The sequence below is a fragment of the Pituophis catenifer genome, unplaced genomic scaffold (assembly GCF_029215685.1).
Source record: "Pituophis catenifer annectens isolate HBS135680 unplaced genomic scaffold, rPitCat1.0.hap2 SCAF_10, whole genome shotgun sequence".
Taxonomy (NCBI): domain Eukaryota; kingdom Metazoa; phylum Chordata; class Lepidosauria; order Squamata; family Colubridae; genus Pituophis; species Pituophis catenifer.
Genome location: NW_027256890.1, coordinates 26,287,414 through 26,523,959, shown reverse-complemented (window position 1 = coordinate 26,523,959; position 236,546 = coordinate 26,287,414). Strand labels below are relative to the sequence as shown.

The following is a 236,546-nucleotide window of genomic DNA, read 5'->3' as shown; positions in this document are numbered from 1 at the left end:
GCCCTTGTTTGTGCACAGTGACACAAATACACATTTGTGCAGGCATACTGGTTTGTAAGCCACGATTTAGGGCTCACAGGAACATAGCTTTACTATTTATTTTAAACGGACAAGGATAAAAACACTTCACGGCTTAATTCAAAGTGCCATTCAGTATCTGGATTTAGATACCCTGTGTGCCCCACTATGGTTCACTTGGTTTTAGTTCGGTATTTTGGAAGCCGAGGTTCCTGGCTGACTGTAGTATAATTTATAAAAGGAGGTGTGGTGAACAACTCAGAATTGTCGGCAATGTCATCGCCCTAATGCCAGTCTCTTTAATCTTCTGTAAATTCAATCATCTCCAGGAACCTCCATCTGACATAGCTTATCCTTCTTAGGACTCAAGGCAGCTAAAAAGGCAGAGCCTTCCATGACAGTGGAAAAGCACAAGCGATGAATCATTATTTTCTGCGGCCATTTCTTTGCAGCTAATTACCACCACCTCTGGGCAGCCATCGTCACAAAATATAAAACTGGATAAAATCATAAATGATAAAAACTGAAGACAGAAAACTTAAAAGGAGTAAAATGGTCATAGTGAGAAAACTCATCGGCAGCAAATCCAATCTAATCAATCTCATAAACATCTAGGAAGGGAATTGAGATTTCTAAAGGAGGCCATTCCACCAGATGGAGGCCACCTCAGAAAACTCTATATGCCCTTCTTAATCTCCTAAATAGAGGGGACTAAAACAGTGGTGAAGTTCAAATTTTTTTACTACTGGTTCTGTGGGGGTGGCTTGGTGGTCATAGTATGGCTTGGTGGGTGTGGCAGGGGAAGGATACTACAAAATCTCCATTCCCATCCCACTCCAGGGGAAGGATACTGCAAAATCCCCATTCCCTCCCCACTCCTGGGGGAAGGATACTGCAAAATCTCCATTCCCACCCCACTCTGGGACCAGCCAGAGGTGGTATTTGCCGTTCTCCGAACTGCTCAAAATTTCTGCTACCGGTTATCCAGAACCTGTCAGAACCTGCTGAATTTCACCCCTGGACTAAAAGCATCTCCAACAATGACCAGTGCAGAAACCAGTATTTGCAAACAGTGGCCTGGAAATATTTAAGGAGCCAAATCCATGAGAGGCTCTAAAGTAGGGGTCTCCAACCTTGGCCACTTTAAGACTTATGGACTTCAACTCCAGAATTCTGGGAGTTGAAGTCCACAAGTCTTAAACATGCCAAGGTTGGAAACCCCTGCTCTAAAGGTCAAAACAGCATTTTGAATTGAAGCCAGAAACCTACCGACAGTCAACGGAGCACCCACAACATGGGTATCTGAAACAGCATCCAAGTAGTCAAGTTTCTGTGTAATCTTCAGCGGCACATGGTAGCGATCTGATCAGGTGGTCATAAGGTCCAGCTCCAAATAAAGCTGCAACTGCTACACCGGCCAGAGTTGGGCAGAGGACTCCAGCCATGGCCTCCACCGTGCATCCACCAGGATTTCCAGTTTGAGGATTTGCTGACGACACCCCCATCCAAAGTTAAGATTGGAGCACACAAGTGGTCCCTAAACAAAGCATATATCTGGTTAATATTTATTTACTTTCACCCTATTTCATCCCACCAAGATGTCAAGACACCATATCTGGCTTCTACAGCATATCTGGACCCATCCAGATGGAAATATTGATATGGATGTCCCAAAGGAAGGCAACTGGACTTTTTTGCCTCCTGAAAAAGCACCTTTGGGACAACCATGACCTGGATGACTGAGAATCTCCAGAGATTGATATTGATGGTAACGGTCTTCAAAGCAACTACTATCCTGGTTAACGTAGGGGTGAGGGCACTGAATCTTGTAGCACCCCCAAAATGAGCTCCTACCAGGGCAATCTCTTTACGTCTTCCCCAACCTATGGGTACCACCCAGTTAGGGAAGAACAGTGAGAGCAATCAACCCATGGAACAGAAGTTGCCTTCGGAAGTTGTGGGAGCTTCATCACTGGAAGCTTTCAAGAAGAGACTGGGCTGCCACCTGTCCAAAATGGTGTATGGTCTCCTGCTTGGGCAGTGGGTGGACTAGATGACCTCCAAGGGACCTCCAAGGTCCCTTCCAATTTATCCCATTCCGGACAAATGGCTGTCCAGTCTTTTTTTTTTTTTTTACATCACTTCCAGGCCTTTGCCCGGTTTTTTTTTTTTTTAAATGCCTTATACTTCTGAATTCAGTCATGTTGGGTTGTTTATACACAATCAAGAGAAAAATGGAAACTCGGGCCTAGCCGTCCTTTCTGTCACCCGGGGCATAACGCGAGAAGATATACCAGCCCTGCGTTGAAATACGTAACAAACATTATTTCCTCACATATTGTGAATAAAGTAAAAACGGAGGGAAAAAAATTTCCCCTCAGACAAGGCCGGAAGCAGAGCCGAGTTGTGGGGGGGGGAGGGGAGGCGAGTGGCGTAGCAGAGTTGCGCATGCGCACTGCGGCCCTGCGGCATCCGGAATCTTCTCGGCTGCGAGAACTGGTTTGAGCTGGTTAGAACCGGCCGCTCCTACTCACCCCCTCCCTTCGCCTGGCGGAGAGGCTTTCTGCTGCGACACAAACGGCCTCTCGTCCCACGCCGCGTCCTTCGCTCAGGGTATCCCTCCGCGCGCCGCGTGAGCCCCGCCCCCTTTTTCCCTCTCTCAATGTTTAAGATGGCGTCGGCGCCGACAGCCAACAAAATGGCCGCCCAGCTGCGTCGTCTCGACTGCTGCTGGGGGGCTGGGGGGGTTGCGGGGGGGGTTGCCCCCCCCTTCCCGGGTTGGATTTCCATGCTGCTATTGCATGAAGTTAATTAAATGTAATCAGGAGTTCAAAACAGGCTTTTGAAGGACAAAGCAACTAAAAGAATTAAGAAAATGCCGTTTCAAACCCATAGGATTTAATGTGTATTGGGGGGTGGGGGGTGGAGGAAGAGTGGGAGTGGGCAAGCAAGCTATATTTTCACAATTATACAACATGGCTTTTGCCTTATTAAGAATGCTTTGCAAACTCACAGGGGGTCAAATCCTGGTAAACAATTAAGGCCTTTGGTTGATAATTCCCTGATCTGGTCTACCTTGCAGGTCTGGTCTGGTCTACCTTGCAGGGCTGATCCCTGACTGGTCTACCTTGCAGGGCTGATCTGGTCTACCTTGCAGGGCTGGTCTGCATGGAGGCTGCACTACATAGAACAAGGCGATATAAGCCCTTTTTTAAAAATCAAAACAAAACCTAATATTAAAACCTAATAGTGGCATTTGGGGAAAAAAGCAGTACCTGCCCTTTGTAAACTAAACATTTGGGGCATTTTCTGTAACTTGGGGATCGTTATATTCTAGTTTACAAACCAAATATGCAATTTGGAGTTTAGTCTCACAGTATAAGTGCAGGTCATCCTCGAATTACGGCCACGATTGAACCCAAAATTGATGTTGAAAAATGCATTAAGTGAGCTTTGCCTCATTTTTACGACCTTTCTGGCCACAGTCGTTAAAAGTGAATCACTGCAGTTGTTAAGTTAGCAACACCTTTGTTAGGTGAATCTGGCTTCCCCGTTGACTTTGCCTGTTAGAAGGTTGCAAAAAGGGGGGAATCACGTGACTCCGGGACACTGCGACCGTCGTAAATGTGAGTTTACAACTCGCCTTTACGACTCAGGTTAAGCCAAGCATCCAATCGTTAAGTCACGTGACCTTGGGGATGCTGCAATGGTCATAAGTGTGAAAAACGGTCACAAGTCACTTCCCCCCCCAGTGCCGTTGTAACTTTGAACTGTCACTAAATGAAGTCGTAACAACATCCTGTATGGCTACCTATTGGGGCAGAATACAGGAACAATCTTGCATAATTTTTCCTAAATTGTTTTTTTTTTCCTTAAAAGGCTTAGCTTTTTAAGGGGGGGGGGCATAGAACGCAAGGAACAATATGAAATTTTAACTGTTGTGAGATTCATGTATTAGTTTGGGAAGAAATGCTAATTATACAAACTAATCAACAAGTCCTTGCCCAGTAGAGGGCCTTTGTATGCAGGGGACTATTTTTTCTGAGGTAGGTGGTGGAAGGAGCTGCAGATTCCAGGGTGTGAGTTGTCCACCTATAAATAGTGGCTCGAGCTGTTCCGTTGTCAGAGCTGCAGGGAGGCTAGGAGAGAGAGGGAGGGTGGTTTTGGCTGAAGAGATAACTAGACTTTAAAAAGGAGACTAAAACAGCCTAAAATTCTTTAAAAGGGGATAGCTAAGGATTTTTTTTAAAGCAAATGAGGCTTTTTATTCAATTGAAATCTTAGTTAGCAGCTACTTAATACTTAAAAAGTATAGGCAACTGAGGCAAATTCTAAATTAAACCAGAAAATATAAGAAGATTGGATTGAAGATATCTTTAAAATATGAGGGGCAAATTACAGAAAAAGGGCTTACTTAAAAAAAAAAAAAAGCCCTCGGACAAGCAAACTGAAAGGATAAGAAAAATACGGCTCAAGGCTTTGATGAAAGATCAAGAAAATGGAAGATAGAAAAACAAGATATAATGGAAGACGGTAGAAAATTAACAACCGCTTGAAGTTTCAGCTTTAGAAATTAAAATTAGCTGTAGAGGGTAGCTTGAATACAAAGTCTGCTTCAAGCAGAGTGACAAAAAGGAAGAAAAAAAATTTAAAGGGTTTCTTTAAAAGAAGTGGCAACAAGATACTCTTTTTTTAAAAAAAGCTTGAAAGCCTTGTTGCTGAAGTAGGAAAACCAAGACGGAAGACTTCAATCAGAGGCAAGACTTAGAAGAGAGAAGGGTGAAAAAGGCATTTTAGAAGATTGAAGAGAGAAGGAAAGACGGGTGGGGGAAAAAAAGAAGCAAAGATCTCGGCTAAAGAAGTAGAAAAATTAGCGAAGAGGAAGGCAAAAAAAAAAAGGACTTAAAACCATTCTAAAACAATGCCCAGTGCTAGTTTTAAGTTTTTAACTAAGGCTGTGGCGATGGTGAACCAAAAGTGGTTCTAAGGGGGCCATTTTGGTTTTAATTTTCCCGAGGACTTTTGTTTGGAAGCTCACTTGAGATATATATTGGTCAGGATGCTGTTAAAGGCAATTGGACGCCAAAAAAGACTTTAAAAAATCAGTTTTCGCAACTGGCGTGAAAGAAAGAAGCTAGGAAGTCGGTAGACACCCCCCCCCTCAAGGAAGGAAGCCAACCCACTGGTGAAGCAGGGAAAGAAAAGCAGGAAAAGCAAGTAGAAGAGGTTATGGGAAGATCCCTTTATAGATGCTTCTAGAACAACCCAAGAATCCTGTGTTAGGGGGAAAACCCGTGAAGACGACCCGTAAAAAAGTCCCGTGTGAATCGTGTATAGTTGGTAACCGCCTCGATCTTCTGGCAGCGTCTTTTTATTTAGGGCTGCGCTCTTCGTAAATTGGGTTTGTTGTAAATTGGGGTTTATTCTCAAGAGGCTGCAGGGGAGGGGGGGATGTTGGTCTCTCTCTTTACAGGTGTACTTAGTCGGCTGTTTGCTGGGAAGCTATTGGGCAGTCTTCGCAAGCCAACTCAAGTCAGCAGTTCCTGTGCTTTAAAAGTAGCCATTGTTTGTTTGCTCCCTCTTCTCCCCCCCCCCAAGAAAATAGCTAGAATCCTTGAGGCTGTGTGTAAACCACCCTCCCCAGAATGGGTGAGTTGAAATCCCTGGTGGGGAAACGACAGCATTTTTGCAAGGGCGAGAATTGTATTTTGATTTATAGCCATCTGCCGGGTGGAGAGTTATTGTGGGTGACGGGGTGGGCGTTGCAATGTTGTGTTGAGATTTTGTCCCTTCAGGTGTTATGTAGAGCCACAGGAATCCACAAAAAGTCCAGATGTGTTTCCATAAGGAAAAAGATGCCAAGGAAGGAAGTGACTTGAGAGGATGACTTGAATAACTCCAGTGTAAACAAGCAAAGGAAGGAACATAATGAAACCAGGCGTGGCCGATGAAAACTTAACTCCTAGGAGGAAGTGGCTTCTTGGCATCTGTAGTGGGGGAGGAGCCGCGCAGGACCATAAGTCCCAACCTTGGGTTGTAACCACTCTTTTTTTTTCCCCTGCAAGAGGGTTAAGTATACAGATGTTTATAGATAGCAAACTATTTGATCTGGGAGTTGTGGTTTTTTTTGGGAAGGCGGGGAGGATAAATGCCACCTTCTTTCTAGCTTCTCTGCAGGTACTATAGCATCCTCTGGTGGCTTGACTTAGAAGTTGCTGTTCTTACGGCCAAGACCACCCTCCCTCTGAGGCTGGACCTCACTTTCCTGGGAAGAAAGGACAGTGCCTAGAATTGGAAGTGGTTGTGGAATTGTGATCCATTTACGCAGCCTTTGCAGAAGAGCTGGGAAGTTTTGAAAGCTAAGTTCTTAAGGAAAAAACAAAACCCCACTAGTGTTTGATATGAAGTGGAGGGGAGCTTTTTAATTAACCAGCATTAGGGTTGGGGAGGGGAGAAAATAATTTTCTGTGTTTTTTTTAAGATTAGTTCTCCAGGATATCCATAACTTTTAGGTCTGGAAAAATAGCCTAGTCTGGCAAGTAATTTTCTGCAGTAGAAATTGAGACAATTGGAAGAAATGGGCCTTTAATGGCAAATGCTTATACGCAAGTAATTTCCAGCTAAAAAGCTGTGTATGATGACTGATCTGTAAAAATAGATCCAACTCCCACATTTCCTATTAAGGGGAGGAGAAGGAAAGCCCCTGAGAAAGTGGATTTTTCTGAAAGGAAAGGCTTTGGTAATGTAAAATTCTGGGGCTGCAATGCCCAGGTAGGAAACTGACAAGTGAAAGAGGAAATCATAATCTTTAGATATAGTAGTTTCTGGTTCTCTTTTGGCATCTTTTCCAGGTACTTAATCTCTCTCTTAAGAGACTTCAGGGAGAAAAGACAAGGAACTGAATGATCCTGTGTGTATAATCGTTCCGGGGTAGTTTGTATAATTTTTGCAAGTAAGATTCTGCTTTTGATTGTTTCCCTTTTTTTGTAATTCAAATCATTGGTTCTAAGAATGAGTTGCAATAATTTTGTAAGAGTCTGAAAAAAATTGAATGATTAGTGATTGCAGACTTTTGAGTACCTAATTAATATAACAGTAATCATAACCTCCATTGACTGCTCATAGCTCATGATGTATCTTGTCTTGTATTGTGGGTGGGGGTGCGGGGGAGGGAGGCCTGGGGAACAACTCTTGTCTAGACCTTTTTCAGATCCGTCCTCTCAACATTAACCTGCTGAAAAAGCCTTGGCATCATAAAAAGCAGAGGGAGCAAAAATCGTTGCGAACGATAAAGGCAGAAATATCCTAGATGGCCTCTTGCTTGATGGAAAAGGTCCCAGATGTTGTAACAGGTGAAAAAGCCAGAATCTCTGCCAACAGGGGAAAAAAAGATCCACAAAGCTATAAGCAGTGAAGCAGGCAAATTTGAAGTGTATGAAATCAAAAATGTGAAATTTCCTAACCTTAATGGAAATGAGGAGGAGCACACGTTAAAAAACCAGTGCATGAAGGCCAGTGTCTACAAATGCAAATATTAACCAATTAAGAGAATCTTCAGGGAAAAAAAATGGCAAAGGTGCTTTCTCTACCCAGCTGGCTTCAAAATGTTTGATGTGTGAATTGATTTCCTAAATCTTAAGATGGAATTGAAGAGAGAATAATGAGGAAAAAAAAATAAAAAAGCATGGTAGAATTGGATCAATCGTCTTTGGGACTGGAGAGCAATTTGGCCATTTGTGTTGGTTGTTGGCCTCACCAAAAGGTTTGCTTCATTCCGCCTGGGAGCTGAACTGGTAACAGATAAGTTTGACCCTTTCTAAAAGCGCATTGCATATTAGGGAAAATGTGAGTTAAATGTTCATTTTCAGGGCTTTACGAATGAAATCTTGGAATTTCATAATGCATTCTAGTCCCTTTCAGGTTTTAAGATGCTTGCTGGGTTGCCTTTGGCCCCCAGATACCTCCTACTTGAGCTACTGCTCAGTTTATAAAGGCTCTTTTATCATATATTCCCCGGCCTCGACTGCCTTGCCTTCTCGTGCTATAGAAGCCACTTCAAGTGGCACTTAACTGCCGGTTCTTGCCCAGGACAGCACAGGAGTGCATTTTGTGTAGCCCCCTTGAGTACCTGTATAAAGTCATTTTTGTACAGTAATAAAAATGCTCAGAATTTGCCAAAGGGCTAGGAAGTTGTAATCTTTTTAAACTGTTCAAATAAAACATGCTTGTTTCTGGGTTCATTTTTAATAGTTACTTTGTGAATAAGTTGTGTGGCATTTGGTGTGGGGTGGGTGGGGTATTCTTCTTGCTCTTTCAGAATCTCTCTCCGTGAAACATCATCTGATCTCTATTGGACAAGAACAGAAAAATAGAGCTGAAGACTCTCTAAATCAGGCAGGAGGTTTTCTTTGTACAATGTTTTCCTCTCTTCCCTCCATCATTGAGAAAAATTGTAAAATCCAGGCGCTTGGCAATACTGTATAGTGATGCTCTAACTAAGAATGCTCTTCTCTCGGACGATTTCTAAAATGCTTAAAAACTAGACAAGTTGGGGAAAAATACTTAGAGGTTTTGGGGTAAGTAATGCTATTCCTTTAATGTATGCTAGCTTAGGAAGCTCCGGTCTACCCAAAAGTTTTACATCGTTTGCTCAGCTAAACTGGGTAACCCCTAAATTCATGAGGATCAAGTGTGTGCATTAACCGTATGAATAACACACCTCAGCTTCTAAATTTAGAAATCTGCATGCCACTTAAATCTGCTTGCATTCCTCTCTCGTAGCACTAGTGACATCTGCTCCAATTCCATCCATGGAAGGGATTGGGGGGCTGAGGGGGGGCAACCATTTGTTGGTGTTATGTTTCAGAGGCTTCGTGTACTGCATAGATGATAGCTATTTGCGAAGTTCTCCAGGGTGATTTACCCATCAGTTGCTCCCACCCTGTATGCAGTGCTTCCTGTGAAGGCCTTGGCAGTGAGTTACTCATGTAATAACGGCACAATTTTTTGGCTCAGCTTGGCGTGTTTGTGGGGGAGGGAGGGAGGGGCTCACTGTTTCTTCCAGTTCTTTTTCAGACTCCACCAAGAGAAAAAAAAACCCTATCTGAAGCACGTCTGTTCAGTTGGCAAGTAATGTGATGCAGTGTGCTTGATCTGCTTGTGTAGCGCATATGAAACCAGCTTTTCTTGGGCAGAGTAAATAATGCTAGTTGAAAGAGAAGTCCAGTTGATGAATGACAGAAAAAAAAATATGCCTGTGGTTTGAAAGGAGATCTCTGACCATCCAAATACGATCCTGCAGTGTAGCCAGTTCTTGTATGGCTGAGAGACGAGAGTGCAGTTGACGGTACTGCTTTTAGGTAACCTGTGCGACTTTTCTTCTTTGTTCCTCTCAAGCTTATTGTGGGGGAGGGCTTGGGGTGGGTACTGAAGCCTTTAGTTTTTTTCCAGATGCAGCTTAGGCTCTAAGTGACACGAGAAAAATCACAGCTCCAGGAAGCTTAACTGGCAAGTCAACTTCACAGTTCTACCCAATTCCTGACCCAAAGTCGGAATGCTTTGTGTGTGTGGGGGTGTTTTTCTTCCTGTTGTATTTTCTTAACAGTTTGATTCAAGAGCATACAACACTCAAAAAAACCAGCTCCTCATGAGGCGGCACAGAAGCCACTCCTCCAGTAAGAATAGCCTTCCTAAAAACCCATTTTTTCTCTCTCTTCATGTGATGGGATTAATGGGAGGAGCTGTGGGGGGGACCCATGGGTCTAGATTGCTTTCCACAGATCAGTAAGAAGGAACCTCCTCCAGACAAGACTTTCACACTGCAGTGGACAGAAATAAACAGGTGAACATATTTTTCTTTTCCATGTTACAAAGATAGGAAAAACTGGTCTCCCTTCTGCCTCTTAAACTTGACCCAGCTTCATGCTGCTGATTTGAGGGCATTTTAGATTGGTTCTGTAAGAATTCCATCCTTTGGGTGTTGAAATATGAGTCGAGACCTGGTGTACTTAAGTCTCGGGTATCCTCATCAACAGGTGCTCCTTAAAATGGACCCTGTAACTATTACAGCAGAGGCAGATGTTTTAAACGTAATGAGACCGCCTTGTTTGGAATAATCACCAAACTTGTGCAAAAAAAACAAAAAAAGACGTCTTGGGACCAGCCTTCTTGCAGTAAATGCAAGATTGATTGCCCAAATGCCTAACATTCCTTTAAACCATAGTCGTAATTGCCGGTCATAGTCTACAATAGAAAAGCCCGTTGGCCAGTGTCTCGTAGGGTGAAGGAGGGTAGGGGGTTGTACTGCAACCAGGTTTTTTTTGCTAAGAATTTTCCAGGAACAAGCTGTTCAACATGTAGCTCAAAACCACAAACAAAAAAACCAAATCAAAAAACCAGTTGACTTCATGCTAAAACATGGATCCTGCCCAGGGCTGCTGTTCACAAGGTAATCTGTTAAAAAAAATATATGAAAACATCAGAGCAAATGTTGCCTGTAACTTCTAAAGTTGGAAGCCAACAGCCCAGTTCAAGGAAGGTAAAATTTTTGGTTCTTTTTAGTTTTCCTACGATGTTCATTGTGCCAGGCACAAATCAAGTAAAATCTCTAAAGTGTGTTAGCAACAAACAAGTAACAACGAAATGCTGTACATTTGACACGATCGATGTTTCCTGTCTTTGAGGGACATAATGCGGGTGGGGAGCCTCTTGGGCCGACCTAGTTACTAGGCAGTGTAGGTGGCTGTTTGAGGGGGGGGGAGGGTGTTTGCAATTGTGCTAAGACTCTTTCAGGTCGTGGTACCGTACGTGGTCAGAAGTGGAGGCAGAAAAAAAAACCAGGTTTTTCTTTTCCTGAGAGAACAAATTGTGTTTTCTCAGGTTTTGCTTTTCACCTTGCTGCATTGCCCAAGCCAAAAAAAAAGCAAAAGGCATTGGTGGTTGGCACTTCTGGAATCCAGGACGGGGTTCAAGTCCCTGCGATGCCTTTGCTTTCATCCAGATGCAGTTGGGTGCGTGTGGTTTTTTTGGTCCTTTTTTGTACGCTTGGCGGAGGGAATCTGAAGTAGAAGACTCGCCTCAGTTCTGCTCATCAGGGCTTCCATTTTCATGAAGAAAAAAGTGAGAAGCCTTACACAAGAGTTTCCAGTTGCAACTTAGCACCAGCAAAAGAAACACCTGTTTGAATGGGATTGGCCGATTGTCTGGGAGGAGATTTTGGCAAAGTTTGCCACAAGAGTGACGGCGTGGCCCGAGATGGGGAAAAAAGGGTGGATTGGCTGCAGAACTTTTGAAGCACCACCTGAATTGCGTCCCCTTAACACGGCCTCATGCTTGGTCCAATAATGCCCGTCCGTTTGCTACGATATTGAATGCTTCTTTATGTATTAATAATCTATTTTATTAATCAGTTGGAAAGGGAAGAAATCAAAACTGGATTGTAAAAGTTTCTTTGCCTTAACTCTGTTCTTTTGTTTTAGAAATGCCACCTATTTTTTACAAGGTAGATACAAGGAAATACAGGTAGCCCTCAATTTAAGACCACAATTTATGTTGCTAAGAGAAATTTGTTTTAAGGGACTTTGGCCTCATTTTACGACTTGCCATATCTGTTAAGTGAATCACTGCAGTTGTTAAATTAGTAACACGGTTGTTAAGTGAATCTGGCTTCCCCATTGACTTTGTCAGGTCGTAAAAGGGGATCACATGACCCCGGGACATTGCAACCGTCATAAATACAAGTCAGTTGCCAAGTGTCTGAATTTTGCTCACGTGACAAATGGGGATGCTGAAAGGGTCGTAAATGAGAACAGCGTGCATAAGAACAGCGTGCATAAGTCTGCTTTTTTCCGGTCCCCGTTGTAACTTCGAACAGTCAATAAGTGAATTGTTGTAAGTTGAGGACTACCTGTATTCTTTTTCTCAGCTTGATCATCCAAAGATATAGTATAAAATAACAAAACTGCAGAAAAATTGGTCAACGGGTAGACAATTCATTTCCCAGAGAGAGTTGTGGGTGCTCCATCATTGGAGGTTTTCAAGAAAAGATTAGACAGCTATTTCTCAGAATGATATACGGTCTTTTGCCTTGGGCAAAGGGTTAGACTAGAAGACCTCTAAGGTCCCTTCCAGCCCATGCAATAGGGTTGATAACTAAGGAAACCTGGATTGCAACGGTGTTAGGTTTTAACACCATTATTTCCTCACATTTGGGAGGAATTGGGATCCTTCCACATGTAATTTCAGGAGGCTTGCAGTAATACTTGTGTTCAGAAATGAATCAATATTGCCCATTAAAATTAATTTTGCTTTTTTGTGGGTCTTGGTAGGGAGAAAAAAAAAACTTTTTCAGTTGCTCAGAATGGCCGAAGATACCTTACTTACCGAGATCTCAACTGAAATTTTCCACCTCAAAAAGTGGAAGGATCCCAATATAAAGATGCCATCAAATTCACGGTGTATTGGAATTTTTCCTCAGGATGTGAGAGAAGTTGGCAAAAAAATACTTGGATTTATTTGAGTTATGATCCTGAACCAAAAGACCATACGCACCCTCAAATATATCTATATATATTTTCTACAAAAGACATACAGGTAGTGAATTCCCCTTTTTGCAACCTTCTGACAAGCAAAGTCAATGGAGAAATCAGATGAGAAAAAGTCGTAAAATGGGGCAAAACTCAACACATTTCACACGTTGAGGACTACCTATATCGGTTTTGGTTACTATATTGAATTTTTGTAAAAATTATGAAAATAAACTTGTGTTTTCAGTTAAGACGGAGTTGTGTTTTTGTAATCCTTTGGTCAGTGAAAGTCGGTGGCGCTGTTCACATGCTTTTATTAAATTTGGGGTGTTAACTCTGGATTGAATAAATTCAACCTCTTGTTGGTGCAAGATTGAATAATTTGGGTGTGCCCCAAGAGATGGGCTCCTTTAATAAGGTTCGGTATGTTGCCTGAACACAACCAGTGAGTGAAAGGAATGTTCTTTTCGAAGTGAAAAGGGCTGGTATTCAGGTTTCCTAAATTATTAATTGATAATTTCAAGATTTTCAAGAAAAGTACGTATCCCCCCCGAGATACGTACAATAACAGACCTCCGGATTTTTCGTCGGGCCCTGAAAACCCATTTATTTCAGCTAGCTGGGCTGGCTTGAGTTAAATTTTAAACTGATTTTAAATTGGAATTTTTTAATTACGGCCAGAATATTTAATTATTTTAAACAGTTTTTAGATTTTGTATGTCTTGTTTTTACTTTGGCTGTTCACCGCCCTGAGTCCTATATTGGAGAAGGGCGGTATAGAAATTTAAACAAATAAATAAATAAATAAATTTGTCCGTGGGCAAACAAGAGGGACTCAAAACTCTGGTATTAACACAAGTTTTTTTTTGATCCGATGCTCATTTATGATTAATGAAGCAAAGTACATGTAGTCCTTGACTTACAACTGTTCATTAAGTGACCAAAGCTACAACGGCACTGAAAAAAGTGACTTGCGACCATTATTCACACTTAGGATCCCCAAGCCCATATGTTTTCCATTTGGATGCCTGACAACTAGTTCCTATTAATGATGATTACACTATCCTGGGGTCATATAACCATATTTTTTGGCCTTCTGACAAGCAAAGTCGAGAGTCACTTAACTCTGTCACTGATTTAACAGTGATTCACTTAAATGTGGCAAGAAAAGTTTTTTAAGTTTCAAAGAAATTTGTGGACGATCCCTTAAACCAGGGGTCAGCAACCTGCGGCTCTGGAGCTGCATGTGGCTCTTTGACCCCTCTGCTGCGGCTCCCCGTCACTCACAATATGCGTCAAAACTGCCAATGTGCAACAATTGCCAGCACATGATTTATTGAGGTTTTCAACCCCTGGTAGGCCAACCATGAATAAATCCAAGAAAAAAAAAAGTTTCAGAAAAAACCAGAACATTTTAATTCAATTACATATGCTAGTTTTGTGGCCGCTCAAGAAATAGGCATGGGAAGGTTTTTGTGGCTCCCGGTGTTTTCTTTTCTGTGGGAAACTGGGTCCAAATGGCTCTTTTGAGTGTTTAAGGTTGCAGACCCTTGTCATAAACATATGAGCCAGCTCTGTGTGGCAACAGCCGAAAAAGCTAATTTAATTTAATTTAATTTCCAATTTATATACCGCCCTTCTCCCTGAGGACTCAGGGCGGAGTACAGCCAAGATAAGAACATAGAATACAAATATTAAAAACAATCCTTGGTTGTATAAACAGGCATAGAATCATATTAGTATGATATTAATATTAGTACTGCTTTATAAAGCCTTATTAAGGCCACACCTGGAATGCTGCGTCCAGTTTTGGTCACCACGTTGCAAAGGAGATGTTGAGTCTTTGGAAAAAGTGCAAAGAAGAGCAACTAAGATGATTAAAAGGCCTGGAGACTAAAACATGAAGAACGGTTGCAGGATTTGGGACTAGGGTGGACATGGTAGCAATATTCCAGTATTTGAGGGGCTGCCACAAAGAGGAGGGGATCAATTTATCTCCCAAAGCAACAGAAGGCAGGACATGAAACGATGGATGGAAACTCATCAATGAGAGAAGCAACCTGGAATTAAGGAGAAACTTCCTAACTGAGGACAATTAACCAGTGGAACAGCTTGCCACCAGAAGTGGGTGCTCCATCATTATTGGAGGTTTTAAAGAAGAGACTGGACAGCCACGTATCTGAAATCATATAGGGTCTCCTGCTTGAGCAGGGGGTTGGACTAGAAGATCTCCAAGGTCCCTTCCAACTTAATGGAAATAGGACGTCCCCCAAATCCTATGGTAGGTGGAAACGATTGTCAGGTTTTAGAAACTGAAGATGCTTAAATGGGAAAAAACAAAAGAGTTCTACTGGAGCAGTATTGATTTAATTCAGATTTACATCAAAACAAAGCTAACATTCTTGGGAAAATATTAAGAAACTGGCTAACCAGGTTATTCTATATAAAATTGTATTTTGAAAGCCTCTAGAAAAAAGAGAGAGATTTAAGCAATATAAATTTTGAGAAGCTTGTACTAAACGTTATCAAAATATCCTCTTCCTCAGCAGTTTATAAATATGAATTGAGGGCATCCCAAGTACAGAACATGGGATAGAGAGAACAGAGACAGAAAAGGGATTAAGAATCTGCTTTTTTGGAAAGTAGCGATTACATTTAACTGCCCACAAAATGCAATTTATCCGCTTGTGTTAACGGTGGCCATACATCGTCCTTCTATAATGCAATATGGCTCGAGACACAACGGGGAAAAGGTTTCCTTGAAGGGACAATAATGTCTTACTAAACCCCCGATAAGACGGCTACGTAAATTTTGATTCTGAAATCTAACCGGAAGGCAATTCCCCTGAATAGATGTGTTGGAAGAAAATGATGAAATGTTTAAAATCAACAAAAAAAAATCTCTGGATCAAATTCAACCGAACAGTTCAATTGTTTTTTGAAACCGGCGTTTTAAATTCCACGATAGGAACCGTAGGTCTGAACTGATCAGTTTCAAAGGCATTTTACGCCTTTGCGTAAAATGGAACGATTTAAACGGGGGGTCTCGTATAAAACTCTCCTTTTTAAAAAAAAACAAAAAAAAACAAAACTAAAAATAGAAAAAGAACCCTGAATTACAACTATTCCATAATGCCCTAATTTTTAATTTTTGGGGGGGAAGATCCAAGAATTGTCCACTGGATCTGAGTTAACTTTTGCAAGGTATAGACAAATCTGGAATTTTTCTCTCTTCTTTGTTTTAAAATCCCATTTTGGTTGCTTCGGCCTCTATTTTAACCCCTCTAAGGATGAAGACAGACGGGTACAAAATTTAAAAAGGGGTTATTTCACGAGGCCAAATATTTACCCCGACGGTCGTCCATCCTTAAACATCAAAACGTCAAGAAATGGGAATTTTCAGACTTTGGATTTCCAATGATTCCAAATGGAACTTTTCTCCAGCCCCTAATTACAGGCTAATATATATCAGCAGCTTTACTTGTTTTAAATTGAAATGTGTGCACCTCTCTCAATGCATTTTAATCAATGCAACCCTTCTCCAACCTGGTGCCTTTTCAAAAATGCTGGCCTGCAAACCCAGAAGTTCCAGCCCAACGTACTATGGGGTAGCACCAGGGTGAGAAAGGATGAGTAAATAACTATTTTTTCCACCACCTCCCCAAACCCTGCAATAAAAATGTTGGTTCCATGGGTTTTTTTTTTTCCGTCTTGGGGTATTTTCGATTTTCCTTTCAAACGGTCCTTTGCGGTAAACGCTGCTTGTACATCCCTGCGATGGCTTTGGCTGCGCTGTAGATCATCTGTTGGCGCGACATACCCGTGAACGCCGCGTGCCAGTCGGTGGAGTTGACGTGCGGCAAGTTCCTGGCAATCACCTCGCCCACCGTCACCAACAAGCCCGACCATCGGAGGTTGTAGTCCGCGGGGGTCAAACTCTGCGCCTGCAAAACGAAGGAAAGGCGGGTGAGCGGAGAGAAGCACGGTGAGGTCCGGGGCCTTGGTTTCTCCCTGCGTTTTCCTCGGCGACGGTAATTTGCGTGAGCCGGGAATGAAGAGACGACCTGTTGGTTAGAGGGGAATGATTTTAGGAGTACAGGAAGTCCTTAAACATTCGACCATGATGGAGACCAAACATTCCGTTGTTAAGCGAGACATTTGTTAGGTGAGTTTTGCCCCATTTTACAACTTTCTTGCCACACTTATTAAGTGAATCCCTGCGGTCAGTAAGTTAATAACCTGGTTGTTAAGTGAATCTGGCTTCCGCCCCCCGCTCCCAAAATTGACTTTGCTTGTCGGAAGGTTGCAAAAAGGGATCACATCAGTGGTAAAATCCAATTTTTTTTACTACCGGTTCTGTGGGCGTGGCTTGGTTGGTGTGGCAGGGGAAGGACACTGCAAAATCCCCATTCCCACCCTACTCCAGGGGAAGGATACTGCAAAGTCCCCATTCCCACCCTACTCCAGGGGAAGGATACTGCAAAATCCCCATTCCCACCCCACCCCATTGCCCCCACAATCCGGGTCCTCATTTTACCTACCTCGGAAGGATGGAAGGCTGAGTCAACCTTGAGCCTGGTGAGATTTGAACTCGCAGTAATTGCAGGCAGCTGGCAGCTAAGTGCTACTTTAACAGCACTTTAGTCCGCTGCGCCACCAAGGCTCTTCATCACCGGGGATTTTTAAGAAGAGATTGGAGATTCGTCCAGAATGGTATAGGATTCTCCTCCTTCAGCAGAGGGTTTCAACCCTGTCATTCTGACACAATGGTTGTTCTTTGTCGAACAAGCCACAACTGGCTGGGTCTCAACGAAATATTAAAACATAGGTGGCGGATGTACACCAGAGATTAAACCAGATTTGACAATCCGGCCAGACCTGCCTATGGACCTGCCCACTTTTACAGCCTGCTTTGACATTTTATTCACGAAAGGAAGAACATAAACCAAAAGAGCAAAATCACATATTACAGATTAACAGAGTTGGAAGGGACCTTGGAAGGTCATCTAGTCCAACCCTCTGCCCAAGCAGGAAACCCTACACCATTTCTGAGAGATGGAAGTCCAGTCTCTTCTTGAAAGCCTCCAGGGATGAAGCTCCCACAACCTCCGAAGGCAACTTCTCTTCCATCAGTTGATTCCTCTCACTGTCAGAAAATGTCTCCTTATTTCTATCATAGGAGTCAGGTTTTTTTCTCCTTGATTTTATTCCGACGGATGTATTTTTTCCACCCCCAATACTGAAAAAAAGACTGAATGAAACCTCTTTAGAAAAACAGCCGCTTTTCTAAATTTCCTGCCTCAAAAAAAAAATCAGCTTTCCTTGTTGGAACCTTGGGGGCAAAGTTGAATTTGCCAAAAAAGAAAAAAAACAACAACAAACAACAACCAGTTTTGAAATTGTTATCCCTGCTTGGGGGAATGATCTGACTTTGGGTGGGGGGACACATAAAGACTCACCTGTTGTATGTATTCCACAGGTATCGGCGTGGCTTGAGTAAAGCTTTCCAGGTGAATCCCATGGACTGGATCCTCCAGGATCAGGCAGCCAATATCAAACCATCTGTAAAGATTTTTTGGGGGAAGATTTTAAGATTTTGTTCCATCATACTGATGTCTAAAAGGTAAAAGATAAAGATTTCCCTCGCACACATATGCTAGTCGTTCCTGACCCTAGGGGGCAGTGCTCATCTCCGTTTCGAAGCCGAAGAGCCAGCGCTGTCTGAAGACGTCTCCGTGGTCATGTGGCCAGCATGACTCAACGCCAAAGGCGCACGGAAAATGCTGTTCCCTTCCCACCAAAGGTGGTCCCTATTTTTCTACTTGCATTTTTTACGTGCTTTCGAACTACTAGGTTGGCAGAAGCTGGGACAAGTCACGGGAGCTCACCCCGTTACGCGGATTACACTAGGGATTCGAACCGCTGAACTGCCGACCTTTCGATCGACAAGCTCAGCGTCTTAGCCATTGAGCCACCGCATCCCTGATTACCTGGAGACTAATTAGGCAAATGCTTCCCAATGTCCCCCAGTTCGGGATTCTGCCTCTTAATACAAGTAGTCCTTGATTAACAATAATCCATTTAGTGACTATGAAGTTGCCACAGCACTGGAAAAACGTGACCATTTTTCACACTTAACGACCGTTGCAACATCCCCAAGGTCACGTGAAAAAAATTCGGACGCTTGGCTGAACTGACTCGTATTTATGACGGTTGCAGTATCCCGAGGTCACATTTTTGCGACCTTCTGACAAGCAAAGGCGGTGGGGAAGCTGGATTCACTTAACAACCGGGTGACTCGCTTAACAACTGCAGGGGTTCACTTTAACGACTGGCGTAAGCAAGGTCGTAAAATGGGGCAAAACTCTCTCTTAGCTCAGCCTCCTCACAAGACCACTGTTAAGTTTTTGCGCAGAATGGGAAAAAATGCACATGATTTAGTGGGGTTTTTTTTAATTAGAAAAGAAAAGCCTTGATAATAGAAAAGGGTGAACTTTCTTTTGCTCTCAGAAAAAGAGAAAATTTTATAATCGCACATAGGTTTGCTTGAAAGAAATTGGAAGCTTCTCTGGTCTTATTTCTGTGCTTTGGGGTTTTTTTTTCTTTCTTATCTTACTTTTCTGCTGTTTCTTTTTATTCGTTTGCGTTAGTTTTTAATCTTGATTGTAAAATTTTGCATTGTAAAATTGCAAAACTCAACCAATGTCTCACTTAGCAACAGGAATTTTGGGCTGTATTGTGATTGTAAGTCCAGGACTACCTGTATAAGGGGGGGGAGGGGCAGGAAGAGGAGGAAGAGGGGGAGATGGCAATTCTTAATCTAACTCCACATAATTCCCAGCTGCGTTTGAAGTCCTGTATCTTACTTGTCAGGGAGCAATTCTGCAATAAAGCTCTCCACGGACACGCCTGGTTGCTTCTGGTGGATGACCCCGGTCCTGCGTAAACTGTCCAGCCTCTCTTGGGCCCCCTAAAAGTCAAGGAATGTACCAAAAGCAGGAATCAACACAGAGCTGGCCACTTACTTCAGACCAACGACGTCCACAAAACCAAAACAAGGCCCAGAATAGAATAGAACAGAACAGAATAGAAAGAATAAGATAGGATAGGAATATATATATATAAAGTTTATTGTCATTGTACGTATGCACAGTATACCCATACAACGAAATTCACATAATACCCAGAGACCAAGCCCAACACATACGACAATCCCCAGATACCCCACCCACCCACCCACAATTCCCCACCCCTAAACCACCCAAACATCCACACAAGAGACCAAGTAATGCTGTCCAACAGCTCAGCAATGGTGGCCCTTTACTTCATGGTTGAGTTGAATAGAATAGAATGCAGAACAGAACAGAAAAAAATGCAGAATAGAATGCAGAATGGAATAGAATAGAAAGAATGCAGAACAGAATAAAACAGAATAGAGTAGAATAGAATAGAATAGAAAATAAATAGGAATAGAATAGAAAGATTGCAGAACAGAATAAAACAGATTAGAGTAGAATAGAATAGAATAGAAAATAAATAGGAATAGAATAGAAAGATTGCAGAATAGAATAGAAAATAAATGGGAATAGAATAGAATAGAAAGAATGCAGAACAGAATAAAACAGAATAGAATAGAATAGAATAGAAAATAAATAGGAATAGAATAGAAAGATTGCAGAACAGAATAAAACAGATTAGAGTAGAATAGAATAGAAAATAAATAGGAATAGAATAGAAAGATTGCAGAATAGAATAGAAAATAAATGGGAATAGAATAGAATAGAAAGAATGCAGAACAGAATAAAACAGAATAGAATAGTAAATAAATAGGAATAGAATAGAATAGAATAGAAAGAATGCAGAATAGAATAGAATGCAGAATAGAATAGAAAATAAATAGGAATAGAATAGAAAGAATGCAGAATAAAATAGAATAGTAAATAAATATTATTATTATTATTTATTATTTTTTATTGAATTTGTATACCACCCTACTCCCGAAGGACTCAGGGCGGTGAACAGCCAAATAAAATACATATAATACAAATGTTAAAAAACCTTTAAAATACAATTAAATAATTGGCCCAGAAAACGAAATTTAAAACAGCCCAAATTCATAAGACAAATTTAAAACTTAAAAAATTAAAAAATATTTTAAAAACAATTTAAAAGGGAGGTTAGGCCAGGCTGGCCTGTTGGAATAAAAATGTTTTGATGGCACGGCGGAAAGCACGCAGATCTTTCTAGGAATAGAATAGAATAGAATAGAAAGAATGCGGAATAGAATAGAAAGAATGCGGAATAGAATAGAAAGAATGCGGAATAGAATAGAATGCAGAATAAAATAGAATAGAATAGAAAATAAGTAGGAATAGAATAGAAAGATTGCAGAATAAAATAGAATAGTAAATAAATAGGAATAGAATAGAATAGAAAGAATGCAGAATAGAATAGAAAGAATGCAGAATAGAATAGAATAGAAAATAAATAGGAATAGAATAGAAAGAATGCAGAATAAAATAGAATAGTAAATAAATAGGAATAGAATAGAATAGAAAGAATGCAGAATAGAATAGAATAGAATAGAATAGAATAGAATAGAATAGAAAATAAATAGGAATAAAATAGAAAGATTGCAGAATAAAATAGAATAGTAAATAAATAGGAATAGAATAGAATAGAATAGAAAGAATGCAGAATAGAATAGAAAATAAATAGGAATAGAATAGAAAGATTGCAGAATAAAATAGAATAGTAAATAAATAGGAATAGAATAGAATAGAAAGAATGCAGAATAGAATAGAAAGAATGCAGAATAGAATAGAATAGAAAATAAATAGGAATAGAATAGAAAGAATGCAGAATAAAATAGAATAGTAAATAAATAGGAATAGAATAGAATAGAAAGAATGCAGAATAGAATAGAATAGAATAGAATAGAAAATAAATAGGAATAAAATAGAAAGATTGCAGAATAAAATAGAATAGTAAATAAATAGGAATAGAATAGAATAGAAAGAATGCAGAATAAAATAGAATAGTAAATAAATAGGAATAGAATAGAATAGAATAGAAAGAATGCAGAATAGAATAGTAAATAAATAGGAATAGAATAGAAGCTGGAAGGGACCTTAGAGGACGTCTAGTCCATCCCCTTGCTCAAGCAGGAGAGCCTACTGTATACCATCTCAGACAAGTGAATGTCCAGTCCCTTCTTAAATAATTGGAAGACACCAAATCAAATTGAGGCCCTGCGGGTGCTGCCCCAAGAGCAAAACCGCCCTGCTGACCACTGGATTTATTTCTGCTCAGCGTATTTTCTAAAAAAATTAAGCTTTTTTTTTTTTTTCCCTATATGCCGCCCTTCTCCAGAGACTCAGAGCGGCTTACAACGCATTAAGCAATGGCCTTCATCCTTTTGTATATTTTATACAAAGTCAGCTTTTATAGGTGGGGCATCCAAGGATCAGCCTGAACGGACTTCTTTGAATTCTATTATCTCTAAACTGTCTCTATTTTACCTCTCCTTTATTCCAAAGCCCAGGATGGACAGACAATTTTCATCTGATTTGGTTCCTTTTCAAATGCGGAACCTTCCTTAATCCAGCGGGCCGCAAAATCTTGTGGGGGGCGGCAATGGAAAACGATTGCCAATTACAATCTAATTCATGTGTTATCCATTCTAATGTTTTTATTGAATTTGGTAGGCTGTAATTGTGTTGCACTGTGTTGCAGTTTTTGGCGGTATTAAATGTTTCTGGCCTTTGATGGAAACATGGGAAGAGATATGGGTTAGAAATGTAAGATTTACACAAGCCCAAAACTTAAGAGAGAACTTTTATAAAATGTTTTATAGGTGGCATTTAGATCCAAAAAAACTATCCTGTATGTATCCAAACTTACAAGCTAAGTGTTGGCGATGCGAATGTGAAGATGCTACGTATTTTCATATATGGTGGACATGTAAAAAAAAATTAAGGCTTTTTGGATAAAAATAGGGTGGATTATTCAAAATATTTTAAAGAAAAAGATTAAATTTACACCACAGTTTTTTTTGTTGGGAATAGTTATGGACTGTAATGTAATAGAAACTAAGTTGGTTTTGAATTTAATAACAGCTGCCAGGTTACTGGTGGCACAGTATTGGAAGAAGGAAGATCCACCTACCATTGAGGAATGGACATTAAAAGTTGTGCATCTGGCTGAGATGGCAAAAATTTCATCATATCTTAAAGATCATTCAAATGAAAGATACATATCAGAATAGAGAAGATGGATTGACTATATGCAAAAAAAGTATCCGAACAAGAAGATTCATATAGCTTATGAATGAAATATTTTTAAGTAGTTTATGTTTATAGTTCTTGAGTTATAAGGAGTTAAAGACCTAGAAAGAATTTGAAGTCAACAATTTGTTAGCATATTTTAGTTTTATGTTTGTGAGTGCTATACCCTGTGCTTGTTCTGGGAAGTCTAGGGAGGGGGGTGGGGGGAAGGGGGAGGGGGATGGGTGGGAGGGCAAGGGGGGAGGGAGGGGGGAAGGGTAGGGGGGAGAAAATGTTTGTATTCTTTATAAAACTTTTCAATAAAAAAGAAAATGTTTCTGGCTTTTGGCTGTATTATGATGATATAAATTGGTGTAAGTCAACTTGATGTTCAGATTGAATTTGGCATTTTCATCCAGCTATTGTCTGGATTGATGGGGTAGTATATTTTAGTTTTTTTTTTTTTAAACTTTCTTGATTTTTATGTATATTCGTTGTTTTTAACAGTCGCTTGGTCGACTGTCGTTGTGAGCCGCCCTGAGTCCTTGGAGATAGGGCAGCATACAAATTTTATAAAATAAATAAAAATAAATAAATATTGAGCCCAATGATGTGGGTACAGTGGTGAAATGTAAAATTTGTTACTACCGGTTCTGTGGGCGTGGCTTGGTAGTGGTGGGGGTAATGTGACTGGGTGGGCGTGGTCAACTTTTTTTTTTTTTTAAAACACTTTTAAAAGCATTTTTTCTACCACCTCTTCGGCCGAAGAGGTTGGTAAAAAAATGCTTTTAAAAGCCTCTGACGATCAGGCAACTCAGCTGGGATCGTCAGAGGCTTTTAAAGGCATTTTTTTTTCTAGGGACCACCTTTGGTGGGAAGGTAAGAGCATTCTGTGTGCCTTTGGCATTGAGTCATGCCGTCTTTGGACGGCGCTGGCTTTCTGGCTTGGAAATGGAGATGAGCACCGCCCCCTAGAGTCGGGAACAACTAGCGAGGGGAACCTTTACCTTCATTTTATGATGACTATGATCCTGATTTATCACTTATATCTTTTATGTACACTGAGAGCTTATGCCCCAAAGTCAAATTCCTTGTGTGTCCAATCACACTTGGCCAATAAAGAATATTCTAATCCTATACCTATTCCTATTTATTCCTATTCCTATTCCTATTCCTATTCCTATTCCTATTCCATTCCATTCCATTCCATTCCATTCCATTCTATTCTACTCTACCCTACCCTACCCTACCTTACCCTACTCTACTCTATTCTACTCTACTCTACTCCTGCAAATCTTTGGAAATTCCACACTTTCCCAAATCACTCACTTTCAATCCAGCTGCGTAGCCAACAGGCTGGGGGGCTATGTTGGAGTGGCCGTCCTCCCCCGTTACGGTAGCCATACCAAACACATCCTGGAAAGCTTGTCTCACTGCAGCGACCTTGATCTCTTTCAGGGAGGTGACCACGATGTCCAACTCTCCTCCAGATTCTAGGAAGCAGAAACGCCCAAAATTATCTTCGTGCCGAAGACGAGGCCGAAACAAGCTGGCCACACCGTAACTTAAAGACGATCGCTTTCATCGCAAAACACCCTTGAAAAACTTGCCAAAAAAGGTCTGTCGAGTCAAAGTTATGGTTTTCCCAGGAGTAATGGATGGCTGTGAGTGTTGGACCAGAAGGAAGGCCGAGTGCCAAGAATGGATGCTTCTGAAGACCTTAGACCAGTGATGGCTAACCTTTTTGCCGTCGCATGCCAAAAGCAGATGGAGTGTGGCCACACCCATAATTCAATGCACACCACCCCCTGCGCTCCCCCACTTTTAGCATGCGATGGCACGGTGGACCTTTTAGGCCCATTTTTCGCCCTCCCCAGGCTCCAGAAACTTTCTAGGAGCCTGGGGAGGGCGAAAACGGCCTTCCCCACCCCGTGGAGGTCTTCCGGAGGCCGGAAACAGCCCATTTCCTGACTTCCGGAAGGCCCAAAAATCAGCTGGCCCATTTCCCAACTTCTGGTAGGACCGGAAGGTCCATTTTTCGCCCTCCCCAGGCTCCAGAGGCTTTCTAGGAGCCTGGGGAGGGCGAAAACAGTCTTCCCCACCCCCTGGAGGTCCTCCGGAGGCCGGAAACAGCCCATTTCCCGACTTCTGGAAGGCCCGAAAATCAGCTGGCCAGCACGCATATGCGCGCTGGAGCTGAGCTAGGGCAATGCTCGCATGCCCATAGATATGGCTCTGCCTGCCACCTGTGGCACGCGTGCCATAGGTTCATCATCATGGCCTTAGACCAAGGGTCTCCAACCTTGACTACTTTAAGATTTGTGGACTTCAACTCCCAGAATTCGTCACCCAGTCATGCTGGCTGGGGAATTCTGGGAGTTGAAGTCCACAAGTCTTGGAAGTTACCAAGTTTGCTGGCTGGAGAATTCTGGGAGTTGAAGTCCAGAAGTCTTAAAATTTGCCAAGTTTCCTGGCTGGGGAATTCTGGGAGTTGAAGTCCACAAGTCTTAAAATTTGCCAAGCTTCCTGGCTGGGGAATTCTGGGAGTTGAAGTCCACAAGTCTTGAAGTTACTCAGTTTGCTGGCTGGGGAATTCTGGGAGTTGAAGTCCAGAAGTCTTAAAATTTGCCAAGTTTCCTGGCTGGGGAATTCTGGGAGTTGAAGTCCACAAGTCTTAAAATTTGCCAAGCTTCCTGGCTGGGGAATTCTGGGAGTTGAAGTCCACAAGTCTTGAAGTTACTCAGTTTGCTGGCTGGGGAATTCTGGGAGTTGAAGTCCAGAAGTCTTAAAATTTGCCAAGTTTGCTGGCTGCAACCAGCAACCTTTAGTAAAAGAACTTATCACGTCACCTAAATCAGGGATCCCATGGACCAGCACCGGCCCTGGCCCGCAGCATGCCAGAAACTGGGCTGCACAACAAGCGAAACCCCATCTGTGGGATGCAGGAAGCATGTGAAACCATGCCCCCTCCGGTCCATGGAAAAACTTCTCTCAACGGAACCGCTCCTTGTTGCCCAAAAGGTTGGAGCCCACTGACTTAAATGTAATCGAGAGTCTTCCTTTCCTAAGGGACTTGACTGGGGCAGGACTGACAGTTAAGAGCGGGCCAAGTCCTGGTTCAGGATGACACAATACGTGGCAGCTTCTCCTTACTGATATACGGGGCCATGCCAGGATCCAGCGTTGTGATCATGGTCTCCACCGAGTGTTTGGTCTTATCCAGCACCGACTTGACCACAGGATTGCCAGCTACACCCTGTGCGGGGAACAAATGTGGAAGTCACCAAACTTGGCTTGCCTGCCAGGCTAACACGAGCCCCCAAATTTGGTTTCATCTCTCCTTTGCTAGCTCGGTTATTTTGGGGAAGAAACGGGATATTGAGCATTTCCTGAATCAGTAACGGCAGGATAGATTGGTTAGGCCAGGGATGGGCAATTGTGGCTCTTTTACAACCTGTGGACTTCAACTCCCAGAATTCCTGAGACAGCCAAGCTTGGCTGTCTCAGGAATTCTGGGAGTTGAAGTCCACAGGTTGTGAAAGAGCCACAATTTCTCACCCCTGGGTTAGGCCATGGTTTTTCAATCCTGCCAACTTAAGCAGTATGCAATTCCAAAAATTCCAACCCCCAGGACAGGTAGTCCTCGACCTACGACCACCATGGAGCCCAACATTTCTGTGGTTAAGTGAGACATTGGTTAAGTGAGATTTGCCCCGTTTTACGACCTTCCTTGCCACAGTTGTTAAGTGAATCCCTGCAGTGGATAAGTGAGTAAACCGTCTGTTAAGTGAATCTGGCTTTGACTTTGACTTTGTTTGTCAGAAGGTCGCAAATACATTTTTGTTTGGCTCAGAAACACACTCAGTGAAGAGCCGTCTGGCTGGGGAAGATGCACACAGATGCTCTTCCAGAACTCTCGATCTCAGCCTGCGAACGCGGCGTTCGGCAACGGCCAGGAGTGTGGACTCCAAATCCCAGAATGCCACAGCCAGCCTGACCCCTGAGGAGGATTCTGTGGATTTGAAGTCCACGCCTGGAAGTTGGGAAACACCTGTGCTATAAGTTTCCAAGGACAGCATCCAGCTTGCTCTGACCTAGACTTCCTTAGAAAGCGTGGAGCAAAGTCTTAATCCCGGTAAAACCTCTTTTATTAACACGACGGTGAATTCCGTTCATTCACAGTCAACGAGGCTTTGGCAAGCAGTCTTTCAGAGGAATATTTATCAACACAAACCTTATCTCATTTGGAACGCTGCCAGAGCACCAATTTCCAAACGCAGAGCAAGGCCAAACTTGGCACCGAGTCTATTAAGAGTCGCGAACAGGATTTTCCAATCTTGAAACGAGATGAACTAATTGCTTCCTGCAAAAACCCACATCCCGTTCGCTCCTCTTTTATGTCCTAGGGGAGGGGCCAATCATCTCCAAGGTGTGGCTTTACTCCTGAGTCAACCCTGCTTTCTTACTTGTTCTTGTCTTCTGGCAGCTCTGTGCATGCGCACACTGGGAACAGGCTCCAGCTGTTCCTCTTCCTCGCTGCTAACTCCCTCTCTGCCTCCGACGCAGAGCCCTCGTCTGAGCTTTCCCCAACCCCCAGGACTGGCCCATGTTCCTCCCCAACCTCCTCACTGTCCGACTCTGCTGCCAGCGGGCCACAACATAGCTCAAATAGCTTTCTAACCCCAAACAACTAGAGATGAAGTGAGCTAGTTCGGCCTAAGAGAAACATCTATTACGTCAGAGGTCCACAATCACCCAGGCTGCGCGAGCAGTGGGCTGGCACGTGTGCAAGATCGATTTGCACGAGTGGCGGGCTGGTGCGCCTGCCCACGCATGCGCCAGCTCGCTGCCCCTCATGCTTCCCGATTCCCGTCTCTTCCCTCCAGCCGGGCCGCCATGCTGCAACAGCTGGGGATCGTTGCATTACGTGGCCGCTAGAAAAGTACAGCTTACTTTTATAAAGCCCCACAGTCCTCCCGCAGATGCTTCGTTGTGCACCCCAATGCTCTGGGGGTCTCCATGATCCTCCGGAAAAGTGATGGAAGAGCCGCTTGGTAAGGTGGAGGCAGCCATAGGGACCGGCTGCGACAAAGGGCTTGCCAAGGCACCTGAAAAACAGAATACAGGCACGTAAGGGCTGTGTCAGCGTTTCAACACTGGCATAGAGAGCAGAGGAGAGAGAGATAAGCTCTGAACTTTTGCCTGCTAAATCCCTTTGAAGTTGGGTTGTCGTGGAAATGAGGAGGGGGGACATTCCTGGGAAATGACGAGACAAGAAGTCTGAAGAATGATTGGAAGATAGCCAATGAGAAGCAGAGATTTGGGGATCGGAAAGGGAGGGATTGGGGGGCAAAAGGTCAGTCTTGTCCGCATCGAGTCATGATCCGGTGGCTGTGCTCAATTAAAGAAAAGATTTCCTTAAAGATTGGCAGTTTGGAAATTCATTTATTTTGAGATAGCATCGAAGTCTGACAGGCTGTAGACACGACATCCAATGTCTGTAGAGATTCCAGGTTGCACCAAAGGTGCTTTTTCAGGAGGCAACTGGACTTTTTGCTTTTTTTTTTTAATTTGATTTATATGCCGCCCTTCTCCGGAGATTCAGGGCGGCTTACAATGTGTTAAGCAATAGCCTTCATCCTTTTGTATATTTATACAAAGTCAGCTTATTGCCCCCACAACTGGGTCCTCATTTCACCTACCTTAGAAAGGATGGAAGGCTGAGTCAACCTTGAGCCTTGGAGAGATTCGAACCAGCAGAAATTGCAGGCAGCTGTGTTAATAACAGGGTGCACTAAACCCCTGTACTATCAAGGCTCTTTGTTTGTTTGTTGTTGTTTGTTTGAAGATGTTTCCCTTCTCATCCTTTTGGGACGAGGGAATAAAGCGCCTTTGGGACAACTGGGACCTGGATGACGGAGAAATCTCTACAGACTTTTAGCTTATACAATTTGGGATGGACACCCTTTGAACGATGTGAGAGTAGGAATGGATTTCCAGAGGAAAAAACTGCAGACTACAGGAACCATTTGCACCACTCAGGTGATCCTGAGGACACAGAGAAACCTCCAAGTGGCCTCATGGACCCTCTAAAAGGAAGCAAATGACCAGCTGTCTGCAAGGAGTATCAATCCTTCCAATTCTCCACCATCTGGTCAGAGCTGAAGAAGCTTCTGGGATGAGAAGCAAAACGTCTTCAAAAGAAAAACCAAGGAAGTCCAATCGCCTCCTGAAAAAAGCACCTTTGGGACTTGGCACCCAACGGTTTGAGCCAGGCATCCGTGTTTAGAACTGAGAAGGTTCGAGGGAGGCTTCTCTGCGTACCTGTGACGGGCAGAGCTGTGTAGGAGGGCATCAGAGGGGTCTGGGGTGCTCGTCCCGCGTGGCCTTTAGTGATGTCGTAACTGGAAGTCATGGAAAAGCCCGAGATCGGAGGCCCAGTGGGAGGCACGGAAAACCCCGGGGGCCCGGGAGCACAGCTCGGCGGAGGCGAAACCGCGGGAAACTGAGTCGCGGGGTTACCAAAAGCGGAGGTCATCGGAGTGGCGACGGAGGGCAGGCTGGCGGTCCCAGGAGGGGGGCTTGTGCAAATGGCTGCAGGAGGCAAAAAGGAAGCGGGGGGTGCAGAAGGAAGGGAGGAGACCAGGGGGGGTACGGCGGGGGAGAAGACGGAAGAAGGAAAAGAGGATGTAGGGGGGTCTTTTGGGACAGGGAGAGGGGCTGCCGTCAGGGGAGGGGGGAAAAAACAAAACAAAGAAAGGGTATTAAAATCGGCTCCTTCTTTGAAGAAGTATCGAAATGTGAAATAGAGACAGTCCTCGGGTTATGACGGCAGTTTATGTCGCTCAGTGAAACCTTTAAGTGAGTTTCGCCGGCGTTTACAACTTTGCTTGCCACAGTTGTTACGTAAATGACTGCATTTTTGTTAAGCTAGTAAGTAAGTTAGTAAATTAGACAGAAAGGTAGCCCCGGAGTTACGACCACAATGGAGCCCAAAATTTATGTTGCTAAGTGAAACATTTCTAAAGCGAGATAGGCGAATCGCTGCCGTTGTTAAGTGAGTCACACGGTTGTTAAGCGAATCTGGCTTCCCCCTTGACTTGGCTTGTCAGAAGTTCGCCAAAGGGAATCATGCGACCCTCGGAAATGGGAACTGTCATAAATACGAGTCAGTTTGCCAAACGTCTTGAGTTTTGATCACGCAACCATGGGGGAGGCTGCAACGGCCATGTGGAAAACGGTCCCGGGTCACTTTTTTCGCTGCCGTCGTAACTTTGAATGGTCGCTAAGTGGACTGTCGTAAGTTGAGGAAATGTGAAGCTCTCACTTTCCATGGAAGTTGGGTTCGACTTTGGTGCGTGTTTTTTAAACAGGCGTGGCTTGCCTTCCCTTCTTCCAGAACATACACACAGACACCCCTCCCACATACAGACATATACAGGGAGTCCTCGACTTACAACAGCTCATTTAGTGACCTAAGTTACCGCGGCACTGAAAAAAGGGACTTAGGTCCGTTTTTCACACTTACGACTGCTGCATCGTTCCCCATGGTCACATGATAAAAAAAAAATTCAGATGCTTGGCAACTGACTCGTATTTATGACAGTTCCCGGGCTCAAGTGATCCCCTTTTGCAAATTTCTGACAAGCAAAGTCGATGGGGAAGCCAGATTCGCTTAACAACCGTGTTTTACTCACTTAACAACGGCAGCGGTTCGCTTCACCACTAGCGGCAAGAGAGGTTTGCGCAATGGGTCAAAGCTCACTTTAGAAATATTTTGACTTAGCAACATAAATTTGGGGCTCCCTTGTGGTCGTAACTCCAGGTCAACTACCCGTCTGTCGAATTCCCGCAGCAAGACTTCCGTGTGTTAATGGAGACTTATAAGATTCCTGCAACAAAGGAATGGGCGGTCATTTTTAAGGGGACTGACCAAGATGGTGAAATTATTAAAAAAAAATTTTTTTAAATACGAACATACAACGTAAATACATGTAAAAACAGGTACATATACATTAATACAATACACACACACAAAAAGGAAGTCTATTGACTACTAAGAAGCTATCGCATCGGTGGTTATTTTCTAATTTACCTGTTATTTCTTTATTTAGAAGTTTGCATTTCTGCTTGTCTGCGCTTTAACGTAATTATGCATTTCTAAGCATAGCTTTCTGCAAATCGTACTAACCATTCATAAATACCATCCTACTATTTTCCTCATGTGCCAATTTCTGTACTCTTATTTAAGTTTTCCTAACATCTTATTTTACTGGCCCTATCCTTCTCTCCAGCCATGAGTACCATCTTTGCCAAACTATATAGTAATCGGTATCTTCCTTCTCTTGGAGTTCTTTAGTGAGTCTATCCATTTCTGCACATTCGGTTATTTTTGCAATTATTTTTGCTTCTGTTGGTAGTAGTTCGGATTTCCAATTTTGGGCGTACAATATGCATGCCGCTGTCAAGATGTGGATGATAAGGTATTTTATCTCTTTAGTATATTGTGGTGTAGTGAAATTAAATTACCTTGCTGAAAGAAGGTGGGGGGTGTCACCCACAATTGTTCAACCACCCCCACCCCACATGCCTAGTTTGCAAATTCTGCTTTGGGAAATCAGGAAGCTTCTGGGTGCAAACATAAAGCATGAAAGAGCCTTGGTGGCGCAGCAGATTAAAGTGCTGTTAAGTAGCACCAGGTGCCTGCAATTATTGCAAGTTCGAATCTCACCAGGCTCAAGGTTGACTCAGCCTTCCATCCTTTCGAGGTAGGTAAAATGAGGACCCGGATTGTGGGGGCAATAAACTGACTTTGTATAAAAAAGAACACCGCTTAGGGGGGCCCGAAAGCCCTACTAAGCAGGTATATACAAAAGTATGAAGGCTATTGCTTAACGCATTGTAAGCCGCCCTGAGTCTCCGGAGAAAGGGCAGCATATAAATCAAACCAATAAACAATAATAAACAATAAACAGATTAACAAGAGTTGGAAGGGACCTTGGAGGTCATCTAGTCCAACCTCCCTGCCCAAGCAGAAGACCTTACACCAAGGGTCTGCAACCTTAAACACTCAAAAGAACCATTTGGACCGTTTCCCACAGAAAAGAAAACACCGGGAGTCACAAAAACCCTTCCCGTGCCTGACTATTTCTTGAGCGGCCACAAAACTAGCATATGTAGTTGAATTAAAACGTTCTGTTTTCTTCTGAAACTTTTCTTGGATTTATCCATGGTTGGCCTACCGGGGGTTGAAAAGATCAATAAATCGGGTGTCACACATTGGAAATTGTGACGCATATTTTGAGTGACAGGGAGCCGCAGCAGAGGGGTGAAAGAGCCACATGCGGCTCCAGAGCCACAGTTGCTGATCCCTGCCCTATACCATTTCTGACAAGTGGTTGTCCAGTCTCTTCTTGAAAGCTTCCAGTGATGAAGCTCCCACAACTTCTGAAGGCAACTTCTGTTCCATGGGTTGATTGCTCTCACTGTCAGAAAATTTCTCATTTGAATCTCTCCTTGGTCAGTTTCCATCCATTCTTCCTTGTCTGACTTTCAAAGATGCTTTGGAGAATAGCTTGACCCCCTTCCTCCTCTCTGGAGCAGCCCCTCAAATACTGGAAGAGGCTCTCCTGTCTCCCCTGGTCCTTCTCTTCACTAGACCAGCCAGGCCCAGTTCCTGCAACCGTTCATTGTTATGTTTTAGCCTCCAGTCCTTTGATCATTTTAGATAGATTCAGATAGATTGATCAGTTTCCATCCATTATTCCTTGTCTGGCCTTTGAGTGCTTTAGAGAATAGCTTGACCCCCTCCTCTCTGGGGCAGCCCCTCAAATATTGGAAGATGCTCTCCTGTCTCCCCTGGTCCTTCTCTTCACTAGACCAGCCATGCCCAGTTCCTGCAACTGTTCATTGTTATGTTTTAGCCTCCAGTCCCCTCATCCTCCTGGTTGCTCTTCTCTGCACTCTTTCTATATTTTTATATTTTTCAAACGTGAAAAAGATGGGACACGATCGGAAGAAGGGGTACCTTGTGAGACTGGGGGTGCAGGAGAAGAAGCAGCCCAGGTTGTGGTGGGTGGGGGGGTCGTGGGGGGCGTTGTCTCTATCCCGCTCTCTTCCATCATGTTTTTTTCAGCAACACAATCCTGTGGGAAAAAGAATATTCTAGTCAGGATAAAGGGGGAATCCCAGAATCCAACAAGGGACAACCAAATACATTGATCAACAAGATATCGAAGCGATACAGGTAGTTCTCGATTTACAACAATTCACTTAGTGACTGTCCGAAGTTACAAGCTCACTGAAAATGGTGACTTAAGTTAGGACGGCTTTTCACAGTTATGACTGTCACAGCATTCCCCAGGATCATGTGATCAAAATTCAGATGTCTAGCCATCGATTCATATTTATGACGGTCGCAGTGCTCCGGGGAATCAACTTTTGCAAACTTCTGACAAAAGGGTCAGAAGCCAGATTCACTTAACAACCCTGGGACTATCTGAACAACTGGCAGTGATTCATTTAACAACCGTGGCAAGGAAGGTCGTAAAACGGGGCAAATCTCACTTAACAACTGTCTCGCTGAGCAACAGAAATTTTGGTCGTACGTCGGGGACTATCTGTAGAACTTTCTTCTGATGTTATTCTTTGCAGGACTGTCTGCTTCTAATCCTGGAGACTCTTGCAGGTAGTCCTTGAGTTATGAACATAATGGAGCCCGCCCATGACGGTGAAAAGTCACAAGAGAAGTAAAATGGGCTGGTCACACAACTGGCCCAATTTTATAGGGGATTTTACAGGGTTCATTAAATGAATACTATGGTCATTAAATGGGTCGAGGTGCCTCAGTGGCTAAGATGCTGAGCTTGTCGATTAAAAGGTCGGCAGTTCAGCAGTTCGAATCCCTAGTGCAGCCGCCTAACGGGGTGAGCTCCCGTTCCTTGTCCCAGCTTCTGCCAACCTAGCAGTTCGAAAGCAGGTAAAAAATGCAAGTGGAAAAACAGGGACCACCTTTGGTGGGAAGGGAACAGCGTTCCGTGCGCCTTTGGGGTTGAATCATGCCGGCCACATGACCACGGAGACGTCTTCGGTCAGCGCTGGCTCTTCGGCTTTGAAACGGAGATGAGCAGCGCCCCCTAGAGTCAGGAACGACTAGCACGAATGTGCGAGGGGAACCTTTACCTTTACAGTCATTAAGTAAACCCACTGCTCCCCTTGGCATGATTGTGCCAAAAATTGGAGGCGTCGAGATTGGCAGTCATTGGAAGTGACCACATGACACTGCAAATGGCTGAAAATGTGGATGTGTTGCCGAGTGCCCAAAACGCAGTCACGTGACTGTGAGGGGAGGGGATAGATGAATGAACAGGATAACAGAGTTGGAAGGGAGCTTGGAGGTCATCTAGTCCAACCCCCTGCTCAAGCAGGAGACACTAATCCATTTCTGCATTCCGGATCTGATCGTAAGTCTCCTTTTTTCAGGTAGGTTGTAACTTCACAAAGTGACTACCTGTAAGTCATGGACTACCTGGATTTTAAGTGGAAGGATCGCTCACCTGCCCTCCTGCTGGTTTCCCTGTTCACAGAATGACACCTTCCATTGTGCTTCAAACTTTGTCCTGGAGGAGAGGAATGGAGAAAGAAAGAGTGGGATAGCAATTATCTTCTTTTAACAACCTCATAATCCCTTGCAGGGTGGAATCCAGGCAACTGAATGAATGGAGCCGAGTATTTACTGGCCGGATGCCCTTCCTGTTGCCAATGCGGAGTTTTTTTTTCAACAGATATATTCTCAACATGCCCAGGGAGAGAAATATCAGCCTGTACCTGGGATCGAACTCATAGCCTCCCAATTGTGAGGCGAGAGCTCCACCTCTAGGCCACCGCACTGCTGAGAGAGGGATATGCAATGCAAACAAGAAAAAAAAAAAAAAAAAAAGGAATAACAGGAGGGAGGCTGGATTTACACAACCTGAAGAACTCAAAAATAATGTTCTGGGTTTGCACAAGAAATGTTCAAATTAAAATAAAATATGTTGGGTTGGGTACAGGGGTGAAATGCTACCGGTTTGTACCGGTTCGCGCAAACCGGTAGTAATAAAAGCTACCGGTTCAGACAAACTGGTAGTTAAAAAAAAGCTAGCAAACCGGTATTTCCGATGGTCAGCTGTGCCACACGATTTATATTCGCTAGAGTATAAATTATATATATAAATATTCAAATCTAAATCTTGTGGCACAGCTGTTCTCCCGCTCACTGTTCTACTTACCTTCTTAAGCCTCCTTTTTCCGCACGAAGCGCATGTTTGGTAACAAACCGGTGGCAACTCATGGAGGATTTCACCACTGGTTGGGTGCCCAAGGAAAGCCACCCCCAAAACTAAGATCAGCCGAGTGAGAAGGACCTGTGAATGCAGTTACAGGTCCTTCTCAGAAGATGAAGAGGAGGAGGAGGAGAAGGAGAAGGAGGAAAGGAAGAGGTGGTGGAGGAGAAGGAGGAAGACAAGAAGAAGAAGAAGAGGAGGAGGAGGAGGAGGAGAGGAAGAGGAGGAGGAGATGAAGAAGAAGAAGAAGAGGAGGAGAAGGAGGAGAGGAAGAAGAAGAATAGGAGGAGGAGAAGGAGGAGGAGGAGAGGAAGAGGAGGAGGAGAAGAAGAAGAAGAGGAGAGGAAGAGACAAAGAAGAAGAAAAGGAGAAGGAGAAGGAAGAGGAGAGGAAGAGGAGGAGGAGACGAAGAAGAAGAGGAGGAGGAGAAGGAAAAGGAGGAGGAGAAGAAGAAGAAGAGGAGAAGGAGGAGACGAAGAAGAAGAAGAAGAGTAGGAGGAGGAGAGGAAGAGGAAGAGAAGAAGAAGAATAGGAGGAGGAGAAGGAGGAAAGAGGAAGAGGCGAAGAAGAAGAATAGGAGGAGAAGGAGGAGAGGAAGAGGAGGAGGAGAAGAAGAAGAGGAGAAGGAGAAGGAAGAGGAAAAGAAGAATAGGAGGAGGAGAAGGAGGAGGAGGAGAGGAAGAGGAGGAGGAGGAGAAGAAGAAGAGGAGGAGGAGGAAGAGACAAAGAAGAAGAATAGGAGAAGGAGAAGGAAGAGGAGAGGAAAAGGAGAAGGAGGAGAAGAACAGGAGGAGGAGGAGACGAAGAAGAATAGGAGAAGGAGGAGGAGAAGAAAAAGAAGAAGAAAAAATAACGGAGGAGGAGGAGACGAAGAAGAAGAATAGGAGGAGAAGGAGGAGGAGGAGGAGAAGAAGAGGAGGAGGAGGAGAAGAAGAAAAAATAACAACGAAGAGAAGCCACAGAAAAGATGCAGGCCGCATCTGCATCGAGAACTACGACTCCCGACATGCCACGGGGCGGGAGGGGGCGGCTGATCCGGCTGGTATAGCCCCCGCTTGCGCACGCGCGGGCCGGCATTGCCACGTCTCGGCAATACGCTCCGTTGCGCCGCCGCCGCCGCGGGGCGTGTGCGTGCCTCCCCCTCCCCCACCGAGCCACTTGCCTTCCTCCCCCCCCATCCCACATACACACACACACAGCGGGGCTGAAGGGCCGGGCGCGCGCTCGTGTGCCGCGCGCGAGCACAGCGAGGGCGATAATCCCTTCGTGAGGGGAGAGTGGAGGGGGGGCTTTGAGCCTCCCTCCCGCCCCCCAATGTTAAAAGCACGACCCTCACCCATTAATAATAATAATCATCATAATATCATAATGTTTCCTCCCTCAGAGAAGACCCCTCCCATCCCCCCCACCCCACCAGTGAAGTGAAAGCCCCCCGCGCCGCCTCACCTCAGCCTCCCGCTCGGCGCCCGGTGCAAAATGGAGGGGCGGTTCTCGGCCCCGGGGCCGCCTCCGCCGGCTGCCACGTTCCCTCGCCCCGCCACGAGGAGGAGGAGCCGCCGCCGCCGCCGCGGCCCCAAGGAGGGAGGGAGGGAGGCCGGAGGCACCTCCCTGCCCCGCCTCGGTGCCTTCCCACGTTCAGAGAGAGACGCGCGTCAGGGGATTGAAAAAGGGGGGAAAGACGCCATAGGAGGGGTAGTCCTCGATTTACGACCGCCATGAAAAGCGCCCCCCCCCCCCCAAAAATGTTGCTAAGTACATTAGTGGCCAAAATTGTGGAAACCTTTTGGGAAAAGTGTATTTTCTAAAACTTTAGCTAATAACACCACTTTTTTTTTTTTTGGAGCAGTACCATAAAAGTATATATGGATGGAAAGATAATTTAATCAAGAATGTCAGGCAATAACTTTTAGGAAGGATTTGCTATTAGAATAGCAGTTGCGGTATAAAGAAGAAAAGGGAAACGGATAGAAAAAAACGAGATATACAAAAATGATCCCCATGTCAGTTAATACTTCGTTGGGTAACCTTTAGCATGAATGCAATAACTTTTAGGAAGGATTTGCTATCAGAATAGCAGGTTACAGTATACATAATACATATAGTATAAAGAAGAGAAGTTAAACCCATAGAAAAATAATAAATTTATTGTCATTGTACGTGTATACACAGTATACTCATACTACGAAATTCACACATAACAATCCCCAAACACGCTCCCACCCACCCCAATTCCCCTCAAAAAAGGAGATATACAAAAATTATCACCATAGAAAAAACGAGGTATACAAAAATTATCACCATGTCAGTTAATACTTAGTTGGGTAACTTTTAGCCTGAATGACGGCCTTACAATGTCTTCCCATGGAGGGAACCAAGTCTTTTAGTTCTGCAGCTGTTCTCATGTGATACCAAGATCGAATGATGGCTTCTATTAACTGGGTTTTATTGCTGGGTTGCTTTTGACTAACCAGTTTCTTTAGTCAGCTCCATAGAGTTTCAATTGGGTGAAGGTCTGGGCTATTCCCAGGCCATTCCAGCAGTGGAATAGGATTATCTTGAAACTCCAAAAAAAATAAATAAAAAAAAAATGGTGTTATTAGCCATCAAACCTCAAAAATACTTTTCTCAAAAGGTTTCCACAATTTTGGCCACTACTCTAAAACTCTAAGGGAGTTTTGTTCCGTTTGACGACTTTTCTTGCCCCGGTTGTTAAGGGAATAGCTGCAGTTGATAAATTAAGAATGCGGGCATTAAGCGAATCTGGCTTCCCCCTTTTTGATTTGGCTTGTTAGAAAGTCGCAAAAGGGGATTATGTGACACACACACACACACACACACACACATGGAGACTGCAATGGTCATAAACGTGAGTCCGTTCTCAAGCAGTCTGAAGATTTGATCACGTGACCGAGGGGATGCTGTAAATGGTGGTGTCAACAATGGTCATAAAGTGTGAAAAATGGTCCTAAGTCACATTTTTTTCAGTGCCATTGTAAATTTTGACTGAAAATCAGGCTTATCAGATGTTACATCTTTTCTATCCTGCTCTACGGAGTGGAGAGTTGGGTCTCCGATAGAAAACCACTTGAAGAAACTAGAAGCATTTGAAATGTGGATTTACAGGCGGCTGTTACGTATAAACTGGGTTGACAAAATCAGAAATGAGGAGGGGATAAGCCACCTGGGAAAGCCAAGGGAAATCATCAAAACCATAAAAAAGTGAAAGTTAGAATATTACGGACATGTGATGAGACCCCTGGAAAAATACAGCATCCTTCACTTCATCCTCCAAGGAAAGATTGAAGGCAAACGAGGTCCAGGCAGAAGATGAACATCATGGCTTCAAAACCTAAGGGACTGACTGGTTTGGACAAAACTCGGCAGCACTTTTTTGTGTGGCTGTTGACAAAAATAGGATTGCCAACATGATCGCCAACGTCCGATGATGGATATGGCACAAGAAGAATTATTGTAACTTTGAATGGTCACTAAATGAACTGTTTTAAATTCAACTACTCACAAGCAAAACTGAAGGAATAGCCCAAATTGTGAGAGGGAAGACTGCCTTCCCAGGACCGGCTGCACCCAAGTTGGCCCAGCCACCATGGCCACTGATATGCGATGGGCCAATTCCCACGGCACTGGAACGCTAAGCCCAAGCAGGGTCTGTTCAGAGAAGCTGGTTACAATCCCAGGCAGGGAAGTAGAGGTACACCTCGATTTGCAACATTGCAGGCAGTGATTCACTTAACAGATATGGTAAGAAGTTGTAAAACGGGGCAAAACAACAAATGCCTCACTTAAGAACATACATTTCAGGCTCAATTTGTGGTCGTAAGCCGACGACTAACCTGTATGTTGAAGTTAAATGATTACATGTCATTGTAATTATTCCAAAGGGGCCCGTCTCAGCTGCCCGTGGGGTAGGGTTTATTTATTGTTTTCCCCTAAAGGGGGCAGAATTAATCTAAAAAATCAGGGTTTCTGAAGAGGGACATGTTCTCCAGGGCTTCTGCTTCTTTGAAAAGGTTTTGTGGGTTGCTGAGATTGACACCCTCATCAGAACCAGCAATTGGGTTGAACAGAAATGGGTTACCCGCATATGGTAGAATTTTGAAATGGACTCAATGAACAAGGAGTCGTAAGCGTAAATCATATTTAGGGCTTTATAATAATAAAGGGTTAACGCAGTTAAAAAAACATCGTCTTTTATTCTGAATGCTGCTTCAGAGATCCTTTACAGTGTTTACAGAATTATGTTTACAAACACAGAAAAGAGGGCGGAGTCCAAAAGACAGAAATGAAATGAAAACCTCAAGTCATTTGCTACAACGGTCCAAAGGTTGGGGGGGGGGGGGGGGCGGAAAAAAAACAAAAAACAATTAGGCAAATACAAAATTAAAAACAGGTGGCAATTAGGGCAAATCAATGAGAACCTCTCTTCGCTTTGCCAAGACTACACGCTAAAGCAGCCTTCCCCAACTGTGCTTCCCTCCTGAATTCAGCTCGTGTGGAAGTTGCTCTCGGAAGCACCCACAGCGGTGGGAGTTGCGAAACGGAAGCCCCTTCAACGGCGTCTTCGGTCAGGACTTCGGCTTCTTCTACGGCCACTCCTAGAAACAGAAACGGACCAAGAGGATGTTAAATGGAGCTTGATATTTGCGAAAGTTTATTTTGGGGCTTCAAAAAAACAAACAACAAATAAACCCACCTTCGTTTTCCTTTCGGAGGCCCTCTGACAAAGCACCAATCCACGCTGATGGGCTGCCCCATTAGATCCTGCCCGTTCAGGCCCTCCATGGCCGCTTGGGCTTCTTTGTAGGTCTCGTACTCCACCAGTGTGTAACCCTGCGAGACGTTTGGGAAAAGAGATGCGAGTGCTCAGAAACACCCTATTCATTGACGCGTACTTAGATGTCACTCAATACTAGCACATATGCTGGTGACCTTCTACCGCTGCACCAAAAAGAGTATTTGAACTTACTGCACCTGTGTCTGGTTTGCCAACTGCACAGTGGCAGACAGGACAGTGCTCCAGAGGGTCAACGTCATTGCCCAGAGGATCACTGATTGCCCTCTCCCCTCCTTGGAAGAGCTTTATAGCTCTTGCTGCCTTAAGAAAGTTTTTATTTTATTTTTTTACTTCAAATTTATATACCGCCCTTCTCCCTAGGGACTCAGGGTGGTGTACAGCCAAATAAAAACACATAATAAATACATTAAGAACAGATTAAAAGAAAATATCTCAATTTGGCCCAAAATTTAAAAAGACAAACAAATTTAAAATCATTTAAAAGATTTGTTAGGCCAGCCCGGCTTGTTGGAAAAGGAAAGTTTTAAGGGCACGGCGGAAGGCACGGAGGTCTTGGATTCTCCTTATCTCTGGGGGCAGCTGATTCCAGAGGGTGGGAGCCCCCACAGAGAAGGCCCTCCCCCTGGGGGTCACCAGTCTGCATTGCTTGGCTGATGGCACCCCGAGGAGGCCCTCTCTGTCGGAGCGCACGGGTCGATGGGAGGTCGTTGGTGGCAGAAGGTGGTCTCGAAGATAACTAGGTCCTATGCCATGGAGCGCTTTAAAGGTGGTAACCAACACCTTGAAGCGCACCCGATAGACCACTGGGAGCCAGTGTAGCTCGCGCAGGAGCGGTGTTATGTGGGAGCGCCATGCAGCTCCCATAATTACCCGCGCGGCCGCATTCTGGACCAGTTGAAGCCTCCGGGTGCTCCTCAAGGGGAGCCCCATGTAGAGGGCATTGCAGTAGTCCAGGTGAGAGGTGACGAGGGCATGAGTGACTGTGCGCACGGAATCCCGAATGTTCAAAACATTCTTAAAGATCCATCTCATCCTGGGCACCCTTTTTTTTTTTAACTATTACCATCTGGCAGACGGTACAGGGCAATAAAAACAAGGACAAAAAGGCTGAAAAACAGCTGCTATCCCAGGGCAATAACCATATTGAATTCTACGATATAGTGCAATATCGGGTTTTCAATTTCAATTCTATAGAATGTAAAGGATGTATGTTTGTGTTTTTATTTTTTGTAGTTATAATGTACACTGAAGACGGCATTGTACCATGTGCAATGACAATAAAGTAAACTAAACTAAACTAAACGAAGACTATCTTTGACTTCCTTAGCCATGGTTTAGAGAATAAGTCACAGACTATGCCATAAACAAGCAAACCAAATGTTGGCCTAGTACAGGCAGTCCTTGAATTACAACAGCTCGTTTAGTGACCCTTCAAAGTTACGACGACACTGGAAAAAAGTGACTTATGACCATTTTTCACAGTTATGACCTTTCCAGCATCCCCATGGTCACCTGATCAAAATTCAGATGCTCGGCAACCGACTCACATTTATGACAGTTGCAGTATCCCAAGAGTCCTGTGTTCTCCTTTTGCGACCTTCTGGCAAGCGAAGTCAACGGGGAAGTCGGATTCACTTAACAATCGGGTTACTAACTAATCAGCTGCAGTGATTCACTTAACAACGGTGGCAAGAAAGGTTGTAAGATGGGACAAAACTCACTTAACGAATGTCTCACTTAACTAGAGAAACGTTGGGCTCAATTGTGGCCGTAACTTGAGGACTACCTGTAGTTTGTAAACTTAACCCATGTTAAAAAACCAGGCAATCTGGAATAATTGCCACTCCAAGGGCCTTCATCTCGATTCTTAGCTTTGGGAAGGGGTATTTGGGAGCCACACACTCTCACTCATTGTAGGAAAGTACCGCATCCAGTTTTGGTCACCATACTATAAAAACAGATGTTGAGACTCGAGAAAGAGCGCAGAGAAGAGCAACCAGGATGATGAGGGGACTGGAGACTAAAACATAACAATGAACAGTTGTAGGAACTGGGCCTGGCTAGTCTAGTGAGGGGAAGGACCAGGGGAGACAGGAGAGCATCTTCCAATATGTGGGGGGCTGCCCCAGAGAGGAGGAAGGGGGCCAAGCTATTCTCCAAAGCACCTGAAGGCCAGACAAGGAACAATGGATGGAAACTGACCAAGGAGAGATTCAACCTGGAAATAAGGAGGAATCTTCTGACAGTGAGAGCAGTCAACCCATGGAGCAGAAGTTGCCTTCAGAGGTTCTGGGAGCTTCATCCCTGGAGGCTTTCCAGAAGAGACCAGACTGCCATCTGTCAGAAATGGTGTAGGGCCTCCTGCTTGGCCGAGGGGCTGGACTAGATGACCTCTAAGGTCCCTTCCAACTCTGTTAATCTAACTGCTTTTTCCATCCCAGCTGAGTCTAAATGACCATTAGGTAACTGTTCTTCAACTTTCCTTGGGAAGAAAAAGGCCCCACAAGCAGTCCATGTATATACATACCTTCAGATATGTCTAAATCTGGGCTGCTTGTGGGGATTTTTTTCTTCCCAGAGAAAGCTGTAGAGCAAGGGTGTCAAACTCAAGGTCCGGGGGCCGGATGCGGCCCACGGGGTGCTTAGATCTGGTCCGCGGGGCCGCCCTGGAAATAGCAAAGGACTGGCCTGTGGTGCCTCTGCCAGTGAAAATGGAGCTTGGGGGGGCCATACACGGACTCCGTTTTTGCTAACAGGGAAGCTGTAGGAGGCTGTCACAGCTGAAAACAGCCCGTGTGGGCTGCAGGAGGTCGAGCTGGCCACGCCCACCCCTGACCCCCCCCCCAAGGTCAAACACCAACCCTGATGCGGCCCTCAATGAAATTGAGTTTGACACCCCTGGTGTAGAGCAATCAGCTTATGAATGGTCATTTAAACTCAGCTCGGATAAAAAAAAAAAAAAACCACATTAAGATTGTTGGCGGAGCAGGGACAAAAACAGCCAGGGAACTGATTGAAGCCTAGGAAACAGGCACCTTGACAGTCAACAGGAGTGCTGATTTACCACCAGCCTATCCATTACTTACAAGGTGAGCGGCGGAAGGAAACAACAGCCAATGACTTAAAAGCCAGCCATCAACACCCAGCAATCAATAGCTAGAAAGCCACACGCAGAACAGCACACGCTCCGCTAGAGAGCTCCACAGCAAGAATCCAAAAACTCAGAAGACAAAATCTCCGGTCTCCCGTTGACCGACCCAGATTGGATCCTGCATACCTTCAGGTAGCCTGTCCGCCGGTCCAGATTCAAGTGGAGGTTCTTGATCTCCCCGAACTCGGCGAACTTGTCGTGAATGTCCTCCTCTGTAGCCTCCTCATGCACACCCGTGACAAAGAGGATCCAACCTTCCACCGCTGCGGCAACACAAGGAGTCGAAAGTGAGGCCCGTTTGAAATATATATATATATATATATATATATATATATGTGTGTGTGTGTGTGTGTGTGTATGTATATATATATATACACACCGTATTTTTCGGAGTATAAGACGCACTTTTTTTCCCTCCTAAAAGAGGCTGAGAATTTGGGTGCATCTTATACTTCGAATGGAGCCCCGCCCACCCCCACCCTTCGGCCTCCACGCATCCTCTTCCTGGCTGCAGAGATTGCCATCGACAATGGCTTGTGTTTTTGGGGTCTGTGCGTTGCGTTTTCAGACTCCGAACGCTTGACGCGCAGTGCCCAAAATGGCTACCCGGGACAGCTGCTGCCTCCTCTTACCCCTTCCACACTTTGCCTACTTTAGTTGCTGGAACTCCCTCCGAGGATCAGCTGTGCTTTTGAAGCTGTTTTTCAACCCCAACACGAGCGAAGCTATCTTCTGTGCTTTGCCTGCTTTTCTAATTGCTGCTCCCTCCGACAATCAGCTTGCTTTTGAAGCTGTTTTTCAGCCCCAATGCGAGCGAAGCTATCTTCCGTGCTTTGCCTGCTTTTCTAATTGCTGCTCCCTCCGACGATCAGCTTGCTTTTGAAGCTGTTTTTCAGCCCCAATGTGAGAGAAGCTATCTTCCGTGCTTTGCCTGCTTTTCTAATGCTGCTCCCTCTGACCATCAGCTGTACTTTAGAAGCACAGCCCCAACCTCAAAACCAGCGAGCGAACTAATGTGCTGAAGCTGACCTAGTGACTTAGTACTAATGTGCTAAGGACTAGCCAGATGAATACCTGGTAGGCAGAATCCCCCCCCCGCTCTATTTTCCTCCCCAAAAACTAAGGTGAGTCATATACTCTGAAAAATACGGTAAATGAAAACTTTGACATGCCGAAAGGAAAGAAAAAAGCAAGGATATCGTCTCACTCACATCTTTGAGGTCCTGGTTCGTCACCATCTTGCTCCACACTGTCGTAGTCCTCACGAACTCGGGCTCTGGAACCCTCCTCTGTTCAAATACACCCGCAAGCAAAAATAAAAAAAGAGAAAACAATGTTTTTAGATTAAAGAAGAGAAACAAAACTTTTGACACACACACACACACACACACACACACACACACACACACACACAGTGTGTAATTAAATACAAGTAGCAACTGTACGCATTCCTGGAGGTATTGTAAGCTGGTTCACAGAATAGCAAATGAGAAACCTGTGTGGCACATCGCCCCTCTTAGACAATGAAGATGAGATAGCCACAGCACTTATATGCCGCTTCAAAGTGCTTGTTCTGACCTAGCCTTCCCAAGAGCACAAAGCAGACTCCTTGTCCTGACAAAAATCCCTTTTTATTACTGTGAATTCCTTTCATTCACATCCAGCAAAGTCTTTCAAGGGAGAATTTACAGTCACAGACCTTATCTAGCTTGGACAGCTGCCAGGCCGATATCTTCAAAACTTGGCAAGGAGTCTCGGAGAGTCACGAACCAATTAGGCAAATTAATTGTCTCCTGCAAACTCCACTCCCCTTTCGCTGTTTTTGGGGCTATTTTCCGGCGCCCGTGAAGACCAGCTGGTGATGGCGCACATACCCACAGAGAGGGCTCTGTGTGCCACCTCTGCTACACATGCCATAGGTTCACCATCACGACTCTACGTGATTCAAGATGGCAAACACGCCTAATACTCCAACCTCCCATTCTTCTCAAAACAGCCACCCTGTGGGGGTAAGTTAAGCTAACTGACCCAGTCACCCAATCAGTTTTTATGCCTAAGGTGGGACTGGAACCCACCATTCTCCAGGTTTCTAGCCCTCATGAACAACTGCAGTCAAACTGAAAGAACAACTTACCTGACCCAAAACCTCTGCCTTTTCTTTTCTTTGCCTTTTCCTTCAATTTGTGGATGCTTTCTGGAAAGAAATCACATATAGTTAGATCAATCAATCAACAACAACAAAGAATGGAAAGAGCTTAGCCTTTTTGACTGCAGTCACTCTGCAAGCCCAATTCACAATACACGTAAGTATCCGACTTACAACCATTCATTTAGTGACTGTTCAAAGTTACAACGGCACTGAAAAATGGGACTTATGACCGTTTTTCACAATTATGACCACTGCAGCATCCCCGTGGTTTACATTCAGATGCTTGACAACCGGTACATATTTATGACAGTCGCAGTCTCCCCTTTTGTGACCTTCTGACAAAGTCCACGGGGAAGCCAGATCCACTTAACAACCAGGTTACTAATTTAACAACGGCAGTGATTCGCTTAGCAACTGGGGCAAGAAAAGTTGTAAAATGGGGCAAAACTCTCTCTAAAAATTCGTCGCTTAGCAACATCAATTTTGGGGCTCAATTGTGGTGGTAAGTCGAGGACCACCTGAAATAGGAAACGGATTATAAGTAAACACTAGGGAAAAAAAAATCTTGATGGTAAGAACAGAACCAACGAGCTCAGAAAAGGGTCGTTTGCCTTACAATCTCCGGACCGGCTAGATGACCTGAAAGAAAGGGTCTTCGGTGGAACGTAACAAAATTCAGACTAAGCCCCTTAACTGTTAGATGCAAAAAAGAATAAACACAAAGACAAGGACCCAGAATCCACACAAGGGGAGGGGAAATAAGCCCATCAACAGAAAACCGGGGAGAACAGTTTTTTTTAACTATAACATGATTTTAACATCAATATGTAAAACATTAATAATTTTAAACTTTGGTTTTAAAAAGGGGCGTGCATAAGCGCACCAACGTGCCTACAGTCATATCCATTTCCATATCCAGGTCTCACAAAAATAAAAATTTCTAAATTAAGCAACAGTGAAGCCAGTTCTTTTTTTTAAAAAAAAAATGAACGAATATATGAAAAGACAGTTGAGGCGAAGTATTGGTCAACAATATCCTGAGGAGAGTGACAGATCTCTGCAATGTCGTAATTTTGGGATGTGAAAAGAGCCTTAAACCGGTTGGATTGGAATTATCTATTTTGGAGTTCTTTTTATTGATAAATGTATTATATTTATGTCAAGTTATAAGGCAAGAGAATTACGCTGGGGCATGCAGAAGATCTAGTTGTTACCCATTATGATGATGGGAATGAATAATCCTGCAGATAACCACAATTACAGATACTGTATGGAATATAATTATAATGTCACTCGGGTGGTTGTTTTTCTTTTTTATATATATAGGAGGAGATTTATTATTGATGGGGGCAGAAGACAACTGAGGATTTGGAACAATCTGTTGCAACTAGGATGCTATGTTACCCTAATATGGATGATGTACTCAACAATCTAGTGGAATTTATACAGGCGGTTTCAGCAATTTACCAAGAGCAAAAGGCACAGATTATTATTAATGGAAGTTTGACAACAGAGTTTAAAATTGAAAAAGGTACAAGACAGGGATGTCCGCTATCCCCATTGCTATTTATTCTAACACTAGAAGTCTTGTTAAATACAATACGGGACTCTAATATTTTGAAAGGTATAAGGATAAGGCAAGAGGATTATAGAATAAAGGCATTTGCAGATGATCTGGTCGTTACCCTAATACAGCCAATGGAATCAATAATCCAGATGAAGGACATTATACAAGACTATGGTAAAGTTTCAGGTTTTAGACTGAATCAGAAAAAAACTAAGATGATAGTCAAAAATATGACACAAGATCGTAAACACGAGCTTGAAAGGAGGGCAGGTTTTGAGATTGTACCGAAGGTAAAATATCTAGTTCAGGTTGCAGAATCAAACATGAAATTGTTTCAAAATAATTATGAGGTGTTGTGGCGAGAGGTGCAGAAAGATATGGAGACCTGGAAAAAACTGCAGCTGTCTCTACTTGGAAGAATAGCAGCAGTTAAGATGAACATTTTGCCAAGATTTCTTTTTCTGTTTCAAATGATTCTGGTGCTTAAAAGTGATAAACAACTGAAAGTCTGGCAAACTGGAGTGAATAAGTTTGTCTGGAACGAGAAAAAACCGAGAGTGAAATTGAAAATTATGCAGGATGTTCCAGAAAGGGGAGGTCTTAAACTTCCAAACCTACAGTTATATTATGAAGCAGCAGCTTTGACCTTAGCAAGTGATTGGTTTGGAAGGAAAAAGACTGGAATACTGAATATTGAAAGTTTTGATCTTGAATTTGGATGGCATGCTTACTTATTTTATGACAACAAAGTGGATAAAGTATTTAAAAGCCTCTCAGAGACTCTTTGATGAGAGTTTGGAAGAAGCACCGATTCAAATGGGATTATAAAATACCGCTATGGCTGGATCTTGGTCATATTATGTGGAATACAAATATAATGTCACTCGGGGGGTTTTTATACAAAGAGGTTCTTTTTACAGATGCGGGCAGATGGCAGTTGAAGACATTACAGACACTGTTGGATGAAGGGATTAATTTAACTTGGTTACAATATAATCAGTTACAATTGAGATGGAAAGAGGACCAAAAAACTGGTATTATGTTGCATGAGGAAGAATTGGTTAGACACATAAAAGAGAAAGGTCCAATGCATATTAAAAGGCTTTATAATATTTTGTTAGAAAGGGATTCAGAAATTGAATTAGTTAAAGATTGTATGATTAAGTGGGCACAAAATTTTGAAGAACCAGTGATGCTGGAAACATGGGAAAAAATTTGGGTTCAGAACGTTAAATTTACAGTGTCGCAGAATTTGAGGGAAAATTTCTATAAAATGTTTTATAGATGGCATTTAGACCCCAAAAAATTGTCGTGTATGTACCCTAATGTTCAGCCAAAATGTTGGAGATGTGATTGTTTAGATGCTACATATTATCATGTTTGGTGGACTTGTAGGAAAGTTAAGGCTTTTTGGATAAAAATTTGGTGGGTCATGCAGAATGTTTTGAAGAAAAAAATTCAATTTTCTCCACAACTGTTTTTATTGGGTATAGTTAAGGGTTTTACATTGGGTGAAACAAAATTGATATTGTATATGATAACAGCAGCAAGATTGTTGATAGGTAAATACTGGAAGAATGAAGCTTTGCCCACTATCGAGGAATGGACTTTGAAGATGGCCAGTTTTGCAGAGATGGCGAAGATTTCAGCATACTTAAAAGATTGTTCACAAGAGACTTATGAATGGGAATGGAAAAAGTGGATAGATTATGTTCAGAACAAATATCAAACTAGGAAGTATCAAATAGCTTTCATTTGAAAATGATATGTCAAGACAGTAATATTTTAATGTAATGAAGATGAAAAATTATACGGGGGAGGGTGGGGTTCAAGTTTTATAAAAAGGGGGTTTTTTTTTACTTGACATGAGTATATTGTGTGGAAGTCCGGGGGGAGGGGAGGGCTAGGGAGGGTTAGGGAGGTTGGGAAGTTTGGGGTGGGTTGAGGGGGGGGGGAAAGGGGTGAAAATGTAATTGTAAAACTTTTGCAATTAAAAAAAAACAATCTAGTGGAAAGATACTAAAGAAGATATTATATGGATTACAAACTTAAAGTTATTGATTTTTTCTATATAATGGAATACTTTTTTTTAGTAGGGTGGGTAGTAGATTAAAGATATTAAGAGCTGTTGTGTATGGCAACTTTGTAGGAAAGTGGGTGGAGATAGGTTAGTTTATAGATTGTTTAGTTTAAGAAAAGGGATGCTTAAGTGATATACTTATGGGATTGGAGCAAATGGACGGAGCTGAATAAATGCTAAATTAGGATTTATGGGGAAGGCTGCTTTGAAATGTTATATTAATATATACAAAAGATTAAGTGTTAAAGCAGGATTTATTACATAGTTTTAAAATGGAAGATTGTTATGAAATGTTGTATTAATATACAGATATAAGTATGGGGAGGAGAAATAGGGCAGATTATTGATAAATCGGGAGTTATAATAATATTATGTTAAATTAGAAGTTATTACGCAATGCTATAGTAAAATGATTTTTTGAAATGTATGGTAAAAGGGGGAAGTAATATTAATAATATTATTAGTAAATAAGGGTCAGTATTTAGAGGAGGGAGTAAGGGGATGGTAAAATATTATATAATCTGTTATGAATTAGGTTTTTGTTGTGAGGAAGTCATGGGGGGGATGGGTGGTGAGGGGGGGTTAGGGAGGAGGGGGGGAGAAAAATGTGGGGAAAAAAATTCTGTATTTGAAAACTTTTTCAATAAAAAATAATAATAATAATAACCATGCTTATACCTATATCTGTTATCTAATACATGCTTGACAAAATAAATAAATAAATAAATACATTTCCTTTACTTATTTCCTATTTATACTTCATATTTCTCTACCTTCCTCCGAGGAGCTTTGGGTGATGTACAATATAATCAGAACAGAGGAGAATAAGAGGGTTGTGGAAGGGACCTTGGAGGTCTTCTAGTCCAACCCCCTACTCAGGCAGGAAACCCAAGACCATTTCAGATAAATGGAGGAGAGGCCCAAAGACAATTTGACTAAGTTTAGTCTTGAGAAAAAGATAACTGAGGGATGTATGATGACGTTTTTCCAAATATATGAAAGACGAAGCCATGCCTCAACCTCAAGGTCTGTTCTCGCTCTTTTCCAGAAGCGAGAAATTATTGGATTTTAATTAAAACGTGGTTAGAAGAAATGATACAACAATATATGGATTTAAAACCTGAACTGTTCCTATTGGGTATCTTACCAGAGGAATTTAGTAAAAAAAATACATATTTGATTATACATGCTATAACTGCAGCGAGGATAGTATTTGCGCAAAGATGGAAAGCAGAGAAAATCCCTACAGAGGGAGAAGCAATTAAGAAAATATTGGGACTGTGCAGAAATGAATAGATTGACTTTGACAATTAAAGAAAGAGGGGAATCGGAATATTTTAAGGTATGGGGACAATTTTATCATTGGTTAGAGAATATGTATGTATGTATGTATGTATGTATGTATGTATGTATATGTATTTCTCTTTAGCCAGGTTCTTCCTACGTAAACCAAGATTTTTATGCAGCCCTAGTTCAGTGAAATCACAATCCACTCGTTTCTAGGCTTTTTTTCCTTTTCTGGCAGCCAGCAAACACTCTGCTGCCCATTGGGAGACTAATGCTGCTTGCTGGCTGCCTGAAGAAAAAAAGCCTAGAAACTAATGGATTGTGATTTCACTGAACTAGGGCTGCATAAAAATCTTGGTTTACATAGGAAGAACCTGGCTAAAGAGAAATACACATAAAGCCTACGAAAAGAAAACAAAGATAGATAGATAGATAGATAGATAGATAGATAGATAGATAGATAGATAGATAGACAGGGTAATGTTGTAATGAAATGAGTGAAGAAGAAAGAAGATAGATAAATGCATTAATAGAAAAGCAAGAAATAATAAATGAAATGATAATATTAAGATATGAAATAGTGGAGGAGCAGGAAGAAGACACAAAAGATGTACTCAGATGATAGCTGATTATGTATTGTATGTTTGTTCGTCTATAAAATAAAAAAAACTGTTTTATATATATATATATATGAAATGAAATGTTTTCTCTCTCTCATCCAGTGTGCAGGACACTGGTTGAGCTTTTGGGAAGCTCCACAAAACAACAGAGGAACAAGAGTTGGAAGGGACCTTGGAGGTCATCTAGTCCAACCCCCTGCTCTCAAGCAGGAGATCCTATACCCTTTTTTAAGACGAATGGCTCTTCTTGAAAGCTTCCAGTGATGGAGCAACCCACAACTTCTGGTGGCAAGCAGTTCCACTGGTTAATTGTTGGGAAATTTCAGTAAAACAGCCAGTAAAAAATGTGTTCCATGGACGTCTCAAGCCATGAAAGGAATAAAACGCAAGCGCGCATGCGCAGATTAGCTGCTCCGCCTCCCAACAGGCCCAGCCGGTCTTCACCGGCCTACCTCGCAGGGCTGTTGCGACCGCGGACGGGGGTGGGAGCGGGGGGCTAAACGGGGAACGGCGTGAGATTCCTACCGTCGCCGTCCTCGTCCATGGCGAAGTCCTCGCCCCCCGCCTCGTGAAGGTCCAGCACGTCAGCCATTCTGTCCCACTAAGCGAAACTCGTCCGAGGCGGCCGTCGAAATTTACTGGCCTACAAATTCGCAAGGGAGGACGGGATAGCTTCCGGCCGTGGCAGGAAGTTGCAACCTCCTCCTCCTCCTGGGAAGAAAAGAGAGCGAGAGAGAGAGAGAGAGAGCGGTCCCGGCAGCCATTTTTAGAGAAGACGGCAACTGAGTCTGCGCGGCACTTTCGGAGGCGTGGCTCTTGGGGAAAAGCGCCGATCTGGGCGCACTCACATTGAGAAGGATTCTAATCGGAATGATAAGAGACAAGTGGCAGACTGCCCCTTGCGGCGGCGCCGGTCATTGCAGCGTCAAAATTCCACCCTTGAATTTGATTCGCTTGAATTTTGGTCCCTCCTATTACAGATTTAACAGGGTTGGAAGGGACCTTGGAGGTCATCTAGTCCAACCCCCCAACACGCCCAACCCAGGAGATCCTACACCATTTCTGACAGATGGCAGTCCAGTCTCTTCTTGAAAGCCTCCAGGGATGAAGCTCCCACAACTTCTGAATAATAACAGAATAATATTGGAAGGGACCTTGGAGGTCATCTAGTCCACCCCCCCAACCAGAGCTTTGCAAAAGTTAACAGATCCCAGCTAAAGCAAGCCTGCTTCTATAGACTCTCCTCGACCTATGACAGTTCATTTAGTGTCGGCGACATGACAGTTTTCCCACTTACACTTGCAGTATTTCCCCCTATAGTCCTGTGATCAAAATTCAGAGGTGTGGCAACAGGCATGTACAGGTGGTCCTCCACTTACGACGGTTTATTCGGTGACCATTCCAAAGTTACAACGGCACTGGAAAAAAAGTGGCATGGCCATTTTTTTCATACTTACGACCGTTGTAGTATCCCCATAGTCCCATGATCAAAATTCAAGAGGCTTGACTCATATTTATGACGGTCGCAGTGTCCCGTGATTCCCTTTTGCGACCTTCCGACAAGCAAAATCAATGAGGAAGCCAGATTTGTTTAGTAACTGTGTTACTAACTTATCTGCAGTGATTCGCTTACCATGTTACTAGCTTAACACCTGCAGTGATTCACTGAACGATGGTGGCACAAAAGGTCGTAAAATGGGGCAAAACTCAACTTAACTGAGCCTTGGTGGCACAGTGGTTAAGAGTGCAGTACTGCAGGCTACTTCTGCTGCCTGCAATTTGGCAGTTCAAATCTCACCAGGCTCAAGGTTGACTCAGCCTTCCAGCCTTCCAAGGTGGGTAAAATGAGGACCCCGATTGTTGGGGGCAAGAGGCCGACTCTGTAAACGGCTTAGAGAGGGCTGTGAAGCTCTGTGAAGCGGTATATAAGTCTAAGTGCTATTGCTACTGTCCTTCCTTCCTTCCATCCATCCACTCTTCCTGTTTCCTTCCTTCCTTTTAATTTCCTTCCTTCCTTCCCTCCTTATCCAGTGGTTAGAATGCAGTATTGCAGGCTAAACTCTGCCCACTGCCAGGAGTTCGATCCTGACCAGCTCAAGGTCAACTCAACCTTCCATCCTTCCGAGGTGGGTAAAATGAGGACTCAAAATTGTTGGGGGACAAGAAGCTGACTCCGTAAACTGCTTAGAGAGGGCTGTAAAGGCACTGTAAAGCAGTAATTAAGTCTAAGTGCTATTGCTATTAACAAATGTTTCACTTAAGAGTAACGAAGATCTTGGGTTCAGTTGTGGTCGTAAATCGAGGACTACCTGTACACTGAGCAGCAGCAATAGAGGAAGAAGTTGCAGGCACCTCTGGAGGGATGGAGGCCTCCCTTGAGTAAGACGCCGTGCTTCTGTATTTTTCCCCAAGACACAGATAGAAAATATAAAAATGATGGCTGACGGCTTGACTTCTAAGCAATGGAATGAACAAGAGGAAGAACTTTTCCCAAATCCTGTTTTATTACACAAAAACTATGCATTACAAACGAAATCCTGAACGCACAAATCGTGAAAGAGGCAAGCAGCGTAGGGGAATATCGTAGGTAATACTGGCATGGATAATCTGGAGATTATCAATACTGTAGTTACAGAAAACAAGAGAAGGAAAGCTGCGTGGTCAGGAAAGAAATCGGCAGGAGGGGCAAGTACAGGATTCGCATCTGGGTCGTGTAAAAACCGAGACATATTCAGTCTCTGGACAGGTTCAGGCAAGAGAAATAACCCCAAATATGGTAACCTACCAGTCGGCCAGACTGAACAATAGAGGGAGACATTCATGTAAATTCTTCAAAGAATTTAGTTATCAGCTAACTTTATAAATGTTTAAACATTAATATTGTGTAAACAATAGCTATGTATAAAATATATAAATATATATATATATATATATATATAAAAGAGGATATTGTTTTATTATTTCATGTATACAAATGGCAAGATATTGAAAAAAAAAACACGCTGCATTTTCTTGAGCCCGCTGATCACCGGCTAATATTTCCACCAATCAATCAAATCTTTTACTATAATCATAGACTGGCACAAAATAACAGAGTTGGAAGGGACCTTGGAGGACATCTAGTCCAACCCCATGCTCAAGAACGAGATCCTATACTATTTTAAAGACAAATGTCTGTCCAGAACACCTCCATTTTGCAAATTGCTCCCTTTACCTTAAGAGGCCTTGAAGTTTTTCATCAAGAGATCTCTTATGCCAAGTTTTTGTACCGGATCAGGGCTTGAAGCTTGTTTATACATGACATTAAAAAAAAAAAAAAACAACCCAGCAAAAAACCAAACTAACCTAGCATGGAGGAGACCCAACATTCCCCTAATGCAGGGGTCTCCAACCTTGGCAACTCTTAAAAGACCTGTGGACTTCAACTCCCAGAGTTCCTCAGCCAGCTTTGCTGAAGAATTCTGGGAGTTGAAGTCCACAAGTCTTAAAAGTTGCCAAGGTTGAAGACCCCTGCCCTAATTAAAGTCATGGTCAATATGACTTTGTATTATATGACTTTATGACTTTATAAGAGCCTGGTGGCGCAGCAGACTAAGAGCCTGTTATTAACACCAGCTGCCTGCAATTACTGCAAGTTCGAATCTCCCCAGGCTCAAGGTTGACTCAGCCTTCCATCCTTTCTAAGGTAGGTGAAATGAGGACCCGGATTGTGGGGGCAATAAGCTGACTTTGTATAAATATACAAAAGGATGAAGGCTATTGCTAAGCACATTGTAAGCTGCCCTGAGTCTCCGGAGAAGGGCGGCATATAAATCAAAAAAAAAAAAAAAAATATATAGGTAGTGCTTGATTTACAACGGTAGTGTAGGGACTGTTCCAAAGTTAATGGCGCTGAAAAAAGGGGCGACCAGTCCAGTTAAAATAGAATACTGGTGGTTGGACAATAATGGAAACAGGGCGTTTTAAGTGCTCTACTTACAACTGGTAAGAAAAGATGGTGTATATCAAACTACTTTAACTGTAGGTACACATCCGCGTAGCATATATCGATGCATTATACCTTAATAACAAACACTGGCTTTCTTTGACGGCAGTGTTACTTTTCTACTAAATACTGATGACTGTACAAATACCTGGATAGAATCAAGATTCGAGCAAAGGTCTATTTCTCCAGAAAGAAAAAAAAAAGTTACATTATAAGTATGTTCTACAAAAAGTTCCTTCAGCAGAGTGAAAAGACCTCCACAGAGGTCCACGTATAAAATCTATACAGAATTTTCAACAATCTTTTTTTTTTTAAGTGTGCAATTGGTCCTCTGTTCTTGGAAACAAGGCATTGGCAGCAGAGGTGGGATTCAAAAAATTTTAGCAACCGGTTCTCTGCCTGGTTACTGGGTGGGCGTGGCCATGGTGGGTGTGGCTTACTCGGCCTCCTGCACCATGGCGGAGGGGGGGGGCTTTTTGCCCTCCCCAGGCTCCAGAGGCTTTTCTTGAGCCTCCGAGATGGTGGAAACGGCCTCTCCCGGGCTCCAGAGGCCAGAAACAGCCGTTTCCAGACTTCCGGGAAGCCTGTTTTTCGCCCTCCCAGAGCCTCTGCGTGGGCCCTGCACTTACCTGGCATCCAAAATGGGCCGTGTGGAGAGGGGTGGGGTGGGGTGGGTGAATGGGGCCAGCCAGTCCTTGCAACTACTGGTTTGCCAAACCAGATGTAAATTTAGCATCCAGTTCTCCAGGAACCGGCTGAATCCCATCCGATTGGCAGCTTTTCAATGACACAGTTCAGGTGATCGGGACCGAAGCCGAGTTCTGAACAAACTCGATGGTTTTTTCCCCCCAAAAGGTTAATTCAGGTTTCCTACTCTAATGGGAGGATACCTTTCACTTAGAACTAAAAAAATTAAGGCAATTAAGATTATTTTCAAATCCTGCACTAAAGGTCTCCCAAACACAAACATCACATTGCACAATAAAAATTAGGAAAAATCGGGTTGAACATGGGGCTTCTTCATATTTGTAACATTCCTTCTTCAGCAAACTATTGTGGGGAGAGAGAGAGTAGTTAGACGAGGGGGAGAGAAAAGAGCTACGTGAGTCCTAGCAGTTGGAAGAATGCATGTTCCCCAGCTGGCCAGCCGCCAACATCAGGATGTCTTTCTTCTCCTTGTGAAATCTCAGCTCCTTCCCAGCTAGTCGAGCTTCGTCCAGTTCACGCTCGGTCGAGGCCAGCTCCCTGGAAAGGGCCCCGGGGATGTTCTGCTCCCGGTTGACCCAATCCGTTGCCATCTGGTTCCGTATATCATCATCCAGAGCACGATGGGAGTAGTGTGCCAGCACCTCCTGGGAAGGAGGGAAGAAAGAAGATATAAATGAATGGGGGAAAAGGAGGTCTTCCAGATCCCAGAACCAGCGAAGGAGATGCTCTCTCCAGTCAGGGAGACTGCTTCGTGCCGTGAACCTGTGGCCCTCCGGGTGGTACTGAGTTCAAGCAGCTTCGGGAAGCTATTAGCAAAGAGGCACCTCGCCGGCTACAGGCCCAAATTCTGCAGATCCTTTGAACGAACCTACCTGTCGTGAACACTGCCTCTCTCGCATGGCTTTAAGGCTTCCGTTCCAGTGCAGCAGCTGGAAAACGGTCATCAGTTCCTGACAAAGGAAAACAGGCCAAAATTTGATCATGGTTATCAGCAGACGAAAGGTATGACTAGATGTGCCCAAAGCCATTCCCTCTGCCCTCATCTTTCTGAATATCGCACACGATAATTTGCCCTTCAGGTTGTTACCTTAAAAACTACCGGGTGATTCATCATTCAACAATACGCGGAAGTTTCCAAACTTTTTTTTTTAAATCTAATTCTGATAATGTCAGAAACAGATTCTCGGTTTACCATCAACCGTTAATTCCTTAAGAGTTTATTATAAAGGCATTGCAACCGGCTTTGATCGTAGGATATCTGATGATATTTCAGAGTCCTGAGTTGGTCGACAGATTATGAAGAATACTACATTTCCGTGCCAATTCCACCCCTCCTGTGTCAGCTCTGGAAGCCATTTTTCATCCTTCAGACCAGGGGTGGGTTCCACATTTTTTACTACCGGTTCTGTGGGCGTGGCTTATTTTGTGGGCGTGGCTTGATGGTCATGTGACAATTATTTAGGATTTAGCAGAGGTACTGGTCTACCAGGCTTTTAACTGCTTGCAGAGCTGTACCGGTCTACCCATTTATTTTCGCAGGCACCGGTCTACTCATGTATTTTTGCAGGCACTGGTCTACCCATTTATTTTTGGAGGCACTGGTCTACCACCAAACTTCCTTTTTACCACTGATCAGCTGTAGGGCGGCCCTTTGAAGCCCCACGGCAAGAGTTTAAACAGTTTTTTTCCTTATAGCCCATCACCTGGGACTCAGGAGGCAGCAATAGATCGGGGGTGGGGTCAAATAAAAGGTAAGAATAACGTAGGGGGGGGCAGGGGATGGGGCAGAACCGGTGCGGTGACATCATATCGTCACCGCTACTGGCTTGGCGGAACCGGGAGGAACCCACCACTGCTTCAGACCTGCCAGGTTTACTACTGTGGGAAATTGGGAGGGGGGGATTGTATGGAGCATGGGTGATATATAGTCGTAACAACATTCCTTTCTCAAGAAGTCAAGGACAAACTTGCCCTGCACCTGGAAGGCTGGAACTGGGAGGCATCCCCAGCTGGGACGATGCTTTGATTGGACCGTGTGATGGACTTGTGGGTGCTGGGCAGGGATTTGAACGTTTTTGGGGGGATGGGGAAAACCTGGAAACTTTCAGATTCGGGTTTTCCCAGACGTGCCAATAGGACATCTCTAATAAAATGTAACCTTGAGGAAACTCGGAGTTTTCTTTCGTTGGGGGTGTGTTACTTGGAACCCTGACATCCTGCATATTTTGCATTTCCTCTTCACAAACAGTTACTCGAAATTAAGGCAATAGCAGCAAAAGTCTGGATCGCATAATCCAATTAAGAATACCTGGAACTCTAACATGGATTTCCCTTTGTTGGACTCCAACATGAAGCGGAACGCACCAATGCCTGTACTTGGGTTATCAGCTTCCTCTCTGTTGCCCTGTGGGAAAGACAAACATTGCAGGTTAGACTGGATTTTGAGTAAAAGGATTATCTTTTCTGTATAAGAAGGATTCCTACTTTAAGAAGAGTTTTCACAGAGCTGCAGTTTTTGGAAGTTAGTTGTATAATATGAATATTCTATAGGGCTGTGGCAGAGGTAGTGTTTAGCAACCATCTAAAGTTACAACTGACCCCCCCCCCCCCAAAAGGGATTTACAATCTGGATTTGAAGTTCGCTTAATGAACTTTATGGGTTCACTTAACAATTGTCAGGTGCAAGAAGAACCATGATACAATTCAAAATACTACAAATTGATTTCATGCTACTGATACACAAGAATCTGAACTACTAATAGTCAAAGCAAATTGGCACCAGATAATTCGGGGGGGGGGGGGGGGGACATGGGCTGGAGTTATGTCTCTTACACGAACATAGAGACTCCAAACTGATGAAGTCTTTGACCCCACCTGGTTGTCTCCTACAACAACCGCAGCATTTGCTTAATGACTGCTCTGGTGGCGCAGTGTTTAGAACGCAGTATTGCAGGCTAATTCTGTCGACTGCCAGCAGTTCGATCCTCAAAGCTGACTCAGCCTTCCATCCTTTTGAGGTCAGTAAAATGAGGACTCGGATTGTTGGGAGCAATAGATTGAGTCTGTAAACCGCTGAGAGAGAGCTGTAAAGGACTGTGAAGCAGTAGATAAGCTATGTTTGCTTAGTGACCAACACAAAAAAGTTTGTAAAATTGAGCAGAGTCACACGATGGCCACTTTAAGATCATCACAACGTACGAATGAACTTGTGGGCTCAATTACTGTTAGGCAGGAAAAAAAACACTTCTAAAAATCTTGTCAATGCAAAAGGAACGTTGTTGGTCATCCAAAAAAAAGAGATGATGATATTGAAAGGGCCAAGGATAAATATTGTACACATACTTATAACTGGGAGAAGTACACAAAATGGTTAAGTTACTTATTTTACACACCTGGAGAGCTGTTTAGAGGCCTTACTGATAAAAGGATTCCAGAAGGATTCCTAAAGATTTTTGAATTTTTCCTACTAATGACAGGACCTTCAAAAGCACTTACGTTGAAACAGGCCAAAGCCTCTAGGACACTTTTCTCAATAAAGTCATCCGTGATTCTACGGGATGGATGTTCATTGAAGACTGAATTCATCAGGGCAATTTTTGCAGCACTTCTCCTGGCTTCTGCTTTCGTTGGACAAAACTGAGGTGGGGTTGGAGAAGAACACGAGGTAGACATAAGAACGGAAATTACCAGAGTAAATTAACAAAGTTATCCCTAAATTATGCTGTAAAGGGCACTATAGAATTGCTGTTCTTTGATAGGTTGCAACCATCAGAAAGAAAGCTCAGCGTCCTAGAAAGAACGAACCTCACAGGATCCTAAAAATCATCAGCATGTACATTTATAGGGGAAAAATGCCACAGTAATATTTGCCAGTAAAATTAATTGGTTTAAAACCAAACTCTAGGTACTTGATTCTAAAGACCCAGTGCTATTTCCAAGGGTTCAGACATTCCTGTTTATTTCAGATGCCTGCTTAAAATCTCACATACGAAATAATTTACCCCCCAAATCTCTGCTGCTTTAGGTTCTAACTGTTAAGCCCAGGATTTGGAATAGATGGGGATTACAGAGTTCCTGAAACTTATTGCTGATGTTATGCAGTTAAAAGTGGCACACACTTTGCATTTTTCACATTTACACTACAGAACATTACTACGTCTCATAGCTTGTCTTTTCATGAAAAGAAAAGCTGTTCAAAACTAAAGATATTTCCATGAATTCCACCTGACTGGGATTCTGTAAATTTTTTTTTTCTTTTTACAACCTGTAAACCAGGGGTCCTCAAACTTTTTAAACAGGGGGCCGATCCACGGTCCCTCAGACAGTTCGGGGCCGGACCAGCTGGGTGGGCGTGGCTAGGTGGTCATGTGACTGGGTGGGCATGGCCAATTTAGCAGTCCAAACAATACATACAAATTAAACTTTGTTATGCTCTGGAGGGTGGAAAGCAGGTTAGTGAAGGGATGTGGCTGCCTTGGGGTGTGTATGAGGGACTTCTGTTTGTGTCTCTCTGTGTGTGTGTGTATGTCTCTCTCTCTCTCTGGAGGCCGGGGAGGCAAAAAGCTGGCCCGTTTTTAGCCTCCAGAGGCCTCTGCACGTCCCATTTTTGGCCTCCCCAGCCTCCAGAAGGCAGGTGGGGGCCGGCGAATAGGTGGGGCGATGTAGGCGGGGCAATCTTGTGGTCCTGCGTGGGCCGGATTAATGGCTTTGCCAGGCCGTATCCAGCCCCCTGGCCGTAGTTTGAGGACCCCTGCTGTAAACCCTTGCTTTTGAGGTAGGGTCGGGGCGACTGAATGGAACTGGCCGGATGCCCTTCCTGATGCCTACATGAAGTTCACAGCAGATATTTTCTCTTTGCGCCATGATAGAGAAACATCTGTCGCCACCTAGAACTGAACTCTCAACCTTCCGAGTGGGAGGACACCTCATGGTTCAAATCTAAGATTCCGTTAAGCAAGACGATCTAACCTGAAAACTGCCGAAGCAGCTCCCTCCTGGCAACGTAACATAGCAAATGTAAGGAGGACTGTTGGATGGGACCATCTCGTAAACCACCAGAGCGCCATTTTTCAGATCAGCACCACGGGATTGCTTCATCTGCCAGAATTCCTGAAGCGCTTCAACAACATTGACTGAAAATAGAAAAGGAGAACCTGTAAGAATATTAACAATTATTTACACGCAGCCTAAAGCTTTCCCGATCACTGCTGCAATTGGAGAATCCAGAGAGCTATTGCAGATACTGGTAGTCCTCAACTTACAACCACAATTGGGTTCTCTCTCATAACTGCGGAACAAGATTGCAAGTAGCCCTAGGGAAGTTCATCATAACCTGGAATGGTCGCTAAGTGATCGGCTATAAGTCAAGGACTACTTATAGCGCAAGACACTCCTCTAGGATGCCCACACAGCTTCTACAATTAATTCATACACAGACACTACAATTTTTAAATAGTAAGTAGAAGATATTAGTGTGGCCTTTTAGAACCAAACAGAAAACTAAAAAATAAGGATTACTAATCAACTGGAAAATGCTGGACATTCAGGTAGTCCGTGACGTACAACCACAACTGAGCCCCAAATTTCCGTTGCTAAGTGAAACATTTGTTAAGTTAGTTTTGCTCATTTTACGACTTTCCTTGCCACTGTTGTTAAGTGAATCACTGCAGTTGTTAAATTAGTAACAGTTAAGTGAATCTGACTTTCCCGTTGACTTTGCTTGACAGAAGATTGCAAAAGGGGATCAAGTGACCCCAAAACACTGTAACCATCATAAATATGAATCAGTTGCCAAGCATCTGAATTTTGATCAGGTGACCATGGGGAAGATGTGATGGCTGTAAGTGTCAAAAACGGTCATAAGTCATGTTTTCAGTGCCGTTGTGAACTTTGGACAAACTTTGGCCTCAATTATGGTTGTAAGGATTATCTGCGTGCTAAATATTTATGAATCCTAAACAACGGAAGAAACACCAGCCTTTAGCTGGAAAGTACAGCTCCTCCATATATGAAAATCTCCATGTGAAGCAGGAGAGCTTTTGATGCAAAAAATAATAATCTAAAAATGCTCATGAAGAAAAGCATTTCTTTTCTACACTTCCTGCTACCAAAGTGCAAATGTTTACAGTCAGAAGTCAAACTATGTTATTTATAAACATTGTTTACTCTCTTGGTCCCAAACTCTGGTCCTTGCCTTGAGTATGACACACATCTGACTTGCATATTTAAAGAAGACAGAGTAAATGATTCCATATGGCCTTGCAGGCTTTTCAGAGCCAAAAAAGCAGCTCTCAGCTAAATTACAGACTGCCTGCCAAGCATTTACTGTTTAAAAATGTACAAAACAGCATCCATTGGGATGCTACCCAACAACAGCCACTCAAACAATTATAGCCAATGACCTCAATATGAAAACAGTGGAAGTTTTTTCTCCTTACAATCATATAAAAGACTTTAATATATATTTCTCTATTCTTACATGTGTTTCTTAAAACAATCAAATAGGTTTTGAGAAAATAATTCGACAGAACTTTACAGAATTCCAAAACAAATTGTTTGCAGTCCAAACATGTTTCAAACTTGAATAAGCTTTCTTGCAGCCAAGTATAAATAGAAACAAAGGCTATCATAAAATAAGGCTACTTATTATTAATAGAGAATTCTGAAAGATAAAGCCTCCTTTTGCCAACTAAAATATACATAAAACTTTCAGGCATGAAGTCCCAGAGGTTAAATTATTAGATCCCCCAAAATATTATGTTTTAGCTGGTATAATTTTTGTGTGATGTTGAAAATATAAAGAAAAATGTTCATAAATTATGCTGATAGCAAAATTAAAACCATCCACTCCTTCAACTGGTTTCCATGTTCAAAAAATTAGAGACCAATCAGCCTGACCTCAATACCTGGGAAGCTCCTGGAAAAGATAATCAAGCAACAGATTTGCAAACATCTTGAAGCAAGCAAAGTTACAACCAGAAGCCAACATGGGTTTGTCAAAAACAGATCATGCCAAATCTTATTTCATTCTTTGACAAAGTGACTAAATTAGTGGACCAGCAAAATGTAGTGGACATAGTATGCTTGGATTTCAGTAAGGCATTTGACAAAGTAGACCACATCCTACTTCCTGGTATGCTAAAAAAATGTGGGATAGACAGCATCACCACCAAATGGATTTGTAACTGGCTGACCAACCATACTCAATATGTAGTCCTTAATGGAACCACATCTACATGGAGATACTGAAGTAAGCTGTGGGGTACCCCAAGGTTCTATCTTAGGCCCAATACTCTTCAATACCTTTATAAACAATTAAGTAGAGGAAGGAATAGAAGGGGGACTAATCAAATCTGCAGATGATACCAAGCTGGCAGGAACAGTCAACACTCCAGAAGATAGGCTCAAGATACAGAAGTTCTGAGCCCTGTCTAATAAAATGAAATCCGATGGTGAGAAAAGGAAAATTTTACTCTTAGGCAAGAAAAACCAAATGTACAGGTATAGAATAGGTGGAACCTGGCTTAATAGCAGTAACTGCAAGAGGAATGTAAAAGACCTCGTGGACAACTACTTAAATATGAGCCAGCAGTGTGCAACAGCCATCAAAAAAAGCTAATGCAGTTCTAGGCTGCGTTAACAGAGGATTAGAATTAAGATCATGTGAAGGGTTAGTACCGCTTTACAGTATAAGAACTTGGTAAGACCCGACTTGGAATATTGCATCCAGTTTTGGTCACCACAAAATATAAAAAAGATGTTGAGACTCTGGAAAGAGTGCAGAGAAGAGCAACGAAGAGGATTAGGGGCTGGAGGCTAATATATATGAAGAACAGTTGCAGGAATGGGTTTGTCTAGTTTAGTGAGAAGAAGGACTAGGGATGACATGATAGCAGTCTTCCAGTATTTGAAGGGCTGCCACAAAGAAGAGAGGAGCAAGCAATTTCCAAAGCACCAGAAGGCAAGACAAGAAGCAATGGATGGAAACTGACCAAGGAGAGAAGCAATCTGGAACTAAGGAGACTCCGTACCTTCTTTTGTCTCTACATGTGGATTCAGGATCCACATTCATAACCGTTTCCAAGCCTCTTCTAACAATCAAAAAAATTACACACCTGATTTTTTGAACCCAATGTGAAAATTCTTGGGGTGCTTCACCAGTTCTCTTAATGTTGCCCACCGTGTTTGAGGAAATACAAGTTTTTAAAGTATGGATAACAGCAATTTGATGCCTGAGATGAAAACAAATTGCTTCTGTTTGACTCCCGATCCAAGTGGATGCTTTCCAGGAATCTACTTCAAAGGACTGTTCAACAGACAGCCTCTCCGTTAAATAGCAACAGCATTTAGACTTATATACCGCTTTACAGTGATTTTACAGACCTCTCTAAGTGGTTTAGAGAGTCAGCATATTGCCACCAACAATCTGGAGCCTCATTTTACCGACCTCGGAAAGATGGAAGGCTGAGTCAACCTTGAGCCTGGTGAGATTCGAACTGCCAAATTGCAGGCAGCCTGCAGGCAGCACAAGTAGCCTGCAGTACTGCACTCTAACCACTGCGCCACCGCCACTCTATATGTTATGATTGCATGCATTCCTCTAGCCAAGTAACTTTGTATTGAGTAAATTGTCCCTTCCTTACTAGTCATAATCATGAAAACATAATAAAATCGGAAAAACTACACAAAGTCAATAATGCAGTCTGTTTCACAATGACTCGCATGAAAGTGCTATTATTAAAACAAGATGTCACATCAGATTGACAGAAACAAAAACCTTTACTCGGAAGCACAGAGCTCCATCAAACAGCCTCCCAGAAAAGGAAACCTGCAATTACAATACAAAATTAAAAGAAACCACAATTATAGGGTCCAACTTTCTGCAATCTTCAGTAAAAACAACCAAACTGTCCTTGAGAGATGGTCCTCTTAAAAAAAACTACAAAGATGAAGAGTTCACCACCTTGATACGATAAATCAACTTGAGAGGAGTGAGTCCATGCCTGCTTACCCTCTATTCTCATCTCTTGCTGCATTTATCACCAACAATGAAGTGCACCCTACTCTCTATCTCAGAATGGCCTCCGCATTTGATAGCCTTATGTTCAGAAAAAGGTTCCACGCAAGATCAGAAGCGCAGCACACCTATTTAATATTACGTGTGTTGACAGCAGCAAGAATTGTAATCACACAATATTGGAAAAATGAGGAAATTCCTACAGATGAAGAGTGTAATTTTAAAAATATCAGACTGTGCGGCAATGGATAGTTTAAGGTTAAAGATAACGATAAAGAAGATACAGAATATTTTTTAATATGGGATTTGTTTTATAAGTGGTTAGACAATAAAGGTAGAAATTAGAAGTTGGAGGAATACCACCTTATAAAAGTAAATGGTTATTATTATTGATATTATGTATAAGTAAATTGACCCAGACAATAGAGTTTATTAAGCATTCATTTATGTTAAAGAAAATGTATAAACAGAATTTATGGGCGGAAAAAAGAAGCGCAGCACACCAATGAGAAAAGCCCTCTGCGTATGTTCAGAGGCACAGCCTTCATAAATAAACCAATGACCAAGTCTACAACAACTCGTCATGCCAACTCCCCATAGGACAACTCACCACAGCCAACTCACCATGGGACAATACTTACACTAATATCGAAGAAATAAAATAGAATCATTAAAGAAAGGATGCCAAAGGAGGGACAAAATAAAATGTGAATGACAAAAACAAAAGTATTTTCTAAAATATTTGAAGTAATTAAATTGAATTGTTAAATTGTGCTGCAGCGAGTTGTCCCATTCCGCCCTGCTCCCACTTCTCTAAGGCTAAGCCATTAGTCCGGTAGTCCATGACTTACAACCATCCGTTTAGTGACCAAAGTTACAGCAGCACTGAAAAAAAAAAGCGGCTAATCCCTTTTTTCACACTTCTGTGAAAATTCCATTGCAGCCTCCCCGTGGTCACGTGATCCAAATTCAGATGCTTGGCAACTGGTTTGCATATATAATACCATTAGTATGTCATGAGTCAAGAATTATCTGTAGGCAACATGGAGTAGAATTGAATAGAATAGAATAGAATAGAATAGAATAGAATAGAATAGAACAGAACAGAACAGAATAAATGTAGAGTAAAATAATAGAATAGAAAAAAATAGGATTCTGAATAGAATAGAAAATAGAATAAATGTAGAGTAAAATAAGAATAGAATAGAAAATAGAATAGAATAAATAGAATAGAATAGGAATAGAATTCTTTATTGGCCAAGTGTGATCGGACACACAAGGAATGTGTCTTTGGTAGAAGGAATTACAGGCAGTCCTCGACTTACATTTCATTTAGTGACGATTCAAGATTAAAACGGCACTGAAGAAATAACTTAGGACTGTTTTGCACACTTACGACCCTTGTGGCATCCTCCCCACGATCACGGGATCAAAATTCGGACGCTTGGCAAACCCGGTTCCTATTTTATGACGGTCGCAATGTCCCCGTCCTCCACCTTTGGCGACCTTCCAAGACAAGCCCATGTCAGAAAGGGGAAGCCAGATTCATTGAACGACCGGGTGATGACTAACTTTTTAACGGCAGCAGGGATTCGCTTAAAGACGGCAGGCCAGGAAGGTTGTGAAATGGGGGCAAGACACCCCCCCTTCACAACGTCTTTGATCAGCGATGGAAATTTGCTCTCTGTGTGTCTCTCTCTTTGTGTGTGTGTCTCTCTCTCCGTCTTTGTGTGTCTCTGTGTCTGTTTGTGTGTGTCTCTCTGTGTTTGTGTGTGTATCTCTCTCTCTCTGTATCTTTCTCTGTCTCTGTGTGTGTGTGTGTCTGTGTCTCTCTCTGTGTGTCTCTCTCTCTTTCTCTGTCTCTGTGTGTGTGTCTGTCTGTCTGTGTGTGTGTGTCTGTCTGTCTCTCTCTGTCTGTTTGTGTGTGTGTGTCTCTGTCTTTCTCTCTCTGTCTGTCTCTGTGTGTGTGTGTGTGTCTGTGTTTGTGTGTGTCTGTCTTTCTCTCTCTGTGTCTCTGTGTGTGTGTGTGTGTGTGTCTTTCTGTGTGTGTGTGTGTCTGTGTCTTTCTGTCTCTGTGTGTGTCTGTGTGTGTGTCTGTCTGTGTGTCTCTCTCTGTGTGTGTGTCTGTCTTTCTCTCTCTGTGTGTCTGTCTCTCTCTGTGTGTGTGTGTCTGTGTCTTTCTCTCTGTGTGTGTCTCTCTCTCTCTGTGTCTTTCTGTCTGTGTGTGTGTGTTTCTGTGTGTCTGTTAGTGTGTGTGTCTCTCTGTGTGTGTGTCTCTCTGTCTCTGTCTCTCTGTGTGTGTGTCTGTCTGTGTGTGTGTGTGTCTCTGTCTTTCTCTCTCTGTGTGTGTGTGTGTGTGTCTGTCTCTTTGTGTGTCTGTTTTTGTGTAGCGGTCGTAAGTCGAGGACTACCGGCATCTAACGGTTCTCCAGACTGCTCCCCCCTCCCTCGTTCGACCCCCGCCAGGAGGCAAAGCTGAGGGGACCGGGCCTTCGGCAGGAAGGTGGCGGCTCCTCACCGCGGCCGTATCCCTGCGTGTGCTTAGCGAAGCTCCGCACTACGGCCTCCACGGCTTCCCTCAGGACGGCGGGAGGGCCTCCGGCGGCTCCCGGGGGGCTGGCGGCGGTGGCGCCGGCCGTCACTCCGGCCAAGAGGGAGGGCGGGAGCGGCGGAGGGGGCGGCGGCGGCGGCCCCAAGGTGAGCGTCAGCCCGAGCGGCGGCGGGGGCGGCGGGAGAGGCGGCGCTGAGGCGGCCGAGGGAAGCGCCCCCGTCGTCACGCCGGGCCGCAGCGAGCGCAGCGTCCCGCCGCCGACGCCCGGCTGCAGCCGCTGGACGCGGAGCGACTCCATCCCTCTCTCCGTTGCCGACGGCCGAGGCGAAGAGACGCGGAGTCGCCTCACGGCGAGGTGTCAGTCAAGCCCTGGCCACCGACCAATGGCAGAGCGCCTTCATCGGCAGGAGGCGGGCTTTCTCCACCCTCTTGCCCAATCGCCGTCGTGAGTCTCTCCGTAAGTGAGGAGACGGAGTTGGTGTTGGAGTTGGGAAGGTTCATCGGCGAGGCCTTAGCCAATGGGGATCGAGGACAGAAGCAGGCGGACGCTCCTGGGTTTACGTCACGTCTTCCATCCCGATTCCTTCCGCGGGAGCCAATCGTAAGCCTCGGATAAATCGAGGACAGAAGCAGGCGGACGCTCCTGGGTTTACGTCACGTCTTCCATCCCGATTCCTTCCGCGGGAGCCAATCGTAAGCCTCGGATAAATCGAGGACAGAAGCAGGCGGACGCTCCTGCGATTGCGTCACGTCTTCCATCCCGAGCCCTTCAGCGGGAGCCAATCGTAAGCCTGGGATAAATTTGACCCTCACGCGCTCCTGTAACGGAGGCGGAAGTGGGGGTGTTTACCTCTCCTCCGAGGGCCCGACAGACGGGCGAGGGTTCAGGCCGAGGCTGCTCGGTTTGTTCCAGCCTTTTATCACCCCGTCGGGCTCCGCCATGGATTCCTGGGTCCGTTTCAGCGCCCAAAGCCAAGCCAAGGAGCGGGTCTTCAGGTTTGCACGAGCGAAGGGCGGTGGGTGACAAACCCCGGGAGGACTTTGCAGGTAGTCCTCGACTTACGACCGCAGTTGAGCCCAAAATTTCTGTCAAGGGAAGACGTTGGAGTGAGCTTTGCCCCGTTTTAAGGCCTTCCTTGCCACAGTTGCTAAGTGAATCACAGCAGCTTTTTAAGTGAATAATACGGTTATTAAGTGAATCCGGCTTCCCCATTGACCTTGCTTGCCAGAAGGTCACAAAAGGGGATCACGTGACCCCCCGAGACACTGCGACCGTCATAAATGCGAGTCGGTGGCCAAGCGGCTGAATTCTGACCACGTGACCATGGGGATGCGGCTATGGTCATAAGTGTGAAACAACAGACATAAGTCCCTTTTTTCAGTGCTGTTGTAACTTTGAAACAGTCATTAAATGAACTGTTGTAAGTCGGGACACCGCAACCGTCATAAGTGTGAGTCGGTGGTCAAGCGGCTGAATTCTGACCACGTGACCATGGGGATGCGGCTATGGTCATAAGTGTGAAAAAACAGACATAAGCCCCTTTTTTTCAGTGCCGTTGTAATTTCAGTCACTAAATGAACTGCTGTAAGTTGGGACCCTACCACCGTCGTAAATATGAGTCAGCTTCCAACTGTCTGAATTTTGATTACATGACCAGACGGATGCTCCAATGGTCGTAAGCGTGAAAAACGGTCCTAAGTCCCTTTTTTCAGTGCCGTTGTAACTTTGAACGGTCACTAAACGAACTGTTGTAAGTCGAGGACTACCTGTATTTTTAAAAGTCATGGAAAGCATTTGGTTTAAGTTGGATTAATCTTAGCAGGTATCAATAAAAAGAGCATATTTGTAGCTCCAGACTGAACTTTGGTGACCTCTGAATTTGGCTGTTTCCCTGCAGAAGTTTCATTACCAAACTACTTAAAGGCTGTTGCACCAGTGATGCTTTTCATTGCAAACATGGGCTTGCACATAACTAGGGCACGGTCATAACTCTGGCAACACTTTCTTACTTTTCCTCTTGACGTTGCTTTTCTCTCGTCCTCACCCTGTGAGTGAGAAAGGCGGTGCCCTTAACTACCTCATCTAAATATTTGCCTCTTACCCCATTTGCACTTCGCCGCTTCTTCAAAGAGAGCTTTTGGGTGGCTACCTTGGAAAAACTTTGGGTGTCTGTGGTTAATTGGAAACTGAGGCAATGAAGACAGCATAATGAAGACAGTAATGAGGGCATCAAATCTTATGCTCATAGGTGATAGCAGAAATGCTGCATTTGTTCCTAAAAGTGTATCCTTAATTTCCTCCTTTCTGCAGAGGTGATATTGTTTATTTATGTGCACATAGGGCAAAATAACAAGAGAGAATTTATAATAGAATTTAAGCAAACCATATGCTGAATTTTCCTTCTATTATTAAAACCTAGTAATCTATTGTGGAATGTAGGTGAAAGGCAAATATATTATGTCATGTCTTTATTAGGAAAAATGCTTTTTCAAAAATGGATAAACTACACATGACTGATTTTTTAATATCTAGAATTATAGTTGTCCAATTTCTCAGAATAATTCCTTTAGCAATTGCCCATCACCTATGCAACCTAAGTTCTTTAAGAAAAGTCAGATTCTATATTTCTGGAATGTAAGTCAACATATAAAAGAGATTTCCCCATAACTCTACTTACACATTTATTAAAATATTGTTCCAATTTATATAGTTTCCAAAGGACACTCCCTCAATTTTTTTATATTGCCATTAAGAAAATTTGACATTCATCCTTTAAGAACATTCTTTGGGGCATCCAATAAAATCAAAATTACTTTTTTTTCCAAATAGTTTTCCAGTTTTAAATATGATAAAACCAATTTTCAAGTCTTTAACATTTGCAACGATTGATGTTCCATTATCAGATATATCCATTTTTTCTTTCCATACATAGATGTTAGTGATTCCAGATTTCAAACAATGTTGATTTGGTTTCAGAAATGGGAGCTTAGCAGAAGAGAAAGAACACAGGTTTCATTGACGCAAGTAAAGTATCTATCCATATTGAGCTTGTCGAGACATGCTTCAGTTGCAATTATATAACCACTGCAGTAAATTAGAGAAGCAAAATTTTATCCAAAGTCAAGAGAAATCTACTATTGTAGATTCCACCTAATGGAAAAGTTTCTTGAATTATGGAATAAGTGACAAATGTATAAATGCAACTCTCCAGCTCAAGTCATCAGAACTTTTGGAACTGATGAGTTTCCAGCTGGATTCTAATCTCAGTTAGTCCTTGACTTATGACCACTATTGAGCCCAAAACTTCTGTTGCTAAGCGAGACATTTGTTAAGTGAGTTTTGCCCCACTTTTCTTTCCTTAGCTGTTAAGGGAATCACTGCAGGTGTTAAGTTAGTCAACAATGTCCATTAAGCGATTCTGGCTTCTCCATTGACTTTGCTTGTCAGAATGTCACAAAATGACCCCAGGACACTGCAACTGTCATAACTATGAGTCAGTTGTCCAGCATCTGAATACTGATCACGTGACCATGGGGATGCTGCAATGGTCATAAATGTGAAAAACAGGTCATTTCAGTGCCGTTGTAACTTTGAACAGTTACTAAATGAACTGGTGTAACTGTTGGTTTCACATTGTAACAGCTGCAGTTCACTAAATGAACTGTTGTAAGTCGAGGAACAAATCTGGGCCACACCAAATTGTAGGATAACGATTTGTCCTATAACTCCTCTCTTCTTCTTTTTTTTTTTTAATTGACTTGCCTTGCTTAGTTTATGAGTTGGCAATGTCGTTTGTTGCATGAAGATTATTTTAGACTCTTTAGCTGACAGATCTTGGCTGGGTCTCTTTACTGTTTTTTTCCCTGTATTCTGCCTAGAGCTGCCCAATATGCCTGCACCCTACTAGGCTATGCCCTGCAGAAGAATGGAGCTGGGCCTGATTTCCTTGCTAGGATCAAGCAGCTGGAGGCTCATCTGAGCTTGGGACGCAAGCGTAAGTGTGAAGGGGATTGACTGGGGCGGGAGGGCAGAGGTACAGCGGGCATTTTGGTACTGGCAAGACAAGAAAGTGAGAACGATGGGGCTTTAGATCTTTCTGGAAGGGAAATTTGCAGCTGAATCGGAAGGAGCCGCAGTTATCAAGGGAAAGCAAGGAGGGAGGTAGCAGGAGAAAGGGAGGGAAGGAGGGAAGGAAGGAAGGAAGAAAGAAAGAGAAAGGGGAGGAAGAAAGAAAAGAAAAAAGAAGAAAAAGGGAAGAAAAGAAAGGGAGGGAGGGAAGGAAGGAAGAGAAAGGGAAGGAGGGAAGGAAGAAAGAAAAAGGGGAGGAAGAAAGAGAAGAAAAAGGGAAGAAAGAAAGGGAGGGAGGAAAGGAAGGAAGGAAGAGAAAGGGAAGGAAGAAAGGAAGAAAGAAAGAGAAAGGGGAGGAAGAAAGAAAAGAAAAAAGAGAAGAAAAAGGGAAGAAAGAAAGGGAGGGAGGGAGGAAAAGAAGGAAGGAAGAGAAAGGGAAGGAAAAAAGGAAGAAAGAAAGAAAAAGGGGAGGAAGAAAGAAAAGAAAAAAGAGAAGAAAAAGGGAAGAAAGAAAGAAAGGGAGAGAGGGAAGGAAGGAAGAGAAAGGAAGAGAGAAAGAGAGAAGGAAGGAAGAGAAAGGGAAGGAAGAAAGAAAAGAAAAAAGAGAAGAAAGAAAGGGAAGGAAGGAAGGAAGGAAACTCCGAGTCCTTGCAGCAAATAGCAAACAGCCAGATCAGCTTCAGCACATTACTGCAGCCTGATTCAGCACCAGCAGCTGATTGCCGGGTGGATCGGCCTCCCAGAATACCCCCAATCAGCTGTTCCAGGCTGCAGGGATTGCCACAGACCATCGCCGCCTCCATGCCTCGCGTTTTTGGCTACATTTGGTGAATAAGACACACCTAAATTTTCACTCTCTTTTGTGGGGTGGGTAGGAAGTGCGTCTTATATTCCGAAAGATATGGTACTTTTGTTTCTACTTAGAAACCTCTTCTGGACTTTGTGCTTGAAGTGGAAAAAACAATGAAACTTTGATTTTGGCTTTTACCGATTAGATAGATTTGCCGTTATAGAAATGGCTAGATTATACTATTACGTAAAAGTAAAAAGTTGAGGTTTGATATTATTATCTTACTCTATTGCACCAAAGACAATGCCTTTTCTTTCTTTTTCCCTACGCTTTTCCCTTCCCTATTTTTCCTACGATTCGCTTTTCTATTGTTGTATTATAAACAAAAAGAAAATTGATAATTATAATAATAAAAAAAAGTAATTGCTTGTCAATCCACCCAGCCTCTTTCAAGGGCTCTCCCTTGGTGAGCTGTGGAAATAAGCTAGGATGGATTGTACGCATCCATGACTCTGGGCTTCCTTTCCAGTATTCCGACTGGGGAACTCTGCAGATGCTCTGGAGGCGGCCAAAAGAGCCATCCACCTGTCAGATATCGTCCTTCGTTTCTGCATCACAGTGAGCCATTTAAACCGAGCTATGTACTTTGCCTGCGACAACATCTTGTGGGCGGGGAAATCAGGTCTCTTTCCACACATGGACCATGAGAAGTGGAGCCAGAGGTCATTCAGGTGAGATGGAATTCCCTCCCTCCCTCCCTCCCCCCCAGCGAGCTTTGTCCTCTGAGGGTTGTGGAGGAAATGGCTAATTCAATCCTGAGAACACAAATCTTATAGATGATTAAGGGACCGGAGGCTAAAACATACGATGAACGGTTGCAGGAACTGGGCCTGGCTAGTCTAGTGAAGAGAAGGACCAGGGGAGACAGGAGAGCCTCTTCCAATATGTGAGGGGCTGCCCCAGAGAGAAGGAAGGGGGTCAAGCTATTTTCCAAAGCACCTGAAGGCCAGACAAGGAACAATGGATGGAAAGTGAACAAGGAGAGATTCAACCTAGAATTAAGGAGGAATTTCCTAACAGTCAGAACAATCAACCGATGGAACAGAAGTTGCCTTCGGAGGTTGTGGGAGCTTCATCCCTGGAGGCTTTCAAGAAGAGACTGGACTGCGATCTGTCAAAAATGGTGTAGGGTCGTCTGCTTGGGCGGGGGGTTGGACTAGATGACCTGCAAGGTCCCTTCAACTCTGTTAATCTGAATCTATCTAAAATGATCAAAGACCTGGAGACTAAAGCATACGAAGAACGGTTGCAGGAAGTGGGCCTGGCTAGTCCAGTGAAGAGAAGGACCAGGGGAGGCAGGAGAGCATCTTCCAGTATTTGAGGGGCTGCCACAGAGAGGAGGAAGGGGGTCAAGCTATTCTCCAAAGCACCTGAAGACCAGACAAGGAATAATGGATGGAAACTCATCAAGGAGAGATTCAACCTGGAAATAAGGAGGAATTTTCTGACAGTGAGAACAGTCAACCCATGGAACAGAAGTTGCCTTCGGAGTTTGTGGGAGCTTCATCACTGGTGGCTTCCAAGAAGAGATTGGACTGCCATCTGTCAGAAATGGCATAGGGTCTCCTGCTTGGGCGGGGGGTTGGACTAGATGACCTGCTAGGTCCCTTCCAACTCTGTTAATCTGTTATAAAACTACAAACTTCAAAATGCTAAACTTTCAAAACTAATTTCCCTATATCAAGAGCTTTCATAAGCAACCCTTTGAACATCGACAAATGTTTGAATGATCATTTACAAATGTTGCATGTCAATAATTGCTGAAGTCCAATTTAGATGGGAAGGGGAACTCCTGGCTAAGAAACTTTTACACACACACGAGGCCTTGGTGATTTTATGTATATTAGGTTGACTGAAAGAAGAATGCAGTGTAATTGATTATTTATTACTTTATTAAATTTGTCCCCCGCCTCAACAGGGGGTGACTTTGATTATTAGGATTATAGTAATTAGAATATTTACATACTATATTCATGTATTTTTGCCAGTTGCATTTGAGTAAATATGTGCATTTTTGTGCAGTAATACCCCGTTTCCCCCAAAATAAGACATCCCGATGAGCCCAAATCGGGCTTTTGAGCGCATGGCAATAAGGCCAAGCGCTTATTTCAGGGTTCAAAAAAATAGAAGACAGGGTCTTATTTTCGGGGAAACATGGTAGCTATAATAGAAATATGGTAGAAACGGCTACAAATTCAAGAACTGTACAGAGACTGTTGTACAAGATGATGTTGACCTTATAGTCAAATGAGCCTGGTGGAAAATGGAGATGTTTAAAGAGAGACTAGATTCGAGCACCATGTGTCATAAAATACATATGCATATATATATATGTTTATCATGGATATTTTTGCAAAGCAGGAGAACCATTTATAGGGCTGGTGCATCTATAGGTAGTCCCTGACTTATGACCACAATTGAGCACAAACCTTCTGTTGTCAAGTGAGTTTTGCCCCATTTTATGACTTTTCTCGCTGCAATCTTCTGACAAGCAAAATCAATGGAGAAACCAGATTCACTTAACAATCGTGCTATTAATTTAACAACTGTAGCGATTCACTTAACAAACTGGAGATTCACTTAACAAATTTCTCACTTAGCAATGTAAGTTTTGGGCTCAGTTGTGGTTGTTAAGTCGAGGACTGCCTGTATTCTCTTATTCTCCAGCTAGGATTTCAGGACATGTTCACTCTTTTTTTTTTTTTTTTTTTTTTAATTTGATTTATATGCCGCCCTTCTCCGGAGACTCAGGGCGGCTTACAATGTGCTCAGCAATAGCCTTCATACTTTTGTATATTTTATACAAAGTCAGCTTATTGCCCCCACAAACTGGGTCCTCATTTAACCTACCTTAGAAAGGATGGAAGGCTGAGTCAACCTTGAGCCTTGGAGAGATTCGAACCAGCAGTAAATTGCAGGCAGCTGTGTTAATAACAGGGTGCTTTAAACCACTGTAGTACCAAGGCTCTTCCCTTCACGTTTTTTTTTTCCCTTCCAGATATTACCTCTTCGCGCTGATTATGAACTTGAGCCGCGACGCCTACGAAATCCGGCTCCTGATGGAGCGCGAGACCAACGCGAAGTCTCAGAAAGGAAGCTGCACAAATGGCCGGTCCGGCCCGGGGGAAGACCATCGCTTCCAGCAGCTGGCCCTGAAGCTGAAGCTGCAGCTCGCTCTCCTGGCGCAGGTGCTCCGCAGCAACCCTCCCCTCCTCCTGGACGTGATGAAAAACGCCTGTGACATTTTCATCCCCTTGGACAAGCTGGGCCTGTTCAAGAGCAGCTCAGGTTTCGTGGGGCTCTGCGGCCTGACCTCGTCCGTCCTTTCCATCCTCACCATCCTCCACCCGTGGCTGAAGCTGAAACCTTGATGGGTGCCGAGAGGGCTGGCTAAACTGAGCTTCTCCCTCTCTTAAATTTCCCCCGTTCCGGAAACTAGCTTGGGGTGCTAGTAACGTGGCGGACTCAGCCAGCTTGGGAAGCAGGGGTTCCTCTGAACTTAGGAAAAAGGATGGGGCGGGGGAGACGTCCTTCTATTGGCACTCTTTAAAGTTGAGCCCAGCAGATGGACACGCAACTCTGGGAATGGACCTTGTGGGGGAGCCGTTAGTATTTGGGGTTATCGGGCCAGCGGTAACTGGAGTAACAGTCTTGTCATGTTCTATTTATTTAGGAAGAAATAAACAAAAACTATACTAGCCATGTTGTAGGTCAGTGTTGGTGAACCTTTTCGGCACCAAGTGCCGAAACGGGAGCGCACATGCACATGCCGGAAACCGGAAAAGCAGCCACCCGGTGCGCATGTGGGCGCCGGGAAGATCTTCCGGTTTCCAGTGCGTGCATATGCACCAGCGACCTGGTATTCCAGTTTCTGGTGCACATGCACGCACGAAGACCAGCTGGCCGGAGCGCATATGCGCACCAGAAACCGGAAGAGCAGCTGGCCGGTGCGCATGCCAGGAAGATTACCTTCTTGTTTTCAGCATGCGCGCCGGCGACTTGGTCTTCCGGTTTCCGGCGCTCCCACGTGCGTGAAGACCAGCTGGCCGGAACCCGGAAGAGCAAAGGTGACCGCTCTGCGAACCACTTCCGTCACATGTGCCATAGGTTCCCCATCATGGTTGTGGGTCTCCCTGACAGATATGACCAAGTTATGTTGCAAAAACCAGTTTGTTCCCCATGTTCAGGGCCTTTCGCTGTTTTAATAGTTGGGAGTTTGAGGATGTGAACAATATTTGGACACTAGCCTGAATCACATTTGTTAATAGGGATATATATGACTTTACCGATCAATATTGGGATCTGTGGCACCAATTTACTCACGTTGAATTATTTGCCCTCCTCAAAAAAAAAAAAACATTTTGAAATAAAGGTAACGACTGAAACTTAAGCAGTTAAGTATTAAATGTAACCACGTTATTTTTTTTCCTCGTAGAATTTTGTTTTTATGATTTGTCGGTAAACAAGAAAATAAGTCCGGTTGTCGTGACTGAATTTCCTGACAACTTTACCCGGATGACTGAAAATCTTCATCGACATACAGTAGTGGCCAAAATTGTGGAAAAAGTGTATTTTTGAGGTTTGATGGCTAATAACATCATATATTTTTTTGGAGTTTCAAGATAATCCTATTCCACTGCTGGAATGGCCTGGGAATAGCCCAGACCTTCACCCAATGGAAAATCTATGGAGCCGACTAAAGAAACTGGTTGGTCAGAAGCGACCCAGAAATAAAACCCAGTTAATAGAAGCCATCATGCCATCTTGGTTTCACATAATAACAGCTGCAGAACTAAAAGACTTGGTTCTTTCCATGGGGAGACATTGTAAGGCCGTCATTCATGCTAAAGGTTACCCAATGAAATATTCATTGACATGGGGATCATTTTTGTATATCTCGTTTTTTCTGTGTTTCCCTTTTCTTCTTTATACCGTAACTGCTATTCTAATAGCAAATCCTTCATAAAAGTGATTGCATTACATTCTCGATTCAATTATCTTTCCATCGATACATAATTTTATGGTACTACTCAAAAAAAAAGGGGGGGGAGGAGGCGTTATTAGCCAAGTTTTAGAAAATACACTTTTGCCAAAAGGATTCCACAATTTTGGCCACTACTGTACTTGTAGGAAAGAGGTAGACCTCGACTTACAAAAGTTCGCTTAGTGACCAGTTACAACATCACTGAAAAAAAGTGACTTAGGATCATTTTTCACACTTATGACCGTTGCAGCCATCCCCAGGGTCATGTGATCAAAATTCAGCCGATTGGCAACTGGCTCACATTTATGACCGTCGCAGTGTCCCGGGGTCAGGGGATTTCTTTTTGAGACCTTCTGACGAGCAAAATCAATGGGGAAAGCCAGATTCACTTAGCCGTGTTACTTAAAAAGCTGCAGCGATTCGCTTAACAACTGTGGCAGGAAAGGTCGTAAAATGGGGCAAAATTCACCCAACAAATGTCTCGCTTAGCACCATACCTTTTGGCCGCAATTGTGGTCGTAAGTCGAGGACTACCCGTATTTGGTTAGGGACCGTATAAAATTTGATCCCTGTGTCTTTTTAAGGCAGATTTTCACAATGTCCTTTTTAAGATGAATAATATTGAGTCTATTGTCACAAAATGACCTAAAGACATTCAAATATTAAGGAAATTGCCCCCTAACCACATCGTCTTAAATCCCTAAATCAGCCCTTTACAACCAAGCATCTGACTTTTGATCATGTGACCATGGGGATCCTGCCACGGGTCGTTAAGTGTGAAAAAGGGTCATGTCACTTTTTTCAGCGCCTTTGTAACTGAACCATCACTAAATGAGCAGTTGTAAGTTGAGGACTAACTGTAATGGGCCAAAATTGTGGAAACCTTTTGGGAAAAGTGTATTTTCTAAAAGTAGCTAATAATACCTCTTTTTTGGGGAGTAGTACCATAAAATTATATATCAATGGAAAGGTAATTTAATCGAGAATGTAATGCAATAACTTTTATGAAGGATTTGCTATTAGAATAGCAGTTACAGTATAAAGAAGGAAAGGGAAACACGTAGAAAAAAACGAGATAGACAAAAATGATCTCCATAGAAAAAAATGATATATATAAAAATGATCACCATGTCAGTTAATCCTTAGTTGGGTAACCTTTAGCATGAATGACAGCCTTACAAGGTCTTCCCATGGAGGGAACCAAGTCTTTTAGTTCTGCAGCTGTTCTCATGTGAAACCAAGATTGAATGATGGCTTCTATTAACTGGGGTTTATTGCTGGGTCGCTTCTGACTAACAAGTTTCTTTAGTCGGCTCCATAGATTTTCAATTGGGTGAAGGTCTGGGCTATTCCCAGGCCATTCCAGCAGTGGAATAGGATTATTTTGAAACTCCCCTAAAAAAGTGGTGTTATTAGCCATCAAACCTCAAAAATACACTTTTCCCAAAAGGTTTCCACAATTCTGGCCACTACTGTAAATAAAGACTTGTTATCTTTTGGCAACTGAACAATTACTGGAACACAGTTTCTTCCGTTCTTCCAAAACAAAAAACAAGAATGTTTTGATTGTTGGAGCCAAATATTGCCAAGTTAACTCGAGAGGCATCGGCCAGACCTTGGAGTGCTGCCCAGGGATTGATCCTCTTGCTTTCCAGGTGTTTGAGCATCTTTGGCTGCTCAGAGGGAGGACATGTTCAGCCACTGCCGGAGGGCGTACTTGGTCCCGGTGCTGACACGCTCCAGGTTTTCCCCTTGTGCCGTGCCCAGGAAGGCAGCGGTGGGGATCACCAAGGTCTTGGCTGAGCCCTTCTCCAGTTCGACGACGCTGCTCAAAATGAAAAACGAGATGCCCAAAGGTCTTTAAATGTGGGGAAGGAGACCAATCTGCCCCTCGTTTCCTCCACCCCAAATCCCTTGCTAAGAAGGAAAGAGATCCATCAAAATTTGACCCCCACATTTGTTCAAACAGAGGTCTCAGTGTTGTGGTCTGTCCCCCGCCAGCCCCTTCAGCAGCCAAATCAGAGACGGCAGCGGGGGCATCAGGGTCAGCATCAGGGCAACCTGAGTGCTCCGAGGGGGGAGAGGGAATGGAGCCATCAGAGAGAGAGACAGAGGCGGAGTCTGGGCCGTCCATCAGCCCTCAGATGGAGAGTCAACAGCCCCCAGGTCTGGAGGTGGCTGATGAGGAAGAGGAGGAGCAGCTGGGTCCAGTGCCTGATGCGCAGAAGGCAGAGGAGAGGAGAGCAGTGGAAATCTATGGGCCCATCCTTGGGACGGAAGAGCTCACCGCTGCTAGCAAGGCCCCACCTTAGCTCTGGGGATAAAAGGCAGGGGGCGGAGATGAATAGATGTGGCAGACAACTATTCATCTCTCTGCCGGACGGATTTGTTAGCCTGCGGTGGGAGAGAAACTTTTTGCCCGGGCTGCTGGCGCTCTTAATAAAAGAATCATTGAACTTTAGAGGGTTTGTTGTGTTTGGGGAGCTGGGTCAGGATGCTCTTCCCTGCCACCTACCTGACAGTGGATGGTGCCCCTTTGCCCAACCCCAGGGCCTCGTCTTCTGCTCCATCCTCCGTAGCTGCAATGCATTCCAGGGTGGGGCGGTCCAGCCAAGCGACAGCGGCGACCTCGGCTTCATTGGGCTTCAGCCTGGCCTGGCGAAAGATCTGGATCAATATGCAATTCAAGCAGGCATTCCTCTTCTCTGCTTCTCCCCAAGAACCCAAAAGAGCCATTATTTCATTTACTGCTAGCTAAACGCCACCTGCCAAGCTGAAGCTGCCTTTCAATTCTGCACAGTCTCCTGCCAGTGGCAGTCGAGGGCTCAGTTTGGCGTTCCACCCAGCTACCAACGGAGCCGACGAAAGAACTAATACAATGGTGGAGCAATATTTACGCTGCTATGTGCAGTGGAGGGAGTGCGGGAGAATTGTTACAATCTCATCTCCGTGTCATTAAATAGCTTCTTTTGAACAGCATGGTCTCCAATCTCACGTGCAGAAATTTCTCCCTTCGACCGTAAGAAATTACCCCCAATTACAAACTAATTAAACATTAAAATTGAGGAGGAGGTCTGGAGCTTCAGGCGTAGCCTGTTAGTAAACCCAGGAAGATCATGGCTTAGGCATCAAAGCATGATTCAAATAAGAGGGCTTTAAGAAGAGGTGGGGGCAATTTTGGTGTGATCCTCTCGTCACTGAGACACTTTGGGCTGCCCGGTCTCTGCCCAGCCTACCTCACAAAGCTGTTGTGGAGTCAAATTAAGGGAGACGCCAGTGCATGTCATCTCAGGCTCTCTGAGGAAAGGTCAATCCAATCAGTGGAATTAATGCCAGGAGATGTGGCGGCGTAGTGGTTAGAATGCAGTATTGCAGGCTACTCTGCCCACTGCCAGCAGTTCAATTCTCACCGGCCTCAAGGTTAACTCAGCCTTCCATCCTTCCGAGGTCGGTAAAATGAGGACCCAGATTATTAGGGGCAACATATTGACTGTGTAAACTGCTTAGAAAGCACTGTGAAGCGCTATATAAGTGCTATTGCTAGTGCTACTAAGAGCAAGAAGGCGCTTCTGCTGCAGACACCTCAGTGGGGAGCGGAGCTTGGCCAACGTGCCCCACTCACCTGGAGCTGCTGGTGGCTCTCGTGCAATGCCAAGTGCAGGTAGACCACGATGTGGTGCCGTTGGGGCAAACCTTGGCTCAGCCGTGGGGGATACACAGACTGCAGGGAGAGACGAGACAAGGTAGAATGGGTTTGCAATGGTGACGAATATCTGTAGCGCAGGTGTAAGATGAGGGTGGAGGTTCATTCTCTTATTAATTAATTAATTAATTCATTAATTAATTATCGGACTTATATGTCACCCTTTCTCCACCAGGACTCAGGGCGGCTCACAGCAATAAACAAGTCCAATTAAAATTCAACAATAAAACTAAAATTTCCATTAAAACCCCATTCAGGCCAGGCCAGCTTGGAGAAACAGCCATGTTTTAAGGTCACGGCGGAAGGAGCGAAGGTCGGGGGCTACCCGGAGCTCCAAGGGGAGCTGATTCCAGAGGGTAGGTGCGCCCCCAGAGAAGGCTCGCTCCCTAGGGGCTGTCAGCCGACATTGTTTGGCCGACGGGACCCCAAGTAGGCCCTCCCTATGTGAGCGCACGGGGCGATGGGGAGCTGTTACTGGCCGCAGGTGATCCGCCAAATACCCCAGGCCTAAGCCATGTAGGGCTTTATAGGGAATCACCAGCACCTTAAACCTCACCTGGAGGACAACCGGTAACCAATGCAGGTCACGCAGGAGGGGTGTGACATGGGAGCATCGGGACACTCCCATCACTACCCGCTTATATTTTATACAAGGCTGTATACCAGGGTTACCTAAAGCAACCGGAGGGGAGTGACCTCTAGAATCAGTGAAATTGCTCCGTTGGTGAATGTGATTGATGACACACCCTGGGGTGAGGGAGGAAACGGTCATAACTGGGGCGTAAATTATATAGGGTCAGAGCTGGCTTTACTTGGGAACCTGCCAACATGAAGCTCCTAATAAATAACTGGATTTCTTTTGAAGCTTGGCTCGAGGCTCATGATTTATTTAGGGCATCTGTCGGAATCCTGACAGCAGTCTCCAAATGGAGGGAGTGAAGGGAGGCCCCACATCGCTTCTGCAAACTTCAGATCAATGGGGAAGGCTGGGCTGACCTTCTGGAATTGACACTTGAGGCAGGGCTGCGCACCAGGGACCCCTCTTGCCCGCTTTCAGGACTCACTGGCTCCACCCCAAATTTCCCAGATCCGGGGAGGGGGATCTCAAGGGGTCCATTTACCTCCCAGAGGGCCAGCAGTTGCCAGGAGAATTCCCCATCCTTCAGCTGCAAGCCAGTCTCTTCCTGCAGCTCTCTCAGTCCAGCATCCAGCAACTGTGAACAAGAAAGAAACAAGGGTGGGGAGGAGAGGCAGGTCCTGAAATCGGTGGGCATCGGGGCAGCTGCAACTCAGAAGAGGGCCTCTGACCATGGACAGAGTGCTCCCCATCCCACAGACTCCCTTGACCAAAGCTTCGATTCTCCCACCCTGTGTGCCATCCCGCTCGCTCACACACACACTTAACGGTGGGTTTATTAATATTCCCCAGCAATTCCCTTCACCAAAACCCCAGAATTGTCCCAGTTAAATTCAGACAAAAGAAGACCGATGCTAGTCCAAAGAACAATGGCCAGTGAGTCCATAGGGCACTTGAAAGTTTCCCGAGCAAAAGTTTCCACTGGGCAAAATTAAATCTACAGTACAAGAAGGTTCCCAAGGCAAGAAAAGTCCAGCCTACAGAACAACTTTTGTTGTTTATCCATGTCATATAATATATGTGGGGTACATGCATAATTTTGTATTTATTTATCTTGTCATGTTTGTGTTTATATCAGAGGTGGAAACCCTATGAGAGCGGTATGCAACGTAATTTCATTTTAATGTATACCGATTAGTATACATGGGGATAGGGCGGCCGCTGGTGCTTTAGATCGGGTCGTGCCTTTGCGGCCTCTGACCCGGCGCCGAATCTGCCCAGCTCCTTGGTTCTCCGAGGAGCTGAGGGGGATGAAACGCCGGAAAAGATGCCTAGAGAGTAGTTGGAGGGCCAGTCGCTCCGAATCTGACCGTACACTAGTGAGGTCTTATATCAAGACCTACTTAGTGGCGATAAAGGCGGCGAAGTGTAATTACTTTTCCGCTCTTATCGCGTCGGCAGAAAATCGCCCAGCTGCCTTGTTTAGGGTGACTCGCTCCCTTCTCCATCTGGGAGCGCGGGAAGACCCCTTGCAAGGTCGTGCTGAGGATTTTGCGCATTATCTGCACGATAAAGTCGCTCAGATTCGGGAAGGCTTGGACTCCGACTGGGTAGGTACAGGCGGGTTGTCCGAGGTCTGTCTTGAGACGGTTATCTGGGATGAGTTTGACCCTGTGACTCCCGAGGACGTGGACAGGATGCTGGGGAGGTTGAACGCAACCACATGTTTATTGGACCCGTGTCCCTCCTGGTTGGTGCTGGCTACCCGGGAGGTTACACGAGGCTGGCTCCAGAGGATTATAAACGCTTCCTTGAGTGAGGGGTTCTTGCCTCCCGCCTTGAAAGAGGCGGTGGTGAGGCCCCTCCTCAAGAAGCCCTCTCTGGACCCAGCTGTTTTAGCAAACTATCGTCCAGTTTCCAACCTTCGCTTTCTGGCGAAGGTTGTTGAGAGTGTGGTTGCGCGACAGCTCCCCCAGTACCTGGAGGAAACCGTCTATCTAGATCCGTTCCAGTCCGGCTTCAGGCCCGGGTACAGCACGGAAACGGCATTGGTCGCGTTGGTTGATGATCTCTGGAGGGCTCGGGACAGAGGTTGCTCCTCTGTTCTGGTCCTATTAGACCTCTCAGCGGCTTTTGATACCATCGACCATGGTATCATGCTGCGCCGGTTGGAGGGGTTGGGAGTGGGAGGCACTGTTTTACGGTGGTTCTCCTCCTATCTCTCCGACAGGTCGCAGTCTGTGTTGGCTGGAGGGCAGAGGTCGACCTCAAGGCACTTGGTTTGTGGGGTGCCACAAGGGTCGGTCCTCTCGCCTCTCCTGTTCAACATTTATGTGAAGCCGCTGGGCGAGATCATCCGTGGTTTTGCGGTGCAGTGCCATCTGTACGCTGATGACACCCAGCTGTACATCTCCACCCCAGACCACCCCAACGATGCCCTTGAAGTGATGTCCCGGTGCCTGGAGGCGGTGCGGGTCTGGATGGGGCGGAACAGGCTCCGACTCAATCCCTCCAAGACTGAGTGGCTGTGGCTGCCGGCGTCCCGATATAGTCAGCTGGTGCCATCGCTGACTATTGGGGGCGAGACATTGGCCCCCACGGAGAGGGTGCGTAACTTGGGTGTCCTCCTGGACGCACGGCTGTCCTTAGAAGAGCATTTGACGGCCGTGGCCAGGGGGGCTTTCTATCAGGTCCGCCTGATACGCCAGTTGCGCCCCTTTCTGGATCGGGACTCCCTATGCACGGTCACTCATGCCCTCGTTACTTCCCGCCTTGACTACTGTAATGCTCTCTACATGGGGCTCCCCTTGAGGAGCACTCGGAGGCTCCAACTGGTGCAGAATGCGGCCGCGCGGGTACTTATGGGGGCGGCATGGCGCTCCCACGTGACACCTCTCCTGCGCGAGCTGCATTGGCTTCCGGTGGTCTTCCGAGTGCGCTTCAAGGTGTTGGTTCTCATCTTCAAAGCGCTCCATGGCTTAGGACCCAGTTATTTACGAGACCACCTTCTGCCTCCGATAACCTCCCACCGGCCAACACGCTCCCACAGAGAGGGTCTCCTCAGGGTGCCGTCTGTCAGGCAATGTCGGCTGGCGACCCCCCGGGGAAGAGCCTTCTCTGTGGGGGCACCCGCCCTCTGGAATGAGCTGCCCCCAGGGATACGACTAATCCCGGATCTCCGGACCTTCCGCCGGGCCCTGAAGACGTTTTTATTTCAGCAAGCCGGGCTGGGTTAAAAAATTTTTAATTGGTGAATTTTATGGGTAATGGGGTTTTAAATTGGAGAAGCCTAAGATAATTTAATTCTGTTTTAATGTATTTTAATATTTGTATTGTGTGTTTTTAATTTTGGCTGTTCACCGCCCCGAGTCCTTCGGGAGAGGGGGCGGTATAAAAATTTAATAAATAAAAAATAAATAAAATAATAAAAATAAGTGTACATCCAAAATGACAATAAAGTAATTCTATTCTATTCTATTCTATTCTATTCTATTCTATTCTATTCTATTCTATTCTATTCTATTCTATTCTATTCTATTCTATTCTATTCTATTCTTCTGCATTCTATTCTTTCTTCTATTGTATTCTTCTTTATTCTATTCTATTCTGTTCTATTCTTTTCTATTCTTTATTCTGTTCTATTCTATTCTTCTTTATTCTATTCTATTCTATTCTATTCTATTCTATTCTATTCTATTCTTTATTCTGTTCTGTTCTATTCTTTTTATATTCTATTCTTTATTCTATTCTTTTCTATTCTTTATTCTGTTCTATTCTATTCTTTTTACTCTATATTCCATTCCATTCCATTCCATTCCATTCCATTCCATTCCTTATTCTATTCTATTCTATTCTATTCTATTCTATTCTATTCTATTCTATTCTATTCTATTCTACTCCATTCCATTCCATTCCATTCCATTCCATTCCATTCCATTCCATTCCATTCCATTCCACTCTACTCTTATTCTATTCCATTCATATTTATTTTCTATTCTATTCTATTCTATTCTATTCTATTCTATTCTATTCTATTCTATTCTATTCTATTCTATTCTATTCTATTCTATTCTATTCTATTCTATTATTCCATTCCATTCCATTCCATTCCATTCCATTCCATTCCATTCCATTCCATTCCATTCCATTCCATATTTATTATTCTATTCTATTCCTATTCCTATTATTCCTATTCCTATTCTTATTCCTTATTCCATTCCATTCCATTCTTATTCTATTCTATCTCTCCTTCTCTCTCTCTCTCTCTCTCTCCCCATGGCCTTCCCTTAGGTAGACAACTCGCTGCGGCGAGTTCTCCCATTCCGACACAGATTGCCTTCACTTCTTTTTTTTAAACCTTTTGCAAAGACAGAATTCCTTCCCCGAATCCTTCAGGGATCCTTCTCCCATCAGGATTCCAAGGGGGTTAGAACAGGGGTCCCCAACCTGTAATGGCTGCAGCCCATTACTGGCCTATGCGTGAGTTGTAAAATGCTGGCCAGGTCCCCCCACCCCCAACCCCCGAAAGGCCTCCCTACAGTCATTTCTGCCCTTTTGATGCTCTCTGGATTCTCCCTTTTGGATTTTGATTTTTTTTAAAAAAAGGCTTTACCTCTTCTTCCGGTTCAATATGGCCACCTGCAAGAGAGAGAGAAAAAAAAAAACATCTAGTTTCTGTTGCTTCTAAAAACTTGGGATTCAGTACAGGTAGTCCTCAACTTATGACCACAAATGACGCCCCCTTCCCCCCCGATCCAAATTTCTGTTGTTAAGCGAGACATCGGTTAAGTGAGTTTTGCCCCATTTTACAACCATTCGCGCCTCCGTTGTTAAGTGAATCTCACTGCAGCTGATAAGTCAGCTTGGCAACGGGTTCATATTTACGACGGTCGTAGTGTCCCGGGGTCACGTGATCCCTTTTCGTGACGACCTGACCAGATTCATTTAACAAGGTGTGTTAGAGAAGCAACCTACAACTAAGGAGAAACTTCCTCACAGCGAGAACAATTAACCAGGGGAACAGCTGGCCACCAGATGTTGTGGGTGCTCCATCACTGGAGGTTTTTAAATAGAGACTGAACAGCCACCTGTTTGAAATGAGATAGGGTCTCCTGCAGGGGGTTGGACTAGAAGACCTCCAAGGTCCCTTCCAGCTCTTATTCTGATTAACCACTTATTCTTTCAGCTACCAGGCTCTTCAGTTATTTGAGTTCAGGATCTGCTTACTTACAAGTAAGTACTTACACAACTTTTTTAACAAAAGAAAATCTTAAGCTTGAAGAATAAGGGAGGCTGGAGTGCCACCTCAAATGAGTTTTTCTAAGGCAAAAGCATCCTAAGAGCTGTGGTGGCACAGTGGTTAATATGCAGCATTGCAAGCTAACTCTGCTCACTGCCAGGAGTTCGATTCCTTTGATCCTGACCGGCTCAAGGTTGACTCAGATTTCCATCCTTCCGAGGTCGGTGAAATGAGGGCCCAGATTGTTGGGGGCAAGAGGCTGACTCTGTAAACCACTTAGAAACAGCTGCAAAGCCCTGTGAAGTGGTATATAGTAAGTGCTGTTGCTAGTCCGTCCTTCCTTCCTTCCTTCCTTCCTTCCTTCCTTCCTTCCTTCCTTCCTTCCTTCCTTCCATCCATGCATGATTTGCAGTGGTTAGAATGCAGTAATGGAGGCTAAACTCTGCCCACTGCCAGCAGTTCAATCCTGATCGGCTCAAGGTTGACTCGGCCTTCCATCCTTCCGAGGTGGGTAAAATGAGGACCCAGATTGTTGGGGGGCAAGAGGCTGACTCTGTAAACCGCTTAGAGAGGGCTGTAAATGCACTATAAAGCGGTATATAAGTCTAAGTGCTATTACTACCTTCCTTGCTTCCTTCCTTCCTTCCCTCCCTCCCTCCCTCCCTGCTATCCTTCCTTCCCTCTCAGTGATTAGAATGCAGTATTGCAGGCTAACTGTGCCCACTGCCAGGCGTTCGATCCTGAGTGGCTCAACGTTGACTCAGCCTTCCGTCCTTCCGAGGTCAGTAAAATGAGGAGCCAGCTTGTTGGGGGGAAACATGCTGACTTTGTAAACCGCTTAGAGAGAGCGATAAAACACTGTGAAGCAGTATCTGTCCTATTGCTATTGTCCTTCCTTCCTTCCTTCCTTCCTTCCTTCCTTCCTTCCTTCCTTCCTTCCTTCCTTTCCTTCCATCCATCCATCCATCCATCCATCCATCCTATTTCCTTTTCATTTCCTTCCTTCCTTCCCTTCCTCCTTCCTTTCCTTCTTCCCAGTGATTAGAATGCAGTATTGCAGGCTAATTCTGCCCACTGCCAGCAGTTCGATCCTGACCGGCTCAAGGTTGACTCAGCCTTCCGTCCTTCCGAGGTCGGTAAAACGAGGACCCATATTGTTGGGGGCAAGAGGTTGACTCTGCAAACCGCTTAGAGAGGGCTGTAAAAGCACTATGAAGTGGGATATAAATCTAAGTGCTATTGCTATTCTTAGGGCTACGGGGGTCCATCTTTGCGGCCTTCCCATCCTCTCGCACCAGATCCCTCCCACCCCCCACCCCCGTTTGGTTCTTCTTACCAGGAGGCACCCAAGTATTGGGGAAGAGACTTAGCGTCCTCGCCCGACGGGTCAACAAAACCTTTCCGCTGGCCGACTCCAGGAGAACGGCCACCCCGACATCCACCCCCTGGCGCCGAGTCTCTGCGGGGAGGGAAGCCCTTTGCTCTGCGGTCAAATGCTTGATGGGGCAGAAGCGGGGCCGCTGGAAAAGAAAGAAAAAAAAGGCTGAATCCTGGAGATGGAAGTTTTCACACCCAGGATAGCGGGAGAACTCGATTTACGACCGCTCGCTTAAGAACCGTTCAAAGTTACGATGGACGGGGAAAAAAAATGACTGCAACCCACTCTCATAGTAATGATTTCCACCCCGCCCCCTGAGGTCATTTGATCATATTTCGGGCCCTGGGAAACCGTCTTGCATTTACAACTGGTTGTTGCACCGTCCCACAATCACATTTTGCAACTCTTTTTGATGTTTTTTCCCATCATTAGATAAACTGGATTAGCTTGACTACCCTGTGATTGATTTAATGACTGTGGTAAAAATGGTCATAAAATAGAGTCCGATCAAGTGATGACTCGATTTACAATCACAATGCCTTGGCTTACGGCTATAATTGAGCCCAAAATTTATGTTGCTCGGTGAATTTTGCCCTTTTTTTTTTACAATTTTTCTTGCCACATTTGTGAAGCGAATCACTGCAATTGTTTTTTTTTTTATTGAAAAGTTTTAAAAAGTTTACATATATATCCCCCCCCTTCCCTCCATCCTCCCCAACCCTCCCACTCCCACCCACCCCCCTCCCTACTTCCCAGAGCAAAATACAGGGTATAATATTCAACAATCATAATCTAACACAGTCTAATTAATACTGCAATTGTTAAACCATTGTAAACAGAGTTGTTAAGGGAATCGGTGTCAGTTGTGCCCCAGTTCGATCCCTTAGGAAAGAAAGACCCTCAACTCCATAAAACCACCACTACAACACCAAGCAGGATTGGGTTCTTTCTGATAAAAAATAATCCATCAAAAGAAAAAAAAACCTCAAAAAACTTTAGCATCGTCCTGCGGGAACTTCCTCCGTTTGTACAGGTAGTCCTCGACTTACGACCACAATTGAGCCCAAAATTTATGTTCCTAAGGCAAGATCTTTGTTAAATGAGTTTTGCCCCATTTTATGACCTTTCTGGCCACAGTTCTTAAGCAAATCACTGCAGCTGTTAAATTAGTAACACGGTGGTTAAATGAGTCTGGCTTTCCCCCCTGGACTTTGCTTGTCAGACAGTCGCAAAATGGGATCACGCGACCCAGGGACACTGCCGCCGTCGTAAAAGTGAGCCAGCAGCCAAGTATCTGTATGTAAAAACACATGGCCGGAGGGGGGAGGGGGAGGAAGAATGCTGCAATGATCATCAGTGTGAAAAATGGTCACGTCCCTTTTTTTCAGTGCCGTTGTAACTTTGAACGGTCACTAAAAGAACCGTTGTAAATCGAGGACTGCCTTCAAGGCCATCAAAGATGGAGAAAAGTTTCTCCCGGTGTGACAAACCCCTTCATACCTTCAAGAGGAGTCTGGTGGAGCCAGGAAACTCCCGGTCAGAAACGAGGAACTGGGGGTGTTTCAGAATGCAGTTTACGATGCCACCGTCTTCGTGGGGCGGACAGCAATGGCCAACGATGCTCTGGAAGCCAAGGAGAACTTTTTTTTTTTTTCCAAATTTTTTATTTTGTTTTATATATATGTATCAATGAGTGAACAGTGTGGCACCTTGGTGTCATAGATTCTAATACGAATCATACATTCTAATACGAATAGTGTCAAGCTATTCTGCTTTGGAGAATAGCTTGACTCCCTCTTCTTTGGGGCAGCCCCTGAGATACTGGAAGGCTGCTCTCATGTCTCCCCTAGTCCTTCTCTTCATTAAACTAGACATACCCAGTTCCTGCAACCTTTTTTTTTTTTTTTTTTGGCTTTAATTTATATGCCGCCCTTCTCCGGAGACTCAGGGCGGCTTACAATGCGTTAAGCAATAGCCTTCATCCTTTTGTATATTTATACAAAGTCAGCTTATTGCCCCCACAATCTGGGTCCTCATTTTACCTACCTTAGAAAGGATGGAAGGCTGAGTCAACCTTGAGCCTGGTGAGATTTGAACTTGCTTGAGCAGGGGGTTGGACTAGATGACCTCCAAGGTCCCTTCCTATTCTTATTAATCTGTATGAGGTCTTCATACGTTTGAGCCTCCAGCCCCCCATTAATCTTCTTTGTTGCTCTTCTCTGCACTCTTTGCAGAAATCCCCAAACATCTTCTTTCTAATAGGGCGAGCAAAACTTTAAGGAGCCTTGGTGGCGCAGCAGACTAAAACTGCTGCTGTTAAAGTAGCACTTGGCTGCCAGCTGCCTGCAATTATTGCGAGTTCAAATCTCACCAGGCTCAAGGTTGACTCAGCCTTCCATCCTTCCAAGGTAGGTAAAATGAGGATCCGGATTGTGGGGGCAATAAGCTGACTTTGTATAAAAAAGAACACTGCTTAGGGGGGCAAAAAGCCCTACTAAGCAGGTATATACAAAAGGATGAAGGCTATTGCTTAATGCATTGTAAGCCGCCCTGAGTCTCCGGAGAAGGGCGGCATCTAAATCAAACTGGAGCCTGGATAGCTCAGCAGACTAATGCATTGTAATTTAACTCCAGCTGCCTGCAATTACAGCAGGTTCGAATCTCTCCAAGGCTCAAGGTTGACTCAGCCTTCCATCCTTTCTAAGGTAGGTGAAATGAGGACCCAGTTTGTGGGGGCAATAAGCTGACTTTGTATAAATATAAAAAAGAATGAAGGCTATTGCCTAACGCACTGTAAGCCGCCCTGAGTCTCCGGAGAAGGGCGGCATATAAATCAAACTAATTAATTAATAAATAAATAAATAAATAAATAAATAAATAATGCAATATTTGCAAAAGGGGGAGGGGGGTCTTTACAAGGCATTATAAAGTGGTAGGAACACTTGATGTTTGACAAAAACATAAAAATATAATAAAATAAAAATATGTGATCTTGATGTTCTCCCTTCCACCCCCAGCAACCCCCCCCCCCTGCACCCCGCTACCTGCTCGAAGAGGGCCCGTTGTGGGAAGCCGCCCCCTCTGCAGACGTGCACAGCCACCCTCCTGCCAGCCAGCATGACCGGGGCCCCTTCGGAGCAGGAAGGACAAAAAGCAGGAAAGTCCGACTCGCCTCCTGCAAGAATCTCGCCTTGCAAAGGCCGGGCTTTGAGGGAAGTGGCCCTCTAGCGGCGGTTCCCAGGTACTACAGCCCTTCACTTGTTGGGGGAGAGCGCCCTCTAGCGGCCTTGGTTTGCCAAAGGAGTCGGGAGCGCGCGGATGGGTTCGCACAGTCTGGTTGGGGGTGACTCCAGAAGATCTCTGGAATTTCTGGCCCAGGGGGAGCTCAGTTCCTGTTAATTTACAGATTTAACAGAGTTGGAAGGGAGCTTGGAGGTCATCTAGTCCACCCCCCCGCCCCCGCACAGGAGACCCTACATCATTTCTGACAGATGGGCAGTCCAGTCTCTTCTTGAAAGTTTCCAGGGATGAAGCTCCCACCATTTCTGAATAACAGAATAATAGAATAAGAGTTGGAAGGGACTTTAGAGGTCATCTAGTCCAACTCCCCACCCAAGCAGGAGGCCCTACACCATTTCTGAGAGATGGCAGTCCAGTCTCTTCTTGAAAGCTTCCAGGGATGAAGCTCCCACAACTTCCGAAGGCAACTTCTCTGTTCCATCAATTGATTGTTCTCACTGTCAGGAAATTTCTCCTTGATTGACACCCGGGTGTCAGATCACCTGCTTGAGCAAAGGGTGAGGCTAGATGACCTCTAAGGGGCATTATTGCAAGCTTGTAAATATTCTGTGTGTGCTTTTTTTCTCCCTTGACCATAGTTTCTGCATTTATTTTATTTTATTTTATTTTATTTTATTTTATTTTATTTTATTGATTGATTGATTGGTTGGTTCGATTTATATGCCACCCTTCTCCAGAGACTCAGGGCGGCTTACAATGAGTTAAGCAATGGCCTTCATACTTTTGTATATACCTGCTTAGTAGGGCTTTCGGCCCCCCCTAAGGGGTGTTCTTTTTTTTATACAAAGTCAGCTTATTGCCCCCACAATCCAGGTCCTCATTTTACCTACCTCGGAAGGATGGAAGGCTGAGTCAACCTTGAGCCTGGTGAGATTCGAACTTGCAGTGATTGCAGGCAGCTGGTGCTACTTAACAGCACTTTAGTCCGCTGCGCCACCAAGGCTCTTTTTGGCAGCACAGGTCGGTCTCAGCTTACAAGAGGTCACTTTAGTGACCGTTCGAAGTTACAACAGCACGGAAAAGAATGACCATTTTTCACGCTTATGGCCATTGCAGCATCTCCACGGTCATGTGATCCAAAATTCAGAGGGGTTGCCTCATATTTATGACCGTTGCACCGTCCTGGGGTCACATGATCCCCTTTTGTGACCTTCTGACAAGCAAAGTCAATGGGGAAGCCAGATTCACTTAACAACCGCAGGAATTCACCAACGGTGAATTCACCAACGGTGGCAAGAGAGGTCATAAAACGGGGCAAAATTCACTTAACAACCATCTTAGGGACAGAAATTTTGGCCTCAAGTGTGGTCGTACGTCGAGGACTACCTGTAGACGGCATCTTTCTGGCAATCTCAATATCCACTGACTGTGGGCAGCCGATTCAACATAATAAAATAGTGAACATGGGAGATGCATTTTCAGTCAAAATGTTAAGCCTACCGTAGGATTTCCACCCCCCCCCCCAGTCACTCAAGATCCAGATAGATAGATAGAATAACAGAGTCGGAAGGGACCTTGGAGGTCTTCTAGTCCAACCCCCTGCCTAGGCAGGAAACCCTACACCACTTCAGACAAATGGTTATCCAACCTCTTCTTAAAAACTTCCAGTGTTGGAGCATTCACAACTTCTGGTGGCAAGTTGTTCCACTGATTGATTGTTCTGACTGTCAGGAAATTTCTCCTTAATTCTAAGTTGCTTCTCTCTTTGATTAGTTTCCATCCATTGCTTGCTATCTATCTATCTATCTATCTATCTATCTATCTATCTTTTATCTATCTATCTATCTATCTATCTATCTATCTATCTATCTATCTATCTATCTATCTATCGGTTCGATTTATATGCTGCCCTTCTCCGGAGACTCAGGGCGGCTTACAATGCGTTAAGCAACAGCCTTCATACTTTTGTATCTACCTGCTTAGTAGGGCTTTCGGCCCCCCCTACAAAGTCAGCTTATTGCCCCCACAATCCGGGTCCTCATTTTACCTACCTCGAAAGGATGGAAGGCTGAGTCAACCTTGAGCCTGGTGAGATTTGAACTCACAGTAATTGCAGGCAGCTGGTGCTCTTTATCAGCACTTTAGTCTGCTGCGCCACCAAGGCTCATTGTCCTGCCCTCGGGTACTTTGGAGAATAGCTTGACCCCCTTCCTCCTCTCTGTAGCAGCCCCTCAAATATTGGAAGATGCTCTCCTGTCTCCCCTGGTCCTTCTCTTCACTAGACCAGCCAGGCCCAGTTCCTGCAACTGTTCATTGTTATGTTTTAGCCTCCAGTCCCCTCATCATCCTGGTTGCTCTTCTCTGCACTTTTTCTAGAGTTTCAACCTCTTTTTTACATCATGGCAACCATGATTAGTCACGACAGATTTTACAAAAAAAGATGTTGAGACTTTTGGAAAAAGTGCAGAGAAGAGCAACTAAGATAAGTAGGGGACTGGGGGATAAAACATACAAGTAACGGTTGCAGGATTTGGGTACGTCTCATTTAATGAAAAGAAGGACCAGGAGGAGACATGATAGCAGTCTTCCAATATTTGAGGGGCTACTACATAGATGAGAGGGTCAACTTATTTTCCAAAGCACTTCAGGGCAGGAGAAGAAGCAACGGATGGAAACTAATCAAGGGGAGAAGCAACCTGGAACTAAGGAGAAACTTCCTATCAGTGAAAACAATTAACCAGTGGAACTGCTTGCCACCAGAAGTTGTGCATCCTTCATCACTGGAGGCTTTCAAGGAAAGACAGGACAGCCACTGAAATGGTATTGGAATGTGTCAAACTCACGGTGTCAAGTTGTCGTCACGTGACGTATTGCGGCTTCCCCCCTTTGCTAAACCAGGATGGGCGTGGCCAGCGTATGACGCATCCGATCTGCGGGCCGCGAGTTTGACGCCCCTGGAATAGACTTTCCTGCTCGTGCAGGCAGTTGGAGTGCAATTGTAAATGTGAGCCGTTGCCAAGAATCCAAATTATGAGCATTTGTGTGACCACGGGGGTAATGCAACAGTTGTTAAGCGCGAGTACAGGTTGCACATCCCTTTTTCCAAGGCCGCTGTAGCTCTGAGCAGTCGTTAAACGATCCGACGTAAATCAAGGACCGCCTTTATACTCTCAATTCACACATTTCCTTCATCAAAAACGACCATCGCACGAAGGCAGGATTTTTTTTTTTTTTAAAATAAATCATCTTTATATGAAAACAAAACAAAAATCGGACTTTAAAAATTAGAAGATAGGATTTTTCGAGCTCCGGCCGATGGCTCAGTGCCTGATGGTGCTGTTGATGTAGGATTCCAAAATAAAGATGGTTTCGTCCACTTGGGTTTCACTGGCATCGATCCTTGGATAAAAAAAGGAAAATACAATCAAGGTCAAGGGAGGTACTAATACCTCTCTATAAAGTCTTAGTAAAACGACACCTGGAATCCTGCATCCAGTTTTGGCCAACACACTATAAAAAAGAGGTTGAGACTCTAGAAAAAGTGCAGAGAAGAGCAACTAGGATGATTTGGGGACTGGAGGCTCAAATATACGATGAACGGTTGCAGGAACTGGGCCTGACTGGTCTAGTGAAGAGAAGGACCAGGGGAGACATGATAGCAGTCTTCCAAGTATTTGAGGGGCTGCCCCAGAGAGGAGGAAGGGGGGTCAAGCGATTTTCCAAGGCACCCGAAGGCCAGACAAGGAATAATGGATGGAAACTGACCAAGGAGAGATTCAACCTAGAAATGAGGAGGAACTGTTTGACAGGGAGAGCAATCAACCCATGGAACAGAAGTTGCCTTCGGAAGTTGTGGGAGCTTCATCACTTGAGACTTTCAAGAAGAGACTGGACTCCCATCTGTCAGACATGGTGTACTAGGGTCTCCTGCTTGGGCGGAGGGTTGGACTAGATGACCTACAAGGTCCCTTCCCACTTTGTTAATCTGTAAAGGATGTTGAGACTCTAGAAAGAGTGCAGAGAAGAGCAATAAAGATGATGAGGGGACTGGAGACTAAAACATATGATGAACGGTTGCAGGAACTGGGCCTGGATAGTCTAGTGAAGAGAAGGACCAGGGGAGACAGGAGAGCATCTTCCAGTATTTGAGGGGCTGCCCCAGAGAGGAGGAGAGAGGTCAAGCTATTCTCTAAAGGCCAGACAAGGAAGAATGGATGGAAACTGACCAAGGAGAGATTCAACCTAGAAATAAGGAGAAATTTTCTGACAGTGAGAACAATCGACCCATGGAACATAAGTTGCCTTCCGAAGTTGTGGGAGCTTCATCCCTGGAAGCTTTCGAGAAGAGACCGGACTGCCATTTGTGAGAAATGGTGTAGGGTCTCCTGTTGGGCGGGGGGTTGGACTAGATCAGGGGTCAACAACCTTTCGGACCTCAGGGACCACTAAATTCATAATTTTAAATTCCGCAGACCACTAATATGATCTGCCTAATGACAGGCTGGCTGGGCGTGGCTAGGTGGTCATGTGACTGGGTGGGTGTGGCCAACTCAATGTCACTCATGTCAAGGGACACCTTGCCAACCTCTACTCACCCCTCCCCTCCCAGCCCCTCCTCGCCTCTCCGCCCGGGCTCCTTAGGGCCCCAACAGGAAAGCAGTTGCTGGAGCTAAGCAGCCACCAGGAGAAAGAGTTGGCAAAACAGCTCAGTTCAATTTGGATCTGACCGAGAAGGAGGCTCAGCAGAAGCACCTCACTGAGGACTAGGAGCAGAGGCTTTCCAAGCAGAGGGGAGACCTGCGGGAGTGCAAGGCCAGGTACCGGCACCTGGAGGCTCAGCGGGCTGAGATGGTCAGCCAGTTCCAGGCCATGATGCAGTCCCACTGGAACGAGACCCTCCGGCTCTTCTCCACCAGAGGCTCTTCCCTCCAGCCTTCGCCCAAAGCCCCCCACCAGGAGGCCGAAGCAGAACCCAAGTCGGAATTTTTGCCCCCCTCCGACCCTCACAAGAAGACCCTGAAGAGGGAGACTCTCTGCAGCAACACAAGCGTTCATTGCACGTATCTGTCCCAGGGGCCGTAATTTGAGGACCCCTGATTTAGTGCAATATAAAAAATGAAAATAATTTTTCTGCGGACCACCAAAATTTTCTCATGGACCACCAGTGGTCCACGGACCGCCAGTTGGTGACCGCTGGACTAGATGACCTCCAAGGTCCCTTCCAACTCTGTTAATCTGTAATCTGAAAGGTTGCACCTTTTAATCATTGAACGAGTTGGATGGCTCGATTGAGCGACTCCCATAGAGGACATGCAGTTTCTGGTGGCAAGCAGTTCCACTGGTTAATTGTTCTCACTGTCAGGAAATTTCTCCTCAATTCCAAGTTGCTTCTCTCCTTGATCAGTTTCCATCCGTTGCTTCTTGTCCTGCCCTCAGGTGCTTTGGAGAATAGCTTGACTCCCTCTTCTTTGGGGCAGCCCCTGAGATATTGGAAGACTGCTATCATGTCTCCCCTAGTCCTTCTCTTCATCAGACTAGACATATCCAGTTCCTGCAGCTGTTCTTCCTATGTTTTGGTCTCCAGGCCTTCAATCGTTTTACTTGCTCTTCTTTGCATTTCTTCCAAAGTCTCAACATCTTTTTTTGTCATGTGACCAAAACTGGATGCCGTATTCCAGCTGTGGCCTTACTAAGAATTTATAAAGCGGTGTTAATCCTTCACGTGATTTTGATTCATCTCATCTAGCCCAGCTTGGCTCCCTTTCCGCCTGGCCTGTATCAGTGATCGGTCTTTTTCCTCACCGGGGCTGAATTTGGCGAGATCTATAGTCTGTCAATTTTAGCTTCTGGCGACACCCGTGAGGGGAAGGGCTTCAGCCGTTCCCACCCACCTCCACCTGGGCCGTACTCACTTGTTGACGTTGTGCTTGAGGGTCTCCAGCTGCTGCCGTTCGGGGGCCGTAATCATTTCCTCAATCTCCTGCAGCTGCGCCTGCTCAGCCCCCGTGGCCTGGACCGAGGCGAGGATGGCCTCCACCCGCTGGCTCTTCTCCAGCAGACGCCTGCCACGGGAGAAAGGCCACGATCAGAGAGTCTCGTGGCCTCGCTTGAAACACAGGAGACCGCGAGGCCGAAGGCCAGGCGACTTCAGCAGATGTCGTTGTTTAATGACCCCATAATAATCCCTTGCGGGGTGGAGTCAGGCAAATGAATGGAGCTGAGTGTTTACTGGCCGGATGCCTTTCCTGTTGCCAATGAGGAGTTTTGTTCAGCAGATATATTCTCATGGTGCCCAGAGAGAGGAATATCTGCCTCTACCTAGGATCGAACTCACAGCCTCCCGATAGTGGGGCCAGAGCTCCACCTCTAGGCCACCGCACCACTCGGGCGACTTCAACAGATGCTCCAGAGATTCAAAATATTTCATGAGAAACTTTGCCTTTGCCTTTGTCGATCAGACAGATTTGTGTTTATATAAACGGCTAGTTATATACTAATGGGTAAAAGCCAAAAGTTGAGGCTGGAGTGTTTCTATCTTGTACTGTGCTAAAAGAGTTGGAAGTCAATGTCTTTTTTTTTTTTCTTTTCCCCCTTGTACCTCACACTTTCTTTTCCTTTCTCCTTCTCCTTCCCCTAATTTCCTTTGTATTTTATATATTAAATTAGCTGGATACCTGTGCTTCGCTACGAAACTATGTGATGGGGCTTGTTGTGGCTCCGTTACCTGAGCCTGTGTCATCGGCAAGAGAGGACTCCGAGAGTGAAGGAGAGGAGTTGGCAAGGCTTCCCTCTCCAGGACCCTCCTCTCTGGCAATGCCTTCGGTGTCCGCCGAAGGGCAAGAGATAGGGCCGGGGCCAAGCACGTCCACGCAGCCACAGATGGACAGTGATGAGGGTAATGAGTCTTGGCTGGATCCACGCCAGCGTCGCAGAGATAAGCGCGCGCAACAGAAGAAAAGGCGTGCCCGAGATTAGGCTGAGTCACTGGACCACACCCCACAGGATATAAAAGGGAGCGTGGTGGCCAGTCAAACCTTGTGACGAACAAAGCTGAAAGCTTCCACGCCATTCTGCATTGCCGGACTTTTTGCTATAGACTTTGCTGGATTATCTCTGGACTTGATTGACTCCGTAATTATTGAGCTGTTTCTTTTGATGTACCAGGAGTGGGGAGAAGTTATCTCTCCTCTTCGTAAATAATAAACTCTTGGCAGGCAGCCACTAGGTTGTTGCCAAGTTCCGTTATCATAAGGAAAAGGATTTTGCCGGCTGGTTTCGTCTTTAACTCTTGAACGTCTGTTGGTGTGTGTGCGTGTGGTTGGGGACAGAACAGGGCTTGATAAATCGACACAGCTTGAAAATTAATGAGTAGTTACAATTGGCCTCTCCTCTCCCTTTCTCCCCCTCAGCCTTGCCCCACAGAAACATCTCCTATCCTATCCCAATCTCTCCAGAGTTACTTTCAAGTTGGGAGGGGGAGTAAAACGTCTAACTCATTAGCATCAGAGCATGTTATAATAATACAGGAAATACTAATACTAAGGAGCCCTGGTAGCGCAGCAGACTAAAGCACTGTTATTAACATCAGATGCCTTCAATTACTGCAAGTTCAAATCTCACCAGGCTCAAGGTTGACTCAGCCTTCCATCCTTTCTAAGGTAGGTAAAATGAGGACCCAGTTTGTGGGGGCAATAAGCTGACTTTGTATAAATATAAAAAAGGATGAAGGCTATTGCTTAGCGCATTGTAAGCCGCCCTGAGTCTCCGGAGAAGAGCGGCATATAAATCAAATTTGTGAAATCTCATTCACAAGCTTCTGGGCTTGTGAATACATTGTATTGATACATTGTACCTTTACAGGGAGGATATCTGAGAAGTGGGTGTGGCTCACTGATGACGCCTTAAAAGGCAGAAATAGCTATCTGAGTCTCCCAGAGAGCAACACAGAGTTGCAGTTTGTCAACAGAAAAAAAGCCCAGAAGCTTGTGAATGAGATTTCACAGAACCAGGGCTGCAGAACAACTTAGTTTACGTAGGTAAAACCTGGCTAGAAAGAGTTACAATGGACAGTGTACCAGCTCTCCCCAACTGTCTCTGTCTCACTTATGGATGGAGAACTCTTTAAGGTTTCAACCATCATCACGCAGAGTTGGGTTCAAAGGCTTGAATTGCACCCCCAGGACTCCCGACTCACCGGTTCTCCTTTGTCTCGTGGAGTCGCCGTTCTATCAGGTTGGCCACACACTGAAAGGGAGGGAAAATAGAGGCTGCCATGAGTGCAGTCTGGCTTAAGAGAGGTTTAAAAAAAAGAGATAGGTAAAAATGTATATTTGATTATCCATGTAATAACTGCAGCTAGAATTGTATTTGCACAAAATTGGAAAAGTGAAGCGATCCCTACAGAGAATGCGATTAGGAAAATACTAGAATGTGCAGAAATGAACAGGTTAACGCTGGCAATTAAAGAGAAAGAACAAACCGAATATTATACTATATGGGAGTTATTTTATCAATGGTTAGAGAATAAATGTAAAAATTAGAAATAAAAATAGTTAGTGAAATTTAGAAAATGCATTAATAGAGTTAAACAAATTAAAAAGAGGATTGTCATAGTATTAGATATTTAATTGTATTGGTAATAAGTTAAGAACAGATTAAATAATGAATATGGCTGTAAACTTTAACTGTTATTGCACAAAATATTTGTACCTATGCGACACACAGTTTAATGAAAGATGGATTGTTTGCATTAAAATAAATTTTTTTTTTTCAAAACAAAAAAAGTGATAGGTAAAGGTTCCCCTCGCACATATGCGCTAGTCGTTCCCAACTCTAGGGGGCAGTGCTCATCTCCGTTTCAAAGCCGAAAAACCAGCGCTGTCCGAAGACGTCTCTGTGGTCATGTGGCCGGCATGACTCAACGCCAAAGGCGCACGGAACGCTGTTCCCTTCCCACCAAAGGGGGTCCCTATTTTTCTACTTGCATTTTTTTTTACCTGCTTTCGAACTGCTAGGTTGACAGAAGCTGGGACAAGTCACGGGAGCTCACCCCGTTACGCGACGCTAGGGATTCGAACCACTGAACTGCCGACCTTTCGATCGGCAAGCTCAGCGTCTTAGCCATTGAGCCATTGCGTCCCCTAAAAAAAGGAGATAGTGGGATGCAAACCTTGTAACAGCGCTGGAGGAGCAGCCGGGCGGACGAGAGAGTATTGACTGTGTACAAGTAGAAAGTCCGGGAAGGGGCGTGATCTGGAGTTTTGGGGATTTCCTGCATTGGGGAAGGAAAGCAAAGCCAGATATAAGAGATTAAATTTGCTAGTATTGATACATCACGACAGGGAGTCCTCGACTTACAAAAGTTCATCGAGTGACCATTCAAAGTTACAACAGCGCTGAAAAAAAGGGACTTATGACAGTATCTCACATTTACACCCAGCAGTGATGGCGCAGTGGTTAGAATGCAGCATTGCAAGCGGACTCTGCCCACACAGTCTGGAGTTCAATCCTGACCAGCTCAAGGTTGACTCAACCTTCCGTCCTTCCGAGGTCGGTAAAATGAGGACCCGGATTGTTGAGGGCAAGAGGCTGACTCTGTAAACTGCTTAGAGGGCTGTAGAAGCACTATAAAGCGGTATATAAGTCTAAGTGCTACTGCAATTGCCCTTCCTTCCTTCCTTCCTTCCTTCCCTCCCTTTCCATCCTTCCTTCCGTCCCTTTCTCTTTCCTTCCTTCCTTCCCTCCCTTTCTATCCTTCCTTCCTTCCTTTCCTTCCTTCCTGTGATTAGAATGCAGTACTGCAGGCTAATTCTGCCCACTGCCAGGAGTTCGATCCTGACTGGCTCAAGGTTGACTCAGCCTTCCGTCCTTCCGAGGTCGGTAAAATGAGGACCCGGATTGTTGAGGGCAAGAGGCTGACTCTGTAAACTGCTTAGAGAGGGCTGTGAAGCACCATGTGGTATATAAGTCTAAGGGCTATTGCTATTCTCTATTCTCTTCCTCTTGCCATGGTGGTACAGTGGTTAGAATGCAGGATTGCAGGCTAACTCTGCCAACTGCCAGCGGTTCGATCCTGACTGGCTCAAGGTTGACTCAGCCTTCCGTCCTTCCGAGGTGGGTAAAATGAGGACCCAGATTGTTGGGGGACAAAAGGCTGACTCTGTAAACCGCTTAGAGAGGGCTGGAAAGCACTGTGAAGCGGTATATAAGTCTAAGTGCTCTTGCTGTATTGACTCCTAAAAGTTGCCCCAATAAAAGCAGCATCACTTTTAGGTCCCGCATACAATTCCTACATGGGAATCCATGGTAGAATCCATGCTCTCCTTTTCATGACAAGGGGCACTGACCTTCACTCAAGAATCCCCTGGCCAACCTGCAGCCTGAGAAGGCCTGCAAGGAATCTCACCCCCCCATCACTGGCTTGGCAGGTTGCCTCAATTCCCAGGCAAAGCCTCTCGCAGCTTGGCCTTCGTGCTGGGCGATACGGGGAGAGCAGGTACCTGCAGAGCTACGATATTGGCCGACAACATTTTGTACATCATTTCTTTGGCTTCTTTGGCCGGGATCATGGCGAAGTCCTCGATCTGCTTCTGTTCCAGGTGCCTCTTTCTTAATAAAAGGCGGAAAATGCGGGCACAGCGGGACCCAAATCTGTATTGAGGAAGGAAGTGGAGAAGAGCCTGTTCTGAGTAGGGCAGCGAAAAATTAATGAACCCGTTGTCTCCTATACTGGAAACTTTCATGTAAGCTGGAGAACAGGTATAGTTCTCGTTCTCTCTCTCTCTCTCTCTCTCTCTCTCACACACACACACACACACACACATTTGCACCTTTCCCTTCAAACTTCCTCTTGCCAGTCACATCCATCTGACCCACAACAATGGGGAGGGAAGAAATGTTGTGGGTCCCATCTCCTAAGAAGAGCCATCTGGCTGAACCTAGAAGAAGGGTGCTCTGGATTATAAGACGCACCTACCTTTTTTTGGTGAGGAAAAGAAGAAAAAGAAATCTGCCTCTGCCTCCGAGCAATTTTGCCTCCTTGCAGCAAACAGCGAACAGCCTGCTTTACTTTCATTTTCGTTTTCAGCATAGCTTGATTAGCACAAGGAGAAAAAAAAAATCTGCTCCCAGCAATTTACTTCCTTGAAGCAAGCAGCAGGGCAAAACAGCTGAGAGCAAAACAGCTGAGAGTCGAGAGGCCATTCCAATCAACTTGTGCTAATTAGGCTGTGCTGAAGCTGAAAGGAGCTTTTTTTTTCTTACTGCTTGCTGCAAGGAGGCAAACTGCTGGGAGGCAGAGACCAAAGGGTGGGGGCCTACATTCGGTGTATAAGACGCACCTAAAATTTCCCCCCCTTTTAGGGGGGGGAAAAAGGTGCGTCTTATACTCCAAAAAATACGGTACTTGTGTGCTGGTTGGATTGCTGCAAACTCTAACAGGTTTTGCAGAATCTCCACTGCTTGGATGAACTGAAATCTACCGAACGAGAATCTTTGGAGACCAAAAGAAAAAGAAGGCGAGAGGACAAATGAACAGGCTCCCTGGATATTGGGGCGGGGGTGGGGGGTGGGAGGAGCCTATTCTGAGAAAATTGAATCAAACAACAACAAAAACGCACGGAAGAGCTTTCCGATGTGGAAAGATCCGTAAAAGCGACTTCGTTTTACCTTTCCTGCACAATGGATTCCAGCGTTGCGGTGGCTAGAGAGGCCAGGCCCTTATGAAGATCTGTTTGGAAGAAAAGTTAGGGAAAAGATGCCACAGGAATGACCCTCATCCTCTGGATTGGCTGAAGTTTAGAAGAGCCAGGAGAAACTCACAGAAAGGCCAAAGAGCCTCCCCCCCCACCAATGGAGGACCATTTTCCTTGAGGGCTATTCCGGTGTGGGTGTGGGGGGGGGTGTGTGCAAAGAGCTGGAGAGAGCAGCAAAGAAGATCCAGGGCCAAATAGGAAGAAAAGGCTACTGGTCTTTATTGCACACTCCCTCTTCTCTCCCCAAGCAGCCCACCGCAGCGGGCTCTTTCCAATACAGGTCGTCCTCGACTTACGACCGCAACGGAGCCCAGAGTTTATCTTGCCGAAAGGGAGAAATGCGTTAAAATGGGTTTTGCCCCATTTTACGACTTTCCTCACCCATCTTCGTTAAGCGAATCGCTGCGGCTGTTCAATTAGTAACAGGGTTGTTAAGTGAATCTGGCTTTTCCCCGTTGACTTTGCTTGTCGGGAGGTCTAACAGACAGATGAACGGAGTTGGAAGGGACCTTGTAGGTCATCTAGTCCAACCCCCTGCCGTTTCTGACAGATGGCAGTCCGGTCTCTCCTTGAAAGCCTCCAGGGATGAAGCTCCCACAGCTTCCGAAGGCAACTTCTGTTCCATCATTTGATTGCTCTCACTGTCGGGAAATTCCTCCTTATTTCCAGGTTGAATCTCCCCTTGTTCCGTTTCCATCCATTAGGTCGCAAAATGGGATCAGGTGACTCCGGGTCACTGCGTCCGTCATAAACGTGAGCCAGTTGCCAAGCATCCGAATGTAAAATCGTGTGACCGTGGGGGGACGCTGCAACAGTTATAAGTGTGAAAAACGGTCACAGGTCATTTTTTTCAGTGCCGCTGTAACTTTGGATGGTCACTAAATGAACGGTCGTAAGTCGAGGACTACCTGCATACTCTTGGCAAAAACAAAACAGCCAGGAGTCTTTCTTGGCTAGATGACTGAGTGGGATGGTTGACCCCCTGCCTTCTTGCATCATTACCCAGGGGGCTCCCTTCTGATTCTGAGACGGGCCCTCGTGATGCAGCAAGACCCCCAAAGGATACTGATCACATACATCCCGCCACCGCTGTCGCCCGATTTCCCAACGAACTCCAGCTGTGGAGAGAATAGGTTAATATAATAGGTTAATAGAATATAATATTATTATATTAATGTAATGATCTAATGGCTTAGGCCCGGGGTATCTGCAGGATCATCTCCTGCCATCCTCCCATCGTCCGGTGCGCTCACACAGAGCGGGCCTCCTCAGGGTGCCGTCAGCCAGACAATGTCGGCTGGCGGCCCCCAGGGGGGAGAGCGTTCTCTGTGGGAGCGCCGAACCTCTGGAATGGGCTGCCCACCGGCCTCAGGACAGCCCCTGACCTCTTCTTCTTCCGCCGTGATTTTTTTTTTTTTTATTGGAAAAGTTTTACAATTACATTTTCTCCCCATTTCCCCCCCCCCAACCCTCCCTAACTCCCCCTAACCCACCCCTCCCCCCAGAATTCCACAGAATATAATCCAAATCAAAATCCCCTTTTTATAAATCTTGTACCCCTCCACCCCCTGTATATTTTTCACATCTTCACAAAATTCAAATATTTCTATCTTTATATAATACTTTCAGTTAAAAGCTATCTGATACTTCCTAGTTTGATATTTATTCTGCACATATTCTACACATTCTGCCGTGAATTGAAGACGTGGCTTTTTCACCAAATGGGCTGAATCCGAAGGGGTGATTTTTACTAATTTTAATAATTTTTTTTATTAATTTTAACTAATTTTAAATTGACTTTGATGTTTATGTAATTTTTTTTTGTTCCTTCTTGTAAGCCGTCCTGAGTCCTTCGGGAGAAGGGCGGCACATAAATTACATACATACATACATACATACATACATACATACATACATACATACATAAGTGCCAGAGCCCACTATAACAGCATTGCTAAAAAGGCATTAAGAGTTGTTAACCTAATCTTATGTAGCTTCTTCTCTGGAAATACTATACTGCTAACCAGAGCATACAAAACCTTTGCTAGACCAATTCTCGAATACAGCTCGTCTGGCTGGAACCCGCACTGCATATCGGACATTAATACGATTGAGCGAGTCCAGAGCTATTTCACGAGAAGAGTCCTCCACTCCTCCGCTCGCAACAGAATCCCTTATGCCACCAGGCTTGAAATTTTGGGCTTAGACAACTTAGAACTACGCCGCCTTCGGTCTGATCTAAGTGTTGTACACAAAATCATCTGCTACAACATCCTACCTGTCAATGACTACTTCAGCTTCAACCGCAATAATACACAAGCACACAATAGATACAAACTTAAGGTAAACCGCTCCAAACTTGATTGCAGAAAATACGACTTCAACAACAGAGTGATCAAGGCCTGGAATGCACTACCTGACTCTGTGATTTCATCCCAAAACCTAAGACTGTCTACTGTTGACCTCACCCCATTCCTAAGAGGTCTTGTAAGGGGCGTGCATAAGCGCACCAACGTGCCTTCCGTCCCTGTCCTAATGTCCCAATTTATTCATAACCATCTCATGTATTCATAATCATGTTTATACATTTCGTGTATTCACAATCATGTTTATATTTTATCTGTAATCATATATGCTCGACAAAATAAATAAATAAATAAATAAAATGTTCCAAATGTTAATAAAACAAAGGAGATCATCGTAGATTTTTAGAAAGAGCCGACAGACATACTCCACTCAGTATCCAAGATGCAGCTGTAGAGGCGGTCGACAGTATTAAGAGCTGCAGTTAACTAACAATCTGAACTGGTCATCTTTAGTGAAGCATGCAAACCAGCGTATGCATTTCCTGCGTCGGATTGAGGGGAGCACATCTTTCTCCTTCTGTCCTGGACACTTTTTACAGAGACACGATTGAAAACGTTTTAACAAACTGCATCGCTGCTTGGCTTGGTGGCAGCAGTGTCTCAGATAGAAAGTCCCTACAAAGAGTGGTGAGGACAGCCGAGATGATCATAGGAAGTTTGCTTCCCATCATTTAGGATTTTGCTTATAAGCGCTATGTGCTTAGAGCTCAAAGCATCGCTAGAGACCCCACACACCCACTTCACGGTCTGTTTCTGTTGCTCCCCTCTGGGAGGGGGTTTCAAAGTTTTTCTAGCAGGGCTTCCAGATTCTGTAACAGCTTTGTTCCCTAGGCCATCCATCCGGTAAACTCGCAAGATTCCTTTTTCTCACCATGTACATTTATACATCTGAACTAGACTGTGTTGTTTCTCCATGTCATATAATATATGTGGGTAAATGCATAGTTTTGTATTTATTTATTTATTTTGTCATGTTTATGTAGTGCATATTGGAGGTGGAGATCCTTTGAGAGCTGTTATGCAACGTAATTTCATTTTAATATATGCCAATTAGTGTATATTCAAAGTGACAATATCTATTCTATTCTCTATTTCTCCCTTCTCTTCTCTTTCTTCTTTTCTTCTCTTCTATTTTCTCTTCTCTTCTATTCTGTACTCTCTTCTGCATTTTTATTCTATTCTCTTCTATTTTCCCTTCTCTTCTACATTCTCTTCTTATTTGTTCCCTATGGTGTTGTACCTTGTGATTCTTGACGAATGTATCTTTTCTTTTATGTACACTGAGCGTATGCGCCAAAGGCAAATTCCTTGTGTGTCCAATCACACTTGGCCAATATAGAATTCTATTGTATATTTATTCTATTCTATATTTATTCTATATTTATTCTATTCTATTCTGTTCTGTTCTGTTCTGCTCTGCTCTGCTCTGTTCTATTCTGTATTCTCTTCTATTCTCTTCTACATTTTATTCTCTTCTATTTTCTCTTCTCTTCTCTCCTGCATTCTCTCCTCTCCTCTCCTCTCCTCTCCTCTCCTCTCCTCTCCTCTCCTCTCCTAATGCTTGGAAATAAAGTCTCAGGTCTAAAAAAAAAAAAAAGGGAAATCCAAAGGACACAACATTCCTGAAGAAGCGTTTTTCAAAAAGCTAGTAAGGCTTTAGAAAATTTAATTTTCTTACCGGGTCATCTGCTAGCAAGGTTAAGTACTGATCAAGAATCTGCTTGGAGATGTTGTAACCAGTCGGAAGTAATCGGAATATCTTAAAAAAAAGAAAAGAAAAGAAAAAGAAAAGATGGAGCGGAAGATGAGCTTCTTGGAGGAGAAGCATTGTTTGTTTATGTATTGTTTGTTTTTTAAAAAACTTTTTTTAAAAAAAGTCTGGTCACCGAGGACTAGTGGCATGGCTTTTATCTCTTGAGAGTTTCGGCTGAACCCCACCTCCTCCGGCCATACAATTAAACCCACGACTTAGTAGTTCAAATGATGGCTCACCTCATTGGAAGAGAGAGGCTGGGTGTAGGGGGCATTAGAAGAGGTTGTGACTTCACTCATTCGCAACATAGTTCGGACAATTTCGCTACTGGTCTGTGGACGGAGGCAGAAGAAAAGTTAGGAGGTGTAACAGAGGCCATTCCCTTGTCAATCAATCAGAACAGAGCTGGGGGGGACCATGGAGGTCTTCTAGTCCAACCCCCTATTCAAGCAAGGGACCCTCTACCATTTCAGTCAGGTGGCTGGCCAGTCTCTTCTTCAAAACCTCCAGTGTTGGAGCATTTACAAGTTCTGGTGGCAAGCTGTTCCACTGGTTAATTGTTCTCACAGTCAGGAAGTTTCTCCTTAATTCCAGGTTGCTTCTCTCCTTCATCAGTTTTCATCCATTGTTCCTTGTCCTGCCTTCCGGTGCTTTGGAGAATAGCGTGATCTCCTCTTCTTTGTGGCAGCCCCTCAAATACTGGAATTCTACTATCATGTCACCCCTAGTCCTTCTTTTCTCTAGACTGGCCAAACCCAAATCCTGCCAATGGTTCATCCTACGTTTTAGTCTCCGGGACTTTATTATTGGTTCAATTTATTTATTGGTTCGATTTATATGCCAAACCTTCTCCGGAGACTCAGGGCGGCTTACACTGCGTTAAGCAATAGCCTTCATACTTTTGTATATACCTGCTTAGTAGGGCTTTCGCCCCCCCCTAAGCAGTGTTCTTTTTTATACAAAGTCAGCTTATTGCCCCCACAATCCGGGTCCTCATTTGACCTACCTCGAAAGGATGGAAGGCTGAGTCAACCTTGAGCCTGGTGAGATTCGAACTTGCAGTAATTGCAGGCAGCTGGTGCTACTTAACAGCACTTCAGTCTGCTGCACCACCAAGGCCCTTTAATCATCTTAGTTACTTTTTCCAAAGTCTCAACATCTTTTTTGTAATCAGCATCAGCATCAGCATCTTTTAATAACCCCATAATCCTTTGCTGGGCAGAGCACGAGTGTTTAATGGCCGGATGCCGTCCCTGTTCCTAGTGCGGAGTTTTGTTCAGCAGATATATTCTCATGGGAGCCCAGAGAGAGAGAGAAATATCTGCCTCTACCTAGGATCGAACTCACAGCCTCCTGATTATGAGGCGAGAGCTCCACCTCTAGGCCACCGCACCACTCCTGACTTCTTTTTTTGTAATGTGGTGACCAAAAGTGGATGCAGTATTTCAGGTGTAGCCTTAACTGAGGCTTTATAAAGCGGCACTAATACTTCACATGATTTTGATTCTATGCCTGTTGATTTTGGATTGGATTGGATTGGATCTGGCCTATTCCATATCACAGGGCAGGTAAAGGCAGATGTGACTGATCCAGACATGATTAGGCAGACAATATCAAAGAAAAGCAGCCAGTGCTTAGCACCAGTGATCAGGAGGGAGGGAGTCATGTGTGAGTTGGCTTGGCTTGGTGACAGCAGTGTCTCAGATAGAAAGTCCCTACAGAGAGTGGCGAGGACAACCAAGATGATCATAAGAAGCTCGCTTCCCGTTATTTAAAAAGAGCCTTGGTGGTGCAGCGGATTAAAGTGCTGTTAAGTAGCACTTAGCTGCCAGCTGCCTGCAATTACTGTGAGTTCAAATCTCACCAGGCTCAAGGTTGACTCAGCCTTCCATCCTTCCGAGGTAGGTAAAATGGAGGACCCGGATTGTGGGGGCAATAAGCTGACTTTGTATAAAAAAAGAACACCGCTTGGGGGGCCCGAAAGCCCTACTAAGCAGGTATATACAAAAGTATGAAGGCTATTGCTTAATGCATTGTAAGCCGCCCTGAGTCTCCGGAGAAGGGCGGCATATAAATCGAACCAATAAATAAATAAATAAATAAATAAAATTTATTTAATAAGTACTGAACAATTTGAGGAAGATGCTACTCACCTGGTCCATCCTGTTGGCCACAGCACTGACAATGGCTTGATCCCGGAAGTGCTGATGAAAACGGTCGATGTTGACTTGCCAGAAGATTCCACTGTCTGCAGAAGGCTGAAACGGGCCAAGTGGGGATTAAAAAGCAGAATCTCTACTTTGGAATATTATGAGGAGGCATGGGAGTCAGGGTCAGCATCAGGGCAACCTGAGAGCTCCGAGGGGGAAGAGGGAATGGAGTTGGCAGACAAAGAGACAGAGGTGGAGCCTGGGCTGTCTGTCAGCTTCAGATGGAGAGTCAACAGCCCCCAGATCTGGAGGTGGCTGATGAGGAAGAGGAGGAACAGCTGGGTCCAGTGCCTGATGCGCAGAAGGCAAGAGGAGAGGAGAACAGTGGAAATCTATGGGCTGGTCCTTGGGACGGAAGATCCACTGCTGCTAGCGAAGCCCCACCCTAGCTCTGGGGATCAAAGGCAGGGGGCGGAGATGAATAGATGTGGCAGACAACTATTCCTCTCCCTGCCGGATGGACTTGTTAGCCTGTGGTGAGAAACTTTTTGCCAGGGGTACTGGCGTTCCTAATAAAAGGAATCAATGCTTCAACTACAGAGGGTTTGTCGTGTTTGGGGAGCTGGGTCAGAACAGTGGCCCACCACCAAGCCGTGGCCTATTCGGAACTGGGCCATGCGGGGAAGCAGGCCGGCGCATGAAGTGTACTGGTGCACCTGCGTGCACGCAGCTTCACTCATGCGAGTGACAGGCCGGTGCACACACGTACACGCCACTCAACTTGCAGTCAAGCTGCATGCACATATGCATGCAAGCCTCACGCTCCGGCCCGCTTCTTACGCAGCCCGGTTTCCCTCTCCACCCGCAGCCGAGATGCCAAGCCGCAAAGGTTGGGGACCACTGCTTTCTAGGATGCTTCCTTCTGCCCTCTGCCACTAGAATCTGATCTGGCATCTGCATTCTCCTGCCCACTTGTTCTGCCAGCTTAAGTTGTCCTGGAAGCAGCGGCCATGCTACCTCTTCGCTTTCGGTGTCTTGCTTGAATCGCTTTCCTCCTCTTTCACCGTCCTCCTTGGCGTTGTCTGAATGCTTCCGCTTCCCCTTTCCTGTTGGCCGAAAGAGAAAAATGTATTTTCTTCCAGCAGCAGACGTGTCTCTTCCTTCCCTCCCCCAGGGATACTGTAGGACTGATCTGCATCTGTTGCTCTCAGGTGAAATTCCTACAAGCAGCTTCGACTGCGAAGATAAAATCCTATCTTTATTGTAAGTAAGTAAGTAAGTAAGTAAGTAAGTAAGTAAGTAAGTAAGTAAGTAAGTAAATAAATAAATAAATAAATAAATTTCTATACCGCCCTTCTCCCGAAAGACTCAGGGCGGTGTACAGCCTATTTAAAAACACAAGACAAACATCAATTTAAAATTTAAAATGATTAAATGAATTTGGCTCAATTTAAAACCCCAGAAATTTAAAATACCCCAATTTAAAACTATTATGTTGATAGCCCGGCCTGGCAGAACAACAGGGTCTTCAGTGCGCAGCGAAACACCCAGAGGTCGGAGATCTTACGCATTTCCAGGGGGAGTTCATTCCACAGGGCTGGGGCTCCCACAGAGAAGGCCCTCCCCCTGGGTGTCGCCAGCCGACATAATTTGGCCAATGGCACCCTGAGGAGACCCTCTCTGTGGGAGCGAACTGGCCGGTGGGAGGCTGTTGGTGGCAGAAGTCGGTCTCGAAGGTAGAAAAAAACAGGAACTGAGAACCAGATCAATTATGTCAGCCCAATTATGTCAGCCCAGCCATATGATGATCTTTACAGGATTCTTTGTGTGAGAGACATAGTACATATAAGATTAACGGAATTTAGATGATAAATTTCGCTGTATAAGGCAGGAAAGACACAAAGCAGTGGAACAGCTTGCCTTCAGAAATTGTGGGTGCTTCATCATAGGTTTTCTAAAAAGAGACTGCACAGGCATTTTTCTGAAATGGTATAGGGCCGTGGTGGCGAACCTGTGGCAAGTGTGTGTGACAGGGGCCATGCGTAGCCATATCGGTGGGCACGCGAGCTCAGCTCTGGACAGCTGACTTTCGAGCCTTCTGGGCCCACCAGAAGTAAGGAAACGGGCTGTTTCCTGCCTCCGGAGGGCCTCGGGGAGTGGTGGGGAAGGCCTGTTTTTCTCTCTCCCCAGACTCCTAGAAAGGCTCTGGAGCCTGGGGAGAGCAGAAAACGGGCCTTCTGGTCCCACCGGAAGTTGACAAATGGGCCATTTCTGGCCTCCGGAGGACCTCTGGGGGCCAGAAATGATTCCTTCTAGATTCGAAGGAATCATCCTGGAACCTCCCTTCCAGATTCGATTCGATTCGATTCGATTCGATTTCATTCTATTCTTTTCCTGTTTCTGTCCCTGTTCCTATTTCATTCTATTCTATATATTCTCCTATTCTATATATTAGAGAGGGATGCAGTGGCTTAATGGATAAGACGCTGAGCTTGTTGATGGAAAGGGTCGGCAGTTCAGCGGTTCGAATCTCCAGTGCCGCATAATGGGGTGAGCTCCTGTTACTTATCCCAGCTTCTGCCAACCTAGCAGTTCAAAAGCAGGTAAAAAATGCAAGTAGAAAAACAGGGACCACCTTTGGTGGGAAGGGAACAGCGTTCTGTGCACCTTTGGCGTTGAGTCATGCCGGCCACATGACCACGGAGACGTCTTCAGACAGCGCTGGCTCTTCAGCTTTGAAACGGAGATGAGCAGCGCCCCCTAGAGTCAGGAACGACTAGCACATATGTGCCAGGGGAATCTTTACCTTTACCTTATTCTATATATTACTCTACTCTACTCTACTATTATTCTATTCCATTCTAATTTCATTCTTCTCCTCAAACAAGTTGGTTTCTTCCTACTTCTAAAATATTATGAGAACCGGCTCTAAATGCCGGTTTATACTGGTTTAATTCCAGCATCGCATGCTATCGAAACGACTTAGCTCCTCACCGATGAGGTTCAGCTTCGGAACAGCATACATTTCCTTCTCATTAAAGGCCAACGCAGGCGTGGGAGAAGGCCGTGCTTCGGTAGACTCGGGACCTTCGGGCGGCGAAGGGCATCTCTGTACAAAATGCGTATCTGCCAGGCATGTAAAAGTGGCAGAGACTTCGCTGTAATCCATTGTTTTCCCATCTGTGGAGAAAGACACGAGAAAAACCCTTTTCGCGGTGGCCTTCGCAAGCTGCGTTTTCCCCGGCAGAGAAACCCACCAGATCTACTCGCCTTCCATGGTCTCGGTCAGCCGGTCAGCCACCTTCTTCACTACGGCACTCATGGTCATTTTACCGTTGAGCAGCAACTCCTCCACAATCAGTTCCCCTGTGTCGCTATAGAGAGTTTTAGCGGTGTAGATGTACCGGGGATAGCGAAGGATCCGCAGCATTCGGCTGCACTGGACTTCATACTCTACCTGGCCCCGTTTCTGCTGTTGGAATTTCACCAAGTTGTGCTGGATGAGGACACAGAGCGCTTTCCGGACCTGCGTAAAGGTAGAGGGAAGGAAACGTAATATCTACTTCTCTCCAGAATTGTTGTGGTCCGCCGGCAGCCTGCAGAGCTGGCAGCGGAGTCGGACAGTGAGGAGGTTGGGGAGGAACGTGGGCCAGTCCTGGGGGCTGGGGAAAGCTCGGGCGAGGGCTCTGCGTAGGAGGCAGAGAGGGAGATAAACAGCAGTGAAGCAGAGGAACAGCTGGATCCTGTTCCCAGTGTGCGCATGCGCAGAACTGCCAGAAGACAAGAACAACTCAGAAAGCAGGGTCGACTCGGGAGTAAAGCCACACCTTTTTTAAAAAATTTGATTTATATGCCGCCCTGCTCTGGAGACTCAGGGCGGCTTACAATGTGCTAAGCAATAGCCTTCATTCTTTGGTATATTTATACAAAGTCAGCTTATTGCCCCCACAATCTGGGTCCTCAATTTACCTACCTTAGAAAGGATGGAAGGCTGAGTCAACCTTGAGCCTTGGCGAGATTCGAACCTGCAGTAATTGCTGTTCTTAAACACAGGGTGCTTTAGACCACTGTACTACCAAGGCCCTTGGAGGTGATTGGCCCCTCTCATAGGAAACAAAAGAGGAGCAAATGGGGAGGGGGCTTTTGCAGGAAACAATTTATTTGGTCGGTCGGTTCAAGAGTGCAAAGTTCTGTTCGTGACTCTGTGCCAAGTTTGGCTTTGTGCTGCATATGGAAACTAGTTATCTGGCAGCTTTCCAAGCAAGATAAGGTCTGTGTTGATAAGTATTCCTCTGAAAGACTGTTTGGACAGGCCTTGCTGACTGTGAATGAAAGGAATTCACAGTCGTGTAAATAAAAGGGGTTTGGCCGGGACCAAGACTCTGCTTCCTGCTTTTTAAGGAAGCCTAGGTCAGAACAAATGCAGGTCACGTCTGGGCCACCCACAGCAAGATTTCAACATCTATGGAGATTCTCAGTCATCCAAGTCATGGTTGTCCCAAAGGTGATTTTCCAATGGCCTCCTGAAAAAGCACCTTTGGGGACAATTGTGACTTGGATGACTGAGAATCTCTACAGACTTTTAGCTATACAATTTGGGATGAACACCCTTTGAATGGTGTGGGAGAAGGAACGGATTTCCAGAAAAAAACTGCAGACTACAGGAACCATTTGCACTACTCAGGTGACCCCGAGGACACAGAGAAACCTCCAAGTGGCCTCAATGACTCTCTCAAAGGATGCAAATGACCAGCTGTCTGCAAGGAGTACATAAATCCTTCCATTCTCCACCATCCAGTCAGAGCTGAAGAAGCTTCTTGGATGAGAAGTGAAACGTCTCCAAAGAAAAAACCAGAAAGTCCAGTTGCCTCTTGAAAAAAAAAACCCTCTGGGACCTGGATGACTGAGAATCTCCACAGATATCCATTCTGCCTGATCCTTGGGTGCCCCACCAGTCTTCTATAAAGCTTAAATTGTACAAAATATTCCGAATGGAAATAAACCCAGCGGTTAGCAGGGCGGTTTTTCGATTTGGTGTCTTCCAATTCTTGTTTTTGGTCCTTCCCCTCAGAACTGCAAATATCTTCGTTCCCAAAACCTTATAATAGCCTTGTACTGCGAAGTAATACAATGTGAAGTAAAATAGAGCTAATCCTGTATTGAATGGCTGAGGAAAAGAATGGCTTGTCGAAAATCATTAACCGATTCTATGGTTCTCTAAACCAGGGGGCAGGGGCCCTCTACTCCTGGGTTTGTGGCCCAGTACCAGGCTGTTCGGAACTGGGCTGCGGAAGTGATGGGTGAGTGAGTGTGTGCAGCTCCATTTGTAGGAGTGGCGGGCACATGTGCCGGCCGCTTGTTCAAATGCAGGTGCGTGGAACCAACCCCTCTCCCCACCTCGCTGCCCGCTGAACCACAAAGTCAGAAAAATTGGGGACTGCTACTAAAGCTATGGCAAATCTAGATAGCTTGCTAAAAAGCAGAGTCATCACCCTGCCAACAAAAGTGCGTATAATCAAGGCTATGGTTTTGCCAGTTGCAGTGGATGGCTGTGAAAGTTGGACCACAAGGAAGGCTGAGAAGGCCAAAGAATGGAGGCCTTTGAACTCTGGTGCTGGAGAAGACTCCTGCGAGTCCCTTGGACTGCAAGGCCATCCAACCGGTCAGTCCTAGAGGAGATCAACCCTGGCTGCTCTTTAGAAGGCCAAGATCCTGAAGAGGAAACTCAAATCCTTTGGCCACCTAAGGAGAAGGAAGGACTCACTGGAGAAGAGCCGAATGCTGGGAATGATGGAGGGCAAAAGAAGGAGCAGAGAATGAGGTGGCTGGATGGAGTCACTGAAGCAGTCGGTGTGAGCTTAAATGGACTCCAGGGGATTGTAGAGGACAGGAAGGCCTGGAGGAACATTGTCCATGGGGTCGCGATGGGTCGGACACGACTTCGCAACTAATAACAACTGTAAACCAACTTTTGAATCCTCTTGGAATCCTTAATTCCACTCAGGATTGATGAGCGTGAGGGAGAACATCAGCGGGAACCATGGATACTTAATCTGAGTTTAATTTAACCTAGGTTATTATACCAAAAAAAAAAAAAATCTACCTGATCAAGCGACATGCCTGTGTTTTGGGAAATCATCCATAACGTCTGTCCGCCCATTCGGATGAGCTGCATTCCCACCTTTTCCACAATTTCACCAAAATGTTCACAGAGCAGGAGAGAACAAAGTTTGATTTCGGCCTGGGTCATCTTGCTGGAGAACGATATCGGTAGGTATAATTGACGGCAATAAAATGTGTAAGCTACTCCAAATCAGTAAACAACTCCAGTGAGGATTTCAGGGTCCAAAACGAGAATTAAGACTCCACCGTTCAGTATATGTCACCAGCTCTGCATCTGAAAAGAGAAAGGTTTTACACATTCAGAGTCTAATTGGTGCAAATATTCCGTAGAACCCTGGGCTAAATTTCCCCCGATTTTTCGTTGGATCTCAGGGATAGAAGGGGAAGTTACTGTTTCAGTACAGGCCCATAAAAGTCTATCTACAACAGGTAGTCTTCAAGTTACGACCACAATTGAGCCCAAAATTTATATTGCTAAGTGAGATATTTGTTAAGTGAGTTTTGCCTCATTTTACGAACTTTTCTCGCCATGGTTGTTAAACGAATCATTGCAGTTGTTAAGTTAGTAACAGGATTGTCAAGTGAATCTGGCTTCATTCATTCACATCCTGGACATAAATTGTTTCAACTTCTACCCTCAAAACAACACTATCGGGCACTGCACACCAGAACAACTATTATTATTATTATTTATTATTTATTATTTATTGGATTTATATGCCGCCCTCTCTCTGAAGGACTCAGGGCGTCTTACATCAAATGAAACAATCCCAATAAATACAAATTAAAACAGACTAAAACAGACTAAAAAACTAGACACAAGGAGAGTTTTTTCTCCCATGCCATCACTCTGCTTAACAATTAATTCCCACACTGTCAAATAATTTACTAAGACTGTATTACTATTATTCTTCTCATCCTTACTAGTACCTATCTCTTCCCACTTATGACTATACCCATGTTGCTTGTATCTTTCCATTTATATTGTTTTTATTTGTTTCCTAGTACAATTTGATACCTTGACTATCACTAAGTGTTGTATCTTTTTATTCTTGATGAATGTATTTTATTCTCCTTATGTACACTGACAGCATATACACCAAAGACAAATTCCTTGTGTGTCCAATCACACTTGGCCAATAAGGAATTCTATTCTATCTGGCTTCCCCATTGACTTTGCTTGTTAGGAGGTCACAAAAGGGAATCAGGTGACTCTGGGACACTGTCATAAAACCAGTTGCCAAGCATCCGAATGTAAATCATGTGGCCATGGGGATGCTGCAATGGTGATAAGTGTGAAAAACGGTCATAACTCCCTTTTTTTCAGTGCCGTTGTAACTCTGAAGGGTCACTAAATGGATCGTTGTAAGTCGAGGACTGACCTGTACAGTACTGTGCAAAAGTGTGTAGGCAGGTGTGCAAAAATGCTGCAAATTGAACGTGTTGGGTTGACATCTTCAGTTGGCACATTAGGTTACAATGGAGCTTCAGCTAAGCAAAAGCTGAGTTAGGTTACACTCTGTACATGCTCTAATCCAGTGATGGCAAACCTTTTTGGCACCAAGTGCCCAAACTGAAATGTGCATGCATGTGCGTGCGCTGGAGCGCCAGAAACCTGAAGACCAGCTGGCCGGCATGTGCGTGCCTGTTTTTTGGCTGTTTTTGGCCGTTTTTCGGGCCGCTTTCAGGCCATTTTCGGGCTGTTTTCAGGCCATTTTGAGGCTGTTTTCAGGCCATTTTCAGGGCTGTTTTTGGGCCGTTTTTGGCCCCCAAAACAGCCAGGTTTTGGCCATTCTTTTGGCTGTTTTCAGGCCATTTTCTGGCGCCCCGGCACCCGCAAAGTCCATCTGGTAACAGCACACGTGCCATAGGTTCACCATCACAGCTCTAATCCTTTCAAATGCTTTCAGAAAGAAAAGCGATGATAGTTTATTTTTATCAATTAACAAAATGGAAAACAAATGAAAATAAGTAACACAATTATTAACAGTAAGGAAGAGAATGTTTTTTCTCCTCCTTCCTTTTCTATCAGAAATGCCACCCAGGGACGCCACCCCCTACATCCGACCCACAGCCCACCCCTCTTCCAGCCCTACAGAGCCCCCCCACACCTTTACAGCTAGTCCTCGATTTACGGCCACAACGGGGAGCTTGACATTTCCATCGCTAAGTGAGACATTAAGCGAATTTCGCCCCATTTTTCGACCTTTCCTTGCCACAATTGTTAAGTGAATCCCTGCCGTTGTTCAGTGACTCACACGGTCGTTAAGCGAATCTGACTCCCTTCCCCCATTGACTTTGCTGGTCAGACGGTCCTTCCCCCCCCCCGTCAAAAATGGAATCACGTGACTCTAGGCCACGGCAGCCGTCGTAACTATGAGTCACTTGCCCAGCGTCTGAATTTTGATCACGCGACCACGTTAAGTGTGGAAAAAATGGTCCGAAAAGTCCCTTTTTTTCCCCCAGTGCCGTGGTCGCTTCGAACGCGGTCACTAAACGAACCGCCGTAAACCGAGGATTCCTTAGAGTCACCTTCTCCTCGGTTTTTTTCCCTCTCCTTAGCCGGAGACCTTCAACGTCCAGACGGGGGAAGGAAAACAAAAACAAAAAAATCCCTCCACGCTTCTTTTTTTCCGCTTCTTGAAGGTTTCTCCACCTAGGCCTCAAGCCCTTCCCTCGGTCCCCATGGCAACGGAGCCCCCCCCAGCACCCCTCACCGGAAGCGCCTTCTCTCCTTCTGGCCAATCACCGGCCTCGGCTCTTCCCACTCAGGGGTCGACAAGGCCCGGAAGCGGTGCGCGGCTAGAGCGTCCCACCCGGCTTTGGCCGCTGGCCGCTCTAGGCCCGCGTCTCTCTTGTGTCCGCGGCGTCGGCCCAGCGGCTCTGTTTCGCTTTTCCAAGCCCGGCGGAGGCTTCGGCGGGGCGGGAGGATGGCGGAGGCCTCTTCGGCTGCCGCGACGGCCGCCGTCTCCCAGCACCGCTTCTTTTGCCACAGCTGCAAGGGCGAGGTCAGCCCAAAGCTGCCGGTGAGCGCAGGGACCCCCCCTCGCGAAAGACCTGGGGGGGAGGGGCGACCGGGGTTCGTGGGGGGGGGAGGGGAAGGCTGCAACCCCCCCTTCCAAAACGAGGGGAGGGGCGACGAGGTCAGCGAAATCCCCTCCCCCAAATCCCGCTCGCTGCCCCCCCAGGCCTGGGTGGGGGTGGGGATGGGGGGGCACAAGCCCCTTTCCCCAATTTGGCGCCCCCTCCCCCCTCCAGATTGCCCAGATTTGGGGTGGGGGTGGGGGGTGGTCCAAGGAATCCAAAGGCGGCAACAACAGCTTGGGAAAGGCGGAGTTTTTATAACATGTAGCCGAATAAACAGGGTGGGAAGGGGCTTTAGAGGTCATCTAGTCCGACCCCCCCTTTGTTGAAGCAGGAAAGGCTCCAGGCAGCTAAGTCCTCGACTTACGACCACCAGACCCCCCCCCCCTCCTTCGCCCACACGTTTCTGTTGCTCTAAGGGGGACCTCTGCTAAGTTGAATTTGGGCCCCGCTTTACGACCTTTCCTTGCCTCGTTCGTTAAAGCGAATCCCCCCCCCTGCCGTTGGTCGCTAAGTGAAATCTGGCTTCCTGGTTTGATTTTGGCTTGGTTTTGCCCAGATTTGGGGTACGGGGGTGGGCAATGCTGGAGTGGGGAGGGGGGTTTCCAAGGAATCTGAAGGCAGCAGCAGCAGTTGGGAAAGGCGGAGTTTTTATAACATGTAGCAGAATAAACAGGGTGGGAAGGGGCCTTGGAGGTCATCTAGTCCGACCCCCTTGTTGAAGCAGGAAAGGCTCCGTGCAGGTAAGTCCTCGACTTACGACCACTGGGGCGGGGGGGGGGCAACGTTTCTGTTGCTAAGTGAGACCTCTTCTGAGTTGAGTTCGGCCCCCGCTTTACGAATCCCCACCGTTGGTCGCTAAGTGAAATCTGGCTTCCTCATTTGACTTGGCTTGGTTGTCCCCAGATTTGGGGTGAGGGTGGGGATGCTGGAGGGGAGGGGAGTGTCCAAGGAATCCGAAGGCACCAGCAGCAGCAGCTTGGGAAAGGCAGAGTTTGATAACATATAGCCGAATAAGAGGGTGGGAAGGGACCTTGGAGGTCATCTAGTCCAACCCCCTTGTCCAATAAAGAATTGTATTCTATTCTATTCCATTGGAGCAGGGAGGCTCCATACAGGTAAGTCCTCGACTTATTACCACCATTCCCCCCCAACGTTTCTGTTGCTCTAAGCGAGACCTCTGCTAAGTTGAATTTGGGCCCTGCTTTACGACCTTTCCTTGCCTCGTTCGTTAAAGCGAATCGCCACCATCGGTTACCCCCGGTCGCTAAGTGAAATCTGGCTTCCTCGTTGACTTGGTTTAGTTGCAAAAAGAAGATCGCGTGATCCCAGGTTGCGCTGCCACCGTCCTAAATGGGAGTTTACGTTTGCCAAGCGCCTGAATTTTGATCGCGTGATGGCGGGGATGCTGCTAAAGGTGGTGAAAAAAACGGGCCATTGTGGCTTTGAACGGACACTAAGCGAACTGTTGTTAAGTTGAGGACTACCTGTAGCAGAGTTGGGAGGGACCTTAGAGGTCTTCTAGTCCCACCCCCTGTTGAAGCAGGGGACTCTATACCACTCTGGACCAACGGCTGTCCCGTCTCTTCTTGAAAAACCAGTCTTGAAGTACAATTTTTTTTTTTTAAATTTGATTTATATGCCGCCCTTCTCCGGAGACTCAGGGCCTCTTCCAATGCGCTAAGCAATAGCCTTCATACTTTTGTATATAATTATACAAAGTCAGCTTATTGCCCCCACAAACTGGGTCCCCAATTTACCTACCTTAGAAAGGATGGAAGGCTGAGTCAACCTTGAGCCTGGCGAGATTCGAACTTACGGTAATTGCAGACAGCTGGTGTTAATCACAATGCTTTTAGTCTGCTGAGCCACCAGGCCCTTTTGAAGTACAATTGAAGGAATTGAGTATGGATAATCATCATCCCCATTCTAGGCATGGTCTATCCCAGAGGTCAGCAACCTTGTGGCTCTTTCACCTCTGTGCTGCGGCTCCTTGTCACTCAAAATAGGCGTCAAAACCGCCAATGTACGACACCCGCTGACACGTGATTTATTGATCTTTTCAACCCCTGGTAGGCCAACCATGGATAAATCCAAGAAGAAGAAATCAGAAGAAAACAGAACGTTTAATTCGACTACCTATGCTAATTTTGTGGCCGCTCAAGAAATAGTCAGGCACGGGAAGGGTTTTTGTGACTCCCAGTGTTTTCTTTTCTGTGGGAAACGGGCCCAAATGGCTCTTTGAGTGTTTAAGATTGCAGAACCCTGGTCTATCCAATGCTGGTTCAAGGCCTCTTCTGCATATTTCCAACCAATAGAGTTCCTGGGCTTTTCTTTGCCAATTGGCTCCACCCTACTTGCTGATGTCATCGATCCCTCTTGCTTTAGGTCTCTTTGGTGGACGCTTTTGATCCTGTGGGATCCATTCTACGACGGCCTTGGTTCCCCCCTGCCATCGGTTCTTCTTGTTATGGGACCGTTTCATTTCTTTTACTCTCTTGATGGCATCCTGTACTTTCGTTTGTTATCTAATCCACCTGCAGGTTTTCTTATCTTGTCTTCCCATGGTCTTTGTGCCACTCGTAGTTTTTGTGTCGGTGGTGAGGTTACTGTCCAGGTTTTGCTGGCATATGTTAGAGTAGGTGGCACAAACACTGATCGAAATCTTTTCGGGCATAGCGAGAGGTGGTTCTTGAAAATTACATTTAGCTTGGAACAGCTTGCCACCAGAAGTTGTGGGTGCTCCCAACACTGGAGGTTTTTAAGAAGAGACTGGCAGCCCTTTGTCCAAAATGGTACAGAATTAAAACCATGGAAGGCTGACCCTGCAGCCCTATTCAATGCAAGACTCTTAATTTAAAAGCATCCCATTAAATTATTGTCTAATCCAGCCTTTCTCAACCTTGGCAACTTTAAGTCTTGTTCTGCCCCAGCTACGGACCCCAAAGAACGCAGCACACACAAACTCTATACAAAGCTTATTTTACTCAAATAACTTAGTCTTTATCAACCAAAGGCTGTTAATAAACTGTCTCAACAGCCTACCAGAATTCTGAGATAAGGTAATCACAGTCTTACTAGAGTTGGCAGAAAGCCCAGAAACAATTTTGCAGAGAATCCAGACGCGAAGGAGAGTGAACTAAAGTTGTTCCCTACAGCTTGCTGCAAGTGGTGTTCTTCCTTAAATAGGCTAGGGGAGTGGCCAATTAGCCCCAAGCCTTACTCTCGAGGAGACCTCCTCCTGAGGAGCCACTCCTGCCTTTTGGCAGCTCTGCGTGCCCGTGCATCGAGAAGAGGCTCCTCCTCTTCGTCCTCTTCACTTATGGGAGCTTCTGGAGGTTCTGAAGGCCCTGGCTGAATCCCTGCCTCCGGCACTACATCTTCTCCAGCCTCCTCACTGTCCGACTCGAGCGCCAGCTGCACAGACTGCTGGCACAGCGCCACACCAGCCTCCTCGCTGTCTGAATCAGCTACAATCCACACAGGGCGCTAATGGGCCACGACACTTGTGGACTTCAACTCCCAGAATTCCTCAGCCAGCTTTGCTGGTCTAGTCTGTGCTTGGAAATGTATACGTAGAATTCTCCCCGTTTAGGCAGGATTTTTAAAAACATTTAATTGGAATCTGGCTGTCTTGTAGTACGTAGGATTATTGCATGTCCCACATTCTGAGATGGTAGAGAACAGGTCACTCCCAGGGCCCTAGCAGCTAAGGTATATGCTGGTTTAATCTGATGACCTAGTTCAAGCAACCGACTAATGTAAGACCTGGCTTGTTGGAAGCCATCAGACCACAAAGCACATATTTGACAATATTTTGCAAGCCCTGTCATGATACAGGTAATCCTCGACGTACGACCACAATTGAGCCCAGAATTTATGTTGCTGAGCGAGACAACTGAGAGTTTTGTCCCGTCTTACGATTTTAATCTCGCCGCATTTGTTCAAAGAATCGCTGCAGTTATTAGTCACGCAGTCGCTAAGCGAATCTGGCTTCTTTCCCCATATCAACATTGCTGGTCCGAAGGTCACAAAAGAGGATCCCGTGATCCTAGGCACACCACAACCGTCATAAATATGAGTCAGTTGCTGAGCGTCTGAATTTTGATTCCCGTGACCCCACAGGGAAGGCCGTAACGGTCGAAACGTGTGAAAACTGTCTTTTTTCAGTGCCGTTGCAACTTTGAACGGTCACTAAATGAACTGCCGTAAATCAAGGACTATCTATACTCAAGCTGTACGGGAAGGGTGGAGGCCACTTTGTGCTAGTCAGATGAGAACTGGGCTCTTTATATATATATATATATAAAACGTATATATTACAAACAATTCTAAAAATACAAGTTCCAGGTATATTAGTAAAAAAAGAAGCAGACATACTGTGAACTCCGGAACTTAAGATTTTAAAATTTTAAAAGAATTAAAATTTTTATATATATCTATATATCTCTATATCTCTCTCTGTATATATATATAAATATATACGTTTATTGTGTTGTATTTCAGTTCTTGTTAGTTGCTCTGAATTTTATTGGTCAGATGGACAGTTGTAAGACAAGGACTACCACGGAGGTTTTCCCATCAAGAGAACAAGTAGACTAACAAATTGTCCACTTGTCCCTTGCTGGATGGTCAGCCTCCCCCAATACGATAATCTCTGTGTTTGTTGGATATCACGACAGCATTTAACAGGCATTGTAGTTCGACGTATTCGATTGAGCGTTGGAGTGGGGGAACTCGTATCGGTGGCTTTTCCGTCCGTTGTGTCAAGGACTGCGGACATGGGAAATGCTCGAACACGGTCTGTTTCCAAAATAACCTGAGCACTTTTTAATTGGACGTTGAATGGTAACAGGGAGGTGGCCAGGGAAAAGGGGAACTTAATTCTGTGGTGGTGCAACGATTAGAATGCAGGATTGCAGGCTAAACTCTGCTCACTGCCAGCAGTTCGATCCTGACCGGCTCAAGGTTGACTCAGACTTCCATCCTTCCGAGGTCGGTAAAATGAGGACCCAGATTGTTGTGGGCAAGAGGCCGGCTCTGTAAACCGCTCAGAGAGGGCTATAAAGTGGTATATAAATCTAAGTGCTCTTGCTATTCTATTTTATTCTATTCTTATTCTACTATTCTATTCTCTATTTTACATTCTATATATTCTATTCTCTATTTTACATTCTATATATTCTATTCTCTATTTTACATTCTATACAATTCTATTCCTATTTTCTATTCTATTCCATTCTATTCTATTCTATTCTATATTCTATGTTCTACTCTACATTTTATTCTATATTTTATTCTATAGTTATTCCATGTTTTATTTTACATTCTCTATTCTGTTCTGTTCTGTTCTATTCTATTCCATATTTATTATTCTATCCTATTCCTATTCATTCTAATTCTATTATATTCTACATTCTATTCCATTCCATTCCATTCCAATTCACGGTGAAGCTATTGCTGTGGCTATTAATTGCATCTTTTTCAGGCCAAGCCGACAGATTTTGCCTTGCTCTAAAATCTGTACCTGCTTTGTTCTCCGTGAAGGATACTCTTGGAAAAAGAAATGAACCAGGAGTCTTTCTTTGCTAATTAAAACTAAGTGGGATGGGTGACACGTGGTTATTATCGGCTGAAATCTTATGGCCCCGTTTCTTTCTTTCTTTCTTTCTTGGCAGGAATACACATGTCCCCGATGTGAATCTGGCTTTATTGAAGAAGTAACAGATGATTCCAGGTATCTTCCATTTCCTGATAAGCAACAACAAGATGTCCTTTTATATATATATATATATCCTCTCCTCTTCTTTTGAAGGGTGTTTTTCAACCTCGGCAAATTTAAAATATGTGCAATTCTGGGAGTTGAAATCCAGGAACAGGTAGTCCGTGGCTTACGGCCACATTTGAGCCCAAACTTTTTTGTTGCTAAGCGAAACACTTTGCTAAGTGAATGTTGCTTCGATTTATGACTTTCCGTGGCTAAGTGAATCGCCGCAGTTGTTCATTTAGTAACACGGTTGTTAAGTGAATCTGGCTTCCCCATCGACTTTGCTGGTCAGAAGGTCGCAAAAAGGGATGACATGACCCCTGGACACGGCAACTGTCATAAAATGGGAGTCTGTTGCCAAGCCTCTGACCATGGGGGATGCTGCAGTGGTCGTAAGTGTGAAAAGTGGCCATACGTCCCTTTGTCCGTGATGCAACTTTGAACGGTCACTAAATGGAGTCCACTTGCCTCTTGAGAAAAGGCTCTGAGGGGCTTCTGGAGTTCCTCTTGCCCCATACGGATCTTCCATGAAAAAGTTTCCTTTTTGGGTTGGGGGGAGAGACCTCGTATCAGGTCGGAATGGGACAACCCACTGCAGGGACAATTCGACAATTCAGTTTAATTATTTAAACATTACAGTATGTTTTGGACTACAAGATGCACCTGAATTTAGAAGAGGAAAACAAAACAAAACAAAAAAGGTTTTGGCCTCTGCGCGCCCCATTTTCGAGGCTTTTTTTGGCCCAGTTTCGAGGCTTTTTTTGGCCCATTTTCAAGGCTTATTTTGGTCCGTTTTCTAGGCTTTTTTCAGCCCATTTTTGAGGCTTTTTTCGCCTTGTTTTTGAGACTTTTTTCGGCCCGTTTTTGAGGTTTTTTCAGTTTGTTTTTGAGGCTTTTTTGGCCCGTTTTTGAGGCTTTTTTTGGATCATTTTTGAGGCTTTTTTGGCCCATTTTTGAGGCTTTTTTGACCCGTTTTTTGAGGCTTTTTTTGGATCGTTTTTGAGGCTTTTTTGGCCCATTTTTGAGGCTTTTTTTGGATCGTTTTTGAGGCTTTTTTCGGCCCGTTTTTGAGGCTTTTTTCAGCTCATTTTCGAGGCTTTTTTGGCCCATTTTCAAGGCTTTGTTCTGCCTGTTTTTTTCCAAAAAACGGGCTGAAACAAGCTGGAAAAACGGGCTGAAAAAAGCCCTGAAAACAGGCTGAAAAAAGCCCTGAAAAAGGCCAAAGAAAGGCCTGAAAACGGGGTGTGCGGAAACTATAAAAACGGCCGGCGGGTGTGCGGGGCTTCGGCAATATTCGATCTATAAGACACACAGACATTTTCACCCCCTTTTGGGAGACGAAGTGCGTCTTACAGTCCGAGAAATACACCTTTCATTCTGTCCCTCCTTTGGCATCCTTTCTTTCACGATTTTCTTCCACCGTTTCTAACGATATTAGTCTAACTCCCATCCTGCGGTGAGTTGGCCTTGGCGAGGTATCCTAGACCCCCCTATTAGTTTGTTCCCTGGTAAGTTGGTGACGTGGAAGGTGGGAATTTCTGGGAGTTGAAGTCCACCTATCTTAAATGTTGCCAAGGTAACGTTGGAAATCCTTTTAAGTCCCAGTGTTCTTCCCCAACCTATTTTTTTTTTCTCTCTCTCTCTAGTTTTTTAGAAGGCAACAGCAGCGGCAACGATGAAAGTCCTTCCACCCCATTTGCAGAGGTGAGTTTTCCTGTTCTCTCTTTTTTTTTTCTTTCTTCAGCTTTCTACAGCTGTTTCAGGGAGGGGTCCTTCTCTGTCTATCTCTCTCCCCCCTCCTTGAACTACTTTGGTCTGGTTTGGGGTGTGGCTCTTTTTAGGGGACGTAGATTTCAGGGGGACCCCTAGTTTGAAAAAGGCACGGGTGTGAAAAGAACCCTGTTGGACAGTTGAGGAAGTATAACCCTCAGTGGGATGCTTAAAAAAACTAGATAAAACTTTGGATCATTTTCCTCAATAAACCAGTCAACAAATACTGATAATGCTCGTGATATGAGCCAGCCATGTGCAGCAGCTGCCAAAAAAACCAACACAGTTGTAGGCTGCATCAACAGAGGGATAGAATCAAGATCACGGGAAGTGTTCATACCACTTTATTATGCCTTGGTAAGGCCACACTTGGAATCCGGCATCCAGTTTTGCTCGCCACGATGTAAAAAAGATGTGGAGACTCTAGAAAAAGTGCAGAGAAGAGCAACAAAGAAGATTAGGGAACTGGAGGTTTAAATATATAAAGAATGGTTGCAGAAACTGGATATGTCTTATTTAATGAAAAGAAGGACAAGGGGAGACATGATAGCAGTCTTCCAATATCTCAGGGGCTGCCAGAAAGAAGAGGGAGTCAAGCTATTCTCCAAAGCACCTGAGAGTAGGACAAGAAGTAATGGGTGGAAACTAATCAAGGAGAGAAGGAACCAACAAGAAAATTCCAGACAGTTAGGACAATTAATCAGTGGAACAACTTGCCTCCAGAAGTCGTAAATGCTCCAACACTGGATTTTTTAAAGAAGAGATTGGATAACCATTGGTCTGAAGTGGTGTAGGGTATCCTGCCTAAGCAGGGGGTTGGACTGGAAGACCTCGAAGGTCCCTTCCAACTCTGTTATTCTATTCTATTCAACATGATGGGTTGTTTAGTGACTATTAAAAGTTATGATAGAGGCCTTCAAAAGGGACTTACTCTGGTTTTGAAGTTCCGGTGACAATGGGTGCTCGGAACCGGTCCACATTTACAGATTTTTAGAGGGTCCTGCCGTCACATGACCATGATTTACAATGATTGGGCCAGAAACCAATGTTTACATCTGGTTTCCCAGCAAAAAAAACAGTCTACAGCAAAAGCCCCACAGAAGCCTCCCCTATCCTATCCCCTGGTTGCTGTTGTGAAAGTAAAACAGAAACAGAAACTCCTCTCCTCTGCTTGTGTTTTGCATTTGGAACAGATTTCTTTTCAGGTGGGGAGGGGGGGAGTAGAACTCCTTAGCATCAGAGCCTGTTCATCATAATATAGGAAATACTAATGCTCTGATGGTCATTTCGAAAAATCCTTTCTTAGCGAGCACCTAGAAGCCAAGAGGAACGTATGTGGCAAATTTCAAGTTTTGTAGGCTTTACGGTTCTGGAGATTTTGTGATGATGCGTGAGTGGTATTTCGCTTTTATATATATAGATTTTTAGCAAAAGCCGAGCGTACGAGTAGCATCTTCAAGCAAAGAAGCGGCTGACTCTTAGGCTTTGCAAACATGTTGTAAGTCAGACCAAGTATAGCATTGGATCCAAGACACTTTATATTTAGATGGGTGACTGGATACCCCAAGATGCTGTTGTGTGAGACAAGCCTTTGAGTGGGCAGACGCTGGAAGAGGGAAGCTATTCGGAGCTTTCCCGACCATCTCAGCTGCCCGTCTGCCTCCCGCTACCCCTCAGCCAGGGCATTGCTGGCCCTCCCACCTGTTTTGGGGCCAAGCCTGGCAGGGACCCCCCAAACCAGCCAGGTGTGACACATGCTTCAGCAGGAGGTAAGCGTCCTATCCTGGCCTCTGCTGCTGTGTGAGGCAGTCGTCCTGCATGGATAGAGGCTGCCTGTCTCCAGGCTGGGCTCGTCCCTCTCTTTGGAGGCTGAGTTTGCAGACCCCCGTAGGGTGCACAGGTGGGTGGCTGGCTGGCTGGTCGGTGGCTTTATGTGTGGCACGAACCAATCGATGCTTCCTGTGTTTTGAGAACCCAGGCAATGGGGTTAATTCAGTAAGCTGAGTCTCTTCACCGGGGTTTAGAGGGTTGTGAAGATGTGCTGGCAAAGAATAGAATAGAATAGAATAGAATAGAATAGAATAGAATAGAATAGAATAGAATAGAATAGAATAGAATAGAATAATAGAATAGAATTAGAACGCAGAATTAGAACGCAGAATAGAATAGAATAGTAGACTAGACTAGACTAGAATAGAATGTAAAATATAGAATAGAATAAAATGTTAAATATAAAATAGAATACAAAATAGAAAATATAGAATAAAATGTAAAATATAGAATAGAATGTAAAATATAGAATAGAATAGAATAATAGAATAGAAAATGTAAAAAATAGAACAGAATAAAGTGTTAAATATAGAATAGAAAATAGAAAATATAGAATAAAATGCAAAATATAGAATAGAATAATAAAGAATAGAATGTAAAATATAGAATAGAATAAAATGTTAAATATAGAATAGAATACAAAATAGAAAATATAGAATAAAATGCAAAATATAGAATAGAATAATAAAGAATAGAATGTAAAATATAGAATAGAACATAAAAAATAGAATAGAATAGAATGTTAAATATAGAATAGTATACAAACTAGAAAATATAGAATAAATGTAAAAAATACAATAGAATAAAGTGTCAAATATAGAATAGAATAGAAAATATAGAATAAAATGCAAAATATAGAGTAGAATAATATAGAATAGAATGTAAAATATAGAATAGAACTTAAAAAAATAGAATAGAATGTAAAATTTAGAATAGAATAGAATAGAATAATAACTTTATTATTACTTTGTACAATAATCAGCATACCATAAAATGAAATTCCGTTGCGTCCAGCTCTCAAAGGGTTACCGCCTCCAGTATACCTGACATATCCATGACAGAAGAAAGAAATAACTACAGAATTCTGTCCATGCCCACATCTATGATAATTATATTATAATTAGCGGCCTGAGCTCACGCAGCCGCTTTGGTCTGAACGTTATAATTAGTCCTTGGATGCTTCTCCTGCTGTGCTTGGGGATTGCTTGCGTGGCCTGATGCTATCTTTGACAGGCTGCTCTGACTCACGCAGAGCCTCCTTCCGTGTCCTCTTGAATTCCGCCTTTTGAAGCTGTTATTTAAAATATCTATTACAATCCTCTCGGACGGATCTGGAAGGCTCTTGGGCCCACTTGAGTGGTCAACACTCTTGATGTGGCTGCCAACAGGTAGTCCTCGACTTACAACCACAATGGAGCCCAAAATTTCCGTTGCTAAGTGAGACATTGGTACAGTGGGTTTTTGCCTCCATTTTACGACCTTCCTTGCCACCGTCGTTAAGTGAATCACTGCAGTTGATAAGTTAGTAGCATGGTGGTTAAGTGAATCTAGCTTCACCATGGCTGGTCAAAAGGTCGCAAAAGGGCATCACATGACTCTGGGAAACACCGTCATAAATAGGAACCAGTTGCCAAGTATTTGAATTTTGATCCTGTGACGGTGGGGATGCTACAGCGGTCATTCGGACTATAAGACGCACCTTTTTGACTCCCAAAAGGGGGCGAAAATGGCTATGCGTCTTATAGACTGAATATTGCCGAAGCCCCGCCAGCCATTTTTTTGGCCTCCGCACGCCCTGTTTTCAGCCCTTTTTTCAGGCATTTTTGGGCCCATTTTCGAGGCTTTTTTGGCCCATTTTCAGGACTTTTTTTGACCTGTTTTTGAAGCTTTTTCAGCCTGTTTTTGAGGCTTTTTTTTTTTTTGGTCCGTTTTCAGGGCTTTTTTGGCCCGGTTTTGAGGCCATTTTTTGGCTCATTTTTTTCCAAAAAAACCAGCCGAAAAAAGCCTAAAAACCAGGCCAAAACCCCAAAAACCGGCCGAAATAAGCCTCAAAAATGGCCTGAAAAAAGCCTCAAAAAATTGGCCAAAAAGCCTTGAAAACTACCCCAAAAAGCCTTGAAAATGGGCTGAAAAAAGCCTTGAAAACAGGCTGAAAAAAGGCCGGAAAACGGACTGAAAAAAGGCCCAAAAATGACCCCCCCCAAAAAAGCCTTGAAAACGGGCTGAAAAAAGCCTTGAAAACGGGCTGAAAAAAGCCTTGAAAATGGGCTGAAAAAAGCCTTGAAAACGGACTGAAAAAAGCCTTGAAAATGGGCTGAAAAAAGCCTTGAAAACAGGCCGAAAAAAGCCTGGAAAACAGGCTGAAAAAAGCCTGGAAAAGGCCCAAAAAAGATAGGGCAAAACCTTTTTTGTTGTTGTTGTTTTCCTCTTCTAAATTTAGGTGTGTCTTATAGTCCGAAAAATAGTTGCTCAGGATCTTATTGGTCAGATGGACCAATATTATACCAATTAAAATAAATCTATGCAACCTCTAGCACCCCCCAACCCCCAGAATAAACATACTGAAATAATTATTTCAAGCTACGATGTCTTGGTCCCTTTGAGAGTTCTGGCTCAGAGCAATTCAGATGTTTAGGTGTGTAGGCAGTTCTTTTAAAGCTGGTTCCCCCCACACCTCCATCTGTTGATTCTGAATTTAGCCCTCGGGCTCAGCGTGTCAAGCCGCCGTCACTCTTGACCTCAAGCCAGCCGCTTTCCCTGAGCTCATCTTTCATTTGAACTCAACTGGCTCAGACGTGTTGCTTCATGTTGTCTCGGTCGCAAAAGGGGGGAAAGTCCCTGGCCCTCCCAGCCCACCTTAGGCTGACTCTTGAGTCTGGTTGAGCCAGGATCAGTCAATCAGAATAGAGCTGGAAGGGACCTGGGAGGTCTTCTAGTCCAACCCCTGTTCAAGCAGAAGACCCTATACCCGTGTTGGTGAAACTATGGAACGCGTGCCAGAGGTGGCATGTGGTGCCATATCTGTGGGCACGCGAGCGTTGCCCTAGCTCAGCTCCAGCGCGCATGCGTGCTCTGGCCAACTGATTTTCAGGCCTTCCCGGCCCACAGGAAGTTGGGAAATGGGCCGTTTCCGGCCTCCGGAGGGCCTCCAGGGGGATGGGGAAGGCTGTTTTCGCCCTCCCCAGACTCCAAGAAAGCCTCTAGAGCCTGGGAAGAGCAAAAAACGGGCCTTCCGGTCCTACCGGAAGTCAGGAAACAGGCTGTTTCTGGCGTCTAGGGGGTGATGGTGGGGAAGGCCATTTTCGCCCTCTCCAGGCACCAAGAAAGCCTCTGGTGCCTGGGGAGGGTGAAAAACAGGCCTACCAGGCCAACTGGTAACCTTTTTGCCATTGTGTGCCAAAAGCAGGGGGAACGCAGGAGGTCGGGCCATGGGTGGGCATTGAATTATGGGTGTGGCCACGCACGCACGCAACCCCCCGCCCCCCCGCACTCCTCCTGCTTTTGGCACACGACAGCAAAACGTTTAGCCATCACTGCCCTACACCATTCCAGACAAGTAGCTGTCCAGTCTCTTCTTTAAAACGTCCAGTGTTGAAGCACTCACAACTTCTGGTGGCAAGCTGTTCCACTGGTTAATTGTCCTCAACTGTTAACCAATTGTTAACTCCTGAATTCCAGGTTGCTTTTCTCCTTGATCAGTTTCCATCCATTGTTTCTTATCTTGCTTTCTGGTGCTCTGGAAAATAAGTTGACCCCCTCTCCTCTTTGTGGCAGCCCCTCAAATTCTGGAATACTGCTATCACGTCACCCCTAGTCCTTCTTTTCAATCAATTAGACATACCCAATTCCTGCAACCGTTCTTCCTATGTTTTAGCCTCCAGGCCCTTAATCGTCTTAGTCGCTCCTCTTTGCACTTTTTCCAAAGTTTCAGCATTTTTATTTTTATTTTGTAATGTGGTGAAAAGTCAGGAAGCTCCTTGGCCGAGTAAGGCCCGATCCGTTGGAGGCAGCCTTCTGGCTCCATCCATGCTCAAAGAACCACTGCCAGACTCATTAGCTAGCTTGGGAAAAAGCTGTGTTCTACAGGACGCCCAACCGAATTGAGGAAAAGGATGGGACACAACAACGGTCGTAAGTATGAACCAGCTGCCAAGCATCTGAATTTTGATCACACGATCATAGGGATGGTACGAAGGTCATAAGTGTGAAAAATGGTCATAGGTCACTTTTTTCATTGCCGTTGTAATTTTGAACGATTACTAAATGAAGTGTTGTAGGGTGTGGTGCGGTGGCCTAGAGGTGGAGCTCTCGCCTCACAATCGGGAGGCTGTGAGTTCGATCCTAGGTAGAGGCAGATATTTCTCTCTCTCTGGGCACAATGAGAATATATCTGCTGAACAAAACTCCGCATTGGTGACAGGAAGGGCATCTGGCCAGTAAATACTCCGCTGGCTCCATTCAGTTGCCCAGACTCTACCTCGCAAAGGGATTATGGGGTCGTTAAAAGATAATGACTAAATGAACTATTGTAAATCAAGGACTACCTGCGCTAGAATTCACCATAATGCAGGCAAAAGTAACTAGTATTTTAGCCTTTAAGGGAGCCGACTTCAAGCTAAGAGAGTGCCTAGGAAGGATTCCGTGGATGGAAAACATAGAGAGAAAAACAATACAGGATGCTTGGGATACTCTGAAAAATAAGATAATAAAAGCCCAAACGAAAACAATACCACAGAGAAAGAAAAACAAGAGACTCTAGGCAGGAGCAGCATGGCTGCACAAAGAGCTCTCTGACAAGTTGAGGGACCAACAGGACAGGTACAGATAGTCCTTGTCTTACAACCACAACAACACACTTATGTGGTTAAGTGAGAAATTCGTTAAGTGGGTTCTGCTCCATTTTGTGACTTTTCTGCCCACATTTCTTAAGTAAATCCCTGCTGTTGATAAATTAGCCACCCGGTTGTTAAGTGAATCTGGATTCCCCCGTTGACTTTGCTCATCGGAAAGTTGCAAAAGGGGATCACGTGAGCCTGGGACACTGCGACCGTCATAAATACGAGTCCATTGTCAAGGGCCTGAATTTTGATCACTTGGGGGATGCTGCAGCGGTGGTTACTGTGAAAAACGGTCATTGGTCACTTTTTTCAGTGCCGTCGTAACTTTGGAGGGTCGCTAAACGAACTTACCTGTATAAAAATTGCTTTCTGGTAAAAGAAAAACGTGCTTTCCCCTCGGGCGGAGTTTTCGTTGTGCCTCTACGCCAGTTCCGACTCTTTTCCTAAACTTTCCGTCTCCCTTCCCTCAGTTCTGGGACCAGCTGGATCGTTCCATGGTCTTTCCATTCCTGAGCAGCTCTCTGGACCACAACGGCAGGGACAACGAGAGGGGCCACCAAGCCCATGCGGACCTTTGGGGACCAAGCCGACCCCCGCGACTGCCCATGGCCCGGAGGTATCGGCCCCGCCTCAGCACACGGCCAGATCGGTCGCCGGCCATTGAAGGGTAAGAACCGAAGGGGCGAGTCCAGCTCTCTGTGCAGAAGAGAGAGGGGTCTGTCCAGCTTGTTAAAGAAAGGGGGTTATTTCCCCGAGCGAAGGTAAAAACAAGGGCCAGTGGAGGGAGTCCTCAACTTAATGGCCATTTATTGAGCCCAACATTGCTAAGTGAAACATTCGTGAAGTGAATTTTGAAACCCGTTTGACGACTTTTCTCAACCACATTTGTTAAGTGAATCACTGCCGTTGTTCAATTAGTAACACGGTTTTGTTAAGTGAATCTGGCTTCCCCAGGGTTGTGGCCTGTACGCAGCCTGTGCGGCTGGTGGCTGATTCAGACAGCGAGGAGGCTGGTGTGGTGCTGCGCCAGCAGCCTGTGCAGCTGGCACCCGAGTCGGACAGTGAGGAGGCTGGAGAAGTTGTGGTGCCAGAGGCGGGGATTCAGCCAGGGCCTTCAGAACCTCCAGAAGCTCCCATAAGTGAAGAGGAAGAAGAGGAGGAGCCTCTTCTCGATGCACGGGTGCGCAGAGTGGCCAAAAGGCAGGAGTGGCTCCTCAGGAGGAAGTCTCCTCGAGAGTAAGACTTGGGGTTAATTGGCCACTCCCTTAGCCTATTTAAGGACGGACAACGACTGAGGCAATTTGCAGGGAACAACTTCGTTCACTCTCCTTCGCGTCTGGATCTTAGTTCTCTGCAAATTGCTTCTGGGCTTTCTGCCAACCATAGTAAGATTACGATTATCTATTCTTTGGATTCTTGTAGGCTGTTAAGAAAGTTCATTAACAGCCTTTGTTTGGGGAAAAAAACCCGATTTAATTTAGTAAAACTAAGGTTTGTACAGATTTTGTGTGTGTTGCGTTCTTTGGAGTCCGTAGGTGTGGCAGAACACCCATTGACTTGCTTCCCAGAAGGTCTGTTTTAGAACGAATGAGCCGGAAGGGACCTTGGAGGTCTTTCTAGTCCAGCCCCCCTACTCAAGCAAAAGGTCGCAAAAAAGGGGATCACGTGACCCTGGGGACACTGCAGCCGTCATAAATATGAACCAGTTGCCAACTCCCTGAATTTTGAATCACGTGACCGTGGGGATTGCTGCGGAGGTTTTAACGGTGGGAAGTGGTCCTAAGCCCCTTTTTAGTGCTGTTGTGACTTTGAACGGTCACTAAATGAACCGTTGTAAGTTGAGAACAACCTGTAGTTTTCATAATGATCCTACCTGGGCTCGGACAGCCTGCTCAGCATTGTACAACCAATATTAGTCGTCGTGCCCTTTGCCCAGAGAGGGGGTATTGCTTCCTGAATCTCTTAAGATGAACTTGTTCGTTCTGACCTAAACTTCCCCAAACCACGACATAGACTCCTTGTCCCGACAAAAAAAACCCTTTTTATTAAGTGACTGTGAATTCCTCTCATTCACATCCAGCAAAGTCTTTCAAGGGAGAATTTACAGTCACAGACCTTATCTGGCTTGGAGAGCTGCCAGGCCGATATCTTCAAAACTTGGCAAGGAGTCACGAACCAATTAAGCAAACTAATTGTCTCCTGCAAACTCCACTCCCCTTTCGCTCCTCTTTTATTCCCTCTGGGAGGGGCCATTCACCGTCCAGCTGTGGCTTTACTCCTGAGTCGACCCTTGTTCTTTAGCTGTTCCCTTCGTCTGGCAACTCTGCGCATGCGCACACTGGGAACAGGCTCCAGCTCTTCTTCTGCCTCACTGATACCTGACTCCGAAGGCAGCTGATAACTGTTAGATGGCCCTGGCCCCCTCTGCCTCCGACGCAGAGCCCTCGTCAGAGCCCTCCCCAGGCTCCAGGACTGGCCCATGTTCCTCCCCAACCTCCTCACTGTCCGAATCTGCTGCCAGCTCCGCTGGCGGGCCATAACAGCCAAAAAACATCTTTGTGGTATCAGCAGATGGGCTTCCTCTCGGCCAGGTAGCAACCTCCCTGAATACAGCTGCTCCTTTCTTACCTGTGACTTTTTCCTCTGTTATTTCCACCTGATAAATCACCCCCCCCCCCGGAGCAGAATAATTCAGCAGATCTTCGCTGGCTTCTTTGCAAATTCAGCAGTTCCTGGATCGCCGCCTCCATCTTTCTCCTGGTGAGTGACGTCTAACTCCTGGCGACAATTGTGTGCCCTTCAGCGCTTAGATTTAGGCGTGGGGTGAATATGTGAAGTTGAGGTTGCTCTGGGACTCTAATCGGGTGGGGACCTGTTCAAGCCGCTTCTCGGCTCCGACCCTAGGAAGGGAGGACTGGAAGCTTCAAGAGGGAAGATGCTTTGAATCTCAGGCAGGTAATTTCCCCCACCTCTTCGTCTCCGGGTCTTCGGTCCCGTTCCAGGAGTGGCTTTGCAGAATCGGCCAACTCGCCACAGCCAATTCCACAGCCAACTCACCACAGGAATAACTCTCTGCGAGACAATTCAACAATTCAATTATTTAACAATATTTTTAAAAAAAAATATTTTAATTTTTGTCATTCGCATTTCACTTTGTCCCTGGAGTGCTGCGGTGGCCTAGAAGTGGAGCTCTCGCCTCACAATCAGGAGGCTGTGGGTTCGATCCTAGGTAGAGGCAGATATTTCTCTCTCTGGGAATGATGAGACTATATCTGCTGAACAAAACTCTGCATTGGCGACATGAAGGGCGTCCGGCCAGTAAATACTCTGCTAGCTCCATTCAGTTGCCCAGACTCCACCTCGCAAGGGATTATGGGGTTGTTAAATGATGAAGATTTCATTTTGTCCCTCCTTCGGCATCCTTTCTTTCATGATTCTGCTCGCTGTTTTTTAGATATTAGCGTGAGTTGTCCTTTGATGAGTTGGCTGCGGCGAGTTGGCCATGGCGCATAGTCGTAGACCCAGAACGGAGGTCTGGAAGCTTGTTTGAGGGAAGATGGCTTGAATTTCAGCCAGACGATTCCCCTTCCTCTTCATCTCCGGGTCTTTGGTCCTGCTCCAGCCCTGGCTTTGAAAGTGGCCAACCTCCCCTATTTCCACAACTCCTGCATCCTAGTTATCCTTGGAGAATTGTGCTGACCATTGCAGTTCCTCCTCGGACCCGGAACTTCTTCTCCTAGTGTCGTTTTCCTGACTAGGAGTTGCAGAAAATGACGGCTTGCCGGGGGAGGGGGTGGCAGCCAAGAGGGCTGGAAGTTCCTTGTCCACCATATGGGGCTTGTAAGCTGAGGGAGGGAAAGCAGCTCTTTCCCCCAGGCCCCTCCGTTGAGCTCCCTTTTCTTTCACTCCCTCCAGGGGAGGCATGCAGGGCAGGCTGCACTCTAGCTTTGGGGACTACGCGTGGGACCAGAACGGCCTCGATGCTGTCTTGACCCAGGTAAAGGCACCGGCCAGCGGGCCCCGGGCAAAGCTGCCCTTCTCCTCCGGCAGGGACACCTGTGGGGCACCTGTCCTGACACCTGGGGCAGTGCTGGGCCTTCTCTTCCCTTGCCACACGGTCTCCCTTTTGTTTGTCCACATCCCCTCAGCCGGCCCGTCTCTCTCGCTGGCCATTGCAAAAGGGGACCTGCGTCATTTGGAGCTCAGCGCCGAAAGCAGACTCACACCGACTAGCACACAGGCTAGATCCGTGATGGCGAACCTATGGCAGAGCCCTGTCTGTGGGCATGCGTGCCGTCACCAGCTGCTCGCCGGAAAACGGCCTGAAAACAGCCCAGAAAACAGCCAAAAAAAACCAGACCGTTTTCCAGGCTATTTTTCAGGCCAAAAAGTGCCGAAAAAAAGCCGAAAAACAGCCTGGAAAATGGCCAAAAAACAGGCCAGTTTCAGCTTCCAGCACCAACTTCCGGTCCCGAAGTTGGCAAACGGGCCGTTTTTTCACCTCCGGGGGAGTGGGGGAGGCCGTTTTCACCCTCCCCAGACTCCTAGAGCGGCTCGGGAGGCTGGGGACAGCAAAAAACGGGCCTTCCGGTCCCACCAGAAGTTAGCAAATGGACTGTTTCTGGCCTGCGGAGGGCTTCCGGGTGGGGGGAGGGGAGGCTGTTTTTGCCCTCCCCAGGCTCCAAGAAAGGCTCTGGAGGCAGATGAGGGAGTAAAATGGATCTACCGGGCCATCGCGTGCCAGTAACGGGGAGCCGCGGGGACGGGGCGCATCAAATTATGGGTGTGGGCAAGCACGCATGCGACCTCCCCCGCCCCTCCCTCCTGGCACACAATGGCAAAAAGGTTACCCATCACTGTGCTAAGCCATGGGTATACAAACATGCGCACACATACAGACACAAAATAAAACACACCTACTGTGTTTCACCGAAAATAAGACCCTGTCTTATATTTTTTTGAACCCTGAAATAAGCACTTGGCCTTATTTTCGGGAAGATCTTACTATTTTGGGGCGCGTGAAGCAAGACGGGGATCCTCTTGCCGTCTTACCTGATTTCCAGCTCTGTCTCCCTAACCAGAGGAAACGGCAGGGACCGGCTGAACATGCAGTTTAGATATTTTCGAGGAGGGCTTATTTTCGGCGGGGGGCTTATTTTAGCACATGCGCTCAAAAGCCTGATTGGGCTTATTATCCGGGGAGGTCTTATTTTCGGGGAAACAGGGTAGTTAAGGTGAAGCTAACAAAGCTATACACGTTGTGGACTAGTTCATGAGCCGGATAAGTAGGTTGTGTGAATGCAGATACTGAAACAAGTGGCCTGATCGAAACTTGACGCTGGCACACAATGTTGATTTCTAATTTGGCATGATATACAGATCCACCTACTTGGGCTTGGCATCATTGTGTGACAATTGAGCCACTCTGATTATTCAACTAACTGAAACCATTCTGGTTTAACGTCGTCCTTGAAGGCGATCTGTGTCGTCGCAGGTTTTTTAAGATCAGGTCTTAAAAAGATGGCCGCCAGTCAAATTCCTCTGAAATACAGCTAGTCCTCGACTTAACGACCACAATTGAGCCCATATTTGTCTAAGTGAGAAATTCGTTAAGTGAATTTTGTCCTGGGTTTTTTTTTTTTTTGGACTTTTCTTGCCAAATTGAAGCCAATCACTGCGGTCCTTAAATTAGTCACACAGTTGTTAAGTGAATCTGGCCTCCCCATCCCCACTAACTTTGCTTGTCAGAAGGTCATAAAAGGGGATCACGTGACTACCCCCCCCCGGGGGGGAGGACACTGCGACCGTCACAAATGTGAGTCGGTTGTCAAGCCTCCGAATGTTAATCAGATGACCCTGCAGTGGGTCATAAGTGTGAAAAATGGTCGTCAGTCACATTTCTCGATGCCGTTGTAACTTTTGAACGTTCACTGAGTGGACTGTGGTAAATCGAGGACCACCTGTACAGTTTTGATCTGCTTGGAATAACAGTGAGGGGACGTTGGTTCAGCCAGAACTACTACGAGAGTCTGTCTGGTTAACGTCCTGGAAGAGCTGCCTAGGCCTGTGATGGCGAACCTTTTTGCCATCGCATGCCAGGAGCAGGGGGGGAGGGCGTGTATGCGCCCCACTCCTGCGCATATGCGCGTGACCCCCCTCCTCTCCCCACTCCTGGCACGCGATGGCCCATTTTTTTTCTCCCCAAGCTCCAGAGCCTTTCTAGGAGCCTGGGGAGGGCAAAAACAGCCATCCCCAATCCGCCCTCTGGAGGCAGGAAATGTCCTGTTTGCCAACTTCCGGTCCCACCAGGCTCCTAGAAAGACTCTAGAGGCTGGGGAAGAGCAAAAAACGGGCCTTCCGGTCCCACCGGAAGTTGGCAAACGGGCCATTCCCTGCCTCCGTGGGATGGGTGGGGTGGGGAAGGCCGTTTTCGCCCTCCCCAAGCTCCTAGAAAGGCTCTGCAGGCAGGCTGGGGGGGAGAGAGAAAAACGGGCCTTCCCCACCACCACCCCAGGCCTTCCGGAGGCAGGAAACGGCCTGTTTTCCTACTTCCAGTGGGCCCAGAAGGCCCGAAAATTAACTGGCGTGCCAGAGCTGAGCTCGCGTGCCCTCCGATATGGCTACGCGTGCCACCTGTTGCACCCGTGCCATAGGTTCGCCATCACGGTCATAGGCCCTCTTAGGATTTTGAGTGCAGTGCTGCCGTAGAGTCCTACTGACTGTTGAGACCCGAAGTTCTGGAAGCTTCTGCCTTCTGGACCAAAGGTGCTTTTTTTCAAGAGGCAACTGGACTTCCTTGTTTATCTTTGAAGACATTTCACTTCTCATCCAAGGAGCTTCTTCAGCTCTGATTGGATGGTGGAGAATGGAAGGATTGATACTCCTTGCAGACAGCTGGTCGTTTGCATCCTTTGAGAGAGCCGTTGAGGCCACTTGGAGGTTTATCTTTGTCCTCAGATAAATGGGTCCTTCCACACTCCATTTGCACTACTCAGGTGGCCCTGAGGACACAGATAAACCTCCAAGTGGCCTCAAACTTTGGGACAACCATGACCTGGAGGGCTTGAGAATCTCCGTAGACTTCCTGCCTTCTGAAGGAACGTGCATTTTTTTTTTAAAGCTTTTGGCAAGTGATCCTCATGCAGGTGTGTTCTGGGAGGGGCCCTCCAACCTGTCCTCTTCGGGTGCAGAGAAAGGTGCCTCCCACCTACTTTGCAACGGTCAGCACCTCAGCCTTAAGGCCTCTCCTCTTGGGTAACCACCACCTCCTCTCTTGCAGCTTATGGGACACTTGGAAAATACAGGGCCTCCCCCAGCGGAGAAGGAGAAAATTTCTTCCCTCCCGACAGTGACCGTCACTCAGGAACAAGTGGGTAAGTTCCGGCTTTCATCAGTTTTTTGGGCTTCTCCAGAGCAAGCCTTTCCTTTCCTTTCCTTTCCTTTCCTTTCCTTTCCTTTCCTTTCCTTTCCTTTCTTTTTTAATTTTTTTGATTTATATGCCGCCCTTCTCCGGAGACTCAGGGCGGCTTACAATGCATTAAGCAATAGCCTTCATACTTTTGTATATTTTATACAAAGTCAGCTTATTGCCCCCACAAACTGGGTCCTCATTTTACCTACCTTAGAAAGGATGGAAGGCTGAGTCAACCTTGAGCCTGGTGAGAATTGAACTCGCAGTAATTGCAGGCAGCTGGAAGCTAAATACTATCTTTAACAGTAGCATTAGTCTGCTGCGCCACTCAGGCTCCCTTTCCTTTCCTTTCCTTTCCTTTCCTTTCCTTTCCTCTTTCCTCTCCTCTTTCTTTTCCTCTCCTTTCCTCTCCCCTCTTTTCCTTTCCTCTCCTCTTTCCTTTCCTCTCCTCTTTCCTCTCCCCTCTCCTCTTCTCCGCTTTCCTTTCCTCTCCTCTCTCCTTTCCTCTCCTCTCCCTTCCTTTCCTCTCTTCTCCTCTCCCCTTTCCTTTCCTTTTCCTTCCCTTCCTTTCCTCTGTCCTTCTTCCCTCTCCTCCCCTCCCCTCTTTTATTTTCTCTCTCTCTTTCTTTTCTTTTTCATCCCACCAGCATACAATAGAACACACCAGTCATTTTCTGGGAGGGGTCTTAAGCAGGGGTGTCAAATTCAATTTCATTGAGAGCTGCACCAGGCTTGTGTTTGAGCTTGCGGGGGGGGGGGGGCAGGATGAGCATGGCCAGTTCGATGTCACTTATGTTGGTGGTGCCTGTGGCGGCCTGAGCCACAGGATCCTTTTCCTTTCCGTATCTTTTTTTTTTCTTTTGGGATGCTTTTCTGTCTCTTTGCTTTTCCTGGGAGTTACAACTCCAAAGCCACATTGTTCCCTCTGCTTCTCACCAACTGCCGCCCTGAGTCTTCGGAGAGGGGCGGCATACAAATTGAATTAATAAATAAAATAAATAAATGAACTTTTGCTTTCGTCTCTTTAGCAGCTGGCATCCTTCCGGCACCATCCTTGCTCTGCTTAAATGCCTCGATCCCCCCAAAACGTTTCCCTTTTCCGTTGATCTCTTTTTGCTTTTGAAACCTCCTCCCTCTGGCCGCTGGCACTAACATTTCCCCCCACCACCACCTTCCCACAGATACGGGTTTGGAGTGTCCCGTGTGCAAAGAAGACTACACCATGGCGGAGCAGGTCCGGCAACTTCCGTGCAATCACTATTTCCATAGCAGCTGCATTGTGCCATGGCTGGAACTGGTGAGTCTCTGCACGGGCAGATGGGATGTTGGGGGGGAGGGAGGCGTTATCCCTGGCTCTGGGGCAGGAAATGTGAGGCGCCACCACAGCAAATAGAAATAACACTTAAGACTTATATACCGCTTCACAGTGCTTTTACAGCCCTCTTTAAGCGGTTTACAGAGTCAGCATATTTGCCCCCCAACAGTCTGGGTCCTCATTTTACCCACCTCGGAAGGACGGGAAGGTTGAGTCGACTTTGAACCGGTCAGGATTGAACTGCTGGCAGTGGGCAGAGTTAGCCTGCAATATTGCATTCTAAAAGGAAGGAAGGAAGCTTATATACCGCTTCACAATGCTTCTACAGCCCTCTCTTAAGTGGTTTACAGAGTCAGCCTATTACCCCCAACAATCTGGGTCCTCATTTTACCCACCTCGGAAGGATGGAAGACTGAGTCAACCTTTAGGAGGGAGGGAAGGAGGGAGGGAGGAAGGAAGGAAGGAAGGAAGGAAGGAAATAGCACTTAGACTTATATACCACTTCACAGTGCTTTTTCAGCCCTCTCTAAGCAGTTTACAAAGTCAGTCTCTTGCCCCCCAACAATCTGGGTCCTCATTTTACACACCTTGGAAGGACGGAAGGCTGAGTCAACTTTGAGCCTGGTGAGATTTGAACTGCTGAACTGCAGGCAGCCGGCAGTCAGCAGAAGTTAGCCTGCAGTACCGCACTCTAACCACTGCGCCACCGCGGCTCTGTATCTGAACCACTAAGAAGCCACCAGAAGAGAACATCCTTCCTCCCAGGGGGGGAATTTGATTTTCGGTCCCAGTCGCTCACCCGCATGCTTGTTTTTCCTTCTTTCGCCAGCACGACACGTGTCCCGTGTGCCGGAAGAGCCTGAACGGGGAGGACTCCGCTCAGCGAGCCGCGAACACGGAGGCCTCCACCAGCAACTCCTTTAGCAGCCCGAGCCACCTGCATGACCGATGGACTTTCTGAAGGCCTCCTCCATCCCCCAGGGCCGCTGGGGGAGAGAGAGCGAGAGAAGGGCAAAGCGAGGAGCCCGTCGCCTTCTTGGCTACAGATGTAAATTGTACGATAACTCAACCACACAAAGCGAGTAGCGAGAAGAGAGAAAGCGGGCCCAAGCGGCCTTTCCCCCCACCCCCCTCCCCATCGAAGCCTGGCCACCCCCCCTCTTCTGAAAAACGGCCACCGAGGAAACACCTCTTGAAGCTTCAGGTCCGGAGAGGCCACGTTAGTGCTTGCAGGGTGGGAGTGGCGTCTATTAAAGCTTGTGGACTTTTTTCCCCCCCTCTGATATCTGTACTGATTGCTGGCTGTCCACCTTAACGTCCTTTTCTGGACGTGGACAAGGGAACACAAAAGCTCAAGAGAGCCTTTCGGGCTTTAAAACGTGGCATGGTTGGCAGAGGCTGGTGGGGTTCCCTTTACGTTTGGCCGATGGGTGTCTTGGGTTCAGAAGTGGGGGGGAAAGGAGAAGGGAAGCCCCCTCCCCCCGCCCTCCCCTCACTCCAGGTTTCCGTGGAAGCAAACGGGCCACGCTTCTCCGAGCGAGGAAGGTGTTGCTGTGGCTGGATTCCTTTGCTCGAACTGAAATATCCACCGGTCCAGTTCGGTTCCTTGCTGTCAAACGGACTCCATTTGTCTTTCACGGCAGAAATGATTTTTGTCAGGTATTCCTCCATATCGAAAACGCGAATACCATTACTTAAAATATCAAGAAGAACGCGACTTGTCTCTTTTTTTTCTCTCTCTCTCCCCCCGCACCCCCCCCCCGCTCTTCAACTTTCGTACGCCGCCGTTGTGTTCTCCTCTGCTTTTGAACCTCTTGATCAGGGGTGAAATCCAGCAGGTTCTGGAGAACCTGTAGTGGAAATTTTGAGCAGTTCGGAGAACCGGCAAATGCCACCTCTGGCTGGTCCCAGACTGGGGTGGGAATGGAGATTTTGCACTATCCTTCCCCTGGAGTGGGGAGGGAATGGAGATTTTGCAATATCCTTCCCCCAGGAGTGGGGTGAGAATGGGGATTTTGCAATATCCTTCCCCTGGGGAGGGAATGGAGATTTTACAGTATCCTTCCCCCAGGAGTGGGGAGGGAATGAGGATTCTGCAGTATCCTTCCCCTGGAGTGGGGAGGGAATGGAGATTTTGTAGTATCCTTCCCCTGCCACACCCACCAAGCCACGCCCACAGAACCGGCAGTAAAAAAATTTTCACCACTGCTCTCGATCATGTCCGAACTTCTTTCCTACCCACCCCCACAACCGAGGAGAAAAAAACCCCTCTCCTTAAAAATCAGCCAAAATCAGTGTCTCGCCTTCCAAGGGCAGGAAAGTGAGGCAGGCAAGGTGAGTTAGCCAGGTTAAGGTTGCCAAGAGAAAAAGGATTAAACAAAAAGCAAAAATAACCCCACACACAAGACAAGGAAAGAAAGAAGCATCGTTGCCAGCTTCACAGTTGTTTAAAAAGTGTGCCTTTTGCTATCAAAGTCTTTAATAAGAAACGACGAGACAGTGAAGATAATTTTTGGCAGGACGTTTGAACCGAGATGTGTAGGACAAGGCTGGCACGGCTCAACTTCGCAGGCAAGGCTCATTGAGGCTGGGTCAGGCCATTTGAAACAGAATCAAGAGAGCGGTAGCGTTGCCTACCTGGCAGTGTCGGCGCTTGGAAGGCAAGGCCGCCTCTGGGCCCAGCGCCATTAAGAGCCCCTTGTGGCCAAAGGGGCCTTCAAGACCCAGAGGACGTTGCAAAATTCTTCGTTGCCCTAGAACTCTCCCCAAGTCTTGGTTACCCATGGAGGTTTCTCTCTAAAGGACGTGCCAGTTCAGAAAGACGTAGAGCAACTGGCAGAGAGATCTGCCCGCTACCCCTTCCAAGTCTTTCCATTTGGCTGCAGACTTCACCGGGGAGGAAGAAGCTGCCGTTGAGAACTGGAGGGGCCTTGTGGCCCGCCAGCAGAGCTGGCAGCAGATTCGGGCAGTGAGGAGGTTGGGGAGGAACATGGGCCAGTCCTGGAGTCTGGGGAAGGCTCTGATCAGGGCTCTGCGTCGGAGGCAGAGAGGGGGCCAGGGCCGTCTGACAGTTATCAGCTGCCTTCGGAGTCAGACATCAGTGAGGCAGAAGAATAGCTGGAGCCCGTTTCCAGTGTGCGCATGTGCAGAGTTGCCAGATGAAGGGAACAGCTAAAGAACAAGGGTCGACTTGGGAGTAAGGCTGCAGATGGAAGATGAATGGCCCCTCCCGGAGGGAATAAAAGAGGAGCGAAAGGGGAGTGGAGTTTGCAGGAGACAGTTCATTCCTGCATTCTTGCCAAGTATTGCGGCGTCTGAAAGATATCGGCCTGGCCACTCGCCAAGCCTGATAAAAGGTCGGTAATTGTGAACTATCTTGAAAGACTGAGGGAGAGGAAAGACTTTGCTGGAGAGGAAGTCACTGTCAATTAAATAAAAAGGGGTTTATCGGGACGAGGACTCGGCTTCGTGCTGCTGGGGAAGCCTAGGTCAGAGCAGGAAATTGGGAGTTGCAATTCCCCTTATTCTGCATTGGCTGAGGTTGATGGGAGTTGGAGTCCAGCCACAAGGCTCCTCATTCAGTTTTGATTACGACTTGAGAGGAAGTCTGCCTTCGCTCCCATTTCTGTCAGTCTAGGCTGCCTCCTAGCTGTGATCTCACGTGATCTCCCAAGTGTTTGTTAACTTTTAGGAGTTCTGGATTTGGAGAGCCAATTATTTAGCCAAAATGGGGGACCGGGACCCAACTACCACCAATGTTTTTTGCTAACTTTGGGCGACTAGAGCTTAACCCTCTTCCACACAATGCTTTTTTTTTTTTTTAAAGGACTTTCCCGATTTATAAAATTGTTCAGTCTTCCGTAGGACGAAAACCACCCGCCGTCTCAGCTTTCTCTTGGGAGTAAAAGTCCAAATTCAGCCAGATTCCCAAACAGGCAGTCCCAGCAGCAGCTTCCGGTGCCATGTGGCAGCATTGCAAATGCCAGACTGAACCCCAAAATATCTTCCTCTTGGGATGGGGGGGGGGAAAAAGCATCTGGAATAAAAGATTTCCATGGGGGGGAAATATGTGACCCGCTTAAAAATCCACCCACTTGATTATCTGTCGTCTTCCGTCCGCAAATCTTGCAGGCAAAGGTGATTTTTGATCTGCCTGAATAAACCACCTGAATATATCAGTTCTGGCGATATTTAGACGGGCGTCTATCGAAATACACCGAAGGGGAGAGGAGGTTGTGCTTTCTTATTCCCGAATTTCAAAGACGCTGCCGTAAGATTTTGAGGCAATTCTTGTGGAGCAGCCTGAACGTCTCTGGTTCGAAGGTGGTTAGGACAGAAAAATTACAACTCTCCTCCTGGGTTTTAACCCACAGATGCTCCTCCTTGGGCGAAGAGTCTTTATCTGACCAACTCCGTTTTATTCTTCTTTTTCATCTTCCCCAGGCTTTTTGTGTATAAAAAATCCAACCTGGGATTGGGATGAAGAAGGAAGTAGACAAAAAGAGGTTATTACACTGCAGAGAATTGGAGGCTTAAATTCTTTCGGTTCTGAAGTTTCAAAACTCAACTGCAACTCAAATTTTAAGCTTTGTTTCCCTTTTCAGCTCTAGCAGCTAAGTGGGAAAATGTGAATTATTTGCTAAGAAAAGTTTTTATTCCCACTCATAGGAGTATGGAGGGGTGTGGTGGCTCAGTGGCTAAGACGCTGAGCTTGTCGATCGAAAGGACGGCAGTTCAGCGGTTCGAATCCCTAGTGCTGCCGCGTAACGGGGTGAGCTCCTGTGACTTGTCCCAGCTTCTGCCAACCTAGCAGTTCGAAAGCACGTAAAAAAAAAATGCAAGTAGAAAAATAGGGACCCCCTTTGGTGGGAAGGGAACAGCGTTCCGTGCGCCTTTGGCGTTGAGTCATGCCGGCCACATGACCACGGAGACGTCTTCGGACAGCGCTGGCTCTTCGGCTTTGAAACGGAGATGAGCACCGCCCCCTAGAGTCAGGAACGGCTAGCACATAGGTGCGAGGGGAACCTTTCCCTTTACCTAGGAGTGTGGAATGGCATTTTCCCACATTCTCTCAAATTTAGACTCTTTAATTTTTCAAGACCTGTGGTGAATTAAGTGCACAATTAACACCGGTAAGTCCTTGACTTACAAGAGTTCATTTAGTGACCCATTCAAAGTTACAACGGCACTGAAAAAAGTGACTTATGACCGATTTTCATACGACTGCTGCAGCATCCCCATGGCCTCACGATCAAAATCCAGACGCTTGGCAATTGACTCGTCTTTATGACGGTTGCAAGGGTCTTGCTGATCACGTTTTGTGACTTCTGAGAAGCAAAGTCAATGGGGATGCCAGATTCACTTAACAACCGGGTCAATAATATAATAACTACAGTGATTCACTTAACAGCAGTGGTGGTATTTGTTGTGGTCTGCCAGCAGCCTTCGGACAGTGAGGAGGCTGGGGAGGAAGAGGGGCCAGTCTGGGAGGGTGAAAATGGCCTCCCCAGGCTCCGGAGGCCCTCTGGAGGCCAGAAACAGGCCGGTTTTCCAGTAGGCCTGTTTTTCGCCCTCACTGAGCCTCCGCGCACGCCCTGCACTTACCTGCATCCAAAACGGGCCATGTGGGGACTCCTGGGAGGGGCGGGGTGGAGTGGGCGGGGCCAGCCAGGAATGGGATTTGGGGGTTCTCCGAACTGCACAGGAACTTAGCTAGAGGTTCTCCTGAGAACCCCCAGCAGCCCACCCCTGCCCCCTGTCCATATCCAAGTGGGGGCAGCCTTGAGAAATTGGCATCCTGCAATTCTTCTGTACAGGTAGTCCTCGGCTTACGACCACAATTGAACCCAGAATTTATATTGCTGAGTGAGAAATCTATGAAGTGAGTTTTGACCCATTTTACAGCTTCTCTTGTCTTGCGTTTCTTAAGTGAATCACTGCAGTTCTTAAATTAGTCACCCGGTTGTTAAGTGAATCTGGTTTCCCCATTGACTTTGCTTGTCGCAAAAAGTGACCCTGTCATAAATATGAATCAGTTGCCAAGCGTCTTTGAGTTTCGATCACGTGACCATGGGGATGCTGCAACGGTCATAAGTTTGAAAAATGGCCCTGCCCCTTTTTCCAGTGAGGTTGCAAATTACAAACGGTCACTAAATGAGCCGTTGTAAGTCAGGGACTACCTGTATTCACAACAGATCCCTTTCCTCAGTGCAGAAACTGCAACTTCAGCAAAACACATTTGGGGGAGGGGGCTTCTGGGAGGCATAAATTGGCAACCTGCTTCCCAACGTTTGAGGCTGAGCTCAAAACTGAATTCGATAGGATTTAATTTCAGGATTGTTAAAATAAAACAGCAACCTGTAATTTTAATCAATAAAATTTCAATTGAAAGTAAATGCACATGTCCCGATGTACTTAATAGCTTTCAATCCTCCTATTATTGCTCCTTATTTTCAACCGTTGTCCTAGCTGGGAGGCAGATAGGATCAGTTATACCTTTACAGAGTCAATTACAGATTTGAGGGGTGTCCTACGATCCTCTAGTCCAGGGGTCCTCAACCTTTCGGACCTAAGGGACCACTAAATTCATAATTTTAAATCCCAAGGACCACTAATATGATCTGTCTAATGACCGGCTGGGTGGGCGTGGCTAGGTAGTCATGTGACTGGGTGGGCGTGGCCAACTCGATGTCACTCACATCGAGGGGCATCTTGCTGGCCTCTACTCGGCCCTCCCCTCCCAGCCCCTCCTCGCCTGCCCTCCCGGGCTCCTTAGGGCCTCAACAGGAAGCAGTTGTTGGAGCTAAGCAGCCACCAGGAGAAAGAGTTGGCAAAACAGCTCAGTTCAAATTGGATCTGGCCGAGAAGGAGGCTCAGCAGAAGCACCTCACTGAGGACTAGGAGCATAGGCTTTCCAAGCAGAGGGAAGACCTGCGAGAGTGCAAGGCCAGGTACTGGCGCCTGGAGGCTCAGCGGGCTGAGATGGTCAGCCAATTCCAGTCTATGATGCTGTCCCACTGGAACGAGACCCTCCGGCTCTTCCCCACCAGCGGCTCTTCCCTCCAGCCTTCGCCCAAAGCCCCACACCAGGAGGCTGAAGCAGACCCCAAGTCTGAATTTCTGTCCCCCTCCAACCCACACAAAAAGACCCCAAAGGGGGAGATTCTCCGCAGCAACACAAGCGTTCATTGCACATATCCGTCCCAGGGGCCGTAGTTTGAGGACCCCTGATTTAGTGCAATATAGAAAATGCAAATAATTTTTCTGTGGACCACCAAAATTTTCTCACGGCCCACCAGTGTTCCACGGACCAGCAGTTGGTGACTGATGCTCTAGTCAATCCCCCAGACACACCCATGTCCACTCAGTACAGGAACCCAAATCCAAGCATCCCCGAGAGATGCCTGTCTGTGTGGATCCCACCAGATACTTACCTTCCATAAGAAGACGATGACCACGGTTAACAGCAGAAGACCGCCAAGGATGCTGCCGATCAGAATCCAGAGGGAAAGAGGGACCAGTTTGGACTGGATAATCTCCAAGACAACCTGCAGGGAGACCAAACTCCTGAGGAGGCCGTGATTCTGAAGACCTTCGCACTAGGAGCACTTAAGACTTATAGACCACTTCACGGTGCGTTACAGCCCTCTCTAAGCAGCTTACACAATCAGCCGGGCGTTGGGACAATCCCAGCCAGGCGAGGGAGGAGGGATCAAGTGGGAAGCTCACCTCAAGTCCTTGTAAAAACACAAGACACATAAGCCTGACCCACACACCCCATCTGTTTGTTTCCAAGGGAAGGCAAGACTACGAGAAAGGAGTCAATTTGAACCTTCCAATTTGATCCTAGATGTGGGATCTAGCTGCTTCTGACCTAGGCTTCCCAAGAGCACGAAGCAGGACTCCTTGTCCTGATAAAAACCCCTTTTTATTAAGTTACTGTGAATTCCTCTCATTCACATCCAGCAAAGTCTTTCAAGGGAGAATTTACAGTCACAGACCTTATCTGGCTTGGAAAGCTGCCAGGCCGATATCTTCAAAACTTGGCAAGGAGCCACAAACCAATTAAGTGAACTAATTGTCTCCTGCAAACTCCACTCCCCTTTCGCTCCTCTTTTATTCCCTCTGGGAGGAGCCATTCATCGTCCACCTGTGGCTTTACTCCTGAGTCGACCCTTGTTCTTTAGCTGTTCCCTTCGTCTGGCAACTCTGCGCTTGTGCACACTGGGAACAGACTCCAGCTGTTCTTTTGCCTCACTGATGTCTGACTCCAAAGGCAGCTGATAACTGTCAGATGGCTCTGGCCCCCACTCTGCCTCCGACGCAGAGCCCTGATCAGAGCCTTCCCCAGACTCCAGGACTGGCCCATGTTCCTCCCGAACCTCCTCACTGTCTGAGTCTGCCACCAGCTCCGCTGGCGGACGACAACCGCACCGGACACCAGACCCTGTGTCAGTCCTGTCTCTTACCTGCCGCTGATGGGCAGTTTTTGGTAGAAGAAACAGGTTGTCTTCTTCTTGGATGTTCAGGGTGATGCTACTGATTATCTTCACTGTCTTGAATTTAGCCTAGATCCACAAAATGAAGTGTGATGAGGGTCCCACAAAATTAAGGGCGCGTCCTTATAGCAATAGCACTTAGACTTATATACCGCTTCACAGTGCTTTTACAGCCCTCTCTAAGTGGTTTACAGAGTCAGCCTCTTGCCCCCAACAATCTGGGTCCTCATTTTACCCTCATTTTACCCATTTTACTCGGAAGGCTGAGTCAACCCTGTGCCAGTCAGGATCGAACTCCTGACTGTGGGCAGAGTCAGCCTGCAATACTGCATTCTAACTACTGTGCCACCACGGTTCTTTCCTGGAATATCTACGCCATCTCTTTCCAATATAAATAACAAACTATGTTGTTGAAATCCTAAAGTCAGGATCGAGCTGCTGGCGGTGGGCAGAGTTAGCTGCAATACTGCATTCTAACAGGAAGAAGGAAGGAAGGGAGGGGGGAGGGATAGAGGGAGGAAGGAAAGAAGGGAGGGAGGGAGGAAGGAGGGAAGGAAAAAAGGGAGGGAGGGAGGGAGGGAGGAAGAAGGGAAGGAAAGAAGGGAGAGAGGGATGGAGGGAAGGAAAGAAGGAGGGAAGGAAAGACGGAAGGAAGGGAGGAAGGGAGGGAGGGAGGGAGGAAGGAGGGAAGGAAAGAAGGAAGGGAGGGAGGATGGAAGGAAAGAAGGGAGGGAGGGAGGAAGGAGGGAAGGAAAGAAGGAAAGAAGGGAGGGAGGGAGGAATGAAGGAAGGAATGAAGGAAGGAAGGAAGGAAGGAAGGAAGGAAGGAAGGAAGGAAGGAAGGAAGGAAGGAAGGACGGTCACAAGAGACAATCACAGGATTGTGGGGTGCCTGGCAACTGGTTGTAGCTGTGCATGGATTGCCAAGCACCCAGATCGAAATCCCGTCTGATCCAAGAGAAGTGATTCAAAAATAAGAGAGCTGCTTCATTTCAAAACAATGGCATTCAAAACTATGGAACGCAATTAGACCCGTGATGGCGAACCTATGGCACGCGTGCCATCTCTCCATGCACGCAAGCCATCGCCCATTGCTTTTTTGGGCTCCGACGCATCGCCCAGCTGGTCTTCCAGTTTCTGGCACGCATGCGCATGCAAAGACCAGCTGGCCGGTGCACATGCGCATGCCGGAAACCGGAAGATCATCTTCCCAGCGCACGCATGCCAGAAACCGAAAGACCAGGTGCATGCGTGTGCTGGAAACCGGAAGAGCAGCCACCCAGCGCACACCTGCGTGCCAGGCGGCAGCTCTTCTGGTTTCGGGGCGCTTCCCTTTTGGCACTCAGTGCCGAAAAGTTTTCGCCAACACTGAATTAAGCCATAACACAAAAATTAAATTAATTAAATCCTTAAACTAAAATCCAAGAAACACTCCTTGTAGCAGACTGTTTCCCCCTCCGCCCTCCCCCAAGGAGACCCGCCTTTATTGTTTTTATAAATAGGTCAAGGGGAGGGGGAACATACCTAATGCTTTTTCCTCCTCCTGTTTTCCCCACAACATCAACTTTGCGAGGTGGGCTGAGAAAGAGCGGCTGGCCTAAAGTCAGCTAGCTGATTTTCATGCCTAAGGCAGAACTAGAACTCATAGTCTCATAGTGATTGGCTCAAAGTCACCCAGCTGGTTTTAATGCGTAAATCAGGACTAGAACTCACCGTCTCCTGGGGATTGGCCCAAAGTACCCAGCTGGCTTTTATGTCTAAGGTGGAACTAGAACTCACAGTCTCCTGGTGATTGACTCTCCTTGGAGACCTCCCCAAGGACACGTATTTCATTTTCTCTCTATTTCGGTTCTGTCCCCCATCCTCACACATAAATGCAGCATCAAACACCCCTGCCAATAATTTATTGTATAAACAGACCAGAATTCCTGGCAAACGAGAGTTCTGGCAGCTAACTGTAAAACGCCTGCCAAGTCCAATTAGTACTCCCCAAAAAAGCAGGAGAGGCCTTTTCTGCAGTCCGTTTCCAGAGCGACAAATTATCCACAAAAGTTTAGTCCAAAATATATCTGAGCCGAAGTGCAGGATTCATGATGTGACTCTTTATAGAGTTTAAACTTTTGTGTCACAAAGCCTGCTGAGCAATCACACCCCCTTTTATTCCTTGTGGGGCGTGGCTCAGTGACTCAGCTCAATCCCTGGCCCTCCCACGCCTCTTCCTTTGCTGTGCACGCTTCTCCCTCCGACGCTGCCTGGGATCAAGCCAGGATTATCACTCTCTATCAATGGGTGCTCCGAAATGCCTTCCTCCTGGCCCATCCCAGGCTGTTCCTCCTGGCCTTCGGATGGAACCTGAGGCATTGCCAGAGAGGAGGGTCCTGGAGAGGGAGGCCTTGTCCGTTCCTTCCCCTCACCTTCTGAGTCCTCTTCCTCCATGAGGACAGGCTCGGGAGTCGGAGTTACAACACTTTCTTTCTTTTCACGATGAGCATTTATGCAATATCCTGAACTTTCTTACAGTGGTTTACAGAATAAACTAGGGATCCCCGTCAGCCATTTGGAACTGGGCCACAGAAGCACACTCACAGGTGTGCATGCCTGCCGCTTGCGCAAATGGAGCTGCATGCGTGCATGCGTCCGTGTGTGTGCTTACCAGCCACTCATGCAGAACCATCAGGGCTCTCTTAACAGCATTATGGGCCCTGGGCAAAGCTGTGTACTGGGGCCCCTACGACAACTACTCACAGGAATAAAAATGTAAAATGGTCAATGAAACTAAACATATATTTATTTTATCGGCACTTCCAACAAATAAATATGTAATAAATATGTTGCTGTATTTATATGAAACAAGGTGCATTGAAGGGTTAACAACATACACAGATTAGTCTGCTCGTGGGGCTCCATGGGAAAATGCCCATCGGGCCCATGCCTTAAGACAGCGCTGAGAACCATTCCCTCTCCCACCCTCACCAGTCCGGAAAGTTGGAAAGAATAAACCGCAATTAGCTAAGACAGGGCACACAGCTCAGTGGCAGAGTTTGCCCAACTTATGAAAACCGCAGCCCTGCAAAGCTTCAGTAGCTTCACAGGCTGTGCTAATAAGGCCACGGATGGTTGAGATCAAAGAGAAAAATGCCTCGCTTGCTTCACAAACACACATAAACACACACAAGGCAGGAGGCACTGCGGCAGCACTCACCTTCCGGAAAAACTCGTTCCGGACGGCTCTGAGCAAATGGATGGTGACTTCGGAGCTCCTCTCGAGACGCTGCAGCTGGCAGGTCACGACTTGGCAGCCGGCGTTGGTGCAATTCTGCAGGGGAGGAAAGGAACTGGGGCTTTAACCAGGGGTGGGCTGCTGGGGTTCGAGAGAACCTCTAGCTAAGATTCTGTGCAGTTCGGAGAACCCCCAAATCCGACTCCTGGCTGGTCCTGCCCGCCCCTCCCCTTCCCGAAGTCCTTACGTGGCCCGTTTTGGATGCAGGTAAGTGCAGGGCGCACACAGAGGCTCAGGGAGGGCAAAAAACGGACCTACCAGAAATTCAGGAAGAAATGGGCCCATTTCCAGCCTCCAGAGGGCCTCCAGAGCCTGGGGAGGCCATCTTCGCCCTCCCAGAGGCCCGAGAAAAGCCTCCAGAGCCTGGGGAGGGCAAAAACACACACACACACCGCCGTGGTGCAGGAGGCCGACTAGGCCACGCCCACCATGGCCACGCCCACCCAGCAACCGGGCAGAGAACCCCTTGCTAAAATTTTTGAAGCCCACCCCTGGCTTTAACCCTGAATCTCCTTGAAGAAAAGGTGATTGCTGGGCTCATAGAACATGCTACGCCCAAGGAAAAAACAAACAGATTCTGGTTTAGGGATGGTTTTCTTCACCTAAGAGGCTTGTATCGCGAAGGCTGGATTCCTACCACATGCCAAAGCAGAAAAAAAAAGGCAGAGAAGCCTGATTTGGCTTGAATGCTACTCGGGGGTCTCTTCACGGGAAGATTCGCCCCATTTCCTTGGCAGCAGTGTGATTGGATCCTGCCTTCTTTGGGATTTGACAGATGGGTATGGCTAGTCTAGAGAAAAGAAGGACCAGGGGGTGACATGATAGCAGTATGCCAATATTTGAGGGGCTGCCACAAAGAAGAGGGGAGGGTCAAGCTATTCTCCAAAGCACCAGAAGGCAGGACAAGAAACGATGGATGGAAACTAATCAGGGAGAGAAGCAACCTGGAATTCAGGAGAAACTTCCTGACAGTGAGGACAATTAACCAGTTTGCCTCCAGAAGTAGTGGGTGCCCCATCACTGGTGGTTTTTAAGAAGAGACTGGACAGCCACTTGTCTGGAATGGTAGAGGGGCTGGACTAGAAGACCTTCAAGGTCTCTTCCAGCTCTGTTCTGATTGATGGTTGTTGTTTTTTTTACTTTGCAATAAGGCCTCCAGCTTGGGATTTCCTAGGGGTCTCCCATTCACATACTGACTAAGTCTGCCCTACTTAAGTTTTTTAAACACACCCAGGTACTGACAGGATCAGTCAACCCGTTCTTCATATGTTTTAGCCTCCAGCCACCTAATCATCATCGTTGTGTCAAGTTTCCGAAAGATGCCCTAATTAATTCATGAGCCACGATCCAAACTTCAAAGGAAATATAGTCATTTATTAGGAGCACCATTCCGGCAATACTGGGATGCAGTTAGGACTGATCCCGCGTAGATTTACGTTCCCCTATGACCCTCTCTCTCCCCTCCTCTCTGGCCATGTCATAAATCACACTCTCCAATTACCCACTTTGGCTGGCTGTGAAACCTAACACCCTCCTTCAGATTGCGGTCAGGAAGAATGTATGGAATGCACTTCAGTTCTCCCTCCCTCCTGCTCATGGCAACTTGAAAGCTTTGCAAGTTGACATGTTGCTCTTCTCTGCACTCTTTCTTTTCTGTATTGTGGTGACCAAAACTGTGTGAAATATTCCAGGTTTGGTAAGAAGATCTTATGGGTGCCCAACTACTGGCATGCTGGAGTTTAAGTCTTGCCAATTAAATCCCAATCTTGGTTTGTTTTGGGCCGATCCAACTCACAATCTCTCAGTTTCTAGGTCAGCATCTGAATCAAACATGGGGACTTAACCAGTGGTGAAATTCAAAAATTTTCCCTACTGGTTCTGTGAGCATGGCTTGGTGGCCGTGGCTTGGTCATGTGACTGGGTGGGCGTGGTTTGGTGGGCATGTGACCGGGAAAACCAACAATCACATTTTACACAAAAATATCCCAAAAGCTACACAACTGACTCACACACAATGCAAAAGCAACCGGACTTCACACAAAATGGCCCCTGCAACTAGCGGGAACCTCGCAGAGTCACGGAGAGCTCAAAAACAAACTATCACACTTTACACACAAAATACGGTTCGGGAAATAGGTAGTAAAAAATGCTTTAAAAAGTAAAAAAAAGAAAAATTCCGACCATCATGTGGCACAGCTGATTGTCACAGCTGATTATCAGAATCTTTTTTTTTTTTACTTTTTTAAAGCATTTTTTTACTACCTATTCACCCAAACCGGTAGTAAAAAAAATGCTTAAAAAAAAGTAAAAAAAAAAGCTCAGATGATCAGCTGTGCCGCGCGATCGCGGGAACTTTTTTTTTACTTTTTAAAGCATTTTTTTTACTACCGGTTCTGGCGAACCGGTAGTATTTTCAGTACCGGTTCAAGCAAATTGCCCCGAACTGGTAGCATTTCACCCCTGGACTTACCACTCTGTCTGTGTGTACCAATTCTTCTGGGTACAGTGGAATCACACTATTAGCCGATCCAAACTCGGTATGATTTGGCAAGCTGCAGGTCACCTTAGAGTTAAAAGAATGAAGCATCAAATTTATTTATTTATTTATTTATTTGTTTAAATTTCTATACCGCCCTTCTCCAATATAGGACTCAGGGCGGTGAACAGCCAAAGTAAAAACAAGACATACAAAATCTAAAAACTGTTTAAAATAATTAAATATTTTGGCCGTAATTAAAAATTCCAATTTAAAATCAGTTTAAAATTTAACTCAAGCCAGCCCAGCTAGCTGAAATAAATGGGTTTTCAGGGCCCAACGAAAAACTGGTCATAACACAGAGATCTTTAAGCCAGCAAGGCTGAGAAGCCTTGGTTTCAGAGTTGTGGCTGATCTGAGAAGAGAACTGCTGGGCCGTGGGAACTGGCGCATAAGTGAAGCTAAGCCACTTACATTATCCGCAAGGATGCGAGTCACCCAGAGGAATTCCCTCCCTTGATAGCCAGTGGCAGGAAATGCCATCCGGAGCGACAGATTGGACACTGCGTAACAGGCAAGATTTTGTATCTACAAGAACAAGAAAATCAAAAAAAAATATTAAAAAATGTGGATGTGAATATTCTGGGGTATTTCCACCCTCCCCCCCCCAAAAAGAAGCATTTTAATTTCTCTTTTGGGACAAGGTCGGCGGTTCAAATCCCTAGTACAAGTCTGAGTGAGCATGGATGGTTGGCCGTGGAGAGTTGGCCATGGAGAGTTGGCCATGGAGAGTTGGCCGTGGAGAGTTGGCCATGGAGAGTTGGCCGTGGAGGGTTGGCCATGGAGAGTTGGCCATGGAGAGTTGGCCATGGAGAGTTGGCCATGGAGAGTTGGCCATGGAGAGTTGGCCGTGGAGAGTTGGCCGTGGAGGGTTGGCCGTGGAGAGTTGGCCATGGAGAGTTGGCCATGGAGAGTTGGCCGTGGAGAGTTGGCCGTGGAGAGTTGGCCATGGAGAGTTGGCCATGGAGAGTTGGCCGTGGAGGGTTGGCCATGGAGAGTTGGCCGTGGAGAGTTGGCCGTGGAGAGTTGGCCGTGGAGAGTTGGCCGTGGAGAGTTGGCCGTGGAGGGTTGGCCATGGAGAGTTGGCCGTGGAGAGTTGGCCGTGGAGAGTTGGCCGTGGAGAGTTGGCCATGGAGAGTTGACCATGGAGGGTTGAAAGGGGCTGCACCTGGGTCCAAGGCTCCAGTGCTGGATCCTGGACCCCCCCACCCACTGCCCCTGCCAGAAACGCTGAACCAAAGTTGGCCATTCCTCCCAGGGTCTTGCTCCTTCTTTTCCACATCTTTACTTTGATGGATGTCCGAAACTCTGGGCTCATGTCGCTCGGGAAGGTCCCCACAGGATGTACTTCATAGCGGTTTAGGGTAGATTCACTAAAAGAAAAAATGGAAAAACCTAAATCGGAGACATCCTTTGAGTTGGAAGTTCAGAATACAGGTAGCCGGTGGTGGGATTAAAATAATTTTAACAACCGGTTCTCTGCCCCAATGACCGGCTGGGTGGACGAAGCCATGGTGGGTGTGACTAAGGGGTTTGACAGGCAGCACTCGGCCTCCTGCACCCCCCTGGGAGCAAAAATGGATTGCCGGGGGGGGCACGGCTCCCTCGCGCCCCGTTTTGGGCCGAGTAGCGTTCCCTGCAGCCTCCTGGGAGCCAAAACGGGCCGCAGGGGGACCGTGCTGCACCCTCCCGCACCCCATTTTGGGCCTAGTAGGCCTCCCTGCACTTACCTGGGAGCCAAAATGGGGCACCAAAATGGGACTTCTGGAAGGGGCAGGGCAGGGAGGGGCGTGGCCAGCCAGCAATTTAACAACCAGTTCGGCCGAAGTGGTGCGAACTGGTTGAATCCCACCACTGCAGGTAGCTCTCCACTTATGACCACAATGGAGCCCCAAATGTACGTGGTAAGTGACACATTAGTTAAGTGAGTTTTGCTCCGTTTTACGACCTTCCCTGCTGCAGGGGTTAAGCGAATCACTGCAGTTCTTCAGTTAGTAACATGGTTGTTAAGTGAATCTGCCTCCCCCAGTAAAAAGGGGTCACCAGGGCACCACGATTGTCATGAACACGAGTCAGTTGCCAAGCGCCCTGAATGTAGAACACATGACCATGGGGGAAATGCTACGACGGTCATAAGCGTCAAAAACGGTCCTAAGTCACTTTATCAGGGCCGTTATCACTTCAAACAGTCACTAAATCAGTGTTTCTCAACCTTGGAAGCTTGAAGATGGGTGGACTTCAACTCCCAGAATCCCCCAGTCAGCAGCGCTGGCTGGAGGATTCTGGGAGTTGAAGTCCACCCATCTTCAAGCTTCCAAGGTTGAGAAACACTGCACTAAATGAACTGTTATAATCCGAGGACTATCTGTAGTCCATTTTAGCCGTAGGCACTCCCTCCCAAATCAGTTCTGAGTGATTATTTTAATTGTTTGTTATAAGCCCTCCAAGAGTGACGCGCTCTTGGACAAACACAACAAATAATGAGCCAAGCTGCTAAGCAACGCGGCCATTCGTCTGCAGGCCTGACTTGCTCGGGATGTCTTTCCATCCCTAACAGGGACACAAATACAAAAACACATACAAACACACACAGAGACACATACAGGGACTCACCTGGTCAGGAAGAGGTCAGGCTCATACGAGACGAAGGCGGTGGGCTGGGCTGTATTGTCCGCCAGCGTTTGGTTCAACTCGCTGCTGTCACTGCACAGCAGAAAGGAAGAAGAAGGTGTTGTGACCTAGGCATTCACAAGAGCAGGAAGCAGAGTCCTTGTCCCGACAAAAAAACCCTTTTTATTAAATTACTGTGAATTCCTCTCATTCACATCCAGCAAAGTCTTTCAAGGGAGAATTTACAGTCACAGACCTCATCTGGCTTGGAGAGCTGCCAGGCCGATATCTTCAAAACTTGGCAAGGAGTCTCGGAGAGTCACGAACCAATTAAGCGACCTAATTGTTTCCTGCAAACTCCACTCCCCTTTCGCTCCTCTTTTATTCCCTCACCGTCCACCTGTGGCTTTACTCCTGAGTCGACCCTTGTTCTTTAGCTGTTCCCTTAGCCTGGTAACTCTGCGCATGCGCACATCGGGAACAGGCTCCAGCTGTTCTTCTGCCCCACTGATGTCCGACTCCGAAGGCAGTTGATAACTGTCAGATGGCCCTGGTCCCCTCTCTGCCTCCGACGCAGAGCCCTGATCAGAGCCTTCCCCAGACTCCAGGACTGGCCCATGTTCCTCCCCAACCTCCTCACTGTCCGAATCTGCTGCCAGCTCTACTGGCTGCTGGCGGGCCACAACCGAAGGGTTTTGAATGGGTTGGTGGAAACCCTTCTCAAGACAGGGGCTTTTCACAATCAAAAGACTTCCAGGTACACGTAGTCCTCAACTTACGACCACAATTTGGGCCCAACATTTACGTTGCGAAGCGAGAAATGTGTTAAGTGAGTTTTGTCCCGTGTCACAACTTTTACTTGCCACATTTGTTAAGGGAATCACTGCTGTTATTCGTTAGCAACATGATTGTTAAATGAATCTGGCTTCCCCCACTGACTTTGCTCGTCAAAAGGTCACAAAAGGGGATCACACGACCCCGGGACACTGTGACCGTCATAAATGTGAGTCAGTTGTCAAGCATCCAAATGTAAATCATGTGACTATGGAGATGCTGCAACGGTCATAAGTGTGAAAACGGTCATAAGTCACTTTTTTCAGTGCATTTGTGTTATGGCCCGTCAGCGGCCTGTGCAGATTGTAGCTGATTCCGACAGCGAGGAGGCTGGTGTGGTGCTGCGCCAGCAGCCTGTGCAGCTGGCGCTCGAGTCGGACACTGAGGAGGCTGGAGAAGAGGTGGTGCCAGAGGCAGGGATTCAGCCAGGACCTTCAGAACCTCCAGAAGCTCCCATAAGTGAAGAGGATGAAGAGGAGGAGCCTCTTCTCGATGCACGGGCGCGCAGAGTTGCCAAAAGGCAGGAGTGGCTCCTCAGGAGGAGGTCTCCTCGAGAGTAAGGCTTGGGGCTAATTGGCCACTCCCTTAGCCTATTTAAGGAGGAACGCCGCTTGCAGCAAGCTGTAGGGAACAACTTTAGTTCAATCTCCTTCACGTCTGGATTCTCTGCAAAATTGCTTCTGGGCTTTCTGCCAACTCTAGTAAGACTGTGATTACTTATCTTAGAATTCTGGTAGGCTGTTAAGACAGTTTATTAAACAGCCTTTGGTTGATAAAGACTAATTTGAGTAAAATAAGCTTTGTATGGAGTTTGTGTGCGCTGCGTTCTTTGGGGTCTGTAGCTGGGGCAGAACACTTTGTAACGCTGAATGGTCACTAAATGAACTGTTGTAAGTTGAGGACTACCTGTATCTCCCCTTTTGGACTAGTTTATTTTATCCTTCCCAACATTTTGCCATCAAGTGCAGATAGGCTTCCTTAATCCCCCAGCCCCAGTTCTCACCTGCTGGCTGTAAGCTTCACCTGCACTTTGTTCAGAAGGGAGGAGCAGCTGAATTCGAACTCAAGGGCAAAGGCCACCTGTGAAGGAAAGTGAATAACAGAATAAGAGAGCTGGAAGGGACCTTGGAGGTCTTCTAGTCCAACCCCCTGCTCAAGAAATAGACCCTATACCCATGATGGCGAACCTATGGCACGCAGCGCCCTCTCTGTGGGCACATGAGCCGTCGCCCCAGTTCAGCTCCACTGGGCATGTGCGCGCGCCTCCCGCCAGCCAGCTGGTCTTTGGGTCTCTGCTGCCAATGTGTAGGGGCGTGCAGGGGGTCACATGTGCATGTGGGGGTGTGTGGAGGGGGGCATGCAGGGGGCCATGCACATATGCGCATGGTTTGGGGCGCATGCACAAGAGCCGCACACGCATTGCATTTTGGGGGTTCGGGCACGCACTCACGCATTTGCACGCACTCACGCATGCTTTGGGCACTCGGTCTGGAAAAAGTTAGCCATCACTGCCCTATGCAATTTGAGAGAAATGGCTGTCCAATCTCTTTTGAAAGCCTCCAGTGATGGAGCATCCAGAACTTCTGGTGGCAAGCAGTTCCACTGTTTAATTGTCCTCACTGTCAGGAATTTTCTCCTTAGTTCCAGGTTGCTTCTCTCCTTGATGAGTTTTCACCCGTTGCTTCTTCTCCTGCCCTCAGGTGCTTTGGAGAATAATTTGACCCCCTCTTCTTTGTGGCAGCCCCTCAAAATACTGCAAGATGCTATCACGTCTCCCCTAAGTTTTCAGATGGAAACTACGAAGGACCAGGAGCTGGTTTAAAAAGGGCAGGAGAGCTGTCGCTGTGAGAGAGCACTACAGCTAGTCCTTGAGTTACGACTAACTGCAAAAAAGGGAGTTACGACCCCGTTCCAAAGTTCCGATAGTAGCTCCCCTCTGATCACTGTGACACTTTGGGTTGTCAGTGACATAGAGCTACATTTGCAGCCATTTGCAGCATCCCTGCAGTCACGTGATACCTTTTATGACCATTTTTGAAAAACCATGCCATAGCCAACAGCGGGGTCACTTAACCCCCGCGGTATTCTCACTTGATGACCTTGGCATTTGTGGGGTCCACTTGCCACAAAAAAAAAATTGTGTCAGTCAGGTTACTTTTACAATCATTATGATCTACAGCCCTAATGAGCAGTCTCCATTATGGATTGTATAAGTGGCCATTGTTTACCGAGACGCATTTAGTGCATCATGTGATTCTTTAAAGCCGACATGTGTGCAGGGCTGGGCCGCTGGGGTTTCGCAGGGGTTCGGGAGAACCTCTAGCTAAGATTCGGAGCAGTTCAGAGAACCCCCAAATTCCACTCCTGGATGGCCCTGCCCGCCCCGCCCATCCCAGGATCCCCATGCGGCCCGTTTTGGATGTAGGTAAGTGCAGGGCGTGCCGGGAAGCTCGGGGATGGCGAAAATTGGGCGTATCAGAAGTTCAGGAAGGCCGGAAATGGGCCTCTGGAGGGCCTCGGGAGCCTGGGGAGGCTGTTTTCGCCCTTCCAGAGGCTCGAAGAAAGTCTCCAGAGCAGGGTCACCAACCTTTCGGACCTCAGGGACCACTAAATTCATAATTTTAAATCCCGTGGACCACTAATATGAATTGCCTAATGACTGGCTGGGTGGGTGTGGCTAGGTGGTCATGTGACTGGGTGGGCGTGGCCAACTCTTCGCCTCCCCGCCTGGGCTCCTTAGGGCCCCAACAGGAAGCAGTTGTTGGAGCTAAGCAGCCACCACGAGAAAGAGTTGGCAAAACAGCTCAGTTCAAATTGGATCTGACCGAGGAGGCTCAGCAGAAGCACCTCACTGAGGACTAGGAACATAGGCTTTCCAAGCAGAGGGAAGACCTGCGGGAGTGCAAAGCCAGGTACGGGCGCCTGGAGGCTCAGTGGGCTGAGATGGTCAGCCAGTTCCAGGCCATGATGCAGTCCCACTGGAACGAGGCCCTCCGGCTCTTCGCCACTAGTGGCTCTTCCCTCCAGCCTTCGCCCAAAGCCCCACACCAGGAGGCCGAAGCAGACCCCAAGTCAGAATTTCTCCTCCCCCTCCGATCCACACAAAAAGACCCCCCTTCGGGGGGGACGTATCTGTCCCAGGGGCCGTAGTTTGAGGACCCCTGATTTAGTACAATATAAAAAATGCAAATAATTTTTCTGCGGATCACCAGTTGGTGACCGCTGCTCCAGAGTCCAGGGTGGGCAAAAACTCCCCCCCCCCACTGTGGTGCAGGAAGCTGACTAGGCCACGCCCACCACAGCCACGCCCACCCAGCAACTGGGCAGAGAACCCCTTGCTAAAATTTTTGAAGCCCACTCCTGCATGCGTGTCTTTTTACCCCTAAACTGAGAGGCCTCCAGCCAACATCGCCAGACTCTCTACCGCAGGGGTCTCCCATCCCTGGGCCGCAGCCCGTTTAGAACCAGGCTGGCTGGCATTCGCGCAACACAGCTTGAGTTGCACGAGTGGTGGGTCAGTGTGCATGCACAGGCAACTCGACTTGCATGAGCGGTGGGCTGGCGGCGTGCACATGAGCGAGGAGAGGCAGGCTGCCGCTTCCACAATCCAGTTCCCCTCTCCTCTCCTCCTGCCGGGCCACAAAGCCGTAAAGATTGGCGATCTCTGCTCTAGCAGGTCTACGTTGGCTCACCTTTGCCGAGGACCGGAAGACGGGATAACCCACGCTGCACACGCGGGTCTGAGCGGAAGAAACTGAGCACTCTATTTTCACGGGGTTCTCACCCTGTAGGGGGAGGAAGGAAGAAGGGCTAGAATAAACTGATTTGGGCATCAGGGGAAGTTTTGGGCAGTGCTTCTTTTCATTGATTTTATCTCGTTATTTTATAATGAGCCGTAACGGGACAGTTGTCAGGGTTCCAAGTAACACCCCCAACGAAAGGAGACTCCGAGGCTAGAAGTTCCTCAAAGTTCCATTTTATTAGAGATGTCATATGGGCCTCCAGGGCTGACAACGGTGGTTACAATGCATACTGCAGGCTGATTCTGCCAGCTGCCAGCAGTTCGATCCTGACTGGCTCAAGGTTGACTTAGCCTTCCATCATCCTTCCGAGGTCGGTAAAATGAGGACCCAGATTGTTGGGGGCAATAGGCTGACTCTGTAAACCGCTTAGAGAGGGCTGTGAAGTGGGATGTAAGTCTAAGTACTTGTCCTGTCCTGTCCTGTCCTGTCCTGTCCCATGGGCCAGTCCTGGAGGCTGGGGAAGGCCCGGATGAGGGCTCTGCGTCAGAGGCAGAGATGGGGCCAGGGCCATCGGGGAATAATGTGCAGACTTCGGAGCCTCCAGAGGCTGACAGTAGAGAGGCAGAGGAACAGGAGGAGCTGTTCCTAATGCACGTATGAGAAGAGCTGCCAGAAGGCAGGAGCAGCTAAAGCAAAAGGGACGACTCTGGAGTAAGGCCAAGAGATGATTGGCCCCTCCCATAAGGCTTAAAAGACCAGCAACGGCTCTTGGCCTCTTTGCTGGAAAACAACCGTTGATAGATTTGCTTCGTGTTTGGATGTAGTTATTTCTTCTGTTCCTGAACTGTTGCCAAGAGAAGCCTTTGGCAGTTTGCCTAATTATCCCAAGGTCAGAGATAAACTAAAGACTGGTGTTTTAAGGACTTTGTTTTCATTTCATTTAAAATACGCTAAGAATGAGTTAATGCTCAGCTGTTTTAATAAAATCTGTTTGTTTTTTGGAACTATTTTGCATTTAATATCAACTATATGGGCCTGGGTCACAACAGTTAGACTCTGTCAAAATTTGCCAATTGCAGGGCTGAACCTGTTTCCAAAGTTCATCTGAAATCTTGCTTCTACGGTAAGTAATGAAACGCTCAAGGAATGGTTAAAAGAAATAATTGGGATTTAATTTTAATGATTGAACGGACTAAATAGACCTTCTGGGACTTCAGTTATTAGAGGCAAACTTCTTGGTATACGTAAATAACCGAAGTCATCACTTTCAAGAAATTTTGGAGCACTTCCAGCCTCTTTAGAAAACCCATCTGTGGAAATTAGAGTGGGCTCCTCCCATGGACAACCCTGCTTGGGTTAGGGGGCACCATACCTTCAGACCAAGGCTGGAGAAGTGGAGATTTCTGGAAAACCAGATCTGGAGAGTGGTGTTGTAGGCATTTTCTTTCTTGTTCTCCAGAAGGACGTCAATCACCATCTTCCGCTTCCCTTTACGGATGACGTGAGGCGTCTGCCTGGAAATGAGGAATATCGACAACAATCATGTGACTTGCAAGAAGAGAACGAGGGTCCCAGCTTTGGCTTACAGGCAGAGAGAGAAAGGGGTTAAATATTCACTAGTCTCTAGCCCAGTGGTCCCCAACCTTTGCAGCTTGGAGGCTCGCCTGGAGGGGGCGGGAGAGGGGTACTGGGCCACATGGGTGGTGAGCCGATGCATGCAGTCCTTGCACAAGTGGCAGGTTGGCACACATGCATGCAGCTTGATTTGCATGAGCCGTTTGCCAGCTGCATGTGCGCTGGCAAACTGTCCAATGGCCGGCTATTCGTACAAGTTGAGCTTCGTGTGCTCCAGCCAGCTTCTCACGCTGCCCAATTCAGAATAGGCCAGTGTTCTGACTTAGGCTTCCTGAGAAAGCATAAAATCACAATTTTAGTCCCTCTTTTATTGAGACGGCTGTGAATGATGGTCATTCACAGCCCGTAATGATTCACAAACAGTCTGTGCAGATTCCGACAGAGGTCTGCTCGAGTTGACACAGTCTCTCAGGGTAATGTAGATAAGCACCCACCTTTATCTCCCTTGAAACGCTGCCGGAGACCTAATTGCCAATTAGTTTTGCAAGGCCAAACGGAGCACAGAGTCAAACAGAGCTTCTCAGAGCTTGAATTGACTATATGAACTAATTGCTTCCTGCAAAGGCTCACGTCCGTTTGCTCCTCTTTTATGTCTTATGGGAGGCGCCAATCAGCTCCAAGCCTTACTCCTGAGTCACCCTTTTTTTCCTTAATTGTTCTTGCCTTCTGGCAGCTCTGCGCATGCGTACATGGGCACAGGCTCACACTGTTCTTCTGCCTCACTGATGTCAGATTCTGGATGCTCTGGAGGCAGCACAACCAGATGGCCCTGGCCCCCTCTCTGCCTCTGACGTAGAGCCCTCATCCAAGCCTTCTCCAGATTCCAGGACTGGTCCATGTTCCTCCCCAACCTCCTCACTGTCCAGCTCTGCAGGCCGCTGGCGGACCACAACAGCCAGGGCCCAGTCGTGGGCTGCAGGCCACGGGGGGTGTGTGTGTGTGTTGGGGACCCCTGCTTTAGCCAATCTGTCCTTCTCTCAATCTTTAAGATTAACATGGGTGACAAGGTTCTAGGTCTGATCACGGACAACCAACCAATCACTTAAATTCTGTGGAACCCTACGGACTTCCAAGAAGTGTTATCGAACACATCTTGCCGTTAATATTCCAATTTGGTTTTAGTTAGTGGTTTTTAAGTTGTGCCTGGTTGGTGGAATCCTAGAATCCTAGAGCCACTTAAAGCACCAAGTTGAAATCCTTGCTCAGTCAAGCGCCCAAATTTATTTTTTTAAAAAAATCTCCATTAAATGTTTGCCTAACTTGCAATATCTTGGATCAGAAGTGGTGGGTTTCAAATTTTTTTACTACCGGTTCTGTGGGTGTGGCTTAATGGGTATGGCATGGCTTGGTGGGCGTGGCAGGGGAAGGATACTGTAAAATCTCCATCCCCTCCCGATCAGCTGGGACTCGGGAGGCAGAGAATAGATGGGGACAGGGCCAGTCAGAATTTTTACTACTGGTTCTCCGAACTACTCAAAATTTCCACTACCGGTTCTCCAGAACTGGTTAGAACCTGCTGAAACCCACCTCTGGATAAAGATCCTTACCTGGATCCACTGATATCCATTTCAGCTTGTAGCACCAGATCTGTTACACACTCATCGTCCTCACCGCAGTCTTTGAAAAAGGGGATCTGGAAAACAGCCAGCTGATTGGTTCTGAACAGTTTGCCCCCCCCCCCCTTTTCTTAAAAGATAAGTTTCTGATTCTGAGATCTGAGCAATGTCTGAATTAGGAGTGGCTCAAACTAGGAGTGATTCATCAGCCTTTTTTCTTAGTCTTCATCCTTCTTTATTACTAACAGAACTATTACTAACCTAGGTAACCATGAATAATTGCTTGCAAATGCTATTCAAAGTTCGTTGAAATGATTGCTTAGGTATTGAACTATGAAGACTATGAAAGGACAATCCGTCTTTCTTTCATTTGAGCCTACTCTATAGAGAAAAGTATGTCAAGATATGTCATCTTGAAATATCTGTCAGCCATAGTGGTGCAGTGGTTAAAATGCGGTATTGCAGGCTAATTCTGCTGATTGCCCGGCTGCCAGCAATTCGAACCTGTCTAGCTCAAGGTTGACTCAGTCTTCCGTCCTTCTGAGGTCGGTAAAATGAGGACCCCAATTGTTGGGGGCAATAGGCTGACTCTGTAAAACTGCTTAGAGAGGACTGTGAAGCACTATATAAATCTAAGTGCTATTAGTTCTAAGAAGGGAAAGTCCAGTTTACCTTTTGGCTTTGAAGCTTTCATATTCACTATATTTTCCTGTTTTCAAACCCCAGACCTGCTCACAAGACTTCAGATTTATTCCAGATTTATTCCAGAAGCTCAGGTGTTGCAAAAATACTCTTAATTGCGAGCAGTTGAAGTACTTCTAGTATTTCTATTATAATAGCTTAGTATTTCTCAACCTTAGGTAAAGGTAAAGGTTCCCGTCGCACATATGTGCTAGCCGTTCCCAACTCTAGGGGGCGGTGCTCATCTCTGTTTTAAAGCCGAAGAGCCAGCGCTGTCCGAAGACGTCTCCATGGTCACATGGCCGGCATGGCTCAATGCCAAAGGCGCACGTAACACTGTTCCCTTCCCACCAAAGGTGGTCCCTGTTTTTCTACTTGCATTTTTTACCTGCTTTCGAACTGCTAGGTTGGCAGAAGCTGGGACAAGTCACGGGAACTGTGTGTGAATATCGCATGGCTATTTCACTTACTAGTTTCTTCACAGTGGTGGGCAGTTTCTCATCCAGGACAGGCCCAGGCAGCTCAGTTTCACTCAGGGCAAACTTCATGGTGATGGTGACCGGCCGGAGATAATCTGAGGTGTCCTGCAAGGAAGAAATAGACCTGAGACCTTTTGAAGAACCAACACCGGCCCTGAAATTCCTAAGATGCTTCCTTCCCCTTCAAAATGAATGGTCATCTCAGGCTGTGGAAATGCAGTTCAGTTTTTCTCTGGAAAAAACGTTTTCCAAGCAAGATGGTGGGAGTGATTTTTCTCACGCTCATTCCATCATTCTGGATGAGCGTCTGCAGTTTTAAGAGGGGTGGACCTCAGCTCCTAGAATAATTCAGCTTTCAGATGTGTGGACTGGCTGGTTGGCTGGCGATTTTTTTTTTTTTTTAATTTGATTTATATGCCGCCCTTCTCCGAAGACTCAGGGCGGCTTACAATGTGCTCAGCAATAGCCTTCATCCTTTTGTATATTTATACAAAGTCAGCTTATTGCCCCCACAAACTGGGTCCTCATTTCACCTACCTTAGAAAGGATGGAAGGCTGAGTCAACCTTGAGCCTTGGCGAGATTCGAACCCTGCAGTAATTGCAGGCAGCTGGTCTTAAGCAGCTTAATAACAGGGTGCCTTAAACCCCTGTACCACCAAGGCTCTTTCTGGGAGCTGAAGTCCATGCATCAGTGGTAGGTTGCTCCCGGTTCGCACCAGTTCGCAAGAACCAGTAGTAAAAATTTGTAGTAGTTTGGAGAACCGGTAATAACATTGGCTGGCCAGGCCCCCGGCCCGGTCGCCGGTCGCTTACCCTGCCCACCTCATCAGAGGCTTTTTTTTTTTACTTTTAAAAGCATTTTTTCTACAACCTCTTCAGCTGAAAAAATGCTTTTAAAAGTTTTTAAAAAAGCCTCTGATGATCGCGCGGCTCAGCTGGGATCATCAGAGGCTTCTAAAAGCATTTTTTTCTGCAACCTCTTAAGGTTGTAGAAAAAAATGCTTTTAAAAGTAAAAAAAATAAATGTTGTCCACACCCACCCAGTCACATTACACCCCCCCCCACCAAGCCACGCCCACAAAATAAGCCATGCCCACAGAACCGGTAATAAAAAATTTTATTAAAAAAAATTTTTTTTAGAACCCATCCCTGCCATGCATGTAATATTGCCTATAAGTTTGTGCTTGTGGCAAATATCTGTGGCTCGTGTGTAGGATGAGGGTGGAGATTTGTTCTCCGAGCTTGTGGGTTGTTGGTTTCCAAACGTTTCGTTACCAGGTTAGGTAACATCTTCAGCAGAACTTAAGGGATGTCAGTGTTGGTGTTCTTCTGCTTATAAGCAGGGGAGGGATTCAACCGGTTCGGACCGGTTCAGGTAAACCGGATGTTAATTTTAATCTGGTTCACCGAACCGTTAGTTCCAAGGGCTGGCTGACCCCGCCCACCCCACCCCTTCCAGGAGTCTCTACGCAGCCCGTTTTGGATGCCAGGTAAGTGCAGAACCCGCACAGATGCTCTTGGAGGGTGAAAAATTGGCCTACTGTAAGTTCCGGAAGTCTGGAAATGGTTTGCCTCCCATATTCCTCTCATGGATTTTTATCTCTGTCTGCATCTGCTTCTTGTCTGTTCAATCCAGGTATGATCTATTCAATCTATGATTAGGATTCTTTAACTAAGGAAGAAATTCCTTTCATTTGAAAGAAAGCAATCTGAAGACAGATGGCTGAAGCAGACACATCAGGGATGAAATGCTACCGGTTCACTCCGGTTCGGGCAATCCGGTAGTGATAAAAACGACCGGTAAATGCGAACCAGTAGTAAAAAAAAGCTACTGGATCGATCGAAAGCAGGATTACCTACTTTCGAGCGAAGATAAACAGTGTGGCACAGCTGATCCCCCCCTCGCTGTTCTACTTATCTTCCCAAGCCTCCTTTTGGCTCGTACTGCGCATGCGCAGCGAGCCAATCGGTAGCAAACCAGTTCAGATTTCACCACTGAGACACATGGTATGTTCACAGTCCCTCTTTAGACAACCAACTGGGTCTTTGAACCGACCACATCCCATGGTCCAGAGAGAAACCCATCCCACACTCACAATGACGTGGAAGCGAGCGGTTGAGCATGCCGTCCTGCCCACGGTGGCCCGAGTTCTCTTCTGCAGCAGCTTTTGAGAGCTGCTATCAAAGACGGCTCTCGTGCCAAACTTCCTGTCATCCAGAGAGACGTTGTATCTTATACCTAGGATCAAGTGATAAAGAGAGAGTGGTGCAGTGGCCTAGAGGTGGAGCTCTCGCCTCACAATCAGGACGCTGTGAGTTCAATCCTAGGTAGAGGCAGATATCTCTCTCTCTGGGCACCATGAGAATATATCTGCTGAACAAAACTCCGCATTGGAGACAGGAAAGGCATCTGGCCAGTAAAACACTCTGCTCCATTCAGTTGCCCAGACTCCATCCCCTGCAAGGGATTATTATGGGGTCGTTAAATGAAGATCATGATCAAATAACAAAGAGAGTTTCTTTAGGTTGGATGGGTCCCGGTGGGCCAGACACAACTGCTTAAATCCTCTTACAGCCCGTCCAGAAATTACACAATCAAAACATTGCTTTTTTAAAAAAACAGACTTTTCTGCCGTTCCTCTCCATCATTCCCTTGGCCAGGTGCCCCCAAGCAGGGATGGGATTCAGCCAGTTCAGACCGGTTTGGGAGAACGGATGTTAATTTTAATCTGGTTCGCGAAACTGGTTGTTCCAAGGACTGGCTGACCCCGCCCACCCCACCCCACCCCTCCCAGGATTCTCCATGTGGCCCATTTTGGATGCCAGGTAAGTGCCGGGCATGCATGAAGGCTCTGGGAGGGTGAAAAATGGGCCTACTGGAAGTCCAGAAACAAGCCTGTTTCCGGCCTCCGGAGGGCCTCTGGTGCCCAGGGGAGGCCGTTTTCGCCCTCCTGGAGGCTCAAGAAAAGCCTCCAGAGACTGGGGAGGGTGAAAACTCCCCCCCTCCACCGTGGTGCAGGAGGCCAAATAGGCTATACCCCCATGGCCATGCCCCCCAGCAACCGGGCACCAAACAATCCCACCCCTGCCCCCAAGGCTGTGCCCAACCTTGGTTCAAGCCACATAACCGAGGCGGACAGTATGAACTTCTGGTCTGGGAGGCACTTACTCAAGTGGCTGTCCCGGGGACCCAGAGACCGCGAAGACACGCTGAAGCAGAAGTTGGCTGTCACGCAGAGGGATTCCTTCCCGTTTCTCTGGCAGTTTTTCTGGATCACGTTGATGGAGGGAGGGTTGACTGAGATGGAGGCATTGATCTGCACGATTCTCCTGGATCTGATTCATTGCCAACAAATATCATTGTAACCACAAAAAGACATACCGGCCTTCACAACCTAAGCACTGTAATTGGGTACAATCAATGCTATATTACTGCCATAGAGCGGTGTGTAATTTTGAACTAAACGAACTGTTGTAAGTTGAGGATTACCTGTGTTTTAATTTTTGTCCTTCACATTTCATTCTGTCCCTCCTTTGGCATCCTTTCTTTAATGATTCTATTCCACTATTTCTTTGATATGAGTGTAATTCTTGTCCCGTGGCGAGTTGTCCTGTAGCGAGTTGGCCACAGTGAGTTATCATAGACCTGTGATGATGAACCTATGGCACATGTGCCAGAGGTGGCACACAGAGCCCTCTTTGTGGGCATGTGCGTGCATGCTGGAGCATGGGAAAACGGCCTGAAAACAGCCCAAAAAATGGCCAAAATTGGTAAAAAAAGAGGCAGTTTTGGGGCCGTTTTCTAGGCCGTTTTCTGGCCATTTTCCTGGCTGTTTTGGGGTCGTTTTCAAGCTGTTTTGGGGGCCATTTTTCAGGCCATTTTCAGGCCATTTTTCAGGCTGTTTTTTGGGACATTTTCGGGACATTTTTCAGGACATTTTTTGGGCCATTTTTCAGGCCGTTTTTTGGCCGATAAAACGGCCTGAAAAGGGCGGAAAAAATGGCGGAAAAAAAGGCATGCACGTGCCAGCTAGTTGGTCTTTGGGTTTCTGGTGCTCCGGCGTGTGCGTTCCAGTTCGGGCACTCGGTGCCGAAAAGGTTCACTGTCACTGTCATAGACTCATTTCAAGAAATTTGGAGGTTTGGCCTCAAGACCAGAAGGGTGGCTGACCTCTGCTTTCATGGATAAGAAGCTTCTTCTGAGTTCCAAACAATGCCTGAGACTTTCCCGAAAAGCAAGGAATCTGCCCACACCTCCCTTGCAAAGATTATGCCTGGCACAAGCATTCCCTGTTTCTCACCCGCCCCTCTGAATGGGATTAGTCTTTCCTGGTCCTCCTTCCAGCCTCTCACCTTAAAACCACTGCAGCATCCTGAGCCCCCACAGCCAGATCCACCAGGCCGTCCCCATCCATGTCAATCTGCCCGTCCAAGCTGCGGCCGAAATAGCGAAGTCCCAAGCGAAGCGCTGCGGATTCGATGCGCTGCCAGGGAAGAAAGCAACCATTTTGGGGGTGGGGGAAACAGCCTTAGCCACTCGTGGCTGCCTTTTTTTTTTTTTTTTTTGCCTGCGTTTCCAAAGCTGAGGACTCTGAGCCAGGGGTGGGATTCAGCCAGTTCGCACCTATTCAGGAGAACTGGTTGTTAACTTTCTAAGCAGTTCAGAGAACCGGTTGTTGGAAGAAATCTCCTTTTGTTTTTTTCCCACTTTCCAGGACTAATCCTGTAAGGAATTACAACATTCTGGTGTTGTTTCTAGCCTAATCTTTATTGCCCTGTTTATAGAAACTGCCTCTCTGGTTAACCCTTGTTACATTGTAACAGCTAAGGCGAAGCGTCCATCGACATGAGTGACGTTGAGTTGGCCATGCCCACACAGTCACTTGACCACGGAGCCACACCTACCCAGCTGGTCATTAGGGCAGAGAACCAGTTGTTAAATTATTTGAATCCCACCACTGCTCTGGGAGGTCCTAGGCAGGGGCCCCCCTGTATGCTTAGAGACATAATGTCTACCATTCCATTGGCATATCTATCTAGACCCGCTCCAGTCCGGCTTCCGGCCTGGGCACAGCACGGAAACGGCATTGGTCGCATTGGTGGATGATCTCTGGAGGGCCCGGGATAGGGGTTGCTCCTCTATCCTGGTCCTGTTAGACCTCTCAGCGGCTTTTGATACCATCGACCATGGTATCATGTTGCACCGGTTGGCGGGGTTGGGGGTGGGAGGCACCGTTTTGCGGTGGTTCTCCTCCTACCTCTCTGACCGGTCGCAATCTGTGTTGACAGGGGGGCAGCGGTCGACCCCGAGGCACCTTGCTTGTGGGGTGCCACAAGGGTCGGTCCTCTCGCCCCTTCTGTTCAACATTTATGTAAAGCCGCTGGGTGAGATCATCCGTGGCTTCGGGGTGGAGTTCCATCAGTACGCTGATGACACCCAGCTGTACATCTCCACCCCAAGCCACCCCAATGATGCCCTTAAAGTGATGTCCCAGTGTCTGGAGGCCGTGCGGGCCTGGATGGGGAGAAACAGGCTCCAACTCAACCCCTCCAAGACCGAGTGGCTGTGGCTTCCGGCGTCCCGATATAGCCAGCTGACGCCATCGCTGGCTATTGGGGGCGAATCACTCGCCCCCACGGAGAGGGCTCGTAACTTGGGCGTCCTCCTGGACGCACGGCTGTCGTTAGAAGATCATTTGGCGGCCGTGGCCAGGGGGGCTTTTTATCAGGTCCGCCTGATACGCCAGTTGCGCCCCTTTCTAGATCGGGACTCCCTACGCACAGTCACTCAGGCACTCGTCACTTCCCGCCTGGACTACTGCAACGCTCTCTACATGGGGTGCACCCGGAGGCTCCAGCTGGTCCAGAACGCGGCCGCGCGGGGGATTTTGGGGGCGACGAGGCGCTCCCACGTGACACCTCTCCTGCGCGAGCTGCACTGGCTCCCGGTGGTCTTCCGGGTGCGCTTCAAGGTGTTGGTGACCACCTTTAAAGCGCTCCATGGCTTAGGGCCGGGGTACTTACGAGACCGCCTTCTGCCACCAATAGCCTCCCACCGGCCAGTACGCTCCCACAGAGTGGGCCTCCTCAGGGTGCCGTCCGCCAGACAATGTCGGCTGGCGACCCCCAGGGGGAGAGCCTTCTCTGTGGCGGCGCCCGCCCTCTGGAACAACCTCCCCCCAGAGCTACGTACAATAACAGAACTCCGGATTTTTCGTCGGGCCCTGAAAACCCATTTATTTCAACTAGCTGGGCTGGCTTGAGTTAAATTTTAAATTGATTTTAAATTGGGTTGTTTTAATTTACGGCCAAAATATTTAATTATTTTAAACTGCTTTTAGATTTTGTATGCTTTGTATGTATGTCTTGTTTTTACTTTGGCTGTTCACCGCCCTGAGTCCTACATTGGAGAAGGGCGGTATAGAAATTTAAACAAATAAATAAATAAATAAATATGCATCAAAAGAAACTCCTGGGACATTAGTTTACCAAGAGTATGGATATGTGCAATGTGTCAGCGTTCCAATGTTTGTGTTACTGCAGAGAGTGGCCCCCTTCGGGGTCTTTTTGTGTGGGTCGGAGGGGGGCAGAAATTCCGACTTGGGGTCTGCTTCAGTCTCCTGGTGTGGGGCTTTGAGCGAAGGCTGGAGGGAAATGCCGCTGGTGGCGAAGAGCTGGAGGGCCTCGTTCCAGTGGAACTGGCTGACCATCTCAGCCCTCTGAGCCTCCAGGCACCGGTACCTGGCTTTGCACTCCCGCAGGTCTTCCCTCTGCTTGGAAAGCCTATGTTCCTAGTCCTCAGTGAGGTGCTTCTGCTGAGACTCCTTCTCAGTCAGATCCAATTTGAACTGAGCCAGCTGTTTTGCTAACTCATGGTGGCTGCTTAGCTCCAACAACTGCTTCCTGTTGGGGGCCTAAGGAGCCTGGGTGGGGAGGAAGGAGTGGATGGCAGGAGAGGGGTGAGTAGAAGCTGGTGAACAGTGTTCCATGCACCTTTGGCGTTGAGTCATGGTGGCCACATGACCACGGAGATGTCTTTGGACAGCGCTGGCTCTACGGCTTTGAAACAGATGAGCACCACCCCCTAGAGTCGGGAATGACTAGTACACATGCGCGAGGGGAACCTTTACCTTTAGAAATTGAAACTGGGCAATGCTTTGTGCTCACTCACCTGTTTGAAACGAGGTAATACAGTTGTACGGTAGCCGTGGTACAAGTAGACTGCCCCCTGGTGGTTGTCTTCCAAGGGGGCGCCCACAACTACATCGTTAAAGCTGTCGTGATTAAGATCCGGGACCGCCAGCATGGCGTAGCCAAAGCGAGCATCCTGAGGTTTGGGATCAGGAAGGAGGGTCCCATTGAAAGTCAGGAGTGACTTCAAAACAGAGAACAGGAGAGAGAGAGAGAGAGAAGGGCTTATTAAAAAGTAAATACAAAATAAAATAAAAGTAAAGTAAATAGAAAAAGTACATTCTTTTTGTAGGTCTGCATCCACTCGTATCAGGAAATTAATTGTTCTTGCACTGCCAGACAGATGTTAAGATTGGTTGTGGGTGCACAACCACAAGGTGAAAAAAAAGAAATATTTCACTTTGTACAGTAGTTTCTCCATAAGTTTTATTTATTATTTATTTTAAAAATAAATAATTTATTATTTATTTTAACTCACTCATGGTGACTCTGGGTGTCTATGGAGATTCTCAGCCCTCCAGGTTTTTAGTTGTCCCAAAGGTGCTATTTTTTTCAAGAGGCAACTGGACTTCCTGCTTTTTCTTTGAAGACGTTTCGCTTCTCATCCCAGAAGCTTTTTCGGCTCTGACTTCAGCTCTGACTCTCCCCACCATCCAGTCAGAGCTGAAGAAGCTTCTGGGATGAGAAGCGAAACGTCTTCAAAAGAAAAAACAAGAAAGTCCAGTTGCCTCTTGAAAAAAGCACCTTAGGGTGACTCCGGGTGTCTTACCGAAATAAAAACCCAATACAAACTCTGATAAACCCCTGCCCTGCAACATCACTCACCTGGCCAACTCTGTAAAGGTAAACGCACCCTATCTCTTTGTTCTGTGGGCCCAGGTACATGGGGGCAGCCACCAGCAAGATATCTGTGATGCCATCCCCATTCACGTCCACAGGGCAAACTTCACTGCCAAAGTAGGATCCGATCTGCAGGAAACAAGGAAGACTATGTCAACCCTAGGCCAGGGATGTGCAACCTTAGACACTCAAAGAGCCATTTGGACCCACAGAAAAGAAAACACCGGGAGCCACAAAACCCTTCCCGTGCCTGACTATTTCTTTTTTTTTTTATTGCAAAAGTTTTACAATTACATTTTCACCCCCTTTTTCACCCCCCACCTCCCGCCCCAAACTTCCCATCCTCCCTAACCCTCCCTAACCCTCCCCCCCCCAGACTTCCCTATTACTTACTCATAACTAATGACACTAATATATAAGCCTGAACCCGTCCCTCCCCCTATAAAGTTTTTCCTCTTTATCCCTTTGCATTAAAATATTTCTAATACATTATTTTCAAATAAAAGCTATTTGATACTTTCTAGTTTGATATTTGTTCTGAACATATTCTATCCACCTTTTCCATTCCCATTCATAAGTCTCTTGTGAACAATCTTTTAAATACGCTGAAATCTTCGCCATCTCTGCAAAACTGGCCATCTTCACAGTCCATTCCTCGATAGTGGGCAAAGCTTCATTCTTCCAGTATTTACCTATCAACAGTCTTGCTGCCGTTATCATATACAATATCAATTTTGTTTCACCCAATGTAAAACCCTTAACTATACCCAATAAAAACAGTTGTGGAGAAAACTGAATTTTTTTCTTCAAAACATTCTGCATGACCCACCAAATTTTTATCCAAAAAGCCTTAACTTTCCTACAGGTCCACCAAACATGATAATACGTAGCATCCAAACATTCGCATCTCCAACATTTTGGCTGAACATTAGGGTACATACATGACAACTTTTTGGGATCTAAATGCCATCTATAAAACATTTTATAGAAATTTTCCCTCAGATTCTGCGACTGTGTAAATTTAACATTCTGAACCCAAATTTTTTCCCATGTTTCCAACATCACTGGTTCTTCAAAATTTTGTGCCCACTTAATCATACAATCTGACTATTTCTTGAGCGGCCACAAAACTAGCATATGTAGTTGAATTAAACGTTCTGTTTTCTTCTGAAACTTTTCTTTTCTCGGATTTATCCATGGTTGGCCTACCGGGGGTGGAAAAGCTCAATAAATCACATGTCGCACATTGGTGGTTGTGACGCATATTTTGAGTGACAGGGAGCCGCAGCAAAGAGATGAAAGAGCCACATGCGGCTCCAGAGCTGCAGGTTGCTGACCCCTGCCCTAGGCAGATTCACACGTTTTCTTGCCACAGTTAAATTAATAACACGGTCGGTAAGTGAATCTGGCTTCCCCATTTGGTCGCAAAAGGGGAATCCCATGACCCCAGGACACGGCCACCGTCGTAAGTATGAAACAGTTGTCAAATATCCTAATGCAAATCACGCAACCATGGGGGAGGCTACAACGGCCATAAGTGTGAAAGAGGGTTATGTGTCACCTTTTTCAGTGACGTTGTAACTTCCGTCACTAGGCAAACTGTTGTAAGACGAGGACTATCTGTATTCAGCAGCCAGAAAATCAGACACATACACGATATTCTCACACACCTTTAATGCAGCAACACTGCTGGATGGTTCGGGAGAACCTCTAGCTAGGATTCTGTGCAGTTTGGAGAACCCCCAAATCCCACTTCTGACTGTCCCCACCCACCTTTCCCCTCCCCGGAGTCCCCACGCGGCCCGTTTTGGATGCAGGTAAGTGGAGGGCGGAGGCTCAGGGAGGGCAGGCCTACTGGAAGATTGGGAAGGCCCTAAATAGGCCAGTTTCCAGCCTCCAAGGGCCTCTGGAGCCTGGGGAGGCCGTTTTCGCCCTCCTGGAGGCTTGAGAAATGCCTCCGGAGCCCGGGGAGGGCAACCCCCCCCCCCCACCATGGTGCAGGAACCTGACTAGGCCACCCCACCCAGCAACCGGGCAGAGAACCCCTTGCTAAAATTTTTAAAGCCCACCCCTGCACAGGAATCTTCTAGCCCCTCCTACTTCTGTTTTAAACGGTTTCTGCTAAAAAAAGGTGCGATGGATGACATTTGCATTTTGCGAGTGCCTTACTTGGTCTCCTGTCAGGGCCTGAGAGATGGACACGTCGCCATCTCCATCCATCTCAAAGAGGATAACTTTCCCCTTGTGCTGGAAACGGGGGGCGCTGGCCAGGTAGAGCCTTCGGCCACTCCGGAGTCTGATTGAAGAGACGGCGTAGCCTGAGAAAGGGAAAGAAGAAAGAAAACGACAACATTCAGAAATTCTGGACAGAATTATCAAACAATGCACACATGTGCACCGGGGCGGCTGCTCTTCTGGTTTCCAGCACTCCCTCGCGCATTAAAGACCACCTTGCCGGCGCACCGGAACCCGGAAGTGCAACAGGCAACGGCTCGCGTGCCCAGAGAGATGGGTCTGTGTGCCACTTCCGGCATGCGTGCCATAAGTTCACCATCACAGTGATAGCAGAATTCCTGTATTTGAGGGGCTGTCACAAAGTGGAGGGTGTGTGTGTGTGCCAACTTATTTTCCAAAGCACCAGAAGGCAAGAGAAGAAGCAACGGATGGAAACTAATCAAAAGGAGAGAAGCAACCTGGAATGAAGGAAAAATTTCCTGACAGGGAGGACAATTATCCAGTGGAACAGCTTGCCACCAGAGGTTGTTGGATGCTCCATCACTGGAAGCTTTTAAGAAGAGACCGGACAGTCACTTGTCTGAAAACGGTCTAGGGCAGGGGTCACCAACCTTTCGGACCTCGGGGACCACTAAATTCATAATTTTAAATCCTGCGGACCACTAATATGATCTGCCTAATGACCTGCTGGGTGGGCGTGGCTAGGTGGTCATGTGACTGGGTGGGCGTGGCCAACTTTATGTCACTCACATCGAGGAGCGCCTTGCCAAACTCTACTCGCCCCTCCCCTTCCAGCCCCTCCCCTCCTCCCTGCCCGGCCTCCTTAGGGCCCCAACAGGAAAGCAGTTGCTGGAGCTAAGCAGCCACCAGGAGAAAGAGTTGGCAAAACAGCTCAGTTCAAATTGGATCTGGCTGAGAAGGAGGCTCAGCAGAAGCACCTCACTGAGGACTAGGAGCATAGGCTTTCCAAACAGAGGGGAGACCTGCGGGAGTGCAAGGCCAGGTACCGGTGCCTGGAGGCTCAGCGGGCTGAGATGGTCAGCCAGTTCCAGGCCATGATGCTGTCCCACTGGAACGAGACCCTCCGGCTCTTCCCCACCAGAGGCTCTTCCCTCCAGCCTTCACCCAAAGCCCCCCACCAGGAGGCTGAAGCAGACCCCAAGTCGGAATTTCTGCCCCCTTCTGACCCTTACAAAAAGACCCCGAAAGGGGGGGGGCTCTCTGCAACAACACAAACATTCATTGCACGTATCTGTCCCAGGGGCCGTAATTTGAGGACCCCTGATTTAGTGCAATATAGAAAATGCAAATAATTTTTCTGCGGACCACCAAAATTTTCTCACGGACCACCAGTTGGTGACTGCTGGACTAGAAGACCTCCAAGGTCCCTTCCAGCTTCTATTCTGATTAATTGAAATATATTCGCAGAAGAATTGAGCTCTGTGAGGCATGGTGGAGAAATGAAGCTCCCAGTTGCTGGGGCAGTCTACCTCCTCTGGGAAAACTACAGAAGAGCATTCTTCTACTGCTTCTCAGAGACAGGGGCCGACCACAGTTGGATACAGAAGGCTAGGTTAGCTCACACCTTTGTCCTGGCCTTCTGCCATTTTCCTTACCCAGATAGGCCGCGTGGTTATTCAGCTTTCGCGGGAACTCCCTTGCAAAAGCTTCCCGGGGGGGGATGACACGTCCTGACCGGCCCTCCTTGAGCACGGCCCCATCCCAGTCGTAGGCTCCCACCATCCCAAAGAGGATTCCGTCCTGCAGGGAGAGAAGCAGCACAATAGCAATAGCACTTAGACTTACATGCCGCTTCACGGTGCTTTTACAGCCCTCTCTAAGCGGTTTACAGAGTCAGCCTCTTGTCCCCCAACAATCTGGGTCCTCATTTTACCCACCTCGGAAGGACGGAAGGCTGAGTCAACCTTGAGCCAGTCAGGATTGAACTGCTGGCAGTTGGCAGAGTCAGCCTGCAATCCTGCATTCTAACCACAAGGAAGGAAGGAAGGAAGGAAGGAAGGAAGGAAGGAAGGAAGGAAGGAAGGAAGGAAGGAAGGAAGGAAGGAAGAAGGAAACGGGATGGATGGAAGGGAAGGAAGAAAGAAAGAAAGAAAGAAAGAAAGGAAATGAAAAGGAAGGAAACAAGAAGGATGGATGGAAGGAAGGATGGATGGATGGAAGGAAGGAAGGAAGGAAGGAAATGAACAGGAAGGAAATAGGAAGGATGGATGGATGGATGGATGAATGGAAAGAAGGAAGGAAGGAAGGAAGGGCAATAGCACTTAGACTTACAGCCCTCTCTAAGCGGTTTACAGAGTCAGCCTCTTGCCCCCCCAACAATCTGGGTCCTCATTTTACCGACCTCGGAAGGACGGAAGGCTGAGTCAACCTTGAACTGGTGAGATTCGATCTGCCAAATTGCAGTCAGCCGGCAGTCAGCAGAAGCAGCCTGCAGTACCACGCTCTAACCACTGAGCCACCACTGGACACCACAGCTGTCCAGACACTCAACATACTCAAAGACTGTTGTAAGCCTCGTGGAGTCCTCTGTATGCGAGTCGGGAGGCTGTATAAATTTGCTTTATTGAAGTTTATACAAATAGCAATAGCATTTAGATTTATATACCGCTTCACATTTGGAAACGAGAGAAGCCCGATTTGTCTCTTACCTCCAGCAGGTGGGTGGAGAACCCAACCTGAGACATTTCCAGCTCAAAAGAGTTATACTCGCGGGTCCCTGTTTAAAATAAAAAAAAAAAAGGGGGGGGGGAAATGTCACCTTCTTGATATCAACACATTACTCAATCAATCAATCAATCAATCAATCAGAATAGAGTTGGAAGGGGCTTTGGAGATCTTCTAGTCCAACCCCCTGCTCAAGCAGGAGACCCTATATATCATTTCAGACAAATGGCTGTCCAGTCTCTTCTTTAAAACCCCCAATGATGGAGCACCCACTTCTGGTGGCAAGCTGTTCCACTGGTTTGGAGGTCAGTTTATCAGAAAAGGGGGATAAACAGCTTTTCTTTAGAAAAGAAGATTTTGGTTATTGTCTTGACAGATGTGTCTGCCCAAGTCCGTGACTGGTGAAAGGTTGAGGTTCTTTTGACCCCTTCAAGGCTGGTCCATCATTTTTTTTTTGGGGGGGGGGAGCTAACCGGTAGTAAAGGTAAATAGAATCCACCCCTGATCTGGTGCCATTGGTGGATGCCCTTTCCTACATTGGGGGAGGTAGGCTTCGGACAGTCACACATGCCCTGGTCACTTCACACCTTGACGACTGCAATGTACTTTACATGGGTCTCCCCGTTCCCCTGAAAAGATGTGGAGACTCTAGAAAGAGTGCAGAGAAGAGCAACTAAGAGGATTAGGGGACTGGAGACTAAAACATAGGAAGAACGGTTGCAGGAACTGGGTATGTCTACTTTAATGAAGAGAAGGACTAGGGGAGACATGATAGCAGTCTTCCAATATCTCAGGGGCTGCCCCAAAGAAGAGGGAGTCAAACTATTCTCCAAAGCATCTGAGGGCAGGACAAGAAGCAATGGATTGGATTAGAAGACCTCCAAGGTTCCTTCCAACTCTATTCTATTCTATTCTATTCTATTCTATTCTATTCTATTCTATTCTATTCTATTCTATTCTGTTTTCTTCTATTCTAATTTCTTCTCTTCTATCCTATTCTATTTTCTTCTATTTTCTTCTATTCTCTTCTCTTCTCTTCTCTTCTCTTCTCTTCTCTTCTCTTCTCTTCTCTTCTTTCTTCTCTTCTTTTCTGAATCCTGTTCTGTCCTGTTCTGTCCTGTCCTGTCCTGTCCTATCCTATCCTTATTTTCTAGACCTCCCAGAAGCTTCACTTGGCCTAGGATGTGGCAGCTGAGCTGCAACCATGGCATACCCACCTCTGCTTCGCAAGATGCATTGTATGATTCAAGGTGTTGGTCATTACCTATGAAGACCTACATACTTTGAATCTAGGTCACAAGTATCTATTAACTTCGAACGATTGCTAAGCTGCCAGTCATAAGTTGAGGACTAGAATTACATTACATTATATTCAAAAGAAGGACTAGGGATGACGTGATAGCAATGTTCCAGTATCTCAGAGGCTGCCCCAAAGAAGACGGGGGTCAAGCTATTCTCCAAAGCACCCGAAGGCAGGACAAGAAGCAATGGGTGAAAACTAATCAAGGAGAGAAGCAACCTGGAACTAAGGAGAAACTTCCTAACAGTGAGAAGATATAACCAGTGGAACAGCTTGCCACCAGAAGTTGTGGGTGCTCCATCACTGGTGGTCTTTAAGAAGCGACTGGACAGCCATTTGTCTGGAATGGCTATCCAGGAGCTTGTCCTCTCCTCCTCTCCTCTCCTCTCCTCTCCTCTCCTCTCCTCTCCTCTCCTCTCCTCCCCTATCCCATTCCCATTCCTATCCTATCATTATTTTCTTCAATCAGAATTACTAGAATTGCAACTATGCTGGACTTACATATACCCCAGCAATGGTTACTTACCCTAACAGAATGACAGAGTTAGAAGGGGTCCTTGGAGGTCTTCTAGTCCAACCCCCAGCTCAGGCAGAAGACACCATTTCAGACAAATGGGTTCCATGCCCCTCCCCCAAAATGCCCCATTTTTTCCCAGTACCTTCAAGGCTGAAGATCCGATCTCCTAAGGAGTCCACAATATCGTTGAGGGCCGCCTCATCCGTCACATTGAAGAAGTACTTTTCATCGGGGTCACTGGCGATGTATTTAATTTCGTTGATGAATGAGTTGGGGTCTTTCTTCCGGCGGATGTAGTGGCCCAAAACCTGGGTGATGGTGGTGAATAGAGACATCATTTCAGGACTTCTGATGGCAAAACACCATGACACCAGAAGGCAAGGCAAGAAACAACGGATGGAAACTCATCAAGGAGAGAAGCAACCTGGAATTAAGGAGAAACCTCCTAACAGTGAGAAGATATAACCAGTGGAACAGCTTGCCACCAGAAGTTGTGGGTGCTCCATCACTGGTGGTCTTTAAGAAGAGATTGGACAGCTATTTGTCTGGAATGGTATAGGGTCTCCTGCTTGAGCAGGGGTTGGACTAGAAGACCTCAAAGGTCCCTTCCAGCTCTATTCTGATTAATTGATTGATTGATTGATTGATTGAAGCTGCCCAAGAGAAGCCAGGCACATGGGCCAGAAGCACCCAAGAAAAACAAGCCATAGTTACTATGATTTTTTTCCCAAAGGATACGACCAGCGTATTTCCCCAAGCACCCAGATGCTCTCAGGATCAGTCAAGGATGCCTCACAGATAAGCAAATCAAAGGGATGGATGACCAATTCATCTTGATTGATTGAGAGGGAAGCACGATTATTGAGTTATGTGCCCAGCTGAGTGGCAGAACAGAGCTAATCCTGGTCAAACAAGCTAACAAGGATTGGGCCTGCTCAGTCCTCAAAAGTTCACCAGGAAATCCAGGTTGGTAGGTTGGAGTGCGAAATAAATAAGGACACCCACTGTTGTGACCTAGGCCTAAGTAAGTAGTAGGAAAATCAGTCCGTGAAAAAACAAACAAACGTTATTCGAACAGCTGAGAATGACTTCATTCCCAGCATCGTTCAACTAAATTAAAGCAAATTCCTCCCAACACGAATTCCTCAGTCCTATCGCAAACCTTGGTCCAATTAGGCAAACTGCCAAAGGCCTTTCTTGGCAAACGTTCAAAAATCCCAGATACAAAAATAAATGCAAGACGTAGACGAAGAAGACGACGAAGCTACCAACGTTGTTTTCCGGCAAAGCCCAAACACCGTTGCTGGTCTGTTTTAAGCCTTATGGGCCAATCATCTCTTGGCCCTACTCCCGAGTCGTCCTCTTTGCTTGAGCTGCTCTTGCCATCTGGCAGCTCTTCTCATGCGTGCAGTAGGAACAGGCTCCTCCTGTTCCTCTGCCTCACTCCTATCAGGCTCTGGAGCCTCCGGAGTCCGCACCTCACTCCCCGATGGCCCTGGCCCCATCTCTGCCTCCGACGCAGAGCCCTCATCCGGGCCTTCCCCAGCCTCCAGGACTGGCCCGTGTTCTTCCCTAGCCTCCTCGTTGTCCAACTCTGCTGCCAGCTCTGCAGGCTGCTGGCCGACCACAACACCCCCACCATCACCCCAAAATCTGATTTATTCTTATGTAACCCCGGCTCAAGTTGGAACCCCGAATTATTCTTCTGACAATGCTTTTTCTTTTTCTTTTTAATTTTTAAAAATGCTAACTAAACACTTTCTGCATGATGCGTTCTTCCGGATCCAAGATACCTGATGTTGAAGTTATGTTAACCAAAGAAAGTGGTGCTCAAACGTCTGGCTAGAATAAACACAATTTAATTTAAAACTATATTGGAACTCTCTCCCCCTTGCTCATGTACAGAGAGACACCCAAAGCCTGTGTGTTCGTCCAGGGGTGGGATTCAAAAATTTTAGAAACCGTTTCTCTGCCCAGTTGTTGGGTAGGTGTGGCCATGGCGGGTTGGCCTACTCGGCCTCCTGCACCACGGCAGGGGGGGGGGCATTTTCACCCTCCCCAAGCTCCAGAGGCTTTTTTCGAGCCTCCGGGAGGGCGAAAATGGCCTCCCCGAAGCTCCGTAGGCCCTCCGGAGGCTGGAAACAGGCCTGTCTCTGGCCTTCTGGAACTTCCAGGAGGCCCATTTTTCCTCCTCCCAGAGCCTTCGTGTGGGCGCTGCACTTACCTGGCATCCAAAAGAGGCCGTGTGGAGACTCCTGGGAGGGATGGGGCGGGGCGAGTGGGGCCACCCAGTCCTTGCAATTACCAGTTCAGCGAACCAGATGTAAAGTTAGCATCTGGTTTGCCTGAATCAGTCAGAACCGGCTGAATCCCACCCCTGTGTTTCGTCCCTCCATCTGCTGACACACTTACCGCGATGGCGTAACGCGTCACGTTCCGTTCCTCGCACTCTTCCAGAGCGTCTTTAAGTTCCTCCCCATCGTGGGACTCCCCATCGGTGAGCACGATCATCAGCTTGGTAGCGCCTTCTCTGCCGCCTCTTTCCGGACTGAAGGCCTCCGTGCTGCGGGTACAAGCCAGAAAGAAACCACGACTTTGGGGAAACGTTCTTCTCCCTGACAAAGCCATGCCCTGATCCTGGCTTAGAGCTTAGATCTCATAAAGCCACAGATCTGGTTTACCGAATGTAACGAGTTGCCTTGGTAAAATTTGGACAATGTTGGTTGCATTGAAATTACGCTGGTGTGAGAAAGCTTTATTCCAATTTGTTCCCTGTTAATCAATCAAAGTATGAGCTTCTTGTAGCAAAGGAGAGGAAATCTCAGGTGGAAACTACGGTATATTTCAAACTATAAGATGCACCAGACCATAAGACGCACATTAGCTTTAGAGGAGGAAAACAAAACAAAACAAAAATCGGCGATCAGCAGCGGTGGCAGACGGCGGCGGCCTTTGGCAGCAATAGCAACGCCCGCCACCTAGAACAGCTGATCAATGGTATTCCACGAGGCCGATCCAACTGCCAATCAGCTGCTTGGCAGTGAAGGTTCTAGTGTTGCCCAGCGGCAGCGGCAGTGACAGGCTGCCGCCGCACCAAATGCCCGCCGCAATATTCACTCTATGACGCACAGACATTTCCACCCACTTTTTTTGGGTGGGGGGAAAGTGCTTCTTATAGTGCGAAAAATACAGTACCTTCATGCATGCATGTAATTTCACAATTTTGAATCTTTGTACAAACTTATCTTTCAAAAATTGCACTTCTGCACATTTGATAATGCAGTTTCAAATTTTTATTTTATTTATTTATTTGATTTGATTTGATTTGTATGCCTGAGTCCATAGGACTCAGGACAGCTCACAACAATTAAAATCAACCAGATAAAAACATTAAACGTCTATTAAAATTCATTAAAATACTCAAACCCCATCAGTCCAGGCTAGGCGATTTAAACAGCCATGTCTTTAGTTCGTGGTGGAAAGTGCAAAGGTCAGGGGCCAACCGGAGCCCCAGGGGGAGTTGGTTCCAAAGGGTGAGCACGGCCACAGAGAAAGCTTTACCTCTGGGGGCCGCCAGCCGACATTGTCTAGCCGACGGCACCCTGAGAACGCACCGGGCGATGGGAAGCTGTTGCTGGTTGCAGATGGTCCGACAAATAGCTCGCTCTACCTATCTATCTATCTATCTATCTATCTATCTATCTATCTATCTACCTACCTACCTACCTACCTACTTACCTACCCTGTTTCCCCAAAAATAAGGCATCTCCTGATAATAAGCCTAATCAGGCTTTTGATGGCATGTGCTAAAATAAACCTCCCCCCGAAAATAAGCCCTCTCCGAAAATATTTAAACGCAGAGCTGGAAATCAGGTAAGACAGCAAGAGGAGTCCCATCTTGCTCCACGCGCCCCAAAATAAAACCTCCCCGATAATAAGGCCAAGCACTTATTTTGGGGTTCAAAAAAATATAAGACAGGGTCTTATTTTTGGGAAAACACAGTATCTAAGCTATCCGTCCATCCATCCATCCATCCATCCATCCATCCATCCATCCATCCATCTATCTATCTATCTATCTATCTAATTAACTGCCCATCTTCCTCACAGAGGGGCTATATAGTATGAAAAGGTCTATGGTCAACATTAATGAAGGAAGGAAGAACTAAGTTTTATATTGGAAAATTGCTTGTGGAAGCCTTGTATATTGGGCAAAATCCAAGAAGCTTCTTGGAGGAGAAGCGAAACGTCTTCAAAGAAAAACCAGAAAGTCCAGTTGCCTCTTGAAAAAAAGCACCTTTGGGACAACCATGACCTGGATGACAGAGAATCTCCATAGACATTCCCACCTTCCCTTTCACCTCCCACCACCTACCAGGCCTTATGGATGGCAGAAGCCGTCCGAGTTTCGAGTCCTTCCTGCCGGCTGATATTTTGGGCAGCTTCAATGACTTCCTCTGCGGTCTTGTAATCCTTCAGGGTCCATTCATGAACCGCAACTTCACTGTACTGTAAGACTCCAACCTATGAGGCCAAGAGGACAAGGCCAGGGGTGAAATCCAGCAGGTTCTGACAGGTTCTGTAGAACTGGTAGTGGAAATTTTGAGTAGTTCGGAGAACCGGTAAATACCACCTCTGGCTGGCCCCAGAGTGGGGTGGGAATGGGGATTTTGTAGTATCCTTCCCCTGGAGTGGGGTGGGAATGGGGATTTTGCAATATCCTTCCCCTGTAGTGGGGTGGGAATGGGGATTTTGCAGTATCCTTCCCCCTGGAGTTGGGTGGAAATGGAGATTTTACAGTATCCTTCCCTTGGAGTGGGGTGGGAATGGGGATTTTGCAATATCCTTCCACCTGGAGTGGGGTGGAAATGGAGATTTTACAGTATCCTTCCTCTGGATTGGGGTGGAAATGGATTTTTTACAGTATCCTTCCCCTGGAGTGAGGAGGGAATGGGGATTTTGCAGTATCCTTCTCCTGCTACGCCCACCAAGCCACACCACGCCCACCAAGCCATGCCCACAGAGCCAGTAGTAAAAAAAATTGAATTCCACCACTGAGAAGGACCCCTCTTGAGTCTTTGGAAGAGGGAGGGGGGAAAGTTCATGAGGCTTCGATCCCATAAAGGCAGCTTGGTCTATGCTACCTTCTCCAACGTCCCTTTTCCAGAGATGACGATGTGGGCTCATGTCCCACTGATTTTAAACAGGGGTGAAATTTAAAAATTTCCCCTACCGCTTCTGTGGGCGTGGCTTGTTGGGGGAAGGTCAGGTGACTGAGTGGGCGTGGCCAACTCGACATCACTCACATCGAGGGGCTCCTCACCGGCCCCTCTCCTCCCAGCCACTCCTTGTCACGAACGGCAGGAAAATGGGGAGGGGAATATTCCTACTTACCATCCTTCCCTCAGTCTGTGCTGAGATTGAGAAATGAATGACAGGCAGGAAAATCCCCTTTCCCATTTTCCTGCCTTTCACGAAAACGGCTCCATTCCAGCTGCTCTCCCCCCACGTCCCCCTCCCTCCTTAAAAGGGACAGGCTGCAGCAGCTCCGTTCTGAATGGAGGGAGAAAAGTTAGCATTCTCCCTGCTGCATTTAACATTGAATTCTGTGGCAGAGAGAATGCTAACTTTTCTCCCTCCATTCACAATGGAGCTGCTGCTCCCTTTATGGTTCCCTCCTGGCCCCCTTCCTCCTGGGACTACCTTAAAGAGACAGGCTGCAGCAGATTTGTTCTAAATGGAGGGAGAAAAGTTAGCATTCTCTCTGCTACATTTAACATTGAATTCTGTGGGATATTGAGCAGCCGGAAGAGGTGAGCGACGACCGGCCGGGCATGGGTGGGGCCAAGGAGGGGTAATTACTACCGGTTCGGCGAACTGATGCCCATAATCCCTAGCGGTTCGCCCGAACCGGTCCGAACCGGTAGGATTTCACCCCCGATTTTAAACCTTAAAAGAACCACAACAAACAACGAAAAAAGCAAAATCTGGACTTTGATATGGCCCAAGGGCTAATCAATCAATCAATCAATAAAGATTGAGATTGAAATAGCAAGCAAAACTCACCTGGATCTGCTCTGGGTCAATGAAAAATTTGCTGAGAATGTTGCTCAGGAAATTCTGCACTTCGTACCATGGGTAAATGCTGTTGGAGCCATCCAGGACAATCACGATGTCCATGTAGGTTGAACATCCTGCGCGAAGGTCAGAGAACAAAGGGGCAAAGGTCAGGCCGTGGCAAAGAAGGAATTCCCAAGAGTACAGGTAGTCCTCGACTTACAACAGTTCGTTTAGTGACCGTTTGGAGTTACAACGGCCCTGAAAAAAAGTGATGTCACCGTTTTTCATACTTATGACCATCGTAGCATCCCCATGGTCACGTGATTTACGGTACATTCGAATGCTTGGCCTCCGACTCATATTTATGACGGTCGCAGTGTCCTGAGATCCTCTTTTGCGACCTTCGGACAAGCAAAGTCAACAGGGAAGCCAGATTCACTTAACAACCATGTGTTATTCATTTAACAACGGCAGTGATTTGCTTAACAAATGTGTCGAGAAAAGTCGTAAAATGGGATAAAACTCGCTTAACAAATTTCTCACTTAACAACATAAATGTTGGGTTCAATTGTGCTTGTAAGTCGAGGACTATCTGCATATGCAACAAAGTCCCTAAGCTTTCAATCCTAAACAACATTTGGCTATCCCTCCTCTCTTCCCCAGCACATCACCCAAATTAGGAAATCAATATTTAATATTTATTAGATTTATATCTCGCCTTTCTTTGGGAAGCTGAAGATGGCCCATACAATAACAGCCTTGGTGGCGCAGCAGACTAAAGTGCTGTTAAAGTAGCACTTAAGTGCTAGCTGCCTGCAATTACTGCGAGTTCAAATCTCACCAGGCTCAAGGTTGACTCAGCCTTCCATCCTTCTGAGGTAGGTAAAATGAGGACCCGGATTGTGGGGGCAATAAGATGACTTTGTATAAAAAAGAACAACGCTTGGGGGGGGGGGTGCCGAAAGCCCTACTAAGCAGGTATATACAAAAGTATGAAGGCCGTTGCTTAACGCATTGTAAGCCACCCTGAGTCTCCGGAGAAGGGCGGCATATAAATCAAACCAATAAATAAATAAATACTCCTACTGCTATTTGTTTCTCTGAACTTCTTGAGATGGACTGGTCCAAAGCCTACCGTTGGACATCCCATCGTTGAGGAGGGTTTTTTGTGTGACACGCAAGCTGCCATCTCAAATCCAGACAACCAATTTGGAATATCTCTGCCCGAAAGAGGCTTGTTGAATACCGCATGGCCTTTATGCCAGCCTTCCCCTCTGCTGGTGCTGTTTGAAAGTGGGGGGATTATGACTCACTTCAGCCCCAGACAATGCTGGTTGGGGCTAATAAAAATTGTCGTCCTTATATTTGTCCTTGCGTAGATCTTTCAGCGTGTCCACTGATGTTGTAAGAAGAATGTTCTGTTTGAAATTCATCATCTTTTAATGACCCCATAATAATCCCTTGCGGGGTGGAGTCTGGGCAACTGAATGGAGTTGAGTGTTTACTGGCCAGATGCCCTTCCTGTCACCAATGCGGAGTTATACTCATCGTGCCCAGAGAGAGAAATATCTGCCTCTACCTAAGTGTTGTGGCCTGCCAACGGCCAGCAGAGCTGGCAGCAGATTCAGACAGTGAGGAGGTTGGGGAGGAATGTGGGCCAGTCCTGGAGTCTGGGGAAGGCTCGGACAATGGCTCTGAGTTGGAAGCAGAGAGGGGGCCAAGGCCATCTGGTAGTTCTTTGCTGCCTCCCGAGTCTCCGGAGTCAGACATCAGTGAGGCAGAACAGTGGGAGCCTGTTCCCAGTGTGCGCATGCGCAGAGCTGCCAGGAAACAGGAACGATTAAGGAAACAGGGTCGACTCAGGAGTAAGGCTTGGAGATGATTTGGCCCCTCCCATAAGACATAAAAAAGAAGCGAACAAGACGTGAGCTTTTGCAGGAAGCAAAATTAGTTCATCTGGCCGATTCAAGATTTGAAAATTCTGTTTGTGACTCTGTGCCAAGTTTGGCCTTGCCCTGCGTCTGGAAATTAGCTCTCTGACAGCGTTCCAAGGGAGATAAGGTGGGTGTTGATAAACCTTCCTCTGAAAGACTCTTTATCAAGCCTTGCGGACTGTAAATGAAAGTACTTTACAGCCGTATGAATTAAAGAGGTTTGCCGGGACTAAGTTTGTGCTGTTTAATTTCTAAGGAAGTCTACGTCAGAACAGTAGGATCAAACTCACAGCCTCCTGATTGTGAGGCGAGAGCTCCACCTCTAGGCCACCGCACCACTCAGTGTTGTTTGAAATTGGTGGGTGCAAAACGGATTGGTTAGATCTCTCTTCCATGTTTGTTCCACAGCAAGGAGGTATTGCTGGGGGGAGGAAGCAAATCCTGTTGGAAACAATCCCAGCAATTCTGATATATGTAGTCCATCACTGGCCATTTCCAGGAGAGTCATGGACATGTGAGGCTTTCTAAAACCCCAGGATGTGTTTCTCACCACTTAGTCAGCCCTCCTGTGGAACGAATGATGGGCCTGACTCAGAGGAAGCCAGAGCTGACTGCACTTAGAATCAGCCGTGAGTGATGGGAGGTCCTACCCACCAGCCTGGCTGGCTGAAAGTCACTTTGATGAAAGACAAAAGGTTATCAAGCTTCATTTCTACTTGGAAACCAGAGGTGGTATTCCTCACTGGTTCGCACCGGTTCACGCGAACCGTTGGCAGAAATTTGGCCAAGGTCGCTGAACCGGTAGCAATGGCCGCTGGCCACGCTCCCGAACTGGTCCCCTGGTCACCACTCGCTTGCCCCGCTTGCCATGTTGATCGCCACCATGTTCTTATGCATGCGTATCCCATTGCCTTGCAAGCCCAATGAGATGTGCATGCGCGAAAAACAAGGCGGCAACGGCGGCAGCTTTTTCAGCGGCATGCAGGAGCTTCTTTGCCAACCACTTTCCAGGAGTGTCAGCTGGCTGGGGGCCACTGAAAACTCTGGTCAGCTTGCCTTCCGGACTCTGAACTAGCCGCCGCGGAAGGTAAGCAGCCCAATCAAAGAGGCGGTGGTGGGGGAGGAAGTGGGGCTAGGGCCAGGGCCGCTAAAGGAGGGGAAACATGAGCGACTGGCAAAGGGAGGGCTGGGGTAGGTAGGTGGAAATTCCCAAAATTTTCCTACCTTTTCCTGTGGGTGTGGCTAGGTGGGTGGGGGTCATGTGACTGAATGGGTGTGGGCGTGAGTGATGTCAAGTTGGCCACGCCCACTCAGTCACATCCCCCTCACCTAGCCATGCCCATTGAACCGGTAGCAAAAAATTTTGAAACCCACCACTATTGGGCTTCTCACAATACCAATGAATTTTTGAATTTAGGACTTCGCAATTAGATTTGTTACGATTTTAGAACTTTATTATAGGTAGCCCTCAACTTATAACCATTCATTGAGTGACTGTTCAAAGTTACAACGGCACTGAAAAGAAATGTTGGGCTCAATTGTGGTCGTAAGTCGAGGACTACCTGTAACTTTTTAAAAGTCCTTTGGAAGCTCAGATTTGGGCAAAACCTGGATTGCTCCACCCAAAAAGTGAGGATAAATCTGTGCTGGGCTTTACAATCACCCAAGGAATGTGCCAAGGCTCTGGTTTTCCCAGTTGCAATGGATGGCTGTGAAAGTTGGACCATAAGGAAGGCTGAGAAGGCCAAAGAATGGAGGCCTTTGAACTCTGGTGCTGGAGAAGATTCCTGCGAGTCCCTTGGACTGCAAGGCCATCCAACCGGTCAGTCCTAGAGGAGGTCAACCCTGGCTGCTCTTTAGAAGGCCAGATCCTGAAGAGGAAACTCAAATCCTTTGGCCACCTAAGGAGAAGGAAGGACTCCCTGGAGAAGAGCCCAATGCTGGGAACGATGGAGGGCAAAAGAAGACGAAGGGGATGGCAGAGAAGGAGGTGGCTGGATGGAGTCATGGAAGCAGTCGGAGTGAGCTTAAATGGACTCCAGAGGATGGTAGAGGACAGGAAGGCCTGGAGGAACGTTGTCCATGGGGTCGCAATGGGTCGGGCATGACTTCGCAACTAACAACAACAAAGGAACGTGTCCACACATTTCACGGAGCATTACTGTTTTATAGCACACCACGGAGGACCCTGTAGAATCAGTCAGGGGGGTCTTCCAAAGTTAAATAGTTTAGAAATCCAAGGAACAAAAGCCAAACTTACTCTGAGCCGTTGGGGCGAGGTTTTCCATCAGCCGGAAGTCCTTGTCCAAGCTGGTACACATCCCTATGCTATATAGGGATGTGCCACATTCCTGGGACCAGAGGGGAGCGCAGGCCTGCCAGAAAGAAAGCAGATCTCCATGGAAACCTGTAGTGCTGTGATGGCGAACCTGTGGCACGGGTGCCAGAGGTGGCATGCAGAGCCCTCTCTGTGGGCACACGCACCATCGCCAGCTGCTCGTCTGGTTTCCGGCACACACATGCATGCCCATCAGCTGGTCTTCGCACACACCGGAGTGCTGGAAACCCGAAAATAAGCTGGCCGGTGCACATGCGCGTGCTTGCTACTTGGTCTTTGGGTTTCCAGCACGCGCATATAAACTTTCCAGGGTTTTTTTCTTTTAAAAGCCTTTGACGATCCCAGCTGAGCCGCGCGATCATCAGAGGCTTTTTTTTTACTTTTAAAAGCATTTTTTCTACAACCTCTTCCGCCAAGAAAAATGCTTTTAAAAGTAAAAAAAAAAGCCTCTGATGATTAGCTGGGCATGGGGGGAGGAGGGGCAGGGATTTTTGCTACTGGTTCTCCGAACCACCCGCCTCCATCGCTACCGGATCAGGTGGTCCGGTCCAAACCGGGAGCATTTCAACCCTGCTTTGTATCTATTATTTGCTCATGTGTTGTTGTGGTTGAAGCTGAAGTAGTCATTGACAGGAAGGACGTTGTGGCAGATAATTTTATGTCCTACGCTTAGGTCAGACTGAAGGCGGCATAGTTCTAAGTTGTATTCAGTCTGTTGTGTGAACGCAGCCTTAAAATCATCAGTAGAAAAGTTGGGGAGAGGGAGGACTTATGGGGGAAAACATTTAGGAATGAAGGAGCAAAAGGCCTCTTGGCCAGGGCTGCCCCAACACTAGCCATGGATCCGATGAGCCAACATCCTGTTTTCCAAATCTGAGCCAGCTACTCTGGAATGCCACCAAAATGAAACTGGAGAAATGAAACTTTTCACGCTCCTGGGCAATCCATTAAAGGCGAGCAGGGCCAGAAAAGCAACTGAGGAAAGGCTTTGGAATTCTGCTGCATTTACAGAGGAATCCTGTTTGCTCCTTCTCTGGGCCCAATTCAGCAGTTCATTGTTCTTTTTTTTTTTTTTTTTTAATTTGATTTATATGCTGCCCTTCTCCGGAGACTCAGGGCGGCTTACAATGCGTTAAGCAATAGCCTTCCTACTTTTGTATATTTATACAAAGTCAGCTTATTTGTTCATTATTTTATTTATTCAATCAATCCATCCATCAATCAGAATAGAGTTGGAAGGGACCTTGGAGGTCTTCTAGTCCAACCCCCTGCTCAACCAGGAGATCCTCTTACATTCCGGACCAATGGCTATCCAATCTCTTCTTAAAAACCTCCAGTGATGGAGCGCCCACAACTTCCGGTGGTAAGCTGTTCCACTGGTTAATTGTCCTCACTGTTAGGAAGTTTCTCCTTATTTCTAGGTTGAATCTTTCCTTGGTCAGTTTCCATCCATTATTCCTTTTCTGACCTTCGGTGCTTTGGAAAATCGCTTGACCCCCTTCCTCCTCTCTGGGGCAGCCCCTCAAATATCGGAAGATGCTATCATGTCTCCCCTCGTCCTTCTCTTCACTAGACTAGCCAAACCCAGTTTCTTCAACCATTCGTATGACCTTCAGAGTGCTAACCAGAAAACGGCAATGAATATAAATCCTTCCATTCTTCACCATTCAGTCAAAACTGAAGTAGCTTCTTGGATGAGAAGTGAAATGTCTTCAAGGGGGAAAAAAAAAGTCCAGTTATCTTTTGAAGAGCATCTTTGAGATATTCACATTGTTATTTGCTTTGGCATTTAGGACTAGGGGTGATATGATAGCAGTGTTCCAGTATCTCAGGGGCTGCCCCAAAGAAGAGGGAATCAAGCTCTTCTCCAAAGCACCTGAAGACAGGACAAGAATCAATGGGTGGAAACTAATCAAGGAGAGAAGCAACCTAGAACTAAGGAGAAATTTCCTGACAGTGAGGACAATTAACCAGTGGAACAGCTTGCCACTAGAAGTTGTGAAAGCTCCAACACTGGAGGTTTTTAAGAAGAGACTGGACAGCCACTTGTCTGGAATGGTAGAGGATGTCCTGCTTGAGCAGGGGGTTGGACTAGACCACCTTCCAACTCTGTTATTTCAGTCTAGATTTTTAGACGTCGTTTAGCTGAATAAACTCAGTTTATTGATTACTATGTGAGTAATCAATCAGTGAGAATACATGGGGCAAATATACATATGCACAAAATTGGGAAAATGGGAGTGTAGATACAGAGGAAATGGTAATAAAGAAAATATTAGAATGCACCGAAATGGACAGGTTAAGGATGGAAATTAAAGACAAAGGAGTATTATTTAATAGGGAACCTATGGTACAATTGGCTAGATAATAGATGCAATGGTTAGAAAATTAATGATGAAAGAGGATCAATAAGCTAGAAACAAATACAGATACAAAGCTATATAGAAGAATACAAGCAAGCAAGCAATATTATTACTAGACTGTAAAGGTAAAGGTTCACTTCGCACATATGTGCCAGTCGTTCCCGACTCTAGGGGGCAGTGCTCATCTCCGTTTCAAAGCCGAAGAGCCAGCGCTGTCCGAAGACGTCTCCGTGGTCACGTGGCCGGCATGACTCAACGCCAAAGGCGCACGGAACGCTGTTACCTTCCCACCAAAGGGGGTCCCTATTTTTCTACTTGCATTTTTTACCTGCTTTCGAACTGCTAGGTTGGCAGAAGCTGGGACAAGTCACGGGACCTCACCCCATTACACGGCACTAGGGATTCGAACCACTGAACTGCCGACCTTTCGATCGACAAGCTCAGCGTCTTAGCCACTGAGCCACCACGTCCCTGCAATTACTAGACTGCACATCATGTAAATCAAAAAATATATAGAGAGAGAATTAGCTTATAACCATGGAAACAATAGATATAAGTATGTTGTATAATATCAAGTTTCTTTTTTCCCCCCTACGGACTATACTGTATGAATAATAGAAAAATGGTAGTAATTAGGATGTATAACATTGTGTATATTTAAAAAGGTGCTGAGACAACCAGTATACCACTGTTGCAAAACTGAAATTGTGATGTAAAATTATATATGTGTGTGTGTGTGTGTGTGTGTGTGTGTGTGTGTGTGTGTGTATGTGTATGTATATGTATATATATATATATATATATATATATATATATATATATATATATATATATATATATATATATATATGTAGGTCTTTGGTTATTCGGGTCTTCTCCCACGTAAAATTGGAAGTGTCTTGGCGACGTTTTGACGACACTTCCAATTTTACGTGGGAGAAGACCCGAATAACCAAAGACCTACATACAAACACCGGCAAATGCCACCTCTGGCTGGCCCCAGAGCGGGGTGGGAATGGAGAGTTTGCAATATCCTCCCCCCAGGAGTGGGGAGGGAATGGAGAGTTTGCAATATCTTTCTCCCAGGAGTGGGGAGGGAATGGGGATTTTGCAATATCCTTCCCCTGCCACGCCCACCAAGCCATGCCCACAGAACCGGTAGTAAAAAAAAATTTGGATTTCACCACTGGCCCCCAACTCATCCTGTTCTGCTGTAGGCTGCTTCGTCCAGCAAGCTGGTGAAGCCTCACCATTTAATGGGTTGGCAACTGAAATGACTGCAGCAGAGTTAGCTTTTTATAGCTCTTGTTCTTTCTTTTCTTTTTTTAAATATGCGGTTGGGTATGTGCTTTATTTAAAAGAAAGAAAAACATACCACACGAGAGATACTTACCACAAACCCGTCGTCTTTGTTAGCTATCAGCGTCATCCCAAAATGCATGTTCTTTATTTGCCTGGAAACATTTCGGAGGCTCATGTCACCTAGTTGAGATTCAGAAGTGGGGAGAGGAGGAGGAAGGAAGGAGAAAAATGGAAAATGCAATCTTTGGATAATTGCGAAATGTGCACCTCTATCATGCTTTATCCTATATAATTACTGATGTGCTTCAACCTGTCTGTTTTTAGCCCCCTCAGCCTAACTGCTTCACTCCATGAATTTGATTCCTTTTAGTTTTGTTCACTACACTATAAAAAAGATGTGGAGACTCTAGAAAGAGTGCAGAGAAGAGCAACCAGGATGATGAGGGGACTGGAGACTAAAACATACGATGGACGGTTGCAGGAACTGGGCCTGGCTAGTCTAGTGAAGAGAAGGACCAGGGGAGACAGGAGAGCATCTTCCAATATTTGAGGGGCTGCCCCAGAGAGGAGGAAGGGGGCCAATCTATTTTCCAAAGCACCAGAAGGCCAGACAAGAAACAATGGATGGAAACTAATCAAGGAGAGAAGCAACCTGGAATTAAGGAGAAATTTTCTAACAATGAGAACAATTAGCCAGTGGAACAGCTTGCCACCAGAAGTTGTAGGCGCTCCATCACTGGAGGTTTTTAAGAAGAGACTGGACAGCTGCCTGTCTGAAATGGTATATAGGGTCTCCTGCTTTAGCAGGGGGTTGGACTAAAAGACCTCTAAGGTCCCTTCCAACTCTGTTATTCCTATTCCTATTCCTATTCCACTCTGCTCTGCTCTGCTCCCCTCCCCTCCATTATTCTATTATTCTATTATTCTATTATTCTATTATTCTATTATTCTATTATTCTATTATTCTATTATTCTATTATTCTATTATTCTATTATTCTATTATTCTATTATTCTATTATTCTATTCTATTCTGGAAACTGATCAAGGAAAGATTCAAACTGGAAATAAGGAGGAATTTTCTGACAGTGAGAGCAATCAACCCATGGAACAGAAGTTGCCTTCGGAAGTTGTGGGAGCTTCATCTCTGGAAACTTCCAAGAAGAGACTGGACTGCCACCTCTCAGAAATGGTGTAGGGCAGAGGTCTTCAAGCTTGGCAGCTTTAAAACTTGTGGACTTCAACTCCCAGAATTCTCCAGCCAGCTGGAGACCCCTGGTGTAGGCTCTCCTGCTTGGGCGGGGGGTTGGACTAGATGACCTACAAGGTCCCTTCCAACTCTTATTCTGTATTCCGTAGTTGCAAAAAATAAAAAATGAAAGAGATTTCAAGGCACAAAGCCCTGGAAGGAGAGGGGGATGGGGTGGGTGGGCGGGGGATGATTGCAGTCTATGTGCAAAGGACCTGACAACTGTTGATCACAGCTATGAGTCAATAGGATGAGGCAGCTGCTAAAAAAAGCAAAGACATTTTTAGTTTAATTTCCAATTCCTGGGAAGAAAATAATTCCACGGTTTTCTGCCTTGGTCAAACCCCACCTCCACTTCTGGGCACCACATTTTAAAGAAGAAGCTGCACGAAGGCATAAAAAACAAACAAACCCTGATAACATGTTTGGGGAAAATGTCCTCAGTTTTGTCAGCACACCTCTGACTTCAGGCAGTGAGGGGATCTCCCTTATTAACTGATTAGATAAATATATTTTGGGGGACGCTTGGGGTGGCATTGGTGGGGCCACAAGGGCCCCTTTAAGTCCAAGGGTTCAAACTTCTCTCCTTCCCTTTTGGAGTGAGGAGGAAATTGCCCCTCTGTTGCAATTCACAGACATCTCCTTTTAGGCCTGGATCATCTGGACATCTGCTAAAATTTGGTTGTAAAATCGAAGACTTTCTATGGCCGTGATGGTGAACCTACGTCACGCGTGTCACAGGTGGCACGTGGAGCCATGTCGCCTGGCACGCCAGCTCAACTCCGGTGCGCATGGAGGCTGGGAACAGCAAAAAAGTCACTTCTTGTCCAACCAGAAGTTGGGAAATGGGCCGTATCGGGCCTCCGAGAAGATGGGGAAGGCTGTTTTTGCCCTCCCCAGATGCATAGAGAGGATCTGGAGCCAGGTGAGAAAGAAAAACAGGCCTACCGGGCCATCATGTGCTAGGAGCAGGGGGAAGGGGGGGTCGCATGCATGGGGCAGGGTGCATAGAATTATGGGTGTGAACATATATGCACGCGAATCTCCCCTGCTCCCCCCTTCCTGGCATGCAATGGCAAAAAGGTTAGCCATCACTGTTCTATGGTATGATTTGGCTCTTTGGGGTCTTTTGGGCAAATATGAGTGAAGAAAAGTAGAAAAAAGAAAAAAGAAAAAACGGCAGAGAAGGGACAAAAAGAAAGAAAGAAAGATAATAGCTGCTAAGCAGATGACAGTTTAGGTCCAGCCAGGATGGCCAGTGGTAAGAAATTCTGGGAAGGATAGTTTAACAATCTAAGGATTTAAAACAATTGGTCCTCTTTAATAATTTAAACAGTACAATTAAAAGACGAACAGTGGTACCACTGTTCGTCTTTTGATTGTACTGTTTAAATCTATGGATTGGACATTCCCTGATTGGACAACCATATGTCTGGTTGGACTAGATGACCTCTAAGGTCCCTTCCAACCTTGATACACACCTTGTTTTGCTTCCCAGAAGGGGCTCACATCTCCGCCCTAAAGGTGGGCAGAAAAATAATCACCCAGTGGTTTCTGGGCCCCAGGGGTGGGTTCTACTTAGCTTTACTACCAGTTCACAACGTGATTGTGCGCGATTGCTCGCTTCACTCACGCATGCTCCTTGCTTCTGCGCATGCGCAGATCGCTTCTGATGATGTCAGTGGGCGGAGCCTCCCGCCGGTTTTACTACCGGTTCTATAGAACCGGTCCGAACCGGGGGCAACCCACCATGCTCTGCCAAATAGAAAAGATTGGAACTGAGTAACAGAATAACACAGTTGGAAGGGACCTTGGAGGTCTTCTAGTCCAACCCCCCTCTGCTCAAGCAGATTGAAATTGTATAAGATTGCTGTCTAGTTTTTTCTTTTAAAAAAACCTCCAGTGTTGGAGCAGCCACAACTTCTGAATGTGGCAAGTTGTTCCACTGGTTAATTGTTCTCACTGTTAGGACATTTCTCCTTAGTTCTAGGTTGCTTCTCTCTTTGTTTAGTTTCCATCTATTGTTTCTTCCCTTGCCTTGATGCTTTGGAAAACAGACTGACCAGCCCCCTCTTCTTTGTGGCAGCCCCTCAAATATTGGAACCCTGCTATCATGTCATCCTTAATCCTTCTTTTCACTAGACTAGCCATGCCCAGTTCCTTCAACCGTTCTTCGTATGTTTTAGCCTCCAGCCCCCTAATCATCTTTGTTGCTCTTCTCTGCACTCTGGGACTAGAACTCACAGTCTCCTGGTGATTGGCCCCAAATTACCCAGGCATCTTTTGTGTCTAAGGTGGGACTAGAACTCACTATCTTCTGGTGATTGGCCCAAAGTCACCCAGCTGCCTTTCATGCCTAAAGTGGGACTAGAACTCACAGTCTCCTGGTGATTGGCCCCAAATTACCCAGGCATCTTTTGTGCCTAAGGCGGGACTAGAACTCACCATCTCCTGGTGATTGGCCCAAAGTCACCCAGCTGCCTTTCATGCCTAAAGTGGGACTAGAACTCACAGTCTCCTGGTGATGGGCCCCAAATCACCCAGGCATCTTTGGTGCCTAAGCCAAGACTAGAACTCACCATCTCCTGGTGATTGGCCCAAAGTCACCCAGCTGCCTTTCATGCCCAAGGGTGGGGTTAGAATTCACTCCTCCTTCACGACTCCTCCTAATTGGCGTACAGCTTTTGTGCCTAAATTGGGACTAGAACTCACAGCCTCTTGGTTTCTAGCCCAGTGCCTTCGCCACTAGACCAAACCGACGATTCATATGTCCATATATTTCTGAAAATGCATATTATGGATGCTTCAAAATGCGTACCTATATTGACTTTAGTGCATGTTGAATTTTTCCTCTCTTCCACAATGCATTTGTAAACATCACCTTTCCGATCACCTTCGGTTCCATCCCAAGGTGCACCCACCAACATCCTAATCGAGAGAAGCATCTGTGTTAGAAAGACTTCGTAAAATTAAACCTCATCCGAAAGTAGAAATAAAAAACCAACCTAAGTTTCTTTTTGCCTTTTCTCCCTCTCCTCTCTTCTCCTCTCTAAGACTTCTGCATTAATAACCTGTATATTATATATTGGGGTTATACCTCTGCTTTCTAGACTTCTCTCTGTAAATTTATTTGCCCATAAAAAGGGAAATGTTTACATACACGCTTGTATTTCTATTCTATCTAACTTCTAATTATATTTCTTCCATAATTTTAGCAAGGGGTTCTCTGCCTGGTTGCTGGGGTGGGCGTGGCCATGGTGGGCGTGGCCTAGTTGGCCTCCTGCACCATGGTGGGGGCAGGGTGGTGTTTTTGCCCTCCCCAGACTCCGGAGGCTTTCTTTGAGTCTCCGGAAGGGCGAAAATGGCCTCCCCAGGCTCTGGAGGCCCTCTGGAGGCCTTCCCGAACTACCAGTAGACCTATTTTTCGCCCTCCCCGAGCCTCCGCGCACGCCCTGCACTTACCCGCATCCAAAATAGGCCGTGTGGGGACTCCTGGGAGGGGAGGGGCGGGGGGGCTGCCAGAAATGGGATTTGGGGGTTCTCAGAACTGCACAGAATCTTAACTAGAGGTTCTCCCAAACTCTTGTGAACCCCCAGCAGCACAGCCCTGCCCCTATCCCGATTTCCCAGGGTCGGCAAGCGGAGGGGGGGGCTCTTAAATGAGCCATTGGTCACTCACGTAGATGTGCTTTATGTTGGCTTTTGGACCAGGCCGTGAGAATAAAAGAGAACAAAGTTTTTGAACAGCTTGATCCGTTTTTCATGTGTGCACAAGACGACCTCCCCCACATTCCTACAATTCGCCATACAAACATATTGTCTTTTCATTTGCAATTCTCCTGATTCTTCATGGCTGCCAAAATGTAACCCACATATTCCTCCTGGCTTCAAGTAACATGACGCATTTATCTTAGGGGAGAAAAAAGTATGTCTCGGTGAAAACTGTGGGGTTTTGTTGTTGTTGTTGTTTATTTGGATCTCTTTGGTTACAACTGCAACGTTTCTTTGCTTTCTAGGGCAGGGGTCCCCAACCTTGGCAATTTTAAGACTTGTGGACTTCAACTCCCAGAATTCCTCAGCCAGCTTTGCTAGACCACTGTTTCAGCTACTTTACGAGGTGTGGACTTCAACTCCCAGAATTCCGAAAGGCTGGCTGGGGAATTCTGGGAGTTGAAATCCACAAGCCTTAAAGTTGCCAAGGTTGGAGACCCCTGTTCTAGGCTGAGAAAAGAGGCAGAAACCCCTTTAATACCGCCCCACCCCAATAAATTCTAAGTGAACGAAGGAGGATTCAGAGATGGATTCTGAGCAGCTGGCACCATTATTTTTATCAGCGTAGCTGTGAAGTCATTTTATTTTGGTTTTACTACAGATAAATGTTGGAAATTCCCCCACTGAAATCATCTGATTGTCCTGAGTGCCTCAGTTTCCAACTGATTTTTCCTTTTTCCGGCCAAACTTTGGAAGTCAAAAAGGCACTGGCTTTTTACAAACACTTCTTTCAGGGTTGCAATCATCAAATATCCAGAGAGGCATTTCAATCAATCAAAACCAACCAGAATACAGCTGGAAGGGAACTTGGAGCTCAAGCAGGAGACCCTATACCATTTCAGATGGATGCTTGTCCAATCTCTTCTTAAAAACCTCCAGTGTTGGAGCACCCACAACTGCTGGTGGCCAGCTGTTCCACTGGTTAATTGTTCTTACTGTTATGAAGTTTCATCTTAATTCCAGGTTGCTTCTCTCCTTGATTAGTTTCCGTCCATTGTTTCATGTCTTGCCTTCTGGTGCTTTGGAAAATAAGCTGACCCTCTCTTCTTTGGGGCAGTAGCAATAACAATAGCTCTTAGACTTATATACTGCTTCACAGTACCTTTACAGCCCTCTCTAAGCGGTTTACAGAATCAGCCTCTTGCCCCCCAACAATCTGGGTCCTCATTTTACCCACCTTGGAAGGACGGAAGGCTGAGTCAACCTTGAGCCTGGTGAGATTCGAACTGCCAAATTGCAAGAAGCCAGCAGTCAGCAGAAGTTAGCCTGCAGTACTGCACTCTAACCACTATGCCACCACAGCTCATATTGTGGTGGAATATACTGGAAGACTGCTGTCATGTCACCCCTAGTCCTTCTTTTCTCTAGACTGGTCAAACTCAAATCTTGCAACCATTCTTCGTATGTTTTGGTCTCCAGGCCTTTGATCATCTTAGTTGCTCTTCTCCGTACTTTTTTCAAAGTCTCAACGTTATTTTTTTTGCCATGGGGTGACCAAAACTGGATGCAGTATTCCACTTACTAAGAATTTATAAAGCGATACTAATACTTCACGTGATTTTCAGGTTTTGTCCATCTCTTCATCCAAAATCAGGCCTGATTTGAGGACACCAAACAATTAACTAAACAAAAGAATAAAGAGTTGGGGACTTTTAACTGGAGCGGAAGTATACAGGTAGTCAGTCCTTGACTTCCAATAAACTCTTTTAGTGACCGTTCGAAGCTACGACGACACTGTAAAAAGTGACAGGACCATTTTTTCAACCTCAACAACATCCCCATGGTCACGTGATGAAAATTCAGAAGCTTGGCAACTGACTCATGTTTATGACAGAAGTCAATGGGTCAGCCAGATTCACTTAACAACCATGCTGCTAGCTTAAAAACTGCAGTGATTCATGGCAAGGGAGTTCGTAAAATGGGGCAAAACTCCCATCACAAATGTTTCACTTAGCAGCAGAAATGTTGGGCTCAATTGTTGGTCCTAAATTGAGGACTACCTGCCCTGGAAAATTACAATAAATTGGCAATCCCATCACTGGAGGCTTTCAAGAAGAGATTGGACTGCCCTTTGTCAGAAATGGTGTAGGGTCTCCTGCTTGGGGCGGGGGGTTGGATTAGATGACCTCCAAGGTCCCTTCCAACTCTGTTAATCTTTAAGATCCATAAGACAATGATTTCAATAGTGAAATCCAATTTTTTTTACTACCGGTTCTGTGGGCGTGCCTTGGTGGGCGTGGTGTGCCTTGGTGGACGTGGCAGGGGAAGGATACTGCAAATATCCATTCCTACCCAACTCCAGGGGAAGGATACTGCAAAATACCCATTCCCTCCCCACTCCAGGGGAAGGATACTGCAAAATACCCATTCCCACTCCACTCCAGTGAAAGGATACTGCAAAGTCCCCATTCCCTCCCCACTCCTGGGGGAAGGATACTGCAAAATGCCCATTCCCTCCCCACTTAGGGACCAGCCAGAGGTGGTATTTGCCGGTTCTCTGAACTGCTCAAAATTTCTGCTACCGGTTCTCCAGAACCTGTCAGAACCTGCTGGGTTTCACCCCTGAATGATTTCCTATTACAAACAATCATCAGCCACGAGGATACTTCGGGGTTTTTTCCTCATCAGCTGGTCACTATATTTCCATTTTCTTCCTCTGCAGGATCCCATCTTCAAGCTGTACACCAGGTTCCCGCCAGCTTGTTCTATGTGACTCATCTCATTTCCTGCCCCATCTGCGGAACCCATCTCAAAAAACTTGGGGCTTTTTGCCACAGTGGGACAACTGCCCAAATTGCCTTCTCACTCTCAGGGCCTCCAAGCGTATATTTCCTGCTCTGGATTGATCTTTGGACCCAAATCACAGGTTGGCAGTAGTTGCTGTGTTCTCCCACCTGCGTTCATCCCTAATTTATTTCCAGAGGGAAGTCTGCCAGTTGGTTCTGTTGTACTTTATGAAATGTTTCCCAAAACAGTTGATGTTTGACTGGAGGAAATCCGCAAGACAAGTCAAGAATGTCCTTAATGCAGGGGTGAAATCCAGCAGGTTCTGACAGGTTCTGGCGAACCGGTAGTGAACATTTTGAGCAGTTTGGAGAACCGGCAAATACCAGCTTTGGCTGGCCCCAGAGTGGGGTGGGAATGGAGATTTTGCAATATCCTTCCCCTGGAGTGGGGAGGGAATGGGGATTTTCCAGTATCCTCCCCCTGGAGTGGGGAGGGAATGGGGATTTTGCAGTAACCTTCCCCCTGGAGTGGGGAGGGAATGGGGATTTTGCAGTGTCCTTCCCCTGGAGTGGAGAGGAAATGGGGATTTTGCAGTATCCTTCCCCTGGAGTGGGGAGGGAATGGGGATTTTGCAGTTACCTTCCCCTGCCATGCCCACCAAGCCACGCCTGCCATGCCACACCACACCCACCAAGCCACGCCCACAGAACCAGTAGTAAAAAAAATTGGATTTCACCACTGCCTTAATCATTCAAAAAAGCAGAACTGAAGGTTGTTGAATGACCCAAAATTGAATGGCAGGAAAATCCAAGTGCGCTTTCAAACTTTGTGATAAAGAGGTACTCCGATCAACAACCAAAAGAGTAAAAAAAAAAGGAGCCACAAAACAGCTGTAGGGACTCACCATTTTTGCCCTTGGGCTGTGAACTGCAGGACTTTGTAGCCGAACTGAGTTTCCCGTGGCCCACGAAAGATTTGAGGTCTTCTCACATCAATGTTAAAGGGGATGATCCGGCCTTGAGGGAAGGAAGAAGACAAGAGATTTGGAGACCTTGCCGTTTTCTTTTTCCTTTCACGCACAAGAGGAGGCACTTATTCAGACAATCGGCTTTACTGGGGTCATTGGAAGGGAAGGCATTTACGCATGGTTTCTTTCTGCAATGTGTAAAGCGGGTAGGTCAAGTTTAGCAGATTCCCAAAAGCTAAGTGGGAGGACTGGGTTAGTTCCTGAATCTGGGCTAGGAGGAGAAGTGAAAGAAAATACTGTGGAAGAAGAAGAAAATGGCAGAGATACGTCCATGAAGGAACCAGGATGCAAACTTATTAAAAATTTTATTTTCCTGAACCCAAACACTTCTGGGTGAGCTTCTCTCTCTCTCTCCCCTCTGTCTCTCCCTCTCTTCCCCTCTTCTCCTCTTTTTCTATCTCTCTCTCTCTCTCCCTCTTTCCCCTGTCTTTCTCTTTCCCTTTCTCTCTCTCCTCACTCTCTCCCCTCTCTTTCTCTCTCTTTCTCTCTTTCTTTCTCTTTCTCTCTCCCTTTCCCTTTCTTTCTCTCCCTCTCTTCTCTCTCTTTCTTTCTCTCTCCTCTCTCCCTCTTTTCCCCCTTTCTTACTCTTTTTCTGTCTCTTTCTTTCTCCCCCTCCCTTTCCCTCCCTCTCTCCCTCTTTCTCATCTCTCTCTCTCTCTTCCCCATCTTTTTCTCTCTTTGTCTCTTTCTTTCTCTCCCTTTCTCTTTCTTTCTCTCCCTCTCTCTTTTTCTTTCTCTCCCACTCTCTTTCTTTCTCTCTCTCTTTCATACACACACACAAAATTTAAATTGCAAGTGTCTCCTATAGGGGCACTTTTAGCTCATACAGGTAGCCCTCAACTTACAACTACAATTGAGCCCAACTTTTCTGTTTTCAGTGAGACATATTTGTTAATTGAATTTTGCCCCATTTTACGACCCCTCTTGCCACAGTTGTTAAAAGAGATTCGCTGCAGTTGTTAAGTGAAGCGAGTCTGGCTTCCCCATTGACTTTGCTTGTCAGAAGGTTACCAAAGGGAATCACATGAGCCCAGGCCATGGCAACCGTCATAACTATGAATCAGTTGCCAAGCTTCTGAATCTTGACCACGGGGGATGCTGCATGGTTGTAAGTGTGAAAAACGGTCCTGAGTCATTTTTTTCAGTGTCGTAACTTCAAAGAGTCATTAAACAAACTGTTGTAAGTCGAGGACTACCTGTACTTCACTTTGAGCATCACCAGGCTATGCTCAAAATGTACAACCCTCAACAAATAGACAAACAGAACAAATCACTCGAGAGACATACATGCAACAGGGGTGTAAACTTCCCCTAGTCTCTCTGTAGGATCCTTTGTTGGCCAATAGCAATAGCGTTTAGACTTATATAGCGCTTCACAGTGCCTCACAGCCTTCTCTAAACTGTTGACAGAGTTATCCTATTGCCCCCAACAATCTGGGTTCTCATTTTACCGACTTCAGAAGGCTGATGGAAAGCTGAGTCAATCTTGAGCCGGTCAAGATCGAACTCCTGGCAATGGGCAGAGTTAGCTTGCAATACTGCCTTCTGACCACTGCGCCACCACAGCTTTTAACAAGCCCTTGTTTTGCTACAGGAGTGAAGCTTTTTTTGCTCACATTAAAATTCAGACCCTTCCATTGTTCAACCAATCAACCACTCTCAACCATGGTTAAACCCTTCAGGAGAAATGTCCAATTCCACCTTTATTATATATTGCCTCCAAATCTGGGCTGTTTGGGGTTAATTCAGCCAAAAGGATTAGAAAGCAGGTGGAACCCATGGTATGCAACCAGCAGTTTATCTTGGCTCCTCTGATCTGCTCATTTAGGAGAGACTGAGAAATGCTGCCCAGGATTAAAAGTACCGTACGTATGAAATACTACAGTAGTGGCCAAAATTGTGGAAACCTTTTGGGAAAAGTGTATTTTTGAAGTTGGATGGCTAATAACACCACTTTTTTTTTCTTTGGAGTTTCAAAATAATCCTATTCCACTGCTGGAATGGCCTGGGAATAGCCCAGACCTTCACCCAATTGAAACTCTATGGAGCTGACTAAAGAAACTTGTTAGTCAAAAGCGACCCAGCAATAAAACCCAGTTAATAGAAGCCATCATTCAATCTTGGTTTCACATGATAACAGCTGCAGAACTAAAAGACTTGGTTCACTCCATGGGAAGACATTGTGAGGCCATCATTCATGCTAAAGGTTACCCAACTAAGGATTAACTGACATGGTGATAGTTTTTTTTTTTTTTTTTTATTGCAAAAGTTTTACAATTAGATTTTCACCCCTTTTTTCACCCCCCCACCTCCCTCCCCAAACCCTCCCTAACCCTCCCTAACCCTCCCCCCCCCAGACTTCCCTATTATATACTCATAACTAATAACACTAGTAAACAAGCTTAAACCCATCCCTCCCCCTGTATAATTTTTCCTCTTTATCTCTTTACATTAAAATATTTCTAATACATTAAAATATTTCTAATACATTATTTTCAAATAAAAGCTATTTGATACTTTCTAGTTTGGTATTTGTTCTGAACATATTCTATCCACCTTTTCCATTCCCATTCATAAGTCTCTTGTGAACAGTCTTTTAAATATGCTGAAATCTTCGCCATCTCAGCAAAACTGGCCATCTTCAAAGTCCATTCCTCGATAGTGGGTAAAGCTTCATTCTTCCAATATTTACCTATCAACAATCTTGCTGCTGTTATCATATACAATATCAGTTTTATCTCACCCCGTGTAAAACCCTTAACTATACCCAATAAAAACAACTGTGGAGAAAATTGAATTTTTTTCCTCAAAACATTCTGCATGACCCACCAAATTTTTATCCAAAAAGCCTTAACTTTCCTACAGGTCCACCAAACATGATAATACGTAGCATCCAAACATTCGCATCTCCAACATTTTGGCTGAACATTAGGGTACATACATGACAACTTTTTAGGATCTAAATGCCATCTATAAAACATTTTATAAAAATTTTCTCTCAGGTTTTGCGACTGTGTAAATTTAACATTCTGAACCCAAATTTTTTCCCATGTTTCCAGCATCACTGGTTCTTCAAAATTCTGTGCCCACTTAATCATACAGTCTTTAACTAATTCAGTTTCTGAATCTCTTTCTAGCAAAACATTATAAAGCCTTTTAATATGCATTGGACCTTTCTCTCTTATATGTCTAACCAATTCTTCCTCATGCAACATAATACCAGTTTTTTGGTCCTCTTTCCATCTCAGTTGTAATTGATTATATTGTAACCAAGTTAGATTAAGCCCTTCATCCAACAGTGTCTGTAATGTCTTCAGCTGCCATCTGCCCGCATCTGTAAAAAGAACCTCTTTGTATAAAAACCCCCCGAGTGACATTATATTTGTATTCCACAAAGTATGACCAAGATCCAGCCATAGCGGTATTTTATAATCCCATTTGGACATGGTGATAGTTTTTGTATCTCTCATTTTTTCTACGCGTTTCCCTTTTCTTCTTTATATTGTAACTGCTATTCTAATAGCAAATCCTTCTAAAAGTTATTGCATTACATTTTTGATTAAATTATCTTTCCATTGATATATAATTTTATGGTACTACTCAAAATGAAAAGTGGTGCTATTAGCTAGTTTTAGAAAATACACTCTGTCTCTCTCTGTCTTTCTCTCTCTCTCTCTCTCTCTGTCCCCCCCCGTGTCCCTCTCTCTCTCTGTCCCCCTCTCTTTTTCTATCTCTCTCTGTCTCTCTCTCCATCTCCATCTCTTTCTCTCTTTCTGTTTCTCTCTCTCTCTCTCTCTCTCTCTGTGTCTTTTTCATAAAAGCATTTGAGGCAATCTCCGATTGAGCTCATCCACAGCTCGTTTCCTCAACAACAGCTCAGTGTCTGGAAAAGAGCACACCGTTTTAAGGCTCCTGCAGAAGAATGTGTAAGGAAAGGGTGTAGCCCTCCCCTCCGCATAATGCCACCTCTGTCCTCAGCGCCACAGTCTCCAAACTCCAGAGAAAAACAAGGGAAGTGAGCTAGAAGGGAGGTGGGTTGCGGCTTGAAAAATCTAAATTTTACATATAAATAGTGGGTGATTCTTGTATATGTACCCAGGACAGGCCTACTTTCATTTGAACTTCCACCACAAGCCTGAGCTTTGTAAGGAATGTGTCTCATTGAACATATCTTCACTGTCGGGAAGAAATCTTTGGCTGCCTTAAGCACACAGTCTGAAAACAACTTTCCTGAGCTGTGAAGTTGAATGAAACCAAAAAAAAATCTTGCATGTCTGTTTGTCTCGGTTAAATACAGGTAGTCCTTGACTTACATTCAGTTCATTTAGTGACTGTTCAAAGTTACAACGGCACTGAAAAAAAGTGACTTATGGCCGTTTTTTCCCCACACTTATGACCATCGCAGCATCCACATGCTCACGGGATTTATATTAGGATGTTTGACAACTGATTCACATTTATGACGGTTGCAGTGTCGTGGGGTCGTGTGATCCCCTTTTGCAACCTAGGCTGGACTAGAAGACCTCCAAGGTCCCTTCCAGCACTATTTCTACTTCTATTTCTATTATTTCTATTTCTATTCTATATATTCTCCTATTCCATTCAATATATTATTCTCTTCTCTTTCTATTTCTCTTCCTATTTCTCTTTCTCTTTCTATTCTATATATTCTCCTATTCTATTCAAGATCCCTGACCTACGCGCCTTTCGCCGTGCCCTCAAGACCTTATTGTTCCAACAAGCTGGGCTGGCCTAAACATGAATTTTAATGGTTGTTTTAGTTTTTTAATAAGACTGGGACCAAATTATTTAATATATTTTTAAATTGCTTTTAAATTTTTTGTATATATGTGTTTTAATGTTGGCTGTGCACCGCCCTGAGTCCTTCAGGAAAAAAGCGGTATAAAAATTTAAATAATAAATAAATAAATAAATAAATAAATAAATAAATAAATAAATAAATAAATTGTTCTCTTCTCTTCCTATTTCTATTTCTTTTTCTACTTCTTCTAATTCTACTTCTATTTCTATTATTTCTATTTCTATTATTTCTATTTATTTCTATTTCTATTATTTCTATTTCTATTTCTATTATTTCTATTTCTATTATTTTTATTTCTATTCAATATATTGTTCTCTTCTCTTCCTATTTCTCTTCCTATTTCTATTTCTACTTCTTCTAATTCTAATTCTAATTCTACTTCTATTTCTATTATTTCTATTTCTATTCTTACCTTCTGACAAGCAAAGTCAATGGGGAAGCCAGATTCATTTAACAGCCGTGTTACTAACGTTAACAACTGCAGTGATTCACTAACCACCTGTGGCAAGAAAGGATGTAAAATGGGGCAAAATTCAAAATGAACCACTGTCTCGCTTAGCAACAGAAATTTTGGCCTCAATTGTGGTCGTATGTTGAGGACTATCTGTAGAACCTCATCCTGTTCCATCTCAGGTGAGCATCTCAGAAGGCACCGGGGGGGGGGAGGAGTCACCAGGAGGAACTGCTGCCCAAATTCAGCACATGAAGCTCCTTGCCTAATAGGGCACCAGGTTTAACAGAGTTGGAAGGGACCTTGTAGGTCATCTAGTCCAACCCACCCACCCCCGATATTGTATTGAATACTTACAATATCATCATGAGAAACAGGCTGCCTTAATATTTTTAGATGATTTAGATGTTTAAGGTGCTGGAAGAAATGGACTTTGGCATGAACTTTATCAAAGAAATTAAACCGATCTTACACATCCCAGAATGCAAAAAATTGTTATAAATGGTCACGTAACTAACTCAAGTGAAATGCTTGGGGGGGAAAAAACGCTTTGGATTTCGGGAGGTACCACAAATCTGGTGTTTGTTTTCTTTCTACAAGAGTAGAGCCATGCCAAACCTTTGGGCACAATTCCCAGCAGGAGGAATGCTGGGATCTGTACTTCACCAACATTTGGAGGGCCAAATAATTCTACATCTCTGCCCCAAGATGAGCTCTGAAAATCTTGACCCTGAAATCTTGCTGGGAGATCAGTGGGTCATCATGTCTCCTCCTATACTCCTCACTTAACCCAAAGGAAGCATGTGGGCTGTAGGCTTTCACAGCCATCCAGACGAAAGTTCAGCCATTTTGTCTGCCGCCCAGTGAGCCACGCGACCTCAGCCCCAACTGGGGACTTTTCCTGAACCCCATCCTCATGGGGCCAGCTCTGAAAGGGCAACACCTAAACCTTTCCTATTTTATTTTATTTTATTTTATTTTATTTTATTTTATTTTATTTTATTTTATTTTATTTTATTTTATTTTATTATTTTATTTTATTATTTTATTTTATTTTATTTTATTTTTTTATTTTATTTTATTATTTTATTTTATTTTATTTTATTTTATTTTATATTTTATTTTATTTTATTTATTTTATTTTATTATTTTATTTTATTTTATTATTTTATTTATTTTATTTTATTTTATTTTATTATTTTATTTTATTTTATTTTATTATTTTATTTTAATATTTATATTTATATTTATATTAGTTTTAGTTTTAGTTTTAGTTTTAGTTTTAGATTTATTTATTTATTTATTTATTTATTTATTTATTTATTTATTTATTTATTTATTTATTTATTTATTATCAGTTTTGGACCACACATCTCCCTCAGAAAGAATCTGATCCTCAAGTGGCCAGCTCTGAAGAAGCAACGCCTAAAATTTTGCTATTTATTTTTATTTACCATAATTTGTTTTTTAATTTTATTTATTTTTTAAAAAATTTTATTTAATTTTTAATTTTTTGTTTGTTTGTCTGTTTGTTTACCACAGTTTTCAACCACCCATCTCTCTCAGAGAGAACCCAATTCTCAAGTGGCCAGCTCTGAAAGAGGAACACCTAAATTTTTGCTATTTATTTATTTTTAAATTTTATTTGTTTGTTTGTTTTATTTACCAGTTTTGAACCACCCGTTTCCCTCAGAGAGAACCCGATCCTCAAGTGGCCAACTCTGAAAGAGCAACACCTCAACTTTTGCTATTTAATTATTTAATTTATTTTTAAATTTTTATTTATTCATTTATTTACCAGACTTTTGAACCACCCATCTCCCTCAGAGAAAACTCGATCCTCCAGGAGCCAGCTCTGAAAGAGCAACACCTAAAACCTTTGCTATTTATTTTATTTATTAATCATTTGTTTGTTTGTTTATCATAGTTTTCAACCACCCATTTATCTCAGAGAGAACCTAATCCCTCAACTGGCCAGCTCTGCCTTGTTTATTTGTTTGTTTATTTGTTTATTTATCACATCTTCCCTGCCTGACCAGGAAGCCGGGGGGAGAGGGGAGCTGATGAAACCTCTTGACTGACAGGGAAACTTTTTCCCCTTCTTGGGGTGAGAATTTTAATATCCAAATATATTTTATTCTTTCTACTGTTTCCATCTTCCCTTAAAACATTAGCAGAATCCACAATGGACTGAGAATCAGTGTCTCCACTAGATAATTGACAGCCAAGCAAGCTGTAACTAGCAAGTTGATCAAGTAAAATTAGCAAACTTCCTCAAATAAATTACCTGGACCCAATCCGCATATCAAAGGATACGGTCTGCAAACACAAACAGACCTAATTAAAATGAGCAAACTTCCTCCAATAAGTTACCTGGGCCTAATCCGCATATCAAAGGATACGGTCTGCAAACACAAACAGACCTAATTAAAATTAGCAAACTTCCTCCAATAAGTTACCTGGGCCTAATCCGCATATCAAAGGATACGGTCTGCAAACACAAACAGACCTAATTAAATTAAATCTCCCAGAGGAGCCGCATGAACACAAGAATAAACATACCTACACACACACATACACACACACACCTCAAGTGTCACCCCAGAACCAGTACATCGACACTTCCATATCCCGGACAAGCTCCCCCTATAAAAATCTGCTGCCGTACCCCAATTTCTCTGCAGCCTGCCCCTAAAGGCAAACTCTCTTGCTTGAAGGAATAAATATTTCTTCTTTCCTCATTTTTGAGGGAAACCTCATTTTTTATTTATTCTTGCGCAGCTCCAGCTCGAGTTGGAACCCACAAATTATTCTTCTGACATTGGAATCGCAGTGTTGATTCTTCTTTTGCAGTTAAAATCTAACCTTGGTGCACTTTTTTTATAGACCACATCAGAGGTGGTATTCAGCCAGTTCGTACTGGTTCGAGCAAACTGGTAGCGCCCACAGCCCACCTGGCCAGATGTAATGCCATCCTATTTAGCCACATTTTTGAGGCCAGGCGCATGCACGGAAGGTGCACCTGCGCACGAAGGAAGCGTGTGCGCGACGAACCGATGGTAAGCACAGGGGTGGGCTGTGCATGCACACATGTGCGTTTGGCATGCACTGTGCATGCGCAGGCAGCGAACCGTGGAGGATTTTGCCACTGACTACATGTATTGTGCAGAGATGTCCATGGATCTATGCGCATGTTTTATATCATACCTGGGGATTTTGCAGCCCGCAAGCCGCATCCGGCCCTTTGGCTGCCTCTATGCGACCCATATGACCCATATTTTGAAATCAAAAATAAATGAGCGTACCCTATCCATGCAGTACAACTGCATTGCTTTTATTTTGAAGAAAACTGCTATTTCCCCCCGCCCCCCAACTTACTTCTGTGCGTGTGTGCCTATGCACCTTCACGGTGCAATTTCATGCTTTTTTTTATAAAGCAATAAAATTAATGTGGAGCAGAATTAAGACCGGCCCTCCGCAACAGTCCTAGTCTCTCATGTGGCCTCTCGGGGAAATTAACTGCCTTCTCCCCGCTTTATACAATAATGCTTTCAGAAGCGCTCCACGGAAATAAGGATTTTTGTGTTGCTTTCCCCAGAAAGAAAGAAAATAAAGATTCCTTCCAAAGCTAACCACAGAGAGCTATTAAGTATACGGCCACTGCTGTTCGCTTTGCATATCCCGTGATGGTTTTCCCACAAACAGCCCAAAGTACTGATTTTCTCTGCAGTGGGTGCAGCAAAGGGACTGAAATGTTGGCGAAGGAAGCGAAGCCCCAGTTTAATTTAGGAAACCCATTTCAAAGGGAGCAGCCCACTGACCGTTTGTGTCCACGTTCAGCTGCAGAGAGCCCAAGAGGGCTAACCATGGGCTGCATCCACCCAACGCACTAAGCCGCAACAACTCAGCAACTTAAGAAGATATATCTGCGCCCATTGGTCTTTTACGGACTTAGTTAAGAGATTACCTGCTACCTGGATATGAGCCAGCCATGTGCAGCAGCAGCCAAAAAAGCTAATGAAATCCTGGGTTGAATAAACAGAAGGATAGATCACGTGAAGTTTTAGTACCGCTTTATAAAACCCTAGTTAACACCCCACCTGGAATACTGCAACCAATTTTGGTCACCATACTGCAAAGAATGGGTAAACAGAATGAGTAAATATCAGCTGGCAACAGGAAGGGAAACCGGCAAAATGGCACGGCAGCCAAAGACAGATGCACATTCCAGACTTATCTCTCTCAAGGCTGTATCCCAGGGTTACCCAAAGCGGCTGGGGGGAGTGACCTCTACAACCCACGAAATTGCTCTGTTAGCGAATGTGATTGATGACACACCCTGGGGGGAGGGGGGAAAACAGGGTCATAATTGGGGCATAAATTACGTAGGGTCAAAGCTGGCTTCAGTTGGGAACATGCAGACATGAAGCTGCTAATAAATAACTGGATTTCTTTTGACGCTTGGCTCGAGGCTCATGATTTAATTAGGGCGTCGGTCGGAACCCTGACACAAGGGAGTTTTGCCCCATTTTAGGACCCCATTTCTTGCCACGGTTGTTAAGTGAATCCCTGCCGTTGATAAGTTAGTAACCCGGTTGTTAAGTGACTCTGGCTTCCCTATGCTGGTCAGAAAGTTGCAAAAGGGGATGACATGGCCCAGGGACACTGCAACGGTCATAAGTACGTGCCAGTTGCCAAGCGTCTGAATTTTGTGTGATTGTGGGGATGCTACAAAGGTGATCACTGTGAAAAATGGTCCTCTACGTCACTTTTTTCCACTGATGTTGTAACTTTGAATGGTCACAAAACCAACTGTTGTACGTCGAAAACTCAGGCTGTTTTCAGCACAATGATGCACCTCAGAGGGACGGAAGATCTCGCCCGTCCCTCCCCAGAATCATTCCCAGAGTGTCTTGTTGCTTTTGCCTTGAGGCTCCACATTGTTTGATCAGGCTTTGTGAATAGAAAGACGATTTGGCTGCATTCATTCATGCATATATTCTGAATAAAACTGTAACTCAGCGTAAACCCTCCTCCCCAACTCTCCCCAAACAGGAGGGAAAAAGCAGCCAAAATCTGTTTGACAAACATGGCTGCAAATGAGATATGTGGTCATTGTTTATAGACATTCAAGGACCACGCTAACTATTGGGGGATGAGGCAGTGGTCAGAGAACTCATGATAGTAGCCACAATTGCATGAAGGCAGCCTCCTCCTCCCCCCTTCTCCTCCTTCTCTTCTTCTCCTACTCCTTTTCCTCCCCTCATCTCCTCCTCCTTCACTTCATCTGCTCCTCCTATTCTTCTCCACCTCTCCTCCTCCTCCCCATCCTCCTATTATTATCCTCCTCATTTTCCTCTTCTCCTCCACCCCTTCCTCCTATTTTACTTCTCCCTCTCTTCTCCTCCTTTCTTTCTCCTCCTCTTCCTCTCCTGTCACCTCCCCCTCCTCTTATTCTCCTCCCCCTCCCTTCCCCTCCTATTCTTATTCTCATCTTCCTCTTCTCCTCCACCCTTTCCTCCTATTTTTCTTCTCCTCCTTTTCCTCTTCTCTTCTTCTCCTTTTCTCCTCCTCCTCCTTTTATTTTTCCTACTCTTCCTCCTTCTTTTTTCTTTCTCATCTTCCTCTTCTCCTCCTAATCCTCCTCCCCTCGTCTCCTCCTCCTTCACTTCATCTGCTCCTCCTATTCTTCTCCAGCTCTCCTCCTCCTCCTCCCCATCCTCCTATTGTTATCCTCTTCCTTATTTTCCTCTTCTCCTCCACCCCTTCCTCCTCCTATTTTACTTCTCCTTCTCTTCTCTTCCTCTTTTCTTTCTCCTCCTCTTCCTCTCCTCTTGTCACTTCCCCCTCCTTATTCTCCTCCCCCTCCCCTCCCCTCCCATTCTTATTCTCATCTTCCTCCTCCTCTTCTCCTCCACCCTTTTCTATTTTTCTTTTCCTCCTCTTCCTCTTCCTCTTCTCCTCCCCCTCCTCTCCTTTTCTCCTCCTCCTCCTTTCACTTTTCCTACTCTTCCTCCTCCTCTTCTCCCCTACCTCCTACGCACTCTTGGCTAGGCAACCATATCACACATCCATCTAGTTTATAGATCAGCCATTAGCTTCTTCCTGGACATTTTCTTTGATTTCCTGGTGTGGACTCCAGCTCTCACCCTGCCAAGCTTTTGGGGTTCATTTTTCTTTTTAAAAAACCCCCACAATTTTGAAGATGCATTATCAGAGATTTAATGCACGCGTTTTTCTTAAAACTCTGAAAAACCATCACTGAAGTTACACAGGTATTTGCCATCCTATTTCATTAGGATGTGGGCACTGCTCTACTTCCAGTATAGCAGGAGGAAGAAACTCCCCTCCTGCTTTTCTTTGGTTGGGCATTATATTTTGGGGGGGAAATAGTCACTGTATAGTTGCTGTTTTTTTATAAAATAAGTAATTCTTTTATCTGACCGTAGCTAATCTTAGCTCTACTTCGCTTGAAATCAAAACAGAAATGCTATTTTGGATGAGTAAACTCTGGATTAAATCGGTGACTTTTTACTATGGACTTTGGGATATTGAACCCGTGAACCGGGCCATATCCAGATGTGTACAGGTAGTCCTCGAATTACGACCACAACGGAGGCCAAAATTTATGTGGGCCAGGCGAGACCACTTACTAAGTGAGTTTTGCCCCATTTTACGACCTTTTCTGCCACGGTTGTTAAGTGAATTACGGCAGTTGTTAAGTGAGTAACCCGGTTGTTAAATGAATCTGGCTTGCCAGAAGGTCGCAAAAGGGGATCCCGTGACTCTGGGATACAGCAACAGTTGTAAGTATGAACCAGTTGCCAAGCATCTGAATTTTGATCACATGACTCTGGGGATGCTGGAAAGGTAAGCGTGAAAAATGGTCATTAATAAGTCACTTTTTTCAGTGCTGTTGTGACTTCGGTCACTAAACGAACTGTTGTAAATCGAGAACCCCAAAACCCTAAAAATCAGTGGGTCTGTAGCTCAAGACAGCAAGCCTGGCCTAAACCTCGTTTGGCTCCAGCCAAGTGCTTTCTTTGTATATTTTTAAGGACCCTACATTTCATTTAAATTAAATAAAAAGTTCCAGGATTTTTTAAAAAAATAAATAAATCACATTAGGTTATTCTCTGAGAATTCTCAGCTCCAGGATTTCCTTGTGGTGTCCCATCCAAATCTTACGAAGACCCAACAAGGTTCTGAGCACAAGAAAAAAACAGCACATTGTGTGCGTGTGTGTTTTTTTTAAATTAACACTAGGCCCGTGATGGCGAACCTATGGCACGCGTGCCACAGGTGGCACACAGAGCCATATCGGTGGCCACGCGATCTCAGCTCTGGTGCACATGTGCACACCAGTCAGCTGATTTCCGGGCCTTCTGGGCCCACTGGAAGTCGGCAAACAGGCTGTTTCTGGCCTCCGGAGGGCCTCGGGGGGAGGGGGGAGGAGGGAAGGCAGTTTTTGACCTCCCCAGGCTCCTAGAAAGGCTCTGGAGCCTGGGGAGGGTGAAAAACGGGCCTATCTGGCCCACTGTGCCATCACATGCCAAAAGCGGGGGAAGCACGGGGGGGTCACGCATACATGCGTGGGGGCGGGGCGCATAGAATTATGGGTGTGGGCACGTGTGCGCCCAACATCTCCTCCTGCTCCCCCCCCCTTTTGGCACGCAATGGCAAAAAGGTTAGCCATTACTGCACGAGGCTATATATTTAAAATCAACACTAGGCTGTATATTTAAATTTTAAAATAAAAAGAAAGAACTTGTATTGCTGGAAAAAACAGACACACTCAGCAATGTTTTTAACCGAATTCCTTACACACAGAATCTTACACAAAAATGCACGAAGGGCCAACGAAAACAGCAACCGGAGCAGCTAATAAACCCTAAAGGCTAAAGAATCATCAACTTCCAAAACCTTGAACTTTTTCCAACATTTTCCTGACATTGTGTTGTAATCCTTAGAATAACTCGGTCCAATAGGCCAGTCTATTCATCCTAACCCAAGTTTGTTCAAGGGCAGAAAAGGAGCAGCTCCAGGCAGTCCTCGAGATACGACCAACAACGGAGCCCAAAATTTCTGTTGTTAAACTCAGACATTTGCTAAGTGAGTTTTGTCCCGTTTATATTATTTATTTATTCTGGAAAATGTATATAACCACTAACTCGCTCACGGAGACTCTAGGCGGCATGTCCGAAAATAAAATACAATGTAGGGAAAAAAAATAAAGTAATGAAAAATAATAATAAAATAATAACCCCCTCATCAGAGGTGAAATTCAGCAGGTTCTGGAGAACCAGTAGCAGAAATTTTGAGTAGTTCGGAGAACCGGCAAATACCACCTCTGGCTGGTGCCAGAGTTGGGTGGGAATGGATATTTTGCAATATCCTTCCCCCTGGAGTGGGGAGGGAATGGAGATTTTGCAGTATCCTTCCCCTGGAGTGGGGAGGAAATGGGGATTTTGCAGTATCCTTCCCCTGGAGTGGGATGGGAATGGGGATTTTGCAATATCCTTCCTGATGGAGTGGGGTGGGAATGGGGATTTTGCAGTATCCTTCCCCCAGGAGTGGGGTGGGAATGGGGATTTTGCAGTATCCTTCTCCTGCCGCGGCCACCAGGCCACGCCCACAGAACCGGTAGTGAAAAAAATTGAATTCCACCACTGCCCCTCATCCATTTTATGACCTTTCTTGCCACCGTTGTTAAGTGAATCACTGCAGTTGATAAGTTAGTCACCCAGTTGTTAAGTGGATCTGTTTTCCCCCATGGATTCTGCTTGTCAGAAAGTCACAAAACGTGATCACGCGACACTGCAACCGTCACAAATATGAATCCGTTGCCAAGCCTCTAAATTTTGATCCCCTGACCATGGGGGGGAATGCTGCAAAAGGTCAGAAGTGTGAAAAATGGTCCTAACCAAGTCCCTTTTTCCCCCAGTGCCGTCGTAACTTTGAATGGTCGCTCAACCAACCGTTGTAAGTGGAGGACTACCTGATCCAGATGGAGGAAACCACTTTTCCTCCATCCTAAGCGAAATAACAAATTTAGAAAGACACACAAATTTACCACGAAGATTGGGGGGAAAAATATATATACATTCTCCGTGTTGAACCCGATTCCTTTGCAAAAAAATAGATTTTTCTTTTTAATGTACCCCCCTTCCAGTGGTGGGATTCAAATAATTTAACAACCGGTTCGCTGCCCTAATGATTTCTTCCAACAACCAGTTCACCAAACTGTTCAGAAAGTTAACAACCGGTTCTCCCGAAGTGGTGCAAACCGGCTGAATCCCACGACTGCCCCCTTCTCCACTCTGAGTGGCACAAACACTCACAAAGGCACACACTGGGCTTCCTCCAACTGGGGGATTCCACTTTCGAGAAAGAAAGAAAGAAAGAAAGAAAGAAAGAAAGAAAGAAAGAAAGAAAGAAAGAAAGAAAGAAAGAAAGAAAGAAAGAAAGAAGGAAGGAAGGAAGGAAGGAAGGAAGGAAGGAAAGAAGGAAAGAAGAAAGAAAGAAAGAAAGAAAGAAAGAAAGAAAGAAAGAAAGAAAGAAAGAAAGAAAGAAAGAAAGAAAAAAGGAAGGAAGGAAGGAAGGAAGCCTACCCAGGCAACCTACCTGTGAGTAGCAGGAGGAAGAGGAAGAGGAGGAGAAGGCCGGCTGAGGGTCCCATCTTACAACCGAGGGGTAACCCAGGTAAGGCTATCTCGGCATGGCCAAGACTGGACGTCCGTCCGTTACTTCTAGCCGAGGCATCTCAAAGGTTGCACTGTCCTCGGCACCAAAAGTCTCTCTGTGTTTCTCCCTCCTTCATCTTGGAAAATATTTTGATTGGCCACTAAAAATAAGCCCAGAAACTCGGCCTTTCCCACCCCACCGTCACTGGGATGCAACTTGTTTTTTCTTTTAAAAAAAAAAAAGAGAGAGAGAAAGGAAAAACCCTGTATTTTGCAGATGCCGAAATAACAAAGGTGGACAATCCAAATTACACAGCTGGCAAGGGCCCGGAGAAGTTGCTCTGAATTGTGGAGATGCAAACTAAATTAAAAAAAAAAAAAAAATAGAAGCTTCATCATTCCTTTTTTTAAAAAAACTTCAACTCCAGCGAAACTTTTACTTCTGATCGTAGACCAAAGCAACGTACGTGTCCAATGAATTATCTCTACGATTTATTCGTATTTAGAAACTGCCGGGCAGAAGTCGGCAAGAGATTTAACAACTCTGGAGCGGGTCTCAAATTTCACACTTCGCCACTCAAATGCACAATTGACGGGGACGTTAACCATCAACAAGGAGTTAATATAGATACAGAGATAATGAGCTAAAATTTAATTCGAAGTTAAAACTGTATTGATATATTAGATTTGTTTAGATGAAAGTGTTAGAATTTTATGTTTAAATTTGTTTTTTGTTTTTTTTTTTTCGCTGTTTTAAATTTTTAAAAGATGTAATAGAGAAGTGGAATAGAGCGTGTTAAAAGAATGTAAGCATGTTAAACCATCTATGACCGGATTGAAACTCTGTTCTTGAAAGTTATATTTTATGTTTATGTTTGGGAAAAAATAAAAAAATATTTACAAAAAACAACAACAAGGAGTTAATTGTTCATAATAAACATATATTCTCCAAAGGGCCTGAAGGCAAGACGAGAAACAGTGGGATGGAAAGTAACCAAGGAGAGAAACAACCTAGAATTAAGGAGAAATTTCCGGACAGTGAGAACAATTATCCAGTGGAACTGCTTGCCACCAGAAGTTGTGGGGGCGCCATCACCGGAGATTTTAAAGAAGAGATCTGACAGCCATTTGTCTGAAATGGTATAGGGTCTCCTGCTTGAGCAGAGGGTTGGACTAGAAGACCTCCAGGGCCCCTTCCAACTCTGTTATTCATAACCAGAAAGAAAATTATCAGTTGTAACACTAATATATCGTTAATAACAGTGGTGGAATTCAAATTTTTTTTTACTACCGGTTCTGTGGGCATGGCTTGGTGGGCATGGCAGGGGAAGGATACTGCAAAATCACCATTCCCTCTCCACTCCTGGGGGAAGGATATTGCAAAATCCCCACTCCCACCCTACTCCTGGGGGAAGGATACTGCAAAATCTACATTCCCTCCCCACTCCTGGGGGAAGGGTACTGCAAAATCCCCATTCCCTCCCCACTCCTGGGAGAAGGATACTGCAAAATCCCCATTCCCACCCCACTCCAGGGAGAAGGATACTGCAAAATCTCCATTCCCGCCCCACTCCTGGGGGAAGGATATTGCAAAATCTCCATTCCCACCCCACTCTGCGACCAGCCAGAGGTGGTATTTGCCGGTTCTCCGAACTACTCAAAATTTCCGCTACCAGTTCTCGAGAACCTGTCAGCACCTGCTGAATAGCACCTCTGGTTAATAATATATTGATTGAAATAGTTACTTGATACCTTTCGGATCTAACTTGTACATAAAATTTAACTCTGGGATTAGGGTCTATCAGGATCAGAACACTGAATTTAAAATAAATAAAGTGCCATCTCAAATTCCTGCTCTTAGCTTCAGGGATGGGCAATTTTTTTGCTCTCCGGGGGACAATATTTTTCGAGGGGGAGGCAAAACCTGTCGTGCTATAAATTGAATGTGGCACATCACAGAAATGGGTGAAATAAACAGTTTCAGCCTTTGTTATGTTTCAGTTGTTGTGTGAAGAAGAAAAAAAAAGTTTTTCGGGTGGGTGGGTGGATGGGATATCTGACTACCTGGAGCCCCCCCCTCTCTCAAATCGGACTTCGAAAAGTTGAGCTTCAGCATAACCAGCTTAGGGCATTTTAAGTTATAGAATTACCTAATTGGTTGAGCCTCCCTTCCAGTTTTCAGCCAAAATCAACTAAATAAGGTAGGTTAAATTGAAAGATCTCACAAAATCCCCATTTAATGAGGGGCTGGGCTGGGAGTTGGAGGGGGCATTTCCTGCATTAACAGTGGAGCTGCCAGGGATGCAGGTGGCAGCAAGGAACAGAAATCGTGCCAGGCACTGGATGCCCACGGAGGCTCCACCCAAGCAGGCAGGCAAAGGTCCCTTGAGGGAAGGGATGGGGGTCAAGAGAATTTAGGGATAATAAGGGAGACCTCAGCACCAGTGGACTTAAAATTAGCATCCCTTAAACCAGGCGTGAAATCCAGCAGGTTCTGACAGGTTCTGGAGAACCGGTAGTGGAAATTTTGAGTAGTTCGGAGAATCGGCAAATGCCACCTCTGGCTGGCCCCAGAGTGGGGTGGGAATGGGGATTTTGCAGTATCCTTCCCCCAGGAGTGGGGAGGGAATGGGGATTTTGCAATATCCTTCCCTCTGAAGTGGGGTGGGAATGGGGATTTTGCAATATCCTTCCCGCTGGAGTGGGGTGGGAATGGGGATTTTGCAGTATCCTTCCCTCTGGAGTGGGGTGGGAATGGAGATTTTGCAGTATCCTTCCCCCTAGAGGGAGGAGGGAATGGGGATTTTGCAGTATCCTTCCCCCTAGAGGGAGGAGGGAATGGGGATTTTGCAGTACCCTTCCCCCTAGAGTGGGGAGGGAATGGGGATTTTGCAGTATCCTTCCCCCAGGAGTGGGGAGGGAATGGGGATTTTACAGTATCCTTCCCCCTGAAGTGGGATGGGAATGGGGATTTTGCAATATCCTTCCCTTGCCACGCCCACCAAGCCATGCCCACAGAACCGGTAGTAAAAAAATTTAAATTCCACCACTGCCTTAAACCCCACCCCACCCCAATTAAAAATGCAAAATTGTGGTTTTGATCCCCACAAGGGACAGATTTCATAGCACAGGATACATGCGAAACCATAGCAGTTTAGTTTTCTGACTTCATGACATGCAGTACAGATAAGTCCTCAACTTACAACCGTTTAGTGACTGCTCAAAGTTACAGTCACACTGAAATAGAGAACTTATGACCGTTTTTCAGACTTACGACTATTACAGCATCTCCCGTGGCCATGTGATCAAAATTCAAACACTTGGCAACTGACTCATATTTATGACCGTTGCAAATGTCCTGGGAGTCCCCTTTTTGCAAACTTCTGACGGCCAGATTCGCTTAGTAACGTGACACCTGCAGTGATTCACTTTAACAAGGAAGGTTGTAAAACGGGGCCCAATTCACTTAACGAATGTCTCCCTTAACTCCATTGTGGTTGTTAAGTCAAGGAACTATCTGCATTTGCACTTTTTTGACACTCGTCAAATATGTGCGGTTTGGAGAAAATGGCAGAGCCACAAAGGTGATCACAAGATCTGACATTAAAGAGCTCATTTAAAACCATAACAAAAACACAACACCTTCCAAATTCCTACTTACATGTTGAACTGAATTTGAAGTCTGCAAGCTTTTAAGTAACACAGGTCTCTTCGCCATACGGGGCTGCTCCCAGGTTGGAAGAAAGTCTCTTGTGCAGGGGTGAAATCCAGCAGGTTCTGACAGGTTCTGGAGAACTGGTAGCAGAAATTTTGAGTAGTTCGGAGAACTGGCAAATACCACCTCTGGCTGGCCCCCGAGTGGGGTGGGAATGGGGATTTTGCAGTATCCTTCCCCCAGGAGCGGGGTGGGAATGGAGATTTTGCAGTATCCTTCCCTGTGGAGTGGGGTGGGAATGGGGGTTTTGCAGTATCCTTCCCTCTGGAGTGGGATGGGAATGGAGATTTTGCAGTATCCTTCCCTCTGGAGTGGGGTGGGAATGGGGATTTTGCAGTATCCTTCCCCCTGAAGTGGGGTGGGAATGGAGGATTTTGCAATATGCTTCCCGCTGGAGTGGGGTGGGAATGGAGATTTTGCAGTATCCTTCCCTCTGGAGTGGAGTGGGAATGGAGATTTTGCAGTATCCTTCCCCCTGGAGTGGGGTAAGAATGGAGATTTTGCAATATCCTTCCCAGAGAGTAGGGAGGGAATGGGGATTTTGCAATATCCTTCCCCCAGGAGTAGGGAGGGAAAGGGGATTTTGCAGTATACTTCCCCTGCCACGGCCATCAAGCCATGCCCACAGAACTGGTAGTAAAAAAAATTGAATTTCACCACCGCTCTTGGGGGGATAACTTCTGCTTACCAAAAGAAAGCAAAGATTCTTTTTTTAAAAAAACACACACACACACACACTTGTGCTTCTCATTTGTGTGTGTGTGTGTATGTATGTTTTTTTTTGTTTTGTTTTTTTTGCTGACCAGCTTTAGTATTTTATCTTCAAATTGCAAAATTCCTGTGCAGGAGAAGAAAAAAAAAATTGTTTTGAAGATTTTTTGTGTGGAATTCAAGCAGCAGCTCTGTGCAACTGGAACCCTGAATTAGAAATTTGCCACAAAGCGTAGATCAGGTCTTGAACCAATTTATTTTTCTTCCAAATTCAAGTCCAGCCCAATCCCAATCCCCCCTAACCTCTCTTTTTTTATGAGGGATATTTGGGAGAGATAGAAGTTTTGGTAAGTCAACCTCAGCCATCTCTTCACCCCTCCGCCCCCCCCCCCCCCGGCGGGGCCATACTGGACTTCCCCCTTGTTTTGGGTCATTTTTTGGGGGGGGGCTTCAGAGGCCTCCTTGGTTTGAGTCTAGATCAGAATAAGGGGTCCCAACAGTGGTGAAATGTTAAATTTGTTACTACTGGTTCTGTGGCGTGGCTTGATGGGGGGGGTAATATGACTGAGTGGGCATGGCCAACTTTTTTTTTTTTTTTTTTACTTTTAAAATCATTTTTTCTACAATCTCTTCGGCTGAAGAGGTTGTAAAAAAAATGCTTTTAAAAGCCTCTGATGATCCCAGCTGACTTGCCTGATCGGCAGAGGCTTTCTTTTTTTTTTTAAAGCCTTTGATGATCCCAGCTGAACCGCGCGATCATCAGAGGCTTTTTTTTTTACTTTTAAAAGCATTTTTTCGGCCAAAGAGGTGGTAAAAAAAAATGCTTTGAAAAGTCTCTGACGATCCCAGCTGAGTTGCCTGATCGGCAGAGGCTTTTCAAAGCATTAGAAAAAATGCTTTGAAAAGTTAAAAAAAAAAAAAAAAAGTTGGCCACGCCCATCACATTAACACCCCCCCCCCCCGCCAAGCCACGCCACCGGAACCAGTAGTAACACATTTTACATTTCTCCCCTGGGTTAGACTAGAAGACCTCCAAGGTCCCTTCCAACTCTGTTATTATCATTATGATAGGTAGGCCTCGAGATACAACCACAATTGATCCCGACATTTCTGGGGGAAGCCAGATTCATTTAACAACCGTGTTACTAACTGAACAACTGCAGTGATTCACTTAACAGCTGTGACAAGGAAGGTCGTAAAAAGCTCACTTAATGAACGTCTCACTTAGCAAGAGGCATTTTGGCTCCATTTATGGTCATAAATAGAGGACTACCTATAGTTGGGATTATTCCTAGAATGATCCTCAATCAATCCCAATATTTTATCCACCGCTGCCACCTGCTGGACATTTAGCGGCATCGCATATTTATATTTTATTCTCTTTTTAGAAAGAGATGCGGAGTCAGGCTCACAGTACAGGATGCTGGCACTCGCATGTCATAGTAATTAGCAATAGCAATTGCACTTAAGATTTATATCCCGCTTCACAGTCCTTTACAGCCCCCTCTAAGCTGATTACAGAGTCACAATCTGGGTCCTCATTTTACTGACCTGTGAGGGATGGAAGGCTGAGTCAATCTTGAGCTGGTCAGGATCAAACTTCTAGCAGTGGGCAGAATTAGCTGCAATTCTGCATTCTAACCACTGGGAGGGAGGGAGGGAGGGAGGGAGGGAGGGAGGGAGGGAGGAAGATAGCAATAGCACTTAGACTTATATAGCGCTTCACAGTGCTTCATTTACCGACCTCAGAAGGATGGAAGGCTAAGTCAATCTTGAGCTGGTCAGGATCGAACTTCTGGCAGTGGGCAGAATTAGCCTGTAATTCTGCATTCTAACCACAGGAAGGGAGGGAGGGAGGGAGGGAGGGAGGAAGATAGCAATAGCACTTAGACTTATATAGAGTGCTTCACAGTGCTTCATTTACCGACCTCGGAAGAATAGAAGGCTGAGTCAGCATCGAACTGCTGACCGTCGGCAGAGTTTAGCCTGCAATGCTGCCTTCTAACCACTGCGCCACCACAGCTCTTAAATTAAAACCATTGCAAAATACTGAACATTTCAGAGAAAACACAACAGAGACAAAACGACAATTTAAAAAAACTTTTAATTATAAAAGCGTAAATTGAGGACTGGCTGTATTTCCATACAAAATTTACTGTTTAGCTAAAAATGACAGCTTCACCCATCAATAAAAAGTCCTAAATTGTCCTGGTTTACGACACTAGAGAAAAAAACAACAATACTCGGATATGACTGTGACCCAGGAAAAACCTAACATATTCCTCTCTAGAGTTGAACAGCTAGTCCTCAACTTTCGACCGCAATGAAACCGAAAATTTATCTTGCTAAGTGAGAAATTTGTTAAGTCAGTTTTGCCCCGTGTTACGACGTTTCTTGCCACAGTTGTTAAGCGAATCGCTGCAGTTCTTAAACCAGTAACAGGGCTGTTAAAAGAATTTGGTTTGCCACGATTCATAGCTTCTCAGTACTATATTCTGAGAAACAAATGTGCAACATTGGCAAGGGTTTCTAGCGTGCCCTCTTCCCCCTTAATTTAACAGGTTAACAGAGTTAGAAGGGACCTTGTAGGTCATCTAGTCCAACCCCCCGCCCAAGCAGGAGACCCTACACCATTTCTGACCAATGACAGTCCCGTTTGTTCTTGAAAGCCTCCAGGGATGAAGCTCCCACAACTTCCAAAGGCAACTTCTGTTCCATGGATTGACTGTTCTCACTGTCAGGAAATTCCTCCTTATTTCTAGATTTAATCTCTCGTTGATCAGTTTCCATCCATTCTTCCTTGTCTGGCCTTCGGGTGCTTTGGAGAATAGCTTGACCCCCTTCCTCCTCTCTGGGGCAGCCCCTCAAATATTGGAAGATGCTCTCCTGTCTCCCCTGGTCCTTCTCTTCACTAGACTAGCCAGGCCCAGTTCCTGCAACCGTTCATCGTATGTTTGAGCCTCCAGTCCCCTCATCATCCTGGTTGCTCTTCTCTGCACTCTTTCTAGAGTCTCCACATCTTTTTTATAGTGTGGTGCCCAGTTCCTGCAACCGTTCGTCCTATGTTTTAGCCTCCAATCCCCTAATTTGGACTAGATGACCTCCAGGGTCCATTCGAATTCTGTTATTCTGTAATTCAGTTAACCTTGAGCACATGGGAATGGAAAACCAAGAAAGAATTAAGATGAGTGGAATTCCCCCCCGACAGGCTGGTTCTACACAACACACTTAACCCGGGTCTAAATTAAACCAGTTTTGAGGATTGCGGACGACATGTTGGACCCTAAACTAAATCAGTCTCAGCAAAGATTCAAACAGCAAAACAAGCCCATCCCGTAGGCCTTTTTTGGCATGCTGTGAGAACTCAGTCACAGCGATTCACAAACCATGGTTTACAGCTCAAGTGTTTTCTGTGAATCCAGCCATTGCGGCTTCCTGAATAAACCACGATCAAACATATCACTAGATGCGAACTCGGCTGTTAAATTCTGAAGGTTCCTCTTGGCTTAAACTGAAGTCCTGTTTAACACGCTGGGACACAGTCTGCATTAGCAAAATTATCCATTTTGAGGTTGTCGTCAGCCATGCTGTTTTTTCTCCAAGTCACATCGCCCGGATCCTCCTTTCGGTCCGTCTTGATTACCTCGGCCTTCCCCAGGACGGACGTCAGCTGCACCCAGAAGAAGGCCTGGCGACCGGGCTCCGAAGGCCACTCTAAGTATGTCTTTTTGCTGAGCATTTTCCTCAGTCGGCAAAACTTGTTGGGCAGCGCTTGCGGGTCGATGGCTTCCTTCACCACCAAGACTACGTCCTCGAAGCTTAGCCCCACCGCCCGCTGGTGGGCGAAGTAGAGCTCGTAGTTGCACCAATCGCTGTCGACAAAGCTGCGCGAGAGCACGAAGATGATTTTCCGGCTGTTTTCAATGTTTTCAATGATATTGTCGATGATCCAACGGCCGGGCGTGAAATCCCGCTCGTGAATGCAGACGCGGTACGGCGGTGTCGAGGCCTCCAACCTCTGGAGAAGTTCCTGCCTGACCCAGTCTGCGTCAGAGCAGCTGTAAGAGATGAAGGCGTGGTAGGCGAAGTCTCGCAACGCTTGGGAGTGGCTGGACCGATATTTGGAGCGCACAATTTGGACGGTGGCCTTGAGGTACCAGGGTATGTTGAACCACCAACACAAAACCATGATGGTGATCACCACAACGGCTGTGATGGAGACAGCAATGGCTACCACCACCATGACACTACACTGGGTCAGCCTTGGGGTATAAGCAATCACTGCCGTATTGCGCAGGGGCTCGGGGTGATAACAGGTCCACCCGCCGGGCCAATCCACAATCTGCAACTTGCCGTTCTTCAGGGTCTCTTGAAGGAAGGCATAGAGGTCACAGACGCAATGGTAAGGATTGTTCCCCGCTTCCAGCTGCGTGAGCTGTGGCATATTCACGAAGGAACCTTTGCAGATGACGCCGAAGGAGTTGCCGTCCACGGCCAAAACCCGGAGATTCGGACTTCTCCATTCGGTTGGGATAAACTTGATCTTGTTCCCGCTCAGCCGCAACTCTTGGAGATCCACAGCGACCTCAAAGTACTCCATCTCAAGGCGTTCCAACTGTGAGTAGGACAAATCCAGGAACTGCAACCTGGTGGGAAGGCACTTGAAGATCCCCGCCGTGACGACGTTGTAAGACAAATCCAACCAAACAAGACTGGGGCTCCAAACACAGGGCAATTCCTTACAGTTCCTGATTCGATTGTGGCTTAGATCTAACTTGGATAGCCGGGGCCAGCTGGACGTCAGCTTGGAGATTATGCTCAAGTAGGTTAATTCGTTGTTGCTAAGATTGAAGTGCTCCAGGCTGGGCATGATTCCTTGATATAAACAGCCTTCGTTGTAGATGTATTCATCTAATAAGCGGTTATTAGAAACATCTAGAACTACCACGTTCCTCATTTCCCCCCAGGCGTCACAGGGCACAAAGTTGAAGTTGACATTGAGGATAGAAAGGTAGGTTATCCCGGCAAACCAAGTAAAAGTCCAGTCAAAACGCAAAATATCGGGGTTACTGATGTCCTTCAGCAACAAACGGCGGAGGGTCAGGTTGGCAATGCCGGCTTCTGGAAGCTTCCATTCGGGAGACCGGGCGAAATCGATAGCAATGAAAGAGAGGTCTCGCACACGAGACTTCTGGACATTTAAGAGGACCAAACGCAGCAGGTTCTCGTTGAATTTCCCCCTGTAGAAGACCAGCTCTCCCACTTCGACCTCAGCCAAGCCGGCAAAGAGGTCTACGGAATCGGTGTAGTAGGTGAACTCGAAGAGGTTACGGAAACGGAGGTATTGGAGCTGCTTCCCTTTCAAGTCACGGAGCATAACGGGCAAAGCCGCCGGGTTTTTGTCCAGAGCGATGTCGCACCACAATTCTGTGGTGTTGAGCTTAGAGAAGGCCCCTTGTTGATACTCTGTCAAACTGGAAGCAGTTTTGAGGAAAAACCTCTTCAACGGAATGTCCTTCAGAGGAACAAAGTCTTCACGTCCCACCGTGTAAATTACAGGACCGCCCAGGGACAACTCTTTGAGGTTCTTCAGGGAGCTGAACACCCCGTCCAGCCTTGAGAGAGGATAAAGGTTGTTCGAGATAGACAAGGCAGTCAGCTGCTTCAAAGGCCTCAAAGCCAGCGAAGGGATCTCCTCCAAGGAGTTGTTGAAGAGACTCAACTTCTCCAAAAGGAGGTTGGATGCGAAGGAGTCGTTGGCGATCGAGAAGATGTGGTTGTAACCCAGGTCCAACTCTTTCAGCTGAGTCAAGGATGAGAAGTCTGCCGAACCAATCTGTTCGATCTTGTTGTAGGAAAGGTCCAACTTCTCCAGATTGCTGGGAAGGTCCTGAGGGACTTGGAGCAGCTTCTGACCTCGGCATGGAGCGACTGTGTCGGAGACAATCTGGCAAGGAGACGTCGTCACAGGACGCTGGGCCCGACCCAGGAATACCAAGCACAGAACTAGGGTGAGGCCGGCCGATGGCAACGGTCCCATGCCACTTCTTTACATTTTTTAGTTCTTCTTTCCTAGGTAGAGAGAAAAAAAAAATCAAAATTGATGGCAGGCCATTTGGGTTTTCCCCAGGGAGAAAAATCTTGTTGTGGTCCACCAGCAGCCCGCGGAGCTAGCAGCGGAGTCCAACAGTGAGGAGGCTGGGGAGGATCATGGGTCAGTCCTGGAGGCTGGGGAAGGCCCGGATGAGAGCTCTGCGTCGGAGGCAGAGATGGGGCCAGGGCCATCTGGGAGTGATGCGCGGACTTCACAGCCTCCAGAGTCGGACACCAGAGAGGCAGAGGAACCTGTTCCTAGTGCACGCATACGCAGAGCTGCCAGAAAGCAAGAGCAGCTAAAGCAGAAAGGACGACTCGGGAGTAAGGCCAGGAGATGATTGGCTCCTCCCATAAGGCTTAAAAGAGCAGCAAAGGCTCTTGGGCTTTTTGTAGGAAAGCAATGTTGCTAAATCTGTTGTTTCTAGTCAGTGTCTCGTTTCTGAACTTTGTGGGGCTTTGCCAAGAAAGGCCTTTGGCAGGGTGCCAAAGAAGATAAAGGTTTGTAATACGCCCGAAGGACTTTTTCCGAAGGACTTGTTTTGGAATTAATTTGGACTAATTTGGAATGAATTACTTCATTCCCAGCTGTTATAATAAAATAAGTTTGTTTAAGATTAATTGTGTCTGGTAATGCCTAATTGAGCCTCGGTCACAACAAATCTTCCCCTCCATCTTTCTCTCACAATCATGATTACTGTTCTGACCTATGCTTCCCCAAAAAGCCTGAAGCAGAATCCTGGTCCTAACAAAACCCCGTTTATTAAATGAATGTGAATTCCTCTCATTCACCTTCAGCAAAGGCCTGGCAAACAGTCTTTCAAAGGTGAATTTATGACCACAGACCTTATCTTGCTTGGAAAGCTGCCATGTAGATATTTTCCAAACGCAAGGAAAGACTTGGCACAGAGTCTCTGAGATTCACAGACAGATCTTCACACTCTTAAACCAACCGACCAAACAAATTGTTTTCTGCAAAAGTCCACTCCTTTTTTGCTCCTCTTTTATTTCTATTCATCGTTCACATGTGGCTTTACTCCCAAGTCGACCCTGATTTCTTAGCTCTTCTTTTCTTCTGGCAGCTCTGCGCATGCACACACTGGGAACAGGCCCCAGCTATTCCTCTGCCTCACTGCTCCCTAGCTCCGGAGGCAGCTGATAACTACCAGATGGCCCTGGCCCCCTCTCTGCCTCCGATGGAGAGCCCTCGTCCGAGCCTTCCCCAGCCTCCCCCTGTTCCTCTGCCTCTCTGGTGTCCAACTTTGGAGGCTCCGGAGTCCACACATCACTCCCAGATGGCCCCGGCCCCATCTCCGCCTCCGATGCAGAGCCCTCGTCTGGGCCTTCCCCAGACTCCAGGACTGGCCCATGTTCCTCCCCAGCCTCCTCGCTGTCCGACTCCGCTGCTAACTCCACTGGCGGGCCACATCAATTACGTTCAGTGAAAATAAAGGATCACACTGGTTATTAAGGAACAGTAGGGTGGCAGATACTGTTCACAGAACTGTCAGAACTTCAAAACCTGGTCATTTTGAGATGGGGGAAGGCTTTAAAAGAGGGAAATGGGTCCGTTGCAAAGCTTGAGGCATTTACTTTTCCTTGAACAACTCAGGATACAAAACAAAAACGCAAGAAACAGGGAGCTTGGCAAACACCTGGGGCCGTAAAAGAGATTTTGGGAGACCTGTGATGGCCATCTATTCCCAACTCTGCGACAAGGATGGACGTCATTTGCCAAAACGCCGAGCAGGTCTGTTTTATGAGCCAGGAAAGGGCCCTCAAGCCAGCTGGCATGGCAGCAACCGCCTGCTAAAAAGGCAATTTTGCGCCAACTCAGAAAGCGAAGACTGCCCAAGGAGCCACTGATCCAGTTCTACAGAGGAATTGTTGAGTCTGTCATCTGCACCTCCATAACTGTCTGGTTTGGCTCTGCAACCCAACAAGGCAGACACAGACTTCAGAGGATAATCAGAATTGCGGAAAAAACCATGGCTACCCACCTGCCTTCCATTGAGGACCTGTATTCTGCACGAGTCAAAAAGAAGGTTGGGAAATTACTTACAGACCTCTTGCATCCTGGACATCAACTGTTTCAACTCCTACCCTCAAAACGACGCTATAGAGGACTGCACACCAGAACAACTAGACACAAGGACAGTTTTTTCCCCTAATGCCATCACTCTGCTAAACAACTAATTCCCTCAACACTGTCAAACTACTAAGTCTGCATTACTACTACTGGTATAATCCTTCTCATTTTTTCTCTTATTCCTATTTCCTTATTCTTCTTTCGACTATAGCTTTGTTGCTTGTAACTTATGATTTATATTGACTATTTAAATATCCTAGTATGATTTAGTACGTTGATTGCTTATTTAGTATCCGATGGCTATCAGTGAGTGTTGTATCTTATGATTTACAGTCATTGTATTTTACGATTACGATCATGATTTATCACTTTTTTGTTGTATGTACACTCTGAACTTCTGCACCGGAAATAAATTCTTTGTGTGTCCAATCACATTTGGCCAATAAAGAATTCCCTTCCATTTCATTCTATAATTCTGTTCCATTCTATAGTAATATTCTCTTCTATAATAATCTTCTCTTTTCTATGATAATCTTCTATTCTTTTCCCTTCCCTTCCCTTCTCTTCTCTTCCCTTCCCTTCCCTCCCCTTCTCTTTTCTCTTCCCTTCCCTCTTCTCTTCCCTCTTCTCTTCTCTTCCTTCTCTTCTCTTCTCTTCTCTTTCCTTCCCCTTCCCTCTTCTCTTCTCTCTTCCCTTCCCTCTTCTCTTCCTTCTCTTCTTTCTTTCCCTCTTCTCTTCCCTTCTCTCTTCTCTTTCCTTCCCCTTCCCTCTTCTCTTCTCTTTCCTTCCCCTCCCCTTCCTTTCTTTTCTCCTCCCTTCCCTCTTCTCCTCCCTTCCCCTTCCCTCTTCTCTTCTCCCTTCCCTTCCCTCTTCTCTTCCCTTCCCCTTCTCTTCTTCTTTTTCCTTTCTCTCCCCTTCCTCTTCTCTTCCCTTCCCTTTCCCTCCTCTTCTCTCTTTCCTTCCCTTCCCTCTTCTCTTCTCTCTTCCCTTCTCTTTCCTTCCCCTTCCTTCTTCTCTTCCCTTCCCTTCCCTCTTCTCTTCCTTCTCTTCTTTCTTTCCCTCTTCTCTTCCCTTCTCTCTTCTCTTTCCTTCCCCTTCCCTCTTCTCTTCTCTTCCCTTCCCTCTTCTCTTCCCTTTCCTTCTTCTCTTTCCTTCCCCTTCCCTTCTCTCTTCTTTCCTTCCCCTCCCCTTCCTTTCTTTTCTCCTCCCTTCCCTCTTCTCTTCTCCCTTCCCCTTCCCTCTTCTCTTCTCCCTTCCCTTCCCTCTTCTCTTTCCTTCCCCTTCTCTTCTTCTTTTTCCTTTCTCTCCCCTTCCTCTTCTCTTCCCTTCCCTTTCCCTCCTCTTCTCTCTTTCCTTCCCTTCCCTCTTCTCTTCTCTCTTCCCTTCTCTCTTTCCTTCCCCTTCCTTCTTCTCTTCCCTTCCCTTCCCTTCCCTCTTATCTTCTACTCTACTCTATTTTAATTACTCTACTCCACTCCACTCCACTCTTTCCTCGTGAGCTGCTCTGCCCTGACAGGAGAATCCCAAGAGACACTTCAGAGGCTGGCCTGTCCCCAAAGGGGCAAAGTTTATCCCTGCTTGTTTGCTAAAGCCAAGATCATGTTTACAACAGGCAGGGCAAGATTCGCTTCCAAGTCCTGAGCAATCTTCCAGGCAGTGAACAATGGGAGATTACTGAGCCTGACCTCAGCTCCAGAAACTCCGAAACCAATAGTGAGAGATTCTGTCATCTTTGGCTACTGGAGGAGGGTGGGAGGAGAGGAAATAGCACTAGCAATATAGCCCTTAGACTTGTATACCGCTTCACAGTGTTTTACAGCCCTCTCTAAGCAGTTTACAGAGTCAGCCTCTTGCCCCCCAACAATCTGGGTCCTCATTTTACCGACTTCGGAAGGATGGAAGGCTGAGTCAACCTGGAACCGGTCGGGATTGAACTCCTGGCAGTGGGCAGAGTCAGCCTGCAATCCTGAATTCTAACCACTGCACCACCATGGCCCTTCCCTCCCTTCTTCCTTCCTCCCTCCCTCCCTCCCCTTCCCACTTAGCACTTATATACCGCTTCACAGTGCTTTTACAGCCCTCTCTAAGCAGTTTACAGAGTCAGCCTCTTGCACCCCAACAATCTGGGTCCTCATTTTACCCACCTCGGAAGGATGGAAGGCAACCTTGAGACGGTCAGGATCTAACTCCTAGCAGTGGGCAGAATTAGCTTGCAATACTGCATTCTAACCACAGGGAGGGAGGGAGGGAGGGAGGGAGGGAGGGAGGGAAGGAAGGAAGGAAGGAAGGAAGGAAGGAAGGAAGGAAGGAAGGAAGGAAGGAAGGAAGGAAGGAAGGAAGGAAGGAAGGAAGGAAAGCTGGGAAGGAAGGAAGGATAGCTGGGAAGGAAGGAAGGAAGGATAGCTAGGAAGGAAGGAAAGCTAGGGAGGGAGGGAGGAAGGAAGGATAGCTGGGAAGGAAGGATAGCTGGGAAGGAAGGAAGGAAGGAAGGATAGGAAGGAAGGAAGGAAAGATAGGGAGGGAGGGAGGGAGGGAGGGAGGAAGGAAGGATAGCTAGGAAGGAAGGAAAGATAGGGAGGGAGGGAGGGAGGAAGGATAGCTGGGAAGGAAGGAAGGAAGGATAGCTGGGAAGGAAGGAAGGAAGGAAGGATAGCTAGGAAGGAAGGAAGGAAGGAAAGATAGGGAGGGAGGGAGGGAGGAAGGAAGGATAGCTAGGAAGGAAGGAAGGAAGGAAGGATAGCTGGGAAGGAAGGAAGGATAGCTAGGAAGGAAGGAAGGAAAGCTAGGGAGGGAGGGAGGGAGGGAGGGAGGAAAGCGAGGGAGGGAAGAAGGAAGGATAGCTAGGAAGGGAGGGAGGAAAACTAGGAAGGGAGGGAGGAAGGAAGGCTAGGAAGGAAGGAAAATAGCACTACCACTTAGATTTATATCCCGCTTCACGGTACTTTTACAGCCCTCTCTAAGCAGTTTACAGAATCAGCCTATTGCCCCCAACAATCTGAGTCCTCATTTTACCCATCTCGGAAGGACGGAAGGATGAGTCGACCTTAAGCCGGTCAGGATCGAATTGCTGGCAGTCGGCAGAGTTGGCCTGCAATACTGCCCTCTAACCACTGTGCCACCACGGCTCCTCAGGGGGCACTGAGTATGTATTGGGGGTAGAGATGAGAAAGAGGGAGGGAGAAGTGACAGGCTTGATGGAAGCCAGAGGTGTGAGGAATGCAGACTGGTTTCAGTCTTTAAGGCCGTGAAGCTTGGGAATGGAATGAGAATTGCATCAAACATCCAAGCGGGTTCCCAAAATAGGTAGGCAAAATAACTAGGTGGCACACCGTTGGGTGTATCTAGTTTAATGGAGAGAAGGACGAGGGGAGACATGATAGCAGTGTTCCAATATCTCAGGGGCTGCCCCAAAGAAGAGGGAGTCAAGCTCTTCTCCAAAGCACCTGAGGGCAGGACAAGAAGCAACGGGTGGAAACTAATCAAGGAGAGAAGCAACCTGGCATTAAAGGAGAAACCGCCTGACAATGAGAACAATTAACCCGTGGAACTGCTTGCCACCAGAAAATTGTGAATGCTCCAAACGCTGGAGGTTTTTAAGAAGAGCCTGAATAAGCCATTTGTATAGAATTTATAGGGTCTCCTGCTTGAGCAGGGGGTTGGGCTAGAGGACCTCCAAGGTCCCTTCCGACTCCGTTATTCTATTTTGTTCTGTCCGTAGGCGGACGATGAATTGGTCAAGAGGGAAGGGACGGGATGAAGGGGCAAAGTTTGTAAACTTCTGTGCGGGAACTTTATTCCTAACCTTGCTTCGTTTGCAACCGCTAATCCTTAGTAAAAGAATCTCTCACTGCAACCAAATGGGAGTCGAGGGTCTTTCCTTTCTAGGGTCCCAGCTGAGGCAGGTCTGACAGTTCCTGGGAAACAGTTTAGAAATATCTGAAGTGCCACAGAGATTGGAGCAGAAATACCCAAATAGTTTTTGCCTTCGTAGACGATTAACTGCTGACAATGGGAAGCTAATTCTCAAAGGTACACCATGTTTTGCCCCACCTACAGTCCTAGTTTAGCAACAGTTTACAGTTAGTCCTCGACTTACAGCAGTTCATTTAACGTGTTTCCCCGAAAATAAGACCCTGTCTTATATTTTTTTGAACCCTGAAATAAGCCCTTGGCCTTATTGCCATGCGCTCAAAAGCCCGATTGGGCTTATTATCAGGGAATGTCTTATTTTGGGGAAAACAGGGTATCTATCTATCTATCTATCTATCTATCTATCTATCTATCTATCTATTTTCTTTCCCTCTAATCCGTCTGTCTGTCTGTCTATCTATCTAT

At 46.0% G+C, this 236,546-nt stretch overlaps 9 protein-coding genes across 12 annotated transcripts; 2 read left to right on the top strand and 7 right to left on the bottom strand.

Annotated features, from left to right (window-relative positions):
* Nucleotides 1–14,887: 14,887 nt before the first annotated feature.
* Nucleotides 14,888–36,624, bottom strand: PRRC1 (proline rich coiled-coil 1). 3 transcript variants are annotated; one of them, XM_070950845.1, is made up of 10 exons: nucleotides 36,577–36,624; nucleotides 34,363–34,425; nucleotides 32,835–32,952; nucleotides 29,132–29,527; nucleotides 27,761–27,915; nucleotides 25,961–26,063; nucleotides 24,137–24,300; nucleotides 19,409–19,512; nucleotides 18,002–18,104; nucleotides 14,888–16,486 (listed from the first exon to the last, which is right to left on the bottom strand). In XM_070950845.1, exons 3-10 carry the CDS (start codon nucleotides 32,929–32,931, stop codon nucleotides 16,277–16,279), a joined length of 1,332 nt encoding a protein of 443 aa, XP_070806946.1. In that variant the 5' UTR covers nucleotides 32,932–32,952; nucleotides 34,363–34,425; nucleotides 36,577–36,624; the 3' UTR covers nucleotides 14,888–16,276. The 3 variants fall into 3 exon arrangements, with proteins under 3 accessions (XP_070806946.1, XP_070806947.1, XP_070806948.1); XM_070950846.1 differs by lacking the exon at nucleotides 36,577–36,624 and adding an exon at nucleotides 35,077–35,176; XM_070950847.1 differs by lacking the exon at nucleotides 29,132–29,527 and having other exon boundaries at nucleotides 36,577–36,620.
* A 2,697-nt stretch (nucleotides 36,625–39,321) lies between these two features.
* RBM8A (RNA binding motif protein 8A) lies at nucleotides 39,322–51,470 on the bottom strand. The gene is made up of 6 exons (XM_070950499.1): nucleotides 51,323–51,470; nucleotides 45,229–45,288; nucleotides 44,306–44,383; nucleotides 43,221–43,357; nucleotides 39,842–39,978; nucleotides 39,322–39,743 (listed from the first exon to the last, which is right to left on the bottom strand). The coding sequence occupies exons 1-6, from the start codon at nucleotides 51,387–51,389 to the stop codon at nucleotides 39,698–39,700; spliced, it is 525 nt and encodes a 174-aa protein (XP_070806600.1). The 5' UTR covers nucleotides 51,390–51,470; the 3' UTR covers nucleotides 39,322–39,697.
* A 1,809-nt stretch (nucleotides 51,471–53,279) lies between these two features.
* Nucleotides 53,280–67,355, bottom strand: LIX1L (limb and CNS expressed 1 like). The gene is made up of 6 exons (XM_070951084.1): nucleotides 67,025–67,355; nucleotides 60,459–60,622; nucleotides 58,986–59,126; nucleotides 57,799–57,894; nucleotides 56,363–56,440; nucleotides 53,280–56,134 (listed from the first exon to the last, which is right to left on the bottom strand). The coding sequence occupies exons 1-6, from the start codon at nucleotides 67,353–67,355 to the stop codon at nucleotides 55,892–55,894; spliced, it is 1,053 nt and encodes a 350-aa protein (XP_070807185.1). The 3' UTR covers nucleotides 53,280–55,891.
* A 532-nt stretch (nucleotides 67,356–67,887) lies between these two features.
* On the top strand, nucleotides 67,888–75,674 carry PEX11B (peroxisomal biogenesis factor 11 beta). Its single transcript, XM_070950970.1, has 4 exons — nucleotides 67,888–68,053; nucleotides 70,937–71,052; nucleotides 72,446–72,647; nucleotides 74,975–75,674. The coding sequence occupies exons 1-4, from the start codon at nucleotides 67,998–68,000 to the stop codon at nucleotides 75,345–75,347; spliced, it is 747 nt and encodes a 248-aa protein (XP_070807071.1). The 5' UTR covers nucleotides 67,888–67,997; the 3' UTR covers nucleotides 75,348–75,674.
* Nucleotides 75,675–78,240: 2,566 nt separating this feature from the next.
* On the bottom strand, nucleotides 78,241–90,980 carry NUDT17 (nudix hydrolase 17). The gene is made up of 8 exons (XM_070950896.1): nucleotides 90,902–90,980; nucleotides 89,358–89,480; nucleotides 87,816–87,999; nucleotides 85,853–85,878; nucleotides 81,785–81,877; nucleotides 80,583–80,681; nucleotides 79,476–79,615; nucleotides 78,241–78,785 (listed from the first exon to the last, which is right to left on the bottom strand). Exons 1-8 carry the CDS (start codon nucleotides 90,974–90,976, stop codon nucleotides 78,638–78,640), a joined length of 888 nt encoding a protein of 295 aa, XP_070806997.1. The 5' UTR covers nucleotides 90,977–90,980; the 3' UTR covers nucleotides 78,241–78,637.
* A 3,348-nt stretch (nucleotides 90,981–94,328) lies between these two features.
* Nucleotides 94,329–117,916, bottom strand: POLR3C (RNA polymerase III subunit C). 2 transcript variants are annotated; one of them, XM_070950478.1, is made up of 15 exons: nucleotides 117,775–117,916; nucleotides 115,223–115,516; nucleotides 112,390–112,645; nucleotides 112,114–112,299; nucleotides 110,137–110,225; nucleotides 109,123–109,227; nucleotides 107,209–107,301; nucleotides 106,895–106,975; nucleotides 103,917–103,968; nucleotides 102,765–102,825; nucleotides 101,597–101,747; nucleotides 100,267–100,368; nucleotides 99,292–99,341; nucleotides 97,010–97,159; nucleotides 94,329–94,496 (listed from the first exon to the last, which is right to left on the bottom strand). In XM_070950478.1, exons 2-15 carry the CDS (start codon nucleotides 115,367–115,369, stop codon nucleotides 94,418–94,420), a joined length of 1,602 nt encoding a protein of 533 aa, XP_070806579.1. In that variant the 5' UTR covers nucleotides 115,370–115,516; nucleotides 117,775–117,916; the 3' UTR covers nucleotides 94,329–94,417. The 2 variants fall into 2 exon arrangements, with proteins under 2 accessions (XP_070806579.1, XP_070806580.1); XM_070950479.1 differs by lacking the exon at nucleotides 97,010–97,159.
* A 189-nt stretch (nucleotides 117,917–118,105) lies between these two features.
* Nucleotides 118,106–142,969, top strand: RNF115 (ring finger protein 115). Its single transcript, XM_070950521.1, has 9 exons — nucleotides 118,106–118,268; nucleotides 124,005–124,063; nucleotides 125,740–125,797; nucleotides 133,002–133,198; nucleotides 135,217–135,291; nucleotides 136,447–136,528; nucleotides 139,811–139,904; nucleotides 141,124–141,239; nucleotides 142,087–142,969. The coding sequence occupies exons 1-9, from the start codon at nucleotides 118,173–118,175 to the stop codon at nucleotides 142,216–142,218; spliced, it is 909 nt and encodes a 302-aa protein (XP_070806622.1). The 5' UTR covers nucleotides 118,106–118,172; the 3' UTR covers nucleotides 142,219–142,969.
* A 2,315-nt stretch (nucleotides 142,970–145,284) lies between these two features.
* ITGA10 (integrin subunit alpha 10) lies at nucleotides 145,285–210,748 on the bottom strand. Its single transcript, XM_070951505.1, has 30 exons — nucleotides 210,706–210,748; nucleotides 204,525–204,636; nucleotides 199,941–200,050; nucleotides 195,967–196,055; nucleotides 192,133–192,247; nucleotides 187,945–188,072; nucleotides 186,254–186,402; nucleotides 184,291–184,441; nucleotides 182,021–182,186; nucleotides 180,046–180,113; nucleotides 178,993–179,137; nucleotides 177,311–177,459; nucleotides 175,127–175,270; nucleotides 174,282–174,485; nucleotides 171,464–171,594; nucleotides 170,280–170,446; nucleotides 169,207–169,349; nucleotides 167,101–167,214; nucleotides 165,941–166,026; nucleotides 164,131–164,272; nucleotides 162,708–162,800; nucleotides 160,019–160,095; nucleotides 158,185–158,274; nucleotides 156,860–156,944; nucleotides 155,986–156,099; nucleotides 155,506–155,598; nucleotides 152,958–153,071; nucleotides 149,726–149,824; nucleotides 148,691–148,804; nucleotides 145,285–145,725 (listed from the first exon to the last, which is right to left on the bottom strand). Exons 1-30 carry the CDS (start codon nucleotides 210,746–210,748, stop codon nucleotides 145,675–145,677), a joined length of 3,486 nt encoding a protein of 1,161 aa, XP_070807606.1. The 3' UTR covers nucleotides 145,285–145,674.
* A 16,804-nt stretch (nucleotides 210,749–227,552) lies between these two features.
* LOC139322054 (toll-like receptor 2) lies at nucleotides 227,553–230,069 on the bottom strand. The gene has a single exon (XM_070951031.1). It carries the CDS (start codon nucleotides 230,067–230,069, stop codon nucleotides 227,553–227,555), a length of 2,517 nt encoding a protein of 838 aa, XP_070807132.1.
* Nucleotides 230,070–236,546: the final 6,477 nt, after the last annotated feature.

Coding starts and splice junctions, on each gene's coding strand:
- PRRC1 (XM_070950845.1), bottom strand. CDS start 32,931: ATGATGGAAGAGAGCGGGATAGAGACAACGCCCCCCACGACCCCCCCA. Junction 24,301..25,960: donor TGGCATGGCCCCGTATATCA/GTAAGGAGAAGC, acceptor TCTGCTTCCTAG/AATCTGGAGGAGAGTTGGAC. Junction 16,487..18,001: donor CTGTGGAATACATACAACAG/GTGAGTCTTTAT, acceptor TTCGTTTTGCAG/GCGCAGAGTTTGACCCCCGC.
- RBM8A (XM_070950499.1), bottom strand. CDS start 51,389: ATGGCTGACGTGCTGGACCTTCACGAGGCGGGGGGCGAGGACTTCGCC. Junction 44,384..45,228: donor AGGCAGAGGTTTTGGGTCAG/GTAAGTTGTTCT, acceptor GTATTTGAACAG/AGGAGGGTTCCAGAGCCCGA. Junction 39,979..43,220: donor GGCGGACAGGCTACCTGAAG/GTATGCAGGATC, acceptor AACGTCTCGCAG/GGTTACACACTGGTGGAGTA.
- LIX1L (XM_070951084.1), bottom strand. CDS start 67,355: ATGGAGTCGCTCCGCGTCCAGCGGCTGCAGCCGGGCGTCGGCGGCGGG. Junction 60,623..67,024: donor CACGCAGGGATACGGCCGCG/GTGAGGAGCCGC, acceptor TTCTATTTTCAG/TCAATGTTGTTGAAGCGCTT. Junction 57,895..58,985: donor AGGCTTTGGCCTGTTTCAAC/GTAAGTGCTTTT, acceptor TCTTTCCCACAG/GGCAACAGAGAGGAAGCTGA.
- PEX11B (XM_070950970.1), top strand. CDS start 67,998: ATGGATTCCTGGGTCCGTTTCAGCGCCCAAAGCCAAGCCAAGGAGCGG. Junction 68,054..70,936: donor GCCAAGGAGCGGGTCTTCAG/GTTTGCACGAGC, acceptor TATTCTGCCTAG/AGCTGCCCAATATGCCTGCA. Junction 71,053..72,445: donor TCTGAGCTTGGGACGCAAGC/GTAAGTGTGAAG, acceptor CTTCCTTTCCAG/TATTCCGACTGGGGAACTCT.
- NUDT17 (XM_070950896.1), bottom strand. CDS start 90,976: ATGCTGGCTGGCAGGAGGGTGGCTGTGCACGTCTGCAGAGGGGGCGGC. Junction 89,481..90,901: donor AACGGGCCCTCTTCGAGCAG/GTAGCGGGGTGC, acceptor CTTGGCTTCCAG/AGCATCGTTGGCCATTGCTG. Junction 81,878..85,852: donor ATATTGAACCGGAAGAAGAG/GTAAAGCCTTTT, acceptor TCTTGTTCACAG/TTGCTGGATGCTGGACTGAG.
- POLR3C (XM_070950478.1), bottom strand. CDS start 115,369: ATGACCCAGGCCGAAATCAAACTTTGTTCTCTCCTGCTCTGTGAACAT. Junction 103,969..106,894: donor CCTTGCTAGCAGATGACCCG/GTAAGAAAATTA, acceptor TTCTCTCCACAG/CTGGAGTTCGTTGGGAAATC. Junction 102,826..103,916: donor TGGCGGGATGTATGTGATCA/GTATCCTTTGGG, acceptor TCTTCCAAACAG/ATCTTCATAAGGGCCTGGCC.
- RNF115 (XM_070950521.1), top strand. CDS start 118,173: ATGGCGGAGGCCTCTTCGGCTGCCGCGACGGCCGCCGTCTCCCAGCAC. Junction 133,199..135,216: donor CGGTCGCCGGCCATTGAAGG/GTAAGAACCGAA, acceptor CCCCCGGAGCAG/AATAATTCAGCAGATCTTCG. Junction 136,529..139,810: donor TCGATGCTGTCTTGACCCAG/GTAAAGGCACCG, acceptor CCTCTCTTGCAG/CTTATGGGACACTTGGAAAA.
- ITGA10 (XM_070951505.1), bottom strand. CDS start 210,748: ATGGCTGTGAAAGCCTACAGCCCACATGCTTCCTTTGGGTTAA. Junction 188,073..192,132: donor CCTCGCCCCAACGGCTCAGA/GTAAGTTTGGCT, acceptor ACCTTCGCGCAG/GATGTTCAACCTACATGGAC. Junction 177,460..178,992: donor TAACCACGCGGCCTATCTGG/GTAAGGAAAATG, acceptor TCCCTTTCTCAG/GCTACGCCGTCTCTTCAATC.
- LOC139322054 (XM_070951031.1), bottom strand. CDS start 230,069: ATGGGACCGTTGCCATCGGCCGGCCTCACCCTAGTTCTGTGCTTGGTA.